Below are 241,680 nucleotides of genomic sequence, written 5' to 3' on the forward strand. Positions count from 1 at the left end.
GTATAAGAAAAGTTGGCAGTTGTGTCTTTCTCATAAACAGAGCTAAAATATTGTGAGAAAAGCTCACTTATTCTCAATCCGCTAGTTGCAATCGTTTCACCGAACTTCATGGCCTGTGGAAGAGATGTGTTAGATCCATAAACTCTTCTATTGTTAACGTAACTCCAAAAGATTTTAATATTTTTATTAAGTGAGTTTTCAATAGAAGATACATAGTTATTGTAACAATCAACAGCTAATCTCTTACATCTTTTCCTGAGAAGTGAGAATACGTCATAATCGCGTGGATTTTTAAATTTTTTAAATAATTTGTGATACTTATTTTTCTCTTCATTGCACTTGATTAAAGACTTGTTATACCAGATTGGATATCTATGGTGTTTAACATTAGTAACCGGGGTATATTTATTGATTATTGCAAACAATGTACTGTAAAAGATTTCACAACATACATTAACATCATCATGATTTAGAATTTCAGACCAGTCTGTTAAATTTAATTCATACTTAACTTTATTTAAGTCGCACTTGAAGAAATTTAATCTTTTGCGGGGATTTTGTTTTAGAGATTTAGATAAGCTATACTGAGGAATATTTATCAATATTGAGGGGTGATATCTGTCTAGTAGACTTAATTCGGTTGTTTCATTAACAGTAACAGTCTCCAAATTAGAAAGTACAAGATCAAGAATACGCTTATTTGTGTTTAAAATCATATTAGCTTGCTTAAGACCACAAGTAGTTACGAGTTCTATTAAACTATCAGACTTTTTATTTGGAATATGTGTTAAAGTAGTTCGATAGAAATATGAAGAAGTTAATGATGGCCATTGTATGTTAGGAGTATTAAAGTCTCCAACTAATAAAAAGTAATCATCAGGAACTTCGTTTAAAATAATGTTTTGGCAGTGTGAATAAAAATAATCTATATCACTATAATTCATGTCAGGAGGCAAGTAACAAACACAGATATTAATATTAGGAACACAATTTTTTTCGTGCATAACGGTAATCCAAATATCTTCAAAACCGCTATCCCAGTGTGTCTGACGAATAACTTTAAATCGTTTATGAATAGCAATTAGCACTCCACCACCTTCCTGTTTTTTAGAGTGAGTTTCAGCACGATCTCGTCTATAAACATTATAGCGATCATCTATTATTTCACCATCAAAAACACTGTTATTTAAATTCGTTTCCGTAAGGCAAACAATATCAAAATTTGAGTTTAGTACATTCATATAAAACTGAGTTAATTTACTACGTATCCCATTAACATTTTGATAATATACACTAACCATAATTATTATATAACAAGGGAAAACGAAATATATATCTAGTATTTATTATGTTAACTTAAGATAACTTATTTAACGAGTCTATATTCTTTACATGGAAAGCCGGGGATTGTTCATCCTTACGAATATAAATTTGGCCAAAGCGAACCCAAACATACTTATATTTATTCTCAAAACAAAATTTTCTGGCCAAGCTGTGCAATTCTTTCGCATCTGGTGATAGATGTTCACATAAATAAATCCTACGGCGCTCACCATTTATACCCAGATGAGTAGTACTCAATTTTTCATTGGTGGAAGATTTATTAAACCGCGTAGCAGCTGAGAGTAGTTGATCGCGAAGTCGCGGCGAAGACAGCGTTACCAAGATATTTCGTGGCCGAACCGAGGTAGTATTCATCTTGGCTACTCTGCGGCAGGCGCGAATGTCATTATCGGAAATAACAACTCGTAGACATTCACACAGTCTCTTAAACAAATCCAAAACATTTTCATTTCTACTCTCAGGTATTTCATGAATTTCAATATTTAAATCTCTTGAAATTTTTTCTATTGTAGCTGTGCGACTCTGCAGCTTGGAAAGGTCAGTTTGAGTTTTAAGAAGTGCTGCTTCCAGAAACTTAATACGCTTTTCTTTGTCTTCTATAGCCAATTTAAAGTCCCTTTGCTCAGCAGTAATGAAGTCAGTAGTACTTAAAGGTCTTAGTTACCAGGTCATAAAATCCCTTAAAAAAATACGTCCTAATATTTATAAACATAAATTTTACGACACTCAATGTATTTTATTTATGAAACGAATATGATAAGCTATGAAAGTAATTATGTACCAATCAATTAGTGTTAATAATAATATGATTTATCAAGTTGTTGTTGCTCTCAATAAGTGATTTTTTTGTATCTATCTATTTACGCAGTTTGTAATTTGGACATTTTCTGTACATCACCTTGTTCTTAAGTAGGTGCATAGGCAGCGACAATGAATAAAGACAAACGAGAACTAGAATATCCGGCTGAATTAGAGTCACAGTTCATACTTAAGCTTCCTGAACATCCTGCTAAAATACTACGAGAATTGTTAAAGTCAGGTGAGAATTTGAAAAATCGTCTTACCATACAGATTGATAATGATATGCGGCGTGGAGAGGTACGCTTGGATCATTGGTTGATGCATGCTAAAATAATTGACCTTCCAACTATTGTCGAGTCCTTGAAAACTATTGATGGTAAAAGTTTCTATAAAACAGCAGATATTTGTCAAATGATGATTTGCAAAGATGGACCAGACCAACCAATAGCTGAAGAAGAAATACCAACAAAAAATAAAAAAAAGGATCCTTATAAGGTAGATAAAAAGTATTTGTGGCCCCATGGTGTAACTCCACCAACTAAGAATGTTCGTAAACGCAGATTTCGAAAAACTCTAAAGAAGAAGTTTGTTGAAGCACCAGAAATAGAAAAAGAAGTTAAGAGGCTACTCAGAGCTGATAATGAAGCTATCAGTTTCACTTGGGAAGTTATCAAAGAAGAAGATGAATCGAACAAGCCTGAACCAACCACATCAAAAAATACAAAACCTGAAAAAAAGTCAAAAACTAAACGAGGCTCTAAACGAGAATTAACATTGCATGCCACTAAACCAGAGTCATCAAACATTGTTGATATATTTGGAGGGGGTGTGAGCGATAGTGATTTTGAAGATGAAACTGTTAATGTTGATTTGCAAAACAGTCGTCTATCAGTTTGTGACAGTCGTCTTTCTGGCAATAGCACGAATCAAAGTTTGGGTGAATCACTAACTAAATCATCAGCCTTACCCATTGAGTTTGGATCTCATATGTTCCAATCATCCCAGGGAGTATCATCAACTTCTGATGCAAAGTGTGATCTCTCATCTGAAGATGATGGTGAATTTAGCAATGAAAAAGATGATATGGCTTTGAGAATTAATCAACTTAAATTGGAAGTGGATGAACTGAAACAACGCCGACAGAAGATCAAACTTGAAATTTCAGGAATAGAAAACTTAGCTCTACGTCAAAGATTTCAAGATAACCTACACACTCTCAATCAAGATATAATGTATAAAGAAATGGAATACCAGGGTCTTCTTACTCTGCAAAACTCTGAGGATATTTAAAATGCAGATATAGCAGAAATGTACTATTTTTAAAATAGTAAAAATTGAGTTTTATTGATTCAATTTGGATATTTTTCATTAATTCTTTTCAAGAGTTATATTATTGATTACTTAATTTAAGTGAATTTATTTGTTGTACTGTTTTAATTGATTATACTGGGAGTAAGGGAACCACTTTCGTAAATTATGACAGTAGAAACTAAAAAGTATACATGGACTAAATGAAAATTGTTATAAAATTGTGTATTTCACTAATTATTGCACTTCATGCAATGCTACTTGTGAATCTGAAGAGCAAGCTACTGTCAAGTCGAATGTCAATAACATGAGTAAAAGCAATAGCAAGTTTATATATTGACATGATTAATTACTGTTTTAACTTCGAGAATGATTACTTAACACTTTTGAATTCAGGGTAAAAATAAAAAAAAATTATAGATTTAATTTATAATAAAAATTATCTGTATGTGAAATAATTGATAATGTATAGCAAGTAGCTAAACCTAACATTCCAATTAGAAACTGATTGGTGAAAGTACATTAAATTGGTTGTTTACTTTCTGTGTTAATATCCTTAGAAGCAATAACTTTTTTACTAATTTCTTGGGTTAACGAGCTCATGGCCCATCTGGCATTAAGTGATTACCGGTGCTTATAAATATGATAGCGTAATTTCCGTCACCCACAACTCAAGGGAGATGTTGGCTGACATAAAATATTAGAACAAAATTTATTACGAGCAACTTTCAAATAACAATTTAAAAAATCCTACCAGTTCGCTGCTAGTAGCCTAGAGGCTATTCCAGTTACGCCCGGATTGATTTTAGCAAGCTATTTCAAATATACAAATCACGATAAACCTGTACAGTACAAGAATTGAATTAGTCTTCAATTCTGAAAATGACTTTAAGCTGAGCATAAACTGAAGCAATATAATCTTACTCACACATTGCCTAGTCTAGTTTACAATAAAAAAAATTGCTTACTATGCAAACACCTAAGAGGTAAACTTAGTAGTTTACTATTATCTGATTTTTTAAAGAAGATATGTTGAGGGTAGCTTTAATAAGATTTGTTGTCAACGTCACTTTATGAATACGTTAACTACAGTTGAAACCTCGTTAATATTTCTAAAGTACTGCCCCACTCTTGAAATCTTGAAGGTCTCGTTAGGGCAGTCGTTAGCGTTCTTGACTACTGGGCCGAGGGTCGTCCGTTCGAATCCCACAATGGTCAAAGATTCGTGCATATATTAAAAATTAATTAAATACTGAGCATTCGTGCGACGAACAATTATTTGTTTTCTCTGTGTCTAGGTGTTTAATATTTATATAAGTATCACACATACTTAAATGCATTTTGAATTCCAATAATTGGGACGAACCAGCAGAGAAATGGCGGTTCTCTCAGAGGAAAGATTAAAATTATGAAGATTGATCGCAGCTTGTGTCCCGCTAGAACCAAATTCTAAGCTCCGTCATAGCTAACAACAGATCCTGTGAGAAATATATCAAAAAAGGGATTAGTATGGCAAAGAGTTCTTTGTCCTAAATGGACTGAGTATGGACTAACATAAACATTTCGGGATAGACCAAGATGCACTTTCTCTTCTTTTCCATTTTTCTTTACGGTGGGGAGACTACCGTCGAATCGACGCGTTTGAAAAGTGGTGCTGTAAGATTTTTATATTGCTTAGATGGTTGGTCGAGCTCACGGCCTACCCGATGTTAAATAGTCATCGTAGCCCATAGACACCAACAACGTAAATGTCGCCTGAAACTTAGAACTCGTGCTAGCACGAGCACAAATTCTAAGTTTCAATTCTTACAACAAAACGGCTGCCTCAACCGCTGCTTCAAACCGAGACGCATTACTATTTCGTTTCACTACAGAAATCAGAGAGTTGAAATATGACTAGAGGAGCAAACCTCAGTACCTTGCGTACTCAAAAGTGTAGCCACTTTATGCGGCGACGATGTAGCTTTGAAAGTAATAAAGATTTTAAATTAAACATATTAATTTATCTCTTACTCTAGTTCACTAGTTACGCGGCGTATTGTTAGTTGGGTAAAGATGGTAATATTACTTGAAGCAGAACGATTTATGTAACCTGCTTAAGAAATATTTTGCCAGAATATTTATTATTTAAGCGAAAATGAATAAATAAAATAATTTAACTAAAATAATTTTGAATAAACTTAAATGAAGTTTTTTTTTTTATTGCTTAGATCAGATGGGTGGACGAGCTCAATAATAATACAAATAATTTATAATTGTGTAACAATTGTATTTGTGTTTTTTTTTCTTTTGAACCCATTATTCAAAGAATGGTGACTGAATGAATGTATGGCTGAAACTGTACAAATTTTCACGAAACTGTCTACAGTTTATCTAGGTTCTGGAATAGGACAAAAGATATTTTGCTGGCAATACTGAACCTAAATTTCATAGCCTTTTCTCGATGATCTTTAAAATCAGTTTTTGTTTTATTTACAATGAAAATCAATACAGAATTGATAAAATTATGTGTGAAAAGTAATCCCGCTTGCCTTATTGTGTATTTTCGACCTCAAAAGGCACTCTTTCACCACACATTTACCCATTTTTCAGGACTTATTAGGTACTTGGACGACAGCACGCAAGTAGCTGAATGAAAATGAAATAAGCCGCGCATACGCCTGTGGGCTTATTTTGAGTGGTTACGCGTTGATGCGGGAACTACTCGTCTAGTATATTTAAATCAATGGCAGAAATAGGCAGGGCGCGGCGGTGAGACCTACGTACCTGTGCGGGCACACAATTTTTTTCAATATTGTTTTTATTACACGATCCTTCACCTTGCTATAGTAGAATTATTTTGTCCCTGCAGTTTGGGTCATAAAAAATCGGAGCGGTGAAGCGAGTATTTCGCTCTCTCTTCCACTCACGAGCCTTATGGACGGGCATAGTGATGCTAATTATTGTTGTCGATAAGTGTTATTGATAGTGTATTTAGTTTTGTCATTTTGTGGGTTAGTGATTAAAAATGTAAGAAAAATCACTAATCGAACACTTATATCCAGTGGCGTAGCTAAGTAACCAAGGGCCCTGGGGCAAATTAAAAAATGGGGCCCCACGGCTATGTAAGCTGATTAGATTGTATCAAATAAAAATATGAAATACTTTAAAGTTGCTAAGCTACTTAAGCTCTTTTTTGTGCACTGCAGGGCAGGTAATAAAAATATTAAACAGTAACAACATAAATTACAATTAATATTTGGTGTAGGTTTGGCTAATAAAACGAAATAGAGAAGATTCAAGGGTTTATTATATAAAGGTTGGGTCCTTTTTTTTCGGGCTGGGGGCTGAACGCGCGTGGTATGTGGGACTAGTCCGCAACTGCGAAACCGTGGATCCCAGAATGTTTTCAGGACCCTACCGCACTAAGCAACTCCCCTGCACTCTTCCTATCCCCGATCCTCTCCGAGGTCAAAACCCGGATGAGGTAAGGGTTACCGCGGTGAACACTACAACCAGACGGCGCAGCTCACGCCAAGGGCGCCCGACAGAGCCTTCGAGGCTTAACTCGAATTCACAATAAAATGCACATCGTAGATAATAAAACGCACATATCACTATCCGTCAAATTGACAACACTGCCAACCTACAGAAAGAATTTAGGGGAATTCCCTAGACATAACTTTTGAATTTCATTCAACTGAGTTGTCATGATTAAAGTGGGGTTGCAACCTGTCATATTTATTTTTAAAATAGAAGAAATTTCCAAAAGTTCAGTCCGATCGAGGCTTCTGGTAAGGATTCGAGCTGAGCTTGAAGGCCCCGGGGTACCGCCCCGCCTGGCCCCTAGGTAGCTATGCCACTGCTTACACCACATATCGCCGCAGCAAGTTAACGAGAACGGCAGAAATGAAGACTGTAACTTTTCGGGATCTATTCTCATTTCAGTGAAAAATTTTAACACATTGTTGATAATAACACGTGCTTGTGCTAGTATATTTTTGCCAACATGCAAAATATTTGAATAAATTCTACTGTTTTGGTACAAAAAAAGGAGTAGCCATTGTGTTACTAAATAAATTCAGAGAGCGAATGCACAAAATCACATTTCTCTTCGACATATGTACTATAATTTGCGGGTAGATACAACAAATGACTCATAACGTAACAATGTCACACCACCCTTCGTATACCACCCCGCCGCCGTGTACCTGCCTTCGATACTCATTTATTTTTATCGATAATGGAGCTGCGCCCGCGCATCATGCTCAGCGCCCTAGCCGGGCTATGTTTTATGACCCAAACTGCACGGACAAAATAATTCTACTATAGTCATTCGTGAACATTTGCTAATGTCGCATCGCTATTCGCTAGACACGAAAGCAACGGGCGTGTTAACCTTTAGGCCACTTTTTTTCCTACTTAAGCTGGTAGCCTTGAGAGGCTATGCCAGCGTAACCGAGCGAGTAGGTTAGCTCTCGAGGCTCTAGTCTGGGGGCGTTTCTAACGCTAACGCTAGCGAGAGCAGTGCTTCGCAGAATCTACCACCGGATCGAAAACGCGACCAACTGATAAAATCCGGCGAGAAATTCAGTGGGCTTTGTCTATAGGTTAGTTTACTCGCTGAGCAGTTCATCGCAAGTGACAGGTTCGACGAGAACGATGAGAGAATACCGAACCAAAGAGGAAGGCTCAGAGGCAGAAGTTCAACGCGTTGTTCGGATTAGGCTCCATACGCAGCACCTCAGTCCACGATACTGTCCACGCAGTCAAGGATACACCGATCTGGCGTAAGATAGACATTTCTTCTTCAAGAAAACTTCTTTAGAATCGTTGTGATTTCAAACCGGATGCAACGGAAAAAACGACAGGTAAGAGACACAAATACAAAAATGTGTAGGATGAAGCCAGCAAAGAATGAGACAGAAATATACATACTATTTAATACAGCGCCATCTGTGAGATTTTTTATTTAATACTAACGTGTGTATGAAAGCTCTTGTAGTGAATTTTAATTTAGGATTATACGTGAAATTAAAATATCAATTCACAGAGGGCGCTACCTTACAATTATTCACTAATGACAAAAATTTACATATACTTAAGACGTTTAGGATAATAGTATTTTAATTTTGGAAGGTTTCACTTCTACCACGTGTGAATTGCACACATGTAAATTTTTTTTCTACAACCTTACCTACATAGGTATTCGTTCACTATAGCACCTCTAACACCGGTCACTCACATGCGCACGAATACGCAAACCCGCAAGTGCAGGACGACATTTGCGAATGATTATGCAAAGTTTTCGCTGCATTCGTGGTTTTCCAAGCTGTGTCGGTTTTTTAACAGACATCAAAGCGCGCGAACCTCGAACCTTCGCGTAGTCTCCCACACATTCGCTTGCCCAGTTGCGCCGACGATTGCGAAGGTAACGGACGTATCACCATTTTCATAGTTCATGACGTCTACTGTGTAGCGTATCTTCATCAAAAGAAATCCCAAAAAACAGCATGGCTGTTATTGATGTCTGGGAAAGAATTCAAAACTCTTTTTCTTTTCAATGTTCTATTGACGAATTAAAAAGGAGGAGAAATTCGTGAGACATTCGTAAACAAGTGTAGGAGGAAGCGCAAACGGGTTCGCAAATTGAGTATGCGAACCCATTTGCACAGCCGCTAGGTTTGCGAATGAATGTTTGACGGCCCTTCACATGCGCGCAAACATTCGTACAATGTACGAATATTTGCGCGCATGTCAGTGGCCGGCTTAACAATTTCATTATAAGAACGTTTCCATAGATTAAACACGTCATAGATTAAACAACATATTTCTAAAGGCAGCCACCATAGATAATGCACCCACCATAGATAATGCACCCACCGCCCACCCACTTCAAAAGATAAATAACCATTGGGACACGTCGATGAATGTCAATTGACTTTTAATAAGTGTACTGGGAGTTCAGTGAAATTGAAAAATAGTATATTATAACTGGGCAACAAAACAGCACCTATTCAAAAATAATACAATCAATATCAAACGAAAACTGTCATTACTTACATGTAGATTTAGTCGTCCTTGCAAAATTAACTCGTAAGTGGAAAGTTTTTTTTTCCTTTTCCGAATACTACATACTTATTTAAATTACGTTTACATTCTCATACCTTAGAAAATTTAAGCTCTTATTTTCCGAAATATATTTAGTTTAAATAAAGGTATTGCTTTAATTAAATTAAACCACTTTGTCTCAACTACATACGTAAACATAAATAACAAATTTTACATATCCGATTAATACTTATTTCTAGAAAAATATCAACAAATTAATTAATTTTGCATAATAAGTCGACGAATCTTGATAACACTTTGATTGATGGTCAAGATAGGATAAAGAATAGATAATATTATAATTCGTGATTTAATGGTATTATTTCCGATTTTGCAGATCAATATGAGGCTCTTAGTTACAATAGGTTGTATGATCGTTTTCCTTCACTGCTCGTATGCTCCTCCTGTGACCCCTGATAAATCAGAAGACAGTGAAATTAAGGATGATTTGGTAAGTGAAAGTTAGATTTTAATTATAGTTTGACTTCAACTTAATTTTGACCTACCAAATATGTATGATTGCTATTGGCGTGTATGTAATATATATGTTATTAATAAATTTATTTCTCTTCAACTTTTTAAATAGCTTAACTGTAAAGCTTTGCATATCAAGCACTCATTAATCACATTTTATTTATGGCACTTTCTTAGATAGTTAGGTATAAGCTCATGGCCATATTTTAAGTGGTTATTGTAACTACCAAACTGGCCTACCACAATGGTAATGCTACCACTTAACTTATGACATATGGTTAAAGTCTCAATTGTAATGTATAATGGCTGTCCTACCTTTCAAACTGGAATCTTTTGTTGCATTAGACATATTCATGATTGTAACTACTTCAGCGGATTCCTAATACAAGGTGTATTATAACAATGGCAGAGCTAGATTTTGAAAAAAAATACATGTTATTTTATTAATTTAACAAAGATAACATCATAATTAATGTAAATCATGATTACTTGTCAGAAAGCATAATTAAAGTATTTGTTATCTTTATATAAAATTTTTAATTTGTATGTCTTGAAAAAAATTTATTTATTAGTGTTTGAACTTTTATCTGATACTTTGCACATCCTTGTTTGTTAATAATGTTTGATTTCATTTACATTTTATTTTTAGCCTAATTTAATAGTAATAATAGTTCACTGAGTTAAAACTAACATTAGAATTATGTGACAAAAAGATTTGGTTTATGCAAATTGTACGAATTTTTTTAGTCAGAGAGATATTTTTAGTTTTATATATGCGTGCATGTGTTTAAAACTTGGATTAATTTCATTAGCTAAGCAATTTCATTTGGAAATTAACATTAATGATATCATTTGTATTCTTTACTAAATAGTCTCTGCGAAATCTTAATCTAGATTTATTTATAGTATTGCTCATGCTTACCCATTTTGTATAGTCACATCGGTTCTTTGTGTATAAAAAATGATAATAAGTCTGAAAGTACCAGAGGAGATTTGAGTTTCTGGAGTCAGTCATTTATAGCATAGTTTGATTGTTTCTATTATGTTAATGCTTTAATGTAGAATATATAACTCATTCAACATGTTTTGTAGTATTTTTATTTACAACCTTTTAACAAATAAATAAATATTTTCTGTACTATATAGGAGGAGTATATGGAGTATCATAGGTACCTCAAGGAGGTTGTGCAAGCATTGGAGAGTGATCCTGATTTCAGGGAGCGATTAGAGAAAGCTGATGAAGAAGATGTTAAAGTAAGAATCATTTAAAATGGTAGATTTTAGACAAGTGTAAACTTAAATTATTTATTAATCTAAATTAATTAATTAATTATATAATAAATAGTGTTTTACTTTTAATTAAGGTATACAACAATAATTTCTATATCATAGTCACTAATTATTAAGACTGTTGGGACCCTGTTTAGGAATACAATCATTCAATAGCTCCTTTCATTGTGACCTAAATTTCCAGTACACCTCTTATTAAGTGATGCGACAACCAGTGCATAAGCCCGCCCCATAAGAGGTATAAATTTATCTAATGAACATTGTATTTAATGAGTATTCATGAATGATTCCACAATGAAGGAATAAGATCATGAAATGAAAATTAAACTCACAAAAAGTATAATTTGCGTAATTACTAGTGATAGGGCATATTGTGAGTGTGCATTGGTGGGTACCGTTACCCTGCCTATATTTGCTGTGAAATAGTTGTGTGGTCTGTTTTGAAGGATTGCAACTACTATACAATTGAGACTACTGCTACACTATACAATCGAAACTTAAACCTTATGGCTTAAGGTGTGTAGCAGCATTTGCTTTGTGATATAATATATGGATTCTGTTAACTACTGAAACTCTTAAATGGGTTGTAAGCTCGTTCAAGCAACTCAATAAATCATCTATAAGTTAATAAAGACATTTTTGTGATGCACCACACCACATCAGATACAAAACCTTGGGATGGACCTTAGACCTTATGAAACTCCAATACCTTTTGTATCTGGGTTAGAGCTCTCGCTCTTACAAAGGCTCCCGCAGTAAATGCATCAACCCAAGATACTGTTTCCAATGACTTCAGGGTGACCACGGCACCCTTTCGCCCAGAAGCTAAAAGTATATTAGCCTAACAAAACGAGCTTTTTAGAAATACTGTGACTAGTTAAAGAATCCAGCACCATATGTATAATAGCTGCACATTCTTAAGCTCACACTTAAAAGCTTGAGAGTGGATAGCCTTTTACAAGGCTTCCCCCTTCTAGCTTATGCAAAAATCTATAATAATAATACATTGCAAAGACTGTTTTTTCATTCTAGTCTGGAAAAATCGCAGAACAGCTGGACTTTGTCAACCACAATGTGAGGACAAGGTTGGATGAAATCAAGCGACGAGAACTAGAGAGATTACGACACTTAGCTACCAAGGTATAATAATAACGGTTTTATAATTTAAATTTATTGTATTTATACATCATAATACATGTAGCCCTTCGTTTTTTCTATCTATACAAGTATGGAAGCGAAGTAGATGTGAGAGGCAAGAACCTTATGTCCCATAATGGTACAGAGAGTGTTATATTCTTTAGCAGCTTTTATATATGGTTTAGCAGCATGGCTCATTTATATCGGTTACTATTGACTGATTAAATATGCTAACATTACTTTAGTCTAGTGGCCAGTAGTATGTATCATTTATTTTGTGCCAGAGGTAGGTTGAGCACTGGGCAAATATTTCGTTTTTTCAAAGTACATACAGTGTATTATGAAGATTGTTCGTGTATTTATGTTAAGTGCAGTAAGATTTTTCATTGCAAACGAATTTATTAAATGTAGATAATTTAATTACCAAATTATTAATATTGAATTATTTTTTCTTTCGAATCAGCAATTCGAGCTCACCAATGATCTTCACGTCAATATGGGTAAAGTACCGTCTAGTGAACATTTAGATCATACAAATGCTCACACATTTGAAATTGAAGATCTGAAGAAACTCATCATGAAAACGACTTCTGATCTTGAAGCTGCTGATAAGAAACGCAGAGAAGAGTTTAAGGTCAGTCCCGTTCTTGATATAAATCTGATTAAAAAACCATTCTCTGTCTCCACTTATAAAATATTCCAAAACAATTTAATTACATTTCAAACTTTTATCATGTAAGACATAATATAATAATCATATTAGAAATTATTGTGCGTTTAATAATCTCCAACCTACGAATGTGGCGATTTTTAGTGACCAACTGAAAAAAGTTAAGGCAGTTATTTAATGTTCATTTTATGATTACAATTGGTTTAAAAATGTAAATGTGCATTTAGATCATTTAGTTTAGTTCACATAATATAAATTTGGTTAGTACAGCCAAATGGAAATTAATTAATGGAAAACGGAACTTGAAAAAACTGGTTTTACTTGCTAGTCCAACTTAATTTAAAAATGCTATAATTTTTATCTTGTTGTTACTGGTCATGATATTAGGCTGTGATAGTAAATTAGTGTATAATATATGTATGTCTACAATTTCGGGAGTAATGATATTATCGATAATCATGTTCAAAGATTCAAGTAAAAAGGAAGCAAAGATTGAGTACAATCGTGTTAAAAAAATAGAAAAGTATATTGTTCCTTTTTAAATTCGGCTTGTGGGGTACTTTAATTATATAGTTTGCATTTTTAATTTTAATAATTTAGACAATTTAAATTAAAACTAATTGACCAAGGTAAAATAATAATAAAAAACGAAACTCATTACAGACATACGAAATTCAAAAAGAATTTGAAAAACATCAGAAAATGGAAGAAATGGGCGACAATAAAGAATATTTGGAGAAAATAAAGGAAGAGGAAGAGGCCAAGAAACATCACAAGCCTGTAAGATATAATTTTCTTTATTATCATATTGAGAGTCTCAAGAACAATGGGAACAAATTAAGCTATCAAACCTAAAACATAATTCTTAACCTGTCTATATAATTAGAACAAGCAAGGATAATAAGAGCTCTCACCAAAATATTCTAATCTATATATATAAAAATGAATTGATGTTCGTTAGTCCCGCTAAAACCCTAGAACGGATGAAGCGATTTTTGAAATTCCATAAAAGACAGCAAAAATTTATTTACGGTATTTAGGCAAAACTATAGTAATGGGTCAAGAAGTAACGGAATTATTAAAATTGTTTTGAAAATTATTATACAGTCTGTTGAAATCACCTCTTTGAACGTTCATAATATACACTCGAGTAGAATTCCATGAACGCATGTTGATAAATAATTTTGTTTATTGCTTTTCGAGTAAGTCCTTATCGCGTTTGGTTCGTGTTTGAGTCAGATTCTGTGAGCATTGTTTTGTAATGACGTTTTCTAGAAAATAATCGAATAATGCATACTAGCTATGTTGGGTAATTCGTCGATAAAGTTATGCTTATAGTATTCACTGCCTTGAAGGTTAAGTAACTCTCACAAAACATATTCATGTTGAATCAATAAACCTTGAAACAAATTTCATTGGAAGCACATAATTTGTGTTTCTTTAATCTTTAATTACCAAATAAATCTTTATTAGGATCGAATTATAAGTCACCGTTTGTTTCACACACGTTTGAATGAGCAGTTAACTCTCCCACATTAATATAATAAAAAATAATTTTAATTAATCATGAAGGCAATCCTTCATGATTAATAACAATAATAATTATTTTTATTGCTTAGATGGGTGGACGAGCTCACAGCCCACCTGATGTTAAGTGGTTACCGGAGTCCATAAACATCTACAACGTAAATGCGGCCACCTACCTTGAGATATGAGTTCTAAGGTCTTAGTTTTTACAGAGCAACTGCTGCTTTACCCTTTAAACCGAAACGCATTACTGCTTCACGGCAGAAATAGGCAGGGGTAGTGGTACCTACCCGTGCGGGCTCACAAGAGGTCCTACCACCGGTGATTAAAATTAATTTGACTAAAACGACCTTATAATATCGTCGTGTGTGGTCGTCTGCCAATATGTACATATATCACAACCATTATAAACTGAGACCATTAGCTCTGTTTAAAGTTTTCAGTACACAATTCCTTAATAATGTTGAACGTAAAATAGCCATTGGAGTTCTCTAAATGAGTTTTTGTTTATTTCAATGTTTTCTGATATCTATTGATTTATAGAAAAACCAAAAATAATAAAATAATTGTATGGAAAACTTATTAGAAAACAAAATTGATTAGAGGACTTCACAAAAATGCTTTAGTAACAAATTACATGTACAGTATAGCTTTCTTCCATTTAAACTTAATAAAAAATAAACCTTATGTCGCGGGTTTAAAACCGCCTTACGGAATCCAGGCTCATGATGAGAAACTAAATGTCATTCTAGTGTTTTGTTCGGTTTTCGCGATCAGATGTAATCACGCGCCTATTACTTTCTTTGTATTATTTACGATTTAAATAATATTACAAATTTTAGTTAGATTCCACCCGTTTACTGGTAGGAATTTAATGTGTTAATAATTTACCTGTACACAAATATAACTAATAATACAAATGACGAGTATAAAATCTATTTCCGCCAATTACCATTGCTGTTTCCGCCTCATTAAAGGTTATTCCCCAACAGGGCCGCCACACTTCAAATTATTAAGTAAATTATTAAGTGTAGTAGGTAATCAACGAAACTTAGTTTTTAGAATTGGATAGTTTTCAAGATGTGAAACATTGTTTTCTTCCCCGTATTTTCCTTTCTAGGTTTTTTCCGTGATCCCTCTACTAAATACAGACTTGTCGCAAGGCTAGGCGCAACATTGTTTGGCAAAAACATTCATGTCACGACATATAAGACCACGGCTTTATTCTTTATTCCAATGTTTGAGACTGACCACGTCACCAAGTGTGTGGTGACATGTATGTATGTAATGTTACCCCTTATAGACTGTAGTGACCTGCAGGCAACTGTGAGTACTAAGTAAATACAAAGCTCGTTCTTGTCAATTATTTGTTGGTCAATGAAGAAATAATTGAATTCAATGTCAATCTTTAGTTCTTCAATTCTTTCAAGAAAAATTCAATTCAATGCCCATCTTTCATTCTAAACATTTGTTTCGATACCTAAATACAAGGGCTCACTCGGCACTTTGTCTATCGTCTGTTTTCGTTTCTAATTCTCTTACAAATAGTTTTTATTTAATGTGAATTAAAACGCAGCTCCATCACCCCGGTTCTAAACAACAATTAGAAGAGGTCTGGGAGAAACAGGATCATATGGATCAACAGTTTGATCCTAAAGTTTTCTTCATGATGCATGGTGAGTTGATAGTAATCACATTATTAATATTATGTTGTTATTTGTAACAGCTTCACCATCCTGTGACCAAAGGCCAGTTATTAGAGATTTGGAAAAATGGTGACCATATGGATTTGAAAGATTTCGACCCTAAGGTGTTTTTCATGTTGCATGGTAAGACATGTAGCATGCAACGCATTATAGCTGTTTTTTTTGCATCACACTCATCCATTTGTATTTATGTTCCGTCGTGTAATGATTTTGTGCATGTTTAGTTAAGTACGTAGGTACGTCTTGCCATAAATAATGTTATATCGGAAAAAAAAATAGTTTTTTCTTTCCTAATTCCATGGAACACTACTGCAGTGTGCGATAGCTAATACATTAATAGTGTCCTGAAAAGTGAACGTCATTCAAAATGGGTCTTCCTAAAATAATCCACAATCGTTGTGACCAGTTATTTATTAGTGAGAGGATGTCAGGTTCGAAATTTAAACATGTATATTATTGTTTCTTTATTATAACCATAACTATGGCTAGACTGTATTTAACACTTTTGAAATAATTGTTTTCCTGTTTGATTTGTTTTATATTGACTAGTTTTATTTTTTGTGTGTTGTTGATGCTTGATTTGTGTTGTTAATACGTTTGGCTTAATGTGAACTCATATATAGTCTTAATTTCGTCAATAGTACATTAGCGCGCGCTCTCTCTCTCTCTCTCTCTATTCATTTTGGCACTAGTAAATTAGTTCTATCTTCCTCTTTTTCGGAATAGATGTGGACGGTAATGGCGTTTGGGATGCAAATGAAGTGAAAGCCCTGTTCGTTAAGGAATTGGATAAATTCTATGGACCTGGTGGTCCCAATAAAGATTTGCACGAAAGAGCCGAAGAGATGGAGAGGATGAGGGAACATGTGTTCAAAGAGAATGATAAGAACCACGACGGACTGATTGATTTCCATGAGTTTATGATGGCCACGCAACGTGCAGATTTCAATCAAGACGAAGGTAATATAGTAAAAAGATTGGTATGAAAACTTTAAGGTTATCAATTAAATATCACTACATAAGATGTTTCCTCTCTAGGCTGGAAGCCAATTGAAGAAAATCAGGTCTATACACAAGCAGAGTACCAAGAGTACGAAAGACGTAAGCTAGAAGAGATTAGATACTTGCAGCAGCGTGGTTTGGTAAGTGCTGTATTTTTTAGATAAGAGCATGTTAAGTTTTTAACATAACTGCGCATTATAAATTGTTCTTACATTGTCACACATAAATAATTATATTGGAAAAATATATCAATAGTGATTATTTTGGTTTAGGTTGATCCCCACGGTCGTCCACTACCAGGATCTCAACACCAAATTCACCAAGCTCTCCAGGAATTCTACGCCCATCAACAACATCAAGGTTATCCGGCACAACAACAATACCAACAACCCCAGCACCAGGGTCAAGCCCAATATTATCCACCGGGACAAGCACAACAAGGTTACCAACAACCCCAACAAGGATATCAACAACCTCAACAAGGATATCAACAACCTCAACAAGGATATCAGCAACCCCAACAGGGATATCAACAACCACCTCAAGGTCAATATCAAGGACAGCTAGGTCAGTCACAGAACCAGCCTCAGCAAGGACAGTATCAAGCTCAGCAACCGCCTCAGGGGCAGTACCAGGGACAACAACCCCCTCAAGCTCAACAACCACCTCAAGCTCAACAACCCCCTCAAGCTCAACAACCTCCTCAAGCTCAACAACCACAACAGGCTCAACAACCGCCACAAGCTCAACAACCACCACAGGCTCAATATCAAGGACAGCCGCCTCAAACCCAATATCAATCACAGCAGCAGCCCCAAGTACAGCAGCCGCCTCAAAATCTACAACAACCCCCTCAAAATCAAGGACAAATACCACCGCAGCCTAATGTGAACCAAGGGCAAGTGCCTCAGCTACCTCCAGTTCCCATTCAAGGGCAACCGGCACAACAAGCTCAGGCCCTACCCGTGCCGTCACAGAATGCTCTACCCCAAGTAAACTCACCTATTCACTAAAATAGAGTATTAAAAGCAAAATACGACCTCTACATAGTACTCTACTCTATTCTAAGTAGAATTTATTTCAATTCGATTAGACTCAATTAGCGTATTTAGTCGTTAATTATAGCAATACCTGTCCCGTTGAACGTTTTTGCTTACATCATATGTGAATTTGCATAAATTATATCTCGTATTTTAGCTCATTAAATTTTGTTTACTTGTTGTAGATAGCGTAAAATTACTTACTTAAAAAATATACTACTCATTTCCTGAAATATTTGTCTATTGATATAGATGGATTTTCACTTTCTTCATGGTGCTTAGAGCCTCAAATGGTGCCAAATTCGTTTCATGTCTGTCGTTACATCTTTTTTATATTATTAAGCTTTTCAAATTCAAATGTAGAATTTCTAATATCAATAAATATAAAATCCAAGGAACTGCTTTTCAATACTCAGGGCTGACTATTCAGTTTTATTATAAAAGTTGTATCTAGGCATAATAAAATACGTAATGAACAGATTTAAAATTACACTCCCATTGAGAATAAAAAAACATTGTTTCATTTTTGTATTCGCTCAGATTATAATTAATTTGATAGGAAACTTTTATTTGATAATTGAAAAATCAGTCCTTAGTGGATTTTTTTTGGATCTCAGGTCGATAATGTCCTCACCATTAACCTGTAGACTTACATCAGTCTATTGCAACAATGGACACTATTCAATGGAGATTTATCTGATAAATTATTTGAGGTGATCTCATCATTTCCATTTAAGCATTGCACCGTCCGCCATCGGAGCAAAGTTCGTCCATATTACACAGACATACTTTTCCGTGTGCGATCCGGCTTTGGAATGGACTGAATATACCAGTATGAATGAATTCAATTTTTTTTCCTACCTATTCTAGTAACCTCGTGGGTTATTCTAGATTCACCGAGCTAGTAGGTGAGCTCACGGGGCTCCAACGGGGAGTGTTGCTAACACTGGCCCTAGCAATAGCAGTGCTTCGCAGAATCTACCACCGGATCGGAAACTCGACCCACTGAGAAGATCCGGCGAGAAACTCAGTGGGCTGTTTCTATGGGCAAATTTACTCGTCGAGCCCTTCGTCGCAAGCGACGGGTATGGCGAGGACGGTGATCGGTGCTTGAGGTACCTAAAAGCACCGGTAATGGATCGGGAGGATTCGTAATGACGTGTTTAGGGTGAATTCTATAGTATTGAGAGCTATGACATGTTCTTCAGATGCGATTTGTAAGTAGACTCGTATGGTCGTAGGTCCAACTATAACATTGCAATTGCAGATATTTATGAGTATCAGTAAACCGCTAGATCCGCGGTATGCCTTTTTTATCATAGCACACTTAAATTTACCATGCAATGCGACGTTCTCTTTAGTTACACTTTGGATGATTTGCAGTGCTTGCCTTATCGTTGCCGTTTATAATTTCCCTAAACATCGGTATCAGAATGAACAATACGTACCTACATTAGAAAGTCTGATAATTTAAGATATCGTATTAGGTAAATAGGCTTGAATCTATATAAGAATTAGGGTATTAGGTACATTTTCATTTGTACATTCGAATGATATAAACCGAGTGATTTTTATAAGTATTAGCCATATGTGTCTGTCTTTGTCAGGACTGTCAGTTTATATCATACTTCAGTGGTTTATATACCATTATTAAATATAAATAAATCAAAATGTTTCTGAATGTAATAATAAGCGTTATTTTATCAATCGTTCACTCGCACAATCCCCTTATAAGTTATAAAGGTCAGTGAGATACAATAGGGGATTTTCCTTAAAGCAGACTTCCCCTGAGCATACCTATTGAATTTTATTACTGTTCAATAATAATAGTTTATAAGATAAATTTGTATCTTAGGAATATTGTATATTGTACCTTGAGAATATTTTCATCGGTTTTCACCTCTGCACTTCATAAAAATTAAAGTACAGTTTATAACTCAATATATTACAGATACATTGAATCGTTATTAGATACTAGTAAAAAAAAACAATAATAGTTCTAAATTTGAATTGGAGTTATCTATAAATGTGGACTTGTTTATTCGACTTTGTTTTGGGGCTACGTCAACGATTATATAAATTAGTCAAACAGGAAGTTTTTCTTTAGGCCAGAATATTAATCAGATGATCTGGAAATTAGATCTCTTCGAGTAGGTGTCGAAAATCACTTTGTGATATGACTGTGGGCTCCAATAATCACTAAGACATGCGACCCGATTATCTACACAAATAAGGAAAAAATATATATTATTTCCTATAAAATTTACCTTATTTATGGGCTTATGTATTTTTATTTGAATTGAGTAGTAAGTATAAGTGTTTGTAAATGAAGTGGCCGCGGCTGTGAATGTACATGTCTTATTCGATTTCTCTGAAATCCTTAATATTTTTAATTCGGTACATTAAGTTCAAATACGCTCCGTCTAAGTTATTTTATAATTGTTTCTGCCGAAGGCGTTTGCGCTTAACTTCAAATCGACGTGACGGAATTATCAATAATAACCATTACAATAAAGAAGTCTAAATAATAGGTAGGTAATTATGACAAATGATGATTTAACAAGTTGACAAGTTTCAATTTTAATTGCTATATCATTATGTAACCGCCTTTCTACCGAGCTGGTCTGATGAGGAAAGAAGTTAGTGGAGCTGGTTCCATTAAAGCCTGAATACCTGTTTTAGTGAGTACTTGTACATGCAGATACGCCGCATTTCCCGCCCGGATACATACGTTTGCCACGGATAGGCAGAGCACCGCTATGATCTCGTTTTAGTATCACAGGCAACGATCTGTTACTCCAGGATGTAGGCAGTGGCCGAGAGCGAAGATAACTAAATTATAGGGTTATGACCTATTCTAACTCACACACATACTTCAATAAAGTCATCTCGTGAAAGGAATCAGCAACTCCGCCGTCAAAGAATTTGAGCGAGACAGCGCGCGGAATACCGCCCGCTGCCCGCTTAACGAGGTATCTGGTGTAGATGCGGGAGCGCCGGCACCGATTATGTGAAGCTTTAGAGTAGACAAGAAAGCATGGTATATTGCCACAGCTCACAATAAATAAGTCGTTGCTCTGTCCTACACGTACTAGTAAGGGCCTGCCCGTTTCGGTGTGGGTGATCTGATACTGTGGTGAAACGGTAGCGTGTGTAATCACCCCGATGGAAGTTAAGGATCTAATCAAAGACCTACGTCCTCGCAAGGCACCCGGTTCAGACGGTATTTCTAACCGCGTTATTAAACTTCTACCCGCCCAACTCATCGTGATGTTGGCATCTATTTTCAATGCCGCTATGATGAACTGTATCTTTCCCGCCATGTGGAAAGAAGCGGACGTTATCGGCATACATAAGCTCGGTAAACCCAAAAATCATCCGACGAGTTACCACCCGATTAGCCTCCTTATGCCTCTGCTGCTGTATGAGCGTCTGTTCCACAAACGCCTCAGAGACTTCGTCTCATCCAAGGGTATTCCCATCGATGAACAATTCTGATTCCGAGCAAATCATTCATGCGTACAATAGGTGCACCGCCTCACGGAACACATTCTAGTAGGGCTTGACTGACCTAAACCGTTATACACGGGGACCATAATTTTCTTCGACAAACTGTGGCAAAACGGTTTGATTTTCGAGTCGAGGGAACCCGGCCCTCAGCGCAACCGTTCACGCCTGGAGTCCCGCAGGGCTCCGTCCTCTCGCCGCTCCTATTTACTTTATATATTAACGACATTCCCCGTTCGCCGCCGACCTAGCTAGACTTTTTCACCGACGACACGACCGTTTACTACTCGAGTAGAAACAAGTCTCTAATCGTGAGGAAACTCCAGAGCGCAGCCGTGACCTTAGGAAAGTGGTTCCGAAAATGGCGCGTAGATATCAACCCAGCGAAAAGCACTGCGGTCCTATTTAAAAGGTGAAACTCCACGAATTTCCTCCCGGGTTAGGAGGAGGAATCTTACACCCGCGATCACCCTCTTCAGCCAACCCATATCCTGGGCCAGGAAGGTCAAGTACCTGGGTGTTACCTTAGATGCATCCATGACATTCCGCCCCCATATGAAATCCATCTGCAACGCCGCGTTTCTTCTCGGCAGACTACCCCATGGTCTGTAAGCGGAGTAAAATGTCCCTTCGGAACAAGATGATACTTTACAAAACTTGCATAAGGCCCGTCATGACTTACACGAGTGTGGTGTTCGGTCACGCGGCCCGCACCCGCATAGACATCCTCCAATCCCACTTTTGCAGGCTAGCCGTCGGAGCTCAGTGGTTCGTGAGGAACGTTGACCTACACGACGAACTGGGCGTCCGTCCGAAAATACATGAAGTCCGTGTCGGAACGGTACTTCGATAAGGCTATCCGTTATGATACTCGCCTTATCGTTGCCGCCGCTGACTACTCCCCGAATCCTGACCACGCAGGAGCCAGTCACCGGCGACGCCCTGGACACGTCCTTACGGATCCATCAGATCCAATAACCCTTGCATTAGACACCTTTAGCTCTAACACTAGGAGTAGGGACCCCGGTAACCGTACTCGTCGAAGTGGACAAAGAGATCGACATGGAACCTAACCCATGCATCAGCCCGCTGAGTTTCTCGCCGGATCTTCTCGCGATTCCGATCCGGTAGTAGATTCATTCGCGAAACTGCTACTCTTGAGTTGTTAGGTCTCCTTTGGAGGCGCTCGGGTAGCTGTTCGCAAATCTCACCCCTCCTGGCTTAGCCTTTGCTCGCCCACCTGCACTGGTAAAACTGGAAAGGCCTCCGGGCCACCAGTAACTTTACAAACATAAAAAAAAAACATGTGTAATGATGAAACCGTAACCTCCATTACATTAGGGGAAATCGGAGCAACACCGCGGCCTTTTTAATAGGTATGGTTCTACCTCTAAAACCCTATTGCACACTAGTGCACATTAAATACTCAGGTAGTGGGAGGTAGGATAGGATCCTTAACGGGTTTTTGCGGCGTCAATAAAAAAGGTTAAGTACCTTGAAGCATATTAATTTTCTGTCTTAATTTAAGTTAAAAAAGATGCTTATTATATCAGACGAGCAGATATCTCATATTAATAAATGGAAAAATCCTGTAGAATAGGAGGTATCTGCATAGTTCAATGGTTCACTTTAGAATTTAGATGTTAAGTTTTTTTGCTGGAAACTACATTTTACTCTTGGCAAATGTGATATGTGTGTAACCCAGTAATAGAGGTACTGTGTATTTTTCTACGAAAGTAGTCTTTAAGAAAAGAACATATACATTTCATTATTCTATCAACGTTTCTTTATGACACAAATAAATATTACAATATTGTAACAGCATTATCTCAGCGAAATCGGTGCTACATAAACATGTTTGAAGTTCGTGACTGGTTTTGTATGATCTAGATAATGAGTGTTTGTATTTTTGTATGCATTGTAGAGTATCATTGTTGTAATTATTAATCTAATTAAATTATATTAAATAAATATGCTTAGTTTCTTAGTATAAATATGAATCACAAGAGTAAAAACATTTTGTGATAACAGTAAGCTCAAGTGGCTTCCTATTCGTTATCGCCGGAATGTTCATATATTGTCTCTTCTTTACAGTGTCCTGTTTAATTCCTCGTCCCCGCGCTACCTTCAGGAACGTTTTGATTTCCTACATACTGCAAGCTCTCATTCACTCAGGTCATCGGAGAATTTAATGCTGAAGTTTCCGGCTCACGGGACGTCATTTTATGACCATTCCTTTGCGGTTGAAGCTGTCCGTTTATGGAATGCGTTACCTTTAAGCGTTAAACAATCGTCCTCGCCGGAAATTTTCAAGTCCAGATTGAAATCGCACTACTTTGCTTCTATGATACAGCTGTATAAGTTTCTACTTCTTTTGTATTTTATCTTGTATATTTTTAGTATTTATTTGTATTTAATCGTATGTAAGTTTATCTTATATGGTATTTATTTTTCACATGTGTATTTAAGTATATATTTTTATGTAAGTTTATTAAGATATAGCACCGTCCAGTTAACTTATTCCTCTCCCTGCAAGGTTGCCTGGAAGAGATCGCTTTCAGCGATAAGGCCGCCGATTTATATACCGACTTTTGTTTTATTACTTTACTGTGTACATATTAAGGTGTTATATAAATAAAGAGTTATTATTATTATTATTATTATAAGTATTTATGTATTACATTTTTGAAAATTAATTTGGAAGAGTAAATTCATCGTTAATAAAAAGTAGGTTTCAGTACTAGGTATGTATTCGTAAACATTAGTAGTCGAATTCGTAGAGTTAATTAACTAAGCAATTCGGTGATCGCACTAGATTTCAACGAAAAAGCGATTAATTCAAATCTGTCGCAAACTTACAACAAAATTTTTGAATGAATCCTGAGTATATACAGTCAAACCTGGATAAGCGAGAGTTCAAGGGAGCACAATCTCATTCTCGCTTATAGAGGTTTCTCACTAACCCGAGTTTCTCACTAATGCACCCTCTGAATTTCAATTCGCGATTTTCCGGATTCAAACGCATTCACTATTCACTTAATGACAGTACTTTAATTTTCCGTTTTGACATGATGCAGAACAGAACTTTCCTTCGCAATTGATTAACGATAAACTAAGTAAGTCCGGCAAACAGGACGGTACAGAGGCACACGTGTCCATTCGGAAAGAATGCGATAAAATAACAACGTTATTTAGTACCACGAAATAGAATAGGATCAATATTGAGAAAACAATTCAAAAACAATAGAAGGAAGTTCCACAAAAGTTAAGAATGAGTCATAAAATAGTAGATGTTAAATTTGTAATTTGTTTTTTCATTTGTTCCTCCTAAATAATATCAATATAAATAAATAAAGCTCGACTGTCGCTTATAGTGGTATAGATAACTAGCAGTCTCACTTACGGAGGTCCATGAGGGAAAAACGACTATCTCTTACAGAGGTTTCTGTTTCTCTCTAATAGAGGTTTTAGGAGCTTAAAATGAGGGGTCCTGGCTATTACTCTCACTTATAGAGTTTTCTCACTTATCCAGTTCTCGATTATCCAGGTTTGACTGTATATATATTTTTTAAGTATAAAACTTTTCCTTCTCTTTGATTGCCTTGTTGGGCTACTATAGCAAGGATCCAGATATTCACAAGATATATTATGTAACACAGATGAAGTCATCTGTGTTAAAGATATCTTAGATATCTAGTATTGTTGTACTGTGTTCCCGGACCCTAATAACAACATTCTTGGGGCCACAATATATGCTGTCTCTATGTTCACTTAGGACATAGTTAAATCAATTACAATTGAATCGAATCGAATCTCTCTCCAAAATAGAAGGAAATCAAATTAATAAGAACGTGGTAAAATATGGTTCTCTATTAACAACTTGTCGTGATGATGACAAACCGTACGAGGCGTATGATCTCATTTTGCATCTACCTTTGTACATGTTATTTTTTGTTAATTCAGCTCTTTCTCCAGGCATTGGTGCATCCCAAACACGATAGAGACATCTCAACGTGCCACCTTGATATTTACTTATTGGTAATAATTGGTATTGGTATAAGTTAAATTAAATACGGAAATAATTTAGTTTTCCTCATAGTAGATAGATACAATAGATAATTAAATACCGTTTAAATAGTTAATCGTCGAAATTGAGGGCATTCAAGTTTATTCAATATATAACATATTATAATGATAGTATTATTAGAACTCTATGTTATATCATTGGTAAGTGTTTTCCGTAATGCAATTTGAATACAATGAGCATTCAAAGATTTTGTCACTGTTCTATGACGAATGGGATTTACAACTATAAAACTTATTATTGCGTATGTTATGTGTTCTATGTTTATCCTAATTATTAGTAGGTAGGTGTACTCGACGGCATTTAACTGTCAATGTTTCAGCTTATAGGGTAGAAAAGCCGCTGTAATACAATAAAAAATAGTAAAAGATACATTCAAAGCATTAACCAGTTTATGTATTTTATAGATTCCTAGAGACATATATGGAAAGAAACACGTAGTTATAATCACATTAAATTTCGATTATAGGTAATTGGAATGAGAGCGAACTAATTTGAGCCAATAGATTCCATTGTCTATTTAAATTAGGCAGACTTTAAATCTGTTAGTACTGATATAACAAAACCGCACATTGTTTAGAGATATTTCGAGAGGCAAGACAAGGCACCCACGCTGTCCTTAAAAATATTTTCTTGGCATAATGAGTCATATATATTTTTTTTACCTAAACTGGTAACCGTAGAGGGTTATGCCAGCGTAACCGAACGAGTAGGTAGCTCACGGGGCTCTAACTAGAGGACGTTGCTAACACCAGCTCTAGCAAGAGCAGTGCTTAGCAAAATCTACCATCGGATCGGAAACGCGACCCACTGAGAAGAGAGGCGAGAAACTCAGTAGGCTGTGTCTGTGGGTTAATTTACTCGCCGAGCCTTCGTCGCAGGCGATGGGTTCGGCGAGAACGGAGATCGCTGCCTGAGGGACCTAAAAGCACTGATAATGGATCCGAAATGACGTTTTTAGGGCGACGTCAACTGTTTATCATTGACGAGACATGGAATAAAACAGCTTCATCAAACTTAAAGTGTAAACAATTGTCATACCGATTTGGCCATAGAATAGTGAGAAACAGTAGGCAATGTTGAGTAACCGGAATTACGTCATCAGCAACAATGATCAATAAAAAAAGTAAAATGGTTGATTTAATTTTTAAATGACATTTTAATATGTTTTCTTAATACTATAAATATATTACGCGAACAACTTTTTTTGCACTAGTAAAATTTTATTTTGACATTAAGTTTTAAACAAATTATAATTGTCATATCATCTCCGTGGACCATGTCATGGCTTTCCAGATTCTTCAGAATAAACAACAACAGATAAGATTCAAAGAAAACGTTCGGTGTTGTCATCGATAGTCTTTGACCTTCATGCGACAAACGGTCAGCTCGTGAGCTGAGTGCTTCTCGGTTTCATTCGCCATACACGTTCGGTGGTGATCAGTCACGACCACTGCAATCATGAAGCTATTTATCGCTCTAGTCGGGCTCTTGGCCCTCGCTAAGGCCCTACCTGCGGTAACCCACAGCAAAGTACTTTGTTACTACGACAGCAGGAGCTATGTCAGAGAATGTGAGTACTCTTTTGCTATGCGCTTTCAAATACGCGAAATCCACTTTGCTTCTTAAATAGGTTTTTATTTTAGAATGTTTGAAGATGACGTCAGTAAGGCATTAACCCCTTCTCAAGCAAGTTATTGTTATTTTATTACCAGTTACGTACGTATAGCCAGATGACTTGCGATGACCGTGTTTTCAGATATTTTGCAATCTCCACTGCATTTCAGATATATCGTTTTTTTTTACATGAATTGTTTGTGATTATTAAATGTCCCTATGCAATATGAGATAATTGAAAAATAAAATATGAAATAATATCACGGGGTTTAGCTTGCTTACTTCAGACAGCTAATGGAATCAAAGGCATTGAGACTTATTTTCCCCGGCTCGTTTCTTCGAAATTTATAGTCCTATGGCTACGGTAACCGCTTAAAGAGAACTCTAGCTCCACGAGCAATTATATTATATCATGTAAACTTATTTGGTTTTTGTTTTAACTATTTTTTAATATTATATGTTTGTTTTTTTGTACTGTTGGATTCTCAAATAAATAAATGAATAAAATATAACCTCTAATGTACGGAAGCAGCCTTTTCTGTATTCACCACGAAAGTATTGGCCTTTAAAATAAAATAGGTAAGCTGCATCTGCTTTTTCCTCATTCATTTTGAATTTTCCTGTTAAGCTTAGACGTAATTGTTTACCTTTACTGGCGTAAGTGGACAAGGGGCGTATTGATTGAAAGTTATTGGTGGTACATTACTTGCTAAATCATTAAGCCGTTGTCAAAATCCTTAGAAACCACAACGGGAGCTATGTTCATATAAGATTCTAATTTCATTGGTATAGGAGTCTTGTAAACGAACAAAATGCATGATTTTTGGAGGCAAGAATCAGATGAATAATGATAACAACCATTTATAACGTACAACACGCCTAACCATCAGGTTTTGTAAATGAAAGTCAACCAGTTAAACTATAGCAATTTAGCTGTTGCACCACCATATGTATTTTGCCGAAAATAGAGCTTTAATTAGATAGTTTTAGTATCAATAATCTGTTATTTCTACAGTACTTCATTAGCATATAAATTTGAATCACTTGATGAAAAATAGGTTTGGTTATTGGATCGCATCGTTGTTAGTTTTTCATTTTTATTATGTAGGTTATTTTATCTGACAAAGATGATTCTCTGATCTTGATTGAATAAAATATTATGACCATTTAGGTTAGATATGCAAGATTTCAATTTTGTCTAATAAAAATAGCTTATAATTTGCTAGACATCTATAACACATCTTTATAAAATAGTGATCGCCTAATAATCGACTCGACCAAACAAACTCAGGCCTCAAAATTTAAAAGCATTTGATGTATTAGATTTACTTTATACAAAGAGTAGTTTTGCTATTGCCGATTAGAAAAAAAAAACGGAATGTAGAAAAAAGCAGTGAGGCTTGTTGTTGCTAGTAATAAATATAAAAAAAACGTTCGACGAATTTAGGAGAGAATAAGAAATTTATTTTTCTCTTTGTCTATCTACATCAAGATAAGTTGATATTAAAGTTCTTGTCTAGGTGTCGAGACATAGAAAGAAAAAAACTAAAACTAGAATTCGTATAAAAAGTTGATCTGACCTTATGTTTCTCGATTTGATATTCGAAATACGAGTAAATAAACTGTTGTATTGAAACACTACAATTAAACAATCAATCTTTAAACTATATAAATAAATATACCAAAGAGCCGTATGTAGGATTCTAAATTATTTGATCATTGAAGACGGTGGCCAAATTTATCAGAAATTAATTCTAAGTAAATGTAAATTAAATAAAGTGGTCATACGGTTTGTGTAAACGAAATAATCATATGCTTAAACATACAATACACGCACAAACATAATTCAAGCTTTGTTGCTAATCTTGATTGCGGAACTTTAATAGTTGAAATTCACTCAATTCAAATACCAAGCTAGTACATAATATGCACAATGCATTTCTTTTGCTATCGTTTTTCATAGTTGGAATTTTACGGAAATAATTTTATTATAAACTACTTCTGTATTCGAGATAACGTTAGTGAACAAATGTAAAATGACGTTCTTAGACTTGGAGAGTCCTTGACCTTGCTAGTTAAAGTCGTGAGGAAAACAAAACATACGTACCGTGGAATAAACGATAAATCACATGACTCTAAAATGTTCAGTGACTCAATTTCCTTCGGTAGGGATAAAATATACGCTGCGAGAATTTCTAAATCACTTTAAATTGAGATTTTATATAAAGCTGATTTCGTAGTCATAAAACGAGTTATAACAGGATAGTTTTTATTATGAACTACGGCTCAATTGCTTCCAATTGACATGACCTTAGGGACTGCAAAATATAAATCTGTGTTGAGATAAATTGACCTCTAGTGTGGTCTGGTCGGTTGTGTGATGAAATTATTCTTCAGTTGTTAATTGTTAAGTAGGTAATATTGAAAATAAATTCCCTTACCTGACAATAAACAAAACGATGATGTTTAAATAATAATTCGACGTTATTGTTTTGATTAATCCACTTTCGTAATGTAATCCGTTAGATATTAGCCTTGCAAAGTTAAATAACGATCATTTAAGCAAACTTAAAAGTTTAGGTAAATTTTTTTGGTGGATCGTAAACTGGTGATGTAATTGTTACAGAGGTACAAAGAAGTCGTGGGCGGTAAACATTTGGAATTCGGTTCTGACATTTGATTGAGCTCTGATAATTCTAATCATTAAAAAAATAAAATTATTTTAGTTTTAGTAAGTTTGTAAAAGTGAAAGCTCAGAAATGAAACTAGAATAAACTCTATAGATCTGATATACATAGTCTGTAGGATACTCAATTATGTGGAAGCAATTAGCTTCTGTGATTTTACAAAATAATTATATCTAGAATTTGCGCAATTTTAACAATGTTCATTTAGTTTTATTAACCTGAACGAGAAATGAAATCTTACAATTTAATCTTTAGGTCAATTCAAAACTGCTCGGACGATTCATCGAACCATAAAGCATTCTCTCTAAATCAAACTTTTTTAATCTTTCATACTGGAAATACTACCAGGAACTCATTGATTTCTAAAATTCACATGATACGATTAATTTAACGTAATATGCCGGAGAGGCCATTTAATTTTGAACTGACTAACATTTAATCTATAACCTTACCTATTCTTATCGTTCATTTAATAATAATTTTCGTAAGAAGAAGACTATTCTGGGTTGTTCGGTTTTATTAATGTTGAAACCAACGAATTATATATTTTTAAAAGTTTACAACCTTTTCGATTATTTGGGAAGTTTTCATTTCCCCATCGGTCAAAAATGCTTGGTATTATAATACATAATAATATATCTGTTTAACACCCACCACGAGTTTTTATTTGGCAATCGACCTCATTAAATCGATTTACCCAATTAGTACGATAATATGCATGTAATTCTATCATGCGGGCGTTTAACAATAATCTGTAGTACGTATTTACGATTATTTGACCCACGTGAAGAGGCATTGGCAGGCAATGGGTTGCCGGTCCCCCTGTCAATGTCGTCGCCCTATTAACGTCATGTGGGCTGAAGAACATCGGCTTTTGGTAGTCGCAATGGCTATTATTAAAAAACAGGATTATATTTATAGTATTTTATTTATAAAAGATAATATTCTACCCGGCAACTTTTCAGAATATTACTTTCTTCATTTTGTAAATTATCTTTCTCGTAGGTAAATTAGTGAGGTTAATGCCAATCGAGCTTTAAGCGGCTGCCGGTATGGCCGCTCATAAACAACACAAAAGATCGAAGTCCCAGCTGCTTAGTACAGCGGCTGTCACACTCTTTAAAACAAGCAAATAAGTGCTTCGTGGCAAATTGTCAGGATGGTAGTATCTATTTGCAAGTCTCAAGGTACGCCCTAGTACAAAACTACAGTCACATCTTCTTCTTTTTTCCTATTACCCTCTGCTGGGTTGTAGGCTCGAATCAAACTTTCCCGTTTGCATCAGTCTTGGGCAATATGTTCTACCTCCTCCCACGTCGTGCCCAAGATGCCCAGTTCCTGCTCTACTGAGCGACACTAAGTTGTTCTAGGACGGCCTCTCTTCCTTTTGCTAGACACTTTCCAGGTTTGTGCTCTCTTGAATAGATGGGTATCGAGCTTTCTTAATATGTGATCTATCCAACGTCACTTCCACTTAACGACATCTCTCTCCATTGGTGTCTGCTTACAGTCACACAAATAGAAAAAATTGCCGCTTTGATTTTTATCACACAGTATTATTCTTCCGTCGTTGAAGTATGGTACTGAAAATCTAAAATTCTCAGGCCACTGTTTTAAATATATACGTATCACAATTTTATCAAGAACATTTCAGTGTTTGAAATTATTTTCGGTTCGCACTAGCGATTATTTTTCTTTACCTACGTTTTTACCTGCATTTTCTGCACATTTCCGGTATTTTCATTTATCACGTAAATTTATCACAAGCAAAATACCATTAGTACCATGATAGTCGCACAATTATCATTCTTTATTGAATTGTTGTCAATTCCTTTGAGTTTTGGATAGAACATATTATATTGTCTGAATAGCTTAGAATTGTATATATTTTTTTTAATTTACTAGTTATTTGTTTCGATTCATAAACAACTTAATTGAATTATAAAATGAAAGACATTAACACTGAGCCTATAAGAGATACAGATCTTCACGGTGATCAACTTGAGAACGTAGGTCGTACAAAGTAACATGACAACGCAGATTCTCAAATATATTGCACAATATTGAAGGGGGGCAGTACATTTTTAAATTATTACATAGTAATACATTTTAACTAACCCTTTTACGCTGAATTATTTCGTCTGTTATAGATTTTATTTATTTTATTTTACAGCGAGTAAATATAAAAATGCGTTTGTCTTCAGATAGACCATGAACGGCTCCATAGCCTGTAATTTTTGATGGCCTATATAAATAAAAACAAATCAAGACTGGTTCACCTAACTAACGTTAAATAGTTACAATAATATTTTTTTTCATCATTTCACGATACTTAGCAACGGTTAATATATGATAACCTCTCAAGTCAATCTATCTACTCACAATAGTATCCGAGTACGGCTGTGATACATGAACAGAATGATTCAGAAACTGTAAGCGTTCCATTTTTCGCTATTTGGCGACGAAACGGTCGTATTAATGGCCCTCATTACAGTATATTTGAGTCGTCTATTATCAAAGGTGGCAATCTGTGCATTTGGACAAAAAAAAAATATTGATATATCAATACAGATTGATTTGAATATAATCGTCTCCTTCAAAGAATACGGTTCAAAACCTGCATTAAATAAAGGTTAATAGTTAACCTGTTATTTATCTAAGATGTCGTTCCGAAGAGTTTTGTGACTGCCGATGGAATACAAAGCCAATAATTCGTTTTTCTGATTTACCAATCATTGTCCAAAAGTCAGATTGCCGCCTTTGATAATAGTCAACTCATTTATAACAATTTCTTCATAATGGTTCCATTATTTCTCTTTTTGTTTTAGCCGATTATTCAAAGAGATCGCTAAATGAATGCCTAAACACTAAGGCCATATTGATGTTTTTGCGCAAATTAAATTTCTGGTTAAATAGTCGTGACCTTGTGCTCAAAATGTGACTGTCGAATATAAATCACTGTCATCATTATGACATTAACCAAATAATAATGGCCTTTCGAAGCCTTTCTGAACATTGGATATGATCAAAATCGTCATACTTAGCAAATTAATACGTGAATTTTTGAAATCGTTTAACCCAGGTGTATCACCACTATCCATTGATTCGAATTGTAAATTGTTGATAATTTCTGAAATTACTAAAAAAACGTACTTGTATTTATTTTATGTACGAATTTTTTTATTATTTTTTTATTGTATAGATGTGTGGACGAGCTCACAGCCCACCTGGTGTTAAGTGGTTACTGGAACCCACAGACATCTACAACGTAAATGCGCCACACACCTTGAGATATAAGTTCTAAGGTGTCAGTATAGTTACAACGGCTGCCCCACCCTTCAAACCGAAACGCATTACTGCTTCACGGCAGAAATAGGCGGGGCGGTGGTACCTACCCGTGCGGACTCACAAGAGGTCCTACCACCAGTAATTACGCAAATTATAATTTTGCGGGTTTGATTTTTATTACACGATGTTATTCCTTCACCGTGAAAGTCAATCGTGAACAATTGTCAAGTACGTATTTCATTAGAAAAATTGGTACCCGCCTGCGGGATTCGAACACCGTTGCATCGCTATATACGAATGCACCGGATGTCTTATCCTTTAGGCCACGACGAATTAAGCTAACTGTTAATTTGTATCGGTTCAATAATAATATTCAAATAGTATTTATTTAATGTAATTTATTTATTGTATATTAACGGCAATATACACAAACACATTACTAGCTTTGTACCATTCATTATTAGTTGAACGTACTTTGTAATACACACTTTCATAAACCGGATTTTGTATTTTTTTTCAATCATCATACGTTTACTTACGTAATATATTGCTCAACAACAATTGATAAGGCTTAATTGACATAGAACGGAGAGTAAAATATTGCTTGACCTCTGATATCGCAGTGTTAACGAGTGGCGAAAGATAATATAAGACAATGTGTTTCTAGAGTTTCTTGGAACAATGCGTAGGCGAGATAAATTTTATTTACCGATGTACGTTTTAATGTAAATCGTATTCAATCAATAAATACACAAACCACAATTTGACTTATATAATTTTAGTACTTCATACATAATATTAAGAAGCTTATAGAATTTAAGAAAGTAGGTAGTTACGAAAATCGATTACATCATCACTGGGTCTTGTGTGTTATCAGCAAAATTTCACATTGAGTTTAGTGTTGAATTTATGAACTGATTATACACTTACATAAGCAGTTACTGAAGTTGTTTACATGGCTGGCTTGATTCAATCTTTTGTTGCTTTGCCATGTACCTACTTACTATTTTCTTACAGTGTTTTCATAAAAACGATTAAACACATTGATATCGTCATTTTGGAAACGCTTGCTGCATGTACGTTGTTGTTCTCTGCTATAGAATAAAAAAAAAAAAGTAACGCTTAATGAACGAAATATTTTCTTTCTAGAACTAAACTAAGTCGGACTATTTAATACGTTAATGCTAATAATGCGTTAATAATTGCAACCGTAGAACATCTTTTAAAAGCATGCTTTGATTAAACATTACAATATAAACATATAATATAAAAAAAAAGATGTAAACTTTAGCGCATTAGCAATCCTTTTAAAAACAAGGTAAAGTCGGTTAGTGAGTCATGTCTTTGTACTTCGTATTTTCAATTGAAGGCTATAATGGTAAGCATTCATTACACGAATAAGGAAGGAAAGAAATCGCTAACCGAACCGAAAAAAAAAATGTTAGGCCTTTAATATATCCTATTGATTTTATAAGATTCAACTTTGAAATATTGCTTATGCATAATTTTAAAAGTACTCTATACTAAATAGCCTATATACCCTGTCCCGTATTGCTGTGAAGTAGGAATTCTTTCATCACAATATGAATAATACTATGTGCTTTGAGATAGGTGGTTGAAAACTTAGAGCAACTAAACTATAGTAGAGAATATAGTCATAGGCGAATATTTATAACGTTGGGCAGCTTATCACTCCTCAAACTGGAACACACGAAAGCTTCGCGGCAGAAATAGGCATTACGGTGGCGTTTACTTAAATGATCTCAAAATATAACTTCGTACGAGTAAGTAATAAAACTAATAATTCAAATCTGGTAGGTAAAACTACAATTTCTTTAATCTTTTATCATTATCGGTACGAAGTATTGGGTTTTTTGAAAAAAGAAAAAAAAAGTTTAAAAAAACTAAGAAAACAAGCATTTACAGAAAATCTAACTAAAAAAAAAAAAAATAATAAGTTTTAATTAAAAATAGGTTAAGAAAAAATGATTTTATTGAAAAAAAGCGTGGGGTGAACAGATATGAGTAGAAGGGTAAGAAGGTTAGTGTAACAAACACTATTTTTAATTCAAATTTATTAAAATTTGTTTTCTATTTTTGATTTGGATTTTCTATAAAAGTATATTTTTTCAGTTTTTTTAAACTATTATTTATTTTTCACTTATTAGTTGAATTTAAATTTTTTAAATTTTTTTTTCAATATTTGATTTTCTTCGGTCCTTAATAAGTATACCAAATTTCGAGTTAATCCGACGTTTTGAAGGAGTCAAAATCATGTTCAAAGATTCCCTTACATACTAACATACATACGTCTGAAACTAAGAAAAGCGTATTAAAAAAAAGGAATATTTTAAATTTAAAAAGATAAAAAGTAGATGATTCTCTGAAGTCGCGTTGGCAAAACGTTAACAATTCATACGGTTACGTCATTCAGTACGTACCGGCTGTTAAGTGGTTAATGTAAAGGAAACAATTGAGCTTCGTTACTCAGAAAAACTGCCTACGCATGGATTACTGCGACTTCAAATATTTTGTAGGAAAATAAAACGGGAGTAAAAACAAAATTGATGTTGTAAACAAAAACAAAATGTGGATAAATAAGACAAAAGATCACAAAAGTGATCATTGAACCGTGATGAAAATATTACTTGCTGATAGAATCAAAGCTTACTATTACTTGGTCAAATAATCGTTTGTGAATATTTCTGATGCGAGTAAATATCGCCAGTTGAATCTATAAAGGCATTAACGAAACGCAAATTGCGATATTTAACTGCGCTGGTAATTAGCTATTATTTCGATTGTATACTAGTACAAAATCAGATATTGTGGGAAAGAGTATGTGAGTTTTGCTCTACTACGAATTTCACTATTTCCATAATCGATTTGCTGATTATTGCGAATAACTAAGTAATTTGAATTTAGCATATTTAAAATACATATATTGCAACAACATTGTAGATAGAAATATAAAATAACTTTAATTCTATAATAATATTCATTGTCTTATATTTAACAGCAACATCTAGTTTCGCAAGACAATTTTAAGCAAAATTCTTAATTATATCATAATATATTTCTGAGAATTATTGAACAAACTATTATTCTATTAAAAATACACACAAAACAAAACAAAAATATAAAAAAATTTTTCAACAGTAAATCACATTTAAAATTATCTGGCTATACAAGTTAGTTCTGGGTTAGTTCTTTTTAAAACACACATACGAAATGAAGTAAAATAGTGTTGTTACATTAAGGTTGCCGTCTATTGACATTCTTCATTCACTTCTACTGTTTTCATTCTCAGATGTCCGCCACTATTCTATTGTAATTGAGACTTCGAGCTCATGTCTTAAAGTGGGCGGTGGTAAATTTTGATAACTATATCTGGGCTTGCGAAATGAAGTAAAATAGTGTTGTTAGATTATGTTAGGTTGTTATTATTATTTTATTTATTTATTTTTTATTGCTTAGGTATGTGGACGAGCTCACAGCCCACCTGGTGTTAAGTGGTTACTGGAACCCATAGACATCTACAACGAAAATGCGCCACCCACCTTGAGATATAAGTTCTAAGGTCTCAAGTATATTTACTAAGATTCTTCATTCACTTCTACTGCTTTCATTCTCAGATGTCCACTACTATTCTATTGTAATTTAGACTTCGAGCTCATGTCTTAAAGTGGGCGGTGGTAAATTTTGATAACTATATCTGGGCTTTTACTCGCTTATCTCCAGGTGGGCATTTAGATGAGCTCGTCTACTTATTCTAAAACATACTCACTCTTTGAGGGTTAGTCTGTTTAATACTTTTACAATTTCGGAATTTAGTCGAAGGATGCATTTATCCAGCTCAAGCCCGCATGCTGCCGTTGGACCTCGATCCCGCTCTGTCGTTCTGCACCCACTTGCTGTACGGCTATGCCGGTATCCAGCCTGACACCTATAAGCTGGTGTCCTTAAACGAGAACCTGGACATAGACCGAACACACGACAACTACCGTGCGATCACCAGCTTGAAAGCCAAGTACCCTGGTCTCACTGTATTATTATCTGTTGGTGGCGACGCTGATACCGAAGAACCAGAAAAATATAACCTTCTGGTAAGTGAATGCGATTGATAAATGCTAGTTATTAAGAGTAGTAGAATTTTCTACAGAGATCTGTAAATATTTTTGTAAGTGTCCACGAAGTGTTTCTGTGCTCTAAAGATATTTAAAGAAAATGTTTATTACTCTTTAGTGTTTAATTTTACCTGAATCGACCATCACGGTAAATTCAGTTAGTTGATTGAAATGGAACTGTTGGTGTTTTTAGATAAAAAAAAAACTTGTTCCATAGTTTATATCCCTGAATAGTATTTTTAATAAAAAAAAAATGCAACTAGTTTATTTTATACAGGCGCTCGCAGTTTCTTGGCGCACATAAAAATGTGCAGGTGTAAATTTGTCACCAACAGAATAAGATTTCAATATTAGGGATAATTATTCGAACACCAAGTGAAAGTTGTCAGATGAGCACATTAAAAGCTTACGCGACTTATTGTGGACTTATTGAATAATTTTGAATCAAAAGTTAACATTAAATTTATTTTTGTTTCGGTGAACTCCCTAATTATTTGTAATCGCTAACTAAAAAACTGGGCTTAACTAATTGAAACATGGACGGAGATACCTTATTTACAATCTGGGCAGGCTCATTTAGATCAAAAATTTACAACATAAATATGAAACTAAGTTTATTTGAAACTAGCGACCCGCCCTCGCTTCGCTTCGGAAACATTAAATTTTATAATTAATTGCTGAGTCTCGCGATGTTACCCGCGGTTATTGTCGTACCGCGAGTAACGCCGCGGGGCGAAGCTAGTCTAAAAAAAGTAGCCTAAGTTATTCCTTATATCATCAGCTACCTATCAGTGAAAGTCTCGTCAAAATCGGTCCAGCCGTTCCAGAGATTAGACGGAACAAACAGACAGATAGACAGACAGACAGACTGACAAAAATTGTAAAAAATATTATTTTGGTGTATGTACCGTATATACATATATTCATATGCACGAAGTAAAACGGTTATTTAAATATTACAAACTGACACTCCAATTTTATTTATATGTATAGATAAAGAGTCATCGTGCATTTAAAAATGATATATAATCGAAATATTTCGTATTTTTGTATATTGTATAGCTGGAATCGCAGCAAGCCCGTACTGCTTTCATTAATTCCGGAGTGCTGTTGGCTGAACAATATGGTTTCGATGGAATTGACCTCGCCTGGCAGTTCCCAAGAGTTAAGCCTAAGAAGATCCGCTCGACCTGGGGTAAGTTTCGAATCATGCATTGAAAATAATCTATTTCTGAGCAACAGCCAAAACGTTCATATTTATTTCGCGCTACCTCAGGTAGACATGGAAATAGACAGATATTATTATTATTTTTTAAATACGTATCGTTAACTCAAACATATTTTTAACTCACCCATCTGAGCAGATCTTGCTATTGAATATTTTGATTTATTTAGCATTTTTATAAGCTCTAAATCTATCTCTAATTCCAATTAAACGAAGAAGAAGGCTCTTTGTGATTTAAGATTTCTTTTTCATAATAAGGAACACCGTTTCTGGCGAGGGTCTCACCGTTTCGAGGTCTCTTTTCTTTACTAGAAATAAGAGACCTGCAGTTACAGTTTAGAAAGACTGACATTGGTGTATTGATGTGTGATAAGTTAATTTATTTTTTGACACTAAGACGTTCCTTATGATCTATTATTCTCATTGTGACCTTCGGGTTTCCGTGGTGTAGTGGTTATCACATCTGCCTGACACGCAGAAGGTCCTCGGTTCGATCCCGAGCGGAAACATTCACCTGCAACGTTTCTTTTTGGTACATTCCTGTTATGTTTGAAATAAAAGTTAGTATACTACTCGCCGTCTTGCGTATCACTTGTACCCGTGCGCGCTAACACAACATTGGCGACGAGGTACCCACATTAAAATAAAATAAAAAATGTCACGCAAACTTGGAAGACGTGAAGATGCAGATTTACACAGTGGCTCATCGCGAACGATATTAACGTGCTGAAAAATACCGAAGGAGTCAGAGACGGCCCACATTGCTTAGCATATTCAGCGGATCTACCTACAAACGCGTAGCAGATCTCGTGTCGCCTAAAGAGGTTCAAGAAGTACCATACGAAGACATAGTTAGTGTCTTGGACAACCATTTCATTCCGAAATCAGTGGGTTTTGGCGAGCTTCATAAATTTTATGCCGCCACATAACTACTCCACAGTCACCATCACAATGGGCCGTGAGGTTACGAGGTCTCACTTCTCAATGTAACTTCAGCAATGTAGAAGAAGCATTAAGAGATCGACTCATTATGAATATGCTGGCGGGCGTGGAAAAGGAAACAATCTACGTGCAGGAGCTGACCGGGATGACCTTCGCCAAGGTAATGGAGCTGACTGAGACCTTGCGCAACACCCGCTCGTCTGCTGCTGCTAGCGCTGCTACCGAGACTGTCATTGCAGAGCTGTACAAAATATGCAAGCGTTCTAGTGTACCTCAAAGTGCAAAAGTGAAGTGTTCCGTGTGTGGTTATTCGAATCATAAAGCCACGGAGTGTCGTTTTGCGATTTACATTTATAGGAAGTGCAACGAAAAAGGGATTTTGTGCAGAATGGGCAAATGGGTAAATTATGTTGTAACCGAGAAGGATGACAATGACGACGGTAAATTTTAAAACATTCGGTCTTTGCGAGGTGAACCATTAATCGAAGCCGTATGTGTCAATGGTATCTATATTACTAAACTAGATTTATCTATGGCATAGGTACTGACAGTTCTGTCTCGAAGAAGAATTCCAAAAATTATAATAACTTGTATCAATACGCATAAATGGATCTTCGCGTATGCTCGTCTGGGGTTCGGGTAAGTTGGTGGGCCGTCAGTTTTCTGCGAGAGATGGATACAGTGTTAGCGGGCTTGGACGGCACGCTGTGTTTATTGGTCAGTGTGCATATTACGGGTCGCAATGTCTCTGAATATCTTGAGAGACCACATCAGGTTCTAGAACGGTTGCAAGACGCAGATTTTGTTTTACAAAAGTCTAAATGTCAGTCGTTTCAAGATGAGATCAATTGATTCAAGATGAGCTTTTACTGATGGTAGGACTTCTTGTGAGTCCGCGGGGTTGAGTACCACCACCTGCCTATTTCTGCCGTGAAGCAGTAATGCGTTTGAAGGGTGGGGCAGCCACTTGTAACTATACTTGAGACCTTAGAACTTATATCTCAAGGTGGGGGGCGCATTTACGTTCTGGATGTCTATGGGCTCCAGTAACCACTTAACACCAGGTGGGCTGTGAGCTCGTCCAGCCATCTAAGCAATAAAAAAAAAATTTGGGGTCTACCATTAATAAAGAGGGGCTAATGAAATCACCCTATAAAGTTGACTAGGGTTGATTACAGACAATTTTACTAAATGTGTTATAGAATGTATTTTTTTTAGTTTTAATAGTACCTATACGTCTTGAACTGTTAAGAGAGGAAATGTTATGTTTGAAATAAAAGTTCCTACTGGTCGTCTTGCGTATCACTTATCCCTGTACGCGCTAACACAACAGTTTTTAAAGACTTTCGATATTTAAAACACTTCAACTAAGCTTTAATACTATATTCGCATGTACAATCTCCACTGAATTTTGGAAAATGTTTTCGTTCGAGCTAATTTAAATAGTAATAAAAATATACATAATTATATTTAAGGATCGCTTTGGCATGGAATTAAGAAGACATTCGGCACCACGCCAGTCGATGAGAAGGAATCTGAGCACCGTGAAGGTTTCACTGCCCTTGTTCGTGAATTGAAACAGGCCCTTATCCACAAGCCTAAGATGCAGCTCGGCGTGACTGTTTTGCCCAACGTTAATTCTACAAGTAAGTTATTCCTGCTCTCTCTCTCTCTCTCTCTCTCTCTCTCTGTCTCCTATCCGAAATTTCGTTTTAATAATCGAATATATATATTTTTTTAAACATTTGATATCTGTGTATCCTTGTACATCAACTATGGATTGCAAGAATGAGTTACCGATAGTAAAAACCGTTTTTGAAGTGAAAACTTCTTTAGAATCGTTGTGATTTCAAACCAGATGCAACGGAAAAAACGACAGGTAAGAGACACAAATACAAAAATGTGTAGGATGAAGCCAGCAAAGAATGAGACAGAAATATACATACTATTTAATACAGCGCCATCTGTGAGATTTTTTAATACTAACGTGTGTATGAAAGCTCTTGTAGTGAATTTTAATTTAGGATTATACGTGAAATTAAAACATCAATTCACAGAGGGCGCTACCTTACAATTATTTACTAATGACAAAATTTTACATATACTTAAGACGTTTAGGATAGTTGTATTTTAATTTTGGAAGGTTTCACTTCTACCACGTGTGAATTGCACACATGTATTTTTTTTTAATATCAACATTCTCTTTTCTTTGTCTAGTTTACCACGACGTGCCCGCCATCATTAACTTAGTTGACTATGTAAACGTTGGCGCTTACGATTATTACACTCCGACACGCAACAACAAAGAAGCTGATTACACAGCTCCTATTTACACCCCACAAAATCGCAACCCACTGCAGAACGCCGACGCCGCTGTCACATACTGGTAAGTTCATAAAGTTCTTACTTAATGTATGCGATCTTAATTTTTTGCTGATTAAGTCTTTTTAGCCCACAGCGTATTCTTTTTCTTGAGATTACTCGTCACATATTAAACACATTAAGGTACATCAGTTTTCCTGTGCCTCAAGCAAATCATCACTGTTAACTCTTTTGGATACGCGTATTTCTTCTTGACTCATAATATACCTATTAATGTTAATCTGTTATAGTTGTAAATTTCTCTTACTAACAATATTATTAAACTGTTTTAAGTTTATATAGATAACACTAGCCGCACTCGCCCGCTTCGCTGGGCATTTAAAATTAACATTATTATTTATTGTCATTATTATTAGGGAATCCAACACTCATATAAATATTAGCCTATCGATTAAGTACATGTATTTTCTACATGGATACCAAGTTTCAAGTCAATCGGATACATGGTTCAGTAGTTATAACGGAACATCCGTAAAAAACCACTGTAGATTTAAATATTAGTATAGATATTTACTTTCCATAGTCAGGCTATTGTGAACATATGACATGTTTATTAGCTATATAAATTTGACATTCCTCTGCGTTTCCGTATCAAACTTTTTTCGTCTGTTTCGTCTATATACCTATGTTTCATACTTCAGTGGTTACGTCATTACATTGCTTAGCACCATAGACTAAGTTTCATACTTCAGTGCTTAACACATAGACTATTTCAACCGCTTAGACCTTCAATTTGTTTATAATGCAAACGACACATACGCCTTGTGAAATGTTTGTGACAGATGTCCTTATACTCCCTTTTTATTAGGTCAATCAAAGTTTTATTGCCGTGTTTTCCTTCAACGCGTATCTCGGTTTTGACTTTCGTTACCAACGCCACTGATGGCGCTTCTTGAAAAGTAGGAGGCGAAACTTGAGACAGATTTAATTGTATTTAAAGTCTGCAAATAATTTACGACAGGCGGGTATTCTTAAGACAATACTAATAATAAAAAATACACTAATATTCGTAATTAATTGCGATCCGATTTTATTGACTACATGATTTCAGAAACGAACGATGACCTACTAAGAAATCTATAAAATAATCAAAGAAAAAGAAGATTTTAATAATGATTGATTTTTTTTACTTCGACAGGCTCACGAGCGGTGCTCCAAGCCAAAAGATAGTATTGTCTATCGCGACCTTCGGTCGTACCTGGAAACTGGACGCTGACAGCGAAATTGCGGGAGTCCCTCCAATCCACACTGATGGTCCCGGCGAAGCTGGTAAATATTCTTTAGTCATATTTCATGTGGCATTCATTTTTGAGATGTCTATGGATCCCGGTGACAATTTAACGCCACAGGGGCAGTTACCTTGAATGAACTGGTGTAAAAAAAAAAGAATCGAAGACTTAGTGAGCGTATATCTTTAAAATGACTCCATTAAGTTACGACGGCACCTTGAATGTTAAATTTTGAAATAGGATTTTTACAGTTCGATGCGGTACTATTTTGTACACTCTCATGATAACTATTATTTATCTATTAAACTACCGATCTAAACGACAACCTATAATTTTCCAATTATAAGGACTGATGGCATAAATTGCCTATATCTGTCGTGAAACAATTATGCCTACTGATTTGAAGGGTGTCTTAAACTTTATTGAATAAAATCGGCGTCACGTCATGCATGTTGTGAAGCCCATAGGGGCTCCAGTAGCAATTTTACACCAAGTGACCAATGAACTCTGTTTTCCCGACCACATTATAAAATGATTTTCGAAACTGAATTTTAAGTCACTGGTGGTAGGACGTCTTGTGAGTCCGTACTCGTAAGCACCACCCACGCTGCCCATTTCTGCCGTGAAGGAGTAATGCGTTTCAGTATGAAAGGTGGGGTTGCCATTATAAAAACTGAAATCTTAAAACTCATATCTCAAGGTAGATGACGGCATTTACGTTGTAGATGTCTATGGGCTCCGGTAATCACTTAGCATCAGGTGGACCGTGAGTTCGTACACCCATTTAAGCAATAATAACAAGTTGGCAGGAGCTACTGACCAACTCACACACATATGAAAATCTTTCAATATGGTTCAGATATTTTTTTCTACTTTTCTAGGACCATACGTTAAGACTGAAGGTTTGCTCAGTTACCCAGAAGTCTGCGGTAAGTTGATCAACCCCAACCAGCAGAAGGGAATGCGTCCTCACCTCAGGAAGGTTACTGACCCCAGCAAGCGTTTCGGTAAGTCTTTGTCACGTCAAGCTAATACGTCCTTATCTTAGCTGACTTAATTGAATAACACCTCCTTTAAAAATACGCCTTGGCCTCGCCTCCAAAGTACGGCTAAGTACTTGCTTACCGAATATTTCAGTGCAGCATTGTTTCCAGCTCTGAGGAATAAGTTTACGGTATTACAATATTGAAATTTTCCACCTTATGTTTGAAGACTTCAGAGGCAGTAATCTTGTGATTTATATGGACTTCGACAACCTTTTCACGTAGCTACGATTTGGTTCAACTGGGGTTTCAAAAAACAATATGTTCCCGACTAATTTTGAAAATCTGCATTTACCTTTATGTACATAAGCTTAATAGCAATTTTGGCAATCAGCACGAACATTTAAATTTTCAGAGTTGGGCTTAACGAAGGACACGGATTTAACTTATATTTTTGGTTGGTACTCGTTAATGAAAGCTTTCGCTTCACTAATGCTTATTTTATTTAAAAAAAAAAAACATTCGATGGTCGCAGTTTTTTCGATGCTGACGGAAGCAAATAATGTTCAATAATATTTACATTTAACACAGTTTTATTTATTCTTTATTGTACACACTGTTAATGCAATACAATAATTGCGAAAAGTTATAAAATGGCGAGCTTAACTCAACAATTGAGTTATCTACCAGTTAACCGTTCTTAAAGAGCGAGAGCTTTACATAAGTGGGTAGAAGAGTACACTCTAATCAATTTACTTATTGATACAATACACAATAAAAATAATAATAATAAATAAATAAAACACTAATACATATCCGACTATATACATACACAATTACACACATAAACATATATATACACATACATATAAAATATAATGAAATACATAAAATAAATACATATAAGTAATACTAAATCGATAGATAGTGCTCCTTTAATGCCTTCCTGAATACTTCAAGTCAGGGGCTTGCACGGATTGAGTGCGGAACTGAGTTTTGGTGATGTTAATTTTAGAAGCAGGACATAATTATATGGAAAATTGTGTATTACTTCAAAATTATGTACTCGATATGTACAAACTGTACTCTGAAGGTAAATTTCTAGTGAGGGACGTTACAAAGTAAAATTATTTGTCATGAAATTTCCAAGTTCGCATAAAGTTTTGTAAGCGGTCTCTGTTTGGATTATAATTTGGGCCCGGTAAAGGTTGTGTTACCTGGTATTTAATTTTTTATTCAGTCCACTCTTTTAATGTATGACTTCGATTTTATTTTATTTTGGTTAAATAATTAACGAACATATTTAAAATCATAATCGTAAAGTATAATCATGTAACTGCTATATTAAACAAAATATCTTGTGCGTGTTTATATTGATAGTACGTGGTTACGTGAAATAAAAAGGAATGTGATTCTGTGATCTGTGAATCTGTGATTGTGCAATAAAGAGTACTAATATCTCTTCAATATACAAACGTTTTCAATAGTAGTAGTGTTTAATTTATAGTTTTTTTAAAAACAGTTTGATTCAATGCAGTTATGCAGTGCATGTGTCGTTTTGTTTGTATATGTAGTCCGTTATTTTTATTATTACTGTTACAAATTCAGAACGATTGAATAGTATTTAAACGAATAAGGACTAATTCATTTTGTATCACCAGCCTTGCGGCAGCCTATATTCGTAAATAGCACATATTAATTGCTTTGGACAAATCATTGGTAAAGTTCTTTTTGAATTACCTACTTAGGTATTAACCTCTTTTTTTAAATTATAATAGTGACAAAAAAAATCGTCTTCTATAATATCCAACCTATATAAAATATATTTTATGCAAAAAAGTATAATATTAAACAATAAAGATTATAGAAGTATATAGTTATATAGAAAATATTTTAAACCACAAACCAATTAAATATGGGTATTATTAACGTTTAATTCAAGATAATATCTAGTAAAAAAATGTTTTTTAGGAACATACGCCTTCCGTCTTCCTGATGACAACGGTGAGGGTGGCATTTGGGTATCATACGAGGATCCTGATACTGCTGGCCAGAAAGCTGCTTACGTCAAGTTAGTAATTAAATGTAGATTCTACTATGGAAAATTGCAATATCGCGAAAATGCTTTTCGATCAGGGATAAGTAGGATTGCTTGGAAATTGTAAAGAGCGACACAACGATTTTATATTTCTTTGTATTCAGTCTTTAATTTGACATAAAAGAACAAATTAATATCTCAAAAACAATAAATACAGTCCACCCTCATTTACCACAACGCACCAGAAGGACCATAGTTATGTTATGTATATGACAAATTAAATACAAAAAATATAAAATAGTTGCATCGCTCTTGGCTGCTGGATTTGAAAGAGAAAAAGTGTCATGGCGGACGTCGCTCGCTAACACTTTTTTTTACAATGACGTTCAGAAATTGAACAGTGGTAAAATATTATTTCATGTAGCTTTGTGTCTTTACGATTATATTACAATTAGCTAGATGTATTACTTCTGTTCGTGTGTTTGTGAGTTATTTTATTGTATTGTTATGTTTTTTGCAAATACATAATTTTTTTTATTTTTTTCAGGTCAAAGAATCTCGGTGGTGTCGCTATTGTGGACCTATCATTGGATGACTTCCGCGGTCTCTGTACCGGAGACAAGTATCCAATCCTTAGGGCCGCTAAATACCGTCTCTAAAATATTTTAACTTTTATCACATACGTAATACGAAATCATGTATCCGAAATTGTAATACATATAGTGTATTTTTATTATTACAATTACTCGGATTAATTCAATAGATCAATAAAAATATTTAATATAATAGACTAATCCATTGCTTTTATATCTAAAGAAACAATATGAAATTGATATGGCTTATAATAAAATCCTCTTAATTTCAATGAGTGTTTTATTTATCAGCATAACGGACCTATATGAATCAATTTACATATCTTTATTTCAGTATTACATTCTATTTTGTACTTATAAGTTGGCAAGTAGTTTTTTTGTGAAAATGCAAATGAAATGAAATGTCAAAATTGATGTTTTCGCAGTCATCACTAGTCATTATAAAATTACTCTGGTCGAAATTGTCTAAGTTCTTAACAATGATTTTTAGGCCTTTTATTCAACCGAGGTTCAATAAACAGTTTCTATTCGTGCCCAATTTTATACTAGCTCATACCAGCACTTGTCCAGCTTCAAAACCCAAATGTGGAGCATCCGCAGGCAAGGGGGGAACGACTTCTATAAAAAAAATTGATTTCAAACGCGCTGAAAAATCTGCCCCATGTCGATTCGGTTTCATACCTGAAGAATGGTTTCAATTTTTTCACTCAAAAACGGGCGTTACTGGACCATATATATTTGGACTAGTTTTTGTTAATTATCTTGTCAGCAAAGAAATATATGTGTTAGAACATGAATATTACAGTGGGCTATCGTATGTTGTTATTTTGTACTTTATATCGAAAAAAATGGCCCCTGGAATAGGAGCTAGCCTTGACAAAGAAGTAGACGCCGAAATAGCCGAGTGGGAGAAGGGGAGAGCAGATCAAATGAAGGTTTTTGAAACCACGATTAAAGATGCTAAAGATGCGCAATGGAGAGCTGAAGGCCAAAAAATATTGATCGAAGCCAAGAAAGAGAACGTGGCTATGCAATTAGAAGCAGTATATCGAGAAAGAGCAATGCGGTTATACCAAATGGTTAAAGGGAGATTAGATTATCACGTCAAAAAACGGAGAACTGAAAACAAATTACACCAGAAATGGATGATTGCATGGATTTTGGAGAATGTTCATAAATCAATAACAGCGGATTTTCAGAAACAAGCCCTTAATCAGGCGATTAAAGATTTAGCTCTTGCCGCTAGTCGTGTTAAATAGTGTTGTTTTCAATGATTTTTTTTTCCTACGAACCAGTGGTATGTAGTTTTTGTTTTAATATAATAAAGTGTAAATATTTTTGTGTTATTTTTTATGATATTGCTATAAAGTACCTAGTCAAAGTAATAGAGTTGGGTAATAAAATATAAGCACGCTAACACTTTGGTGATGTTATCGGTTTTGTATAAGTTCATTTTATTTATGCACACATTTGCCGTGGTGTATTTTTACATCGAAGGAGCAAAATTAAATACAACTGGTATGTACTCCTGTAGGTCTCCTGGACTTTAGTAATATTTAAGTATAATACCATTAAAATAAATTGTCTAATTATTAATTTTTTTTTTTTTTTTTTTTTTTTTTTTTTATTGCCTTTGTAGGCAGACGGGCATACGGCCCACCTGATGGTGAGTGGTTACCGTCGCCCATGGACTTCAACAATGCCAGGGGCAGAGCCAAGCCGCTGCCTACCGCTTAATACTCTCCATAAGCCTCGTTTGAAGAAGGACATGTCATAGCGCTCGGGAAACACCGTGGAGGGGAGCTCATTCCATAGCCGGATGGTACGTGGCAAAAAAGATCTCTGGAAACGCACTGTGGATGACCGCAGTGGCTCCAGGTAGTATGGATGAACTCTACTCCGGTGGCGGGCGGTGCGATGGTAAAAACGAGATGCTGGTATCATCTCGAAATTTAAAGCCAACCAAAGCTATAAAATATACTAAATATGAATATAATAAATATTGAGCCAAGAGTTTTACTACTGTTTTGGTACACCTATAGTCCACGGGAAAGATTTCTTAAAATATATCTAATAGCTGCGAACCCATTTTGAAAAATATGTTAGTCGTAAAAAATTTATACTTCAAAATTGTAATTTAATTAATAAGCGATTGAATCCAAACTTTTTGTATATTATTGGGTGTTGTATGTGCTGTATTATTATGTGTTATATTTATAGCTTAGATGGGTGGACAACGACGACGGCCTACCCGCTGTTAAGTGGTAACCGGAGCCCATAGACATCTACAACGTAAACGCCACCCACCTCGAGGCTTGAGTTGTAAGGTCTCAGTTTAATATACAACAGCTGCCCCACCCTTTAAAACGAAACGCAATTACTGCTTCACGGCTGAAATAAGTGGGATGGTGGTACCTACCCGGGCGGACCCACCAGTATTTATAATTGTATGTAAATTAATTGCGTCGTAAATATTAATAGTGCTATCATAATTTCTTCTGGCAGAGCCTTTGAGCCCATAACGGTTGTTTGTATAGACTTGTCACAAAACAACCATGTGTGAAATTATAATTTCAAAGTTCCATCTGATGTCTCAATTCCTGATACTAGAAGGTATTCTGAATTTAATTCCTATAAATAATTTGATATGCGATTTACTGGTAAGGTATTATTAATTAGGAGTAAAATGGTTCAAGCAGCGGAGATCTTTGAATATACTGATTAAGCCTTTTAAAAAAAAATTGAAGTGTCGGTAAAATATTTTATAGCTAAATCGTAATTAATTGACTGTTTATGTTTTTGAATTACGATAGATATGATATTTTTAAAGACTCACGATCCATTACACCAAATTCAGCAGCAACTTTTTAAAACTTTTAGCATCAGAAGAAGATATAAGCAGTCATGATTGGACAGTTTTGTGTAAATTTCAAGCAAACAGATTTGACTGCACAAACGGCAAAGAGCTTTATCGAAAGTAAGATCTATTACCTACATTATGAAATCATATAATGTTACAAATATAATTTAATATATTATTAATAATAATAAATATTTATACTTATCTGGAAAATGATAAGCTTAGCTTTGTAACAGTAACTATGTTTCGCCGTCTTTACATACGAAGATTCCTTCGTCTACAAAACAATCTAATTAGTGCTTGTGCATAAACTCGCAAATTTACTTTAGCGGCCTGAGTTTGAATGAACACATTGAAATTTATTATGAAATACATGAAACACAACTCTTACTTTTTGTTTAGGTAACACTTTAGTTAGTATTTACGATTTTACTAAGATCACACACAATAAATCAACGTTACAATGTCAAAGACCTCGAAACTCTAAAACTGTATCAGACAAGAACAAAATCACTAAAATACAAGAATCCCTGTACCTTAAAAAATATATTGCTTTTCAATGGGACTCGAATATGAAGCTCAAGACACACTAGCCAGGTTAACTGACCAAAAAAATGAGGCTATAAAATTAACTTTATTTATTTCAATACGTTACAGAGTATGTCTATTTAGTATAGTGCCAGATCAGTAAATGCGACCTTTACCTTCTGTGGAATTGATTTGAATACCGAGAAGTTCATTGTTGGTTTATACACTTCAGTACATTTTAATTGAATGTATGCATTAAAGCAATGAAATATTTACATTAAATTTCCACCTAATTATGATTATTTTAGCGAGAAACTGAAGATTTTGAGTAGACCATGATGTTGAAATACAACAATTGTATCATTGAATTAGGCAGTCTGATGATAAGATAGTGAGGTGAATCATTATGGGGAAGGGTGGCAGAATTTGTATTTTCTGAGTTTTATGAAGTAAAATCTCAATCTCATCCATTCAGTCTTCCTTCATTTAATGCTTTTTTTAAATTAGAACGCGACCTTTGTACTAGAACACACGACTGCTTCTTGATAGAAATATGCAGAATGGTTTTACTGCTATGTTTTGAAAATAAATCCTATACAAGCCAAAAATCGGTGATTCGCACTAAAGATTATATTTATCACATTGTATACGTAAACAAATTTATCACTCTTGATATCAATCTTGATTCTTCTGAGCAATGAGCTTTTGAGCAATATAATGAATTTAACAATAGCCAAAACGTTTTTAAAGTGTTTTGTAAAATCAGAGCCAATATCTCGCTACATAAAAATTAACAAATTTCATACTGTAACCTAAAATTGCATTTACATTCTCTAGAATTGCTTCCACAAGTATCTATATATGCCTAGGTATATGCCTTCATAAACAGCGAGTTGCTTTTGAAAACTCGGGATAGTAAGCCGAGGATAATCTTTACAATATTGAAAACCATTATTCAAAGTCCCTCTTTAGTTTTAGGAATACAAAGCTTTAGTTTAACTCATCTAATGGGTATATTCCAATTGCTGCCGAAGACCAAAGCAAATTTTCATTATGTTCATTTTGAACACGTTAATTGAAAAATAAATAAATACTAATATAGATTAAAATTCGAAGGAATGAAAATTATTTTAAAATTTGCTAATACGTGATCGTCAAACCATGGATGTTAGCGTCTGTTAGAGACTAGCACGTAATTGGTTAACTAAGCTATTAAAATGACAATTCTTTATGATGATGATCTGAGATAATTATAACTTTTTCTCTTAATTAACGTAATTTCTTTTCAACTGCTATTTCAAAACTACAGGTTTTATTATGATTTGAAAATGGAGGACTGCAAAACATTTAATTTTGGTCAGTGTCCGAATAGCATGAATCATTTCGACACGTTAGATGATTGCCAATCGACATGTCGCGGTATGTAAATTTCTAATGATTCATAGATAATATATTTGTTTTATTTTCATGCTATAGTGTTATCTTTCGTCGAACACAAACCAGCGTGGGGTTCATACAATCTTAGATATCACCGTGGCTCTTGGAAAAGCAATCACAAAGTGTTTTGTCTCTCAAATTTCAAAGCAGGCTTGACATATGTATGTCAATATAATATATGAATATATAGGCTCAATTTTGAAGATTATTTGAGAGGTAATTGAGCGCTATTCTTTTTCTAAGAAGAAATCGGCGCAGCATATCCTCTTTCTGCGTCTATTATATTATTATGCCGCTTAGGGATTTGGCATGAGATTTACGATCGACGGCTGGCCTCCTTGGGGATGCTATCGTTGGCCAGAAACCTTAATCGCCTTATACGACACATACTGGAAGACATGGTGGCAATCTAATTCAGGGCACTTGTAAGGTATAGAGCCAGTTACGGAAACATGAAAGATGGGCCTCGAAGTGACTCCAGTGGTATTGTATTTTTTTTAAAGTGTTTATATTTGCAATATAACTGTGAGAGAGACGGCTTAGAAAACCATCGCTTCTAATGTATACAAAATTAGGAGGTGCTATGGTAGCACGATGCCAGGGGTCATCTCCACGGGCCCTAGTATTATAATTTACAAAGCTTGTAAATTTTATACACAGCACAATTTCTTTCCTATTTTTTTCTTCTGAACTTTCAGACCGCGGCCTTCGTCCAATAGACTACAATATATCAGCTAAAATATATTGTCAATTACAACCTGATTTCGGAGAATGCAACAGCTATTACCCGATGTAAGTTTTTTTTCCTCTCATAACTATTTACAAAACATTTATCAGGTTTTTTTTAATTTTTTGTTTTTCAATTTAGGTGGTACTTCGACGTGAGTCATCGAACCTGCCATGGTTTTTCGTACAGTGGCTGTGGTGGGAACAAAAATCGATTTCCCGATTCACAAACATGCTCAACCACATGCATTACCGCTTTACATCTTTATTCTACTTTCTCTTGATTTTAGATGATGAATTATTACAATTTTAATTGAAAAGTTTAATGTTGTTTCTACTTTTTTCTTTTATTTGCCCTTTGTCCTTTTGGTAGGCATCAGCACAACCTGTACACACGTAGTAATTTATTTTAGGACATGTGATTTAAAAGATTACATTATATTTAGCAGTTCAAGGATGCGGATGTGACCAGGTCAAGCCACCGCAAACGTCCTCTTCATGCAGACTAGTTAAGTTTATTTTGTTCTTAAGGTCTCGAGCGATTAGCTTATGTTCTTCGAATTTAAGCAAATCTTAGCGTAAAATTCACAATTTTTTAAAATGCGTAAATGGTTGAATGAGACCGCGTAGACTGGCTATTGAGATCGCGACGCTAATGCTGTCACCCACCATGATGTATGAGCTTGAAGTTTCAAATGCATTTTTAATTAATTTACTAGCTGACCCGGCAGACTTCGTAGTGCCTCAATCGATAACTAAAAGATATAAACTTTTGTATAAAATAAACTTAAAAAAAAAAGGAATCCGTCCGACGGGGGACACATCAAAGGAAAAACAAAATTGTAATTTTTATTTAATTCCGAGCATTTTCATATTTATCTAATCCTATCCTTTTAAGCCTCAATATTATTATCGGTTATTATTATGGTATACTAGCTGACCCGGCAGACTTCGTAGTGCCTCAATCGATAAATAAATGACCTAAACTTTTGTATATAATAAACCAAAGAAAAGTAATCCTTACGACGGGGGACACATCAAAGAAAAAACAAAATTGTTATTTTTATTTACCTTTTAAACCTTCTCTGGACTTCCACAAATAATTCAAGATCAAAATTAGCCAAATCGGTCCAGCCGTTCTCGACTTTTAGCGAGACTAACAACGAACAGCAATTCATTTTTATATATATAGATAGATTGCCCTAGTAGGCAGACGAGCGTAAGGCCCACCTAATGGTGAGTGGTTACCGTCGCCCATGGACTTCCGCAATCCCAAAGGCTATAGGTTAATTACTCTCCACAAGCCTCTTCCGAAGAAGCAATATGTAACATTGTAATTGCACACCGACCAAACAAAAACGATCCACTGTTTCGCGGAAGAATTAGGCATAATAGTTATTACCTACCCAGTTGTCATAATATGCCCTATCACCAGTAATATTTATGAAATCTATAATACATCTGTAACATAATTATAATATCACATAAATAACTACTTTCAGTTATATTAAATTCGGAAATTGGAAGTTTCCTATAGCGTTGTCAATTACTCAAGATATTAAAAAATATATATTCTAATGTTGTGTTGTTTTGATGTTAATTCTAAAAATAATGAAAACCAGTCGTGTCGTTATGTTTTAATTTTTCACATATATGTATATGTGGCATGATTTCAATGTTGCTGTATGTTGTTGATTCATTTGTTGAGCTTTAATACTGTATTAATACAATATATTATCGATTCTCTGCGAAATAAACCTACATCGTTTTTATATCGTCAGTATTTTACCCTGGGCTCCATTTATGATAATACAGCCGTCATATAAGTTGATTCTATGAAATTTGGTACAAAAAACGGCGGGTCGAATGCGATCCTTATTGTTACGATTTATCATTATTCGAGAGAGGGAGAATGGATAGAATCTTTGAATAAAGTAAGCTATAAATATAAAACCAAATAAAATTGGTATCTTAGCCATTACAATTGGCTTAGATGAAAGATGGTGTACGACCATACCACATACCATCATGTGGATATCGGAGCCCAGAATTGTAGACACTATAACGTAATTGTGATCTCAATGAATAAGGTCAAGTTTCAACTGTCTTAGACTGTGGTCGTATTACTTCTGCTGCGAAGGAGTCATACTTTAGAAAACACCTGAAGTCAGCGTCGGAACGGTACTTTAATAAGGCTATGCGTCATGATAATCACCTTATCGTTACCGCTGCTGATTACTTCCCAACTCCTGCCCACGCAGAAGTCAGTCCGTCGATGTCCCCGATACATCTTTACGGATCCATCAGATCCAATAACTCTTTCATTTTATACCATCAGCTCTCGGAGCCGACTTAGGAGCCCTAACCGTACTCGTTGAACTCAACAAAGAGTTCGACGTGCAATTTAACCCATACATCAACCCGCTGGGTTTCTCATCGGATCTTCTCAGCGTGTCGCGATTCCGATCCGTTAGTTGATTGATTCGCGAAGCAGTTGCCCTTGAGTTATTAAGTCTGCTTTGGAGGCGCTTGGACAGCTGTTAGCTAATCCCATCCCTTCTTGGCTGAGCCTTCGCTCGACCACCTATCCTGGTGAAACTGGAAAAGCCGCCGGACAACAAGTAATTCTTCATTAAAAAAAAGAGTCCTGTGTTCCGGATGTTTTGAAATAAGGATCTTTGGTGTAAAATTGATTGCTAGAATTGATGCTCTGATCTCCATGGACTCCGACTGCCGCTCAAGACCTGGTATGTCTTTAAACGTGATTTAAACTTTTATTTATTTTTCTTGTTCTAAATTATATTGTTACGCGCTGGGGTTCGACATAAATAGAGCTTCCACCGAAGTACAAATTAAAATTCTGTTAAGCACTAACGAACACTTTAAAATTTGCAATTCACTTATTCCGCTTCGCTTAAGGTGATCCGTTCGCTATTTCGCTTCGAGTAGATCCGATTACTACCTACCGTGTTATCTCTGCAACGCTTTTACAGTCGATACGACATCCCTAGAATTATCGAGAACATTCCTGACAGGTCGTTACAGGGAGTGTGTTTCCGCTATTTGATAATAGATGGCGTTGTATTTCTAGAGCGTTCTCGATTTTACTAGTTCTTTTGATATTTGTTTCTGCTATTCGACAATAGATGGCGTTACTCTTACCGGCGTAATAATATTCTAAATTATTAGTAGGCACTGAACTAATTTTACAATACTAGTATTTAAATTAGCCTTGTTAAAGAAAATGTATTCCCAGTGCTCAATTACAGAATTAATTAAATGCATCCTTCAAGTAACTTACAGGTTACCTACACCGCTTACTACTTCAGTAAATTGTGTTCTATTTTTATATTGTAAATGGCTTCCATTACCGGTTAAACAACTACAAGAGCAAAAAATCTATAAACGAAGTTTTTATTTATTTATTTACTAGTAACATTATTGTTATATCATCGACCAAACTGAAATAATAATACTGTAGTTTCGAACAAAACTCTGTAAGTTATGCCCATCTGTTCAACATTTTGTTTGCTATCGATCACACATAATCACCTAAAGACATTTCTTTGTTATCAATTGCTAAAAAAACCCATTTATTCTGAAACGTGTTTCAATATAAAGTGATCAGTGTAGTGCATATCGAAGTTGGCTTTTATCCGAGTTCGGGCTACATTACGTGCAGTATTCTTAATGTAGCCTGTTGTTTTTGAATTTAAACACCAATTTATTTATGTTCAATTAGATATTTTAATAAGGAACGTTTAATTGTGACTTTGCTTATTCGTTGCTTCGTGGTTCTGTATACGTAGGGGTAAAAAACATTGTAGCGCTGTGAACAGCGCACATGGAAACAGTTTACACACTGACCAAAATTCAAAGCGAAACTGAACTAGAGGTTCAGTTCGTCGTTATTATAAAACATAATAAATAAAAATGTTTTTAAAATAAGATAATATATTTTAATCTTCACGTCTTTGTTCTGTGGTTAAAATTCAAACAGACCCCATAATTTAATTGAACGACATAACAAAGGATCAACTATTTCGGCCCTTTTGAAATGGGCCATTAGTTCTAGGAATGTCATTGGAATTTTCATGGGAAAACTTTACAGCTTTTATGCCCCTGAATGGTGTATTGAATGTATGAAATTTATGGATCTAACAATGTGAGTAGAATATTGTATGTATTTTACTGAAATATAAATTAAACTAAATTACAGTTTCACGTTTAATTTTAACAAATGATTTACTCGTTCTGCTCGTAAAATGATAGTTAATTTATAATACATAGTTCATGTTCGGGTTCCGTATTTCATATTTCGTGGTTTCGAATAAAAGAGGGGTCGCGATCTTAACAACGGTTGATCCCAACCAAGCTTTAATTTCGGCTGAAGTGAAATCGAGTGAAGTGTACACGTTTTGGCTCTTACACCCTCGACCCTTCTTCGCGGTGTGAAAAAATATACGCTTTCAAAACTTCATCTTGAATTCGGCGAGGTTCGAGTCATGAATATTTAGAAGAGTGACTTAATTAATTCAATTTCGAAGTCGCCAGTTTCAGTGTTTTTGCACCATGCAGGTGTGTATTACACAGGACGTTGTCAATGGTAATTTTAAACGTCTTTTGTGGCTTAATGTTTCTAGGCGGCACATAAAAAAAAACATTGAATCCATTCAATAATTTAAATGCAGTAATTTATAAATTAATTATTTCAGACGTGACGCTTTGACGAAATTGGCTTGCGTCTAACTAGAACTTTCTTTTTATAATTTTTCACTCTTCGTAGCCTAAAGGTAAGTTCTAGGTTCTTCGTAGGTTATCTCATAAGTAGGTGTAGGTTGTAATATCTATGGGCAACGGTATGTATTTAAAACTACGCTTGCCGTGAATATTCGCTTAAACTGGTGCTATAGGTAGAAAACAAACTTTTTGGTTGTTAATAAATATGTACAATAAGCTTCACAAAAACTATAAATATCAGTCATGATTAAGTGACACAAATATGGAAAAAAATTGATAAATAATAATGTAAAAGAATACGATGCGTTAACTTCTGTAAGGCACGGTACCCATTTTGTCGCATAAAACTTCGGCGCGAAATACGAGAGAATAACTAAAGTCTTTGTGTCGTTTTTTCAAGAAAACAATCGGTAGACACGGCGGCGGCTTTCCGTAAATTCTTTTGTTCGGAATGCCTCCCTTTATCGGGTAGCGAGGCTGCTGCGGCAAAAACATCCCGGGAGCACAATTTATGCACGAACTTCGAGCCGTGTTCAGTAATCGCGCCTAACTAGCGCACTTCGTTATGAAGTACGAGCAGCCTCTCTCGATTTTGTTTACTGTAATGTTGCCCGAAGATCTGTTGAGCCGCCAACGCTCCGTGTCAAGATACGAATATTTACGCCGAAAGACTAAACTTAACGAAGTTTTGTCTCTTTGGCCTTTGCCTGTTAGGAAAAATGAAAAAGTTGAATGATATCGTGTTTTTTTTTTCAGATATAATCGGGGTAGACAAAAACGTATCTTTGTAATGTTATTTTTTTTATAGTTGTGTAAGACCCTCGTAGTTTCAGCTTATGTTATGTGTATACTGTTTATGATACCAAACACATTTACCTTATTTAAGTTTTCAGTTATAAAAACTAAAACGATTCAATGCAATCTGTTTATCATTAATATTATGTATACTACCTACATTTATTATTTTACAAATAATAATATAAGCTATATAATGTATTCGTTTATTTTATTATGAGTAACTGCTCATTGCTGTCGCCGAACAGTCAAGCGTTATGGATTGAAGGGTAAGACAGTGATTAAGCTAAGCTAAGCATTGACATAAAAGTCATATCTCAAGGCGGGTGAAGTCTTGTGGAATCGTTCACTCGTCTACGCAATAAAAATAAATACGTAATATTGTCGACGTAATATATCGAATGTGGTCGTTGTACTATCAAAGAACCTATATACTTCTGGAAAGTTATACTATAATCTATACTTTTCAGGTTTTGAGACGATAAATCTAAGCTTGGCACCGCTCATCTTGTTCTCACCCATTTACGGGAAATAAAACAACACAAAAAAAAATATATCTTAAAGCCCTCCATTTTTGCACCACAGATAAAGCATACGTGTTCCGTAAAGGCTTTTAGGAAAGCCGCGCGGGAAGTAAAGTACGTGAGAACTGTGTCCGAATACACTACAGCATTACATTTTCCTTTAACTTCGAACGAATTTAAGAGTTGCTTATAAAAAATAATAATTTAATCTATCTTTTATTTTTAGCTACATAATATGTATTTAATACTACTTTTACGGCTCAGTCGCACGTTTTTTATTGTATTTATATTAAGATAAGAACCGTAAATGTTTGAAATATATCTACGACTCACGAAAATCGAAGAAAATACTATAGCCGTACGTGCATAGTCTATGTTTCTGGTGACTTTAAAATTGTTTTAAATTTGAATTCCAAACGAATTCTTTTTACACTTAGACTGATAATACATGTTTTGCTCTCGTATCTGACACCGAATTAAAGTTTGAAAAAGGAAGAAACGTTAGATTAATTTTAATACGATTTTCTTGGTTTGACCTATGTGTTTATACCAATATTTTTAACATTGTTTTTTTCTTCATAATTGTCTAAATTGTTAAAAAAAATTGTAATTGTTAAAAATAAAAAAAAATAAACATGTTTTAAGGAACGATGATAGTATAGTACTTTTATCATTTTCAATTTGTATCTTGACTAGGGCCACCAGGATGAAGAAGAATGATTACTTTTTATTTTGAGTGCGGGTGGCTACTGAAGCTTGTTTTTGTTTTTTTTTATGTATGCTTAATAAAGAATATATCTGGATGCGATATTCTTCATTGCCTGACTTCTCCGCCGTTAGTCTTAAGTAAGCTTGCTAGAATGTTAATGAAACATTAGCATATAAATTAACATTGCATCTAACGTTGAGAATTCACCCCTTTTAGATTTCGGTGGTGATTTACTTCAAGCCCAATCTAAGTGATTGAACATAGTAGCTTCTAAATCTCAAAGGCAAATTTAAACTTAAGTAGAATTGCGTGATAATAGAGCGACTGCCTCATGTTTTGAGGTTGGTGGAGGCATTCAGATTTTGAAATAGATGAGTTAAATTAACTTAAGCAAAAGGTGGGTCGTGTGGGCGTTAAGTTTGTTTGTTACAAACGAATGAAGCACGACGTAATATGTTTAGTGTGCGTTGCCATTTGTAAGCCAACAAAGTCCTGCCCGTTGTTAGTAATATAAAGTCTGGACTTCAAAAGTACCCTTGTGGTATTAAAACTCCAGACGAATTTTATGCGAGTTCGAACAAAGTTACGGAGCCTTTCATCAAAGAAAAACAATGTAAGAAGTTCCTTTACTTTTCACACTTCATTTTAAGTTAACGACCGTGTTAAATTGTTTATTAAACATACGAATATATGGAATTTCTAGGAAGCGATATAATAATTTTTTTCTCGAGCTCATTGTCTGTCTGATAATTTATTTATTTATTTATTTTAATATTCTTACAAATTAACAGTATCTATAAATTAATATGTAAAGCAAAAACTTTGTACACATTTTTACGAAAATTGCGCCGACGGAGGAGTATGAAATTTCCCATACTTATAGAGAATATAAAGAATGCAGAATGTTGATATTTTTTTTAATTATGCATAAAAAATACATTAAATGAATAAATAAAACATTACACACACTACCATATATTTGACACACATACGCATGCATACTATTTGTTTATTGTCAAACTTTTCTTATTGCTGAGTCTGTGTAGTACTTTACTTTACACTACTTACAAGACTTGGCGAAATCTGTGATAATAAAAGTATAATAAAAGTCTTTGACAATAGAATCATAATACCTAGTCACCATAATGCCGTCAATCGCCTTGAGATATGAACACAAGGTCTTAATTTTATAGAATAATGATATTTTCACTATTCAGACTGAAACATGACTCCGTCGCCGTAAAATTAGACAAAATCGCGGTCCCTACAAGTGACGGCTCACAAAACGGTTTACTATGAATAAATGCCGGTTGGAAATCGCAGTATTCTATAATCAGAGAATGTTACTACCCGTTCTCAGGTGAATCCTTTAGTCGCCTTTTAAGGAACCCACGGGACGAGAAGGGTGGTGCTAATACTGTACAAGAGAGCCAAAAATGTTTTTCCTTCATCGTGAAAGTCGTTTGTGAGCCTGTACTTACTTCTTTACTTCACTTGGAACATTTTTTATCTACCTGCGAGAATTTAATATCCTTACTAGTTAGATCGCGACTAGATATGCGAAAGAGTATTTTTTATGTTGAAGTAATTGTTATTATTATTTTGAGTTAATAATACATGTTCTTAACATCTTATCAACTTTCTCCTATATAAAAATTCCACACGGTAGATCCGTTCCTACAAAGTCACGTGTTGTGCGAAATCGTGTTATATGACACTAGAAGCTGGTACAAATAGTGTGGAGAGTGATTTTTCCGAATGAAACATCTCAACTATACCTGGATGTATTTTTACCTATTTATACATATAAATAAAATTGGAGTGTCTGTTTGTAATATTGAAATAGCCGCTTTTTACTACATGCATATGAATATATATGTATACGGTACATACACCAAAATAACATTTTTTTACAATTTTTGTCTGTCTGTCAGTTTGTTCCGGCTAATCTCTGGAACAACTGGACCGATTTTGACGGGACTTTCACCGATAGGTAGCATATGATATAAGGAGTAACTTAGGCTACTTTTTAGACTAGCTTTACTCGCGGTACAACATAACTGCGGGTAGCATCGCGAGATTCCGCTAGTTACTCATAAAAAAGGAATAAAATTTTAGTTATTCCCATATTATTGTGTGTTCATGGTACATAATGTAATATTTTAAATAATTATAAACAAATTTCTCGTTATCGTGTTGTAAAATATCGTGTTATACAAGGTTATACAGCTGTATTTATTTCTCAAACGATAAATTATTAATGTATTATGAGGTATGTTTACATTTTATGTTATAATAGTATCGTGAAAATTAATGGAACAGTATCGTTTTTCTCGACACTAATCAGCTTCAGCCCTATTTTTATTCTTTCAACATAGATAACAGAACTTTAACCGGCACAGTTTCAAAAGTACATGTGCATAAAGACACTGCACTTTTGGAAAACTTGAAATGAGAATAGTTTGAAAGTTTCATTCATATATGTAGCATTGGTAAGAACGGAACGTATGAAAAGAGTGTGAAACGGAGCGTTAAGATGTGAGTGAGAGAAAACGGAAAGAAAAAGAGAAGAGAATGACAGATAGAATGACAGAGAAAAGGAAGATGGCGAAGACCGTTGAAAAATGAGCAAGACGTAATAAAAGTGTTAATTATTAATTATTATTATAACAGAAGATTTTGGAACAGTGAAGTTTTATTTTATGCGCTGCGATCCCTATTCTACATACCTACATGTAGTTATATCTTTATTCATTAAATAGTTCACACAGTTAATGTGAAATTATTAATCTTTGAAGATGTTATTACGGCAAAATATTTATCAAAATAACGCTCAATTTTAATGAGAAAAATACAATTAAGCCAATTATATAGTTTTTTTTTAAATATTGTATATTGTTTTAATTTGCTTCACAGATATTTGGTTACTATGACAACATAAATTTCATTGTCTAACGCTACTTTTTAATGCTAATTTTGACGTTTTATATATTATTTTAGCTATGTTATTTACGTTTTAAAAAAAGAAGGAAAGATTCTTTCGTAAAAAAAATAAGTCCAAGATAGCATTAGATATAGCTCATCAATGACTAATAAACAAAATTATTAAGAAGATAATCGGTTGACAATCATAAAATTAAATGGTATCCAACTGTTTTGTATGTACTTATTTATATAGTTACCATGACTTTTTTTCTTTTTTATTGCCCGTGTAGGCAGACAAGCCCACCTGATGGTGAGTGGTTACCGTCGCCCATGGACTTCAGCAATGCCAGGGGTAGAGCCAAGCCGATGCATACGGTTAAGTGCTCTCCACAAGCTTCGTTTGAAGAAGGATATGTCTTTATGGATATGTCTATAGTGTAAGTATATAAGAAGGATATGGGTATGTCTAGGACTTTCCCAACCTGATCCATTCTCAAGAAAAAAATTTTCTTCGATGATCGTTCTAATTGAAATTGTTAACGTTATATCCGCAGGCAACAAAATCTGGCCAAGTTGTCAACAAAATTTATTATTGGATTGTGAAAAATAATTGAAATGTAATACGAAATAAAGTTCGGTATTTTTATTTAGTGACAGTATTAAAATAATATAATTGCTTTATTTATAAAAACAATTTCATTCTACAATCGCGTGCAACTCGTTTTCATTTTAAAGAAAAACATATTTAAAAATTAATTCGAATTAAACAAAAAGAAAATATAATAATTACAAAATATTATTTCATATTAGTTTCTTTTTACCACCAGTTCCTTATGTAACCGTAGTCTTGAGTAGATCCTTCGTTGGTAGTCAGTTAATATACAATCGAAATAAATTTTCTTTTTTTTATTTATGAAAGCACATTACCGAAATAACAATGAATAAAGCGTAAAAAAAACAGCAAAGCAAGAATATTCGCAATTAGACAAATACAATTAAGAGGAGTACTGAATGACATGTCGATGTATGTTTAATGGTTATTCAAAACAGTTTCGTTAGCTGGAAGCTGAGGACGCATTGTATCAATGTTGCGAGCGACTGCAATTAATGCAAATGGACCGGTAATCACGAGTGTTTAAAGTCCTTGTAAATGAGATCATACAGAATATCACACAGGACAACGGTGATTTTGTAACAAAATTTGCCGTACCCAATGCATATTTAGTATCGGTATGGTTTAACGAATATTTTATTAGTGAATTAGGAACAATAATCTTATACCTTTAAACGAGCAATTTTTGTATATATATATATATATATATAGTATATATAATCTGAATCTCGGAAACGGCTCCAACGATTTTCATAAAATTTAGTATACAGGGGATTTCGGGGGCGATAAATCGATCTAGCTACGATTTATTTTCAGAAAATATTGTTTTAATTGTGTTTTCAATAATCAACTTTATCGATAATCAACTTTATGACTCTTCCCGACATCTATTGGCGAATAATAATACTATTTTTTATAATTGAGAGCACTAAAGCTATTTCAGTAGATGGCGTTGTTAAGACACCGGAAAAACACATTTTATCAAAAATAAAAAATAAAATACCGAGCAAAGCTCGGTAATCGTCTAGTAATGCTTAATTATGATCGATAATGTTTTGAAGAAGTTAGGATTTGTAATAGAAAATTTGTTTAACGGATATAGACGTTTATTGATATAACTAACGGTAACATCATGGGAGTGAAAGTCGATGACAGCCACGATGGATAGCACACTGCGGCTCTTGGGTGTTTAGTTATATTTTATTCCGCCCGCATCTTTTTCCGCGTGGACTACAGTGTATCGTGTGGGGGAGACTCGTGCTTCTTGGCAGCGGGATGAAAGATAGCCTGTATCGTCTTCCGGAATTGAAATCTGTTTCTACACCGAACTTTGTCAAAGTTGGTTCGCAAACGCAAAACGCAAAAGACGGATACAGCAAAATTTTCTTAATAACATTATTTGTTGTGTAATTTCAAAACGTGTTATAGCATAAAAATGTATCTTATAGATCTTTAAATGATAATAATTAATTCGACTTTTACGGTATAAACTCGTTTTTTTTGTATTCTCATTATAATAGTATTATTGCAGTTGGCATAATATTCAAATGTCGAATATCTATTAAATGACATTTTTGACAATTACAATTCCAAATAAAAAATTGTACACGTCCGCTCTTTAATACCTGAGAAGACATGAAGAGATCTTCTTGTCCAAGGAGACTTATGTTCTAATTTCAACATATTATTACTTAAGATTCAATATTATTGAAATTATAACTACTTCAATGAAATATATTCTTTGCAATGAATATAATAAAGATAGGTTCTGAATAAATTATGAGGAAAAGAAAAAAAAAATGAAATAAACGACCGCATATTCATAAGGTTTACTGCACGTATAATTGTGATATTATATTTTTTTTACTCTTTTAGTTGTTATTACACAATGAGAATTTCTCAATTGTCTTTGTTTACTTGTCATCCCGTTGCGATGCCGGGTAATGTGAGCTGATAGCTCTAGTTACCACTAGAACATAAGATTTAAATTAGGGAGAGGAGTGAAAAAAGTTAGGGTCGTGCTCAAGGATCTCATAGCAAATCTTATTGCGTTTTAACGCGAGAATGAGGTGGTTAAATTTAAAACTAATTATTAAGTGCACTTTACTGCGAACGACATTGGTTTCGGCGCGTGTGCGATGGATGTAGTGTGAGTGTGCACGTAATTTTTAATAAATAATATACGTATAAATTGGTACTACGTTATCGATTTTTATGTGCTAAGTTAATACATCCAAACAATAAATAGAATTTTAACCTTCATTCGATACAAAGCTCCGAGCAAATGTGCCAAGGCGACGTTCCCGTTGAGACTTCGATATTTTAGTTCCTAGTATGTTGCAAGGTCAGATGTTAGTGGTTTTTTTTTGCTTTAAATGCCAATGCTGACATACAGCCCAGTGGTCTTACGATCCATTTAATGAACAATAATTTCTCGATGACAGTCTCTACTATCTCTTTAAATAAAAACTCATGTAGGTATGTACATATCATCACAGCCGAATTAAGCAAGTTGGTGATTGATACCTAACAATACGTTAATTAGATATAAGTATCGCGATGCTTTTTCATAATGAAACTAGTTTGTAAGCATGCGAAATAAATGTATTAAATTTAATTTAAAATACTATAATAATTTACAAATTCAATTTAAATTTAATTAAAAAAAAAACAATCGAAACAACCATGCTTTAATAACATCACTCAATACAAATACGTCCTATTATTAAAATTTATGTTACGTTTTTGAAGTGGAGACCATTTTTAGTTATCAAACAAATGATATTTAAGCGACCCGTTAAAATACAACGTTGATTAAACCTCGTAGACTGAAGCCATTCCTACGGTTTAATCTATCGTTTATTATGTTTATTTTACGACATATTGAATACTTTTCGAACAATTTTCGTGGCATCATTTGTCAAAATGTGAATGTTGTGATAACTTTTTGACGTGACAACGTCTTATGATTCAATGGAGCCGGCTGCACGCACGAAAAATATGACTCATGTGGCGTTACAACGCTCTGAGGCGTTCCATTTAAGGCTTGAAGTGCAAGCGAGAACGCGCAACGAGCGACAAAGAGGCACAATCGGCCTCCGCGTTCGGCAGCGTTCGACATAATAATATGTCTCTCTCCTTCTTGAGTGAGCGATGCATCCGCGTGGACAGCTGCTATACAATAATACATTTACATGTTTTCGTCAAGTATGAAGTTCAGTGAAAAGTGAATGTGGTATAAATTGTCCATACAAAGTATCTATCAAACAAATAAAATTAAAATTTTCTTTTGAAAAATGATACCATTACATCAGTATTTTCTTATGCCATTGTCACGTTCAACTCAGTACTCGTAAACCGACTTTACAGACAACCGATTTTTTGTATACGAAAATGAGTAAAAGTAGTTTTAATGTTCATATACATAATATAATTTTTAATATGTACGTATAAAATAACTCAACTGTTCCTCTTTGAATGACGAACAATAGGGCAGTCCTCAAAGTAACGAACTGATTTATTAAACTTACCGCAATTGTTATTGAAGATGCGAGACGCGAGGTGAGGTAATACCCTGCTACAATTACAGCAAATCTCTGGTAGTAGAATTGCAGTAATTTATGTCGAAGGCGCTTTTTGATCAGCGTTTTCAATTTAATTTACTGTATCCAATTCAGATTTACAATTTTTGAAGTGTTTCTAGTTGCGATAAATAGAAAAAAGAATACTCATATGTACTTAAGATAAATTTTATAAAGAAAAAATGGACAATAGATCTCTTGGGTCCGTATAGCGGAGTTCACAAGCATCACAATGTTAATGACGCCGCCTACACACTACATACAATACAGCATCCGGAATCGACGAGTTTCTGCCAGGAACAAGTAGGACGGTGGAAGCTACCTGTGTCGATACAATATGGCTTATCATCACTTATATTGAGAGGAACACTGTCGTCCGTAGATCGTATAGGGTACACGATACTGAGTTCTCCAATGTTGACATTTTATTTATCGCAATGCACTTTTGGAATATTTTTAAATCGAGTCAGATCCGATTTGTATTATGACGTTTTAAAATATATAGGTAAGCTTATAGAGAGGTGGATGGATGTATGTTTGATACATATGTGAGTGTGTATGTGTGTATTGTGTTGCCTTTTTTTTAAACTTTATTAATTCCTTTCTTTTCTTTGTTCACTTTCTACTCTTGTTTGATGTCAATGATAGTTACTTGTTTGGTTTTTGTTTAGTCTTTTTAATTTGTTATATGTTTGTTTTCTACTGTTGGTTTTCCAAATAAAGAAAATAAATTAGGGGTTGCGGCTAAGAATTTTAGAGGTAGAAGGTAATATAGAGGCCACTATAGGAAAAGTGGTAACGGTAGATCGAGATTGCTGAAGTCATGTATGTACCCATATACTCGTACCTATACCTGGATAGAAAGTGACAATGTGGAACTTTCCGATCTTAGAGTTATGAAGATATTATGAATTAGGATATTCGTAGTATTTATGTGCTGTAGAATACTTACAAAGCATTTTACTTAACTTGAATTTAAACTTAACCAAAAACAAACCACAATTAGAAGTAGGTACTAGGGATCACCTTTTCTTCGAGAACCACCCACACCTACTCTGAGATCTGAGGCAGGAGTACGAGGGAAACCTAAAAATGAATTGTTAATAGTGAGGTCAGAGTTTGGCTAGCTTTTCAAATGATTATCTAAGCCTATTCTTAACGTAATCGTCACCATCCGAATCATGAGACCGAAAACTCATACGCGTTAAAAAGTTAGTAAAACAAACATTTAAAATCTGAAGACATGATTATTCTTTAGCATAAATTAAAAGGATGAGAGTAATAACTGGACCGGGTACAAAAAGAAATCCAAACATACAAAAAAGTAATTAATAAACCTTTTTTATACATATTATTAATTATTACTAGTAAAATTATAATCGTTGACTGTGTACTTATTGCCGTGTAAGAATTAACGTTCACTCCAGTTTTGATGCACTCACCTAATAATACAAACCATTTATTATGAACTAAAAGTGTATATTCGCTTTGATAAATGACACTCTCTTCAGTAGATTTGACAGGAAACCAACTGAGGACGAACATTTTCGTGAAAATTAATTGTTGTACCGTTGGCATTCTTACCTAAAGATTTGATTCATAGTCATTCCCATTACGGCGCAGCTTTACAGTAAGAGTCTTACATTCCTCATCAAAACATTTACGAATGAATAGATGTTATTTTTCAGAAGTTACATTAACATGCTTACATACTATATTTCAAATTAGTTTCTGATTTTTCAAATCAAATTATTGCACACTGATATTTCATTTTAAAATTGCTCATATTCGTTATTTAACTATTATGTATTTTTAATAAATAAAAATTTAAGTTTTCTATTGTTTAAGCTTCCTCAAGTATGTTGTAATTTATTTGTTTCATTAAAAAGACACAAGTGGAGTTAGTTTCTGTTAGACCAGCAATCTCCAAGCATTGAAGCAATGGGGTCAGAGTTTTCTATGGGCTATTCGTCTTGAAAATTGAACGCGGATATATGCATATGCAAATGACTTAAGTTATAAACTGCTATGCTTCTTATGGTGTTTCGACAAAACAAGAAACAAAAAAGAAAATCCTTAGTTCTATATCTCCCATTTTTCTAAAGTGCATATTGTTTCTAATATCATACTCTCTATATGGCTTTGTTCTTTTTAGATGAAGAGCTACTAAGTTTATTGCAACAAGAGGTAATTAATCTAAGTTCTAATCATAGTCAAACTATTTTGTGAGATTCGACTATACAATTTCGAATTTCATGGACACAGAGCGCGTTGTAAGGATAGATACCGCCCTCCCATCTTTTTCTACCGCGAAGCTTATATTATACAATTGAGATTTATATTTCGTGTTTCAAGAACGATGGTATCATCATTCACTCCTATGATATTCAGCAACAACAATATGGCCTTCTACCACGCATGTGCTTTTTGGTTATCAGGCTTATTCCTGTTGGTCGTGTCTAGACTGATGTTTCTCAGTACATAACCCGAATGCCACCACCTTAAGACATGAGGTCAAAGTCTGAATTTGTATTATATTGTATAATAATATATACTTTTAACATTACTTGCGTTTAACTAAATTTATCATAATAAAACCGTTAGCATAAATCTGGAAAAAGCCGTTAGTGCTTGTAAAATACTACATATTTTCCCTTTAGTTTCCACATTGAGATTACCTTTGTATATTTTTGGACCTAACTCCTTGTTTCATTTGCCTTAATACCAAGGGCCGTGACCTCTGTAGAATTACCTGTGCGACCGTCTAATGACATAATATTTAAGCTCTTAAAGCTAACAGATTGGATTTCAAGATACGTTGCCTATAAATACGTTCATTTTAGAGAAATAGAGATCTTTTAAATTAATCAGTTGCCACTCGCAGCTCGGTCTATTGGTCAACCGATGATATGGATACGCATTCAGCATACATGAGTCACCGGAACTCTGGTAGCATGCATTCGATTATGCGTTTGCTCAAAATTCGTTAAAGAAATGAAAATATTTAACAAATTGATATGTTTATTTAGTCAATTAATTTTAAATATTGTTCCCAATCTTAATTGTTCTCTACATATGAGTCGTCTATTATCAAAGGTGGCAATCTGTGCATTTGGACAAAAAAAAATTATTGATATGTCAATACAGATTGATTTGAATATAATCGTCTCCTTCAAAGAATACGGTTCAAAACCTGCATTAAATAAAGGTTAATAGTTAACCTGTTATTTATCTAAGGTGTCGTTCCGAAGAGTTTTGTGACTGCCAATGGAATACAAAGTCAATAATTCGTTTTTCTGATTTACCAATCATTGTCCAAAAGTCAGATTGCCGCCTTTGATAATAGTCGACTCATATATAACCTTGTTTCCTTTACATATAGTTTCAAAGCTTTAATAAACTTTAATATTAGTGCTGTAGAGGGAAAAAAATATAAAAATTATACGAATTCAGTAAAATTATTCCAGGAAAAAATTAATTAGCTACCGCAGAGCACTCTTTACTTAAAAGCAAACTTTGACATCTTTGTTAAGGTTCAATCGTAAATACAGTCTTGGCTATCCAATTTCATACTGGTAACCATTGAGCCCAGCCGTTTCAGAAAATTCCTTTTCCTTCGGGAGTTGTGAGATAACAAATGATGAAACAATGACGCCATCATGCTAGGAGGCATATTACCCCCGCGCGGGGTAGTGACGCGACGTTGCCGCTCCGCTCCCGCCTCCAGGCTTCGCCTGTGCTCGCTGCCTCGACGATCGGGTCATACCGCGTGCCACCTTCGAACGAACGTCCGCGTACCAGCGCGAGCGAGCTCCGCTTCGCCGTTTCAAACAAACTTCAAACTCACTTTCGTCCAAACCTGTTTCGCAATAGACCAACTTTTGATAAAACATACAGCACGAAAATCACTCTATTTATTTTCGTAGGTAAACTCAAACATAGTTTAATTTTTAATAATTACAAAGTTTAAAAAGTTTGTTTGTAAGTCGGCGGCCGTGTGCGGTGTGCATGTGTAAGCTCTAAAGTCATGGCTGGACAAAGTTCTCACTAAACCGGTAAGTAAAACGAACTTTACTGGAAACGTTTATTTAAAATTGTAATGTATGAGATGATACGAACTCTTTGTACTGTTCTCGTGTCAGTGCGTTGCGTTGGGTTTCCGTTGCACTCCCGTTGTCTGATTAGCATCTAATTAGCCGTAACTTTTTAAACTGTTGTATTTACGTTTACATTACGTGTATTAAAAAACTTTATTGGTGTACCGACGCCAATAAGACACTACGCTTGTTTACATTGCTTAATTTCTGCGAACCGTCAAGTGTTTGATGATTCGTTGCACAGAGCGATTGCACGCTGTTGTGCTTCTCAGTAACGTTCCGTTTGAATAGTGTAATTAGATCCTTGAACTTGACTTCAAATTGTTCGTTCTATAAGTCATTCTAAATTTAAGTCTTTCGTTTTCATAATGATTTTTACCAATTTCATTGGCGGTGACATTAATCGAAGAAAAGTGGAGGACAAATTAATTTTATCTTTGTCCTAAAAATACTTTTTTTCAAGATATTCATCATAAAACAATTAATTGGTCTTAAAGTATATGAGTAATTATGACTGTTTCAAATTATGGCTCACCCATAAATTTTGCTGTATAAGATGAAATATTTTGTAGAGTTTCTTTCTCTTGATAAATTGTAAGATTTATTTTATACAATAACATGGAACCTATATAACATACTTATACCTAGATAATAAAAACAGAGCAGCTCTATGCAAAATTTAACATAACTCAAGTCCAATTAATAAGGCACACATTCACCGTAATCAATATATCAATCAGTTCAGTCGTACGGAGTTGAAGGATCAAATTCGCTACTTCTAATTTAATTGACAAATTGGGGTACAAAGCTAATTGGTATTTAAGGAATTATAAGATCATTGAGCCGCTGTGTCCATTAGGTAAACATTCTAAAATAATAATTTCTTTGTCACAATGTGTTCATGATATGAGCGACGGATTATAATTTGTTAAATTATAATTCGAAATCATTTTAACAGACCTCTTGTAGTAACGAAGGAAAAGCGTACAAAACAAAAAATATTACTATGAAAAGAAGTAAGTTAATTTCAACGCAATTTATCAGTCTCAAATGTTATTGCCAGTGTTTTACTCAAAAGACTTCAACGTCTCAACTTACTTTGAACTTAAGAGAAGGAACAGGACGAAAACATTTTCGTCTAAAATATTAGACTATTTTCTGTGTATAAAATAATATTTACTGATTCATAGTTATGTTTTACATTCTTAATTTGAACATATATTAAATATCTTATTCGCTTTTAGTTTGAGAATATAATTATATAATACGATGAGCCTAGTTAAAATAAATTAGGCTTTTCAATTTAAATTCCATTAACGGAATCGTGCCTTCAAAACTTTTTTCAATAATTCTATACAAAACATAAAAAAAAGTTGTAACCGAAAACCGAATTTAAGTATGTTCAAAAATAACAAATCGTAATAAGAAGCTGTTAGAAATATGAAATAAAATTTTATTTCCGGATCTTCGTCTGCGCTGTTAAAAATGAGGCAGTTGTGTGACTAAAAATGATGAAAGGTAAAATCGTTCTTTGAATAAAGTACCCGCGTATGATACAACAGGAGTTTACTGCTGATAGGGTGTCTTTGAAAACCACCACGAGTAGGTATCATGTGTATAATTGCCCCGAAGTAGTGATGCGTTGCAGTTGGAAGGGCAGGACACTCCATTACAATTTACATTCTTAAAAAACCAGAGTAGCTTAATCCGTTTTTAATGCACTTTTGCCGAATAAAGCTTAATTAGTGTTCATAAGCCGCTTGTTCGGTCATTGTTCAAGGAGTTTCGGAAGAGACTACAAATGTAAAGGGACGCAAAATCTTACTTCCTCGTCAGCAGACATAATCTTCTAAGCAGTAGTTTGACTATGTCAACTGCTTTCAGTGAATATCCCCAGAAACTGTTTGTGAACTTGTAGTTTGACCGCTGTAATGAAAATTCTAGCTCTATATAATAAAATAAGAAGACTTTCCTTGAGTGGGCTATTTATGCTCTATGCATATTTTACCAGCTGCATATTTATATAATATAACATATGTACATAAATATTGCTACTAAATTGTTTGTAAACCAGTCGGAAAGTAAAGATCGGAAGCTGTACGTTCGCAGCTGTTGACAAGTATTATACCTGGATTAAGCTCTCCAGCTTGGCAGGTCCTACTCCGAAAAAGAGGTCAATCGTCAAATCGTACTCGCATGGGTAGCGTTCGGAAACCTACTTAGAATGTTCTCATCACAAATACCACTGTGTCTCAAGACGAAAGCCTTTGACCTATGTATGTTGCCACTAATGACACTATGGCACTAGGACGTGGTTGCTCACAACGGGCTTTATCAGAAGACTCCAGATCACCCAAAGGGCAATGAAGAGGGTTATGCTCGGAGTTTTCCTGCGAGATCAAATTAGGAATGAGGAGATTTTCAGGATAGCCATAATAACTGACATTGTGCAAAGGATTGCAATGTTAAAGAGGCCGTAGGTAGTACATATTGCTCGTAGAACAAATGGTCGTTGGGGCCGAAAAGTTCTCGAGTTCTCTCTCTAGGTGGACCAACGAATTGTTGAAAGTTGCGGAAATCCGCTGGATCCAGGTAACGCAGGACCGTTTTGGCGAGATTTGGGGGAGTCCTATGTTCAGAAGTGGATGTCTATGAGCTGAAAGTAGTAGAAGAAGAATAAACCGATCTATCGACACACTTCGTTGTTATTAATATATATATATTTTTTAATTCCGAATTACACAAGATGATTGTAATTCTTGAGGTGATATGGTTAGTAGTAATGATCGAATTACGGTCATTGGGTGAATTCTAGTTATATATACCTATAGATAATAATCAATTAAATAAAGAAGTAGACGAGAGATGACCGAATTTTAAGACACGAATCTTTATTTAAGGTTAATATGTAGTTTTTTTTAATATGTACAAATAGGATATTTTTACCGTCTTCAAAAGTGAGTTGGATGAAATTGAATATTTCTTGGTCACTCACATTAGACAGGCAGAGTTCTTGTGATCGATTGTCATTCTGTCAAAAATTTTATGTCCCGTGATGCAATAAAACCTAGTAGACTTAATGTTTGAAATCGCTTTGTAACAGACTTAAAATAAAATAAAAATAAAATCACAAAAAAGTACAATCAACATTAATACCATTAAATAAGAATAGATTAGTAACTATGGGTTAGTATGCAGTAAGTAACAATAGCGTTTACTTTAAAATATTCTAAACGGTGTAAACCATGATTTTCATTCGCATCGAGTTCATTCCCAATTTTTTTGTGGACTGAAAAATGTTCTGGTACAAGGATTTAATATCTGAAATGTTAATTCCGTCCATATCTGTTCTAAAACTAATACATGTTTATGAAAATTAAAATCACTTAAACATGTTTTTTTAGTGCAATCGAAACTTCGATCTAATCGTTTTAAAATAAGGTACGCCACTACTATGTGGGGTACGTAGTCCGAAAGCTATATTAATAACTCAATATCAAAATATTTGCGTCTCATTAGATTATATATAATATACAGATACATATATAGATAAAAATCAATACCTTGATATCGTTCTGCCGTTTTAGCTAAAGAATCGTACAGCTGTTGTTTATACCTTTGTTATTGTTTTTTCCAATGCACCTCCAATGTAAGAAAGTCGTGCGAATAGTTCAATTAAAATATTTAATACATATTATAAAGAGCTGCACCACGCCGTGGCCGGGTATTGACTAAAACAAGCGCAACGTGTGAATGTGTTGAACGTGAGCTACATAGTAGGCGTAGTGAGGGGTGGAAGGTTTTTTTTGTTACGGAATTTCATGATTCCGCTTTCAAGCCGCGCTGAAGGCCCGGATAAAATCTATGCAGTAGTTTAAAAATAAAAGGTTAATCTTGTTAGATAAAAATAGATAAAGCCTGCATAGCTAATTAAATGCACGTCCTTTAAATATCAGTAAGGGGTGGTGGTGGTCCTGTCGCCCCTTATCACAACTGGAGCGTCGAGTTCATTCTGTTGTGAACTAAGCTAAGCACTTATATGCTATACGGTTTGTTTAGCAATTAACTAGTCCGTAAATGTGGAAGCTTCCTTTATAGTCACTTCAGGGCTAAGTTGTTAGTAATAGCTCGTTAAGTGTGCAGTTCATAAAATAGTGGGCAGATTAAATCGATTCAGGTCGTTCTCATTTCCAAACATTATCATTTAATGGTAGTGGTGGCTATTTTAAATTAAGTCCAAGTAAATATGTACTTTGTAACTAATATATATTTTCTCAGAACTTATATCTCAAGGTGGGTGGCGCATTTACGTTGTAGATGTCTATGGGCTCCAGTAACCACTTAACACCAGGTGGGCTGTGAACTCGTCCAACCATCTAAGCAATAAAAAAAATTGAATCTCGATATGGCAGGTCTACCCCTCTGTCACGGATCATTCGGTCTTGGGAAATGCGATAGTGGCGGTTCCCTCCTCATAATATGGTAATACCATCGCAGCCCATTTTCTTTCACTTTATTTATGGGAAGGCTCTTTAAAATATCCTCATATTATTATTATAAGGTAGCTTTACATTCTATGCAGTTATGTCATTCCTCCAGCCTAAAATAGCATATTCATTTATGCATTTTTGAAGTTCATATCCCTTAAGGATTTCCCAGCTCTACATCCACTTTAATGGGCTATTGATTTGTATAGATTTCTATAAATCTGTAGTAGTTTGTCAACATTAATTTGTAAAATAATATTTATAATTAACAGAAATACAAAACAAAAGTATAAACGTTTTTGGACTACGGAAATTATTTTTAAATATGTTAAATACTGATTTAGCTTTAGATTTAGATTTAATTTAATTATGATAAACATATTTCAAAATAATAATTAAAACCTGTATTTGAAATGTAATAAGCATTTCAGATTAAAAGGTCGTTACCTAATTACTCTTTAAGTGAGGTAGGAGACAGATCTGAACTAAGAAAAAAAAAATGTACAGCTTCTAATTAAATTTGAAAATACAAGGCGATTTGCGAAAATAATTTTTACTAGAAGGTATAGGCAAGATGCCTACCGACCTGCGCGTGGGTCTTAAATAGCTTTTTTAATTTATAGCAAAATAATTACTTTCAAAAAATTTGCGCACATTGTATACATTAACAGCGATCAGAATATGAAATGTTTCAAAATTACCTTCCACTACTGAGAATTAGAAAAAAAATTATAAAAACTTAATATTAGTTTTAGGAAAACCCGACCCAAAACCGCAGATTTTATTATGTATTTTTTTTATTGCCCTTCTAGGCAGACGAGCATACGGTCCACCTCATGGTGAGTGGTTACCGTCACCCATGGACTTCAGCAATGAGCAGAACCATGCAGCTGCCTTATGTGTTAGATCAAGCATCGCACAAAAATAAGTTTTTTAAAGTTTTTATGTTGAAAAGTTTAATAATGGACTTATTAAATTTTATCTCGCTACAATGACGGGAGCGATATAAGAATAGGATCACCTTTACCCTACTTAGTTAATCTGATATCAAAGAAGGTTCAAGGAAATTTTTTACATTAAAAAAAGATACAGCACCTACCTACTTGGCTCCGGGGTTCGGACCTCTGCCCGGGAAAAAACGGAACCTACTGTTCTTTAAATACTTTGATAAAATACTGCTAAAAACACTGATAGTCGTCGTGGCCTAAAGGATAAGACGTCTGATGCATTCATATCTAGATATGCACCGGTGTTCAAATCCCGCTGGCAAGTACCTTTTTTTTTTAATTGAGAGCCTACGGCTACGAGCATACGGCCCACCTGATGGTGAGTGGTTACCGTCGCCCATGGACTTCAGCAATGCCAGGGGCAGAGCCAAGCCACTGCCTACCGCTAAATGAAATACGTACTTGACAAATGTTCTCGATTGACTTCCACGGTGAAGGAATAACATCGTGTAATAAAAATCAAACTCGCAAAATTATAATTTGCGTAATTACTGGTAGTAAGACCTCTTGTGAGTCCGCACGGGTAGGTACCAACGCCCTGCATATTTCTGCCGTGAAGCAGTAATGCATTTCAGTTGGTAGGGTAGGACAGCCGTTGTAACTATACTGAGACCTTGGAACTCATATCTCAAGGTGGGTGGCGGCATTCACGTTGTAGATATCTATGGGCTCCGTTAACCGCTTAACACCAGGTGGGCCATGAGTTTGTCCACAAACCTAATAATAATAAATAAATAAAATCTATTCGAGGCGGACAAATAAGCATTACTGAAATAATAAATGAATTGTCCCAACACAATATGAGCTAGCAGATTACCGTTAAAATTGCAAACATTCCCATTTTGTATTTATTAAAAACCGCGACCGTAAAACTTTCACGGTACACTTATTTGATGACCAAAGATGTGCATAAGCAAAATTCACACTTTGTAGATCTGACACCTCAAAAAAACTCAAAAGTACCTACTTTAAAATGGCAAGACATGTTTTAATACGCAGATATCCTAAGCAAATGACAAATTTTGGCCAAAAACTCAAATTGCTCCATTTACTTATTTATTAGAATAGTGAACAAGCTCAAACAAATTGCCACTGAAATTTGAACACTGGAACAATCATGCCGCTCAGTTTTTTTAGTCAATCTATCTGCTAGTAGTCTCCAGAGGCTGGCTTCGCACACAATATTACATAGACAGTAGAGGTACTTGATTGGATATCTTTAGCTTCTTAATTGATTCTAATTTACGATGTATATTGTAAAATCTATTCCGGTTTATTTATCGCCTAGTGAGACTTAAAAAACAGTTGACTTATTTATACTCACTGCCTGCATATTAAATACACGAATTGTGATGTTTTGTATTAATGATCATATATAACGCATCATACGAGTAACTGTAACTTATAAAAACCAAATATTATGTTAATTAAATCGGTTTTCTTATTCCTTCTTTTTACCTGAGAGCCCGGAATGTTGCATCATGATTGCTATTTCATTATAGTTGTAAAAACATTGACAAAAAACATCCCTTTACCTTTTCGATAGGTTATGTTATTATTTTAAGACACCCCGTGCAGTAAAAAGATGATCTTAAATCCTGTTGATTTGGATTCAATTTTACTTCCTAATGAATAAAAGTTATTTACGAATCCATTTTTTAGCCATTAAAATTCCAATTATGGTTCTGGAAAATGATGTAAACTTTTTTTTTTAAATATCTGATAGAATAAATGCAATTCAATACGTTACTGCCTTATTTATTTTAAGCTAAAAATAATTTGTAAGAATCGAATAGTTGTTTTCAAGTTAAATAGCATTCCGATTTCACAGTTCTTCGGGACTAACGGTTTTGGCGCGTAAAAACTCGTTGAGAATCATTCAGAACTTTTTATGTTGTATCAAATAACCCTGATTTTATGTACAATTCGATGAACAATAAATTATATGAAACATTTACTTAAATGAACATTTATTTTTAATTCGTAGTAACAAAATTCATATTTTGTAATCAGTTAGAAACGAAACATATTGGTTTACATTTAGTATTTAATAATGACTTATTAAGCATTGAGGATTTGTTGTATACCTATAAGTCTCACTATACGGGTAGAATGACTGAAAGTGAATTTTGGCTTTTGAAACGAGATTTCTAAGACATTTCATCCATGCCTTGCGGTAGGCAGCGACTTGGCTCTGCTCCTGGCATTGCTGAAGTCCATGGGCGACGGTAACCACTTACCATCAGGTGGGTCGTACGCTCGTCTGCCTACAAAGGCAATAAAAAAATCCCAGATATTGCGGCATAATTAGTTAGGCTTGAAGGTCTCACAGATAATATTTACTGATTTACTGCAAAAAACCAAGTCAAATATGCAATTAAAGCAATAAAAGTCGCCATGTGGAAATTATGTTTATATTAAATTATTATTTGTGTGTGGTATTTGAAATAATTTGTAATGTTTTAAAAAATATAGAGAAAAATAATCAAACAAACAATAAAATTCATATACTTCCCAGAGCGAGGATAAAAAAGTAGAAACCCGTAGTTCTAGATAATATTGTATTACATTTGTCATGTACTTTTGCTACGCCGAGCCAAGATTTGCTAGCTTAGTTCATATATCGTGAAAGTTAGAATAAAGCGAAGACAACTGTCGTATGCTCTGTCATGAGACCACGAATGCGAGACTTTGGTGCGTCAACTAATGTTTAATTGTATTACGTTTCCAAAAATATTAGTTAAACGTATTTTGACACAAAGGTTTCCATTTATGCTAGCGGAAGGTCTTATGAGTCCGCATGGGAGATATTACCAGCGAACCCATTTCTGCCGCGAAACTGTGGTGGTTTCGGGTTTAAAGAGTGGGGGCAGTCGCTATGCAATACAATACATAATATACTATTGAGAATTAGACCTGATTTCTCGAGGTGGGTGACGCGTATCACGTTGTGATATTCATGGGCTCTAGTAACCACTAAATTCTAAATTGGCCGTGAATGTATTCATTAGTCTAGATAATAAAATTTTATCATTTGATATATATCTTGATATTTATGTATAGACAAAAATAGCAATGATTCTTAAAAACTGAATAATGTCTGCCTCTGTAATGCTTGCGGCAGAAACGGGCATGAGGAAAAGTTGAATAGTATTTTAATAATTTCATTAAAAAAAATTTTAGTATTACTAGCTGACCCGGCAGACTTCTTAGTGCCTCAATCGATAAATAAAAGACCTAAACTTTTGTATAAAATAAACTTAAAACAAACAAAAGGAATCCGTCCGACGGGGGACACATCAAACGAAAAACAAAATTATTATTTTTATTTACTTCCGAGCATATTCATATTTATCTACCTTTTAAATCTTCTCTGGACTTCCACAAATAATTCAAGACTAAAATTAGACAAATCGGTCTAGCCGTTCTCGAGTTTTAGCGAGACTAACGAACAGCAATTCATTTATATATATATAGATTAACGCCATTGCCTTGTAGCAGCGTAAGTTTTGCACCGACATAACACTGTCTAGTTTTCGTCCCCAAAAAGTTTGACGAGGGAGGTCAAGTGGTCCGACCCTTGTCCGTGTTAGCGGAGCAACGAGTAAAATCTAGTTGTTAATAAATTAGCAAAAGCACGGGGTATATTTAAGTAGTTAATCTACTCGAGTACGCTCGAGTTTTAATTATAGTCGATTCATATAAAACAAAAGCACACAAATAAGTTTTATGCTTAAATGAAAACTGAAACTATTATTAGTTCATGAATTTATTTTAACGTTGAAATGTATGCAGGTGGATAAATGAGATCACGGCCCACATTGAAATCCAGAAATATAGCAACCTAAATGTCGCTAACCACTTTAAACATCATGTTAAAAGCTCAGTTATTGTATTGTCTAACCACTCTCCGACCCTTCAATTCACAATGCATGATTGTTTACCGGTATAAATAGACAAGGTGATGATATCCGCACAGACTTGCAAAAGACCCTACTCCTAATAATAATGCAAACTAAAAGATTTGGATGGTACAATTACCCTCTTTGCTTTATGTAGGGTTATGTTCATTTTTTTGGCACTTTACAGAGGATTTGAACATTATCACATAGAATGATATTTTTATTGATTTGATGGGTAGAAGAGCTCATGGCCTATTTGGTGTTAAGTAGTTGTAGGTGTCGATAGAGATCATCAACATAAATGGTGATATTTCCATAATGGCGGTATCCACGTTGAGTTCTAGGTCTCAATTTTATAGTACAGCAGCTGCCTCATCCTTCAAACCGAAATTGGTTACGGACAGAAATAGGTAAGGTAGTGGTACCTACCCGTGTAGAATCACAAGTCGTCCTATTACTAGATACCAGGTGCCTCGCACTAGATCAGGTATGCTTCAAAAATAACAGGATAATAGCCTTCTAATCTATATACATACTAATACGTGAAGCAAAAACTTTGTACCCCTTTTTACGAAATTTGCGAGGACGGAGGAGTTATGCTATTTCCCTCCCACACTAAAAAGAATATTGAGAAAGAGTACAGATTGCTAAATTTTTTTTATTTCGCATAAAGAATGCATTAAGTAAATAAAAAAAATATTACACACACTACCATGTATTTGCCACACACGCGCATCTAAACTCTTTGGTTTATTGTTAAAGTCTGTGGTCAAATTGAGAATAGATTAATACTGTTTGTCTTTAATAATATATTATTTATCTATACAGCAACTTTGGCGTAATCTGTGATTGTAGAAGTATTATATAGTGTGATAATAGGCCCGTAATAAATTTCAATCTTATAATTTAAATTAATTATGGTCAAAATTTCGACTCTTGGGCGACCATTAGTATATAAAAAAGGTGAAAATGTGAAATATAGGATAGAATCAGATCTTTGTTACTCTTCACACAAAAACTAATGGATGGAGTTAGCTTGATGAAACTTAGGCTAGCACTGAGGCTGTAGTACTGTTGTAGACTCTTATTTTTTATGTGTGTGTTAGCTCAGAACTTTTTTGTAGATGAACCGATTTTTAGGATTCTTTTATTTGAAATCTGGTGCTTCTCATGTAGTCAGTACCGTTCCATTTTTTTCATCATCTGATCTGGTCAGTAGTTTTTGAGTTGTTATCCTTAATTTTGCTTATGCATATTATTTACTTGAGTTCAACTACATTGATAAACGTTTTTAAAAAACAACTAGAGAACCATGAATATAAGAAATAAATATTTTTCAAATAATCATCGAGAATCATAGCGAAACGTGATCGAGTTTCATAAGTTACAAGTCGTCGTGGCCTAAAGGATAAGACGTCCGGTGCATTCGTGCTCGATGCACCGGTGTTCGAATCTCAGGCGGGTACCAATTTTTCTAATGAAATACGTACTCAAGAACTGTTCATGATTGATTTCCACGGTGAAGGAATAACATCGTGTAATAAAAATCAAACCCAGAAAATTATAATTTACGTAATTACTGGTGGTAGGACCTCTTGTGAATCCGCGCGGGTAGGTATCACCACCCTGGCTATTTTTTACCGTGAAGCAGTAATGCGTTTCGGTTTGAAGGGTGGGGTTGCCGTTGTAACTATACTGAGACCTTAGAACTTATATCTCAAGGTGGGTGGCGCATTTACGTTATAGGTGTATATGGGCTCCAGTAGCCACTTAACACCAGTAGGGCTGTGAGCTCGTCCATCCATCTAAGCAATAAATAAAAAAAAGTTATCAAACATTCCTAATAGATAAGTATTTGAATATTAATATCATTTCCGTCTTTTAAAAATATTTTTTAACCCACTACTTAGGACACTACTATTATACATTAATAGGAAGCTTTGCAAATATCATCTCCTCATTTTCAGATTACGTAGACATACCATTAATTTCTTTGATAGAGACAGAAAACGCCATTAATATAATTGACGTCCGTCGCCGCGTCGGCTGTGTCAGCGTTTTTCTCACTCCCAAAATTATATCTGCACCGATTACTAAACACCATTCACTCGAATCTTACGGTCACCTAATCTTTCATTTGGAAATTAACTAAGATTAGGACCAGTCTCTGATTTCGTTTGATGAGATCCACTAATCTCGTTTGTAGGGAATTTGATTGGGCATCTAATTAGAGGAATCTTGTATTCTGGTTTATGGAAATTTCGTTTGCTTATTATAATTTTCGATCATCGAATATTATTACATCAACAAAAAAGTTTTTGAGTTTTCGCAAAACCTAATTAATAGCTTTACCGCGGCAGTTCCCGAGTGCCACACGTTTTTTTTTTGTTTCACAAACACTCGCGTGCTGATCGCAAAACATACATTAGCCGTGTACATTCACGCATCATATTATCTCTTGTAATCGAAAAACAGCATTTCAGTCGAGTCGAATAAATTGAAGAGCGCGCTTAGTCACCAGAAGCGAGTCGACACATCTTATTAGGTTCGCTGCCTTTTCCCAGGATTCCGGACCGCCCTCACCCTGAGGAGGACCGGTTTCAAACACGCATTGAACAACAACATTAAGCTATACGCTTAAGCGTTTTAAACACCGTTTCCTTGGTTTCTAAAGTGTGAATTTATTGAACATCAACTTAATAAACGAGATATTGAGTTGGTAGTCAAACGTTCATTACTTGCACCGTAGCGTTAAGATTCTCGATTTAAAACCTCTGGCAAACCCTTCTCTTACATAACGGGACTGTATAAAGACAGCTTCGAGTATGATATGGAGATTCTACCGTATGATTTTGATGACTCCATTCTTTTTTTTCAAAGAAATACAAAAATTAACTTTAATGCCGTTATGAATATGAAATGTTATTATGATCTCTTGTGAATGCAAAGGCAGTATTTTGTATAAAAAAATGGATTTCAGTTAATGTATACTTTTGAAAGGTTACACATTTGTTGTTGCACATGTTTTGTATCAATACCTGGAGCCACTGCGGTCATCCACAGTGCGTTTCCAGAGGTATTTTTTGCCACGTATCATCCGGCTATGGAATGAGCTTCCCTCCACGGTGTTTCCCGAGCGCTATGACATGTCCTTCTTCAAACAAGGCTTGTGGAGAGTATTAAGCGGTAGGCAGCGGCTTGGCTCTGCCCCTGGCATTGCTGAAGTCCATGGGCGACGGTAACCACTCACCATCAGGCGGGCCGTACGCTCGTCTACCTACAAGGGCAATAAAAAAAAACATTACACATGTTGAGGCATGAAGCAATTGACGAGAATTAAAAAAAAAGAGCCAAAAATTAATGTGAAATGTTCTGAAAATAATAATTTTATCGCTTTCAAAACAAACTTTGTAATGGTATTACGTGTGAGAATTTAACTTTCTTTGAATCGTGACTGGTGGAAGATGCCCGAGTTCAATCATTGTCAGACATCCACTGCTGTGCTTGGCCATTTTCTTTGATTTCCAATTTTCTTAATTTAATTTCAAATTTTGTTTAGAAAACATAGATACTGTTAGTATTGTTTTTGTGTTTCTAATGTACTTCTTTCTTATTATCAGAATACGGGTTGTTCGATTTCAAAGATTAATTAATAGTTCCGTGTGAAGATTTCTTTTAAAAAATATAAATTTATTCAGGCAAGGCATTATTGAGTTTGACAGGATAAATTAAGCAGCCGTACTCGTTTTTACAAACTAATTTAATGCGCAGTGTAATTTGATTTCCAGAAATGAAAATGTTTCGATGCTTTGGTTCAAATTTCAAAGTAATTGAAATTTACACATACAATATTATTTTAGTGTTAATCGTTCATAATCATAAATGTATGTATTCATATATGGACAAATAAATTATTTGGATATAAGAATATAAATAATGTATTCACATTAAATTTCAAAATTGTAGAAAAACAAAGAATGACTGTTAAGTCTGCATTACTTCAGTTCTTTATAGATTTGTGACTGTTAGTTGGAAATGAAAAATTGCAATCGCTTTGACATTAGAAATGTGATTCTCGAAATGACTATTAGAACCCGATTTCTTGTTATCATCCTCTATAATTTCGTTGAGTACACGGGTAAAATTACAGTACAGTCCGTATCCGACCTGATGGCTTCACGTGATGGCTCAACGTGATTCCTAACGTGGACACGCTTCATCGATCATAACATTTCATCTTATGAGTTTCTGAATCGCCGATTGCCTCGTGAAGTCAGTTACTGAACAATTTGATGACAACAATTTACGATTTACAGGACATTTTACAGCTGCTTCAATACTACCGTGAGAAATACAGTATTACTTTGCCACTTCTAAAGTTTTTCATTTATTTAATTTAGTTTTTAAAGTGAGTGAAATAGAATATGGCACCCCAAATGACTGATTTGAACAGCACTTTGATGAAATAAAACGTAGTCCAATACTAAGCGGACATATAAAATCACACAATGTTAATTTATCGTTTAAATCAGTAGAGTGGTACAGGGAATGTTGTTCCCGCCATTATTGCTATTGTTTGTATTCTCTCCACGTCCTAAGAAGGAAATTAGTGGAACGAGATTCTTGAAGCCGACCAGGTGCTAATGGCCCTTGTAAATAATAACAATAGTACTATAATAATATAATTTTGTGCACACAATACGTAAATACGTTTAAGTTAGTGGTCTACTATTGTTCTCTAAGAATAAAAAGTTCTGTCATTTACGGGTGTAAAGTACATATGTAATTGCTAATTAGGTCCATTTGTAAAAAAAAGGATATACATTTATTAAAAGCCAGCTTTTTATTTTTATAGTTTAGTTAAAAATATATAAAACAATAATAATACACAGATGAAATAATGGCGTTTTTTTATATGTATTAAATGATTATGAGAGCCCATAGAAATCATAACGTTGCTATGGGTGTCAGCATTTATTGAAATTGCGGCATAAAGTCGAATCGTTGGGTGCAAATGTGTTACATTTAAAGGCCCTAATGATACGCATTAGGTCTGTAATGTAAGTGAAAGATTTTAAGAATTAAATCATTTATTTTCCCGTATTTTATTTTTTTATTGCCCTTGTAGGCAGATGAGTTTAAATCTCCCTTGTTTAGTATATTGGCTGTCACACAACACTGAAACACTATTGTTGCTTGGTGCTAGATGTAGACAGTAACATTTGTTTGCAACGACAAAAAAATTAAGAGCCAATGAGCAATCTATTAATTCAGAATACATTTTTATAAAATCAAATTCGTTAATTTACGCAATGTTTCATTTTCAATTGCCAATACTGGCAATTTACGTACTTACAAGCTGTTTATGTAATAGGAGCCGACGTAAATTGGAATATAAAAAAAAAATGACAAAAATATACGAACGATTCTTAATTTGAATATTGGTATTGGAACTCGTACGCTTGAAATGGAAGCCTATATAATTTCTTTGTTATATTATTCACGTTGTATAGTTCTTTTTACCGACCTAAAAAAGAAGGAGTTTTCAATTCGACTCTTGTTTTTTATGTGTGTGTTAGGTCAGAACTTTTTTTAATAGATGAACCAATTTTTAGGATCTTTTTTATTTGAAATCTGGTGTTTCTCATGTAGTAAGTACCATTTCAATTTTTTCATCATCTAATCTGGTCAGTAGCTTTCGGGTTGTTCTCCTTAATGACCCTTGTGCATATTTACTTGAGTTCGACTACATTGATGATATTCTCAGCCCTAAACACGTCATTAAGGATCCTCCTGATCCATTAACGGTGCTTTTAGATACCACAGGCACCGGTTAACGTCCTCATCGCATTCGTCGCTTGCGACGAAGGGCTCGTGGAGTGAATGAACTCATAGACACAGCCCACTGAGTTTCTCGCCGGATCTTCTCAGTGGGTCGCGTTTCCGATCCGGTGGTAGATTCTGCGAAGCACTGCTCTTGCTAGGGCCAGTGTACGCAACACTCCCTGTTAGAGCCCCGTGAGCTCACCTATACGTCAAGGAAAAGCTGAAATAGCCTCTCAGGGCTATCAACATAGGTAAGAAAAAAGAAGATATTCTCAGTTTACTGGGTTGAAGTTGGTTTACATATTTTTGTTAACGTTTTGTATGATATGAATGTAATCAGGATGTTAATTCATATTATTTGGAACCGTTGCGCTCGTCCACATTGGGTTACCAGATCATTAATTTTTTTGCCTCGTTTCATCAAGCCACAGAATGAACTCCATTACACGGTGTTTTTCGGTTCATCGGTAAAAAAGTAACTTGATCTTTCCGATTCGTTTAGAAATTAATTATATAAAATATGAATTTTGTTTAATGTTTTACATAACTCACTTTTGATTATGGAACGGGGCAATTTTTTTTAAGTGAATCTGAAATTGTATTTCTGAAAAAGTTGATTCACTGCAATACACATTAGTAAATTCAAGTTAACGCACTCAAAGGCAGCAACTAAAGAATAAAACATAATTAATATTATATCATTTATTACGTTTCACATAAGTCATACCATATGCGTACAGGACCAGAAAAAATCGGTAAATTATAACTGTCAGAAATATTACAAGATGGATTAAAATTTATTATCTATTTTAGAGCCAAAGCAAATTACACTGAAATATTCTTTGGCCGATGTGATTTCTGGAAAGGGTTTCGCGAATAAATCTAATAGAAATCTACGTTGATGTAGGTCTGATATGTCAAAAACGTTACACTGAATAAGAATACGTGTCATTTCATGACTAAGGAATATTGCTCGCTTTTTATTTTATATTTTCACTGATTTTGTTGGGTCGACGAAATAATAAAACGAATGTGCTAGGAACATATATTTTTTAACATTAAACTGTTAGGAATTAATGTCTGTGTCTCACTATTTTAATAAGTGAACAGAAGAGGTATCTTAATTCATCCGATGCTAATTGGCTGGCAGAGGAGAGAGAAAACCAAACTCAAGGCCTTAAGACCCAAGTTTTAATTGTTGTAATGGTTGTCTCATCCTTCTTCGTGGCGGAAACTTGCTGGCTGGCACGTATTGGTGTGGCCTCAGAATTTAACCTGGTACCTTTTCATGAGATTAGATCACGAGAAATGACAGCTTCCGCGGCCTGGATACTCGGTTATTTTTTTTTTTTTTTAGTAGAGTTATTGAGGAAGTTTGGTATGTAAGATATTTTTTTTATCATTGACATTAAAATCGCAATTAATCGATCTTAATTCCCTTTTAAACTGAAATGCACGATTGTTTTGCAGTGTATAATGTGTGGTCACAATAACTGGCATTCAAATTATGTATGTATAGATTGGAATTAGCATTACGTAGGAAGACAAGATAGTGATTCTATAGACAGATGGTGAAGGGGGAAGGAATAATATCAATTCGAGATCTCCTTCACCTTTGAGTCCATCGACATGTAAGATCCTCTGTGCAGGAATCTTAGATATTTCATTATACTTGCAATTTTATATAGTTATGTATAGTATTAGAACAATAGCAAAATATGTCAACGGTTTTTTCTTAAATTTACAATATTTCATATTATTCTTTTTTTGATTACATTTTAATAGTACTTAGTTTTTTTCATAAACGTTTTATTTCGACCAACGTAAATTAAGAGTTTTTAGTTTTTTTTATATAGATAGGTGAGGAAGCTCACGGCCTACTTCGTGGTTAACGAAGCCCATAAGCGTTACAAAAAAAAATGCTGATACACATTTTGAAAAAAATCAGGTCCTAGTTTCAATTGTGTTTTGTCACGGCAACAGGACAGGCTTTACTTCAGAAAATTTTGGTGCAAGAGACGGTCAAAATTTGTGTCTGAAGTGGAGAGCTCTCCGGGGCGTGTCTCCGAGTGGGATGAATTGAACTTAGTTCAGACAACAGTACTTATCCGGGTGGGCCACGGATACCACTATTTCGATTCCACCACTTCATTTCGGTCGATTGGAATGATGGCTAAGGTCATTCAAACTGGAAAGTGTTGTTGCTTCTAGTAACGTCTGTTAGATCACAACTAACCTATCAATGCTATAAAAAAAGCCATTTCAATTTTTTGTTTGTTTACTGAATGTGAGTAGTTTAATAGCATTTGGGCTTTGGGAACAAATCCAATTCACCTTGTTACTGAACAAAATGAATTGGATATACAGCCTTTTTCTTCGCCTTTTTTATAAAATTATATAGATTCAGAACGTAGAACGGCAATTTATATTTTATGCTATGTTATGGGATAGGCAATTGATTGCAAAAGTCTGTACATTGTGAACGGCCAAACAAAATATATACTGGAATATCTATTCAATTACCACTGCTCGTATGACGGATCACATCAAAGATAACGTATTTACTTCCATTACTTACAAGTCACATTTGCAGAGGATACACGTAATATTTTGTGTAATATTGAATTAATTTAAACTGAAATCAATATGTAATCATCATCATCATCATCATCATCAGCCTTTATCTGCCCACTGCTGGACATAGGCCTTCCCCAATGCCTTCCACATAATGCGGGCCTCCGCCTTCCGCATCCAACGACTTTCCGGCGTGCGCACTAAGTCGTCAGTCCACCTGGTTGGAGGACGCCCCACGCTCCTTGTACCCATCCGTGGCCTCCTAATATAATATAATAATATAATAATCCTAATAGTTGCTGATATGTAAAAAAAAAAAACTTATCTCAGACACCAGGCTAAAATATGCTAATTTGTAAGAACATACTTTTGTATTTAACTATTAATATTTTTTGTCATATATGTTTTATGGTATAGCTTGGGTACCTTGCTTTTTAAAATGTAGACCGAAGAAGTATTGAAGGTCACAGGAATTCGCTGGATGCGGGTAATGCAGGGCCAGTCATTCTGGTGAGGCTTGGAGGAGGCCTATGTACAACAGTGGACGTTTATGAGCTTTTAGATAGATAAATAGTTATATTTGCTGAAAGTGCTATTATTAAATACCATTACATACAATATAACTGTCTAATGAAAATCTTTGTCAAGGCCAAACCTTAATATTGTAATCACGTTCATTTATTAAGTGTTCTGAATGAATTTCTGAGTTTACATGTTTCTAATATTTGATGTATATCAAAAACGTAAAGAATAATATTGACAAGAAAAATGTAAATTTATTCTAAAACTAATTTCAATATTTATGAAAAGAATCTGACTCATCCATTGTTAAGATTATTGTGTTGCAATACTGAAATTTATGTTTCATGACATTATAGTCTGATTAAAATTCTATTTTGATGACTTGATTGTGTTTTAAAAAAATATGCAGTCACACTCTTTCCCTTAAGAATAACAAATGAACACACAAGAAGAAGCTACAGAGGTACTTTCAATTCAGAGATGCTCGAAATGTACAGAGCTTTCATTAAAAATGTATGTGGCACAACGATTTTCTCTGAGAGAAAACATTTATATACGTCTTGTGACATACCTATAATACATGTGACAGTAATATGTTTGTTAATATTCATTTTTAGTTCACAAACACTGAGTCACCTGCTGAATTTCTAGGTTTCTTTGCTTAAGTAACACGGAAACCGATTTTTAAAAGAAAGTTATAGTGAGTTACAGGGTATTCCGAGATTGGCGGTAAAGAGTAGGGATAAGACCCGGCTATGACAGATTTGTAGATATGACAAAAAAACTTTTTCTCCATTTTCTATTAAAAAATAATAAAAATATAAACACAGCATTTTTTAATTGTCTACTTGTTTTTTCAAGAAACACTTTTTTAATGGTACTTATTTTCTAATTTTCAATTAAATATTATTCATCTATACTCCAAAACCTGTAAGACGTATGAAATATTAAAGAAATGTCAAAAATGTTAGGTAGGAGCGCAAAAACCACATCACTGAAACTTAAAGAAGAATGTTTTCCTTCTATTCCTTTTTGTCGCCTAAAAATACAAGTATTACTACTATTTATTTTACTAGCGTATAACTTAGTTCGTTTTAAATTATCTAAAATACACAGTCTGCTGGAGACTGCGACCGAAAAGTTCTTATGGACTCTGTCTTAAGGTATTGGTTAAAATCTTACAATTGCTTATTGCTACATTCTTTCTAGTGCGGTAAGTAAAACTGGATAACTTAAATAAAATTGGACGACAAATACATGGTTTTTATTATAAACATAGATTGAATACTAAGTATAAAGTATAATTTCAATATAGAACAAAAGTAAGCCGCCTTTTACGATTCTTATCTATTTGCAAGCTTGTCGTTATTCTAAGAAGAAAATATAATGGTAATGGTAAAAAATACTTAACTTCAAAACAAACACTTAATGATAATGATAAAAAATACATAACATCAAATACTTTTTTTGAACTCAGTTTGATAACAAATAACAATATGGAAATATCACTCGTAATTATATATCTAATCTTTATACAGTGTATATTTTGTTAGAATTTAAATTAATCATATAATTGGCTTTTTAAGTTTTGAATAAAATATGAGCAAAATCACTTATAGCTTTTGAGTGGTACGGTTACGGAAACGAATAAACGTCACAATATGACCCATTTTGAAATATAATAATTGAGGCCGTCAGCGCAAAAGTGGTCTAAGCTTACCATAGTTAGTATGGAGGCAATTAGGATTGAATTTTCATGAATTTCAATTTGAGTAGGCAAAAAAACAATACGCGTAAAAATAATGTTTACAAAGCATCTATTATCAATGGGTGAAACTATGGATAGGCCGGTTTTGCATCACAATTTATTACATTTTAAATAAATTCCAATATTCCAATACATATATGCTTGAATGTAAAAAAAAAGTGGATTACGCCACTTTTGCGCTGACGGCCTCAATTAAGCACGCTTGTCAACATAAATATATATAATTCAGCCACTTAAGTAAATATTAAACCTATTGTATTTCGAGTAAATGCATCGGAAATTGGTGCCCCAAGGAATTGTTTGAGATGATTCCGTCATCTCGTTTTTACTATGATACAGCTCGCCATGGAAATAGAATTAATGCATACTACCTGAGACCATTGCATTTCTGCACAACAGGATTTCAGAGATTTTTTTAAAAGTACCTTCTGACAAAGAATATACATCACTTCACGTTGTTTCCAGAGCTCTATGATTTGTCTAGCCAGGCCGCGAGCTAGCTGTGTCCATGAACAATAGTAACCACTGATCACCAGGTAGGCTATACGCTCATGGTACTTACTGCAAAGGAAATCATATAACAGTCTTCATATAATACAAGTGAGATTTCGACAATATCAAGCATTAAAATATCAAGTGTTACGTACTATATCTATATATTAATACGTGAAGCAAAAACTTTGTATCCCTTTTTACGAAAATTGCGCGGACGGAGGAGTATGAAATTTTCCACACTTATAGAGAATATAGAGAAGAAGTGCACAATGCTAATATTTTTTTAAAATAATGCATAAAAGATACATTAAATCAATAAAGAAAACATTACACACACTACATACCATGTATTTGTCGCACACACGCATGCATACTATTTATTGTCAAACTTTTGTTCTTGGCGTCTGTTGTCAAATTGAGAATAGATTAAATATTGTTTGTCTTTGTTAATATTTTTTATAGTGTAGTCTTGGCGAAATTTGTGATTATAGAAATATAAAATATAATCATAATAGTGTACAAACTTACAATTCCAATTAATTATAGTCGAATTTCGACTACTGCGGAACCTCTAGTTCTTACAGATCGCTCTTCCTGTTTAACTTACTTATCTGGTGACTTAGCACTGAACCACTGACTTTTATATCACAGGTTTTCCTAGCATAAAATTCAGGGAATATTGTAGTTGTATACGTCATAAAAAATCCATGTATACTATTATACTAGTGTTAAGAATTCTTGTACGTGTTTGTTTTTAAGAGGCTTGAATAAAATATTATATTATTAAAAAAAAAAAAATTGAAGTGTTTTCAATTCACGTACAGAAGACGAATCTCGTAGCCTGCGTTGATCAGAGTCCACGGATACCAACCACTATTTCGATACCACCACTTCATTTCGATCGATTGGAATGACGGCTAAGGTCATTCAAACTGGAAAGCCTTGTTGCTTCTAGGCAGAAATAGTCTAGACAGTGGTATCGAAAAGCTCAGAAACAAGCTACGCCAACAATAACATTGATTGTTATCGTTCGTTAACTACTTTTATCAATTTCCAAGATGTCGATACCGATTTATCTAGTCGCACATACGTCACAGTTTCGGGTACAAACAGCAACAAAACTTTTTAACGATATCGTTAAACTCCGAACCGGTCGGTTTACGATACTGCTGTAGGCGATTTAATGCCATCGCTTTATATATTAGAATACTGTTTCAATTGATAGCGTGTACGTGAGAAGGAATTCAAAGATGACATGCTCCACGAGTTTTGGTGTGTTTTCAGTAATAAACGTTGAGCATGCCAGGTTTTTGTACTGATACTTCTTTAGGTGCGTCGAGAGTAAAATTTTATTGGCGACAGATTCGTTACGGCTAGAGAGAAAAGATACAATTTAGGAAGAGTGAGAGTGAGAAAATTGACAAAGCGTCTCGCGAACTACTCAACCGTGGAGGGAGGCAAAATTAAGAAAACCACGACACTACACACTGCAAAAGAAGTTTCACTTCTTGCACCAAGTTGCACGTGCTCCATTTTTTAGCTGTAAACGTTACCCGTGATCGAAAAGGAAGGTTTTAAAGAAACATACATAAATATTTGTTTGCCATTTTTATTTCAGATTTTATTATAAAATTTAAAAATCGGTAAAATGTTTTAAATAACCAGAATAAACAAACAAACTCTTTGGAATTCATTTCGTATCATTAATATTTTAATAGAAACACATTAAGTTACTAGTGTAAGGTTACGGCACAAGTTCAATGACAGCCCATTGTGTTTGAGCCCTAATAAAGACGAGAATATTTAAAAATGATTACAGAAGTGACTGCCCAAAACCTTTAGTTTTTTTAGGAGTAGATGTTATAAACGTGAACAATATCTAACCGCATTTAAAGCTAGTTATACAACTGCGATTCATTGATTCATTCAATGTAAATCAATATTTTTATCTGACTAGCATGCGATAAGCACATTCGTTGTGTTATTAAAACCATCAGCGATGCTAAGGATTTAGTTGTTTGATCGGCGGTGTACAATGCTAAATTTAGGGACTTTTTTTTTCTACCTTGCTGAGAACCTTAACTAGTAGGTGATCTCACGGGGCTCAAACCTGACGACGTTGCTAAGACGAACCCTAGCAAGAGCCGTGCTTCGCAGAATCTACCACCGGATCTGAAACGCGACCCACTGAGAAGATCCGGCGAAAACTCAGTGGGCTGTGTCTGAGGGTAGCTTTAGGGACGGCTTTCACTATGTCGATTCAAAGGCAACGCTCAAAGGCATTATTACTTGAAAATCTCCGAATGGCACTTCTGTGTGGGCTATTCTTTGGAAGGGGCCCACGTGCCCTATCGCTCTGTCGACGGCGCTAAGCACGCTCTCGGTTACGTAATAACAGCATTGATGCCTTAACGGTGAGGAAGTGAGTTCGCTTCCGCACATACGGACTGAGGTCAGTAAACTACAGCGGTGTTGCAGCTAAGATGAAGTTTCTGTGATATTTCTGCATATTTCTTGCCGACGTCGAGGGTTCTAAAGTTCTTGTTCGTTTGACTGTTGATATGAACAACTGAGATTTTAATTTGTTATGACATATTATATTGATGTGTGTTATTAATAAGATTAAAGTAAATTTTCTGAAATTAATTCAGCTCTGAGTATTTTCCCAAAATCTGAAATGAATTGATAGCTATTCTTCAACTCCATCTAATAATATATTTTATTTCATATTTTTTAAGTTATGAGACGTCGTAAGTTTTCAATACATTTCACTTACTGGTGGTAGGACCTCTTGTGAGTCCGCACGGGTAGGTACCACCGCCCTGCCTATTTCTGCCGTGAAGCAGTAATGCGTTTCGGTTTGAAGGGTGGGGCAGCCGTTGTAACTATACTGAGACTTAGAACTTATATCTCAAGGTAGGTGGCGCATTTATATTGTAGATGTCTATGGTCTCCAGTAACCACTTAACACCAGGTGGGCTGTGAGCTCGTCCACCCACCTAGGTAATAAAAAAAACAATAAAATATGAAAGGCGCGATGAAGTCACAATTTCCTACATACTTATAAATTTTATGGCAAATACCAGTTTTCTTTTTTTAACTAAAACACTACATTTTTCACTCCCACAAAATCGTTTTTCTGTTCTGGACCCTCGTATGAACCACCTGCTGAGAGCGTATTGGCTTGACACGTTTCGTCACTCCTTCTATCTGACCACTTTATTTTCTATAAGTTTGTATTAATTATTACCTCAGTACGCAGTGAATGTAAATGGGATACAAAAACATAGTCTCTGTTACAGACACACGTAAACGACGACTGTGTAAATCAAAATCAATTAATTAATAATCTGAGAAGTTTACACGAGGTGCGTTTTTCTATTCTAGTGAAGTTTAACTTCTCTCTCAGCGTTTTCGGGGTCAGTAACTCGTGACTGCATGCGTGGGTTAAATATATGGAATACGTGTGCCCTCAATCTTTGACCATGTATGGCTTCGCGGTCATGTTGCTTTTAACAGCATTTACGATGAGAACGTCTCAGTTTCAGTTAATAGCTGCAATTCGTCATTTTGTTATAAACTCACTTCTAAGACCCGCGGGTCAGTGACCCTGACCATAATCAGGGTTCGCGGGTTCGGTTCGCAGTCGGAATCAATGTATTTGTGAAATAACTATTGGCGTTCGAGGCTTTATTCTATCTTTGGGATCTATTACATTATTTTTTGTTTGGATTATTCATGTATATACATATATAAAACTAGTCGTAATCGCCCGTTTCGCTGGGCATTTAAAATTAACTTTATTATTTATTGTCATTATTATTAGGGAGTCCAACAATCATATAAATATTAGCCTATCCATTAAGTACATGTATTTTCTACATGGATACCAAGTTTCAAGTAAATTGGATGCATGATTCAGTAATTATAACGGAGCATCCGTAAAAACCACTGTAGATTTATATATCGGCAAGTGGTTGGTCTAAGTTAATTTAATTGGCCTACACCCGGTACGCGGTTAAATTACGATGAACCATCGACGAATAAAAACATCAAAACATTTTCACTGTTGCACAGGAAATTAAGCACTTAAGTTCAGAACGTCGACAAATAAACTGTAATGGAATTTCAGGAGGCCTTGCCGTTACTGGAAGTCGATGCCAATAAAAGAAGCTACTAAGAGTGTCTGAGTTGTGCCAGTAAATTAGATTTAGCAATACCACGTCTTTAAGTAATATAAAATTGTCTTTATTATTTATAGTTATTTGATTACTTGTAGTTGCTTTGTAAATTATCTTAATTTGCTTATATCGCTCAAGAAAAATATATGACTTTACGAAGAAATTAGAATTTAAAGATAAGCTCGATGCCTTGACTATTGGTGTACCATTACCTTAATATATCTTGGTGGTTTAAATTATGTGTGTTCTTTTTTTTAAATAAATAGTCATCCATAATTCTGATTTTCAAACTCCAATCTCTTTAGAAGACTTTCCAATGAACGCTACAAAACTTATTAGTGAATCGCTACAAAATGTCGACACGAAGAAACTTATCGCTCACACACAAAGCTCTTGAAGGAAAACTTGATGGTCCATCAGTTCATTTCCTCTACAAAAGCGTCGTTTCCGTTTTCCTTAGACTACCACTAATCAAGACGACTTCCCTTCACTGCTCATCGGATGCCGCTGCAAAGTGCGAAGCAGAATAATTTCCTTTCAATATCTTGACTATAATCTAAGTTGGTCTCCCTTCAGCGTAGTCGTAAAAGTAATAACAATATTACTTTAATAAAATGAAAAACCTGTCCTTTTAATAGTTCTTTGTTACACATAATATTCTGACAATCATTACTCATACATAAACAAATTGCTTTATCAAAGCAATGGTATTGAAAATGATAAATAAATAATTCTAAATATTTGTATGTAGCCGGTGATAAGAAATATTAAAATCAAATGAACTAAAATTGGAAAATTGGAAATTGAAAGGAAATGTCAAATACATTTTTGATTTTTGACTTGTCTTTCAAAACTAGTATTTTCACCATCTCTTCGTCGACGATATTTCCCTATTAGGAGCGACTTTATTTTATTTTGTTTTCCTTGTAATTATTTGTCGAGGGAATTTCGTCATTCTTCATACTGATGCGATACGCAATGAGAACATAATATATAATCATGCCTGATTTCTGGTATCTTTTATTAGTTTACAAGTGGAACACACTAATATTAATTGATTTAAATATAAAACAAATAAACATACATAAATACATGCTGTTTCGAATGTAAACTAATATATTAAATACACTGTTACAAAAAAATAAATCCTTTTACGTTTTACATTTTACATACACGAATAATGCTTACTTGGACAATTAACCTAATCAATGCAATCTAAATGTTAATTTTATATAATTGAAAATGTACATTGGCGTAAACAGCGAAAATGAGCTTTACAACCTAGTACACAAAAGCTATGTTTTGCTGCTTCGTTATCGGACTGTGCTTTCTTGTCTGACCTTCAATGCAGGTGAGTGACCTCCAGACGAAGCCACCTGCTCAGCCTACTTTTTAATAAAACAACCCAAAATGTTTTTTATCATGGCTTCGTCGGGGCTATAAAAAGTTAATTTTCCGGGAGGATTCATCCGACCGTAAAACAAATCTAGTGTTTCATTATCTCAATGCTATTTGTAGTCCTCTCGAAGTTACTATGAACTAGCTCCAAATAGATATTAGATTCTCGTATTTGGTACACGTGTAGTGGGCTCGTAGAGAAAAGTACGGTCAAGGCTATGTGTAAAATGTTCATGGGTTTCTACTTTAAGTGTAGAACAGCCGTAAATACATTATGTTAGCTTTGTTGACATTACATTTCCAATTTCTTTTTTACAATTACATACATAGTTTCGTAAAATTTCAAATATCATGTATATTTGATATCTAAGGTGGTCGCCTATTGAGTACTAGGTTTTATTTACGGCCCCAATTGCATATGATGTTATGTAAGGGTGATGATTAGTGTAATACAAATAATATGTATTAAAAAATAAGATTCCTATTTCACATTTCAATATTAACGGCGACATTCGTGTTTGATCTCGTCTATCTAGCCGTAACAAAAATATACTAATAACTAGCAATATTAATATTATCGAACACGCTATGTCTATCGATAAATGCACAAAGCTAAGTTATTGATTTAAACCTATTCAGATTGCCGTATTCTTTCTAACCGTGGAACCATTACTTTAAACTCCTTTCTAACGTAATTGTTATTGAAAAGTAATATGACAAAATGATATAAATTTATTTAAAAAAAAAGTGTTCGAAAATAATAATTTAATTTAATTTTACCTATTACAATATTTTGCTTCAAATGTATATAAGTGTTTTAGAATTAAATGATACAATTTATTGGTTAGATAGTTATTCACTTCTCAAGTATGCAGTGAAAGTACAACTGCACTATGCATGAGACGTTTCTTTGTTGATTCTTACGAAGTATAAGTAGTTGAACGACTAGGTTCAACTTGCGCAACGCACTGGATCCACGAACCATTATGATCGCTGCACCTTTGTCTATGACGCGTCATAGTAACTTGATGTTCTGTATGCGTTAAATTGACGATGATGACAGATAATATGATGATGCTATATCATCATAAGTGATTATAAAAATTCATTCGTTTCATGTTTTACAAAATAATATTTGTTCATTAGTTTTTAGTATTCTTATATCGTACGTACATTTGAAACCTGATGATTCAGCCCAATATTTTCTGATGTTTTTAACGAAAAATTGTTCAATCGAAAATGTAGTAAAGAACCTTTTTTTTATCTCTTATTGTAAAATATGATTATTTTTTGTGTTAGATTGACTTAATGATCTAATGATCTCTTTTGGACTTAGCAAGGAATGTGACTTACATTAGCTTTGCTAGATTTTAGGCAAGTCATTTTCTCACTTCTTTTCTTATGTGACATATCTCCATCTTCAAACTCTCAAATGCCATTAATAAGACCTTTGATGGAGGTATGGGCGATTAAAGCGATCTTAAGATAACAGCTCAAACAGCTGTCATCAAATGTGCGTACAATCTCTATTTATATTGGTTTATGTTTGGATTTACATGTGAAATTTGTAATATTCTTAATACTGGAGCTTACAGGAATCTAAGTGTTTCCTAAGCATTTTATTTTCCATTCTCTGACACACATATTTAGTTTTTGGTTACTACGCTTTGCTGAGTACTCAAGTTTAATATTCATGTATTAGAAAAAAGACAATATATATAATTTTATAATTTTCTTTTTTCCAATGTTTCATATTATTTGAATTATAAGAAGTAGGTTATTGGACTAGACTGACGTAACTATCCGTAAACAGTAAATTATCATTATTGATGGATGGGGGAGAGTTGTCGATTGATGAAAATTTTTACGTAAATTATAAACTAAAATCTTATTAATATTAACATAACAAGAATATTGCTGTATAAAATGACAAACTAAATATTATTATAAATCGGCCTTATGATTAAATATTTATTGAACCGATGATTAAAATGAATCTCGCTGAAGCACGTTCCGCTTTGCTCCTGTATAGCACTATTAATTAGTTATTAAAAGCGTTGATTACATTATGAGAAACTTTCAAATTTGCATTTTAATGAGATTGTGGAGTAAACGGTTCTGAGATTTATACCGACTATAGTAGAGTTTCCACTCACATTTTTGTTTTAACCTCTTTAGTTTCACGATGCGTTTAAAAGGAAATTAAGGAAAGTTATTAGAATATACATATTATTTTATATACTTACACTTATATTCAAGCATACGTCGGGAATTGTACTTCTTTCTGAGTGAAAGATAACTAAAGTCTTTACCTGCACTCGCGACAACGCGTATGCAAAACTTAATGATAGTCGGTTGAATGCTTAAGATATGAAAGCGTAACAAATAAAGCAAACTCACTTTCGCATATTAAGCATAGACAAATAAGATTATTTTTCAATTTATTAGGTTTTATAGTTACTCTATTTCAACATTACTTGTAAAGGTGTATTAGGGACACATTTTTTTAAAAAAATTGGCCGCATTATTTGATTGGCCCTGGCACACTCATACTTATAATATTATATAAGTTCGCAAGGACAATTTAATAAACGAGATCAAAATTAAAAGGTGTAAACTGTTTATTTAGTTTTTATTGCTTTGACGGGTTATCGAACACACCGCTCACCCGGTTTTTAGTGGATCCAATATATCCTGCCAGCAGTAAGTTCGAATACTTATTTCAAAATATTCAGCTAAAATATTCGATTACATAATTTACAAACGATTCTTACCCTTTCCTTCATTAATGATATGCATTTAAAATTAGAACGTACCAATAACTCAACTACTTACCGTACTGAACTAAAATGTCTTTGAATGTACCAAAGTAAAGTTTTCTAAAAGAGCCTTGCCCACGTGACCGTTAAAAGAGCAAAGTAAGAGTCATGTCCAATATTTTCACGGACCATTTACGAAAATTGCCGGTCGATTCGAATAAGAAAAACGAAAGAAATTCATTTTGATGAAACACCGTCTATTACATAAAATACTTTGTATTTGATTCGATTGAACAGATTAAATTGGCCTTTTGTTTGTTAGTTAAGCGGTGTTTTCAAAGTTCCTTTCTCGATGGTCACATAAAAGCGGTTTAAAAAGTTTTTAATTTATTAAAAAATAACATAGTAAAAATAACATAAAATACCTTTTGAATGTTCTTAGTATCAAATTAGATGGACATGACATAATTTAAACGTTGTGAAGAATTATGATTCTTACCTGGCAACACTAGAATGCCAAAATTAAAACACGATTTTTAGATACGAAAATGTTTCGTAAAACTCCTACACGGGGTATGCTAAATATAGAATATATAACGTCTTAAAACAGCCAAGTTGAAGGCCGGCTCTTTTCGGAATTCGTTTTGTATGTGCATACAAAGTGAACATTCACCAAAGATGACAAAACGTTAGATTATTATGTGATATTATATTCATAACGTTTTCGCGTCCCTTTTCGCTGGATATTAACTTGAACTGTCATACGGTATATATTATACTCGTTGTTTTTGTTCCATTATCAAAACGGTGTAGATCACAAATGACATCTTTTGGTATATCCACAAAATAATATAGCAAAGCGAAGAAAAAAATGTATTTAAGTCACTGCTGTCACACACCAATCATGTCTGCAGTTTTAAAGCTAAGATCTAAGTTGTTCGCCAGATCATCTCAACGGGTCGCGATTCCTGTCTGATAGTAGATACATCCGCGAAGCAGTTGCCTTTGAGATTTTAGGTGTTCTTTGGAGGCGCTCCAACTGCTGTTCGCAAAACCCTCCTCTCCTGGCTGACTCCGTGTTCATCCACCCGATGATGACGAAAAGGCCTTTGAGCCACCAGTTATATACCCATCCTAAGCTGCTTCTTCTTGACGTACCCTTCGAACCTGAACGCATGATTACTTTGCGGCAGTAATAGGTAAAATGATAAAATGATACTATTCATCCATGCTCATTTTGCTTGCTTAGTAGGCAGCGGCTTGGCTCTGCCCCTGGCATTGCTGAAGTCCATGGGCGACGATAACCACTCTTCATCAGATGGGCTGTATGCTCTTCTGCGTACAAGGGCAATAAAAAAAAAGCTCGCTTGTAGTATAGCTCATCGCCGTTACTTGAAACAAGAATTAGGGGAGACCGGATTATCATAGCGATCCTATGGACTGGTTTATATCAGTTCGTTTTGGTAATACTATTATATTATTTTCCAAAGCAATATAAAAATAAAAGAAATTACGACAGCAATATCATTTTAAAATGACAACTAAATGTTGGAGTCACCTAGTCTGAGCTTCGAATTAGCGAGAACCGCATCTCTTGAACCCATAACAGTATATTAACCCGACATCTTGTAGGGTTTAATGTAATAAAGATTTTAGCTTAGCTCAAATAAATAAAATGCATTTAAACTTGTTCTTGGAGACAAAATATCATAATAAAATGCTATAAGAAAATGACTAATGTCATCTATGTATATACTTATATATAGGTATATCATATATCATTATGATAGTCATAATTTCAAGTACACGTAACTATTTTAAAGTAAACCAGACGGGCATACCTTATCCCTTTATGGAAATAAACTATGACATTTGTGAGACAAACCATTACTTATTGATAAATTGAGTCCTGATCATTAAAGATAGGTTTAGGACTTAAGCTTAGCACTTAATTGAAAGCAGCATATAAAATTTAGGATAATCAGGCACAAAACATAGCTTTATAAACCTTTTTCGTATTCTTCAATGGTTATTGAAATTTTAACATATAGTCATAGTCCAGAGCTGTAATTCCAAAATTGAATTGCGCCTTGAAAGTATATGGGTCAATTGATTGCCAGATTATAAACCAAACCATCACATAGTTTCTTTCTAAGACGTATAGCTTAGTTTCTATCTCTAGCACATATTGTACTGATTGTTTCTTTAGTTCTTGTGGTCAGGGGATTTCTTCCCAACAATCAATTTACTATCGGCTGATAAATCTATTTTAGCTTCCAAACGTCTTCAAGTTGGTCTGGGCATTTTACACAGCTTTTATCTTTTTTGTTTTCTTATTTTGCACATCTCCGATTACTTATTTTATTAGAATATTCCAACATGATTGGCGTTTTAATTTGTGAAATTAGTGTCTGTAGAGGCAATGCCTTAAAATGAAAAAAAGACCAAACTTTTTTGAAGATTATTTTAAATGTGGCCAATGTGACTATATTTGTAATCTATGAACATTCTTGATAACTATAATCTAGCCTAATACTAGTGCTAATAATATCCTAAAAACCTGTTCCCATATACATTTTAAGAGTTCTTTAAAGCGATTATAAAGGGAGTAACTGGGATGAGTGAACTAACTGAAAAATTTTAATGTACTCTTGTAGTTCTTACCATTACACGCACATAGAAAACGCGCGCTCTTTGCTTTATAATGATCGATTAAGTTAATAAATGGAAAGAGTTCGTAATTATGGTAAATCCACACATCACTTGGTTTGTACCTCTCAAATAATACTAGACGATAACGCTCGGAAACTACTCTACCTATTTGTCTCCGTATTCAAACAGTTCACAAACATTTAAGACCATCTATAATTAAGATAATAGATAGGTACACAATAGTATTTTGCCATTCTAAATGCTATTTTCCTCCTTATTCAGTCTCTTTATTGCTGAAGGTCGTGTCTAGCTTGAAGTGTTGATCACGTCTCAACGTCGATCGTCTTCGTTGAATGCTTATCCACGTCTTCCTGTCCTCGGCGGTCTTTATAGCCTCGGTTATCGGCATCGGTGAGCATCTTTACTAGATCTGAGCAGCGTGACCAGCGAGTAGGTGAGCCTTCGCGTGATCTTCTCCCGGCAACTATAGTTACTACCATCGGTTTCTCCACTTTATTGGGTCCATACGAGCAATGCTATTTTAACCATGCTTAAACTGTAACCATCTGGTAAAGACATCTTATCAATCTGCTTATCGTCATATCGATTTCAAATATTGCGAGTTTATGATGACAATGCGCAATGACAATATAATAAACCGTGGAGACCGTCACGACGAGATTGGTTGACGGCGTATCTGGAAAATTAGTGGATAGCTGTGTACGAGCTATTATACGATACAATTTATTTGTTATTCGATCCATACAGGTCGAAACAAGACAATGTTGTAATCGTATTGGGATTAACTTAAAAGAGTTATCTTAGGTTTCGCTAATTTGAATAGCAGCGAAATAGATCAATCACCCAACGATTAGGTTGAAACTGTAATTGAGAGCTCTACCTAGTCTCACGGTAGGTAGCAGTATTCATGTTATAAAACCTATTGGCTCGGGTTACCACTTAATATCAAGTAAGCAGTCAACACACATTGTAAAAAAATGAACTTTTCGAGTTGTTTATAGATTTATGAAATAAAATTAATATTCCTAATTTTTTTCTTTAACAACAAAAATGTTTATTAAAAAACGAGTACATATTCAATTTATTATTTATACACAAATTCATATATTGTTTGTGAATTGACTTTGATAGAAGTAAAGGAAAATGTTGGACGCTTTTCTTTCTTATGTGTTTTTATTAAATTCATTTGAGTCCCGAAACACGTACAATAATTGCTAGAGGCAGGCAGTCTTGAATTGACATCGTTCGCTAAATATTTTATTAGTACAATAATATGAAATATTACAGAGGAAAGTATTAAGTCCTTTTTTGCTAAGAAAAAGTAATGAGCAACTGAAAGTTCAACGAACCGAACAACTTCAAAAGTAAATAAACATTTGTTTTTTTAGAATCGGGGTGACGTCTGTCATGTACTTATTGTCAATTTGTTAATGCTTTGTATTGCTGATCACTTTGTTGGTGCAACTAATAAAGAAATAAATGACTTGCTGATTATTAATTATTTTCGGACAGAGGATCAAGATTTTAATCTCATATCTAAAGCTGGTGGTATGCACTTTTGTTATGTCTACGAGCTTCGACAACCAATTAAAATTTGGCGCTTCATGATTTCGGATGTCTAACTTGAACAAAAATTTAATTCTCTGTTTTGTGAAATTAGACGAATAAACACGAAGCGCCTATAGACGTGTGCTTAATAGCTGAGAGCTGGGTAGACTCAAGTCGAGATACTCTAACATGCCGCTAGCACTCTGGGGCCACGTAAAAATGGTTTCCCAGTAAAATACGTAAGTGTTTAGTTAGTGTTTTAAAAGACGTTAACGTTTCAATTATTAACATATTCAATTTGGTGCATCAAAATTTACAAGGGATGATGGGTAAAGAGCTAGAAATTGAAATGTTTTTAAATATGCATAATATTAATATATTCTGTGTTACTGAGCACTGGTTTAGAAATTATGAATTATTGTTTAATTTTAATGATCACCAGTTGTCAAGTTCCTTCTGCAGAGAGAACTCTATTCGCGGTGGCTCACTGATTCTCGTTAGTAAATGTTTGAAATGTAAGGAACGAAAGGATGTAGTGGCCCTCTCTGTTGAGAGAATTATTGAAATTTCCTGTGTTGAGCTTGAGCACCTCATTGTTGTCTGCGTCTACAGACCTCCTGATGCGTTATATGATTCTTTTGAAAATATTTTGGAAAATGCATTGCTGAAGCTTTCTGTTTCTAATAAACAAATTTTTGTATGTGGTGATTTTAATATTAATCTTTTAGAAAACACAAATACCACTATTAGATTCAGAACACTGTTAAAGTCATATAACCTCCCAAATTTATTTTTAGAGCCTACTAGGACAACGACCACATCGGCAACATGTTTAGATAACATATTTACAAATGTAACACCGATTAACAAAAAAATTATTAATCAGTTAACATCAGATCATAGTGGACAATTTGTGTCTTTTGAATCTAATATCAATTCTATAGATAAAAATACTCTTGTGATTGTTCCTATTAATAAAAAACGAATTGAGAAGTTTAGAAAAAATATTAAGCAAGAACATTCAGAAATTATTTATAACCATAACCCAAATTTGTCATACCAGAATATGTTTGAGAGAATTAATTTGGTCTTTGCTGATGTATTTATTCCTAAAACTGTAACATTAAAAAACAAAACAGTGTTCAGCGAGTGGGCCACAACCGGAGTGTACAAAAGTAGAAAAAAGTTATATGATCTGTACTCTGAAAAAGCCTATAATAATGATGAAACATTTCATCAATATGTCAGGAACTATTCAAAAGTATTTAGAAAAGTTTGTTTAGCGGCAAAATCTTTACATTTAAGTGATTTAATAAAAAATGCCCCTGACAAGATAAAGATGACTTGGAACATCATTGGTAGAGAAAGTGGAAAAGTCAGAAATAGCCACCAAGAATTCTCATTAAAAATAGATGATAAATTGGTAACTAGTCATAAAGATGTGGCTAATGCTTTTGAAAAGTTTTTCTCTGACATTCCAGTTTCAACTACCACTTCTCTAAATTCATCCCCCACAGCAGCTGAAATATTATTGCATAAACATGTCAACAAATGTAATGAAATTTTTAAATTTAAGGAAATTAATTCAAGCAATATAATAAAAAGTTTTAATAGCCTTAATGTAAAAAATACAGCTGACTTGTGGGGAATATCAGTAAAGGTTTTGAAGTCTGTAATAGACATTATTGCTCCTCATCTTGCTAGTATTTTTAATGATTGTATTAGGTGTGGTGTATTTCTTGACTTAATGAAACATAGTAAAGTGATTCCTCTTTTTAAATCTGGTAGTACTGATGACCCCTCTAACTATAGACCTATTTCAGTACTCCCTACGTTGAGTAAAATCTTTGAAAAAATAATTTTGACACAACTTTTAGAACATTTTAATTCAAATAACCTGCTTCATAATAAACAATTCGGGTTTACCAGGGGTCGCTCTACAACTGATGCAGGTGCTTATCTAGTCAAAAATATTTTTAAATCTTGGGAGGAATCACATGATTGTCTTGGAATTTTCTGTGACTTATCCAAAGCATTTGACTGTGTTGAACATGAAACATTGGTGAGGAAACTACATCACTATGGTATTAGGGATGGTGCATTGGAACTTATTACTTCCTATTTATCAGGACGGATACAAACAGTAGATGTGAAAGGTAATAGATCTTCAGGTACCTTGTTGAAAATGGGTGTACCTCAGGGTTCCATTTTGGGTCCTTTTTTATTTCTAATATATATAAACGATTTACCTAGTTTTATTGAGTCCCGACACGAGGTCGTATTATTCGCAGATGATACATCTTTATTATTTAAAATTAAACGACAATTACAAGTCTATGACGAAGTGAATGATGCGATTTCGTGTGTGGTTCATTGGTTCCGTATCAATAACCTATTATTGAATAGTAAGAAAACTAAATGTATTAAATTTACTTTAAAATGTATTAAACCATCTTTAAATGTGAGACAAGTGGATAGTGATGTAATTGTTTCTGAGGAATCATTGGAGCTTGTTGAGTCAACCGTATTTCTTGGTATAACAGTGGACTCCAAACTGCAATGGGGACCTCATATTCATAAATTGGCGAGTAAGCTCAGCTCTGCAGCATACGCAGTAAAAAAAATTAGAATGTTAACAAACGCGGACACGGCTCGTTTAGTTTACTTTAGTTACTTCCACAGTGTCATGTCCTATGGCATTTTGCTATGGGGCAATGCGGCCGATGTAGAAACGATATTTATTCTGCAGAAAAGAGCTATACGCGCTATTTATAACATGCACTCAAGGGAATCCCTGAGGGAGAAATTTAAAGAAATTAAAGTTCTCACTATGCCATCCCAGTACATTTTTGAAAATTTGATGTATGTTCGTAAACATATTGAGGAGTTTCCTAAAAAGTCGGACATACATAATAGAAATACTAGGAACAAACACAAGCTTGTTGTGCCGATGAGTAGGTTACATAAGATACGAAATTCATTCGGGTGTTTGTCTGTGCGCCTGTACAACAAAATCCCACAAGATGTTCAGAACCTACATATACATAGGTTTAAGAAAACTGTTAAAGAACATCTGTGCAATAAAGCTTACTATAAAGTCAATGATTATCTAGAAGATTGCACAAAGTGGGAATGAGTTGCTCGCTCCGGGCATTTCAATATTGTAGTAATTGTTACGTTATAATACTCATTGTAAAAAACTCATATTTAAAAAAAATAATGTAATATTAAAAAATTAATAAATAATAATTTATTAAAAAAAAAAAAAAAAAAAACATGCCCGCTGAGTTTCTTGCCAATTCTTCTCAGGACGGAGGCTAGTTCTTGTGAATTGGCGGTAGTTCTTTTGACGTTCAACAAGTATGTACTTTCATTTATGTTGAATAAATTTTTTTTGATTTGATTTGATTTGATTTGTTAAGTAAACTCCACGTTGAAGAAAATGTAAGCGAAAGCATGATACATCATGACGTCGTGTCATAGGTAATTGATGTCTATTGTAAGTTGGAAGAGGAGTCACGAACATGTGATAGAGATAGGTATAGAAAATTCCTAGACGATGAATTGGATAAAATTGCATTTAATTTTCTTCCTGTTATTTATATTTCACTAATTGTATTTGTATGTTAGTTACATAAAAAGGCCAAGTTACATAATTACACAAAGTTACATAAACTAGAGGTCCCGCAGTAGTCGAAATTCGACTATAATTAATTGGAATTGTAAGTTTGTACACCATTATGACTGTATTTTATACTTCTATAATCACAAATTTTGCCAAGACTACACGATAAAAAATATTAACAAAGACAAACAATATTTAATCTATTCTCAATTTGACCACAGACGTCAAGAACAAAAGTTTGACAATAAATAGTATGCATGGGTGTGTGCGTCAAATACATGGTATGTAGTGTGTGTAATGTTTTCTTTATTGATTTAATGTATTATTATGCCTTATTTAAAAAAACAATTAGCATTGTGCACTCCTTCTCTATATTCTCTATAAGTGTGGAAAATTTCATACTCCTCCGTCCGCGCAATTTTCGTAAAAAGGGATACAAAGTTTTTGCTTCACGTATTAATACATAGACTACAGTAAATGTAATTTAAAACTGCGTGTACTTACAAACAAAACTTTGAGAAGTGTAGCTAACTACTGGTACTGGTATGCTCATGCGGATCCGTGTATTTTGTTCAGGCCTACTTCTTACTTCCAACGTTGGATACACGCTGGATGCAGGTGGCAACGGACCGACCGCACTGGACATCAGTTGGAGAGGCCTATGTTCAGCAGTGAACAGTAGACAGGCTGAGATGATGATGATGATGATGACTTCTTACTTATTACCCAATTCGTCCAATCCGGAACCATATCACTATAGACATAAATTCAAGGCGGAGGCTCCTTCCTTAAATAATCATTACCAGAAATCGTATCTCTTATATGATTGTTTTTCTCTTTATGGTTATCTCTTTATTGATTTACTTTTCCATCTATACCTGATCCGCCCATCGCTTGGGGCTATGTACTTTCTTACTCCCAATTTTACACACCAAGAGACGCCTAAGACGTCAAACAAAGAGCCAAACTTATAACAGCTGTCTCTTTGTTAATGGGAGTTAATTAATAATCCTTAAATATCGTTTATCTTAAATTTCAATATTATTTTTTTATCTATTGTCAGTGAATTTAAAGGCAATTTTAAAGATTCTCTTGAAAATTTTTGTCATTTGATTGTTGTCTGTTTAGTCAGGTTTGGTGTTTATTGAGCGAAACGAACACATTAATAGGCTAGCTTTATTTTGAGCTCTACTAACACTGACCCACAAACTGCATCAAACTCGATTTGATACGTTAAAGTTTCCACTAGTTTAATAAAAAGAGTTTTGTGCATTTTTATCGCAATGAAAAAGGTCAGATCATGGTCAGTCCTGTGGCGTCATTTCTAATATTAGTATTACCAAATAGCATTGGGGGGGAGTTCCATGGGGAGTGCTCTGAGGATTTGTTCGAGATGATACCGTCATCTCGTTTTTACCATCGCACCGCCCGCCACCGGAGTAGAGTTCATCCATACTACCTGGACCACTGCGGCCATTCACAGTGCATTTCCAGAGGTCTTTTTTGCCACGTACCATCCGGCTATGGAATGAGCTTCCCCTCCACGATGTTTCCTGAACGCTATGACATGTCCTTCTTCAAACGAGGCTTATGGAGAGTATTAAGCGGTAGGCAGCGGCTTGGCTCTGCTCCTGGCATTGCTGAAGTCTATCGGCGACGGTAACCACTCACCATCAGGTGGGCCGTATGCTCGTCTATCTACAAGGGCAATAAAAAAAAAAGAAAAATAATAATAATAATAGCAAACTGCACTATAATATCATAATATGCACTTATATACACATATAGTACGTAATTATCACAGCGGGAAATACATTCCTATGTATTTAGTGTCTTTGTTTCAATTTGGAACTGATGAAAAGTGATCAATTCTGTGTTCCGAATCCACCGGAAAGGTTTCGTGTTCAATTCTTGTTTTAATTGGAAAAGACAATGTTTGAGTTACGATCTCCAAATTTCGTCGTGTTTAATTTTCATCCTCTGAATGCGAGCTGTTTGTTTCTTTAGACTCTTTAAATACATTATTTGGTTTCAAGTTGAATTGACATTTCATTTTGGCGTTCTCGGAACACAAATAAACAAAAAGCTTTCGAACTAATGACGAATTATTTCCCATAAAAATACAACTTTTTCACTCCTAGAATTGTGTTTCGAACGCAATCGCATTTTACGGCTAACGTTAACAACTTAGTCAGAATATAGAATAAACAAAGGATTCTAGATTAGACAAAAGGTACTTAAAATACACGTTCAAACAAATATCGTGTTTTCTTTTAAAGGTTTTTCTTTCATTTACGTTATTGATCTTAATGCTTTTTTTCCATCGGAGAAAAAAGTAGTAAAGTAAAAAAGTAGTAGAAAAAGCAAAAATTCTTAGTTATACGGTTTTTATTGTTCTCGGTGACGAGTTCAGGGCTGACATGATGTTAAGCGGCTAACCGCGTGATTTGGGTAGACGTCTCAATAGAAATGCATAATGGCTGTGCCACCCTTAAAACCGCAACGAATAATTGCTTCGCGACGGAAATAGACAGTACGGTGCCATATTTTACGTGGCTGGCTTTACAACTTCTGTTGACCATCTGATGAATTATTCGGTAATTTGTACGATACTGCACTGTAATAGTGAGCTGATATTAATTTGGACAATCATACATTCGATAAAAAAAATAAAAAAAAATGCCAATAATCTAAAATTTACCTAGAATTTAATTGTAACTAAAGAGTAGAGAAGCTGGATGACGCAAATAGATTGCAACTGAACTTGACAAGATTGGTTTTCTCTTCAATCGGAACAATAATTGCATTTAGAATGGTACCCATTGAATCATTAAACAATAAAACAGTTTCTGTATTCTAGGTCTCTCTATTAAGTTAGTAAGGATTTAGAGAATAGATTCCCTCCTTTGGTTCGATTTTAATTCGTTTTGAGCGTGAAATCTACTCATCATTTCCGGAATTTCCTAAAGTAAATCTAATCAACTATGTTACTTATAATTCAATATTATCTGATCGATACCAAAGCTATTACATTTTTGTTAAATTGATTTGAATGTGACCTGTTTTTTTATCTTTACACTAGCTGAGTCCCGCGATGTTATTGTCGTACCGCGGGTGACGCTGCGGAGCGGCAGGGGCGCTATTCTAAAAAAAATTGCCTAAGTTACTCCTTATATCATTAGCTACCTATCAGTGAGAGTCCCGTCAAAATCAATACAGCCGTTCCATAGATTAGCCGGAACAAACAGACAGACAGACAATAATTGTAAAAAAAAATATTTTGGTGTATGTACTGTATATATATTCATATGCATGTACTTAGTAAAAAGTAGTTATTTGAATATTACAAACAGACACTCCAATTTTATTTATATGTATAGATGTACGTCAATCGTCTTAGGCGTAACGAATTAAATACTTCACCTTTTTCAAGTTCGAATCGATGAAATATCCAATAATCATGATACGGTGATCAAAAAAGAAGCCTTTTCAAACAGCGGTTTCACCATAATATTAAAATATGAAAAAGTAAATAAATGTTGCATTCAATCGCAGAGTTTATTTATCAAGACGAAATCTCAAGAATTCCTGTTAAATAAATTTATAATAAGCTTTGCTTCAACGCTCCTATTTCCCGGTTCTCTCATAACAATCGGATTCTTTATCGTTACTTTGAATCGAGTTACTGGAAACTTACAGGAGCCGATGAAAAAGAAATGTTTTGGAGTTCAGCGTTTATTAAAATTATTTTTATTATGTAACTATTCGTTTTTTAAGCTATGTTGTGTTTCAGTTTTTTGTTTACCTATTTATTAGATAAGCATAGGCATAAACAAAAGAGCTCAGTATCTTTTTTTTGTTTAGAGCCACTGATGAGTTTAGGGCCACTAATGTATGTATCTAGGTATTTACTTAGATTTTACTTTATAAAGTTTCCTTTTAGTATAGAGAAGTCATTGTTTATAAATATATTTTTATTTCTATCAATCAAAACATGCGCCAATAGTATCGGTGCATCTCGCAGCAATTTTTCAAGAAGAAGCCAGGTGTACGGGATCCAACAAACTATTCAAAGACATTTTGTTTTGTCTCTCGGGCATTAAGTTTTATTCCTGTCAATAATTGTCCAAACTTTGAAAAAAATAGAACTGTGAAACTGTTTTCCTATAAAAACGTTTTTATTCAAGATTTTTCTATGAATTTTATTTATTTTTGCTCTATAGTCATAAAATTGCTTAAAATGTCACTAGCGCGATTGAGGTTTTACCTAATTACTTCTCTATTCTGTGATAAATATCGCTATAAGGACTTCATTTGGAACCCAAGATTAAAAACAAAGAATAAATACTTAAAATAAGGAATGCAAGAGGAATACAGAACTGCGAATAAAGAATACAAAAAAACAATTACAACATTCATTCATTTCTCAATGTTTGACAACATCAAAGATCAACATATGTCACTAGTTTGATTCGCCGAAAAGCAAAACTTGAAGATTGCCAAATCACGACATGTTCCAGAGAAATGAATCGATCCTCAAACAAGCAATCCATCCATTTGTCAAAATTTATTAGAGCAAGCAAGTTAGGGAAGTTAAATTTACATTTGCAAACCAAATCATAACTAATAAATATTCGCGGGCCGTGATCGAAAGGCTTCGCGTAACTTCTCTATCGAGCGTTGGGCGGTAAAACAATTGGTCACTAGGCGGCTTCTTTCTTTGCCAATGAAAAAGTTTTCTTTTCATTAAATTCTGCTCAAATTTAAAGGCAACTATTAACTTTTTTAATCTAGGTCATGTATGGTTTTAGCTTCCATTCATCAATGGCCTTTGGAATACTCAAAAGTAGCGGTGTTCAAATAAAGCTCGAACGAAATCAAACCGTCCTTGACAAAGCGAGTCAATCTACAGCGTTAATAGTTTTCCGGACAGTGAAAACCGTGATTGGAAAAGCTTTTTTCGATCAATGTTTGCTGAAACCGAAAAGTGGATGAAAGTATTAAAACCGAACAGCCTCGGGGATGCGCCGAAATCGAAATCGCACAGAGATTTCAACTACTATTTAGAATGTCATAAATACATAGTAGCTGTCTGGGACATTTCAAAAATATAAATATACTAGCTTCGCTGGGCATTTAAAATTAACATTACTATTTCTCTCCCACAAAGACTCTCATCATTAACGCCCCCGCAACTGGTGTAGGGAGTCCAACACTCATATAAATGTTAGCCTATCCATTAGGTACATGTATTTTCTACATGGATACCAAGTTTCAAGTCAATCGGATGCATGGTTCAGTAGTTATAGCAAAACATCCGTAAAAACCACTATGGATTTATGTATTAGTATAGATTTAACAAAATGTTAAATTCTACAGACAGCTTTGAAAACGGATCGTTCAGTGCGCAACAAACTGAAAGTACTGAAACACATAACAATTTAATTCCGATATAATGTCATCAATTGCTAGTTTGTGTCGTCAACGTCATGAAATAATTCATTCAATCCAGTCGTCATTTCTACCTAGTATATTTCAACTGATATCATTTCTACCTAGTATATTTCAGCGGTCATTCCAGATATACGTTAAACCTGACTTAAAACGAATGCTGTTACCGCGGCTATGTGGTAGGCGTATTATTGGAAGATCAATATCGTTTTTTGTTTACTGACAATGACTGATGGGATATGACTGGATATAGAAAACTTTTAAACACTAACGAAACTGATAATACATCGATTATGAGTGTTGTGATGTTTCTTTATACCTAAAAGTGCTGATTTGTATATGAAAAAATATTTAGGGGCGTACTTATGTATTAAAAAAAATATTTACGAGACACTAAGTCTCCCGGTGTAAATCCTTATTCGTAATATTGTTTAGTGGTTTTACCTTTCACATGCCCTTCCGGCACATGATATTCTATTGATGACAATATTATGATATTCGCTATTACTCACATAATAGATGCCCGCTATGCTGCATCATACAATAAGAAAATAGAATTTAAAGTTTTCCAAAAAAAACGCTTTATCCTGTTTTACTTTTTCTTCTGTTTAAAATATTAAATTTTTCTTTTAAATTAATACACTAAAATCATTAAACTTTTAAATTACAAAACCAGTGTAGGGCAAAATAAATAGAAATTTCTGGTGAAAAAATGTCTTAGACAATTTTTTTTAGTTATTTTTATTTATAACGCTAGGTGCGTAGGCGTCTTACAGCCAGCCTTCCTGGTGTTAAGTGGTTGAGTCATGAGATCAGAGGCTGATTTTTTCTGATATAATGAGTGTACGATCTTTCAATTCTGAACGCATGACTACTTCGCGGTAGAAATAGTTAGGATATTAGAGATTAACGGTGTGTTCAAGCAATATGCTCTATATTATTTTGGAACATTGAATTACTGGTTCATCAGTCTTCCCCAAATGTTAGGGTTGTGACGTACCATACCTCAGGTACGTTGTACAAAATTATTGACAATCGCAAACAATCAATCCCAAATCATTTCACAAATAACTTAGGCGATATTCTGTGAAGCTCTTTTCGTCTGGATACATTATATTTCTATCCAAAACAAGAAGCCTCAGTAAACGATAAGCCGTTCGCAGGAGAAAGAAAAAAGATGTTGTGGAAATTGTCATCAATAACACAGATTAGAGAACGTATGGGAGACTAATTAATGGGTATAAGTGTGATCGAGTTTTGTTCCAGTCCGTTTAAATTGATTACATCGTTGCATAGTTTGTAATCAATGTTGTTGCGTAGTCTTTGTTGACCTTAATAGGAGACTATAGCAGTAGCTTTATTGTGTTAACATGCAATGTTTTTGTTACCATACTGCCGTTGTACTCGTAACTATACTGAGACCTTAGAACTCATAATATTATTATCTCAAGGTGGGTGGCGGCATTTACGTTTTAGATGTATATGGGCTTCGGTAACCACTAAGCATCTAAGCAAAAAAAAAATTTTTTTCAATTCAAATTTTTTATTTATCAGTGTACTGGAATTTATAAAATAAATAAATAAATAAATATTTACTAACAATCACGCCACGTTAACTGGTCCCGTGCTAAGTTCGTAAAGAACTTGTGTTACAAGTACCAGATAACGGAAATAAATATAATATTTTTATCATACACATACATATATTTAATATACACCCATAACCCTGGAAAGACATTTATATTTATCATACAAATATCTTCCCTTGGCGGGATTCGAACTCGCGACCCCCTTGTGTAGTGACCATGTCACTTACCACTACACCAGACGGCCGTAAACACGTCAATATGTAGTTGATTTTGAAACATGAGGCATTTTGAGACTTCAATCAGAGTTGTATTACTAGAGGAAGTACATACAAATAATTTATTGGTAGATATTATTAGATTTTAGGTATTCAAATTTTAACGTATGTATTTAGATGTTTCATTTTGAAAAACTTACAATTAACCTGAATACAATAGTGCGGGTTCTTGACTGGGATTTGTTGTAAAACAATTATAAAGTACATTGCGATATTTACTTTACTACTGAATAGCTAAACGTTACTGTGGAACTATGAGGTACACGAGAATAAACAAGAACTGGAAGGAGCGCAGTTTTCATTTAGTCGAGTGTCTGAATGGCAAAATGTCTGTTTCATTTCAACTAATGAAATCCCGGAACAAAGCGCGTATAATTAAATTTTGAATAAAGGTACATTATATTTGTCTAGTAACTATGTATTTTCTGAACAGTTACAAAATTATGATTTCTGTCTTAAATGGGAGCGCGGCGACCGAATCATGAAATTCCGTAACGAAAAAAACCTTACACCCCTCACTCCGCCTACCATGTAGCTCGCGTTCAACACATTCACACGTTGCGCTTGTGTAGTGTTTGTGAATAAGCGCGTGGCGTGACGTCACACTGCATGCGCATCATAAAAAATCTGCCCATCTCTCTCTCGCGCGGTCTAGCTTATGAGTGTGAAGGGGACAGTTAAGGTTTTGCTTTTATTAATGTTGAATATAGCGTGGTCTTGTTTTATTATTGTTTTAATATTAAATTATCATGGTCTAATTATAATTGCATAAGTTGATAAAAAATGCTATGCAATAGCTCTACCACGGCAGTTCCCGAGTGCCATACGTCTTTTTTTTACTTTTGCACGATTCTTTATTTACAAATAATACACATGCGGTGCATTTTGTCGGTAAATCTCAAGTTACGGAACGTGTTTAATTTGTAAACTAAATTTTAAATCTACAGCTAAAAATCAAAGTCAAGCATTAAAAAAATATATTTAGGGCTACATGCGTCGTGATTCGGCGTAACGTTAAAATTAAATAACCTACAGCCGACTTTTCGCCGAAATCACCATTGTTGTTTTATTGTGGTTCGTGCTTCGAAATCTTTTCATGGGACAAAAAAAGTTTGGTCATACCATTCTCATATTAAGCGTACGTGTTGCTATGCTCTGTATACAAAGGATTCGTAATTGGCTTATTGCCATTTTATTAACAACGCCCTTGAAGGGAACTTGACTTTGATTGAAAATTGGCTCCATAGTTAAGTGATTTCCGTCATTTTCAATAAAATAACCAATTCGATTTTTTTTTCATTAAAGTTTTCATAGTTGTCTTAATATACGGTCGATCTTATTGTGATCGATCCCTATAAGATATTTTTTTCAAATACGAAGTTTATTTAGTATGTAGTTTGTACGCTAAAGCATTTGTTATTCCAACGTATCTAAGTTTTCAACTTCATTACTCAAGAAGGACAGCAGATTACTTTTATGACTTTTAATGTACCAATTACTTGGAGATATGTATGTGTATATGTATGTGTACATATATGTATATGTATTTCACTGGAATGGTACACCGCGCGTAGTTTGTTTCCAAATGATTCTTGTCCACCTGATGGTTGTCTGGAAGAGATCGCTCTTAGCGATAAGACCGCCAATTGTACTTTTTTTGTTTTTAATTTATCGCACTGTTTATTTGTTTTTTGGTGTACAATAAAGAATACTCTCTCTCTCTCTCTCTCTCTCTTACGTTACTTGCAAGCTACTTTACCAAGGAAACCACTATCAGTACATATTTAGGTTTCTGTTCAATTTGTTTATCAATCAAATTATCACAGTACTACAATAAATATTTCGTTCGTATCTTACATTTTCGTAACGTCGGTATATATCGACGCTTGAAAGGCAAACGTGACTAATAAGCGACAATAACTGCTTTGTACATAAATGATAGGCAATAACCGTATTCGATGCGCAAATTCGGTAGGCAGCGGCTTGGCTCTGTCCCTTCTGAAGTCGAAGTCCATGGGCGACGGTAACCACTCACCATCAGGTGGGCCGTATGCTCGTCTGCGTTGCGTCAAGGAGCGTTGGGCTCATCTAGTCAATTTGTGTGACATTATAAAAGAGCGCGACGTTAAGTACGCGGCGCTAAGTACGCGTTCTGTTTGACGAAGGCTTAATATATCTTATGGGGATCAGAAAGTTTAACGAGTTTATTTGTTTGTTTACAGGTGTCAATAAGCGTTCGAAGTTAGAAGAGAGTTTCGTTTGAACCCCGGCCTTTCGATAATGAGCCTCGATGTTTAGACGGGACGGCAAGACTCGTTACGTGCGCGTGATCCTGAAGGCGAGGACCTGGAAACGCGTGCCGATGAGGCTTTTAAAGTGGCGCAAGAAAATGACATCGACGAAGGAATACAATTTGGTGCCGAACGATGAGTTCGATACGAGGATCCCTTTGCATTCGGATGAGGCTTTCGATTACGGGATCGCCTTTCAAGCTAAGGTACGTTAAATTGTTAAGACGATGTAGCCCCTTTGTTACAGCATCTCTAAGTGAAACTTTATTACGACGATGACAAAGCTCTTTTCCTCTTCAAAACATTTTAGGGTTGAACGATTTTCTATAGAGACAACTTATATTTTAATAAACGCAAAGAAACGATCATTTGAATTAAAGATCTCGAAATATGTTTTATAAGTTGCCTCACTGGTCCCCTTTATAGTGGACGTTTTCAAAATCCTCTCAATATTATTATCGGTTATTATTATGGTATACTAGCTGACCCGGCAGACTTCGTAGTGCCTCAATCGATAAATAAATGACCTAAACTTTTGTATATAATAAACCAAACAAAAGTAATCCGTACGACGGGGGACACATCAAAGAAAAAACAAAATTGTTATTTTTATTTACCTTTTAAACCTTCTCTGGACTTCCACAAATGATTCAAGACCAAAATTAGCCAAATCGGTCCAGCCATTCTTGAGTTTTAGCCAGACTAACGAACAGCAATTCATTTTTATATATATAGATTTAACAGTACACGTTTGAAAACAGCAGTCATCCGATTGAAAAGAAATCGACATTTAAATTTGTTTATCATTTATATTCTTAAATCTCATTCCGGTATTTAGCGAACTGCTTATTTCTGCCCTGTATGAATATGTATTACAGTTTGATGTGTGGAACTGCCGTGATGCAATATAAAATACTTCAGACTTCGATTTCATATTGTTCATGAGGAGAGCATTTACGTTGTGACATCTACAGGCTTATTACCAAGTAGGCCCTGTAATGCAGCAATTAAAAATAATTCTGTATTTATTTATATTCAAATACCTATCGAAGCTCAACATTATCAATGCAATCTCGAAACAACTAAAAAGATCGCTTTCCTGGAAGCTTTTCCTGAATACCCAAGTTTTGTTTACGTTAAAACAAAACACGATTCGATAACTCTGAAACGGAGCCGCTGCTGTAAGTAATCCAAAAGTCATTCCGAAGTAAATAAAACAATCCTAAATTGAATTACTACCCTTTCGACTTCTTGTCTTTTATTATTCGAGTTCGGAATTGAATTATAAACTAAAACTCGACGTCTTGTTCCCTCTTAGGATGAATATTTTATCTTGTCGTATTTGTAGTAAAAACTATCTGTTGTGTTTAAAAATCAGGAAAATTTATTCATTTCAATTTAAAAGCTTGTGGAGGGTAGCCATCGTACAACGCAAGATATTTGACAGATGCCTGAATCTCGCTTACCTACGACATTTTCAAGACAAGCTTGCATATATACAAGTTCCGAACAACAACATTTGCTCGCTCGGTGAAAGATCTTCCTTTCGTTTGGCAACTCAAAAGTCCTTTATTTATTTTTAATCAGAAGTAAATCTGTGAAGTTTCGAGCTTTATAGTTTGAAAATGACCAACCTCAAAACAGTCACACACACACACCTGATTATACCAGCTTAAAAATTCCCAAAAATTCCCAAAAAAAACTTCATAAATGACTTACAACATTTATTGTTGCTAAATTTTATGACGCAAAATCTATTAAACAAATCTGACTACTTGTATTTTATGTTAAAATCAATATAACAGAAAACATATCGAAGTATTTATTAGCAGTCTAATAACTATGTTATAACATATCATTATGAACGTTAAAAGAGAGTGAAACGTAAATTTGTTTCATTTCATAGACGCTGTGTCTAAAACCTGTTTGTCTGAACAGGTGTCAATAAACATTCGGACGGACCGGCTCCCTAAGCGTGGCTTCATATATTCTTAGGGTCTATGTTTTCATCACTCTGTGAGAGAATCTCTCTAGAGATCAAATACCAGACATTTTATTCAAATTTCAAAAGGTAGATCAATTTTTATATCTAATATATGTTTTTTTTTTCTTCTTTTTTTATTCATATCTATTGCTCTCTTGTTTATTTATGTAAAGACTCAAGCAGTTTTTATTAATTATGCCGTAATTTAAGACTTAGTTTAAGATAGATTTCAGTATCTTAATTTAAGATTTAATTTGTCTTAATTACGTCTGCGTTCTTCTTTTGAACACAACAGGATAATAACAAATAGAGAGATCAGATAAACAGTAGTAAAAAGGAATATAGTTTGAGCACACTGGAAACTGCCAAAGCTTCTCAATAAAGTTTCTGTGTTAAATCATACATTACATAAGTTATACATAAGATCACGTTTGAGATCACGGCAAAGGGCAGACCTAATCTGTATTTATATACATACATATGTACATATACATATAAAGGTGAACTTTGAAGAAAAACAAGTTGATATCAATCTCTTAGAACTCTAGCTAATAAATAATAATAATGAACTGAAAATACCTGTCAACAACGCACTCCACCAAGTTACAGAACGGGATCGATGGAGACAGCTAGTTGACGGAATCGGAGGGGTTTTTTTCCTACCTATGCTGATAACCTTGAGAGGCTATTTCAGCTTCGCCCTAACGTTTTTAGGTGAGCTCACGGAGCGCAAACCGGAGAGTTGCTAACACTGACCCTAGCATGAGCAGTGCTTTGCAGAATCTACCAACGGATCGGAAACGCGACCCACTGAGAAGACCCGGCGAGAAACTCAGTGGGCTGTGTCTATGGGTTAATTCGCTCGTCGAGCCCTTCGTCGCAAGCGACGGGTTCGACGAGGACGGTGACCGGTGCTTGTGGTGCCTAAAAGCACCGTTAATGCATCAGGAGGATCCGTAATGACGTGCTTTGGGCGACGTCGACGGTTTACCATTGGTCTACAGGGTCGGGTATGTAGTTTCCAGCGGCCACAACAAGAGGGTTCTCATGTCGTGCCGCCTTCTCAAAGTTGCGCAGAATGGTTACTAACGGAGTCGAGCTCCAGGTAATCGTGGAGATCCACGTTCCTCAGGAACCATAGTGCTCCGACGGCTATCCTGCAGAATCGGGATTGAATAACCTGAAGGGATTTCAAGTGGGTGCCGGCCGCGTGAGCGAACACTGCGCTTGCGTACGTCATGACAGGGCGTATGTAAGTTTTGTAAAGAGTTACCTTATTGCGGAGGGACAGTTTGCTTCGTCTACAAAGTATAGGGTAGAGTCGTCCTAGTATAAAGGCGGCACGATCGCGTACCGTTTTAATGTGGGGACGGAATGTCATCTCTCTGTCGAGAGTGACGCCTAAGTATTTGACCTTCGAGGCCGACGGTATAGGCTGACCAAAGAGAGTGATGGGGCTAACGGCGTAGGCGTTTGCGCGCCTATTAAGGGGTGGGATGCTCGAAGTGGTATTCGGAGGGCGACCCCTTTTGAAGAGCACCGCTGTGCTTTTCGTGGGGTAGATGTCGATGCGCCACTTCCGGAACCACTGTCCCATGGTGGCTACTGCGATTTGGAGTCGCCGATGCAGCAACGACATCTTCCTACACGATAGCCGTGTCATCGGCAAAGAGCGCTAGATGGGTCTCCGGAGACCGGGGTATATCATTGATATACAAACTAAATAATAACGGGGAGAGCGCGGAGCCTTGCAGGACTCCGGCAGTCAGTTGACGGGGGCAAGAGCGAGTTCCCTCTACTCGATATCGAAATGAACGGTTCGACAAAAAGTCTCGTATGATGAGCGATCGGACGGAGTCACGATCCTCAGCAATGACGGACCGATTGAAGAAAGAGATAGAGAACTCTAGCACCAAACATTGACGTGACGAAATGTGTGGTTTGTTTGTTTTAACAAACTATAATTTTACGGTACCTTTTTTTTGGTGGGAGGTTGTATCACGTATTGAGAAAAGATATTTAAAAAAATATGGATTTCTTGAGTTTTTGGTATCCAGAAGCCAAATTAATTACTTTATTGTCCGTATGACACGGTAATTTTACTTGTAGACATTATCGACAATTATTGACAAAGTTACATAGATGAAAATTGTAAGTTAGGTGTGTCCTATGAAACTCTAGTCAGGGTGTGGCTTACTAGGCTGTAAGTAATTGGTTTCTTTACTTTACTTTGATGGTTGCTCGATAATTTTGACAAATTTTCTTTTAGATTAGTTCCACGATTCATTGTAAACAAGACTTTTGTTAATTTATTGTGAATACAATATCTATTTATATAAAAATTGATTTATCGTGATTTTTGTTAATTTGTTGTGAACACTATATCTATTTATACTTCACAAAAGTTAATTTATTGTGCTCTTGTTTAAGTTGCTTTTATAGTTAATTGTTATTCGAACACTTTTAATAAAGTCGCGATATGGACAGTAAAATAACAAGGGAAGCAGGCTTAAAAACGGTGAATCGCATCGAAACAGATTACAACCTGTTTTATAAGTCGATTTTGAATTAAAAGAACGAAAAAGTTCTTACCTTACTGCGTATCTTATACCTTTAAACGAGCAATTCTTGTATATATATCTGAATCTCGGAAACGGCTCCAACTATTTTCATAAAATTTAGTATACAGGGGATTTCGGGGGCGATAAATCGATCTAGCTACGATTTATTTTCAGAAAATGTTGTTTTATTCGTGTTTTCAATAATCAACTCTTCCCGACATGTATTGGCGAATAATAATATTATTTTTCTTAATTGAGGGCAATTAATCGCTTTAAAACACAACAAGATGGCGTTATCAAAACAAACCAAGTAAAGCTCGGTCATCATCTAGTGCTTTTTTATTTAACAACTACAAATTTAGATTTTATTTGAACCTGTAACATAATGGCTGCCGCAGCATGAGAGTGTTAGTAAAAATAAAATGGTCCTCCGTAAAGAGGTCCACGGCACCGTGAAGTCTTCATTCAAGTGCGGACATACAATAAGACGGCACAAAGAGCCTTTTCATAGAATAGCGCTTACAAGTTCCGCGCCATCCCGAAATCTCGCCATATTACTCAGCCACTCTGCAACCACGCTTAGTAGCTTACGAATGTTTACAAGAAGCGGAGACTCGGCAACGAATATTCATTTATCTCACTTAATTGTTTTTATTTAATTGAATTAGCATTCACGATTTAATTTCGCGTTGGTTATTTCTGAAGCTTCGAATAGCTTATAGATTTTGTGGCCCGCTTATCATTGACATTTATGTTTCTTTTGCACACAGAGAAAACTAACAATATATTGAAGTATAGTAATTTATTTGAGTAGTCTTTTCAAATTTTCGATTAGAGGTTTCCATATCGTACTCAGATACCAATCAACCACTTTCTCTCTTAAAGCTAGGTTTTTTTTTATCAATGGCCTCGTGTAGAATAAATACAAGGAATAAACTTGCTTTCTTGTTTTTGAATTTCGTTAAATCTTATAAATTCGTTGGCATTACTATTCAGGGGACGGTTTTTATTTCATTACAAAATAATAATAGTTCCGTATATTTTAATCCCTCTAAACAATTATTGTAGTCCACATAATTGTATTGACCTAGAATAGGATCGGTGACCAGAGTTCTACAAAACGATAGACAGAAGTATTTTTCGAGACTTATGCTAGCGTAGTGCGATCACCAAACAGCATTCTTGAGCATATTGTAGGCCCGTACGGGTAATTGCCACTCTTTTGCCTAATTTTTATTAATTAAAATTTATTCAATTGTGAGTTATTCAAAATGTTATCTATAGAAGACTACGCTTAGGGAGTCATTGGAGATAACCCAGAGTATTCTCTGGTGGATTATAAACATGTTGCTACCAGAATCAGATACAAATACCCTTCTTGGGTCTCTTACATAAATTACATCAAACGTGACGCGTAATTTAAAAGTTTCCAGTGTTTGTGCTTAGTTCACAGTCTGTGAAAATTTTCGGGTATTTTAAATACGTCGTATTTTTTTGTATGGTTCTAATAATTGCCGAACTAATCTTTTGGATGACTTACTTAACATACTTACCGTTGAACAATGACATTATTTAGTGATCTCTCAAGAAAATACCATAAGGAGCTTATCTTAATAATTGTGTTCACATTCGTGTTTAAATTTTTTTATTCCTAGTGATTAATAACAAATGTTTGTATTTTGGGAATAAATATATTAAAAACGATTGCCATTTAATTGAATGTAGTGAAAAATCATCTAAGCATAAAGCTAATTCAGAGATACGAACAAGCAATTTAGTAAAGTATACTTGACAAAAGTTCTATGTGAGTTTGAAAAGCCTTCCACGACCGCAGCGTTCGATAATTGCATTAAAGGATTTACGGTCTGTGGGAACCGGCGTCAGTCGTCGAGTCTCGAAATCCCGGACAGATGAGGCAATTTGTCGGCCATGATGGACAGCGCTGATCACGCGCGATATGTGGATAGTGGAATAGGGTGGATATAGCCCAGTACGAAAATTTTAAAATACTTGTATACAACAAAAAACATGGAACATTGAATTCTTTGCATGGCCGTTTATTTGTAAAATAAAAGTTGTACTTTTTTATGGCTTTAAGATTACAGTGCAGTAAATAGATTTGCTTGGATCATCTTGTTTTAAGGTATAATCGCACACATTATCATACTTTTACGTGCTTGTTCATTTAATTTAAATATTTTAATGTGTGGATCAGCAATCTTATTTCTAGGTAATTGGATTAAAATTGTATGTTATGCTTACAACATTTTCTAAGTTCAATACAGAAAGCGTTTGGCTAGTGTTTGACTTTTTATAGATGTAGATGGTTGATCACACTCACTGATCACCTGATGTGAAACAGTTAGCTGATTGCGTAGACACACGACATGATCGGCGACGTCTGCTTCAAGAACCTGACGTTCTACCATCGAATTTGAAATATGAGATTGGTTCGCGGAAGAGATAGGTTTAAAGATGTTCGATCCGTGTGTAGTTGGAATAACCACTTAAGCTACCAACAATTAGGTAGGGAAAAAAAAGCTACTATTGACGACTAGGGACTAGCAGTATCGAGTATGGCCATAATTTATTTAACCTACAACTTGTTTAATGGTAATGTTTTTTTTTATTCCGATATTATACAAATTGATATAAGTTTTTTTTTTATTTAATTCTACAAACAGAAAACGAACTGCCTCTCATTATGATTACAAGTATTTAAGCACGTCAATCCAATAAATTTGTTTCGTAACGTTTCATGAAGCCGTGTTGATGAAAATTCTTCATATTTCGTTCTTCGAAATAATTAATCTTGATACCAAACCTACCGGGTTTCATTCACTTAATGGCGTCACTGTATCAAATAACAGGATCATAGCAAGTACATAGGATTAAATTATTGATTAAAATTCATTTTTAAAAGTTACTGAACTAGCTTTTACAAGCGGTTTCGCTCCCATTAATGTACAAAAAGATATCTTTGGATAATATTACTTTTTGTGTCGACGATAGGAACCCTATTTCCTTTTTCTGTGGCTCTAATAACTTGTGTTGTGTTGTCGGCGGGATAGATGCGACGTGAAATCATAACAACCAAATTACCTTTTGCAATTATAATGTATTGTAATCAGATTATAATAATAGTAATATATTTAGAGTTTTAGTATATTAAATGGATATATGTAGTTTTCTGATATTCTATTTTCTTATCATATTGGAAAAGAATGTTGGTACCATTTTATAAATATAATTATTAGAGTGAGAGTAGATATATCTTTTTTATTTAAGAGCCACTCCATAACTGAGGCTAGCAGTCAGTCTATTGTGGATTTGTTGGTCTAGAGTAAGTCTAGCCTCAGTTTTTTCTTAGTCTAATTTTCATCACTGTATAATCATTACACATTCCAATCGGCGACACGCTTGTGAGGTTTTTTTCCCGTAACTGTGCTGATAGCCTTGAGAGGCTATTTCAGCTTCACCCTAACGTGTAGGTGAGCTCACGGGGCCCAAGCCGGAGTAGTGCCCCAGCAAGCTGGCCCCAGCAAGAGCAGTGTTTCGTAGAATCTACCACCGGTCAGAAACGCGACCCACTGAGAAGATCCGGCGAGAAATCCAGTGGGCTGTGTCTGTGGGTTAATTCGCTCGTCGAGCCCTTCGTCGCAAGCGACGGGTTCGACGAGGACGGTGACCGGTGCTTGTGGTACCTAAAAGCACCGTTAATGGATCGGGAGGATCCGTAATGACGTGTTTTGGGCAACGTCGACCGCTTGTGAGGTGTAATTTTGTTCTATACCAAGTATTTCATAGCGTAGGCGTGATAGGTAAATTCTGAAATTATATTTCTGCCGTTTATTCATACCATTTATTTTCTTTATTCGTAGATACTAATTAGTTCTACTCGTAAATCACATAAAAAAACGTTAGTTGTTTTTGTTTAATTTACACTTAGCCAGAGCTGAGTCTATGGTGAGTAAAAATTAAATCATGTTTTATAATCTTTTTGTATTTTTTTTTCATAAAGTATCTAAAACATATTTAACAACATTATTATACTTCTTTTATATAGATAGATACACAAATACAAATAATGATGATTTGACATTATGGATCTCATGAAAAAAGGTGGCATTTAAATAGCTCGCTTGTTCGGAATTCTACGAGTAATATTTTATTATCTATATATATATATATAAATGAATTGGTGTTCGTTAGTCTCGCTAAAACTCGAGAACGGCTGGACCGATTTTGCTAATTTTGGTCTTCAATTATTTGTGGAAGTCCAGAGAAGGTTTAAAAGGTAGATATATATGAAAATGCTCGGAATTCAATAAAAATAACAATTTTGTTTTTCCTTTGATGTGTCCCCCGTCGGACGGATTCCTTTTGTTTGTTTTAAGTTTATTTTATACAAAAGTTTAGGTCTTTTATTTATCGATTGAGGCACTACGAAGTCTGCCGGGTGAGCTAGTATATTATAAATAAATTGCACAAAATTAATAACAGATACCGCCGTGTTTATCTGGTCTGTACGGACAATGTCGGAAGTCGGAACAATGAGATTATCATTCAGTTCAGTTTAACTGTTAATCGTTTCGTCCATTAAAGTTTTTTAGATAAAAAATCATTGGACCGCACAGCACTGAGTCATACTTTCGAACTTTTAACAGTTCTCATTTATTCGTAATTGCTAACATTTGACATCGCACGTTTTGATTTAGAAATATTCTGGAATTTTGAAAAAAAGGGTGCGTGTACTTATGTAGGTACGCGCGTAAGAAGTTATACTTTATTAAACTACATACCTTTGCGGGCTAATTTAATTTACTACAAAAGATGGAGGACCGTAGAAAAAAAAGGGTGCGTGTACTTATGTACGCGCGTAAGAAGTTATAATTTTTTTTATTAAATTTGTTTCTTTTTTTTATGTAAATTTTAATCAATTTGAAAAAAATCGATTAAACAACATCCTCAAACACGCATATTGGACATCCCTTTTCTTGACATAGTATAAATTCGGTAATTCTCGGTACGGTTCTGAAAGTTCACCTGTGGCTATATTATTATTATTATTCAGACTCGCCAAGTGACGTCGGTCATATTGTAATAAGCAATTTAGTGGGCAACTTCATTCTGTTAATTTTGTGTCACGGTGCGCGCGCATCGTAAAATTTCACTCTCATCAATTTTTGATAACGCGCCTAAAGAAGTATAACTTCAATTAAAAAAGAAAATTTTAAAATAATTTTCTTCGTAAAACCGATTGAAAACGTTTGCTAAATAAATTATGATAAAACCTGTAATTTTAACATTTAAAATGAAGCTTAATTTTAAAATGGGCCTTACCTTTGATATTTAAAAAAAATATCCGAACTGAAATCGAAAACAAGAAAACTTAGAGAATATCTACCGTGGAAACAATTCGGAACGCAAACTTCGGCCTTCATCTAATATAAAAGTTTCGCCAGAGCCGCGATAAGTGAAAAACTACCGGAGAGGAGACTTTCCGAGCACTATGCCGGTGCAAAGTGAAAAACTTACCGCGGCCTTTTCGATAATATCTGTTAGAGCAAAGAAGTAACACTGATCGACAGAAACACCATTTATTGTTTGTGAAATACTTTATGATCGTTCTAAATATTAAAGGATAAAGGAAAAAGATTCCTTTTGCGTTTTATACCGAGAACGAAATACTTTTTTTAAACTATACTAGAGGTCCCGCAGTAGTCGAAATTCGACTAAAATTAATTCGAGTTGTAAGTTTGTACACTATTATGATTGTATTTTATACTTCTCTAGTCACCAATTTCGCCAAGACTACACTATACATTTTTTTTAACAAAGACAAACAATATTTAATCTCAATTTGACAACAGACGTGAAGAACAAAAGTTTGACAATAAATATTATGTATGCGTGTGTGCGTCAAATACATGGTATGTAGTGTGTGTAATGTTTTCTTTATTGATTTAATGTATCTTTTATGCATTATTTAAAAAAAATATTGGCATTGTGCACTTCTTCTCTATATTCTCTATAAGTATAGAAAATTTCATACTCCTCCGTCCGCGCAATTTTTGTAAAAAGGGATGCAAAGTTTTTGCTTCACGTATTAATATATTAACTATATAGTTACGTCACGTCATGCACACGTTAATTTTGTTCACTTGAAACAACACTCTAAAATTGATTATAGTTTTTTCATCAATAATTCATTTTTCTTGGGTCATGAAAAATATTACACGTATCTATTTGCTTTATCTCTGTGAACACAATCAATGACGCAAGAGTCTCAAGGACTGAAAAATAATTAATTTAATGCGTCTTAACGTGGAAAGCTAATAAAATACATTGGATCAAAGTAATAAGTATACTAGTTAGTTTCTAGACTGTAATATGGCCAGCGTAAAGTTTCATGATTTATACTTAAACCATTTCATAATAAACCGAGCGCTGTAAACTAGAGTACTTAGTAATAATATTTAATAAGTAATACTAATACGATACTATAATAATAATAATGTTTAGTATTTTGGAAATCTTATTTTTTTTTTTATACAATTGATGAGAGTTTATAATGTAATTCTAAATTCTGTTTGTATGTTGATTGAATTGTTAAGTTTACAGCGCTAAATTATATATTGTACAATATGATGAGGCAGTTGTATTTATAAGCTTATAAGCTTAGCATCTAAAGACTTAGAACTAGTATAATAAAAACTAAGCTCATATATAAAGATGTATAAGATCTCGAGCATAATGTCGATTACATTTTTTTTACCATCAGACTTACAATCGAATCGTATAATCGAAGTCTCACTACTTACTCCGATGGAGTTTTAATAATCAGGTAGCGTGAAGCCGACTCGGCGATTCGTAAACTAAGCCTGCCGCCATGCCGATAGAATGTTCTTCCCCTGTTCAAATCGGTTTTACAATTGATTTCTTTACGGTCCACAAATTCTGTTAATGCTCCATCGAGTTGCTTTACGTTGGGAAGCCATGGCTTATTTAAATACCGCGTCGGGAGATTTAGGTACATAGCATTTACTCGAATATTCGTTGGAGTGAATTTAATTGTGAAGAAATTTTGTTTAGTGATAATAGAAATAGAATTTTATGGACCTTTTCAAAGTAAGTAATATGAGTGCTACATAGTTTTAATGCTACTTAATTATAATTATTGCATGCAAATGTTTATTAAGATCAGCAATTAAGCTACTAAAGTTTCACTGGGCTTCAAAATTGACAATTATATGGCAATAAATTTTGCATTTCCAGAATACGAAATTGGTTATTAAAATTTGATTCATCGGTTTCCATGTAAATAAATCCCTTGTACCATATTCATTTTGCGTGAACTCAGAACTGCGTAGGTAAACTTTTCCATGTATGGGATGCGCAAACAAATCAGAATTGTTAGCTCGACTTGTATTTGCATGCTGAGCGAGTTCGGATTGACTTTTTTCGCTGGTACAACAGATTTAAATTATTGTTTGACTGTTTCTGTCCCACTTTATATAGAGGTAGTTTATAAATTTATCAACACCAAGTAGCGTATAAGATGTTGCAGATGTAACAGAATTGTAGATACCTTCTATATAAGTTTCTAAGTCACTATGATTACATTTTGAAGCCGTCGTAGCCTAAAGGAGAAAGCCCGGCTTACTCTTGTCAATTAATTTTCCTTTGTCAATGTGTTCCAAAAGGCAGGCAGGTATCATTTTTAATATTAAATATATGCATAAATACGGCACAAGTATTCATAAATAATTTTCACGATGAAGGAATAATGTCGTGTTATAAAAATCAAAACGCGAAAGTTGCACTTGCCGTAGCCGGCATTTACCATGAAGTTCGCATGGATAGGTAGCAACATTCTGCTTAAATTTGCCATGAACCAGTTATGCAATATAATTAAGAACTCATTTATCGAAGCTTGGCATTCACGTGCATCTATGGATTTCCGTAAACATTTTATACCAGATATATGCCTTGAGATCATTGCTCTTTTTTTGCAATAATTAATTAGTTAGTTAAATTAATTAGTTAAATTAAAAATTACGCTTAATTTTTATTTTATTATTTCAAGGAAGATGTGGAGGATTCATAAAACATAATATAATATATTAAGGGTGAAAAACATTCCATGAAGCAATTAATCAAGTCAGACAAAATAAAACCCACTGTTTGCTTTTCATTAAAAACACGGTGGCTCTCCAAAATATTGCGAAATTCCCTGTATTTAAATTATAGTGTTTCAATTTTGGAACTCTATTTTTGCAACGTGATTGTGTTTGTTAATTATTTACAAAGGTAAATAAAACCGAAATGCGGTTTATATTTGTAAAATATATACAAAGCCATTGATGTAAAACAATTTGGAAATGCTCATAGAATTCTCATGTTTAAAAAACTTGCGTATCCTTTAAGTAATTGAATTCTGATGTCAACGAACCGAAATCATTCAGTGGTTAAAATACAAATAAGAATTTGACATTTGTTATCATTTTGACAAGAAATATTGCCGAAGTGATAGGCTCTTCTTCACATCTTAATCTCTTCTGACATTTGTATAGACAAATGATCGAAACACGTCAATGGTACATACCTAATTTAAAACGAAATCTTCGTAATGATTCATCGACATGTATAACATTCCCGAATGTTGGGATGAAGTTTGTTTGTGGAATTATATTATATATCGACAAGTCGTCGTTGTCAATCCAAAATCTGCTATGTGCACTTTTGAGATTTTTACTTTTCGACCTTTTCGTATAGTTCACAGCCCTATCTACCGTCTAAAAAAACCATTACGTGTCTATAACTTTAATTTTTATCTATAGCTTTCATTTGATATATTTCTTAAAAATTCATCTTCATATAATATTTTATATGAAAATGTTGTTACTCGTTAATTCAAAATAGAGTTTTTGCACATAGCAGGTTTTGGTTTCACAGCGACGAATTTCTCAGATTACTTGTAAATAATTCTGTTATTCGTTAATGTTAGACTTATAGTTCACAGCGGTCTCGACGTCAGCACCGGTTGCTTATTTACCCTTTACATTAATTGCGTAGGAGATGGTTGTATTCCCCGAGTTCAATTTAGCTAAAAATAAACTGAAACCGAGGACAAATACATACCTTTCAATTCAATTACTAATTATATTCTATTTCTACCGTGGAGCAGTATGTGTTTCAGTTTGAAGGGTGAGGCAGCCGTTGTAACTATATCTAAGACCTTAGAACTTATATCTCAAGTGGATGGCGCATTTACGTCGTAGATGTCTATGGGCTCCAGTAACCAGTTAACAGCAGGTGGGCTGTGAGCTCGTCCACCCATCTAAGCAATACAAAAAAAAAAACATCTATGCTTGTTTTAACCGAATATATTTCGGTTCGTCTCGGCTTAATTTCAATTGTTCGGGGTAGTTTTAAACTTTTTGACCAAAACTAGTAGTTATGAATTTAATCAGACTTTACGACTACACACTACATAGTTTACGATTAATCATTTTCTACATTGTTTCACATCGTTACAACGTTGGCCCGTTCGAGTCCGTATTAATGTCTCAAACGTAAATGAGTCTTAGCATTAGATAAACTAATTGGAATCGATTTTGAAGTGGAACAATGAATAAAGCATAGTTCTTCTCATTCGATCACAGTGTGTTGTAGTCACTTCGTTATTATAATAAAGGTTTGAAGTGACTCATGTTAAGTTAATACGTATAATTGGAATGTTAACCTTAACGAAGGAGCTAACATGATATCTTATACCTTAAAACCAGCAATTCTTGTATATTAATATATATGTATATAATCTGAATCTAGGAAACGGCTCCAACGATTTTCATAAAATTTAGTATACAGAGCATTTCGGGGGCGATAAATCGATCTAGCTACGATTTATTTTCAGACAATGTTGTTTTATTCGTGTTTCATATACGTATTCAATAATCATACATGTATTCAATAATCAGCTCTTCCCGACATCTATTGGCGAATAATAATACTATTTTTCTTAATTGAGGGCAACTAACCGCTTTAAAGAAACAACAAGATGGCGTTATCAAAAAAAATCATCTAGTATCTATCTATAAAATCATCATCTAGTATATTATTAAGTGATTAAATAGGTCCATAGACATCAAAATGTGAATTCGCCATCCATCTTGAAAAATTTGTTCGAAATATTTTTTGTATTGTACAAAGACGGTCCTTGAAACCGGAGCCTATGATTCTTAAGAGATTTAAAAAAAAACACATTTAATTAATCTTTATATAAATAATTAATGTATATAAAATATACCTGAACTTAGAGAAGATTTTTTCGGAAAACTTTAACTGTTTAATAAAATGAAAAACATATCTTCTAAGATTATTAAATTGAGAAAGTCACCCCGAAAGTTTTAAGGGAAGATACAAAAGCAGTAAGGTTTTCGCCGAACAATACCGTCATGGCCAATTACACAGGCCGTCAAAGATTTTATAACTTGTCCTAACTTAAGGCTTTTTGTATTAAGTAAATCATTTTGCTGCTACTGCGTATCCCAAGGTTGGCCTACTAGTACAATCGAGTTACTAAATCTTTTTGTAATAATTGCCTAGAGGCCTCGACTTGTCCATTATACTCAAAATCTTTCGGTATACATACCGAGTATATGTACTAGGTTTTAGTTTAAATGGCCACGAGGAATGGATGGACGCTCACTTAATAATATTCTTAAAGTTTCAAACATAGATAAGTTTGAATAATCCTTAAATTTTTTGGCTAAGAGCCATAATGTTGAACATACATGACTTTAACTTGCCTAATTGAATGTTTCAAATTCCAATATAATAGCTCACTGGTATACCGCAGTTATTAATGGCTACTATAATAAAAAAAAAAAAATGTTTTTCTTGTAATAAAATTAAGACAAGGCTTAGTATAAATATCCGTTATATATTTATTTATATATAATATATTTTCACGAACAGTAATAACAGTTCGCAGTGTTCATTTATTTTACCAACATTCAATACTCGTTCTCAAAGATTTCGAACTTTGACAGAAATTTTAGGTACACTTCTGTCTTCTTAGAAAACATTCTCAACACAGAACCATAAAGGAAACATGTTCTTAATGAAGCCCTCTGGCTGATTTCTGTGTTTTCATCTATTACTGACTTTAAAGGAATTTCGTGAATCGCGAATGAGTTAATTTTTTGTATTTTAGTGTAATATTAATAAATATTTACGCAACTGAAGTCATAACAGTGATTTCTGTTCTTGTTGATAATTATTTTTTATTTTAAAATACTTACTACTTATTATTCTAAATGTAACTTAAGACTATTTACAAATTTTCCACTAATACTTGCTTACAAATCCTACTTTACCTACCTACCTTATTTTAACCTTTACATTTGTTAGTTGCTGGGCTATGAAACTTTTAGGCTTTTTTATTACTATGTGCATATTTTTTGTTACTGTATGCATATTTTTTCCACTGTAAACATTAATTGCTGGATCTCTACTAAGAAATAAGTTAAAATTAAAAAGTAAACTCATTTTATCTTATTTTTTAATTTATATTCATTCAGAGGGAGTTTTAGCTTAATAAGTCAAAAGTAAAAGTTTTCTCCACAAATATTTGCTCTAAAGCCGACGATAATTTCTTAGGGTATAAGTGGACCTATATTGGATTTTGGATCTCATTATTTTAGCAAAGAATTACATGTGGGTTCAACTTTTGAGCTACTATGAGCAAGCCTAAAGATTTTCCACTCGATAGTGTTTCTCGCACAAGAAGAAATAAAAATACATTTCTCAGTACATACATACTTTTGAAGTCGTCGTGGTATAAAGAATAAGACCCTCGGTCGGCTCGGTCGTATTGAGCGATGCAACTGTACCGATGTTCGAATCCCGAAGGCAGGTACCAATTTTTCTTAAGAAATACGCGCCTAGCAAAAGTTCACGAATCTCTTCCACGGTGAAGGAATAATAACGTCGTGAAATAAAAATCAAACCAGAAAAATTATAATTTTCGTAATTGCTGGTGGTAGGGCGCTTGGTGAACCCACAGGTCCTGACTATTTCTGTCGTGAAGCAGTAATTCAGTTTGAAGAGTAGGGCAGTCATTGTACTGTTAAAACTGAGACTTAGGACTCATGTCTCGAGGTGGGTGGCGGCATGTATGTTGCTGATGTTCACGGGAATTGGACTTAACAGCAGTTGGATTATGAGCTTATTCATTAATCTTGGCAATAAAAAACAAAAAGAAACCAATTTTTGAGAGACCTTTCTGTCAGTGAGTCAAAATTTTTCATATAAATCGAATGTTGTGTACTTCGATTTCTAACATTTTTCTTAAAATGTAATAAATAAGTATTTATATTATATCAATAATTTATTAAGCTGAGACATAATTAATTCAAATTCGTTTTATGCTAAGATGTAACTAAAATTGATTACATTAACGAGAAGAGCCCATCGCAACGCAGAGATGAAAGAATAGTAATTCTATTCCCATAGACAATAAATCGGTATGATAGAAACATATCTAGTACAAGTGGAAATAAAAGTCGTGATTCAATATCGATGTTGCTTGAATATGTTTTATATTGCTTATCGATGTGTGCCTCAAGTACAGGTGTGTCGACAAAGAATCGATGCATTTATATTTTTAGCTATAAATTTTCTTCGAAACTAGGGGAGTGTGTGATGTTGCGTACAGCAGAGGATAGTTTTTATTGTTGATGCGATATAAATATTAGATCATTTGCGAATCTTACAATCATAATATATGGATTAATATTTTTTTATTTATTGCTTGGATGGGTGGACGAGCTCACAGCCAGCCTGGTGTTAAGTGGTTACTGGAGCCCATAGACATAACCTAGCTTTAGGGTCAAGGTTCAACATCTGATTTATGAGTTCCTTTTAAATTCTTTCGCATTTAGCTTCGAGTGCAGCTTCAAGTTTTGCTGAGCAAAAAGTTAATCGGTCAAATGTAATTTCCTGCACGCCAATAAAGGCTATCACGACTCTTGGGTTTTGTTAGTCTTCAAAGATAATGAAAGAATTACGTCAAACGCTTAATAGTACAGGTTGAATTTAGCTATTTTCAAACTAGTAGCATTGTCTGACCCTCTGGACTCATTAAACTTGGTTTATAGGAGCATATGTCATAGCACTCAGGAAACATCTTAGAAGAAATATCATTCCAAAGTCGGGTAGTGTGTATGAACATAGTGTCTAGATGTCTGTGGGATCGTCTTGAATAATTTCTCAGACAATTCATCATAGAATATATAGCAGAAAACACACAGTGATCCAAAATAGACCCAGAGGCTCCAAACATCCGTGATACCATGCCTATCGACAATCCAACCGGCCCTCAGCTGTATATAGTCAAGTGGAAGTAGCTGGTACTTGGAAGCCCGGATCAGAGATCAGAGCAATACTCAACACGAGGCTGGCTCTTTGCTTTGTCAAACGAAAGTCTTTGTCCAGGCGTGAAGTATCGCTTCACCAAGGTGGTTTTTTAATCTGTTAAGAACCCTGAACATTTTAGAAACATTATTAGTTTTACTTTTTAAATAATTTCAACAAGGCACTTCACCCGAAACATTGACCCCAAGAATCCCAATACTCACCATGGCTTAGCCACCTTAAGCGTATAGCAATAATAAGTCGACTCACTAATTTTTTAAAGTGTTGCGAGCTTCTAAAAAATTACATATTTTTTTTAAATATAAGACTGGACATCAGTTGGGGAGGCAGTGTGTTCAGCAGTGGGCAGTAGACAGGCTGAGATGATGATGATGATAACACCCCATTTATAGACATTTTTAGACAGCCCATATTAAACGAAGATGTTTATTGAAATATTAACATCAGTGGCACGTAGTGTTACGTATTTTCGGGTGTTTAATTGTAACCTTTCCCATTTAATATCGAATTTCAACATTAATAGACTTATGCTGACCTAAACGCGGTTAGTATGTTTAAACAGGTAACCATCGTGAATTATGGTAATCCCTTTAGGTTTTACATAACCGCAGAGGGACCCTGATTCAATTCGTAATTTTACCACGAATAAAGCAGAGATCAGCCCTCACCTTTTTATGCTCAATTAAGTCACGAGCAGAATTAACTATAGCGATAAATTGTGTTTTGTTTTGCCTAATTGCCTAAACGTTATTGTGATTTTCAAATTGTTTTTCATGCATTTATAAAAAAACAGTATTTTTAGTTTAAAAAAGTATTATTATATGTAACCTCTATACGAATTACCTTAAAAGAGGTTAATTTGTTATAAGGATGACATAAATGAAAATTTGAATATTGAAAAATTAGACATAAGAAATATAAAAACATTTTTTTACTTGTAAAATATTAAAAATATAAAAAAGTGGTGAAGCAATAACTTTAAATGTTGTTTCTCTTTATAAGAGCAACTCAATTTGTGCTATGGTTTTATTAAGATAAACTGCATTTTGATGTAAATAAAATAATACAATATTATATAGGTATATTATACATGGAGGTCTAGCTATATTATTTATATATATTCTCACACATTCCTCTTAAACAAACAGAGAGATTAAATATTAGAGTGCAACAGAATTGTATTGAAAAATATTTGTTTTTCAGATCGTTTTTAATCTGATCGATGGCGTACGAGCGTTTTTCAATCCGCCATGTTTGCCTGAACTGACCATGTGTGAAACTTGTTTAAGTGAACTCGTGCGTCCGTGTCAAAGGCTGAATGTTGAGTTCGATGCTTTTCCTCGGATTCCCAATCAGACTGAATTAAATACGGGAAAATCCGAATTGCGACTACAAACTACACTGACACACCTATGTCTGCTGCGAAGCTTTCATACGTTTGCGTTTGGCTACTGAGATAACTGTTGCACAACCATGCACTTGAAACTTTGCCGGTCGATGACATAAGGTGGTAACCACTCAAAAACAGGTGAACTCTGAACTACTACTCTACGACTAATGCAATAAAAAACAAAATGCCGTGTCATGCTCGAAAGAAGTATTTGGTTTTATTTAGTACTATACTAGATAAAATTAGTAGTAGGTACATTCGAAAAGAGCCGGTGAACCCGGTGACAGAATTCAATAGAACTTCAATACATTTGGTATTGTCAAAATGCAAACATATACGCATTCCCGAATACCTCAGTTCAAAACCTATTTGCGACGTCCTAGTTACGAAGGAATGTTTCTAATCGAAAACAGACATCTATTGAATGTTGCCAACTAGTATTTGAAATGCGAAATTCTCGCACCAGCCTCTGATAATATTTAAAAGACTATTATAGAACGGAGTTTCCATTTAATTCGTAGTCGGAATTCGTATTTTCTTTTTCTATGGTGGTGGTGGTGACTATTCAGTAACACCAGGTGGGTGTTAAGTGGTTACTGGGGCCCATAGATATCTACAACGTAAATGCGCCACCCACCTTGAGATATAAGTTCTAAGGTCTCAGTATAGTTACAACAGCCGCCCCGCCCTTCAAACCGAAACGCATTACTGCCTTACGGCAGAAATAGGCAGGGTGGTGGTACCTACTACCAGCATTAGTTACTTAATGATTAGTTTGAAATAAGAGTCTGGGCAGACGAGTTGAAGACGCAATAGATACCACAAGCATAAGTATTTCCATATTGCAAGGAAGGCTTTGACACATGAGGTCGAACTTTCAATTCCAATGGCCAACCTGGCCTTCAGACTGAAACTTAATGTTACTACACAGCAGAAATGGGCAGGAACATAGGAAAAAATTACCATCCCTTAAAAAATTCAATGAATACTAAATCACGCTTATACACATTGAAAGGACCACTAAGTCGACGGTTAAGACATCATAATCAAATCTCAATGAAGCGAACTTTAGAAATTTCATTAAGACTAAAACCATTTAAAACTTTGTATCCATTCTTTATTAATTTCATAAATTCAGAATGAGATTGTTTGTTTGTTTGTTAGCTACGTTTTCCCGTATTAATCATCGTTGAATTTTGCATTCACGTTATTAGTAAAACACAAAAAGACGTAAGCACCTTATATCGAAGACTATTCTTAGGGATATAATTTTTTTACTGCTTTAACTTTTATTTTAACTAAATCATTTCCTCGACTATTAATATGCACGTAACTCTAAATCTTACTAGTACAGAGATACTCTATACGGAAATGCTGGAAATATGCTATAGTGCATTGAAGCGTGCGAATTTCTTTAGGTTGGCTGCAAAAGAGCTCTCGTAAAGATGGACGACGCGAGTTAGATATGCTTTTCCGAAATCGTAAAAGTATGCACACCTTCAAATTTATCAACATCGCGTCAAAAAACTTTATGAAATTTAAATTCATAAAATAATTTTTTTTAATAATTTTTAAAATAAACAAAACATTTTTTTTTCGCCTTTTCTTTTCTTTTCTTGGCTATTGATTCTGAGTTATATTCCAAATTAAAGTTACTTTACCTTTAAAGTTACCTTAATATAAATTATGGAATTTTAAACGAACAGACATACAAAGAAATGAGTTAATAAACATATGTAGTAAAGTATTCTATTATAAAATACGTTGAAAAGGTGTGTATGTACTTTGTAAGAAATGGGTGTATACTACTCGTATATTGGCTGATCGAAAAAAATTCATACTAACTTTAATACTCTTAGCTTAAATGGACTTATACTTCCAAATATCTACCAGCATCATTATCTTTGTTTTTTTTTTATTGCTTTGATGGGTGGACGAGCTCACAGCCCACCTGGTGTTAAGTGGTTACTGTAGTCCATAGACATATACGACGTAAATGCACCACCCACCTTGTATTTGCAAATAGCAAATAAGTAACCACAATAATCAATTACTAGAGGTCCCGTAGTAGTCGAAATTCGACTATAATTAATTGGAATGGTAAGTTTGTACACTATTATGATTGTATTTTATACTTCTATAATCACAAATTTCGCCAAGACTACATTATAAAAAATATTAACAAAGACTAACAATATTTATATCTATTCTCAATTTGACAACAGACGTCAAGAACAAAAGTTTGACAATAAATAGTATGCATGATGCATGCATGTGTGCGTCAAATACATGGTATGTAGTGTGTGTAATGTTTTCTTTATTGATTTAATGTATCTTTTGTGCATTATTTTAAAAAAATATTAGCATTGTGCACTTCTTCTCTATATTCTCTATAAGTGTGGAAAATTTCATACTCCTCCGTCCGCGCAATTTTCGTAAAAAGGGATACAAAGTTTTTGCTTCACGTATTAATATATAGATATTAAATATTGAATACCAATCAAGTAATAAAATGTTTTTTTTTTGTGTTGCTTCCTCTATTCGACATCCCTACCATGTAGGCAAGTGCCGACTCCACAACTCGCATTGTAGCTACTCGATATGCAGAGAACGTCTCGGCCATGCGTAATCCGGCATCGGAAGGATGTTTTTGCGTTGACGGCGCTAAAACGTATACACTTTGCGAACACTCATTCATGAATATCATTTGTTCAATAAACACTATTATTTTATTTTCGAACGTTATTCAATGAAGTATTTTCTTCGATTTTCGCGGAAAAAGAGTTTTAATGTGCGTTTGAATATCGTGTTTATATATTTTCTTTCTATTATTCCCGACAATTTCGTCTTAGTCGAGATAATATGGATAATTAGACGATATTTGGCACAATATTTAAATGCCGAACAAGTGACAAATAATACCTTAGAATTACGTGTGGTAGAAATAGTATTATCTCTTATTCAATCTATATCTATATCTATACTAATATTATAAAGAGGAAAGATTTGTTTGTTTGTTTGTTTCGAATAGGCTCCGAAACTACTGGACCGATTTGAAAAAATATTTTTCCATTAGAAGCCGACATTGTCCCTGATGAACATAGGCTACTTTTTTTAATTTTTTTTTTAATTTTATTTTTTTGGTTTCATGTGTGTTTTAATGTTTCCGAAGCGAAGCGAGGGCGGGTCGCTAGTATGTCTATAAAATCATAATGGCGTTGGTGGTAGGTGGTAAATTTCGTATTAGTTCGTTTAATGTGTTAAATATAAATTAACATTAACGTAGTTAAGATAAATTATTGTAACGTATTTACGTTTGACATTCAGTAAGTCAAACTATTCATGCAGCTTATTAAAGCAGTACCAAATGTTTCTAAACTCAAATTGTAACTATACTTGAGACCTTAGAACTTGTATCTCAAGGTGGGTGGCGCATTTACGTTGTGAATGTCTATGGGCTCCAGTAACCACTTAACACCAGTTGGCTGTGAGCTCGTCCACTTATATAAGAAAAAAAAAATTACTCAACTCAATATCGTACTACGAGTAAAATAATGTTCAATAAAGTTTTTCCATGTCTTTTCAAGTAGTTATAGAATGTCAAGCTGACATTTAATTTGACAACGTGGGGTCTGCTGAATAGTGCACTTTGATGTTTAACAAGAGGATGAGTATGATGGCGTATAGTTTTTTTTATTTATTGCCTTTTTAGGCAGACGAGCATACGGCCCACCTGATGGTGAGTGGTTACCGTCGCCTATTGACTTCAGCAATGCCAGGGACAGAGCCAAGCCGCTGCCTACGAACGAACATTTTGAACGAAAATTTTATATTTAACGATTATAATTCATAAACAGACTAGAAGATCATTTTGATATCTCCACTTTAGGTTATAAGTATGTACAATGTTATTTGGGGAATAAGATAAAAGTTAAGGTTCGTTATAGCGTAGCCTTCTTAAAATATTGTACTTTTGTTCGCTGTTTTGTGTTTAAAGACATTAAAGACATATTTTATGAAATAATGAACGGTTATTAACTAAGGATATTATAAGTTAAGGATTTATTTTTAAGTTTTGGTAATGGTAATGCTTACTAAAATTAAAAGTGTTCTAAATAAAGAACAAATTTAAAACGTTTTTAATTTGGTGTAATATTACATTGTTGAAACTAAATAGCATAATATTAAATTGCTATACATGATCGAGGGTTCTCGATTAGCAATCCCAGAGGCACAGCCAAACTGCTGCTTACTACAGAGGACTCTCCTCAAATCTCGAACAAGAACATGTCATAGGCCTCACAAATTACCGTGGAAGAAATTTCATGTACCATCCGAATGATCATGGAAAATGTGACATTAATTAACTTTTTACACACTATTTATTTTAATATTTACATTTAACGCACTTAAAGAATAGATTGTTATTAATATTATCCAGATTGGTATATTCAATATTTAAACTTATAATTTCTATGGTTGTAATTTTTGTTTTGTACATTAATAAAGAGAAAAAAAATACAGCGAAACTAATTACTGGATAGAAAGATCGAAGAAGGGATTGTGATGCACTACCAATCAGCTAGATGGAAACCATAGATTAATACGATGAGGTTATTGTGGGCATGACGTAAGCACGCTCGGTGTGACATATTAAGACAAAAAAGGTCGAACCAAGCAATTATAGAATGAAGTGTACACGTATCAACAAAAGGGTATCGAGTAACATGACTATATCAGGACTCAAATCTTAGGTTGGATACTTATAATTATTATGTATATTGCAATTTATTTAAAATATATTAAATTTTGACGTAAAGCCGGCCTATCCATAGTTTCGCCCATAAATAACAGATGGCTTTATAAATTTTTTTTGGCGTGTATTTCTTTTTTTGCCTATTCAAATTCATGAAAGCTTAAACCTTATTGCGCCATAATAACTATGGTAAGCTTAGGCCACTTTTGCGTTGATGGCCTCATATATATGTATAGAACATGTTCACGTAGGATTTCAAATATTCGAACTCCGAAATATAGAAATTTGCGTAATTACTGATGGTTGGGCGGTAGGTAGCCTCAAAGGATAGGTGTCAGCATCCTGTACAGTATCGCTTGATTGCCATGCATATTGGACCGACAGGTGGGACCATCGCTATTTATTAAAAATTTAATATAATACCTATATTTTATTTTTATTGCTTAGTTGGGTGGACGAGCTCACAGCCCACCAGGTGTTAAGTGGTTACTGGAGCCCATAGACATCTACAACGTAAATGCACCACCCACCTTGAGATATAAGTTCTAAGGTCTCAAGTACAGTTACAACGGCTGCCCCACCTTTCAAACCGAAACGCATTACTGCTTGACGGCAGAACTAGGCGGGGTGGTGGTACGAACCCGTGCGGGCTCACAAGAGGTCCTACCACCAGTAATTTGTTGAATTATCCTTCAAACAAGCATGTATAATCACTCTGTCTCAGCTAAGCATAAAGATCTAAAAGTTTCATGATCGAAGGTTGCATAGTATTCGACTAAGCCTCACATTGAAGATATCATAACGATAATGACACATTGAAAAACAAAAGACATTCTTTATAGTACTCCATTCGTGAAATAACTCTAATTTTAAGTGTCATAATTAACATGCTTTGTATAATAGAAATGGAGGTTGCATTAACGCCGGAATAGACGCTAGCCGCAAAATGAAACCTAACGGAATGTAGGCGTATTAAGGGATGCTCAAATTTAATCAATACATTCCTGAGGTTATCCGCTGGACATCGCTGAAGGATTACCCAGCTTTATTGCTACGAAGACGTACTATAGTCTAAATAGATTCGTTAATGTAGATCCGGGCTTTTTTTTCTTTCGCTGAGATTGCTTATTATTGCAGTGTTCAATCCCTTCAATAATCTAATGTTTACGGCCTTAGTGAACCAGTTGTATTTCTAGAACATGTAAACGATGTTATGTCTCAATGTCTCACTCGTTTCTCAATAACACATTGGGGAATTGTTAAAAATTATTTTGTCATGTACCATCCAGCTGTGAGCTTTTCAAACAAGGCTTCATAAGGTACTCAGAGTCAGGCTCCACCTTCGAAATTATTAAAAGTTAACTTTAGACGCATCCGAAAGGAATAAAAGGAGGTCTGAGTGAGCTAACATTATTTATATTGTGTTTATTACAAATAATGATAAAGTTCTTGAAGATTCTAAACGTATTGAGAATAAATTATTGCTCGAATTGTACTAAAGGAATCATAAATATAAATACATAATTTAAGGAACAGACTTACAGGAGTTTAAATATTTGAATTTTTTTAATATTAAACACACAGACGAAGAGCAAACAAACCTGTTCATCAGTCTCCCCGACGGCAATCGAATCGCAGCGCATTGGTCCAGTGATAAAACGTATGGACTTATATTTAATTATTCTTGGTTGATGGCGAAAATTGCATTTTTTTTTTCGTTGAAAAGGGAATAACAACGTAACACTAAGACGAACGCGAATTTCAACTTTGTTTAGTAATAGACTAATAATGTTAAAAAATATATATTATATTTGATTTCTTTTTGTCTTTATTCAATTAAGTTTCAAATTCGTACAGTTCGTATCTACCTGAAAGTATGGGGTGTAGCAGTATCAATGCACAATGAATAAAGTATCACTTGTTTTAAAGTATTTGAAGGATGTCATTAGGTATCAAATTAAAATGCTTCAGAGAGTGCCACTCTGAGGTAAGTTGAGATGCTCTCATTGATTGGCATTGAACACCCTGCTCTGGTCAGTGATCGCATGGGCGCTCGATTATCACGGTATCCCTGCATATCTACGCCAGCTGATCGAGTCCTACCTGAAGGACGAGTCGGTTATGTGAACCGGACCTGGGTGGTGGGGTGCTCCACTTTCCGGTCGAGTACGATGATCAATTGTTAGTCCTCTCTCGGGGTACATCTACCACGGTTACATCAACCAGGACCGCCAGAGCGGTCTGTCGGGCTGCCGTGCCGCGAAGATCAATGCCGCTTGTGGCTCATGATCGATTCAACGACCTGTCTGTCGGATCTTTTACGGACGGCGCCGCGAGTCCAGTTGTAGTGTTGACCGTTGGACTGCTTATCTGCCCGAATTTGGCCTCAGACGGTGATCGGATGTCGAGTCAGAGAGTTCAAAGGGATTTGCGTAGTAAATAGAACCCTAAAAACACCTTTGGGCCCACGGTTTGCTCTCAACATCTGCAGACCCTTAAGTCTTTCATACCTACGGGCACCGTAGGCGTGGACACCTTGTAGGAGGTGTAGCCCCCCTGCCCGGGAAAAAGGTATGGAACTTAAAAAAAATCCTCTCACAAAAAATCACAGCTCTTTACTTTACTCTTACATAAGGCTAAGTCCAAGCATAGAAATTATTTAGATGCTGAACGAATAGTTTCGATAAATTGGGAGGTGTCTAATTAATAGCATGAGCGAAGCCTTCTTTTTGTGCCGTTTTATCCTTAAAGAACTTTGTAGTCTACTTTCATAGAATTATAGATTAGTTTGGTAAGACAAATAAGAAAAGTTTATCTCAGGATCTGGCTCAATTATATCGTATTTTCAGTTTGAAAATAGAATCCCGTAAATTTCCTACGAGTATTATAGTAAGAATGTAGCTAATTAATGTCTTTGTATGTAACTTGTAAATTAAATCATTCGGTTTGTTCAACAATGAAGAATAGTCAACACTTGTACTTAATGACAAATTAATTTCGACATAAAGAAATGTATATTGTTTCAATACAGGACTTTTTGGTGTCGCAACTACAGATTTTTCTAAGCTTATTTCTTTAAAGATGCAAACGCTTTGAGCGGAACTATCAACCACGCCTTTTACCTGATATACATCTTGGCACAAAAGAATATTCAGGTTTTAATGTTATGCTATTCAAACTGAGACGCGACCTCGTGTTTCAAAGTGGACTATGACAAGAACGTTGTGGAATAACTTCTGTAAACATTTAATAATTTTACCACAGGATCGTCTGATTATATGAGCGAAACATGTAGTCATCCGCTTCAATTTTTTTTTTATTGCTTAGATGGGTGTACGAGCTCACAGCCCACCTGGTGTTAAGTGGTTAGTGGAGCCCATAGACATCCACAACGTAAATGCACCATCCACCTTGAGATATAAGTTCTAAGGTCTCAAGTAAGTTATAACGGCTGCCCCACCCTTCAAACCGAAACGCATTACTGCTTCACGGCAGAAATAGGCAGGGTGGTGGTACCCACCCGCGCGGACTCACAAGAGGTCCTACCACCAGTAAGCATTCCAACTGAAAGTACTAGTGAACACGCTTTAGTTATCCCCTGAATGTTACGTGATAATTGTTTGATTAGGTAATAGTTAGGAGTAATAATAAAGTAGACACCGGCCTTTCTAGCCTTTGCCGCTGTAGATGTCCGTGAGTAAGCGAGTGACCCCTCACTACCAGGGTTAGTCTACAATATCGGCAATAAATATAAAGAAATCTCATCTCATGCTAGAGACTATTGCTCGTTCTCTTATGTCCGTCTATAATAGTAGGCACCTTTACAAATTTCTTCCTACTAGACTCTCTTACTTACTTCGTAAGCTAACCATAAGAGTGGTGAGGCGTGTTCTTGCACCTATTTCGGCTTTTTAGTTCTCCTCTGTTGAAAAGACAGTCAATGCATTTGCGGTTTCTCGCTCGTATTTATATATGAAAATGGGAGAGAGAATTTACTTCGTATATATGTGCAGTAGCCCCTTAGCGAGAGGTGTATTATGAGTTCATCCAGCTAAGCTTTTAAAGAGAAAAAAATTTAAACTTATTAAAAGCCGCTATCTCACTCGCCTTGTCTATCAAACCTTCAATTCGGTAGGTAATTTGACACAAATTAAGTTAGCGTAAAATGCGTTGACAAGCACGTGAGTTTACCGGAAACGCATTTGACATGTCAATAGCATCTTAATTGGTAATTATGCGGCGTGCAGGCGTGAGCACGACAAAGGCTACGTCAGTTCAATGCACACACTCGGCACAAACAAATACCCGTTCACATATTAGATGTTAGGTGATTAACAGCTAGTCAAGCGAATACCTTTCCACAATAAACGCTACATTAGTTCCGCAATCCCAACTGAGACAAAATATTCGTTTCCATTTTAGGACAGTTATTAGATCATTTAGGAACAAAGGCAATAGAGTGCTGAACTGATTTCCAGTATTACCATTAACAGGCAATAATGCGTTGTGATTCACGATTTCGCGATGCCGGTTTTATTTGAAACGGCGCGGCGCGCACTAAATGTCTTGTCTTCTTTAGGTCAGGCTCCTTTTGTGATTATCTCGTTACGTGGAAAACATGACGTATCCCTCTTTATTCGTATACGTATTGTATCGGGAAATTAATGTGATTTTCTAAGCTGTTATTATAGTCTGACCGACTGTTTATTATGCAAACCTAGCCACTACTATACATCGCTTTTTCATTGCCTATCAAAATACTTCTTTAGGCGCGTTATAAAAAATTGATAAGAGTGAAATTTTACGATGCGCGCGCACCGTGACACAAAATTAACAGAATGAAGTTGAACACTAAATCGCTCATTACAATACGACCGACGTAACTTGGCGAGTTTGAATATAGCCGCAGGTGAACTTTCCGAACCGTACCGAGAATTACCGAATTTATACGATGTCAAGAAAAAGGATGTCCAATATGCGTGTTTAAGGATGTTGTTTAATCGATTTTTTTTTTCAAAATGTTTAAAATTTAAATAAAAAAAAGAAATTAATTTAATAAAAATAAAGTATAACTTCTTACGCGCGTACATAAGTACACGCACCCTTTTTTATATAAATTTCTAAATTAGAAGTAAATGAAAAGAAAACATTCTTTGAGTACAATAGCACAACGCAAAAATTTCAATTTACGAAGTTTCCCCAAGGCACCGATGTTTAATAAACATAATATTTCGGTTGAGCCGAAATAGCGATTTTTTTTATCTAATTAACATGACCCGCCCGGAGCGTACAACTTTTGGTGGTTGCTACATTAGTATGAACAGGATTTTTATTCCCGATTTTTTCGGTTATAGTGCCTATTGGAAATTATAAGTTTCAGAATTGTAAGCACGATCGGCTTGTAAGATATCGACTGGTTGAATTTTTTATTTGTCATTCCATGGCATCGGTATAGGTTACGTCATGCATTTGATTACGCTGTAATTCCAGTGTCGTGGAAACTTATAAGGACTGACACACGTAATTTCCCTCACAAAGTCACAAACAATTTAGCTCGCGGCTTTGAAGCGGATGACAATTTCATTATGTCGGTACGAACTTCTGGTTATCATTATAAAGATGGTCTCGAAATGAAAGTTATTGCGAGCCTCGGTGCCACCTGCTCTTGACACAAGACAATAACATGAAGAATAAACTATTCCAGAATAGTTCCCTACTTAAAAAGGATAGAACATAAATATTTCTCTAGGCGGATGAGAATTATAGCAACTATTAAATTCACAAATGAAGAGAATAAATTTATTTCCAAATATTATAGTATAACTATTTTTTTGCTTGACGTGATCGAAGAGAACACAAATCATATCTAAAAGGTAAAATATTTTCTTACGTTTTTTTTTAATGTTTCCAACAAGAAGAATTCTTAAAGTTACTAATTCAAACTTCTTACGATAAAAGCACAATAGAAACGTACGTGGAAAATTCTCAAGTAAGCCATTAGTTGGAACACGCACAAATAGCGTGACGTGATAACACAGCGGCGGGGCCGGGAGTCGCCTCTGACAGCCATTAGGTTCACAGTCAACACTTTGATTTTAACAAGGGCTCCGTGGTACCCTCGTAATCCGTTTACGCGTCACAAGAGGCCCTTATGGCCTCGAGTGGCGACGTTTTGTCAGACGTCTAACTACTCAGCCTCATTCTTGTTTAAACATTCGTTTTCTCCCATCCGAATTTTCACAGTATTTTTACTCTCTCTAACAAATTCACGTTAATTTTAATTTCATTAGTCGACTAAGCCGCGGGAGTGGGCCCGTTCTGCAAATTAATATTTAATGTTAGTTTATGGAATAGTGATACGTTCGGGGTCGAAACGGACGGTCGAAAAGAGACGCTTTTGCTCGGATAAATTCCAGGTGGCTGAGTCATAGAGGGCTTTACGGAAAGCCGCGGGCGAATGGGGCCACCTTGCTTCTAGCGGTCAGCCGTGCCGATTATCACTCATTCGCTTTAATCATATTGAATATGAACTAGACATTTTTTTGGCATTTGTATTGCAAATCACCAGGCAATATACCTCAAACATGTTCTTATTCGTAATCAGTACTGTTAGAGGTTTCTGTTTTCTTTTTTCATATTTAATCAATAAATGCTCTAAAAAACCGAGTATAAATTGTATAAACACATAGCGAATTGTTTCTTCGTGAAAGGCACATTATCATTTCGTTAAAATAAAACATTTCAAATACGAGCTTCGGCAGCGGTATACGAATAGTGAAAGAATCACACAATTTTGAAACCACGCATCAACCATTACTTCAAACTTTCACATTTATAGAAACAACTATATGTTGGGGTGGATTTTGCTTGCATCTCCTTTTTTTTATTGCTTAGTTCGATGGACGAGCTCACAGCCCACCTGGTGTTAAATGGTTACTGGAGACCATGGACATCTACAACGTAAATGCGCCACCCACCTTGAGATATAAGTTCTAAGATCTCAGTATAGTTACAACGGCTGCCCCACCCTTCAAACCGAAACGCATTACTGCTTCACGGCAGAAATAGGCAGGGCGGTGGTACCCACCCGCGCGGACTCACAAGAGGTCCTACCACCAGTTCTACTTTAAAGCGATCAATTTCATATTTATCTACTTTTTTTGAGTAGATTATTGCAAGATGTCTCCTCGGCTTCGATACTGGAACCTACTCATTCGTTCTCTCAATACGCCCTACCACGTCTTTTTTACGATGTAAAATAAATAAATACTTAACTTGTTTTATTTATTTTCAGGTAATCGATGGGGCAAAACAGATCACGATCAACAAAATAACTCGGTGACACTTGTAATTAATGCAACACAGCGAAATGTTTTTTTTTTCTTTCCTTCGCTTAATTTTCGTCTGCCCCTTTGTCCTTTGTTACAAATTCGCGCTGTGTTTCTTCAATTTGCTAATGTAAAACATCTATTCAACATGCTGAGCGAACTACAAAGAAAGAAAACACTTAACAAGCGAATTGAAAAAAAATAATTAATTTCAGTGCGCGGGCAAGAAAAAGGTAATTTCTTGTCTAATAAGAATTTCGAGGTCACTTAAAATTAGAGCAAAATCGATTTTCTATACAAATTAAATGCTTTTGAAATTTGTCCGCCTATTGAGTTTGTTACAGTAAATACGCTGCTGAATAGCCAATATTAATGCTATGTACTGATGATAGAATTATACAGATCATTAGGTTCTATACTTGGGTCATTGGATTTATATGGCTCCATTAGACAATGTAGATCTATTCATAATCTCAGATGAATTTTCGAAATTTATGAGTTTGAGTGAGAGTGAGTTATTTAAATCAAATTGTTTAATTTGAATAATACACTATCAAAAAGCATACAAATACTTAATGTAATTGTCATGTCAATTTTGGTCACTTTTAATGAAATACAATCTTCGTCATAGTAAATAAAAATCAATTACATAGAATAAAATGACGCTAGTAAGTGTTTTCTTTCGCCGTTGAATGCTATTTTGCCTATTTAATTTTGCTATATTATTATGTTGCGAATATATATTATTTTCTGTTATTATTTTTCGTTCCTATTGTTTTATATAGTTTCTGACTAAAAAGTAGTAGTAAAAATCATTCAATGATGCATGGTAATTGACCTATTATGGTCCCTAATAACAAAAGTAGAAATATAGTTAGTACAAATATCGTTTTGAAAAACATAATCTTCAAATTAAATTATAAAATAAAGCGGCCGTTACAAATGTAAAAATAGTAACTATAATGTTACAAAACACATCAGAATAATTGAACTACATAAAGCTTAAGCTAGAAGTTGCACGAAAGTAACGTTATAATGAAATAGCATATTGAAATATCAAACTTTTCTGACCTTTAACTTTCAAGGTGAATTTTTGATCAGATGATTCAAATAAAGGCAAATTGTTTTAAGCTTTCAAAACATCAATCGGGTCCATCTCTGAATTCTTTTACTTCCGAAGTCATAAAACATTCAGCTAATTAGATAAAATTTAATGTGTTTTAATTTTTGAGAAATATTTTATATTAAGCTTACTGAACGGCAATTAAGTGAAAATTGAAAAACGTTTCTGAATATCATGGACGTTATTTAAAATATGGAGTGCTTTTTTGACTTCTTTGTTATTTGTGAATTCATATGTCTAGAATAAACATATCGTCTTCTCGCATTAAAACTGTTTTATCCCAAAACTTACTAATTTTACAGGAGAGTGTTTGAAAGGTTTAACATGTTGAATATTAATCATCTTTGCAACATTATTTTTTAATTTTTTACCAGTTACATTATCTGTCTTTTAAAGTAAGATAAAATTATGTATTAATTTGGTTTATAGTAGTAGTAATACTAGTAAAAAAAAACTAAACTACGCTCTTTTGACAGTATTTATGAGAAAAATACCGGTGATACCAAATTTTTACGCATATTAACTCAATTTCGAATATTTTTGGAAATTGTACACTTTTAATGCGAAAAGACGACATGTCATAGCATGCATATACTTGGCATGTCGAAGTGCTCGCATTGCACGTGGGCTGGAGTCCCTTCTAGATCTTATTGCTACGTGAAAACTATTATATCTAGAGACGCACTGATTAGCCCAGCGATTCATTAACAAACTATTTTTCATTACCTATTACACTGTTTTATTTTATAAGTAGATCACAGATATTAAATGATTTATTTGAAAAAATATTAATTTTTAACACGCTTTTATTAGCTTCAGACGTATCTATGTATGTAACGGAATCTTTGAACATAATTTTGACCCCCTTAAAAACGTCGGATTAACTCGAAATTTTGTATACTTATTAAGGACCGATGACAATTCAATATTAAAAAAGAGTTTAAAAAATTTAAATTCAACTAAAAAATGAAAAATAGTTTAAAAAAACTAACAAAAGACAAGAAAATCCAAATAAAAAATAGAAAACAAATTTTAATAAATTTGAATTAAAAATAGTGTAAGAAAAAATGATTTTATTGTAAAAAAAGCGTGGGGGCATGGTATCAGTAGTTATAAATATTTTATGAACAGATATTATGAGTAGAAGGGTTATTTTGATAATATCCTGAACGGCACCCCACGCTTTTTTTTACAATAAAATCATTTTTTCTTACACTATTTTTAATTCAAATTTATTAAAATTTATTTTCTATTTTTTAGTTCGATTTTCTACAAAAGCGTATTTTGTCAGTTTTTTTAAACTATTATTTATTTTCATTCGTATACTTTATGCGTAACAAGACACATAATATGGACCGATATCATAATAATAGATGCAAATTTAACATTGAAACTTCCGACTGACACTCTGATCATAGCATTTCTTTTTATACCAACAATCAGGATTACTTATTTTACAACAAAACTACGCAAAGATATATTTTAATAGCACCGAGCATTGTGACAGTCAAAACATAATTTCTTTAAAAAAATAACGCAACTTGTTAATGAACGCCGTGAATTAATATTCAGAAAACGTCTCAATTAGACGTTAGATATCCGTATTTCTTGGAAAAAAGGCGGCGGAAATCGAACGTTAATCTCATTGAATAATTTAACAAATTATTTAGCCGGTGGAAACCAATCGTTGTCGGTGGCTGTTTTGAGTGTATGCGCAGAATACAAATCATCCCGCGAACAATAATGAACGTTATCTATGTTTTTGAAATGGCAACTGAATTGTTTTGTCCTGCATAAAAAAACGGCCTCGAGAAGGAGCGGTTACTATTATCTCTCTAATAAAATTGAAGGCTCAAAGCGCGTCATTGTACTCCAACGTAAAATTATTTACAGAACCGTGAGCAACTCAAGGATTTATGAACTTTGAAATTTTAAATTTAAAGGAATGGAGTTTTTTTTCATTATGGCATGTTCTAGTAGACCGTTGCATAGTTTATGGTATTATGTTGTTGTAAAGGGGCCAAAGCGTTTTTTTCTGGGCTTTGTTGTCGGCAACTGTCTTGCCACTGTTCCAGTGGGCCTCAGGAGACACAAAATAATCGCAGTAATTTCAAGTTTCTCTCGGACGGTGTTGTACATAAAATATAAAGTTAATTTGTTAATGCACACACGTCCGCAGTCTTACCTCCACATTATTAAATAGTGCTGGTTTTAAACCAAAATAATTTATAATTACCTAATAATAAAAATGCGAAAGTGAGTATGTATATTTGTTACGCTTATAACACGCCTTAGCTACTAAAGAGATCATCATGAAATTTCGCATACACCTTACCATGGTTTAGCTTTTGTCCAGAAAAACAGTACTATTTCTGAGGGTTAGTATTTTTTTTTCTACATTAACAGCAGTAAAATCGCCAGTAAAACCTAGTACTTATTAATTAAGAAGGGCCAGCATTGTGCTGTAAGTAATACAATAAAACAAAAATCACAGTAATACAGTAAGCTAGAATATTGAGCAGCAATGACTGTCATTCCTCTTATTCCAAGTATTGTAATAATAGTAAATCGCACCGGAGACGTCAATTCAAAGTATATCTGTCTGTGTCGACTATGAATGTTCGGTGTAGTTTAATTTCCTCAGAGTGTAGGCTACGTGCTATGAATATCTTCGGTGTTTCACTAGAAAAGCCTTTTCATCTCTCTACCTTTCCGAGTCTATAAACATTGGCAATGAAAGTACTATAAAGGTAACCGGGATATGTCCATTAGTCGAGTTTTCTACCTAGGTTCCCTCCCATCTTTTCAATGCTGAAACCTTTTTTGTTAATGTATCTTCTTTTATTTTACAAGGCAGTTTAAGACTATCTTAACAAGAATAGGGGAAAAATCATTTTTTTCTTAGATTGGTGGACAAGCTCATAGCGGGGTGCCGTTGCTTTGTAAGTGAAACTTCGGCCTCTTGTCTCGAGGTCGCTGACGGTTGACAATTCGTGATGTCTGTAGTCTACGGTTACTATTTACGCAGCTTGTAAGCTCGTCTACCCATCAATCGCCAACATATCCTTCGATAAATAATTTGTTTTGTTAATTTAATATTTTATCGATGACAGAATATTGTATGTGGGAGAATAATGCATATTTTAATCATCTAAATACAAATGTATCCATTGATCACTACTAATGTGATAATATTAACAAAATGCTTTGATAAATCATAAGGAAATTTTATTTTAATTTTATTATATCACCTATTGTTAGCATTTCTCCGAATCATACGCATAAATGTCGGTACACAATGAAAACTAGTTAATCTAGATACCTACTTTTTTTTTTCGTTTTTCATATATTTATCGTTTAATTGCCCTTTTCAATAAAGTGTTTAGATTTGCCCTAAGCTATTTGGATTCTAAGCACACAATAAGCTATCAGCAATAGTTATTACTCATGCGAATCTAAAGACATTCTTAGCTATGACGTCATCACGTGAGCTAACACCACTTTGTATTATACAATGACTTTTTGTCGACAATAATTTGATTAAAATCAGCTGGTATTAAACAAATTTGGGATCCTAAGGCGAACAAAACGTAGATAACACCGCTCATATTCAAGGCATAATGTTTCCGCTTCTACTGGAGGATTTTTTGGATTTGGTAGGTTTTTACTGGTGGTCGGACATCTTGGGAGCCCGTAGGGGTATCACCGCCCTGCCCATTTCTACCGAATGACTAATACAGAAGATCGAATACAGGAGCCAAACTATAGAATTGAGAATTAGGTCTAATGTCTCATGGTCAGTGGCGGTTTTCGTGTTGTGATGTATATGGCCTCTAGTAACCATTTAACAAGATGCTCCGTGAGCTAATACACCCGAACGTAAAAATTTAAATTTAAAAACGATTATCCGGCCCTTTAACACAAAACATGAATGTTCATGTCCAGAAATAGGTAGGACAGTGAATAGTAGTCAATATGGGCATTATGGGAGACCTAACTCAGACGAGGCTACGACAAACGATGGAGAGAGAAGTAAGGTCATGCACTTATGATTAATCATAAAGAAAACATATTATATCTAATGTAAGTTCTTCAGAACTAAGTATTAAAAAAGGAAAACATTATCATGGTCTTTTAAAATATCGGCATCGAGAAATTCGGTACTAGATATTTATATACACGACAGGGACCGGAAATAGCCAGCCGTCGAATGTTTAATGGCTGTCTCGTGTACGTTACTGCGTATTTTGGAGGACTTATATTTTTTTAGAGACTCACAATTTAGGTGGATTAATATTTAACTTACTTCAGTAGTCATTGAAGTAATATCGAATATGTAATACATTTTTACCAATTAAATAATTAGTCACTAAGAGTTTGGGAATTATGTTATGTTATGTATATGCTATGCACACAGCCACACACGAGCACACCGTGACAATTAGAAATGGAGCTGAAGTGGTCGCCGTGGCTGGAATCAACTAAAGAGAGTAGTAATCAGTCATTAATAATAGACGAATTTCATGACAAAGTCAAGTCAGAAGTTGGGAGTCATTTACATGAATGTACCAAGCTCACTACAAACTGAAAGAAGTGACGATTGCTCGTGAGGTTCATAACAGCTTTCCAAAGCAATGATACTGACTGACTCTGACTGGCTCTGACAAAAGTTATACGACAAAGAAAAAAAGAAATAATAGGCTTTGAAGATAATCTTAAAACTCTTTTTCTTCTAATTTTTCTAGATCTTCTAATCTTTTAAAGCCTTTCTTATGCTCTCATTATTATTGTGACTTATTTAAATTAAGTTCATCATAAATATTATTCGACTGATTTATTTAAGTTCTACCTATAGAATAGTCAAAGAATACCAAGAAACTTGAATGACATAATACGCGTTTACGTCATGTTTCAAAACCTAACAACGCTTAGATATATCAAGGTTTTGTGGAACGTTGGCTATTTAATATTAAGCTTTGTGAACTGAACTTTACAATATTTTATTTGTATAAAATACCTAGGCGTGCAGTAGTAATCCTGAATAGAGCTTGCAACTTGATGAGATCACGTCTTAGGTAATCATACCAAAACACTATATGAATGAGTTGATTAAATTTTATTTAACTAGTAGATTTGTGACTCAGTGAAATTCCACAAACTCATTAGCTAATCGAATAAACAATAACACTAACTTTTCCAGAAGATTCTACTACAACGGGTTAATCATGACGAATTAGCAGCGTTAACTTAATAAGGCTTTGGTCGTCTGGCGATTAATAGTAAGTCGAACTAATTAATGTCAAATCAGCTGCACTTCAAGGGAGTAGTTTCAGTCTTTCATATATTGATTAAAACACTTAATTAATTAGTAAGTATTATTTAATATGACCGCACACTTAACCGAACACTTAGGAAAAAGACAAGACGGAAGTTGAGTAAAGAGCGAGATAGCTACATTTTAGAATTACAGGTATCGAATGCGTTTAGGAATTGGTTTGATATCACCCACAGTCGAATTCGTTTGAAATCGAAACTAAAATCATCCTAATGAATTTAGAGCTTTGTGCATTATTTTACCTAAAACCAAGTGAACATATCTCAGGAAGGCGTTCTGTACATTTCTATTTAAGATTAAACATTCTAAAATGTGTAGCGAAGAATGTAGATGTAAAATGTAGAAGTGCTATCAAATGTTCCACGACGAAGTCGCTTAAAGAACTAAATATCCATAGCTTACTGACAAAATCCCTACATTATATTTCACAGATCTGAATAGATAAACCTTTCTAATATTTTAATATGTATCTGTATCTGAAACCACCTGCTAGATTTACATATTAAACATTTGTGGGACCTCATTAGGAAGCATCCAATTATCAGTTTTCCATATGCTATCAGGAATTTTATGTGAGACGCGAGAGAAGATAGATATCCATGCTAGATATCCAAACTCGTTCCAATTCTTGAACAACATGCAATCCACAATTTCAATCAACGTCAACGGTATTTTTTACGCCTATGTCTCTATTAATTTCACTGAGGGCAATTTTCAAACAATAGTGCAAATAAGGTGCATACAAATGTAATATTTCGTACGTACGTCAAGTTGAATTAATATTGTGGCGTCATAACTCAACGAGACACGTGTGCGTGACGTGTGGTATGTAAGGCGCAAACAGTCAACTATGAAATTGATTCACAAAATGGTTGTTTGCGAGAATGTTGTGCAGAAAAGTAACCGATATACAAATTCATTCTTAAGCGTGCTCTGCCAGTTTTGAGAAGGAAACTTGTAATACATACGTACCTACCACACTAATTACGGTATAAACTTTTCTAGCTTACGTGGATCTTATTCCAGAGTGGTTATTACAATATTAGCAATCAGTTTCAAAATGCTTAAGAACGATTAAGACTGATTACATTGTTTCTACAAATACCTACTTATTTTATTTTATCTATGCTATGTACAATTTTGTAAATGTAACCATTGTCATACGAAACGCCGACATAACTGTTTTCCGTAGGTATTACACTCGTACTAAGATCTATATTTTGAAAAGTTTGCAGTCACTTAATTTTAAAAACCTATTCAAATTGCTTGGCAACAAACAACGCTCTAATAAAAACAGACAATAGTTTTTAAAACGTGATATATCAGCATCTGCCTCTAATCGTTCCTGAAAATTAGTTAGAATTATTATTTGTTAATAGATACGAGATAAAGTACAATTGAAAATGTACACAATAAATGTAGCATGTAGCATTTGTAAATTTTGGGACAGAATATTTGTTTTCAAACTTATTTGACAATAGGATTCAATGCATAATTCAAATTCATTGTCATATAGTTACAAAAATAAAAATATTGAAAGTAGTTTTTATTCAGTATTCATAAAATTAGTTGCAATGCCACCAAACTTGATTATTAATTAAGTATACCTTCACGAATATGGTTAAGTTAAATGAAAACAAACATTATGTAAATACAAAGCTGTGTATCAAAAATACTTTTGAAAGTTCAAACAAAACATACACTCTTGTCTATGGTACTTCAATACAGCATTGACGGCCATGATTTACATAATGAAATAGTAGAAATAAAGAAAAAAATTACAAATCAGCTATTTTGATTAAATCGAAACTCGATTGGAGTTTCTTATATAATTAGTTCGCAGAAGAGAAGTTATATGGTACCTATGTGATATCGATGCTGACGGATACATAAGATACATTGTCGTGTGTGACAATGGTCGATGTAATTAATACGGTCTTATAGCCCTACAAATAGTTTTCGAGAACGAAGCTGACTACAAAGCGCCTTACAAACTGGAACCACCTAATCAAAGTCTTCATTGTGCAGTAGTGAAGTATACAGTAGCGTATCTTCTCTATATAAATTTCTTGAATGAATCTAGACTCTTCGATACAAGTTTACAGAGATTGTTCCTAAAAATTTTTAACATGACAGAGCTGTGAATTATTTTTTATACAGAATACAAAAATCTGCCGTAGGTCGAGACCATTGTGCCAACATCCAATTATCTCCAATATCACTCGATACCATAGACTACAGAAGGAAAGTAACTTATTTTTAGGATGAGGAACTGTTAATGAGGCCTTGTTATTTATTGGTTAGCATCATTTTTCCTGTTGCGGTACTGGGATTCGACTAATTGGAATATTTGGTACATTACCGTTCAATGTTTAGACTATAATTATGTTAAAAGCTTTAAATTTCTTAACGGTAAAGCAATGTTGACGTTTTCACTAGTATAACTATACATATTTAGGGAAAGATAAACTTATACAATAAAATTATACAATACAATTTTCTTCTCAGTATGTTAACTTTTTTTTTAACGAACCCTAGTTTATTTAATTGGTAAAATAATGTAGTGTAGTCTAAAGTCATACAGTTGTTTACGTCATACGTTTAAGAACCAATGGAAACTCAACTTTTTGAAGGGAAGGACGTTTTTTTAATATTATTAAGATTTCCAACTAATACCTCAAATTGGGTGACAACATTCCTTTGCAGTGCTTTGTAGAATCTACCTCCGGATCGGAAACACGACCCACTGAGTAGATCAGACGAGAAACTCAGTGCGCTGTGTCTGTGGTTTAATTTACTCGTCGAGCCCTTCAACCGGTGCTGGTGATACCTAAAAGCACCGCTAATGGATCGGGAGGATCCGTAATGACGTGTTTAGGGCTTCGGTGCAGAAAGGGCAGAATGCACACTTATAGCATATTCTAACGATAATTATAGCATGTTCCACTGTTTCCTCTTGAAAACATCAATTTGAAATCCGACATTTGTTGCATTATAATATACAATCTACTTAATTCTGGAAGTGAGACTTAATTCGCCTTTACAAAAATGAAATAGAGGTCTGGGCTAGACACGCACATTTTTCAGATCATACATACTTTTTTAGCAAAAATAATGTATTCATTAGATAGTACTACTGGATTCCGATAAATTCCAATCTGAATATGTAATAACTTGTCAACCAAAGGGCTACCGCATTTCCTTTATAAAATCTATTTATAAACATTATTAAATCCTATAAAATTTCTTATGTCTATATCACTTAGTGTTAATTGAAAATCATTATTATAACACTTTTTGGGGATTAAAAGGCTTTGTTGAAATAAAACTTAAGGAGGACGTGTAAAGTTATTAAGAGCTATAAAATGTTTAATGCTAGAATACCAGGCAAGCACGTTCCGAGCTTCTTTGCCCCGGACAACTATTCTACTCGGGGATGACTCAGCAGTGGTTGATCGTTTGGAACGCGCAACTCTCATTTCTCCAGCGGATTGTGGATTTATCTCGTTTGTCAGAAACTTTTGATTGGAATACGAGCAGCGCTGTGCATTCCAATTCATAATGCAGAAATATTAGTTTGGATAACATTTTACAATCGGTTTTCCCAAAAATTAAAACATATTTAAATAATAAATAAATAATGAATACTGAATTATGGTTACGTTTAAAATTGTTTTAAATTTCTTTTCTTAGCTTGGTGCAGATTAATTTAATCATGGAAGCAACGCGCAAAGAATGTCAAAGTGGATATTTTGAAAATTCGGATTGAAGATTCCTCGTTGACAGTGTCTGCGTTACTCGTATAGCTTAATTACTGGACAAGTAATTATTTTAGCTCGAGTCGGCGACACGCAGGCTACGAGGTCTTAAATTATGCGGAAAACGCGTAATCACCGGACAGATTAAGGCATAAATTACATTAGGGACAAATACTTTGTGTTCCCTTAAACTTAATTTAGTCAAAAATAGTTACCTACTTATCGGATTTTAAATACTAATAAAAATTTATGACACCAAAAGTAGCCCTTTGGTCTTAAGTAGTTACCGAGACCATACACATCAGAGGGTGAATTTGCCATTCATCTGGAGACATGAGGCCTAGGTCTAATGTTTTGTAAATAGGCGGGATGATGCAACCTCCTCATGCTGACTTGCATCCCCAGTAAATGATGATGAGCGCACTGGGTACCCTGTAACGCGTATATCTAATAATATTATTAATTAGGTATATTTTCATTGAATTTGTATTGAAATACCGAATATTTCTCCAGGGATAAACCATGTATATATGCAATAGGTTTGTGTCCCTAATTCTTCTTTCCTTTTGCGGGCCCACTGGAAGAGTTTTCAACATGAAATAAGTAGTGCCCTTGTACTCTGTATCCTTATTGTCGTGTTTTTTTTCTAACAGCTGTATGTACAAAATATATTAGATAAATAAATAAAAAATTAATTTTTATGTCACAAATGCACCACACATTTTAAATAGACATCATAATTCAGTGCGCTACTTACGCATACATTTCCGATGCAGAGCCCTCTAACGGTGTTTTATTTCCTGTTGAATTGTAGGTGTATATGTATGTGTGGATGTCTTTTAGCTTTTTCAAGAGATTTATTCAACGAGGTCACTTCCAGCTTCAGGCTTTCTCTTGACACATTCAAACTATTTCTATGGACGAATACCCTCGCCCTGAATTATAGATGGACCGTTTTAAAACTAGCTAAAGATCAAGACGTTCGAAGGTTTCTCATTTAACTTTCTTTTAGAAATGTCCATATGAGATTCTGTTATGAATGGCTTTTAAATTTTTCATTGAAACTCTTTTGACGACCATTCAATGAAGCTACAAAACTTCGTAATAAATTGCAAGAAAAGTCCCTATTAAATCAGTATAAGCAAAGTTATTGGAGTAACAGATGTACAGAATAGGCCCGAATAAGATATTCAGTTAATTTTATATTCCTCTTAACTCTCGCTAAATCATTAATTAAAGCTTAGCGTTCGGCGGCTTAACACGAATCAAGAGTAAACTTTCCGACTTGACTATCTGCTGGAGACAATTACCAAGCTTAATGTTAGTACAGAAGTTCTGAAACAGTTATACTTTCAACGAGTGGACATTTCATTTACAAATGGATTTTTTTACAAATAGTCTTCAAGTCTTACTACCCTCGTGATATTTAACTGAATACAAAAAAACGAAGGGCTAAATAGCATCATATAGATCATATATGTAAATCCTACTACGAAGATCATATACATCATTATATACATTATACATTATATTATTACAATCATATACATTATATTATCAGTATGTACTGGTGGTAGGACCTATTGTGAGTCTGCACGGATCGGTACCACCACCCTGCCTATTTCTGCCGTGAAGTAGTAATGCGTTTCGGTTTGAAAGGCGGGGCAGTCGTTTTAACTGTACTGAGACCTTAGAACTTATATCTCAAGGTGGGCGGCGTTTACGTTGTAGATGTCTATGGGCTCCAGTAACCACCTAGCACCAGGTGGTCTGTGAGCTCGTCCACCTGTATAAGCAATAAAAAATACATATATATACTAGTATCCATATAGTGTGTGATATAATTTCTTTATCAAAAGTCGATTACGATGCTGTAATACGTCCGCGAGAAGGCCACAAAGTCGTGACTGGCCACGTCCTTGACTCACAACCGGTTAGTTATGAAGAACTGAGACAGAACTTACATGATTTGAACTTGTTTTATCTATAAACGTTACTCTCTATGCTGGTCTTCCGATCAAACGAGTTTGAGTAAAGTATGGTTAGAATAATAATGAAAAGTATAGTAACAATTTACCGTGCAATATTTTTGAACGTAGCCGGATTAATAAAAGCGAACGTAGTCAGCACAGTAATTTTGATTGTTTAAATTTGGAAGTGCTTTCATTTAAATTCTAATATGTAGTTACTAGAACAAAGCCAGCAATGGTAGATATACATAGATACTGTCACCCTATTTCTGCAATTGTCCAACTAAAATATAGAATTCAGTTACCATCTAATACAAAAACATAATGTACAAAGCTTAAAAACAGATTGAATGCTGTATAATTTTTTTTCTGATAATATCAGCGTATCGCTTAAAAGACAACGGTAGGCAGCGGCTTGGCTCTGCCCCTGGCATTTCTGAAGTTCATGGGCGACGGTAACCACTGTCCATCAGGGCCGTATGGTCGTCTGCCTACATGGGCAAAAAATAGACAAAATTTTACAGGATTCTTAAAGTATCTATATGTATGTATGCTTTTGATATGTTGTGGCCAGAAAGCAATACACGTATTCCTGCAAATCGAAGATTCAATATTCTGTCACAGAATAACATCGTTTGTACCAAAATACGTTTGGAGCTATCCACGAAGTTGTATCCACGATGTTGCATCAATACACACATTCTGAGTTTATATTGTGACAAAAATATTGAGATTAAAGCGCTTTAAAATATATTTCTATCATGGAGAGAGAAAAAAACGTAATCGAAGACAGATTGTAAGTAGCCGTAATAATTTCTGGTTCGATAAGACAATAAAATTCAGCATTCAATTTTTGCATGCTTTACATAACGCGTGAAATCAGAATATTTTAAACTTAAAAACATTAGATATTTATGTTTGAGTTAAAAATTAAATAGATAAATAGTATTATTTGTTAACGATAAGTTAGTGTGAAACGAACGTAAAACAAACAGTATAGCCGATGAATATACATTTTCAAGAATATCCTTATAGGAAATAGATTTAAAATTCTGATACTTACTTACAGAATCAAAAATACTTTTATTTTATTAATTTTTTTATTGCTTAGATGGGTGGACGAGCTCACAGCCCACCTGATGTTAAGTGGTTACTGGAGCCCATAGACATCTACAACGTAAATGCGCCACCCACCTTGAGATATAAGTTGTAAGGTCTCAGTATAGTTACAACGACTACCCCACCCTTCAAACCGAAACGCATTACTGCTTCACGGCAGAAATAGGCAGGGCGGTGGTACCTACCCGCGCGGACTCACAACAGGTCCTACCACCAGTAATTACGCAAATTATAATTTTGCGGGTTTCACTTTTATTACACGATGTTATTCCTTCACCGTGGAAGTCAATCGTGAACATTTGTTGAGTACGTATTTCATTAGAAAAATTGGTACCCGCCTGCGGGATTCGAACACCGGTGCATCGCTTCAACACGAATGCACCGAACGTCTTATCTTTTAGGCCACGACGACATTAAGTTTTAGTTTATTTTAAAATAAGATGTACCATAACATTATATTTATGGCTCTAAATATAGGATTCGCTTTTGCATATTTAACAAACGTGTTCTTAAGGTACGTCATAACCGAGGTTGTTCAACGAATTCTTTTAAATAAATGGTACTTAATTATTTTTTTCAGTTTCAAAGTCACAAATCGTGACAATCATGTTTTGTGTGCTGCGAATAGTTAGCGCTCCAGACTGCTGAGCTGAGGTCTTTATTTGGGTACTTAATATATATATTTAAACGTGTATATATAAGTATAAACGTCTCTAGTATATATAGACTTACATAAGTATAAATGTCTCTAGTATATATAGACTTACTGGTGGTAGGACCTCTTGTGAGTCCGCGCGGGTGGGTACCACCGCCCTGCCTATTTCTGCCGTGAAGCAGTAATGCGTTTCGGTTTGAAGGGTGGGGCAGCCGTTGTAACTTACTTGAGACCTTAGAACTTATATCTCAAGGTGGGTGGCGCATTTACGTTGTGGATGTCTATGGGCTCCAGTAACCACTTAACACCAGGTGGGCTGTGAGCTCGTCCAACCATCTAAGCAATAAAAAAAAAAACATAAGTATATAAGTCTCTAGTCCCCTTAGTTCAGAGAATTCTAAATTAGGTCGAAAGTCAAAACGAACATGTGTTACTTGTCTCTGGTTATTATTAATATAGTCTCGGAGAGCATTACTTCAACATTTTTAATCCGTACGAATTTTTTTACCAAAAAATTTGCTTTTCCAAGAGATTATGTACGATATAATACAGAATGGAATAGCTACGAATTTTGTCATGTCACTCGTTCACACAAATGTTTGGTGAAAAATCGAAGTTCACCACGGCGTGAACGTAAATAGGTCTAAAAAAGCTTTCTTAGGAAAGAAAATATTTTCGCTCTAAGAAAGGAATTCTTACAAGTGATTTCATTATCGATTTATTGTTTCAATGTTCAATTTCGGATTCCACTTTAGTCGACGTATCGGGCCTGAATCAATATTGTTCATTCGATGCTTGTAATGTCACACCGTTATTGCTTTTGGATAAACGATATTTATTTCCTCGAGGAATTCCGATAGAAATAAAAGTGCGACTTTCATCTTTTTGTAACCTTTTCTTGGATAAATTGACACGAGCATGATATTGTGGAGCTTACGGGCTGTTTATTTAGTTCACATAAAAGCGTTTATTACAGTTTATTTATTTAGGTGACTTACGTAAGCACGTAAACGCCTTTTTCACTCTCTTATAAGAACACCATCAAATAACTTAATAAAAAAAATCACAAGTAAATAGATCAGTCGCAATTTTTTATAATTGTTTTAAAGATTTTTTTTTGTAGTTACTATTTTTCTACATAGTGTTGTAGTTAGTGTACTAGTAGTAGTTGTTGTTGTTTCTACAAAGGCATTGCGTTTGCATGTTTTTTTATGAATGAGGGATTACTGGTAGCTGTAGGCCTCTCCAGTTTCACCAGGACAGGTGGGCGAGCAAAGTTTCAGCCAGCAGTAGTGGAATTTGCTAACAGCTGCCCGAGCGCCCCCTTGGCTTAAACTCAAGGGCAGCTACTTCGCAAATGAATCTACTACCGGATCGGAATCACGAACCGGTGAGAAGATCCAGCGAGAAACTCAGTGGATTGACACGTGGGTTAGGTTGCAAGCTCTTTGCCGAGTTCGACCAATACGGTTACCACGGTCCCCAAGCCTTCTCATAATTTTAGAGCTAAAGGCGTCTAAGACAAGAGCTATTGAATCTAATGGAGCGTTTTTATGCTCATTGATCCTCTTCATTATTGTAATTTTTACAGCATCTAAATGCAATGAAAGCAAATATATAGATAAAGGCATGGCTTACTAGGTGATAATTTCCAATTTCCACGTATAGCCAAGGTATTGTGTAGGCGCTATCTCACTCTTAAACCAGAAAGTATGCCTGTTTCATGGCAGAATTGGTGCGATAGTGGTATTTAGTGGTGCTGGGTCACAATAGACCATCATCATCATCATCAATCTATAGCAGTCCACTGCTGGACATAGGCCTCTCCAATTGCACAATAGACCACAAAATAAATGAATTATGTAGTTGAGTTTTAATCTAAAACTTTAATGTACCTTGAATTGGTAAAAAATTATCTCATACCAATTGGTTTATAGTAAGTTAATCGGTCTCCAGTCAAAATCAAACCTGTCTCAAATAACTTTGCTAGCGGTTATTTTATTAGTAAGTAAACTTAAATAACAACAACCCAAATTGGTACAGTGCATACAGATCCGCAAACTTATTTATTTCGATCTTCTCATATCAGCGAACAAACATTACAAGTAGCTAATTACTAACATTCAATCTGATGGTTAAGGATTTTGCGAGTTTGACTTTATGAATTATTTGATTGATGTTTATGAATTATATTAAGTGTGATTTAATGTCAATTTATTCTAGTGCTTGTTTAACTATTGACTTCGTTGTTTTACACTTTAATGCAGCTTAGGCTTAAGGTCAAATTGACAAAGAATAAAAAATGCGAAACACTTCAACGGATTTGTAATTAACTTATCTTAAAATTACAGTTTGTTTTCATCTAGTATCTACGTTAGTGGCCTAATATCGCGCGGTGAGTCTTACTGAGTCATGAGAATGAACCGTGATTAAAATGCTAGTGATTCAAAATTTTGGAAGCAAATATCATGTTCCTCCTGTATGGCTTTGACGACGAAGAACATTATGAAATTAAATCATGTAATTAAAACCAAATCTTCTCGCGTATGGCTGTCTAAGAGAAATTTTGGTACACTAAAATTAAGCATGGAACTAAATTGTAAATAAAAATTGAAAAACTAAAAAAAATGGACATGTCATGAAAGATAGAGGAATTTGTTAGATCGTTAATAATTATTTCAAAATTTAGAAATCAAACTCAAATTTTAGTTTTGTAAAGATTTTAATAAAAAGGCATTCTTAGTGAATGAATTATATATTTTACCACACTCTACCAAACATAAAACCACGGATAATATGTTTTCAAGCTAGCAAAGAAATTTTCTAACCGCATTCCAAACTTAAAATCATTGTAATTACATTGGCAGGTTACAACAAGAATAGTTCAGTTAGTATAAAATTACACAGTATAATAATAATAAATACATAAATACAGTAAGAACGGTTTTCATCAATCGTTTTAACGAATGAAACGCAATATCTTTGTAACATAAAAAAACACGCAGATGTACATTCTAAAGGCAGTCAGTATTACAGAAAACATTCAAATAAATATTAAGAATGTGTTTGTTTTTTTGAAGTTATTTGAAAATATTTCAAGAGATAAAAGCGTCTTCACATACATAGTTAAATAAGTCACATTCTCTACTTGTTTTAATGATATATACGATCAGTAAAATACGTATTTATATCAGTCGCTTGTGCTGTAATAATTCAAGTACGGAAAATTGGAACCCGTAATTCCTCTTTTCATGCAAGAAGTGAGCTGGAGCTAATTGTATTACGACTAAGACGTGCTCTTAAGCTACATTAGTTTGAATTAATTACGCAAGGTAGTGTTATCATCTTGTATAATATAATAAATAATTTTCACAAAATACAAATTGAATAATTTAGATATATGGTACCAAAAACGATTAGCTTTAATATATAATCAGTAGACTTATGTAAATATATCGTTTTCGGTGACTTTGTTGAATAATATTTGTTGAACTGTGTTAAAGTATACGTGTGCTTGAGCACAAAAATAAGTAAAGGAATAATTTCGAAAAAAAAAACAACATTATTAAAAAAACAAATTAGCTATTAGATCTTAGTTGTCAAACAAGTGTCTACGACGAAAGGGAAGTACTTTGTGAGATAATTTAATTTGCATTCTCGCCCTTTCGCGGATATTAAGAACGCTTAGAGCACATTCAGTTTGAAACGATATTGGAGATCGGGCTTTCTTGGCGTCAATTAATGACATCGATTGACGGAGGGCGTTTATTCGATAGAAAAATTCTGTTGAGTCATCCGACGCGGCAATAAATTGTTTGAATTGAAATTCTACAACATTCATTTTCATTCGTTCATTTTGAAAACCTTTTGAGACATTTATTTGTGGGGCTTAATTACAAGGTATTTGACTATGAAATAATCCTGAACGATTGGAATGATTTAAAGGTGTATTTATAAAATTTCTGGGATATTCAAATTTCTATTCCTGTGTTTTTAACTAATAAAATTATCGCTTTCATTGGTAGATGACGTGAAGAATGTGTTTAGAAGGTTTTAAAAAATAATAATAGATTTGTAGACTTAACGTACATACATATGCACATAATTATGTTCATAGTTCTAAAAATATTATGATATACAATTTATTTGAAACAGTGAAACAGTAAAATACCATAATAATTAAATACATGGTCATAATTATTTAATATACTATAACTATTTCCCTAAAGAAACTTTATTTACATTTAAAATTACATAAAATAATTTAATTAATTTTAATTAACTATATATTTATTTTTTAATTTTAATGAAATCATCATATCTTTAAATGAAAAACTTAAGACAGCTTAAGACATTTTCAGGACATCAAAAACGAGTACCTACTTTTAAATTGACCACAACTTGTTACAACGTTAACATGTTTACGGCGAAGTAGTTACGGACTTAATTATGCCTCGTAACTTGCTTAGCCTTAATCGCAGTCGACGAACCGTTTCACAGGGTATTTACAGAGAAGCTTTAATCGACAGCTCGGTACTTTGTACGCGAAGAACAGGATTACTCCGTCGTATAATTTGTCGTGTATAATAATTTAATCCCGAAGACGATCTAGATTTAATGTATATTTAGCGTACAATAATCAGTATTGATTGCACAGGAAGGGGTCTTTAGAGCTGGCTGCAATTGCATGTTAATGTCAGTGTCGGGACCTAATTCACGGCTTAGGTTTTTTTTATTTATTGCTTTGATGGGTGGACGACCTCACAGCCCACCTGGTGTTAAATGGTTACTGGAGCCCATAGACATATACAACGTAAATGCTCCACCCACCTTGAGATATAAGTTCTAAGCTCTCAGTATAGTTACAACGGCTGCTCCACCCTTCAAATCGAAACGCATTACTGCTTCACGGACAGAAATAGGCAGGGTAGTGGTACCTACCCGTGCGGACTCACAAGAGGTCCTACCACTAGTAAAAAAGGTAAAATGTAAATATTTTGTTTGTTTGGTTTTGTTTTGTTGTTTGTTTAATTATTTTGTTTTGTTGCGTGGGTAAGTTATTCCCTTCATTTAACTTTACGTAAATATAAGAAACTATATAACCTGGTCCGGATTCCATACACATCACAGCGTAAATGATGCCACCTATCTTGACGATAGATCGAAATTTCAATTGTACTATGCTTACTTAACACTCGAGTAGGAATTCATGAATGATTCGCGACAGGAAAAGGCAGGATGGGGGCGCGGGAGGCTTCACACAACACCTTACTGCCAGTAATTTCGGAAATATATAAACTTTGCGAATTTTGAAGTGAAACTTAATTAGAATCGTTGTGATTTCAAACTCGATGAAACGAAATGAAACGAAACAAAAAAATAAGTGTGCCGCGATTGGCTTGCCGAAGCGGCTCCGAGCGGCGCCGACAAATCACGAAGCGCTCCACACGGTCTCGCGTCCCCGACGAGTTCAGTGTGTTTTTGACGTCCGTGCACGCTGTCGTGGCTCTCGGAGCGCCCTGAGATACTTTTATTTCTATTTAGTTTGTTATCAACAAATGTCACTGCACGTAAATTCAACAATTCCTGGATCGCGGTGACGAGTTATTACACATTTGATAGACGTTCTCGTATTTATCTTGCTAAATCCTACTTACTTGGCGTAGGGATACCATGATCAGGCAGGCGGCTCCCCCAGGATGAAGCTGTTCCATTGCACTGCGGAATCGTTGACCGTTGCGATTACTTTTATTTTTTATAAGTTTCACTTCTACCGTGTGTGACTTGCACACACACACATTTTATTTCATGACGATATATGTATGCATCTTCATCTAGAAAGTTGTTGATGAATGTACCATGTTTGTATTTACTTTTTAAAATAAATGATACTTACATGCGAGATTTCAATTCAGGCATAGTTCCATCTGTAGATGCAAAGACATCGGACGTCTTATCCTATAGTAATTACTTCAAGCTACGGCTAATCAACTCCTTGTAAAATTTACACATAAACCCATGTAGAAGTGACTTACGTAGTACGTAGACGAAAATAATGATAGTCTTTTTTGTCGCACAAATCAAACAATACATACTGAACTAAAAAAAATCCTTAAGGACGATACGTTGCAAACATTCATTCTTTAAAATTAAGAACGGCCTTAACAAATAAGAGGAAAATTTACTTCACCCTCCGATTATTAGCTTAATGATAAAGATATTTAACATCTTTCACAGACGAGTTCATTAAATTACTCTGCCGTTTGAACATAACTCCAAATTTTAACGCGAACGTTCAATTCGCATCAGACTCTCCGGCACAAAGGGTGTCACCGACACTGTAATATCGTCTTATCTTCAACCTCTGATAAGTTTCACATATGATCACTTTGGGAGTTCGTATTTTATTAATGGTTCCTCTCCAGTAGATACAGTTTCTTGAGTAACAAAGAAAGTGTGTAGACTAAGAGCCGAAGGTTTTCGTAGCGTCGTATAACGGAATTGAGACGAAAACCTCATGCCTCAAGTAGGGCGGCGCAATATACGTAGAAATATATAAGTGCTCCGGTAACCTTCTATTATCAGAAATTCCGTGAGGTAATATGCCCATTAAAAAAACCTTGATATCATCCACAGCAAAGTAGGATCAGATTTCTTAGTCTCTGAATTAATTTGAGCTTGCATACATAGACCACGCTATTGGTAATATTCTGAATCGCCAACGCTAGGAATTCTAATAAGTATTATAATATTAAAAAAATTAAAAGTTTGTCAATGGAAAACGGAACTTTAATTTCGAAACGACAATTGACGAAAGTTCTAAAACATTGTACGAGCGTTATTGAAATGTTTTGGTAATAAGATAAATGTCGTAATTTAAACGTCTCGTCTTTGAAAATTTAATATTACAGTGAACACGGATGGATGGGTTCAGGTTAGCTGAGAACCTGAACGGCAACTTGAGACCTTGAAATGAATAACTCAGTCTTTAAGCTAATTCGATTTTATGACGACTTGCACTGACGTCAGAATTGTTAGACGTAGAATAGGTACAGAAGAAACAGAAAATGAAAATTCGTATGCCTAATTTCTCTACGAAATCCGGTTATTGGTAAAAAGTAGGATGGACTAGGGAAAATTTATCGTGTCTGCTTGAAATCGCTAGATTTCTCTTCAAACGTTGGAAACAATATGCTAACCAACTAAAACCTGTCGAAAGTGAATAACAAAAATGAGTATGTTAGGACGAGGAGTCAGAATGAGTTACAATAAGTTAGATTGTGTTAGAACAAAGAACAAGGGACAGTTGTGTAAAGACAAGAAAGACACGCAAAAACTCGCAATAACCTCCGCGTACTGGTGTAGTTCAGCGCTGTTCGCTAAATAACACTTCACATCGCTATTTACAACTATCTTAATATTTCATACATAGCTCATAATTACTTCAGTTCAGACACCTGCTTCACAGACATCGGAGAGCTGTTAATTCAATTCCAATTTACTAAAGGCTCAATTTTATATAAGCAAACTTATTTAATAGTAGGTACCTTAAAAGTGTTCCATTAGTTTTTTAAATATAAAGGATTTCTTTTAAAATATCATTCAAAAGACCCGACCGCACAATCGGCCGGACTTCTACGGTCTTTGTGCGTTGGATCTGATATATTAGGAATTTAAAGTCCCAATCAAAATTTACATTCAGAAATTAACATTAAATTGACATTAATTAACATTAATGGGGGTTGATGCTTCCCGCTTCCGTAGGTTTAACCCGCGATTCCCTACAAGTAACCCCTGGGTGGTGCTAAACGGGAGCCGAAAACACAATCGGTGGTAGGACCTTGTCCGACTGGCTGGCGACCACCCTCCAACTAGAGTCTGCCGCCAAATAGCCTAGCTGTGTTCCGGCATGTGGGTTGGAGAGCCAGTTCTATTCCTTTCCTTTCCTCGTCCTTGTTGGGGGTGAGTCTTGGTGATACTTGGAACATGCAGAGCAAACGTGCGCGCAAGTCCGCGGGGCGTGGGTTGCTGACGGGGGTATAGGGAGACCCAGTGAAACGGTGCCTGCCGCCGCCCGCCGGTCAGTAGGGGACCTGAACCTGGGTGTCACAACTAAACTCCGCCCCAGGAAGCTGTCCCGCCAACCGGTGTAAAATTCTGCCATGCGGTCGTCGTGCCGGAGTCGGAGACCGGAGTGGATCCCGGCGATCGTATGCAGGGTGGACTGGGGGCCCTTCCATGCCCTGCGTCAGCTTCTCGCGCAACCCCGGATCGAGTGTTCATTGTGCCCTGCGCTTTATTCAGGTATTGCCTTGATCTCACCTCTAGCATCCTACCTCTCCAAATCCTTACTCTCCAACTAAAATTATGAAAGTCGACAAAAGAAAAAGAGTTTTTTCGGCGGATCCCCATTCCACGTTTAATGTGGATTTCAGCAATGTCAGGGGCCTACACAGTAACCTTGACGCCGTACATCACCACCTTGAGACGGCGCAGCCTGCCCTCTTTTTCCTGACTGAGACGCAGATATCTGCCCCAGACGATACGTCGTACCTCGGATACCCCGGCTACGTATTGGAGCACACCTTCCTGCGTAAAGCCGGGGTGTGCGTGTTTATCCGGGAGGATGTCTGCTGTCGTCGGCTTCGGGGCCTCGAGCAACGGGACCTGTCCCTCTTGTGGCTACGCGTGGACTATGGGGGCTGCACCCGAGTCTACGCTTGCCTGTACAGGTCTCACAGCAGTGATGCGGGGTCAGCTCTGTTTGAGCATGTACAAGAGGGGACTGACCGCGTGCTTGAGCAGTACCCATCTGCGGAGGTGGTGGTCCTTGGTGACTTTAACGCTCATCACCAGGAGTGGTTGGGGTCCAGAACCACTGACCTCCCGGGTCGGGCTGCCTACGATTTCGCCTTGTCCTACGGCCTCTCACAACTGGTGACACAGCCCACCCGTGTCCCAGACATTGAGGGGCACGAGCCTTCTTTGTTGGACCTTCTGCTGACTACTCACCCAGCTGGATACAGTGTGGTGGTCGACGCTCCACTTGGATCGTCTGATCACTGCCTTATCCGTGCTGCCATACCACTCTCTCGTCCTAGTCGTCGAACGACGACCGGGTTTCGAAGAGTTTGGCGGTACAGGTCAGCAGACTGGGATGGAATGCGTGAATTTTACGCATCCTACCCATGGGGGCGGCTCTGCTTTTCCTCCGATGATCCTGACGTCTGTGCGGACCGACTTAAAGACGTGGTGCTTCAGGGAATGGAATTATTCATTCCTTCTTCTGAGGTGCCCGTTGGGGGTCGCAGCAAACCCTGGTATAATAAAGCCAGTAGGGATGCTGCACGCCTCAAGCGGTCTGCATACGTGGCATTTAATGTTGCTAGGAGATGCCGGGATCCTGATATCTCGGAGAAAAGGCGGAAATTTAACGCCGCCTCTAGGTCCTATAAGAGGGCTATTGCCAAGGCGAAGTCGGAGCACGTTGCCAGAATTGGCGAGCGACTGAATAGCTATCCCTCTGGGAGCCGTGCTTTCTGGTCGCTGGCTAAGGCTGCAGAAGGTAACTTCTGCAGGTCAAGCCTTCCACCACTGCGTAAGTCCAATGACAGTCTGGCTCATAGTGCGAAGGAGAAGGCTGACCTTCTGGTCAAGCTCTTTGCCTCATACTCGACTTTGGATGACGGGGGAGCCACGCCGCCCAACATCTCCCGGTGTGACAGCTCCATGCCTGAGATTCGCATCACACAGCGTGCGGTCAGGCAGGAGCTTCGGCTTCTTGATGTCCATAAGTCGAGTGGGCCAGATTGCATCCCCGCAGTGGTTCTAAAAACATGCGCCCCTGAATTGACACCCGCGCTAACGCGTCTATATCGCCTCTCGTACAATACCAACAGGGTTCCGTCTTCATGGAAGACTGCTCATGTCCACCCTATCCCCAAGAAGGGTGACCGGTCGGACCCCTCGAATTACAGACCTATCGCGATAACTTCCTTGCTTTCCAAGGTGATGGAGCGAATCATAAACATCCAACTTCTTAAGTATCTTGAGGATCGCCAGCTGATCAGTGACCGGCAGTACGGTTTCCGTCATGGTCGCTCAGCTGGCGATCTTCTTGTATACCTTACACACAGGTGGGCTGAAGCCTTGGAAAGCAAGGGCGAGGCTCTCGCTGTGAGCCTTGACATCGCGAAGGCCTTTGACAGGGTCTGGCATAGGGCACTTCTATCGAAGCTTCCAGCATACGGGATCCCTGAGGGACTCTGCAAGTGGATCACTAGCTTTTTGGATGGACGGAGCATCGCAGTTGTCGTCGACGGCTGCTGCTCCGATACCATGACCATCAACGCTGGTGTTCCACAAGGTTCGGTGCTCTCCCCCACGCTTTTCATACTGCATATCAATGACATGCTATCTATTGATGGCATGCATTGCTATGCGGATGACAGCACGGGGGATGCGCGATATATCGGCCATCAGAGTCTCTCTCGAAGCGTTATACACGAGAGGCGATTAAAACTTGTGTCTGAAGTGGAGAACTCTCTGGGGCGGGTCTCCAAGTGGGGTGAACTGAATTCAGTTCAGTTCAACCCATTGAAGACACAGGTTTGCGCGTTCACTGCGAAGAAGGACCCTTTTGTCATGGCGCCGGAATTTCAAGGAGTATCCCTGCAGCTTTCCGCGAGTATCGGGATTCTGAGGGTCGATATTTCGAGCGATGTCCAGTTTCGGAGTCATTTGGAAGGTAAAGCCAAATTGGCCTCTAAAATGTTGGGAGTTCTCAACAGAGCGAAGCGGTATTTCACGCCTGGACAGAGACTTGCGCTTTATAAAGCGCAGGTCCGACCTCGCGTGGAGTACTGCTCTCACCTCTGGGCCGGGGCTCCCAAATACCAGCTACTTCCATTTGACTCCATACAGAAACGGGCTGTTCGGATGGTCGATAGTCCTGCGCTCGCGGATCGCTTGGAACCTCTGGGTCTACGGAGGGACTTCGGTTCTCTCTGTGTTTTATACCGCATGGTCCATGGGGAATGCTCTGAGGAATTATTCGAGATGATTCCCTCATCTCCTTTCTATCATCGCACCTCCCGCCATCGGAGCAGAGTTCATCCATATTATCTGGAACCGCTGCGTTCATCGACAGTGCGTTTCCAAAGATCTTTTTTGCCACGTACCATCCGGCTTTGGAATGAACTCCCCTCCACGGTGTTTTCCGAGCGCTATGACATGTCCTTCTTCAAACGAGGCTTGCGGAGAGTTCTTTATGGTAGGCAGCGGCTTGGCTCTGCCCCTGGCATTGCTGACGTCCATGAGCGACGGTGACCACTTACCATCAGGTGGGCCGTATGCTCGTCTGCCTACAAAGGCAATAAAAAAAAAAAAAAAAAAAAAAAAAAAAAAAAAAAAAAAAAAAAAAAAAAAAAAAAAAAAAAAAAAAAAAAAATTAAAATATTAGATTTTTACCTATGAAATTGTCGTATAGTATATACAAACTTGGTCATTTTTGAAAAATATTTCTTATATCTATAAACTTATTATTATTACGTGGAGCAAAAACTTTGAACCGCTTTTTAAAAATACATGTATATATCTTAATTTAGAATTTATTGCCAGCCAATACATAAGATTACGTTTGGCCAGTATTAACTTAATACTCAACTTTGTTTTCATCAATCACGAAATTATTAACTCGGCTACAACAAAGTTTCATAACAATTATGGTGTACGCGTAAATGTTTGCTTCTCGTAACTCACTAAATAATACTACAGATAAAAAAAAAAAAAACGATCACAGCTCAAAAGAACAGGTGGCAATCGTTTCAACGGAGACAAAAGGGATTAAAACGAATAAAATTTTCGTTCGAATTGTATTCAGTGTTTTCTAAAAGGTTTTCATTTGTCAATGTCATTTGGTTTATCTATCTACCTATGATACAGTTAAATGTATTTTTTTTTATTGCCTTGTGGCGGGTAGCCCTCATACAACGCAAGATAATTGACAGATGCCAGAATCTCGCTTACGACATTTTCAAGATAAAGCGCATACAGTCGTGGTCAACTAATTAGGGACAATCTCTAGTTAAGCCCAATTGTGAATATTTTTTTTATTTTCCAACGAGTCTTAGCAATATTCCCTATCTTTTACATGTAAGTGTAATTAGTCATTTATGTGCGCGATTATACAAACAATAACAACTTCTTAAACATTAAACCTCTTTACAGTATAGCTGATACAATATCATAGTGCTAGTGGTTCAAAGAATGCTGGCTGGCCATTTAATTAGGGACACTGAGGTATTGCGTTCTAATTCCAAAATTGGAATTTTAATACTTTTTTGTTTCTTTTCTTATTGTTTAGTGGTTGTTTTGGCGGCAATCCAGATTTTTTATTTTAAGTTTTGAGAATTATTTTGAAGAAAAATGGGCAAAAATAAAAGTTGCGATCCAACACTACGAAAAATTATCATGAAGTTTGTCGAGCGTGGTTGGTCATACCGAAGGATAGCACAACATTTAAATTGTTCAAAAACTATGGTATGCAATGCAGTGCAACATTTCAAGCGCTATAACACAGCTTTAAATTTGTCAGAACAAAAATATCGAGAAAAACGACTCCGCAAGAAGATAGAATGATAACAAGGTTAGCTAAGAAAGATCCGTTTCTAGGCTCTATTTTAATTAAACACGAAGTGTTTGGGGCAAACGAAAGAGCCGGTGTATCTGCGAGGACCGTTCGACGACGTTTGGTAGAAGCAGGGTTGTTCGGAAGAGTGGCTCGCAAAGTACCGTTGTTGAAGAAAGAACGTAGAAATGCTCGATTGGCATTTGCACGTAAATATGGACATTGGACCTACGCCCAATGGCAACATGTACTTTTCTCTGACGAGACCAAGGTTAATTTGATTTCTTCAGATGGAAGGCAATATGTACGGCGTCCTGTAAAAGCGGAAATGAATCCAAGATTCACAAAAAAACAGGTGAAACATGGCGGTGGAAACATTAAAATATGGGGTTCATTTTCTGGACGCGGAGTGGGACCTGTGAGGAAAGTTCAGGGTAACTTAGACCAACATCAATACAAGGCAATATTGGAAGAAACTATGCTTCCCTATGCTGAGGAGCATCTCCCTATTATATGGATGTTTCAGCAGGATAACGACCCGAAACATACCGCCCATTCAGTCAAGTCGTTTCTTACCAGTCAGTTTGTATCGGTGGTAGATTGGCCAGCAAATAGCCCGGACCTCAACCCAATTGAGCACCTTTGGCACGAAATCAAGAAAAAAGTTGCCACTTATCGTAATACAAATTTAGATGAACTTCATGAAGCTTTTTGTGAGGCATGGGCAAACATTCCTGTCGAAACATGTCAGAAACTGATAATGTCTATGCCACATCGATGTCAAGCGGTAATTACTAACTAAGGTTTTGCTACTGGGTACTGATTTTACACGTAATAAAATGGAGCTGTTAAAGATATTATAACACTGAAGATTATAAATTTTGTGTAACTGTATTTTTCATTATACTTTACTGTCCTTAATTAAATGTCCACTACAAAATTGTACCTTAATATTTAATACATGTTTAATCTTTGATATTAAATACTTTTTCTATTTATTAATTCTTTTATTTACAGCCATTTATAGCATAATAATCGGACCACATTATGCAAATGATAGGTGCTAAGAAATCAATAGGGTTTTATATTTAAATGTACATAACCGGTTATAGCCCTTCACTATCTTGAATGTCCCTAATTAGTTGACCACGACTGTATATGCAAGTTCCGAACAACAACATTCGGACCGTCGGTCTACCGAGCAATATCACCCACTCGGTGGAAGATCTTCCCTTTGTCGTAAGCCCCAAAGCCTTGTAAGCAGACGAGCATACGGCCCACCTGATGGTGAGTGGTTACCGTCGCCCATGAACTTCAGCAATGCCAGGGGTAGGAGTCAAGCCGCTGCCTCTACCGGTTAATACTCTCCACATATATTGTATATTGTTTAATCAGAATATTATTATATATAGAGATTATGGTAAGCCGTATCGGGAATCCACAAGGGTTATTTATATGCGAAGCGTTCGTGTGGGAGAGGCTTTATGTAACACAACTGAAACTTCAACCTCATAGCTCCAGTACCTTAATACTATATGGGCCGTGAGCATGTAAGCTGGTATAACAAACAAATTAAATTGAAAGAAATACGTTCGGCTATCAATATTAACATAATCTTAGCCACTGGCAGAGTCGTCCGTGACCACGAGAACTTCAAAATATTCGAAATATCTAATATGGTTGAATGGTCGAATTCAGTATAAAATAAAGCCATAGAAGTGTTTCCATCGATATCTACGACTCATGAGAGGTAAAAATAATGGACAGCCGTTTATTCATATTTTCGTTAATATTAATCTGAAAAAAAATATTCGAAAATACCTACAAGAGAGAGACAAGCGTAGCTCCAAGCCGGAATGTGGAATCGTAAAATAAATGCTTCGGAATTGCAACACAAGCAATAAATGTCAAAAGACTTATGACATTGAGTGGCTCACACGTTGTAAATGCGAAAAAGGTTCAGGAAATTTTTCGCCTCGGAAAGTGAAAACGACGTTACACGTATAGGAGAGCCGGGACTTTGTTCTCGTTTTGTAAAAACACTTACGTTCGATGCTTTTATGGAGTGTTTCAAATACTTTGTTCGCGTAAAGTCGCTAATCCGAAAGGAAGCGTTGAATAAAGGTACAATAATTCATTTTAAATGTAAAAGCTAGTTTTTTTTTTTCTAAAAAACGTGATGGTCGTTATCAAATGAGCGTTTATCTATATATTAATACGTGAAGCAAAAACTTTGTATCCCTTTTTACGAAAATTGCGGGGACGGAGGAGTATGAAATTTTTCACACTTATAGAGAATATAGAGAAGAAGTGCACAATGCTAATTTTTTTTTTTAATAATGCGTGAAAGATACATTAAATCAATAAAGAAAACATTACACACACTACATACCATGCATTTGACGCACACATGCATGCATACTATTTATTGTCAAACTTTTGTTCTTGACGTCTGTGGTCAAATTGAGAATAGATTAAATATTGTTTTTCTTTATTAATATTTTTTTATAGTGTAGCCTTGGCGAAATTTGTGATTATCTATATATATAAAAGAAAGTCGTGTTAGTTACACCATTTATAACTCAAGAACGGCTGAACTGATTTGGCTGAAAATTGATGAGGAGGTAGCTTAGAGCCAGGAGAAGGACATAGGATACTTTTTATCACATTCCCGTGGGACGTGACATAAAACGTGGTATAACAAAACGCAACTGATATGGAATAACAAAACGCAACTGACAGCTAAACGTTCTATGGTTTAATTTTGAAGTTGACCGGTTGATGTGTTTGAAACAAACCGTGTGGCGGAACAAAGCTCGCAGGGTCTGCTAGTAGAAGTATAAAATACAACCATAATAGTATACAAACTTACAATTCCAATTAATTATAGTCGAATTTCGACTACTGCGGGACTTCTAGTATTATTAAAAATACATTTACAGTGATGGATTTAGGCTTGATGCCGCCCATGGCTCTGGTTAATCGCACCGCCCTTAATGTTAAAATGAATTTTATTAATTTTAATCGAATATATATATATATATATATATATATATATATATATATATATATATATATATATATATTTATTTTTAATTTAAAATAACTTTATTTCCTTATTATTAATAATTTAAATTATTGAAATTTTTAAAAACTTTTTAAGCATATGATTAATTTCATTAATAAAACAAAAAAGTTCTTACATCAATCGATAAACACTATAGTTGATTTATTAAAATTTTATATCTTATTCATAATAAAAAAAAATAATTATTATATATTCTAGTTTTTTATTTTGTCTATAAAAACTAATCTGAACTTATTTTCAAATGAGTCTGCTTACTTTTTTCGTTTCTGAAATTTTGGCATTTCAAAAAATTTGCCGCCTCTCAAGTCATGCCGCCCTAGGCCTAGGCGTAATCTATCACTGTATATTAGACTCGAATTGTTTATATTTGATAACAATAAAATTATTACTGAATGCAATTAGGTACTGCCAGTGAAAATTACAAAAAGTAATCCACTCCGGGAGGCAGCTGCGTACGGCATTTGACCAATTATGGAATGCTCGTTTTTATTGTCTCAACTTTGCACTAAGTGACCTAACTCATTATTAATATATATTACTCAATTTTCTTATAATGCATGTTACAGAGTTCTCGCCAAAAACGTAGACAATGCCAGTGCTCGCGATGTTTAAAGTGATATCGTTAAAAAATATTTTAGTGCCGAACCCACAGTGCGCTCAACAAATACAAACAGACGCCAGCTGCTTTTGTTTGATATTCAAGAAACCGATCTAACTGGTTGTAACGATCCTCGTTTCTTTATATTACACCTCGACGAACAATTTCTCTCGCTTGGGCGTTAAGTGATTACTGAAACCCTGAATCTAAAGAAAGGGCTTGAAGGAAATTTTGACAGGAAAAATAACGGTTGATAGAACGAACAGTCCGTATTTAGTAGGTACTCGTAGGCGCCAGATCTTGAATCGGCTGATTACGCACCTGCCAGATTTTTCTCATCTTAGATGGTCAACTATTATTTTTTTTCAGTTTTCACCCATTCCGTCTCAAATATCAAGTTTATTTATTGATTATTTAAATTACTAATATCTAAGAAACGAATATGAATTTAAGAAAGAAATATAATGTAGAAATTCTTGTTTACAATAAAATTATTCAAATTAAAATGGGTCATGGAAATTAAACAGAGTGCATAGGTCAAAGTATTCTGGTTCCCTTTCTGTTTACATGCGTCCAGCGAATTTGAATAGGGTAGAGAAGTGAAGCTCTACGATCTGTTGGTTACATGAAGTTTTCAACATTTAGAATCGTGTCCAATGACATAGCATTTCGTACACGGAAAATCGAAAATCTGAAGAAATGCGTTGTTCTCAGCAAAAACGGCACCCCATTTCCTTTACGTTAAGAAACATTTTATGTAGAATAATTGATTACTTTTACATACAAACTTCTTACAAATTCGATCACGCCTACATATTTTTAATAGCAAATCGCTGTATGAATCATTTATGCCTATACGAAATTTCCCGAAGTGAATTCACAATTTCGGCTTTTTTTATTAGTTTCCCTAATTTATTTGCGAAGCTTGATCATGTAGTTGAAAAAATTTCATTTTACTACTCTATTCTCGTGGTTATCTTTTCTATAGAATAAGAAAGATTAAAACTAAACTTTAATAAGTAAACTAAAGCTCCAAGAGCGAATGATTAAAACTAAAACGTTTTGTCTCCAAAACCGAGACATTCAATAAATTCCTTTGTTATTCAACAATTACTGGAACCATTATCGAGCTTCGACGTGACTCCGAGCTTATTGGATTTGGCTTACCACACAACTAGCACTTGGCAGTTGCCACTATTGCTTCTCCCTACAGAAATAACAATAAAAATAAAGTTAACTTCAAAAGTCTATGTAGTCACTTATATTTCAGTAGAGTTGCAGGAAATAAGTATTTAGGAAAAAAACCTTTTATTTTTATTAAATGGGTGAACGAACTCACGGCACACCTGATGTTTAGTGGTTACTGGACCCGAGAGACATTATTATGTGAATTTCATCATCCAGCTTAAGACATTTACTGGTGGTAGGACGTCTTGTGAGTCCGGCCGGATAGGTACCCCAACCCCGCCTATTACTGCCGATGGAGCAGTAATGCGTTTCGGTTTGTAAAAACTGAGATCTTAGACCTCATGTCTCAAGGTGCGTTCGTTGCAAATGCCTTGTGTGCTTCGGTAACCACTTAATATCAGGGGGCCCAGAACTCGTCCAACTATCTAACCAATAACAAATAAAAGGAAATGAGGTCTGTCTTAAGTGTATAGTAACTGATTCATCTTTCAAACCGGAATGTATTACTGCTTCGCTGCAGAAATAGGCCTGGCTGTTGCTTCCACACGAGTAAGTACCATATTAAGTCTAGGCTCAAAAGATAGCCCACTATCACTAAATAATTTATTGAAAATAGGAGAATGGGTATACCCAAAACATTTTAGATAACTTCACTCCACGCGTAGACTGTGCTCTAGGAACATAGGTAAAGTAGGTTAATTTGCTTTTCAATTATTTTAAAATAATATTAAGATGTTTTAATATCGTACTAGAGGTCCCGTAGTAGTCGAAGTTCGACTATAATTAATTGGAATTGTAAGTTTGTACACTATTATGACTTTATTTTATACTTCTATAATCACAAACTTCGCCAAGACTACACTATAAAAAATATTTAAGCTATTCTCAATTTGACAACAGACGTCAAGAACAAAAGCTTGACAATAAATAGTATGCATGCGTGTGTGCGTCAAATATATGGTACGTAGTGTGTGTAATGTTTTCCTTATCGATTTAATGTATCTTTTATGCATTATTTTAAAAAAATATTAGCGTTGTGCACTTCTTCTCTATATTCTCTATAAGTGTGGAAAATTTCATACTCCTCCGTCTGCGCAATTTTCGTAAAAAGGGATACAAAGTTTTTGCTTCACGTATTAATATATAGATTATTGTTAATAATTAAAAATTTATTAAAAAAGATCACTATTATCGTACAACCAAACATGATATTGTTCGAAATTAGTAATTGATTCTGATTTTAGACGCATGATGATAAAAGCGACTTCGCTCTAAGAAGAACCATTCAAATATATTACAGCGGTCTTAAAGCGAAGCTCTTCGAACTTAAGCTGACATTTAGTCTGTTGAACTCCGATTAACTATATTGAAAATAACCATGTAATCAGTCAAACGCTAAAATTATGTTTCCTTCAGTTCACCTGACTAGTTAACAAATGAACGATTTGCTTATTTAGTTTGTTGTTATCACTACATAGTATAAAACAAAGTCGCTTTCTCTGTCCCTATATCTGTCTGTCCCTATGTATGCTTAAATCTTTAAAACTACGCAACGGATTTTGATGCGGTTCTTTTTAATAGATAGAGTGATTGAAGAGGAAGGTTTATATGTATAACAGGATCCATTAAATAGTGGAGAAATCAATAATAAATTACAGTTTCCGAAGCGAAGCGAGGGCGGGTCGCTAGTAATTATTAAACAGGACAATACAGCTCCCAAATGTTTAAATTTCGATAATTGTCTTAAAAAGGAGCACATAATTTTGTAAGCCTTTAAGTATATTTTCAAATCTAAAGTAGTTTGATGTTTGTTTAATATCTTTAAATTGTTGTGAGTGTATTGAATACGCTACATAACTGGCTAAAGTGTTGCCAGTTAAAATTAACGCTCATTTCATTATTTAAAAAAAAAAAGTGCGTGTACTTATGTACGCGCGTAAGAAGTTATACTTCTTTGGAATTATTAAAAATAGTTTTTGATTGCATGCAAATGATTAATTACAATAAAATATTTTTTACGAGTGTACGCGAAAGTTCACCTGCGGCTATATTCAGACTCGCCAAGTTACATCGGTCGTATTGTAATGAGCGAGTTAGTGGGCAACTTCATTTCTGTTAATTTTGTGTCACGGTGCGCGCGCATCGTAAAATTTCACTCTCATAAATTTTTCATAACGCGCCTAAAGAATATAACTTCAAATATTTTTAATCTCGCATTCGTTATTATCGTTATATTATTTCTGACGTTTCGAATACTGTATAGTTTCTGTAATAACAGACGACTGAGACGTCGTCGATGTTTTGCTGCTACCGCGCTTATAGTGACAGTAAAAAAGCCGCGAGAAAAACTATAAAATATTTTTTTATTGCCGTTGTAGGCAGACGAGCATACGGCCCATCTGATGAATTCAAATTCAAAAATTCAAACGCTGCCTAACCTTAAGTACTCTCCAGAAGCCTTATTTGAAGAAAGACATGTCATAGCGCTCTGGAAACACCGTGGAGGGAAGCTCATTCCGGATGGTACGTGGCAAAAAAGATCTCTGGAAACGCACTGTGGATGAACGCAGTGGCTCCAGGTAGTATGAATGAATTCTACTTCATGATTTTGAAAGTGATTTTAAATAGCCTACGACTCCCGAAAAGCGAACTTAATACCCCTTTATTTACTTAAAATCTATTCAAATAGTATGTAATATTAAAATATTTATTTTCGTTGGGCTGAAAATTTATGCGAGACCGTTTTATATCTTTAGAGGAAACAGCTTTGATCCCGTACCTGATTAATTATGAGGGACTAACGTATGTCGTGTTTTACATAAATAATGTGACGCACGCAGAGACTTTAAAGAAACGATCCATCATGAGACACCTGGTTGGTTCCCACAGAAATGTAAAAGCTTTAAAATTTTCTCGACGCTTTTCACGTAACTTCATTCGTGGCTTTAATTATACCTGCAGTTTTATTTATTTAAAAAGCACGCTTCCTGTAATATGAATTCCTGTGTATCAGTTAAATATTTATTTAAGCACTCATTGTTATTTTTTAGCTGTACACAATTTCTTAGGAATATTTTTAAAGCACTTTAACAATGATAATAAAACAAAAGAGATTTTACTAATTTTGATTTTAAAATATGCGATCCAATACGTGTTAAAGTCCAATTACAAGTATTTTTTTATTTTATAGCTTAGGTGGGTGGACGAGCTCCCGGCCCACCTGATGTTAAGTGGTTACCGGAGCCCATAGACATCTACAACGTAAATGCCGCGACCTACCTTGATATATGAACTCTAAGGTCTCAGTTTTACAGCTAATGTCGTTTTTATTAATTTCAAAGGCTAAAGTTGACGAACTCCGTCAATTTCAAATTAAGAGCACCAGCTATAAAAAATTAACGTGAGCTTCGTCGGAAACTAGCTACCAAGAAAATAATATTTTAAGCTCGTGGCACGATAAGTAGCTCGTGGCCCGACGAAAGCTTCATTTTACGGCAGAGTCGCTTCAACACTTAAGAGGAAATGCGGGTTGCGCTTAGTCTATACAAACGGATTTCCCTGTTTCCTCCCTGTATAATGACACTGCATAAATATTTAATACAACACAATCTATATATATTCGCTTGCCTGGCATCTATCGAGTAAGAATACCCCGTTTTCTTTATATTAATGAATTATAAGTGTAAAGAACTATCTGATATTAAGAAAAATACGTATTTTCCGTAATATTCTAGGCATTTCATTCGTATGTAACAAATGCGAATAGGTTTTACGAATAAAATAAAAAAAAACACAATATTTAAGGCATAAATAAAGTATTACTTAATTTTGTTTGAAAAATATTACAACATTCTAATTTTAGAATTCGAAATGTCTTCTTTTTATAGGTATTTTTAGATCAAGCGAGGTGAGATACTCTTTCAAATTTTCTGTGCTCATATATCCTCTTGACTGATAATTACAAAATTAAAATATTTAAAGGTATAAGAAATTACAATATAATAGCTCCATTTCCGTTTGTCAGGTTATTGTACGTCTTGATATCTATGTTTCGAATTAATATTTCGATTTAAATAAATTACAATTGGGTCTTTGACACTGACGTAATCTTATTATCATGCTCGGAGCACGATGTAGGCTATGGTACGTGACTAGAACGCGTAATTCTACTAAGATTTAACAGATCCCATCGTGTTTATTCAGCACGGCCTGACCCGGGCTACCTGCACTTACTCGAAGGTGATAATCTTATGTGAATGTTTATTTATTTATGTTAACTCATTATTTGCAAAAACATATGCCTGCTTTTAATTGATTATTTTTTTAATGCGAATTTTATTATAATATATTATTTATTATTATAAACCAACGCTTATAGATGACTCTTTATATTACTGTAGTCTTTGAAACACCGAAAAGAATAATAATATGTGTATTGACCATAATAAACGCGAGATTAAGCCATAAAATTAGGTTTACTTATATCGCGAAAACGGTAGAAAATACCGTAGGTACATTTTATTAATAATATTCGCCTTAAGTAGGCTTTCCTCAGAGAAATAAAAGTTCTTGTAAAATTCATTTATATATAATAAATAATATATTATATATATATAATAAATGAATTTTACAAGAACTGGTATAATAATGGTCGTTCAAATTTGTATTTCTTTTTTTCAGTACATTGGAACAATGGATGTGCCTCGACCGACAAGCCGCGTTGAGATTGTTGCTGCTATGCGACGTGTTCGCGTAAGTACTTCTTTTATAATATTGTACAATATTGTTTCTTGTTTCTATTAAACGTGGGCATAAAATAAAAGCGGTAAGCAGCGGCTTAGCTCTACCCCTGGTATTGCTGAAGTCCATGGGCGACGGTAACCACTTACCATCAGGTGGGCCGTATAGCTTGTCTGCCTACTAGAGCAATAAAAAAAAGAAAAAAGTTGTTAATTTTTCTTTTAAGCTTCAATATATATTGTCTTAAAAAAATCACGTACAAGTAGATGCGTCATTTATTTTCATCATTTCTCAGTATTAGACAAGTGAAGAAGGTTTTTCCGCTGAGAATAAAAAATGTGTCTGTTGTCTGGTCGCTTCGCACTGAATAAAAATGGCTCACGACGGCTGAAAATCTCTAATCTGAAGATTGAATAATTTATTATTGTTTGCGTAAACAACAAGGGTACAAAACGAGCCCACTTCTGCTTTCACCTACCAATAGGATTTCCCTTCGAGAAGGAATTTAATAAAAGAATTCGTTCAAGCGGACGCGCTCTTTTTAAACAACAAAAAAAACATCTATTACTCTCGACTTCTCTCGAATGTGTAATATCATTCCTAAATTCGACGGTAACTTCGTAACGTTTGATAATTTTCTTCGCATTTTCTCTTTGACGAAGCAAGAGTAATTTTGACAATGCTCATCCGTTTCGTGACATGAAATTTAAAACATTCAGAAATAAAATTGCACACTCACCGTGCTATGTATTACGATATATTTACGGAGTGCAAACAATGAATGAGGGGATCATAAATAGTTAGAAATTTTGGACGGCATTGTTAGAATATTGAAGTCGTCGTGGCCTAAAAGATAAGACGTCCGGTGCAATAGTGTTGAAGCGATGCACCGGTGTTCGAATCCCGCAGGCGGGTACCAATTTTTCTAATGAAATACGTACTCAACAAATGTTCACGATTGACTTCCACGGTGAAGGAATAACATCGTGTAATAAAAGTGAAACCCGCAAAATTATAATTTGCGTAATTACTGGTGGTAGGACCTGTTGTGAGTCCGCGCGGGTAGGTACCACCGCCCTGCCTATTTCTGCCGTGAAGCAGTAATGCGTTTCGGTTTGAAGGGTGGGGCAGCCGTTGTAACTATACTGAGACCTTACAACTTATATCTCAAGGTGGGTGGCGCATTTACGTTGTAGATGTCTATGGGCTCCAGTAACCACTTAACATCAGGTGGGCTGTGAGCTCGTCCACCCACCTAAGCAATAAAAAAAAAAAAAAAAAAAGTTGTATGTTTTAAACTATGAATTCACTTCACTAGCAAATGTTTCACTAGCAAAATTCTCTTTTGTATGTAATGATTAAAAAAAATATATTTCTACGATATGTTGTCTAATATTATTTTCATCTGAAAATGTCTAAATCTGGATGTCATTAATTTAAAACAATCCTAGGGAATTAACAAAGAAGTACAAATTTGTTTTAGCTTAGTGTTTAAAAGAAAGATCTTTTTTTTTTTAAATTGTGTTTGTTAATTTTGACTTGCTATAGCACTTGTCAATGGCTTCTGAATTAGTGCTTCCAATCGGGAATTTTAATCTAAAGATCAAGATAAACGCATCAAATTGGTCCTCTGTACTTGTTTTAAGAAAAAATATTGTAAATTAAACCCTTGAAAAAAATGGTTTCTGCTTGTCATGAGAACTTGGAATGAAAAATATTGTATTTATTTATAACAATAAGAAATAGTCCGTAAATTGAGTCAGTGGCATGATGTTGACAAGGCAAATTTAGCACATTTTCAATTAAATATGACGTTAACAAATAACCGCTATTATCGTAGGCAAATGTGGTTCAGAGATGGGTCTGATCGTGTCATATTGAAATGTGACATGACATGCGTGGTGACGTCGTCACGGCTTGAATATAAATGAAACGCAGCGGCCCATATTTACAGAGTAACTGAAAAGCATTGCACTGTGTGCGAATTCATCTTTTCGTAAAAATTTCCGGCCCACTGAATGACATCGAAGCAAAGGTGTGTTATGTAAAGGGGACCTTTTAGGAAATTTCGTGAATATTTTCCCATTCACCTCGAGTATTTTTAATGGAGGGAAACTCCAGACCAAACTTTAAACAACATTAAGTAGGAAGGGATCGTAGTTAAAATAAGGACCGTGAATTTTAGCTACAAAGAACGGGAAAACGAAGCCCTTAACAGTATCGCTATCCTGACGACCCGTAGACATTTGCAAGTCCATTTCAAGAGCCCAACCATTTGGCGTTACGACACTTGAATACAATTCCCTCATCCAAATGGGTCTTTATTATATTTTCATAAATTTGATATTTATTGGCTTTTGACGTTGAAATTCCGTTGTTCCGTGTAGTAAATATATATTTAACGATATTCAAACGATTTTCAGTATAAAAATGTTTATGATGTTTTAATAAAATACTAGTTATTGATTTAATTTTTCAAAAATTTAAAGCTGTTTATTACTCGAACATACTACAAATTATTGAAATATTAAACACATTTTCAAATGAAAATCATCATTTTTATGATTGTGATAAGATTTAAAAAATCATATCTTATCTTATTATTTCGTCTTATAAGCCATCGGAGATGCAAGAAAAAAAATGGCATGTTTCACATCACTCCAATTTTACTAATAACTTTATAATTTAAGCACCCAGTTTCCCATTAAAGATTTTTGAAAGACTTATACATGTTACTTATAAGTCCGTCATGCTTCAGACCTACTTTTGTCAGTACATTTCATTACGCGTTGACCCTAACTCTAGAGTTCACATTCCTAACTACTTTAAAATTAACACTTATTGCCTTCTTATAGCTTTATTGAAATTATCATCGCTTAAGTAATTAACGCTTACATTACATCAACTCGTGGATCTGGGTATGATGAGCTATACACATTTCCATAATCCGTTTATGTTGAATGAATACTAACATTATTTCATTATCATTCATGATACAGTGATAGCTGGAATTTTCTGAGGGACGCCTCCTATATTTCTTGTATCGTATACATTACGCGTTGAGCTCTGATTTTTGAGCGTTATTTTTGTAATATTAAATGAATTAAAATTTGCTTAAAATCATAATATTTTTTCCGCTTCTTAAACAGCAGAAAAACTTTCAGTTCATTTTACGAAAGTATATACGTGTATGCATGCGGTTGTAAAGTGGTTCGAAATAATGCAATTTGGTGCGCAGGCGGTAGAAATATTTTAGAAAATTAAAGCCTGGCTCGGTGAAAACAGAAGCCGTGAATCACTTGATGCTTGCTCTCCAGGTCCTAGTCTTCTCGCGAATTCCTTAATAGTGTTTTAGCGGGAAACAGGAGACGAGTTCCTCACAAATTTAATTGAAAGTTCTGGTACGATGCGTACCGCTGAAACACAAGCGGATTTTAAATTATAACTTAATATTTTTAGTTAATGTTGCGCGTTGATCGTAAAACCGCAGGGCTGCGAATGGAGCGTGTATGAGTTCCAAATTTAAAATTAGGTTCTTTAGTAAAAAAACATTTTAAATTAACGTCTTCAAGGACGATTTATTGTATTCCAAAGAGGCGGCTTTACAGGTGTATACATTTTAAATTCATAGCAGTGTTGAAGATAAGAAGGGGCACATTCAATAATGCTTTATCCTTACTTTGAATGAGTTCAAAACGTTAATACAATAATAACGATGAGTTAAAATAAGATTCCCGGTCTTTCATGAGATAGTGAACAATAGAAGCTGTAGATATAAAAGTTGTTTTTTTTTTCAGTATGAATTCAAGGCTAGAGGAGTGAAGAAACGCAAAGTGATCGTAGATGTGTCGACTGATGGCGTCCGAGTTACTACCAGGAAGAGCAGCAAGGGAAAGGTCAGTGATCTTTGATTTATCGAATTTGTACAATCAAAAGACAATTAACAAACTTCCTTTTAAGTTATGATTTTTAGATGTAAGTTTTTTTTTCTAATTTAAATGTAGCCTCTGATCTAGTTAGATTAATTAGTCTACTAATCAACTAGAAACATTATATTTATCACTACATAGTATAAAACAAAGTCGCTTTCTCCGTCCCTATATCTGTCTGTCCCTATGTATGCTTAAATCTTTAAAACTACGCAACGGGTTTTGATGCGGTTTTTTTAATAGATATAGTGATTAAAGAGGAAGGTTTATATGTATAATAACATCCATTAAATAGTGGAGAAATCAATAATAAATTACAGTTTCCGAAGCGAAGCGAGGGCGGGTCGCTAGTGAAGAATACAAGGATTTATTTAATAATTTTATATGTAAACTAATAATTCATTACGCGACATGCGTAGCAAGCATCGCGTCTCAGTATTTATATGAAACTCGTTTAAATATATTAAATATATTGAAAGTAAAATCGTGAAGCGCACGTCGTTTCGGATTTGAAGTTAAATTGAAAACTTCGACGGTTTCCGACCGACCGTGGGCCCTATTCATATCGGCGCTAAAGCAATTTCAGTGGATTTTGGTGACCTCGCATTACCGCACAGCTCGAGCAATTTACGGTTAAGTCTTACAAACGGAAAGGTCGTCGAAATAAATAGAATGACCCACCGACCCTAAATTTGTCTTGAGTGAATTACGATAGCGTCATTAGAAACAGAATCGTTAGAGATAGGACGCGCTTAAAACTGATGGAATTATATAAATCGGATTACGCAAATATGTTCATATAATGTAAAATGCATGCAAAAGCAAAGCAAAGCAAAAGCAAGCAAAAAAAACAATAAATTATATTTGAAATTGAAGTATCATAAATTTCAAATGATTACAATAAATATATAGATAACTAAAATTCCTATTCTAAGTAAACGTTTTGTAAGTAACAGTTGAGCGGAATATGCTTTTTGGAATCCGTCACCTTATAGGTTACACTAAAAGACTCTCTGTAGTTACTCATACCAAATGACCTTTCATTTTCTTCCATGAAAGAAATTGCTTAATGCGAACCGCACCTTCTTCTTCTTCTTCTTCTCACCATAGAAGATAGACATCACCCTGTATATAACTGCTGCCATTAGTCCTGGCTTAAAAAGTGCCTCACTTCAATCATGATAAAGACGGTAAGCAGCGGCTTGATTCTGCCTCTGGCATTGCTGAAGTCCATGGGAGACGGTAACCAATCACCATCAGGTGGACCGTATACTCGTCTGCCTACAAGGACAATAAAATAAAATAGACAATGATCAAAACCAATGGTCGAAGGTTCTAGGTAAATTGCGACGCGCTCTAAATACGAATTATTTTATTTTCTATTAATTTAAATTCATAACAAGGAAACAACGCAATGTTATCTTCAATAGTAATATACTTAAACATAATAATATAACTCAACTAAACATATTACGTGCCATGTATTCACTCTACAAATAAATGATCCCAAATAGATTACCAATAATAGTGTAATTTGATGCTGTCTGAACTGAAATAAAAAAAAACGTTCTCTTACATAATAATGTGATATTCGTTTCGTATAAATTCAACACATACCTATCGAAAATGATAATCAAATACTGACAAAGATACAAAAGCGTTGAACGGACCCGTATTTTTCGCCTGGACATTAATCATGTCCCGCTATAATAGGGCGCCGTCAAGTTGCCTTGCCGTGAGCGAAGACTCGGTAGGTACCTATCCATTGTAACGCGATCTATTGTGACCTCGGGCTCTTCTTCGGGCACCCGGACATTACCTACTACTTAGGAATTATTTTAAATGTGGATAAAAATTTAAGATGTTCATCGGAATGGCATTTATATTAACATAAATTTAAAATTTTAAATGCTAACAAATACTTTTTAAAAAAAACGACATTACCTTTATTTTCATTCGTGGTTATCACACCATCTCCTTTGAGGCGGCGTGTGTACTGGCTGGGACGCCGCCTTGGGTCCTGGAGGCGGATGCGCTCGCCGCTGACTATCAGTGGCGGACTGACCTTCGTTCCCGGGGCGGGCACGTCCCAGCCTCAGTGTGGTCAGAGCGCGGAGGGCTCAATCTCGGTGGTCCGTGCTGGAGGTTTTAGTCCGTTCAACTCCGACATGCCTCGCTCTCCATTCCCAGTGGAGGGCGGAAGTCCGGAGATTTCCTCCTGACAAAAAAACCATTATTTAGGATTTTAAAAATAGTAATTAGTCAATTCAATAAAAAGTATGTTATGTGATTGATAAAATTTAGTAACACTAAATAAATACTGTTCAATTTTTGCGTATTTAAACAAAATTCAACATATAATATTATTTTTATTTTAACCAACATAGAGTTACCAACTTATAGAATAGGTAGGTCAGACATTGCACAATACTATTCAAACTTCGACCTCATGCCTGAAGGTAAGATATGTATGTTTCATATTTAAGGGCAATCTTATCGGAATTCCCGGGCGATGTCTTGTAATTACGTCTCAAGGCTCTGGAATAATTGAGAGCTATTTTCTAAGTCTCAGAAGCTACACAAATGATGTACGTAACTCATCGCCTACAACGTCACGAAGTCATATTTTATCAGTTAAATGTAATAGATTAAATAAGGTGGCGCAATCAATTTTCTTACTGAATAAATCATTGTTGTATAAAAACCGTACCGACTTTTATACCTACCGATAAGATTTCGATACGACAAAATGTTAAAAATTCCTTTCGTGAAATTGTACAAATCTTATCAAGGGAAACAATTTCACGCAGAACACAAAGGACACGTTTGGAAACGCGTTTACGTGTACAATAAAATAAAGAGATTAAATGAAGTACAGAATCATATATAATTGAGACAGCTTTTATGAGTCGTTTGACTTTAAAACGTTTTCAAATCACGGGAAAAGATTGATTGAGGAGTAGGCAGATGAAACGGATTCAATTCTGAAAGTAATCCACTAAGTTGTATAATGATTTTTATTTTTCTTATCTCTAAAGTTTTGTCATTATTTAAACATTATTTAAAATAAGTGTAGAAACTATTCAGTAATTTTGCACGAATAAGTAACACCATCTTGCCAATTTCTATCGCAAAGAAGTCAAGCGTTCCTGGTTTAAAATAGGGTTAGCCGTTTTAATCAATAATATAATTAAAAAACACAAAAAATTTAAACTATTTTTATATTCCGCCAACAGAGCGCCGGTGCCAAGCTGTTTGGTCGCAAGAATAATCAAGCCAGCGAGACAATTGAGATCATGCATCACCCTATCTACCGCATCTTCTATGTCTCCCACGATAGCTCTGACTTGAAGATATTTTCGTACATCGCCAGAGATGGGGCTACTAATGTCTTCAAATGTAACGTTTTCAAGAGCAAGAGAAAGGTTAGTGATTATTTTTTATTATCAATTTTTAATAAATATTGAAAAGAAAAAAAGGATAAAAGATCTCAGAGTACAACATTGATAGACACAGCAAAATAATTAACACAAAGCTCTGGTTAAAATTAAAAACATAACGTTACCAACAACTTAACTACACTAACAAAATATGATGAGAATACTTCCACTATGAACGTATACCTAATAGAGGCTGGAATCGCATATCGCTGTTTTTTAAATTGACAACCATTAATTTATGATTATTTATTTATTCTCTTTAAATCCATCATACCTAATCTTGTAGTGTTTGTGTTTATTATAATAGATTTATACTAAGTTTATAGAGGGTGTTAAATTACTACAATAGTTCGTTGAACACATTTGGAGTAAAATGTTAACAATTTTCAACACTATCAGTAGCATTATTTGGAATGAGTGATTCGATTTATTTTGGGAATTCTAATTAAAACTCAATATAAATCAAATTTACATAATTTAAAATCCCGTATACAGGTAATAATTTTCATAAAGAAATGTATATCGAACATACGTCAACGAATGACCTCCACGATAAAGGAATCGTGTAATAAAAATCATACCCACATGATGCATAAATTTAGGTAATTACGGGACGTAGGACGTATTGTAACCGCGCACATGTGAATTTATTTTGCATTGCGTATTTAGAATCGTACATTGACTTTCAATTCACGCCTTTAATAATGTATTAAGACTTGAACAAAAATAGCGGCTACGTTTTAAGGAGCAATAGCAAATTCTCCGAATTTGGTTTTCATTAACAAAAAAACCAAATATCGGTAATGTCACAGCCACGCCAAGCTCGTCAACTTGAAGTACATTATTCTCTTGTCTTGGTCAGGCTTACCAGATATCTCGGGGAGTTTTGCATAATGGATCGCAATTTCGTTTTGAGTAATAAGAATGAATTGAATTGAATCGTTTTTTTAAACAATCACAGCATTGTAGTGTACTGTTTGTTTTTGTTTAAAAAAAACACGTTAATATCTCTGAAAATACATGTAAATACATATAACAAATGCGCAGATAACTGATGAATCTATTTCAATTGTACGTACAGAGGTATGCCGGTTTTTTAACAAACAGAGAACTATTCAGCTATTATCTTATTAAGATAAGCAAGCAGCTGAGCAGAAGGGAATCTAAGCTTTTATTATTATTTACTTCTTTTAATTCTTCGATTATTACTTTTGTATTAAGAGCATCATAATATTTATTTCATGCAGCACTTCGAAAAGCAGGTAAGTCGTTACGGTATCAACAATGACGTTGAAACTGATAAGTTTGCCAAAAACCATTGAAATTATCCAGCAACCTTGCACAAGTTTGATTGGAAACAAATAGAATAAACGAAGAATGACTTTATTTAAACACCGCTGGGACTAAGTCTGCCTGCGTGTGCTGTTTATGAAGATCGCCTGGGCCCATAAACACGAGCCCAGCTATAAACCGCAGCTGGCATATCACTCGGCCATGGAATATGTGAAAATTACGCTCGACCAAATAGCCTGTCCCGAGACAGTTCAAGCCAACATTGATAGCCTCACAAAATTGAGTAGCTTATTAGACGTTCAATATCTATTAAATTATTGACGAGCGATAGTTCCAAGGTTGTATAAGCAAAAACGTACAGTAACTCATGCACAGTCATGACTCAATGTTTTGATCCAAACGCGCTGAGTGAATTTCGATTGCAATTACATCACACGAGTCGATATTTCGATCGTGTGTCATGCTGCTACGAGTTTTAATGCTGAACGAGCTAAACTGATACAGCTTAATAACGAACAGCTCGTAATCGCGTAATTGACTATTACGTACTAAAATGCTGTGTGGGAAATGCGTTACTGAACGAAATTGCGGACATAACCCTTAATACTTTTTTTATGAAAACGTAAATCAAGCAATATTACGGCGCAGGTCAATAATGGCATACGGTCTCGTTAAAAACCCTAACGTTCATCGTTGTGGCGCTAAGAGAGAATACTTGAGTCGACTATTATCAAAGCCGGCAATGTGACTTTTCGACAATTATTGGTAAATCAGAAAAACGAATTATTGACTTTGTACTCCATTGGCAGTCATAAAACTCTTCTGAACGACATCTTAGATAAATAACAGGTTAAGTATTAACCTTTATTTAGTGCAGGTTTTGAATTGTATTCTTTGAAGGAGACGATTATATTCAAATCAATCTGTATCGCCATATCAATAAAAATTTTTTGTCCAAATACACAGATTGCCATCTTTGATAATAGACGACTCACTTAGAGCAAAATGAAAAAAGAGTTTAATAGCTCAAGATAGAAAACGTCATGCATTTCGCAAATAGAGAAACAACTTTATTATGATGTTTTCCTTTGACGAACACGACCTCAGTGCGCAAATGAATTTTTTCATTAACATAATTCTAAAATTATGCGACGGAACTTAAAGAGTTTTTTGCATTCGGTAGCAAAATTGTTTTTTTTTTTTTGTTAATCTCTCCATGAGAGTTCTGGTAACATTTTGCGGTCATTAAATGTCAGTTACTTCAGGGAAAGTTAATGAAAACTTCATATTTCCATAGGCTGGTTGATCCTAACCATTTTCATTTACATTTTCCAACACATGGCTTATTTTCAGTTAATATTTCGTACCTATATTAACATTATATAGACGATAGTGAGTTAGTTTCTTCGTAACGCTTACATGTCTTAACCACATAGCTGATCACTCTGCTGGTGCCGAGAAGAATATCCAGAAAGAAGTATTATAATCTAGTGATATTTTTTTTCACTGACGCGAGTGAAGATAAACTTGTGATTGATATAAGTTATTGCTTAGATGGGTGGACGAGCACGGCCTATCAAGTAATTACTGAAGCCCATATACATCAACAATGTAAATTCCGTTACCCACCTTGAGGCATAATTTCTAATTCTGAGTTTTATAGTACAACGGCTGCCCCACCCTTAAAACCGAAACGCATTACTGCTTAACGGTAGAAATGGGCAGGGCGGTGGTACTTACCGTACGGGCTCACGACATGACATAACTACTAGTTAATGTTTTAATAAACATTATTTTCTTTCGTAGTAGTGCATTTCATTCCGCATCATATATCACATTATTTGTCAATATGTATATCATTTATACTATAATATTATAAAGAGGAAAGATTTGTTTGTTTGTTTGTATTGAATAGGCTCCGAAACTACTGAACCGATTTGAAAAATTATTTCACTATTTGGAAGCTACATTATTCCAGAGTGACATAGGCTGTAATATTTTTTGAAAAAAAATAGGGATCCTTACTAAAACTTCAATAATGTAACCCAAGGTATAAAAAAATTACCTAAATATTCTTTGCATCGCGTGCCCTGCAAAAACTATTAATGATAGAATCAAATAATGTACTACGACTTTGTAGAAAACAATATTAGTTACAAAAGTGTCGCGCCAGTATATGTCTAACTATTATAGTTATGCCGCAATAAGTGTTCTTTTATTTAAAAAAATAATACAACGTCAAATATCGCTGAAATTTTTGTTAAAGACACAAGCGGAGCCGGAGCGGGCCGCTAGTTATCAAATAGAATTTGAAATCTTTTAGTAAATTGACTTGGCGGCACTGTACGATTTTTTTTTTAAATAAATGAAAAATTCTAAAAAACAAAATTCACACTATGATTACAGTACGAAAATAGAAATTTAAAATATAATCGTATTTGTTTCAAAATTAAAGTATTAATATCGTAAGTGCGTGACGTTAGTATACTTATATCACTCACGTAAATCATAATAAAGTACGGATCAAAGAAATTCATTCATCGTTTCTTATTGATCAATCATCCAAGATGTTTTATCGAACGTCTAGTTTATTTCTAAGACATTTTATTTACTGATTGCTTTTTTCAAAATAAGGATCGGTAAAAAAAATAATTGTTTTATTTTACAAGTCTTTGCATTTTTTTATTATCGCCGACAAAATGCGCTATAACTATATTTATGTATGTATGTCTGGGTACGTAGCCTTTCTAACATAATTTACATGTCATTGTGATGTATTCTCGAGATTTTATCATATAAATTTAAATCGAGTATTGCTTATCTTTGAAACAAAGTCCTCGAGTTTCGTGTTCTTACAGATAGATGCTCGTGAAAGATTCTCCTTTTTATAGGCTACAAGCGGCCCGCTCCGGCTTCGCTCGGGTCTTTAACAAAATTTGCAACGATATTTGACGTTGTTTTATTTTTTTAAATAAAAGAAAACTTATTGCGGCATAACTATAATAGTTAGACATATGCTGTCCCAACACTTTTTGTAAATAATAATGTGTTCTACAAAGTCGTAGTACATTATTTTATTCTACCATCAATAGTTTTCGCAGGGCACGCGATGTAAAGAATATTTTAGGTAATTTTTTTACACCTTGGTTTACATTATCATTATTGGAGTTTTAGTAAGGATCCCTAATATTTTCAAAAAAGATTATATAGCTTAAGTCACTCGTGAATAGTGTAGCTTCCGAACAGTGAAAGAATTTTTCGAATCCGTTAAGTAGTTTCGGAGACAAATAAACAAATCTTTCCTCTTTATATTATTAAGTATAGATGTACATAAATCTTATAGTTCACCACCTACTCGAGTTTTATAATCAATTACCGTCTCGAATCACTCGTTCCCGTACGCCATAAATATTCAAGGAGTAACTGAGTTGTTTGCGTTGAATCGTTTGCGGCCGCTTTTTAATTACACCAATTGATTACAGAGCGTTTTATTATACCCACAGATTACAATTATGGCCCCGTTATACTCATTTTAGTTCGAATAGGCATATTTTGTATCCGTGCGCACCTTAAAACATCAACAAGGAAGCCGAATAGAATTTCTGACTAACATTCAGTTTCAGTGTAAATTTATTTCATTGACGACGCGTCACACCCGAGCCCATAAATCATGCGAGTCTTTGAAGTACTGACAAAACTGAAAAACGGGAATCGTAATTGTCTCTATAAATATGATACAGTAGTATTAGGGACAGAGAAGACTTCTTAGTCGTTGCAAAGAGCAATGTAGGTATATTATTTCTATGGCTCTATGTCAGATTCCAGCGGGTACAATAACAACCTACTGGGTTGTATATCTATTTTAAAGAGAGTACCTTCTGTAGTTAGTGGTCCTAACAATTGCGTCGAGGGTCGTGGTTTCGATTCCCGCATCGGGCAAACCTTGTGTGATGTACCTACAGGTTTGTTAGCGCTTTGCCTGGGTATAACTATTTAAGTATATATTAAAACATACATAAGTATATTTATCAGTCTCTGGTACTAAAAATACAGGGAATCCTAAATTAGGGCCAGATGACCATGTGTGATTTGTGCCCAGTTTTTATTATATTTAGTATTAATATTATAAGAGTAATAAAAATTTTGTTAATAAAATTTTTCGTCTTTTATCTGTAACGGGAGGGTTCTTATTTATTCTTAATCGTGAAGTTCAAATGATATAAAATTAAATCTGGCAGTGTTAAATTCTATAGAAATAGTTTAACTACAATTTCCGCGATTTGGACACGGCGGAGCACACGCTCGTCGTCTGCCCCGCACGGGAGGCGTGGCGCCCTGACCTCGTCGCAAAAACAGGAAACGATTTGTCGTTGCCGAGTGTTGTGGCATCGATGCTCGGTGACTACGAGTCGTGGAAGGCGATGCTCGACTTCTGCGAGTGCACCATCTCGCAGAAGGAGGCGGCGGAGCGCGTGAGTGACGCACAAGCCTGCCGCCGTTCGGCGGGGGCCAGTGAGGCGGTTCTCACCCAAGCCCAGGCTTAAGTGTTTCGGAACCCCCTCATATGTCGGTCTGGGGACTGACGAGGGGGACCTAAGAAGACGACGTGTAAGCTTCTCTGCACGAGTTTTATGCAAGAGCATCCGGGTGATGGAATGCCTGCTATCCTCGACCTACGTTGGTTCTGACCCAGCGAGACATTCCGTGGGGTTTTTATTTATTTTTCCACAGGAGAAAATCGCAGTATCCCCACCTACGCGGCAGGTGAGGTATGTGGGAGTTAAACCTCACTAATAGCTCCTGTCGCTCACAGCCAGCGCTCTACCCCAGACCGGACCGAAGCCCAGTCGGGGCTATTGAGACGGCGGGATTCCGTGTGATAGTCCATTATAACCGGCGCCATCTAGGCGGGATTCAAATAGCCTGCTGACAGAGAGAGCTGGTGGTTGTGGCGCCGACGACCACAGTTCCAGCGTCCCGAAGGGGAGGGTAATGGGAGCAAATGTGCTCCGCACTAAGCGCTTCACTTTCCCCCCTTTGCCTTTTCATGAGTTCTGTCTCATGCGAGGTTCGGACAGGGGTTGTTGAGCCACAGGAGGTTTTAATCGGTTCGACTCCGACATGTCCCGCCCACCAACCCAGTGGAGGGCGGAAGACCGGCGATTTTCTCCTAACCAAAAAAAAACTACAATTTCCCTTATAATATTTAATACTCGTTTAGTTATTATTGGGTATATAGAATAATGATCACTTTGCAAACATATTTCTGTGAAGCTTAAAATTCATAATTTGATGTTGTAAACTTGTAAATAAAGTTCGGACAAGTAAACATAAAACGCTGTTCTTTTGTTTGGACAAATGACACTCAATGAGTTCGTACGAGTAAACTTATTAAAATTTTAATAAACTGTAAAGTAGTTAAGCAAACATGTGAGTTTGTCGAATTTCTTTAATCTACTGAATCACACCACATCCAGAGCTTTAACGTAAGGTTCTCCTATTTTGAAACAAAAGGTTACACATCACAGCTACTCCTCAACAATTCATTCAATTTGAGAGAAGAATAGTATTGTGTTCTTTATGTGCCGATCGTAAACATAATTAAAACTTCTTTTATTGTTTAATCTCGAATCTTCCACGACCATGGGAAAGGAAAGTATACGATAATTCGGATATAGTAAAGATAGATAGAATAAATAAATATGGAATTCGGATATAGAAAAGATTAAACGTAATATTTAAAAGGAAAAATAGTTCTAATTGAGCGGAGAAATATTTTCAAAGAAGTAATTTAAAACAAGCTGAGCCTTTTTTTGTTTTTGTTTTTTATTGCTTTGATGTTTGGACGAGCTCACAGCCCACCTGGTGTTAAGTGATTACTGGAGCCCATAGACATCTACAACGTAAATGTGCCACCCATATAGTTACAGTATACTTTTGAAGTAGCACCAATATGAAACGAAGAAGTTTGAACCCCAATAAAACCTGCCACCTCAAGCCATCGTGAAACATCAGATCAAAGTTTTCATTTATTTGGAATAAGGTTTCTACTCTTGGGACGATGGTATCGATATGTCCAAAATAACAACATATCCGTTCATTAATTGATTTATGCGTATAAGAATTAGATAGTTAATTGGATAAGAATACACTACCAAAACGAATACATTTCGATCTTCGTATTCTTTTTTTTTATTACTAAATGGTTGGACGAGCTCACAGCCCAACTGGTTTTAAGTGGTTACTGGAGCCCATAGACATCTACAATGTAAATACGCCTCCCACCTTGAGATATAAGTTCTAAGATCTCAAGTATAGCTACAACGGCTGCCCAACCCTTCAAACCGAAACGCATTACTGCTTCACGGCAGAAATAGGCAGGGTGGTGGTACCTACCCGAGTGGACTCACAAGAGGTCCTACCACCAGTATTCTGTTTTTTCGGGTCATCGTTCCATCTGGTAGGTGACAGTTTTACATTACGCTTACCGACACGGGTCGGCTTACTGAAAAGCTCGTTTGCCCCTGCTAATCTAAATTTTTAGGCATACGTGGCCAGACCACTATCAACACACTACTTCTGTGTGCGATGTCGGGGATTTTAGTTATCTGTCTGTCTGTCTATTTCCAAATTTATCCTATAGAGAAGCCGCAGACATAGTTCGTAACATACGCATAACGCAAAACAATTAGTAGTTAGTACATAGAGGCCAGATTAACTGATAATCTGAATACTAGTCGAAGAAAAATCAAGATTAAATAAAGTGGTCTAAAACCTAATTTATAAAAAAAAAATACAAAATTTCGTCCAGTTTTTGTGAGTTCTCTTACTTCCTAATAATCTTTGTTATCAATCTGTAAGGGGCGCACAGGTATGAAACTCGCGATAGTGTTTATTTGCGGTACTTGGTGAGACGTGCGACGCACGCGCACACCACGCCGCCGCCACTTCAGTTGTTTCGTGAGAACTCGCTCAGACGCGCGTATATTTGTAATTGTTTATGTCAGTGTACATCGTGCAAATAAACTACATGCTTTCGAGATTGTCTCAAAGTTCTAAAAAATGTCCAACACTAGGGACCATAGCAAGAAACGACGCAACGAACACAACCTGAAAAATTTACCCTCCGAGGTTCTTTTAAAGGCTCGCAATACTGTGGTGTCTCTCAGTGGAGCGTTAAAACCAAAAGAGCATCAGCTGCGATCGAAAGCATCAAAGCATGACACTAAAGAAAAGAAATCACACGAGAAACTCAAAAACAGTCGATCCGAACCGGAATTCAGTGAAGTTCGAAAAAAACATCGCAGTCGTATCGAAGACGGTGTTTCCCGAGAATACATCGGAGGCGCAAGACCAAGGCCACTATCAGTGGGGGCGATGAAACGATATGACAAAGATATCGAAGATTTTCACGGTGGAAGTTTTATACGAGATAACTCACCATTGCCGAATCGCCGTTTCGACTCGTCTGAAGAAGTTTGTGTACAATCACGCCTCGTTATACCTGTCATGGATAGGCTAGGTGGGCATGAAAGCATTGGTCAAGAGGTCACTGAAAGGCCTCGAAAAAAATTATCATTTCGTGAACCTTGTGAAGTGGTCGGAAACGCGAACGCCACCCTTGGCAGGTCTAGCAAACTGATGGGTGTAAACAGTCTCTCTAAACGATCAAATCGTATATCTTTACGATCTGAACTCCGTTCTTCTAGCTTAGAGGCATTAGACTCTGATTTAGAGGTAAGCAATTCCAGCAATGTGCTTTGATATCTAATTATATATGTTAAAATTAAAAACAGAAATTAATAATTTTACGATATTATATCGATCGTAATATAATTGTTCTTTTTAAAATATCTTGACAGTTCAGTAATAGTTGGATCAAAATTAGAAGAGTTTGATGACTCCATGAAATAGCCGTCCGGCCCGGTGCGTACTAAACAGTAAAATTCGAATGGCTTGTTTCTTCAAACGTTAATAAAGCTTTGCCATTACGTCAACCGACATCAGTTAGTACAATTCTTAATGGCCAAGATACACAGAAACGGCGGTATTAATACTGAGGGGCTATTACAATCGACGATCAGGTGACCGATTTGTCAGTAGGAATCGTTCCATGTTTATTTTGATTGCCGTATCGTATCAAGGACTACGCTCGCGGAAGCAACATGCTTTTTTAATAAATTGAAGTCTTCAGTGACACATCTGCGTGTTTTGCTCAGTCGTGGTTTTACGTCAAGGCTAATACTTCCGTCGTCGGGTCATTTATTATTTAGAAAACTTTAGTAAATCGGTTGTTTGCATAAGATATTTCTGAGCTACTGCCGATGTGTGAATTACGCACTCGGACGATTACCGAAACACAGTTTCGCTATCAATTATTCTCTTGCTTCGTTTAGTTTACGTTCTAAATCAACATACAAGTGATAATGGAGTGAAATGAGGCATACGATCTGGGTTGCTGCTGATTAACATAAACATAATAATGCATGTTTACTACAAACAAAACACAAACAAAACTTGTGATCTATTTCGTGCTGATAATACGCAAAATAAAAACTCTACGTCTTTACAAATATCTTAGTACAAAGATAGTCATAATAATAATATGTTACTGGTTAGTAATTTGCATAAAATAATGTTAAATTATAAATGTACGCTTTTATTACGTTTTTTTCATTGCCCTTGTAGGCAGATGATCATACGGCCCACCTAATGGTGAGTGGTTACCGTCGCCCATGGACTTCAGCAATGCCAGAGGCAGAGCCAAGCCGCTGCCTACAAAAAACTTACGTCACTCTAAAGCATCGGACAATAAATGAGAGAGCATATACGTCATAGTTCAGAGTGAATTCTCACATGACTTTAATTAAATCTTGGCAATCTCGGTGCTTTCCTAGAAAATCGTTTCATTATACACGTATTTAAACTGGAAATCTACCGTTCATACATTTGTCAAAGGATTATTACGTTTATTTTAGTTCTTCGAATATTTCATTCGCTAGTAACGCATAGTTTGAAATACGAGTTTTAGTTTGTATTGAGCACGTCGTATAAACTTGATATTAGGGCGAATGTCTGCTGTGTTTTTTTTTAAATACAAATATCTATATATTAATACGTGAAGCAAAAACTTTGTATTATTTTTTACGAAAATTGCGCGGACGGAGGAGTATGAAATTTTCCACACTTACAGAGAATATAGAGAAGAAGTACACAATGCTAATATTTTTTTTAAATAATGCATAAAAGATACATTAAATCAATAAAGAAAACATTACACACACTACATACCATGTATTTGACGCACACACGCATGCATACTATTTATTGTCAAACTTTTGTTCTTGACGTCTGTGGTCAAATTGAGAATAGATTAAAATATATTGTTTATCTTTATTAATATTTTTTTATAGTGTAGTCTTGGCGAAATTTGTGATTATAGAAGTATAAATTACAATCATAATAGTGTAAAAACTTACAATTCCAATTAATTATAGTCGAATTTCGATTACTGCGGGACCTCTAGTACATATAGAACTACAAAGTGCTCATTGCTTTGTTTTATGTGCGATCGAAATTCCTCACACACAAGAACACTGATCCTCAGTGTTCTTAAATTTCATATTTTATGTCGTATTATTTATGTCGTACTTCAAGTAAATTGGATGATGCAGATAAAAGCATTCTCGATATTAAAATCTAGACATGTATATAATGAGGCTCCATTATTCCATTAAACTACAATGAGCACTAAAGTAGAATGAGCGAAATTATAATTATCTACACATGCGCGCGTTCCGCCCTCATCGAATTTCTTGTGCTTATAACAAGTGGTCCGAAACATGATTGAAATTAATTTTGTGCAATTTTGAAAAACTAATAGCCATGTATATCGACGCTTGAAAGACAAACATGACTAAGCGACAATGCGTGAACTTTACAATAGACTAATTTAAAGTTGAAATACCTGAAAACAAAATTTATTTTAACGAATCTAGCTGTAGTAGAATCTAGCTAGTAGCTGTAGGATTGAAACGATTTTAATAGACCTAGAAATATATTTTTATTGCGCATCGAATATGGTTATTGCCTATCATTTATGTACTATCATTTATGTATTAAGCAGCTATTGTCGCTTAGTCACGTTTGCCTTTCAAGCGTCGATATTTTAATGAAAAAGTCGCGAATTAATTTAGAGGTACAAAATGCGTAAAAAATTTGCGTTGAAACATTAATTATTGTGTCGTCTTAAACCAATTAAAACTCTACTATCATATTTATCTATACATTAACTTAAAAAAAAAAAAAAAATCACAACTGCCATAATATTTACTCGTATATTCAACAGACATAAACTTCAGACAGTTATTTTCTAGAAAATATGCTCGTGAAAAATAACATTAAGTTTCCATCGTCGCGTCGAATTGAGTTTACCGCACCTTCATACTTTATGTTTGTTTAATTTATCACGAGGCTAGGTGCAAATCGTAAACAAGCTCAATGCACTTAACGCCGACTCCAAGATGATAATATCTAGACTGAATTCCTAAGAGAACTGTCGCACTGTATACATCTTTAAATTAATACGTGAAGAAAAAACCTTGTATCTCTTTTTACGAAAATTGCGCGGACGAAGGAGTATGAAATTTCCCACACTTATAGAGAATACAGAGAAGGAGCGCAGAATGTTAATATTTTTTTAAATTTTGCCTAAAATATTCATTAAATCAATAAATAAAAACATTACACACACTATCATGTATTTGTCGCACACACGCATGCATACTTTTTATTTATTGTCAAACTTTTGTTCTTGACGTCTGTGGTCAAATTGAGAATAGATTAAATATTGTTTGTCTTTATTAATATTTTTCTATAGTGTAGTCTTGGCGAAATTTGTGATTACAGAAGTTTAATAGTCTTTGAAAATAGAATCATAATAATGTACAAACTTATAATTTCAATTAATTATAGTCGAATTTCGACTACCGGGCGACCACTAGTATTTATTATCATAGAAATATTATATTGTTCTATACAATTCACATTGTAATATTAAAATAAAAAAACTAAACACTTTTCACGCCAATACGTAGCCTCTCGATTTAGATTTGAAAATTATTTACGATCTACTACTCTCTCCGAAATTAAAATATCAAAAAACAAATGCATTTTAAATGTGAATGTCGAAGCTAGTTTAAAAATCTGGAGCGCTGGCCGGAACAAATAATCACTGACGCCATTGATGGAAGACATTTCATTCTAAAACTTTTGATGTTTGCTTGCTTAAGATAGGACGCCATACGAAAGCAGCCGCATTTCTTTGACCTCACTTCATTGGTGACGAAGTCAACGAAAATAGCCCACTGACGTTACTCACGCCGATGAGGTAGCTAAAAATTGTGATCGACATTAAGGTCATTGTCTCGGACTGACCGGATTGAAATTTGTCGCGTTCCGAATTAATATTTCACATTCAGTTGCATATTCACTGCTGATTTAAAATATGCAGAAATGTTATTCGATTAAGGAGTAGGTAGTTTAATTTTTTATTTAATACTAGCTGACTCGGCAGACTTCGTAATGCCTCAATCGATGAATAAAAGACCTAAAATTTTGTATAAAATAAACTTAAAACAAACAAAAAAAATCCGCCCGACGGGGGGGGGGGGTACATGAAAGGAAAAACAAAATTGTTATTTTTATGTAATTCCGAGCATTTTTATATTTATCTACCTTTGCAACCCTCTCTGGACTTCCACAAATAATTCAAGACCAAAATTAGACAAATCGGTCCAGCCGTTCTGGAGTTTTAGCGAGACTAACGAACAGCAATTCATTTTTATATATATTATTATATAGATTACAGTTAAATATCGCTCCGAAACCCCCAATATTTATTACGAAAACTAAACAAGAAAATGTATACGTAAACACATTTCTTATTTTAAGTGAATCAATATTTACTTTCATTATGTATTCATAGCTAAACAATCCGAGTTGTTGATATTCTAAAAAAGAATTTTGTATCATAAAACAAACAAAGAAATTGTTTCTCTAAGGAAATCAGCGGGTAGCTATCGTTTAATAAACACCGAAGTACGAATAATAGCAAGCACAATTCGAACATCGATCACTGTCAAACTTTCCGATTATACTTGCAAATAGATAAGTAATTTAATATCGATACTTCAATAAAGACCAATGAATTTAAACTGACGTATCTTTGAGATCTATAAACTTTATTTTCAATTGAATACAAAACACATTTATGAAATACAAAAAAACTGTATTTTTTTTTAAATGATTAATATGAAAAAAATGTAATTAAAGACAGATTTTATGATTAATATGAAATAAGAAATGTGGATGGTGAATAAGTTGATGCAGTAGCTCTGGCGATCACAAATAAATTCCGATTTCAAAAGACTTTTCAAGTTGCAATCTAATTAAGCTACATTAAAGCTAAATTTTTCTGATATGTTATTCTTTCATTGAATCTAATACTAATGGTCGTTTCTTTACCACAAATCCTTTTAATTCTAATCATAGTTAATAATAATATTTGTTAATTACATTTCAATGTAAAGACTTACCCACAGTAACTGATTTTGTATAATAATTTATATTAAGAAAAATAGACATTATTATTCAGACTGCCACATCATCAATTTTCCGTTTTCTTAACCATAATATTACCTATTTAATGTCCATTATTCAATGAACCCAAACGTGTCTATGCACAATCTTGCTGATATCAACAAAGTTACAAACTTCCAGAGAAGTATTCGTGATTAGAGTAATTAATCCGTGGCCTAATGGGTAAGACTGTCATGTGAACTCGTATCGAGTTACGCAACTAACCAAACAACGGTGGGATGGATGTAATGTGCTCTGCGTCAAACCCTGTCCCGCCGTCTCAATAGCCCCGACTAGGCTCCGGCCCGGTCCGAGGTAGGGTGCCGGTTGTGAGCGGCAGGAGTTTTTAGTGAGGTTCAACTCCTACATACCCCACCTGCGGCGCGGGTAGGGATCCGGCGATTTTCTCCTGTGGAAAAAAAAAAAAAACTAACCAAACAAAACGTACTTAATACATCTTCCTGGTTAACTTCCATGATGAAAAAATATTATTAAGCAATGAAATTAAACCATATTCATTAAATTAGTTCGAAATATGTGATAAGATGTTTAGGAGATCACACAAATAGATATCATAATTCCAACTGCTGCTGTCACGAATTATCATGCCTTTTAGTATGAAAGTGTTATAATCTACCTATATTTAGTAACTTAGAGGGGTTATGCTAGCTTCACTAAATATATTAGGCGGGACCACGGGGGCTCCGCCTGGGAGACTTACTCACATCTGCCCTAGCAAGAGAAGTACTTCGCTGAATCTACCACCGGAATCGCTAGCCACTCAGAAGATCCGGTGAGAAACTCAGTGAGCTGTCTGTGGAAGTGGTTATTACGGTGCAATGGCCATTACGACCTCATGTCGCAAGATGGAAATTTGCTTTTGGGGTATGAGCTGCAATAACTACTCGGCAGACCGGTAACATTGGATTGGCGTTAAAAATACGTATAAAATACGTCTACATAAATAATTTTTAGTTTAAAAAATTTACTAAATCTCGCGTACTCTCATTGGAAAATAGGAAAAAAAATGTACTTTTACGAAATGTTTTCGCTATAGCTCGTAAAAAAAATTCCACGATTAACTAAATATAATAATTTTTTACGCTACCGAATGTAAGTTCCTTTTATTTTTTCTTATTAAAATCCAGGTAGCATTTGAGTTGCATTTTGAGTTGTTTAAAAATAAATGTTATTAATATATCTGTCACGCTTTGTGTATTTCCGTTCGTGTGTAGGTATATGTCATATCAGTGTCAATTTATGTGGCGGGAACGATGGGTGACAAGCAGCGTCGGACATACCTAATCTTTTACTGGAAATGCATATTAAAGTAATGCCGCTGGTTTTTGGCAGCGAGCCGCGTTTCAGCTCAATGTTTCATGTCCACTACGTTCCGTCGATTAGGCGAATTTGATCCTGATCGTTTTCACTCTGTAACTCAATACTGCGAAGCAGTTCAAAATTTTCGTTTCATGATCTATTCTGGTTCCATCGCGAATTCTAGAAAATGTAATTAAACATTGATTATAGAGATTTTTCTACACAGAATTAGACGAGAGATTTATCAAAACTATGTAAAATGTCGTCGTATTTTGTGAACCTTTTGGCCTTTTATGTTTTTATTTGATTTTCTGAAATGGACAGATAGAAATCACAGGAATATGTTTGTACGCATCACAGCGTAAATGCCGCTTTTATTGAGATATAGCATTAAAATTACAAATTCATTTTAATAACGACTTCATACAAATAGGCTCCATTCGTTCAGAGGACGGTCGAATTGACCATTGCGGACTTTCGTTCTGTATTGGCAGTATTAAATACAAATAAAGAACGCATTTTAATTGCAAAAAGGATCGACCATACTTAACCACAAATATACCGCTTATTGATTCAGTTATATACTGCACTCTACAACAGCTGAGGTTTCAATTTACGAATAGTAAAAAAGAGCATGTGCCGGTGCATGGTTCAAGTAGATGAATGAACAAATAATTTTATGAATCACGCAAAAATTAAGTAAAACATATTTATTACACAACTATTTCTTATTACTATTCATTACTCTTCAAAGTAACAAAACAACGAAATTCAAAATTAGAAAACACTAGAACCGTAAGAAAAAATTAAATAAAAGTATCCAATAAAAAATGTAATAACAAAATAGCCGATTTAATCTTTAGAGTACTTTTTGCTCGGTTGCGGAAAGTTGGTGTAGGGCAACGAATGGGCTCTCGGGACTATTAAGATTGACAACAAATAATTTACTGGTATAATATTTTTGCGAGCAGCAGAATTAAATTTGTATTTCGCAAATACGGTGTGAAATACTAAAAATAGTATATAATTGATTATTTCTTGTATCATAAAGTTAATGTAATATTAAAACCAATTTTCATTGCAACGTTGTTTTCCCTAAAATACGTACTTTTCAATACAGGGTCCATCTGATGGAAGTGATTATGACTAGATACATATCACAACGTGGTTGTGGCCAACCACCTTGAAGATATGAGGCCTTGTGCAAACAAGAGTGCGTAAATGAATATTGCTAACGTTCCCATTAGCTTTATCTACACACTCACGTGAGCGGAGCATACAAAGTTTCGAATTTACTGTCAAACACTGAATATAATCTGTGTCCGCGAACGTGAATTTTGTTATTGCTATCTCTTACAGTTCGATACACAAAGCTTAACTGTTATGTTGCGACTATGTATCTGTTTTCGATTCAACTGAAACTCATTGTAATGGGTCTGTCCATTTAATAAAGAACCGTACAAATTTTAAAAATCGTCGTCCATTGCTATTCCATGGTGAAGGAATAACATCGTGTAATAAAAATCAAACCCGAAAAATTTTAATTTGCGTAATTGCCGGTGGTAGGACCTCTTGTGCGTCCGCGCGGGTAGGTACCACCACCCTGCCTATTTATGCCGTGAAGCAGTAATGCGTTTCGGTTTGAAGGGTGGGGCAGTCGTAACTATACTTGAGATCTTAGAACTTATATCTCGAGGTGGGTGGTGCATTTACGTCGTAGATGTCTATGGGCTCCAGTAACCACTTAACACCAGGTGGGCTGTGAGCTCGTCCATCTAAGCAATAACAATAACTCAAAAATAGTTTACTGCTTATGTGTAATAGACCCCGATGACAAACATACTAGACAATATTAAGAGAAACTTGGCTGGATGGGAGATACCTACCCGTGCGGTCTTACAAGACGCTTTTCCACCTGTAAATGCGATTAGCGATCGCATTACCCTGCTATAATACTCAGGGAACAGTGCTGTCCATTGTCCCGTGTCAGTCGCCTTTACGACACCCACGGGATGAAATATAATGAAGTTATTCTGGGCCGACTACACAGCCAAGTTATTATTATAAAACGGTCACTAAAATGTAGTTATCAATCCATGAAAATATCAAGAAAAATACAGTGTGTCAGACGTATGTACTGTATAAAGCCTATCGTATATCTTTCGATTTACATTTTTTTTTAATATTACCCAAAATCTACTGGTCTTCAGTCATCTTGTTCTGACGTCGGAAGCTAGAGATAAAACAATTAGTTGCATTTTACGAGAGCATTTATACAAAAAAAATTAACCTAGTGGATCTACTTGACAAACCATAGTAGATAGTGATCACATTTCATCAGGTCGGCTGTGGGCTTGTCTGTGTACTAAAGTAAATTTATAATCTTATGAAAAATAAGAGTAATTTTTATTGTTTCTGATGATATTAGAAGTTAAGGCAAAACAATTAAACGTGACGCGGTATAACCCTTCCTAGTGAACTAACACTTGCTGATTAATGACATAAACTCAATCGGCTGTAATCATTGATAATTTTTTTACGGCTTGACACTGACAGTCAAGCGAAGTATCTATCTGTCAATAAGCGAAACAGCTGCTTGATGCTGAATTTTCCCGTCCATTACAATTGTTAATGGAGGACGAAAAGCAACAGTAAAAGGTTACGTAGATAAATGAAATCCACTAAAGTAATCTGTCTGAAACATATTTGCTGTTCACCTTCAGAAGTATTAGATATCATTATCTCTAAGTCCTGCAGATGTGTTTTCGTGGAGTTGTCATTTTCCTGTCATCGGAATTCGAATATAACAACGACGATAAAGCAGTTTTTCTTCCAAAAAAGCGTATGTGCAGTTCACATGTGATAGAAGTGGGATCTTCAGAAGTATTCTATCTCACTTTATCGCAGACTAAATTATTATCCTTATTATAATATTATTATATTTTCGCATTAAAAGTGTACAATTTCCAAAAAATATTCGAAATTGGGTTAATATGCGGAATTATTTGGTACCACCAGTATTTTTCTCATAAATACTGTCAAAAGAGCATAGTTTAGTTTCTTTTTTTTTTAGTTTACCTATGTTTTGACTATGTACTATTAACAAAATTAAATAGATAATTTTATTTTACTTTAAAAGACAGATAATGTAACTGGTAAAAAATAAAAAAATAATTTTGCAAAGATGATTTATATTAAAAATATCACATGTTAAACTTTTAAAACACTCTCCTGTAAAATTAGTAAGTTTTGAAATTATACAGTTTTAATGCATGAAAACGATAAATGATTGACATTTGAGTGTCGCTTTTCGCTTTTGAAGTGTCATTTTATTGATTACAACGATAGTAATTTTTACCTTAAATACTATTATAATTATTAAAGTCACTCAAATTTGTAAACACACGCGCCGTAATAGCCTATCTGATGTCGAACATAATGCTTGTGATTCGTTTAATTCTCACGCTTCGCTGTTACTCTGGTTGAATGAGGAACATTAATTAAACATATGTCATCTCCCACGCCGGAGCGGATCCACACCCTTTTATGCCCTTTTGTGAAATATTCGTAGTACTATCCCTCTGTATTTCCATTATGTGTTATTTTATCACATTGAGCTCTGACGAGTTTTAAATTAAACCGAAATCGGCTTTTAGTGACCAGTCTTAGAAACTTCACAGTTCAAAACTGGGTTGACCACAAAAAATATACGTTTTTCTTGAATGTAAATTCCCGCTCCTCGCAGTTTAAACAATTTTATCTAAGAATAAATTGCGTTAGTGCGAATAACTCGATCTTCAGTAAATTTCGTCGGATCCTTAATCGTTGTATTAAAAATTAGATGGCGCCATATTAACATAACAGCTAATAGATTTTTGAATGCACGAAAATTTGTTAAATTCCCAAAATTGAAATCTTCTCAAACGTCACACAATTCGCAATTCTTACTCTTTTTATTTTGGAAATCATATTTTTTTTTTAATTTGAAATCATAAGTTTTAAGAGCTAAACTGAAAAAAATAAACTGTCAAACACAAGGACAAATATCTATGGTATTTATGACATTAAAGAGTACACATACTAAAACGACATGTTTATATTTTTACGATTAATCAATGTCCATTCATTCGACATCAGCACGATGAAATGAAATAATACACAAGATTTATTCTAAGAATTATTCGTCATTTAGCTATAGTTTGTATAAATCTAATGAAATCTAAGATCACGTCAGACTGTATGAGTAATTAGAGCAGAACTCACAAACAACTACAATAGTATCGATTTATCTTTAGTGCAAAGTAGTTGAAGGCTCATAGATACATTGCATGGTCAGTTTCATGTTATATTATAGCCGGAAGCGCGGATTACTATAAACTACAAAAACCATATTAAAGCGAAGTTATACTTAGTGCAGCAGTTTGTAAAGTTTAAAAAACTATATTTTAATTATATCCATTTTAAACTTCCCATACTCTGCAAGCCTAAATTAATTAAAGCTTTTCATTCGACCGTGACGTGACCTTAACTCCTGGTGGTCTGTGAGCGTCTACTCGTTAACAGAAATAAAAAAGATTCATCGTTTTTCAGATGCGAACACAAGGTAATCGAATCCAACCCACTTTTGTGCATTTTGTATGAGATCGTTCGCGTTTATTTCACGCAAAAAGATTTTTTTTTTTAAACATTTGGACGGAAAGTAAATATTTATACCTGTAAAGCACGGTTATAGTGATGGTCTTTTAGAATATTTTTGAATGTGTTTTGTTTATCGGCGTTACGTTGTCCGCAGAGTCAGGCCATGCGGATCGTGCGTACTGTCGGGCAAGCCTTTGAAGTATGCCACAAGATGCAGAACAATTCTCCAGAGCAGCCAGCTCCATCTACTTCTTCTGCCGTCGATGAACCTGTGGCCAGCTGCAGTGATGCTCCCGTCTCGAAAGGTTTGACAAAATTCTAGCAGATTTATTATCACATTCACGTGACTAATAATCTTAATTTAAAGAAGAATTTCTGAGTTATTATGCAACGAAATCTTTGCGTTTGTGATTTTTTTTTTTCTGAAACCTGCGCTCATTTTTCATTTTAGTTTTTGCGTTTAACGTCCGCGTTGTCGCTATGTTTTTCAGTCGTTTTTTTTTTCAACACGATCCTACATAGTAATAGTGACCGGCGCCATTACACGCCACACACACGGATACCTGCGAAATTCATCACAGCGAAATAAATGCCCAGCGACTGTTTGCTATGCGAATATTATTAATGTGGCCACAGTGATAAATTTTTTCGTGAAAAATACGTACGTATTTTAATTTTTTTGTCGGCTCGCGTAAATAATACGTTGACGGCAAACGAAACTATACTTGTTATTTTCCTAGAATACATCGTGATTTATAGCGTTATCCCATAATTTTATAACATAATCTAAACACATAATCAACATTAAAATGTACAATCCGCTTCTAATTGGCGCTTCAAATCATAACATACGATTACTACATAAAAAAGATTACGAGTATAAAATTAACGAATAGTAAAACTTGTTACGTTCTGAAAATAAATATTTTGATACATACTTATTTTATGTAAAATATTTCTGTTCTTTCTTAACTTACAGTTCAGACTTGACTAATTAGTTAGTTGTTAGTTACTTAGACTAAGACCTTTATATGGGTGGTTTATTATCACCTAGGCCGTGGACTAAAAATAGATAGCTCGTTCACCGCAAATATATTTATTATTTTGAACTCCGGTTATATGAGTTCAGGCTACTTTCTTTGAACATTTTCTGCTGTTTGGATAAAGGGCTCAAATTAGTTACTGTGTTTAAAGTGATTACCAGAATATAAACGTACCGAAAATAACGAATAGTGTTAATCTTAATTATTCGTATAAAATTATCGTATAAAATTAAATAGAACAAAACCTATTGAAAACTAAATAGTTATTTTCCTTGAATTAAGTTGTTGTTCAGCGTATAAATAAACTGTAAATTTAATATTCACTCCCTTAAATATTGTAAATATGGATATACAAATAAACTCGTAATTTAATCATAACTTATCGTAATTAAATTGTTTACTGCTATTCTCTGCTAGTTGCTAGGAAGAATAATAAGCTTTTTTTCGGATTTAGAGATTGCTTAAAAACTCTGGGCCAACCCAAAGTTACTAAGCTACAAAAGTCGGCAAATTGACTTACCTACTCTTTTTTATTTTGATTTGTAAGCTCATTAACGTAAAATAATCTTCTTTATAGGAAGGTTAAATACTTTAAGCAGAATCAGAATATGAACTCGCGAAATAATTGTATGTCAAAATAAAACAGTTATAAAAAGAATAAAAATGGTTTGCTTTGTCTAAACATCGATTCTGTACGGATTCGTCTAAAGTTTTTGTATTCATTCGGTTCTTAGAACTGTAAGTTTAGATTAATTTAAATTAATTTCTATGATTGTAATTGGTTTTGTGCATCAAAAAGGAAAAAAATAATTAAAGAAATAGTAAGTTTAGATTAATTTTAATTAATTTCTATGATTGTAATTGGTTTTGTGCATCAAAAAGGAAAAAAAATTAAAGAAATATTTTAAAAAAAATATCAATGTTACAATGTATTTTCCATCGACATGACCTGTTGGATCCATATGATCAACTCTCAGTGCTGTCGGTGGCTGGTAGTTCTAACGCTATTAGCCCGGAGCACAAGTCATCGAGCTTGAAGAGTTTGATATGAAATTGAATACTCAGTTTCTAACTTGATTTTTAAATCGCGAATCCGATTCGATGATGGAAGCTAGGCCTCCTGCGCAGCCTTCAGAAAGTTGTGAGCTTTAAGGGTTTCCCCGCTCAAGCCTAAAAGCACCCGTCCTAAAAAAGCTATAAGGATTCTATGCCATGAGCAGTTCCTCTATTTTCAATTGTTGGATTTAGTTCTATATATATATAATATATAATTCAATATTCTATATATATAATTCTGTTTTATCATAAATATTAACTATTTTTTGTTTTGTCGAGATTGTAAAGATATTTAAAACGACGAGTCACGACGTTACGACTTATCGTAAACTAGTGTAGCTTTGGCAACCGGTAAACGTATTTATACAAAACGCATCAGTATGAACTACATTTTAATTATGAGTTTAAATAACAATTTAAATACTCGTATATTTACTCTAACTAGAGGTCCCGCAGTAGTCGAAATTCGACTATAATTAATTGGAAATGTAAGTTTGTACACTATTATGACTGTATTTTATACTTCTATAATCACAAATTTCGCCAAGACTACACTATAAAAAATATTAACAAAGACAAACAATATTTAATCTATTCTCAATTGGACAACAGACGTCAAGAACAAAAGTTTGACAATAAATAGTATGCATGATGCATGCTTGTGTGCGTCAAATACATGGTAGTGTGTGTAATGTTTTCTTTATTGATTTAATGTATCTTTTATGCATTATTTTAAAAGAATATTAGCATTGTGCACTTCTTCTCTATATTCTCTGTAAGTGTGGAAAATTTCATAGTCCTCCGTCCGTGCAATTTTCGTAAAAAGGGATACAACGTTTTTGCTTCACGTATTAATATATAGATTGTTCTCAATTTACCCATAGGGCGAGTGTGTGGTGAACACCCAGGGATAGTTGGTATCGTTCTAAACATGTCCGCTAGTTCATTACTTTTTAATTTGCTTCCAATAATCTTGAACACTATATTACCGTTTGACAAAAAAAAGTATAACAGAATGAGATACTAATAACAATTTTAATATACAGCCTCTTAAAAAAACCTTCTGAAAATTAAAATTACACATACATCCAAAAAAAAAATGACCTTCAAATGGACTTACGAACAAACCCCTCACCAGGCGCCTAATGGTTACAGTGGTCCATAGATATTAAATTGTGAACGCTACCACACGCCTCGACACATGAGCTCGAAGTATGCGTAGTAAAATTTGCGGCAGAAATGGTGGAAACGATGGTGAAACAGCGCGAGCGTGCGCTTTATTATACACCCCACCCCTAGTGAGGTGGATAGTCCTGTTACACAAAGAGCTGTTTACACAAAGTCGGCATATTATGTGGCACAAGGGCGGATCCAGCTTTGGCGGCAGGAGGGGTCACATAGTCAAATTTTGATGCGTTCGTTCCCAAACGTTTGCCATTATACAAAGTTATTATATTATATTAAATTAATTAAATATTGAAAGTATGTAGTTACATAAAATCTGTATGGTAACAAAATATATAAATAAAATCATTATATTCAATTAGTGGTCCACCTAAGTCCTGGAACCAGCTCAGGGGGTGGTCATGACCCCCATGACCCCCCCCCCCCTGGATCCGCCATTGGCACAAAGCGGGTTTTCTTTTTTCGCTTCTCATGTGGGTGTTTTATAATTAGCTTTTATGTATCGCTTTATGACATCCGCATCATGTAACACAGCTGGTGCTACTAGTATAATCGCGACGACTTTACCTTCGTTTACACTAATTTATTATTTAATCCTTTTCCCCGTTACGACCGACCAGACTCACGGGCTAACTTGGTCGCTTTTAAATTCATCCAGAGCCTCGTGCAATGCGGAATATATTGGTATTAATAAAATAATAACAATAATAAAAAACATTTATCAATAAGCTATAACAGACATGAATCATCTGAGTGTACGTTCAAACAGTTCAAGTTGCTTTTTGCAAGCAGTACAATAAAATATCTCTAGTACAGTAAAATATCCATCTCTCTCGACCACGTTTCGCAAAGCGGATTAGTCAGTCAGCCTCAGTTTTGCAGTGACGATATAATACCTAAAGGCGAGCAGCACATTGCGGGCGCCGTGAGATCATTTAAATATTGAAGCCCAAATATAAGCATTATAGTATAACGTATTTCCTTCCATATTGTTTGTCTCAATTTTTCACACTGGATCTATGAACGTGAAGTAAACGTTTTTTGTTTACGGATTTCAGCACTACAAAATCATAACAAACTAACGAAGTGTGTATTTCAAGAAAAAGAACGGATAGACGTATTCTTCTTAGTTCACTAAATAAACTTAATGTAATAAGCAATATGAAATGCTTTTTGTTTTAAAATAAGACTTAAGAATTTGAAAATACTTACTAAAATATGTCCCTCTATTAATGATATACGAGTAAGTAAACAAACGGGTAAATAAAGAAGCGATTACAAAAAGAGCCATGTGCATATTAGATTTCGTTTTTTTTTTGGGATTATTGTGATTTTGGGCGAATCCCAGAACGCGTGATACCTACATATTTCACAAATGTCGTTATGTGGGTACTTGAAATTGAAAACACTCCTTACAGCTATTAAAATTATTTATCTCTTTGTCCCTATCTCCTTTTCTCTCTATCTCTATCTCTTTCTCTCTCTCCCTATCTATTTCTCTTCCTCCCTCATCATCTCTAACTCTATCTCCCTTTCGTTCTCTGATTAGATACCTGTGACATTTTTTCTTCCAAACCAGCGACATATTTCATTTTTGTCGCTGACATGTATTTTATTACCGTTTTGCTATACTCTAATCTATTATTATTTATCACTGTGGTCACCAATGTAAGCACTTAGCTATGCCACATTACGATTGCGATCTTTTTATGTGTTAAAATAAATAGCACTCGTGTCGTTCTTGACTAGTTCGAGTCTTTTTATCTATAAGTCATCACCATCATGAATAAATAAAATCTAATAAAAAAATTGCCAACAGAAGGACCGTCAGAATGTGAGTCTGGTGCTGCTTCTACGTCGAAGGTCGTGGTTGAAGAAGGAGCTGTTGGAGGGAAAGAGGAACCGACTCGTCCCAAAACATTGGATCTCCTGCCGCCACCACCGAGGAAGGAGGGAAAACGTTCTCCTCAGGTAAATGTTTGGTTAGAAGAACAAAACGTGGGGAGTACGTTTTCAGGACAAAACCCAGAAAGCCACATAACGACGTTACCAGAAAGAATGAATACGCTCTTTAAGGATTTTACGAGGATACTGCTTCGTAGACGTCTCTTGTGAAGTATTACGTATTTCTATATCTTCAGGTCGAAGAAGTCAGCTGTTTTCATACACAACACAATTCTTCCACAAAGATTAAGAGATGATATTATAATTTCCACTGATTCCGACGATAATCTGTGATATCTATTAAATCCGGTATCGGCTCAATGCTTGATAATTTGTGAGTTCATTTGCGTCTCCGCTAGTAAAATAATATAATATTTATATAGTTTGGTAATTACATCTTTTTTACCAGCTACACATGTATAAAGAATTCCTAGTAAATCACGTTTTTAGAATTGTTTACTTCATACCTTAAATTAGAGTGTTAGAATTGTTAATCAATTATATCACATTATAGTCTCGCGGCTGATTCAATTTTTTTGTTTATTAAGAAATCTTTTACTTTTCCTCTTTTTAAACGTATTTGAACAATATCTTCATGACTATTGTGAATATTGCTTCCGACAATTAATCTACTGAATGGACATAGGAGATTTACGAGTCACATTTTACTGCGGAGGTGTATTATCTTGACTCCCTCGCTTCCGTTTGCTTGTAATGTTTAATAGTATTCGGTTAAATAATTGTGCTTCTTCAAAACTGACATAAATTCTGACAGTTTGACACTCGTAGCCCTATTAAATAAATGAATAGGTCGGTTAATTATCCTAGTAATCCTGGCAGCTACTGATTCTCAGTATTAGATGTGGAAAGTTGTATTCTAATTCTGTTTATGAACATTTACGGTGCAGAAACAACATCCTGTATAAACTAACGTAAGCCATAGAAAACCAGTTGAAGTCGTCGTGGCCTAAGGGATAAGACGTCCGGTGCATTCGTGTTGAGCGATGCACCCGATGTTCGAATCTCAGGCGGGTACCAATTTTTCTAATGAAATACGTGCTCAACAAATGTTCACGATTGATTTCCACGGTGAAGGAATAACATCGTGTAATAAAAATCAAACCCGCAAAAATTATAATTTGCGAAATTACTGGTGATAGAACCTCTTGTGAGTCCGCGCGGGTGGGTACCACCACCCTGCCTATTTCTGCCGTGAAGTAGTAATGCGTTTCGGTTTGAAGGGTGGGGCAGCCGTTGTAACTTACTTGAGGCCTTAGAACTTATATCTCAAGGTGGGTGGCGCATTTACGTTGTGGATGTATATGGGCTCCAGTAACCACTTAACACCAGGTGGGCTGTGAGCTCGTCCACCCATCTAAGCAATAAAAAAAACCAAGTTCAAAAATTGCATATTTTATTTCATACTACAAGGCCGAACTAGAATTTTCTTTTACGTTATAAATATCGAAAATACTTACCCTACAAGAATAAGTATTATATATCCAGATCCCAGATATAGAGAAAATACTGGCTCCGCCTCCGACTTCTATTGTCGCATATTGTCTATCCTCAGGAGTTTTTTTTTAATTACTAAAATGGGTACGAGCTCAGAGCCCACCTGGTGTTAAGTGGTTACTGGAGCCAATAGACATCTACAACGTAAATGCGCCACCCACCTTGAGATATAAGTTTTAAGGTCTCAGTATAGTTACAACGGCTGCCCAACCCTTCAAACCGAAACGCATTACTCCTTCACGGCAAAAATAGGCAGGGTGGTAGTACCTACCCGTACGGACTCAAGAGTACCACCAGTAAAAGTCTGGTGTAACTGTCGGCATATCTGACATAAAGCAGTAATGCACTAGGTAAAGTAGGTAGGTCGAGTATTCACTGTTACAATACAATTAAGACTTCAGTCACACGTCTCAAAGCGAGCAGCGACATTCACGCTCCAGTGACTGATTAAATTGGGTCGTGGTGTAGTCTCTCCATTTCCATCCGACATTAAAAACTATTCGAAACGCTACAACCAAACCTGCTCTATTACACGTATGTTCAACGGAACATTTTATTTATGTTTGCTAATTCAATCAGCACCTAATTATTTTAAGAATATACTTTTAGATAAAAAAAAATGTTAACTTTAGAATATTTCATGTTCCATGCACGTGAATTATTTATCTATAAATTACATAGTACAAAATTACGTTTTTCACTTACATCTACAATGTTTACGGCCACAACGTAACATTTACCCGTGAATTATTCGACTTTTGTTTAATAGTAGTCAGCATACCAAAAGATAAGATAAAAATAGTTGCATTATTATATTATCCGCACTGAAAATAGTCTCGAGTACTCACAGTTATCGCTCTCCCGCGTCGATTCCGAGGAGCATTCCATAAATCAAAACCATAATAATAGTATCGGCATACCAATGTCTTGGATTCCGTGCTATCTGCCGAAGCTCTCAAATGCGTTCGCAGTGTCTACTGACGTGAATACGTAATTGAAGCGAGAATCCAATAAATTTTCTTTTTATATAAGCGAAGATAGAAAGAGAAGCAGGCATTAAGTGGATGTGTATAATCGCATAATTATTAGGTTGTTAGCATAGGAATCAGCATTCTATGTATACTAGCATCTTACGAAATCGCTAGTAAGTATTTTAGGAGATTATTTAGGTTAGTCACTAACTTAACCTGTTTTAAGAGTTTACACATACTTAACTTAAAATAGCGGTAGCTGAAATATATTGGTTTTAAATTTATAAAACAAATTGATTTTTTTGGAATTTTTTTATCGAGAGGTTCCAACTGAATAATTTTGAGGGCAAGTGAATAAGTATATCTGTAGTATTTCACTATTAGGTTCTCTTGATTTTAAGTGACCTTGAAGTTGGTATGATACGTTTTGTAAAAGGCTTAATACTACATATTTGTATTGAATTCTGCCTCAAATTAGCTGAATACAGCTTATGGCGCTTCTGTCAAATTCTTTGAACAGTAAGAGGATTACATATATTGATCTTAGATTGCTCAGAATTATTTTCTCTATGATCTTAGTAGAAATAAAGTAAAAATAGTCACAATCTACTAATTTATTCTTCCTCTTTACTGCTTCAAAATGTTGCCAGAAAAATAGTTACAGTTCCGGTTAGCATTTTATTTTAAATAATATTTCTCATACCTTGGAAAGTGTACCCATTTATCAGAAAATTGATCTAAATCAGATCTTGGACTATCCGAAATTCTGATCTTTCTACAAAAACTATAGTATTTCATATAAATTTAAGTTTAACACTTGCTCTGCTTGAAAATTCAACTAAACAATTCAACTAAATTAACACATTTCTTTATGCTAATTCAGTAGCTTTAAAAGTTTCGGTTAATTACTTAGTATTTTGTAATGGACACTATTTATTTACTTTTGCTTTAGAAATAGATTGAAATTTAATTAAAATTGAAATGAATACATGCGTCACGACATTAAGTCGCGTATTTTAAAAACAGTAGCGTAGCTGCTGTATAGTTTATTTGATTGTAAAAAATTTAAATGTTGCGAGTTTCCAGATTTCTTGTATATACGAGTATATTCAATGTTTATAGATGGAGCAGCTTTAATTACGTTCGGGACTGCTTGTTATCACAAAGAGAAATATAGGACATGTCGTGTAAACAAACTTAAAGATAAATCGATTTTTGTACGACAGAAAATGTTTTGAAACAGTCAGTCTCTGGCAAAGATTTAATGAATTGTCATGAGCGATTGATTTGTTGAAATTCCTAAACTACAGAGTTATATACAACTTTCCCTGAAATGCCAACAAGAATAATGTGACTTTTTTTTATTGCCCTTGTAGGCAAACGAGCATACCTGATGGTGAGTGGTTACCGTCGCCCATGGACTTCAGAAATGCCAGGGGCAGGGCCAAGCCGCTGCCTACCGAAAATAAATTACTGCGAATAAATTACTGTAATTTATTAATTTAATTTCAATTATTTTAATTTCAATTAATTAAATGAGTATAATAAATTTTCATAGATTCATTTCAATTTTAATAAATTTGTTATTCATTATATAAAAATTATTAAACAAAACCTATAATTAAAACTACAATAAACAAAGGATTAAAGTCGTCTCGCAATTTATAGGATTTGGAGTTTAGAATAAACTATAAAAAGATAATCGTGATATTAGAAAACTTAAATGTCAGTCAAGAAAATGCTTTTACTGGAAATTTTACTGGTGATCGAACATTTTAGGTACAGTATTTTAGTATATAGCTCTGGTTATACCCATGAGCGACAAAGTTCCCTTACAATTAAGTAAACGGTATGCATACACACCTTCAATGAAATTAAAACATAGAAGAACACCTTTATTTTTAATTTTAAATCAGTAAAAAAATATCTAATCTCTTCGGAAAATATCGAAAGCTAAAAACAAGTCTTAATTTTGTTAAAAAAAGAAAACAAACATTTGCAACTCTTGTGATTGACTAAACGTTGTGATATGAGCCATATTTATTTACAGTAGGCACTTCAAGTGCAGCGTAATTGGCTGCAATCCGTAAACGGTCCATATTTACATACAACAAGCCGGAGTCCGTCTGTCTATCTGTCAGCACCTCCTAAATTCTAGACACGAAATGTATACACCGTGCAAGCTGTATAACAGTCGAGTAGTAAATCAAACACGTATACTATTGACAAAACTACAAACGTAAAAATAAACGTCTGAATGTGAATTAAGACGTCACTAAATTTAACATTACACGGCCTAATAGCTAAATGTGTAGATCTTTTTGATTGGATCCGTACCTACATACATTAATTTCATTTTTATTCAATCTGAGTTTATATTAAAGGTTGTTATATCAATCGTTTATGGTTCACAGAACGTAATCCTTTGTATTTACTTTGGTTATGGTTTTCAAAGTCTCTACGTGTATTAAAATTTTAGTATTTTTTTAATTTCGTATTAATTTTGGGTCGGCGTCAGGGGACTTTATTGAACTCAACTCAACCCTTGGTGTTTCATGTTACGTTCCATGTTTACGTGTATAGAGGGAGTTATCAAACATGTTTAACACGTAAACAAAGTAACTTAAACATTATCCTAAGATAATGAGAGAGTAAAGTCTCCTACAGAGTAGTCTCCCTAGTTTTGAATTTGAAGCAATGGTAATACAATGTTCATATGTTAACAATTTTTTTGACGCCCACTAAAGTTTTCGGTATTAGTAGTATGTAAACTCTTACAAGTCCGCAATAGTACTATAAGTCCTGACCCGCGCGCTTAGATATAATTTTAAATCAAATATGTACACTAGCCATTAGCTTGGCTCGTTTTAAGTAAACATAACGTACCGACCTACACAAATTACAAATCAACGTACCAAAACGCAAAACATTTAATCATTATGAACGTTAATTAGAACCCAATGAATTCTAACAGAATAAACGTGTTTCAGCGTATCGTTCCAACACCGGGAATAAATCTGCCAGATTTACCGGAATGCGTGACTAAAGTGGACATACCTGACGCGGACGTCGTTGGCGAGTCCGCGACCCCGCTCAGTGCGCAACATCAACTGCAACTGTTGCGCGAACGTCTCGAGCAACAAGCCCAACAGACGCGGGCGGCTGTGGCTCAACTATTGTTGCTACGTGATCAACTCGCCGCCGAACAGGCTGCTCGCTGCGAAGCTCAGGTAAGACGTACAATCTATATAATAATACGTAAAGTAAAATCTTTGTTCCCCGTTTTTACGAAAATGGGGCGGACGGAGGAGTATGAAATTTTCCACATTTATAGAGAATATAGAGAAGGAGTGCACAATGCTAATATTTTTTTAAAGTAATACATAAATAATACATTAAACCAATAAAGAAAACATTACACACACCAACATGTATTTGATACACCCACAGGCATATATTATTATATTCTTTTGTTTATTGTTAAAGTCTGGCCAAGTTGTGAATAGATTAATATTGTTTTTCTAAAATACTATTTGTCTTTATTGTAGCCTTAGCGAAATCTGTGATTAAAGTAGTAAAGTCTTTGAACATAGAACCATTATAATATTCAAATTTATAATTTTTTTTTATTGCTTAGATAGGTGGTCGAGCTCACAGCCCACCAGGTGTTAAGTGGTTACTGGAGCCCATAGACATCTACGACGTAAATGCGCCACCCACCTTGAAATAGTTCTAAGATCTCAAGTATAGTTACAAAGGTTGCCCCACCCTTCAAACCGAAACGCATTACTGCTTCACGACCGAAATAGGCAGGGCGGTGGTACCTACTCGCGCGGACTCACAAGAGGTCCTACAACCAGTAATAAATTAATAATTATAGTCGAATTTCGACTACCGGGAGACCACTAGTATTATTAAACCTATAACGGCTCACTAATGACAAATAAATTAAAAAAAACATGAATTATTTACGGTAATTTCAAGACTTCGGTTCTCTCTGTGTGTTTTATACCGCGTGCTCCATGGAGAATGCTCTGAGGAATTATTCGAGATGATCCTTTCATCTCCTTTTTATCATCGCACCTCTCGCCATCGGATCAGAGTTCATCCATATTATCTGGAACCGCTGCGTTCATCGACAGTGTGTTTCACATATTCACACATATCCTTCTTCAAACGAGGCTTGCGGAGAGTACTTAATGGTAGGCAGTGGCTTGGCTCTGCCCCTGGCACTGCTGACGTCCATGAGCGACGGTGACCACTTACCGTCAGGTGGGCCGTATGCTCATCTGCCGACAAAGGCAATAAAAAAATACTGTACAGTATCCGTACTTGTAATGATTCCATTAATTATTGAGGAAAGTGGACCTCCCAAACATTGAGGAAGCGCAATTTTTATGTTTAATATTATATTTTAGTGGCATGTGATTTCGAAACCCGTTATAAATAAATCCTCAAAAATTCTATAAAATTTAAGCAGGCATATTGTTGGAACATGCCGTATTTTGGCGACAATACAAGAGTTTATTGAAACAGATGACTTCCTGAATACATTTACTAGCTCTAAAGTCACCAAAATGTATACATAAATCGGTTGAATTGTTATTATAGAAGATCTATTTGTAGATCGAAAATAACCACACAGTCAAGCATTTTGTTTGCGTATTTATATTATAAATATAACATATATATATATATCAGAATCGAAATCAGAATTGTAATAGCATTATTGCAATGTTATCAATTTGAATTTTACTTATTAATTTTACTTCTTTCAAACGATCGCATGATTTTATTATAATATTTGATGAAAGTACGGATTTATATTTGTCGGGAGTAGTCCTCATTTGTTTCAGTTATTGATTATTTTTGGCATTTATCTTGCGGTTAAAGCTGTGGTGGTCACATTAAAATGATATTTGCTTTATATGATATCTGACGTTAAATTGAAACTATAAAACATGTGTTTCAGAAAATTTCTCTAGATTCATGCCAATTTCCAATTCAAAATATCCCGTAATTTATTTTTCATCACATTAGTTCGTGTTTTGATTACCAACGTCAAATGCATTAGATGTGCGTTCGTTCAAACAAAATTAACATGATTATAATCTCGAGAGCGATGTTATTAATTTTATTCAAAATTAAATTTTCATTTCACCAGAACTATGTCTAGTTATTTTATAATGATTAGTAATCCTAAAAAATAGCTCGTGAAGAGCATGATTTTAATAACTATTGACTTTTTGATAAATGAAATCTTAAAAAAAATATTTATTATGATTTTATATTTAAAGCCGATCGTGCAATTTGGATGATGCTAAAAATTATAAATCGATACAAGATTCGCGCCCGAAAAAAAAATGGAGGCTTCTTTATTTTAATTATGTAATGCTTAAACAAACATTCCTTCACAATTTTCAGATTCAAATATATAAATACAACCAAAGACAGTGAAAATACGTACTCGTTTATAAATATTCGAATCTTCCGAAATAATATATATTGCGTTTATACGCGAGTATAAACTCAAAAGTAGTTTTAATTACGGCCGACAATGGTCACAGTCGAAGAAAAAAAACAAAAAGTAAACGACTCTATTTGCCTATGCCATAAATTTTAATCTACTATGTTTGATTATTTTTTTCAATTTCATAGAATTACATACAATATTAATAAAAAACGTATTAATGTCTTAATTTTTTGTTTAACGCTTCATAATTATTCGCTTATTTAAAAAAAACAACTTGTTATCAATCAATGGTGGATTACTTAATTTAGAAACTTTAAATTATATTAATAATTTCTTCAATCAATCATTTTCGTAAGTTATTCAGGTATTTTGAACAAGTCTTTGATTATGTATCATGCATTTTCAAAAATTTATTACTATTCTTGAGGCCGTTTCCTTATACATATTAACAATGAACTTTCTGTTGTCAATATTGAATACTTGACATTGTTTTCCAGGCTCGTACTCATCAGCTCTTAGTTCACAACAAGGAGTTGCTTGAGCACATCTCTGCACTGGTGGCTCACCTGCAAGAACGCGAGAAAGGCTCCTCGCGTCCAATCAACGCGCAACAACTGACGCTCTTACCTCAGGTACGATTTCTTATAAAAAATAAAATCCTTTCATTTCATTTATGTACTTGAATCATATGAGATTTTGAAAATCATTCTGTTGAACCAATTTTTAATAATTTTCACTATGGTAAATTTACAAATGAATATTTAAAAAATTTTTTTTTTTTACTATCTACCGATTTTATAGTTTCACGTAGGTGTTTGATGCACTTGAAAATCTCATAGGATTACATTTTTTATCTGTGTTCTAAGATTTTACCTTTTTATTCAGCTTCCAAATACTCATCTTGTAGATCTGTTTTATTTTATGACCGATTTTTTTTTTAATGTGTAACTCCTTTACCTATATGCACATATTAAATTGTTTGTGTTATTTGCAATTTAAACGGCATGCTTGATATCACAAAATCGTAAATTACATACTAAGTTCACATTACATAATAATATTGTGAAAAAAAAAACTGTTTTGCTTATTATTATTTTTTGTACTAGTTGTGTTGCTTAGTTATATTCTTAAATTTTGAATGTTTATTATTTACGTGCATACGTTAATTTTAAGTTTTATGTTTTATTGTGCTTTTAATTTGCCTGTGAATATGCAATCATTGAGCAGGTTATTAGAGAACTGTCCCCGAAAACGAAAGTGCAATAACATAGCTCAGCATTGTGTGAACTATTCAGTAAATTTTAAAATATACTACATTTAGTAAGTTAACATTTGTAAAATATCCAATTTATTGATTGCGCTGTTTTCAATGCTATCGCTTATGAAATAATGAGCATTACTTTTGTTTTTGGGAACGATTTCTTTATCCCCTGTATCCGTTTAGTTATTACTAAAGGCAAACACTTTAGACTTAAATAAATCAAATACTTCCTACAGTCATTTACTTAACAGAAAACACCAAGTATCAAGTGTAGTAAATATTGTTAACCTGTTGGTTATATAATGAGTTACTTATTGAGTTAAAGCTGTAATTAGAATCGCCACTTACTCTGAATAACACAGTTAAACTAAAACTGAAGTTTAATGCAAAACATCTTCTAAAAGCAAATCTAAAATCTTACTAAAAAGATGTTAGATGTACATGTATATTATAACATAAATAGATACATGAATTACTGAATCTACTACACCTGTGTGTGTACCTCTGAAAAGCTTTTCTCCGTTGAATAACAATATTCAGTTTCCTGAGTCTCAAATTTGATTTATAAGTTGTAGATTGAAACTGTAGCGGTAAACCGCAAAATAAATCATCTCTACATTCTCTTTGAAACATTAATAACCCTTAAAATAAACATTTTCCCTTAAGTAGTTTCACGTCATATTTCAGAATGAAATAAGATTGCAAACATAATAAGACATGTCCATTTCATTAGACATCATAAATGGTAGCATGCTTGCTAACCTTTTACTCTAGCAAATATGAATTTGTGTTTTGCTTTGTAACGTGAAAAAGGCTTTTGTTTAGAAAAATGTAATTTTAAAATTAAATTTGTTTGTTAATGCTGCTGAGAACAGACGCAAGCCGAGGGGATAAACGAAGCTACACAATCACAAATTTCACCGAAAGGCAGTCAACAACAACTGAGCACCGAAGCACTTATTAACTTATTTGCCCAAACCAAAGTGTCTCAGAATGTCGAGAACAACAATATGAAATTTTCCCCTTTTTGTGTCACTCCAACATCCGAACTCACTAACGGACCCACTTCGGCTCCATGCTTCGGAACCATGACAAATGATCAAATACAAAACTATCTTATCTCTAAATTCCAAGACATGGGTGGTTTCTCCAACAACAACAACAACAACGATCAGAAGCCAACTTTTAATGCAAATCAACAGTTTTATCAGAACTCTAACGCTTTTCCAAACATTCCACCGCTGACAAATCACTACAGCAACTCTGATCTGGCAAGCTTGATGAACCACAGGACGTACAAAGATCAATGCAACTCTACGGACGAACTTGGAGCAATGGCTCAGGCTATGAGTTTGGGACATTCCGAAAATTCCTTGTACAGTAACAGCCAAGCAACAACTTCCAAAGATTCTAGCCCCGATGAATTCAGCTCTGATGACGGTATACCATTCATAATGCCACTGTCTCATAACGGAACTTTGGCGGCTACCGGGGATGATGGAAAACTGAGGTTAATTGTGCCGGTCAGTCCGTCAGAGAGCACGTCTGATGTTGCGGAAATTCACCCTGTAGAATCTCCGTCTACGTCAGGGCATACGCTGAAAGTTCCGGGACAAGTTGAGTTACTAGCGCCTGCTGCTCCTATAACTCGCACTACCAGCGAGAAGGTCCCAAATCGCAGTGAAATGATGACTGCTCTACGTTCCCAGTGGACGCGCCACACCACCAAATAAACGAAATCTTGGGCATTCATAAATTTAACACCGAGTCTTTGTGTTTCATCTCTGAAAGAATACACGAGGATTGTAAATTTAGCGTAAAGTTTATACGCCTATATTTTATTACTGAAAAATTTATGAACTTTAATCGTAGGGTTCTTTTTTTATTTAAGATTTAAAGGTGCCAATACCTATCTTAGTTACAATTATTCGGTATTAATTCGATTAGTTAGATAGAATTTTATTTACATATCATTCGTAGCTCTAGTCTGGGATGCAAAAGTCTAATGTATGTATTTAACACATAGTTATGAGTGAGACGACCGAAGAGCATATCCTTATCATATCGCCACTAAAAATAGGTTCTACTTTTATGGCCCATATAGTACGAAATGCAACCCACGGTGGTATTTAATGCTACGACCAGCTATAAAAATCGAATAACGAATTTATGCGAAACTAGTCGTTTACTCTTAAATGTTAGATGAAATATGTTTGTGTGATCCAAAAAATCTAGACGTTATAAAATAATAATAAGAAAAATCATTAAAAGCAACAATAGTACAGGATACATTTCAAGTGGGACATATGTCATGTGATTCGGCTATAAACATTTTTATTCGTTGTCCAGTAGACTCGAGTGGAATCATTATAATTCAAATTCCTAATAAGCTAGGGATTTGAGTTTTGAACATATTATTATTATGTGGCTCAGAATCGGTGGCAATGAACTAAAAAACGGAGATAGAACTTTGTCGAATAATTCGTATTAAACACGTGATATTTTCAAAATCGTCAATTTTATTGTTTTTGTTTTATTAGCTACTAGTAAATTGTTCATTTTGAAAACCGCATTTTTCAAACAATTTTTATTTTGTCAATTAAACAATTTATATTTTGTCATAATTGAATTTAGTACACATTATTTGATTAAAGTAATAATTTACAGTATAGGTTAATTGTTTAGAGAGAAAAAAAAACAAATCTATCAACAACTACGTATAAACATTCCATATTACGCATAGACGGTAGGTACATTTGCCTACTTCATTAATTTATATTTTACACATAAGTCTCACTTGAAGCCAAACTACAACATTATGCTTACCTTATATTGTATGTTGTTTACGGAGTAACATTTATGGAGTACGGAGTAACTTCGCTGGATTGTGCCAAAGTAACCAAAGATTTTATTTAAAACAACTCTGTTTCCAAAACTGTTTCCGTTCCGATCTAGAAACGGAAATTTAGAACGTACCAAAGTTTTTTAATCTTGGCGCTGATCAGTTTGTACCGTAGAGTTACCTCAATTAAATCTCAAGAATTATTATAGTACAATTTATTATTTAAATTTCAATTTATTTTACACTGAATCTATTAGTACGGGCCAACTTGACCGCTTTTAGGCTTTTGTAAAATTTACACACTTCAACGTTTAAATACCGTTGTCATACTATATATCGTATAATACTATATAATACTTCTAGTCTTTTTTTTTTTTTAAAGAAAACACTATATTCAACAATTGGATAATTGAATAATAAAATCTATTTTTTTTTTAATTACTGATCAATTTGACCTATTACGTTACGAATACGTATACAAAAACTGTCAGTAGGCTAGTGTTAAATATAACACCTAGTAATTGTTAAAAAGCACTGATACATTATTCCTCATGGCTACCTGCAGTCAATATCCTGTGAAAAAATCAATGCCAATTCAACCTACCATTATTTGTCTATACAAATATGTTTAGTAGAAAAATACTTGATACATATTAATTCCAAACTTCACTCTCGAATAGTCAGATCATTGGCCTCAGAGAAACAAAGCTATTCACAAAGGGAACGTAAGCACCGTTTGATAGGATTATCGTATTTTGTTTGATGTTAAACTGACTTGATGTGGGACTATTCATAAATACGAAATGTATTGTAATTTTCTCTGACGTTATACATAGCTCTTGTGTGTAGTTTACAATCTATTAAAAAGATAATAGTTATTTGATGCTTCAACAGTATTAGTCAAAAAAAATAGATTAAAGTACATTAAGTTCTACGTCATTGCTATTGGTGTTTATAAAGCCACAGTATACAATTTTATCTCATTATTTAAGGTGAAATAGATCTTAGAAAAATCGTAATTCTGAATTTATATCTAAAGCAAATATTTAGTAATTGTTATCAGATTTTTGATGTTTAATAAACCTTAGAAATAGATTCGTGAAGATTAAGAATTACTGTTAACTACCTTTTAAAAGATGTTGAGTAAAATCGAAATTTGACTTTTCATTGTGTCTTTTAATAAATGTTTTTAATTTTTTTATTTACAATTTCAAACTAGGTAGGCAATGCTTTGATTTTATTTCGTTGAGACGGTATTAGTGTTCCTCATAATGGTACTCAAAAGATGCAAGTGGTTTCGAGTAGTTTAATAAACAAATAGATTTTAGACAATACTATTCAAACTAATATTGTTACAAATTAACTGTTTGTTCAATGTCGTGTAATCAATATTTCAATGTTTAACGCAGAATATTATAGTACTTTAAATGTAATAGTTGAATGTTAATTATGTCATTCCAATTCATAATATGTGCTATGTAATCGTGTGATCAATAAAACTATCCTACTCCAGAGCGACTCTCTCAATTTTACCTTCAATTAATAATTATTATTGATTTTATAAACAGCAAAAATAAAATACAACCTTTTGAGTAATGCTGATATTCACATACAGCGCCAACAGCTCTTAATAAGATGGTCTATTTGTCTATTGAGGCAACAAAAGACTAAAAGCTTCTTGATAACTATATTATCTTTTATTTACGATAGAAAACAATACTTTTCTTTAACATAGTTCAGGTGATCCGTCGAGCTAACGGCCGGTAAAGTTGACCGGCTACTCGAGACCATAGTTACAAAAATGTTAATACTGATGTTCAAGTAAAGACTGTCTGCCTACATGGGCTGCCTCTGTACTCTCAATGGTTTTTTTACATATTGCTTCGATGGGTGGACGAGTTCACGGCCCACCTGGTGCTAAGTGGGTACTGGAGCCCATAGACATCTACAACGTAAATGCGCCTCCCACCTTGAGATATAAGTTCTAAGATCTCAAGTATATGTAGTTACAACGGCTGCCCTACCCTTCAAACTGAAACGCATTACTGCTTCACGCAGAAATAGGCACGGTGATGGTATCTACCAGTGGGGACATGCAAGACGTCCAACCACCAGGAATTATGCAAATTATAATTTTGCGGGTTTGATTTTTACACGATGTTATTCCTTCACCGTGGAAGTCAATCGTGAACATTAGTTAAGTACGTATTTCATTGGAAAAATTGGTACCCGCCTGGGGGATTCGAACACCGATGCATCGCTACATACGAATGCACCGGAGGTCTTATCCTTTACGCCACGACGACTTCAGACTTAAGTTATTGTGTGCCTTAAATTATTTTCAGAAAATATAGACCGATTTAAGAAACTTATTTAAATATTCAATGTAGTATTTTTTTAAATTGATAATGTCATCGCTTTTCTATGCGATAACATAATCAGCGGCACAACGAAAGTGGCGAAGTTGTTTTAAAAAAAAAATACCTATCTCATGCTTCTTACTACTTTCGCCCTTCTATCAGTGGCACCCGGTCATTTCAAATTTAACCTGCCCCATGTCTTTTCGCCTTTCTACCAATGGCTCCCATTAATTTAATAAATTATTTCTATTTACAATACCTAGTGGGATAAGGGGGAGAAAAAGAAGAAGAATTTCTATTTACAATACAATATCTGTAATCCCGCAGGCAGGTACTAACTTCTCTATAATGTAATCAATAAATGTTCACGAATCACTCCCACAACGACGGAATAGCATAATGTAACATGAATCAAGCCCGCATAAATAACAATTTGAGTAATTACTGGTGGTAGGGCGTGTTGTATATGATATCTGTAAAAGGATTTCCCAGAGTTAAAAAAAAAAAGAGCGCGTTGTAAGCCCGCACGGGTAGGAACCACCATCCTGCTTATTTATGCCGTGAAGTAATGATGTGGTTTGAAAGGTGGGGCAGCCGTTGTACTATAAAACCGAGGCATCTAACTCATGTCTCAAGGTGGGTGGCGGCATTTACGTTATCGATGTCTAAGGGGTCCGGTAACCACTTAACACCAGGTAGGCCGTCAGATCGTCCAACCATCTAAGCAAAAAAAACGTTAGTATAATTAACCGCATTGATAGATAAATCTTAAAAGTGTTAGTCACGACTGCCTTCATGCTTTGAGCTGAAATTATAAAAGTGTTTTGCTGTTAACAATAGAATCATAAAGCTGATTTTTTTTAAATGATTTTATCACCTGGTAACTAAGACCTTAAGTCATGTCTTATTTTAGTTTATATTCTTATTTATATGAAAAATGATAATAGGAGTGAAATGAAATGAAGATGATTAATTTGAGACATTAACCAACTGGGATGAAATAAAATGAAACGAGGTGGGATGAAATATAATCTCAGTAAAATGGTGGTCATTTACCGAGATTTTTTCAGTGGACTTTTTGGAGGATTCCGAGAAGTTACGTCCAGCGGCTTTGTTTCATTTTCCCACATTTGTGCACTTTCACAGATATTAAACAGTTAATAAACCACCGTTATTACACATTTAAACCTGAAGAAACACTAAATAGAGAGAATAACATAAACCACACAACTTCACTCCTCGCGTTCCCGCCAAAAAGTCCTGACAAAACTGACATTTAAGTCGTACACAGAGTAAATAAAAATATAGACTAAGGTATCTGTTTGTATAAAGCCAACGATGGCGTCATTTAAGGACAAACAAAGGTCAAACATATTGATAATAAAAGGTTATTTTTCATTAAGAATTTTTTTTTAGTAATTAACTAACTAACTCGTTAATACTTCAAAGTAATTGTTCAATTAAAGAAAATAATAAGGAATGGTCAATGTAAATTTGCTATCCTGTAGTAGCAATATATGAATGTTGACATTAATAGCCGGATAGATTTCTACGTTTATATGATCAGGTTGAAATGTGAACTTTGAATGAGAATTTTTATAAAATTCGTTTTAATAACAACTTAACCACATTGAATGAAACATAACAACTTCACCAATTCTATTTACTGTAATATGTAAGTAATGAAAACAAATGGTGTTGCGAGATTCCTTAATTTTAGGTATTATTTATAATATTTCGGTCACGTGATATCAAACATGCCACACTATATGTAATTTTTTTTATTATGTCCATAAACACATAATATGGGTATATACCAAGTCAATTACGGACAATTATTTTAATAATTCTTTTAACAATGTAAAAATACTTATGTACAGTAAATTATGCGAATACAATCAATAAAGTAGAATAATTATATAATAATACTAGAACAAGAAGCATCTAAAAGTTTTTTTTGTGGAGACTTTAATAAAGAGGTAAATGTATAATATATTATAATATGAAATGTGTATTTTTAGTATCAACTAGCATTATATCATTTTATTTGATTATTAATAGTTGTCATCGAGTGCAAAAATAGACCGCTGGTTTTCCCTTCTGCCGGCAAACGCTCCGGCTCTGTCGCGCCCTGAGAGCGGATTCATCTCGGGAATAGAAGACGGAGTGGACGCTGCGACGCTTGCTGAAGCCAGGAACCTGCTCTTGCAGCTGGGCGCTAAAAAGAAACGAAAACTCCTCCCGATACGTTTCACAAGACGCAAGATATTGGTTAACAGACACACTTTACTATAATGCATCGAGATCCGCGTGGATGTTGTTTGAGAATATTTTTTTGCGGTGTTAAAATAATAGTTGTAGGGGAAAAGCTAGTTATTACAAATGATGTTAATTGAACAAGTTACAAGTATATAATCGAACAAATAAAGAAGCATTTATATTTTAGTAACAAAATTTATAGAAACTAATTTTAAAACAATATCCACAACCTCTTAGTTCGATAATTCTTAATTTCAGATTCCTCAAAGTTGTAATTACGATACTACAAAATTAAATCGCAGTGTGAACTACGTAAAAACGAATATACTGCCATTTACTATTCTGTGCTATTTTCTTTATTCCGTATTTAGATTAATAATTATACAACAATACAACGCAAATAAATGATAACTAGTAAAAGCAAATTTCGATCCAAACTCTTTCAATTTAGAATAAGCTGTGCTTTATCTGCATTACATACAGTGATCTCAAACATTACAAGTTAGGTTATCAAGAAAACTAGATAATAAATAACACAAATAAAGCAATGAGCAATCAATACATGACTTATCGCGTTGTACTTAAGGTTTAGATTAGAATAACAAATGCGATCCCTTAATAGGTTTACGGACAATATTTTTTCAGTTTGATTGATAGGGAAAAACTACTAAGATGCATTTGATTAGTACTGATTTCCACTTTAAATTACATTAGACATGGCTTAAATTAATATACAGTCAAAATCTGTTATAACGACATCGAAGGGACTGCTCATATTCAGTCGTAAAAACCGATAGTCGTAACAACCGGTGATGCTTAATGTGTATCGTACAAGTACAAACAAATCGATAGGGAATTATTGGAAAAATATATTTATTCAACTATGTACATTTTGTTTATTACACATAAGTACAATGCATATTATTTTTATGTGAGCATAAAATCTGTAATTTTGGTCTGTTTGGAACACTTCTTTTGCTCATAGATATTTTGTAATTCACGTTGGATTTTAATCAACGTATCGTCATCGCTCTTTTCAAATGTTTGAAAGTGTCGAGTGTCATACACCATATTCCTTTGCTGTCTTTGTTTGAAATTCCGCTCTCTAGTTTGGATATAATACGCGATTATTCTTCAATATTAATTTGTTTTCTTTTGTTTTGCGACATTTTGTAAGTTTCACGAATAACTCCACAAAGTTTTAGTGCATCTTGTGTATAGATAAGTAACAAACTAACTGAAGAGATATGAAGAAGCGGGCTTTGACTCTACCGCATGCACGTGTTTTATTTCTAAGAATTAGAAAAGACCCTACACTAAATGAAATCCCTTTGTTTTCTATCCTGATTTTAATAGCCGTTGAAGACAAATGTGGATACCTATTCAAATTGTTTACAATACAGCTGAGCCAGTCGTTCTAACATATCTAATTCTCCGAAATATTAGTTAAATGTGGTCGTTTTATGAGGTATGTCGTTATTACCAATGTCGTAGAAAGCAATATTTTTAATAAGGCGGTCATATGGCATTCAGCCGGGACCTTTGTTCTAGGTTATTATAACCGGTATGTTGTTCTAAACGAGGTCGCAGTAAACGGTTTTGACTGTATTATATAAAAATGAATTGCTGTTCGTTAGTCTCGCTAAAACTCGAGAACGGCTGGACCGATTTGGCTAATTTTGGTCTTGAATTATTTGTGGAAGTCCAGAGAAGGTTCAAAAGGTCGATAAATATGAAAATGCTCGGAATTTAATAAAAATGACAATTTTTTTTCTCCCTTGATGTGTCCCCCGTCGGACGGATTTCTTTTGTTTGTTTTAGGTTTATTTTATACAAAAGTTTAGGTCTTTTATTTATCGATTGGGGCACTACAAAGTCTGCCGGGTCAACTAGTATAATATAAAAAAAGACTATCATAAATAATAGCAAAACCTTTAGATATGTAATGTAAGCTTCAAAGTCCTTCATTCACCACAATGACCCAAATTATCCAATCACAACAAATTCTAACACATCACTTTCGGATTTTATAGTTTTAATGACAATGTTTTTGGTTACATCACACCTTCATTCACAAAATATTACTAAAATAAAAAGCTGTAAATGACATAATATCGTTATCATTTTGCATTTTTAGCCTTTAATCGTTTTAATATTTAAATTTTAAATATAAGTTCACTTGTATTAAGTAGAATGCATACAGCGACCAAATATGTTTGTTCGAAGTATAAATCAGTACAGTTTTACTCTTTTATTAGTTTAAGTAACAATCGTGCACTGAATTAAGTACTTTCCACTGACTTGCTTGCTATTAATTTTAGACACTTTATGAAATTAAAAATTTTACACAATGGAGGCTACACATCGCTATCAGAATCTAAATACAACAAATAATAATTCTTACTTATAATTAAATGGAAGATAATAAGTTGTTTGTTTCAATTTCATGTTTAAAAGCTAGTGTTATGTAACTAGTTTTCGTCTGAGGATTAGTGCGTGATTGTAAGCATAATTTGCGATTCCTAAATAAAGGCAAATTTAATATAATAATAGAATAAAATGACTGCCAGTGTTTTGTGTTATTATTAGACTTAAAACTTCCTAAATTTTAGCTTTTGCTATAAGCGATATTCAGTGCCATAAAACATGTTAAGCTCGATTATTTGAAAAAATACAGGCAGTGAAAACACTATCCATTTAATGTATAATCATAACACGTACATAGTTTCATTGAAGTTCGTCAAGGCTTATAATTTCATAAATAACCGATAGCATAGTGCAGTTCACTCGTGAACGCACAAAAATAATAAAATATATGCCTTTTGTCACATTATGATGACAGAAATTTAATATGTCTACTCAACTATTCAGTTACTAACAATCGGGTAATATTATTTTAAAGACTTACTATGGTAGATATAAGATTAGCGTAACGTGGCAACTTAAGAGTACTTTTACATATATTTGAGTGATTGAACTGACTGATAACTGATAATTATTGTGTTCTATGTTTTTTTCGATGTTTTTCGATAGTTTAATTTTTAAGTTATACTCTGTATTTTTTTTTTGTATTCTAGCATTTGACAATATACTTAATTATTTTAATTTTATTTTTGTTTAATTTTCTTTCCTTTTTTCCAACCAATCATTAGTAAATTCGCATTTTATTGCATGATGAAATAAAATATTTAAAGACATTAAAGCATTTTTTGGTAGGTAATGAATAATTAGTTCAGCAACCTATTGTTTCCTATTTTTACTATAGGTGAAAAGTTTGGGAATCATTCGTAAAATTAAGATCAACATCGATGGCTCATAGATTTTTTTGCAATTGTTGCCAGCTCATTGTTGCTTTTATTTGGAATGCTCATTAGTTACATAAACTCATCCTCTATATCTAAACGGTATTAAAAAAGTTGCAAAAAATCTGATCTGCCGTATTTATGACTACAGTTGAGGACGCAGCATTCGGAACTTAAACTCGAAATAAACTCGAAACTCAAAATAAAAACATAAAAAAAATTATAGTTTTATTTAAAACCTATATTTATTTTACATTACCTTACATACCTACATTATTTTACCTATAAATGTGTACGTGTTTCTTCTAAAATTAAATATTATCCAAACTAACATGTGTTAAGTAACACATCACGAATGTGTTCGTTGATAGAATAAGATGTGTCTATTATTGTGCGCTATACAGACGACGGCCCTGAAAATAATGAAGCCCAACTAGTATAGGCAACGAAGTCGTGGTATGGTAAAAACATGTTATTTTTTTAATAATTCCTCGTTTTATACGTGATGAAAATAATGTCTACTATGCTAAGTAATATTTCCCCCTATGTTTGTCTATCGATTTATATTTGCTTAGTTAGCTTTAGTGTTATCGATGAAAATTTTTGGAGAAGTGATTTTTTCTATCAAATTTACAAGAAAAAATAAATTTTAAGGTCTCAGTGATTAAGGTCGATATTTTAACATAAGACGCCTAGTACGTATTTAATGTATGTTGAAATCTTCAAAATATCAAATATAAGCGTCAGCAACAAAAAAATAAAACAAGCGTCCAAACTTTAATATATTATTGCTTTTTATACCTTCTCAATCTCACGTACGTAATGAAATTCAGCTAATGGGTCTGCGTTAACAAAGGCATTACTTTTTTGTTTTTGCTGTGCACGTTAGCTAATTAATATCAAAATGACCGCAAGTACACCCGTACTTGCGGTCATTTTGATATTAATTAGCTACCAGAGTCCACAGCTATCAGAATGTCAATGCCTTTAATTTTTACACATGATATTCCGGTCCTGAACATCTATCCAGTATCTTTGAAGAATGGCAGCGTAGGATTGCCTTCAAAGCGAAATACAAGAATCAAATAGGAAAGAAATATTTAAGATAGTGGATCCACCCTTGACGACCACGACCAGGGAGCTGTTATAATTATAATTTGCGTAATTACTGGTGGTAGGACCTGTTGTGAGTCCGCGCGGGTAGGTACCACCGCCCTGCCTATTTCTGCCGTGAAGCAGTAATGCGTTTCGGTTTGAAGGGTGGGGCAGCCGTTGTAACTATACTGAGACCTTACAACTTATATCTCAAGGTGGGTGGCGCATTTACGTTGTAGATGTCTATGGGCTCCAGTAACCACTTAACACCAGGTGGGCTGTGAGCTCGTCCACTCATGAAAGCAATAAAAAAAAAGCTGTGATTGGAAAGAAGAAAGTAAATGAAGATACCTACCGCAAATGACTTGAAGTTGCAGCTAACGATAGACGAGGTTTGTGTAAGGAAGAAATCCTATGCAGAATAGCTGAATAGACCATCAAAGGTCTTTACAAAAATCTAGGTCACCTTGTTGTTAATGTGAGCAGAGTTTGTTGTTGTGAATTTAAAGAGTTTTATTGTTTAACGTTAGGTAATTTCCTCGTACATTACGATCTTTGTGTCGGCTGCTCGCGAGGACTCAGTGAATACAAGTTCTTGATTGTTATTGCCCATAACTTGTTTAAATTGTAGTCTGGTACAGAGATAAAGACAATTAAAAGAGAACTCGCATGAATGCTGGCAATCGTATTCTATTTTGGTTCTATAAATTTTATATTTTTTAAATACATAAATCAAATCAATTCAGTATTTTATTCGGCGTTCTCGAGTCGTATAAATAATTAACTACTACTTTTACGATTTAATCTCGCGTTTTTCATTGTCATTGAATTATTTCAACAGTTTCCAAGGACATGAAGTCGTCTGTGAAAACTGCATCCTTTTCTTACGGCAAGATATTGGTATTTTGATGTTTTATAACGTAAACATAAAATACGTGTTATTTAAAAAGTATTTATACAATTTCTAGGAATTAACGTTTGTTATAAACAAAAATAAAGTTCACTGCATTTTAACGCAACTTTTTATAGGTATATGTATACATGTAAAATGATTTTAGATTATAAATGAGTGAATAAGCTCAATATCATCAAATAAATGACGCAACCCACCATGAGACATGTGATTCAAGTCACAATTTCATAACGACTGTTCCACTCATCCAGACGTTTGGGTTTAGAATATGCTCTACCACCACTAAAAATAGTACTGGCGATCAAACCCATTGCAACGAGTAGATATCACCTTCTGGCCTATCTCTGCAATTCCGCCACATGTTTAGGACAAAGGACAATATATTTATATGTACTAGTAGACAAACAATATTAAAGACAAACGATACCTACTAATCTATTCTCAATTTGACTTCAGAAATTAAACAATAAACAAAAGAGTATATATGCGTGTGTGTGTCAAATACATGGTAGTGTGAGTAATGTTTTTTTATTGATTTATTGTATTTTTTAAAATTGTAAAAAAATATTAGCATTGTGCATTCCTTGTCTATATTTATTTATTTATTTAAGGATTACCGACAGGGTTTACAGTAAGACATAAAATAACATTGACATGTATAGAGCAATTGATAACTGCAACTCTAATTAGAGGCAATCACAGCATGCATTACATTAATATATCAATAGAGATTTAACAATACTATTAATAATAATAAAAAATTAAAAACAAAAGATAGACAACAAGGACAGTAATACCCGAGTACTCAGACCAAGGTTGAGGCTGAGGTTCAACAACAACTTTTTATAATTTTGTTCCTGAATATTGGAAGGGAATCGCCAAATATGTCAAGGTTTTCAGCTTTTCTGACTAGATTATTATAAAGGTTAGTTAGAAGAGGAGTAGGTGAGTGCTTGCCTAGATTGGTTCTGTTAAAGCGGGTGCTGAAAAGAGCAACGGGGCGACGAGGTAACCTGGATGGCACTTTCAAAGAGAATTTATTGAGGATGGATTGGGAGTCGACAGCATTGCTCATAACTTGATGTAAAAAACGTAAGCCTAACATACCGCGGCGATCACTCAATGTTTGCATTTTAAAATATTTAGCCCTATCAACATAAGATTTCAACATATTTATTCTCTATAAGTGTGGGAAATTTCGTAATTTTCGTAAAAAGGGGTACAAAATTTTTACTTCAGGCATTATTAAATAGATTTCCATTGAGATTTCGACTTTAAGTATAAGGGTATCACTGTATTTATGTCGCAATGTCTAAAAGCTTCGGTAACCACTTAAAATGAGCCGTGAGCTCGCCTGCCAATTTATTACAGTAAAATGATTTCATTAGAACGTAGTCTAGATAGTATACACATGAATATCGAATGTTTGGTTCATAGATAAAATGATACAAAGGGATACCCCAATCTATGAACAGAACGAATAATAGCTTCGACGTGTGGACGGATACGAAAGTGGTATGTACCTTTACGCATTGTGATGTACCTTACCACAAGTGCCTTATTAAAAATATGTACTAAATAATTTAGTAATACTAGGTATAATATTATATAGGATAATAGGTTATCTATTAATGCATCTCATTCAAATCCGATACGAGTACTCTATTGTCACCTAAATAGTCACTGTTATCAGAATGGTTAGCGACCTTACTTTTAATAATAATTAATTATAACAAATATTAATTAGTGAAGTCCTATATTACAAGTTATATATACTTGCAACTTTTGGGTCAACGACACTATGGTTCTCTCTTTGTTTTGTATCAGAGGCCACTAGTGGAGCAGAGTTCAACTCTATTACTTGAAAAAACTCCGTTCATCCGACATGTGATTCAAGATATTACAATGAACTTTTGTAAGAACTGTCGTCGTTGATGTTTTCGCAATCCTATAATAAGTCCTTTTTCAAGCTAGGTTTGAAAACAGTTTTTAGAAGCAAGCAGGAATTTGGTGGTACCTGTCGTAAAAGACTACAAGCAACCGTGACCACGTAAGACCGGAACTCAACAGGAGAAAAGTGTGTTTTGAAAAGAAAAAAAAACCATAACAGCGTTTGAAGTCGTCATGGCCTAAAGGATAAGACGTCCGTTGCATACGTATACAGCGATGCATCTGATCTGTGTTCGAATCCCGCCGGCAGATACAAATTTTTCTATTAAAATACGTACTTAACAAATGTTTACGATTGACTTCCACGGTGAAAGGATAACATCGTGTAATAAAAGTCAAGCCCGCAAAATTATAATTTGCGTAATTACTGGTGGTAGGATGTCTTGCGAGTCCGCATGGGTAGGTACCACCGCTCCGCCTATTTCTGCCGTGAAGCAGTAATGCGTTTCGGTTTGAAGGGTGGGGCAGCCGTTGTAACTATACTGAAACCTTAGAACTTATATCTCAAGGCGACTGGCGCATTTACGTTGTAGACGTCTATGGGTTTCAGTAACCACTTAACACCAGGTGGGCTGTGAGCTCGTACACTAA

The 241,680-nt window shown here is 34.7% G+C and overlaps 6 protein-coding genes, 1 long non-coding RNA gene and 1 other non-coding gene across 18 annotated transcripts; all 8 read left to right on the forward strand.

Annotated features, from left to right (window-relative positions):
- The first annotated feature begins 2,274 nt into the window (after positions 1–2,274).
- LOC101745832 (transcription initiation factor TFIID subunit 7) lies at positions 2,275–3,980 on the forward strand. Its single transcript, XM_004929767.5, has one exon. It carries the CDS (start codon positions 2,275–2,277, stop codon positions 3,433–3,435), a length of 1,161 nt encoding a protein of 386 aa, XP_004929824.1. The 3' UTR covers positions 3,436–3,980.
- Positions 3,981–9,282: 5,302 nt separating this feature from the next.
- On the forward strand, positions 9,283–18,783 carry LOC101746062 (nucleobindin-2). 2 transcript variants are annotated; one of them, XM_004929770.4, is made up of 10 exons: positions 9,283–9,528; positions 9,881–9,994; positions 11,164–11,271; positions 12,340–12,447; positions 12,908–13,078; positions 13,778–13,894; positions 16,218–16,317; positions 17,074–17,307; positions 17,386–17,489; positions 17,622–18,783. In XM_004929770.4, the coding sequence occupies exons 2-10, from the start codon at positions 9,887–9,889 to the stop codon at positions 18,360–18,362; spliced, it is 1,791 nt and encodes a 596-aa protein (XP_004929827.1). In that variant the 5' UTR covers positions 9,283–9,528; positions 9,881–9,886; the 3' UTR covers positions 18,363–18,783. The 2 variants fall into 2 exon arrangements, with proteins under 2 accessions (XP_004929827.1, XP_004929826.1); XM_004929769.4 differs by lacking the exon at positions 16,218–16,317 and adding an exon at positions 16,368–16,470.
- A 6,211-nt stretch (positions 18,784–24,994) lies between these two features.
- Idgf (imaginal disk growth factor) lies at positions 24,995–47,363 on the forward strand. Of its 6 annotated transcripts, none has more exons than XM_062672469.1 (11): positions 24,995–27,106; positions 27,277–27,553; positions 37,428–37,678; positions 38,762–38,894; positions 41,342–41,512; positions 42,084–42,252; positions 43,387–43,517; positions 44,359–44,484; positions 44,876–44,917; positions 46,432–46,531; positions 47,046–47,363. In XM_062672469.1, the coding sequence occupies exons 2-11, from the start codon at positions 27,442–27,444 to the stop codon at positions 47,155–47,157; spliced, it is 1,347 nt and encodes a 448-aa protein (XP_062528453.1). In that variant the 5' UTR covers positions 24,995–27,106; positions 27,277–27,441; the 3' UTR covers positions 47,158–47,363.
- Positions 39,361–39,433, forward strand: TRNAV-GAC (transfer RNA valine (anticodon GAC)). The gene has a single exon. It is a non-coding gene; the product is annotated as a tRNA-Val (tRNA).
- A 134-nt stretch (positions 47,364–47,497) lies between the features above and the next one.
- Positions 47,498–48,430, forward strand: LOC101746302 (ATP synthase subunit b, mitochondrial). Its single transcript, XM_004929771.4, has one exon. It carries the CDS (start codon positions 47,505–47,507, stop codon positions 48,348–48,350), a length of 846 nt encoding a protein of 281 aa, XP_004929828.3. The 5' UTR covers positions 47,498–47,504; the 3' UTR covers positions 48,351–48,430.
- A 450-nt stretch (positions 48,431–48,880) lies between these two features.
- LOC110385849 (actinia tenebrosa protease inhibitors-like) lies at positions 48,881–52,965 on the forward strand. Of its 2 annotated transcripts, XM_062668578.1 has the most exons (5): positions 48,881–49,704; positions 49,972–50,068; positions 51,789–51,898; positions 52,615–52,708; positions 52,785–52,965. In XM_062668578.1, exons 1-5 carry the CDS (start codon positions 49,647–49,649, stop codon positions 52,924–52,926), a joined length of 501 nt encoding a protein of 166 aa, XP_062524562.1. In that variant the 5' UTR covers positions 48,881–49,646; the 3' UTR covers positions 52,927–52,965. The 2 variants fall into 2 exon arrangements, with proteins under 2 accessions (XP_062524562.1, XP_062524570.1); XM_062668586.1 differs by lacking the exons at positions 48,881–49,704; positions 49,972–50,068 and adding an exon at positions 50,073–50,353.
- A 17,313-nt stretch (positions 52,966–70,278) lies between these two features.
- Positions 70,279–236,939, forward strand: LOC101741260 (carboxyl-terminal PDZ ligand of neuronal nitric oxide synthase protein). Of its 3 annotated transcripts, none has more exons than XM_012693629.4 (10): positions 70,279–70,584; positions 116,929–117,203; positions 184,602–184,673; positions 188,459–188,557; positions 191,827–192,015; positions 212,075–212,225; positions 217,024–217,175; positions 222,625–222,864; positions 225,605–225,739; positions 227,244–230,724. In XM_012693629.4, exons 2-10 carry the CDS (start codon positions 116,997–116,999, stop codon positions 228,099–228,101), a joined length of 2,103 nt encoding a protein of 700 aa, XP_012549083.1. In that variant the 5' UTR covers positions 70,279–70,584; positions 116,929–116,996; the 3' UTR covers positions 228,102–230,724. The 3 variants fall into 3 exon arrangements, with proteins under 3 accessions (XP_012549083.1, XP_062524577.1, XP_012549082.1); XM_062668593.1 differs by lacking the exon at positions 227,244–230,724 and adding an exon at positions 233,632–236,939 and having other exon boundaries at positions 70,281–70,584; XM_012693628.4 differs by lacking the exons at positions 70,279–70,584; positions 116,929–117,203; positions 184,602–184,673; positions 188,459–188,557; positions 191,827–192,015 and adding an exon at positions 200,206–201,060.
- LOC101746440 (uncharacterized) lies at positions 135,889–136,582 on the forward strand. 2 transcript variants are annotated; one of them, XR_009974396.1, is made up of 2 exons: positions 135,889–136,064; positions 136,189–136,582. It is a non-coding gene; the product is annotated as an uncharacterized LOC101746440 (long non-coding RNA). The 2 variants fall into 2 exon arrangements; XR_002431068.2 differs by having other exon boundaries at positions 135,889–136,036.
- Positions 236,940–241,680: the final 4,741 nt, after the last annotated feature.

This window comes from Bombyx mori, chromosome 1 (genome assembly GCF_030269925.1).
Source record: "Bombyx mori chromosome 1, ASM3026992v2".
NCBI classification, from domain to species: Eukaryota; Metazoa; Arthropoda; class Insecta; order Lepidoptera; family Bombycidae; genus Bombyx; species Bombyx mori.

What these genes read in the sequence shown, in the direction of transcription:
- LOC101745832 (XM_004929767.5), top strand. Translation starts at nt 2,275, where the DNA reads ATGAATAAAGACAAACGAGAACTAGAATATCCGGCTGAATTAGAGTCA.
- LOC110385849 (XM_062668578.1), top strand. Translation starts at nt 49,647, where the DNA reads ATGTGTGAAATTATAATTTCAAAGTTCCATCTGATGTCTCAATTCCTG. An exon ending in TCAATTCCTGATACTAGAAG is followed by an intron (nt 49,705 to 49,971) that starts GTATTCTGAATT and finishes TAAAACTTTTAG; the next exon opens with CATCAGAAGAAGATATAAGC. An exon ending in GGCAAAGAGCTTTATCGAAA is followed by an intron (nt 50,069 to 51,788) that starts GTAAGATCTATT and finishes TCAAAACTACAG; the next exon opens with GTTTTATTATGATTTGAAAA.
- Idgf (XM_038016005.2), top strand. Translation starts at nt 27,442, where the DNA reads ATGAAGCTATTTATCGCTCTAGTCGGGCTCTTGGCCCTCGCTAAGGCC. An exon ending in GACGCCGCTGTCACATACTG is followed by an intron (nt 42,253 to 43,386) that starts GTAAGTTCATAA and finishes TTACTTCGACAG; the next exon opens with GCTCACGAGCGGTGCTCCAA. An exon ending in TGATGGTCCCGGCGAAGCTG is followed by an intron (nt 43,518 to 44,358) that starts GTAAATATTCTT and finishes CTACTTTTCTAG; the next exon opens with GACCATACGTTAAGACTGAA.
- LOC101746302 (XM_004929771.4), top strand. Translation starts at nt 47,505, where the DNA reads ATGTTTTCGCAGTCATCACTAGTCATTATAAAATTACTCTGGTCGAAA.
- LOC101741260 (XM_012693628.4), top strand. Translation starts at nt 200,386, where the DNA reads ATGTCCAACACTAGGGACCATAGCAAGAAACGACGCAACGAACACAAC. An exon ending in TGATGCTCCCGTCTCGAAAG is followed by an intron (nt 212,226 to 217,023) that starts GTTTGACAAAAT and finishes AATTGCCAACAG; the next exon opens with AAGGACCGTCAGAATGTGAG. An exon ending in CTGCTCGCTGCGAAGCTCAG is followed by an intron (nt 222,865 to 225,604) that starts GTAAGACGTACA and finishes ATTGTTTTCCAG; the next exon opens with GCTCGTACTCATCAGCTCTT.
- LOC101746062 (XM_004929769.4), top strand. Translation starts at nt 9,887, where the DNA reads ATGAGGCTCTTAGTTACAATAGGTTGTATGATCGTTTTCCTTCACTGC. An exon ending in CTGATGAAGAAGATGTTAAA is followed by an intron (nt 11,272 to 12,339) that starts GTAAGAATCATT and finishes TTTTCATTCTAG; the next exon opens with TCTGGAAAAATCGCAGAACA. An exon ending in TACGACACTTAGCTACCAAG is followed by an intron (nt 12,448 to 12,907) that starts GTATAATAATAA and finishes CTTTCGAATCAG; the next exon opens with CAATTCGAGCTCACCAATGA.